The sequence below is a fragment of the Lutra lutra genome, chromosome 7, assembly GCF_902655055.1.
Source record: "Lutra lutra chromosome 7, mLutLut1.2, whole genome shotgun sequence".
Taxonomy (NCBI): Eukaryota; Metazoa; Chordata; class Mammalia; order Carnivora; family Mustelidae; genus Lutra; species Lutra lutra.
In genome coordinates this window covers 11265775-11502353 of record NC_062284.1, presented here as the reverse complement: position 1 = coordinate 11502353, position 236579 = coordinate 11265775, and the positions used below count along the sequence as shown (strand labels likewise).

At 42.9% G+C, this 236579-nt stretch overlaps 1 protein-coding gene across 5 annotated transcripts; it reads right to left on the bottom strand.

The window, feature by feature from the left end:
• Positions 1-11445: 11445 nt before the first annotated feature.
• On the bottom strand, positions 11446-128324 carry CHD2 (chromodomain helicase DNA binding protein 2). 5 transcript variants are annotated; one of them, XR_007128601.1, is made up of 39 exons: positions 123501-124020; positions 104895-105126; positions 100860-100946; positions 99087-99148; positions 93027-93134; positions 90908-91048; positions 89571-89704; positions 87250-87475; positions 85623-85723; positions 84532-84576; positions 84183-84361; positions 82145-82269; positions 80682-80898; positions 78832-78921; positions 77839-78029; positions 69668-69856; positions 64791-64953; positions 64314-64466; positions 61632-61703; positions 58248-58397; positions 57082-57230; positions 55976-56072; positions 55425-55517; positions 51708-51878; positions 50598-50773; positions 46376-46417; positions 44960-45099; positions 39926-40064; positions 39579-39729; positions 38323-38445; positions 36968-37096; positions 35886-36026; positions 34041-34175; positions 28202-28380; positions 26211-26310; positions 24772-24985; positions 19364-19607; positions 12082-14993; positions 11446-12046 (listed from the first exon to the last, which is right to left on the bottom strand). XR_007128601.1 is itself a non-coding variant. In XM_047736639.1 (39 exons), exons 2-39 carry the CDS (start codon positions 127306-127308, stop codon positions 14660-14662), a joined length of 5484 nt encoding a protein of 1827 aa, XP_047592595.1. In that variant the 5' UTR covers positions 127309-127379; positions 127721-128324; the 3' UTR covers positions 11446-14659. The 5 variants fall into 5 exon arrangements, 4 of the variants coding, with proteins under 4 accessions (XP_047592595.1, XP_047592594.1, XP_047592596.1 ...); XM_047736639.1 differs by lacking the exon at positions 123501-124020 and adding exons at positions 127247-127379; positions 127721-128324 and having other exon boundaries at positions 11446-14993; XM_047736638.1 differs by having other exon boundaries at positions 11446-14993.
• Between the last annotated feature and the right edge of the window lie 108255 nt (positions 128325-236579).

Below are 236579 nucleotides of genomic sequence, written 5' to 3'. Positions count from 1 at the left end.
TCAGGGACAGCTGATGGCCACGTGGTGAAGCGACAGGAAGAGGGTGGGGGGCAAAAGGTTGAGTGGGCTGGCTTCAGACTCAGGATGGGGCCGTGTCAGCCGCCCCCATCAATGTAGGAGCCCTAGAGCTGGGACGGTGGCTGCCACCCTCCCCTGCTCACGCAGCCCAGGGCCAGAGCGATGGCTCGGCAGAGGGGACAGAGACTTGCTTGTGGACAGGTTTCCTGCTAGCTGTCATCTCATTTCACCTCTTAAAACCAGGCAATGAGTCAGGAACACATTCTTGCCCATTTTTCAGACAAACAGAGGCTCAGAAAGATGAATTGGTTTGCCTATGGTCCTTAGGGCAGGGCCAAGATTGTACATCTAGGTCTGTTTGGCCCTGTCTGGGCCTGCTCTTAACAGCAAACGTCAAAAGGGGGAATGGCAGCACCGTTAAGCCAGGCCACATCCCAGGGTTCTCCCCTTTCCTAGCCCTGTGACCTTGAACAAGTCACTTAACCTCTCTGAGCCTCTGATTCCTCCTCTGTAAGGTGGGGAGTGCCTATCCCATAGGGTGGCTGGGAGATTCGGCAAATGAATTCCTGTAAAGGACTTAGGATGGGGCCCGGAGCACAGGAAGTGTACCATGGCTGGTATCCCTGTTTTCCCAGAGCAGGAGGGGCTGAGTGAGAGGGTGGGTGGGAGGAGAGGGGAGAGGGTCACACAGACCCCGGGAGCTTGGGAGAGGGTAAGCCGAAAGGCTAGCAAAGGGAGCAATCCAGAGAGTGAGCGTGTAACCAGTCCAAGCTGAAGGAGAAGGTCAAGGGCAGAAATGGAGAACGTTCTAGAACCCAGCTCTCACACAGGCTCCCAGAGGGAGCGTGGGATTCTGGGCATTGGCAGGAAGAACCAGACTGGAGGGGACAAAATGAGTCCAAACATCCCTACACCTCTTATACCATTGCCCAAGCTGCTGGGACCGGTAGGCCTCTCTCTCTCTCTCTCTCAGTTGTAGCTGGGTTGGAATAGCTCGCAGGGGAGGCGCCACAGAGGCAGCAGAGGCCCTGGCAGAACTGATTACGGAGAAGCCAGGGCCCACGGGATCAAAAAAAAAAAAAAATCCCGCTCACCATCAGATGAAAATGCTGTGGTACTTGCCAGAGAATATTCTGGGTTTGGAACTTGTTCAGGACCCTAAACTTAACCAGCTGGAACTCCTTCCAGTACCATGCTACTGGTCGCCCATGAACATGGAAATTTGCATTTCATCATGAATATGGAACAGAGTTTTGATCTAAACGATCCCCAAGAAGCGGCTTCCTCTCGCTCTGCGGGCTGGGCTGGGAGCATCTCCGCTGAGCCAGCGAGTCAGGGCCAGGCGGCCCGGAGGTCCACGCGTGAGCAGACGGACATGCGTGTCCCCTCGCGGCCCCAGCACAGAGACGTGCGGCAGAGACTCGGAGACTCCGTGAAGCCAACAGAATTCGTGAGAGGAGACAGGAGGGAAAGGGCTACTGGAAACCCGTGCACGGGGGTCCTCCATAATGAAGGGGGCACGTTCCGGGGCGAAGACCCTCACCGGGATCCCCGGAGCAGAGACGCAGGTGAGCCAGGTGTGACCAGGGCTCCTTGGGGATGCCAGTGAGCCGCGTGGAGCAGGGGGTGGCCCTCGGTCTCAGGCTGCCAGCCCACTTGGCGTCCAAACCGGCTCTGCCTGTCACTCGTTGTGTGGTCTCCCTTGGATTTTTGGAGCCTTACATTCCTGATTTGTAGAACGGAATTATGAGTACCAGCTCCTGAGGTCCTTATAGAATATCCAGCGAGCAGATGCACATACATTGCCTGGTACAGGGGCCCTCGAGCAGCCCCGGGAGGCTGCCCAAGGTGGCGGTCCCCTCCCTCTGCCACGGCGCACCCCGCACTGTCCCTTGCTAACTCCTTCATGGGGGACATGCAGCGGAGTCCACTCGGACTGCCTTGCCTTCTCGCTGGAGAGGCCAGTCTGTGCACAGTGACGCGACCGGGTGTCCAGGGAGACAAGCATCCCAGGGACGCAGTCTCCTCTGAGAGGGAGACCCCCCACCCCAGAATGGAGGTGGGAGGAGCTTTGCTCTGGCAGGGTCCAGAGAGACCTCTGACCAGATCACCTGCGTGGATCTGGGGGATGAGCCAGACCAAGAGCAAGGGGGACCCTTCTATGCAGAGAGGTTGGGGAGCACAGAGGGCCTGGCCACCCAGGGGTGGAGTCGGAGGGCAACAGGACACAAGGGGACGGGACGCCCTGAGCCGGGGGCCAAGGTCCAGGTGAGGCTGCCAAGCGGCGGGAGGGAGCCCTGCCCAGCCCACCAGTGACCAGGGGGGCCTGACGTCTTGCTGCACCTGCCAGAGGAACCCATGTGCTGCTTTGAGCAGGGGCAGGACGTGCCCAGCTTGGGTTTTGAAGAAATAGTTCCAGATGGTGTGAAGTGCGGGGGGAGAGGAAGTTGAGGGCTCCAGGGCAGAGCTGGTCAGAAGGGGGATGGGGGCTGGTGCCAGAGGCGCCACGAAAGACCCACTTCGGGGCACAGCACAAGGTGGGGTTTGGCAATCGGGAGAAGCAGGGGAGGGTGCCAACCGCCTGGGTCGACGGGGATGCCACTTACTGAGCCCCAAAGGAGTGCATTCAGGACGCTAAAATCAAAATCTTACTTTAGGACACATTGGAAACCACATGCAGTTCAGTGGTCTTTAATTATTATTATTATTAGTAGTAGTAGTCGTAGTATTTTAGATTTTATTTATTTCAAGGGTAGGGAGGGGCAGAGGCAGAGGGAGAGAGCAAATCTCAGGCAGACTCCCCACTGAGCACGGGGCCCGACGTGGGCCTTGATCCCATGACCCTGAGATCCTGACCTGAGCCTAAGCCGAGTTGGACTCTCAACTGACTGAGCCACCCAGGCACCCCTACTGTCTTTAATTTTTAAATTAAATGATAAGCACTTCCCAGGAACGAGTATTTACAGAGTGCAGGGCTCATAAAGGAACGCCCAGAACGAAGGGAAGGTGTTGTCCTTGAACAAGATGGTTGCAATGGTGTGGTTGGTAAGACTGGCGGATGTCACTTGCGGGCTAGTCCCAAGGCCACGGTCCAGAGCCCCATGCCTTGGGGGAGGGGCAGAGCTGGGGGGTAGGCCATATGCTTGGAAAAGGACAGCTGGACTCTCCAAGATGAGATCTTACCCCAAATACCAAATTATGTAGGGAGCAAGGTTCTGATCCCGATGGGGAAAATGGTGGTAAAATTATAAAACGGAAAATTCAAAGAATAGCAAGGAATCCTTGGAGGGATGTTATCAACTCCCCACAGCTACCGGCTGGTGTGCAGGAGCCTCTGTGGGCCAGAAGGAGGCCCGTCCCACTCCTGGCCTTGCCTCTTGCTGGCTGGGTGACCTGGGACTTCAGGATCCTTGTCTGCACAAGGAAGGTCATGGGCCTCCTACAGGGATGCTTGGGAAGACTGGGGCAGGAATATCAGAATATAGGGAGCCCATCCCAGGAAGCCATACACCCCAACAAGCACCCACTCTCTCCCCTTCTCATCCCACTGGGTCACACTGCCTTCGGGGGCTCACTGCCTGGGCCGCCATCCAGGGGACGCTCCAGCACTCCAGGCAGGCCCCGGGCCCTGCTTGCTCCCAGGCTGACTGCGACCCGGAGAATCCCACCCTCTGGTCCCCCACACAGGGATCTCTCACCAGAGGAAGGGCGGGGACTCTACTTTGTGTGATGGGTTCATCTCTTAGGAATGATCCAGAAATCACATCTCTTTGCTCTGATTAGCCTTATTTGTCCAAGTCTTGAAACACTTGATGAGCTCTTTGTCCAGCTGCCACCTGGGCTGGAGAAGCTTGGCGTTCTGGCCAGGGGTCGGTGGGAACCCTGCATGCCCAAAGCAGGAGTCTAAGGACCTCTAATTCCATAGAGGCCCCCAGGGTCCCCACACCCCGAATCTGTGGGCCATGGACCCCCTCCCTGTCTCAACAGCTTCCCCTCGGCTACCTTCCCCATCCTTCTGGGCTTCCCACACTTTTGACCATTTGATCACTTCCGGCCATGACCCGGGTCTACACCCTGAAGAAGAGGAACAGAGTGGAACGCCCTCATGGAGGTCCCCAGCAGAACAGAGTTAATTAGGAGATCCAGGAGCGCCAGTCCAAGGGCTGGCGTGGTGGGGGCAGGGGGGTTTCTGGGATCCGGGGACGCGATCCCAGGCAGCCTAGATCCCAAGGCCAAAGCCAGCACATCCCCAGGCCTGATTCCATCCTCGCCCAGAGGAACCCTGGGACCACTCACGGATGCCTCCACGTTCGAACCCGTTCCTGCTCACCTCCTGCCTCCCTCCCGCAGGAACCAGAGCCCCCCTCAGGCCTGGTGCATGTGCTTTGTCTAAAGTCGTGTTCAAACCTACTTGCCACTGGGCAGGGGTCAGCGACCTCCGCCAGGGGCCAACGATGACAGCCCCTCCCCCACACTGTCCTCCTGCAGAGCAAACACCTACAGATGACCCTGACCTTGAGTTGTGCTGCTGCTTTGACAGTTTTCATGATGCCCCGAAGGTGGACACCTGGTTACTTCCAGATGAGCACCGCACCCATGCCACCTGCCTGCTCTGCCCTTGAGGACGGAGAAGGGGCTCCACGGAGTCAACCCAGGGTTCTGGTCCTGGGTCAGCAGGGAGTGAGGCCAGACCCTGCCTTGCCGGAAGGCTGGGTGGGTGGAGGGCCTTCAAATCCGGACCCTGAAGAGAAGAAGGATGGGAGAGAGGGTCCTTCAGATCTGAAGTCTGAGAGGCTCAGGGTCCCAGAAGGAGATGGTGCTGGGGTGCCAGTGGGCTCTCCGCTGGGTCACTGTGGTCCAGGGGTGGTCCTCCGCCTCCCTGCGGGCGGGGGGCAAGCCTTCTCAGCAATCCCACACATGACCCAGCTGCTGCTATAGAGCCTACCCCCGTTTACACCGAGACTGGAGCCCCCCAGCATGACAGCTACAGGTTTTGGCTTCCTGCCATGTGTCAGGCATCCTGCCAAATATTTGATCCAAGTGCGGATTTATCATGGTGGAGCCCCCTTCCGGCCACCTCCGTCCCAGAGTTCAGGTGGCTTGAAGCCCAGGCTCCATGTGAGAGAGGGGCCTGGAACACAGGGCTCCTGAGTGGCCTTCAGGTCAAGGCTGGGGGCCTGGACCACCAGAAACCGAATGCCAAGGTTAGGGCCAGGCCCCCCTCCCCTGGACAGTACGGGATAACGGCAGCCTCCGCCATGCTGACTTAACACACCTTCTCCTTTGCTCATGATCAGAAATGAATCCTTAAGGCAAGTGTCCCCAGGCTCCTCCCTCTGGGGGTCCTCTCTCTTGCCCTAACACAGCAACGAAGTCATCTCTCCTTTCCTTTCTCTGCCCCCCATCTTCCTTCCTTGCACAAACGTTTTTAGCAGCATCCCCTGTGGGCCCCGTGGGAATCCGTTCATTGATTCCGGAGGCCCTGTGAGGGGTCAAGCACTGTGCTCAGCACTGGGGACAGAGCAGTGACCCCAGCAGATGAATGTGCCCGCCGTCCCAGGACCGACCTCCGGGAGTGAGAGGCAGGCAGGGCATGAGTCAGGCTGCCGTGAGCCGAGCAGGGAAGGGGACACGGCATGGCGAGGTGGATGGCAGGCTGGCTGTCCCCACTTGCTGGTTCTCTGCCCCCCGAGCCAGTCCCACGCGGCTTCCGAGCCCGCCCATCTGCCACGGTGAGGAAGGGTTAGGACTGAATCACAGGGCCTGCCAGGATACAATGACACTGGTGCAAAGGCACCTGGGTGACAGTGGAGGGAGCCATTGAAGGAGGCGGTGACCAGCTGGCCTCGAGAGGTGGGAGGAGCTGGAGTGGGGTCCAAGTTCCAACTCTCCCAGATGTGTGACCTGAGGTCTCGGGGCCTCATGATGCTCCACTGAAAAATGGGGATAAATCCCACCTCCTAGGATTTTCTAGGATTATTTTCATGAAGACAAAATCATTAAAATACAAGAAAGCGACGGGCCCAGAGCTCGAGCCCCAGTAGCTGTCAGCAGACGGTGGGCTCTGCTCACAGGGGTGTCCCCGGGGCAGCCTCATTTACTCTCAGCTTTGGGCCACCAACAGTCCAGGGTTCCCAAACATACCTGATGTACATTCAGACCCCTTCCAGGGGCCAATATGTCTCCAGGCCCTCCCTCCATGGCTGGAGTTTTTATGATTCATGAGGCTAAACATCAATTCTTAATTGTAATAAATTGTAATTATAGCTCCTTTCAACCATAAACCCAAATGCGTTTATAATTAAGCCCAAACAAAACTACAAAAAAACCATGTGACGAAGGTGGGGTTGTCCAGGCTCCTGTCATTGGTGCCAGGGAGTGGCTCTGGTCCCCTCTACTTTTCACTCTTCAGACCCCGTGAAAGCTGACACCAGGCGTCCCTGCATCCACCTGGGTAAGGAGCATGGACGGACCCCTTGGATCCAACACGACCCTAGTGTCCTGGGTTCTTCTCTCCTTCCCACACTTCCAAATGATCCAGGGTTTGCTGAAATTACTTCTTTAAAATGTTCATCAAAAGGAAAACAAAAAATTTAAATTCTTCCAGATATCTCTAAGGACTATCGTTCCCATCAGACATCTGTAGCCCCAAGTTTGGGAACCGCTGAGCCAGTGCACCGTTGAGTGCTTCTGATCGCTGTTTTTACCTGCTGTCACAGGAGCCTCAGAGAGGATGGCAGGGAAGCAGAGAGCCCTTTAGGGCAGTGGGGACACGGTAGGGACCCTGTGGGGACAGTAGCTTCGAGGAGTCGGCCGCAGTAGTGGTGGTCACCTTGCCTCATCTTTAGCATGTCCCTGGCACGGCTCCCCCATCCGGCGTGGGCGGGACTACGTCCTCCCCGTCCCCAAAGGTTAACACCTGGCCAGGTTACAGCAGTCTACCGTGCACCTGACTTGGAGGTGAACTGTCTCCCCAGAGCCCATGCTCTCAGCTCAGCTGCTATGAGAGCCCTGGGTCTCCTTGCTGGGATCGAGGTCCTTCTTTTGTGAGCCCACTCAGCTCTGCATCTGCTGCCCTCACCTTCACACCTCCTTGCCTCCTCCCCATTCTGCCTGGTCCAGGGAGTCCAGGGCCAGGATGTGGGCTAAGGCAACTGGGGCTATGAAGCACAGCTGGAATGGGACCGTAATGGCTAGTGAGCGCCTCTCCGTACTGCCCACCGGGGGCCTCTGCAGCCCATCACCCTTCCAGGCAGCGCCCTGAAGGTCCCTGCACTTTCCCTCAATCCAGCAAATAAAGGGTTATCCTCTGGCATGCCAGGAGCATTTGGGAAGATGTTCCCGAAGAGAGAACCAACTGCTTGAAACATCCCCGGGAATCAGGAAGGCCTGCCTGCTGTGACCCAGACTCCGGTCTGAGCCCCCGCCTGCTCAGCCTGCTCAGCCCCCTGGGCTCCAAGCCCAGCCTCCACACGGGCCTTGCAGAAGCCACGGCTATGACTACGTGGAGGCACCAGAGTGGGCTGGGGCTCCAGTGGCAACTGTGGGCACAGGGAAAGGACAGACAGGAAGGGAAGCGGGAACAGCAGGGGCCGAGAAGGCTGCTCAGAGGAAACCAAGTTTGAATTGCCTCTTGAAGATGAACCCAGATTCATCAGGCAGCTGGCAGTGATGGAGGGGCATGAGGGACAGCAGCCTGGAGGTCAAGCTGTGCCTCGAGGACCGGCCAGAGGCTGCAAGAGCAGTTTGGAGGCTGAAGAGAGCGGCCAGCGAGGGCAGGTCACAGAGGGCTGAGGACCCAGGCCAGGAAGCTTAGAGCTCCGATGAGGATCGGGGGAATTGCAGTAATGCCCGGCCTCGTGGCTCAAGACGTCCCTCTGGTGGCCACACGGAGAGGAAAGGGAGGAGGGGCTGGACCCAGAAGGAGCCGGAGCCCGCGTGTCCCGGAACCAGGGGCTGCCAGAGGGAGAGAGCCACCTGGCTGGTTGAGGCCCCTGAGAGGGCTGGGCCAGGGCTGTCCAGCACTGCCCCCAGGGCCTCCTGCTGGTGTAGCAGGTGAGGCCGGCTTCTCCTGGCAGCCTCCCCTCCTCCCCATCCCCTGCCACACTTCCCGCAGGGGTGAGGTGACTCCCCATCTCCAACTCCACTGTGGCCTTTGGAGCTATGGGAGGTGCCCGCTAGGGCAGAGGAATGACCGTGAGCCTCTCTGGGGGGTTCTGTAAATTCAGCTGTCGGCGGCCAGGCAGGCTGTTTGTGGAAATCTGCTGCCCCCTGCAGGAAGATTCTAGAACCACAGTCACTCAGGACCCTCCCTCCAGGAAGGAGCGGGAACTTGGGCTCCTCTTCCAAACGGCAGGGGCAGGCCCCCAGCTCTGGTGGCAGGAGTGGTCTCCGCTGAGCCTGGGAAGGTCTTAACACCGCCCTCTGAGAATGATGACAGGTGCCAAGCCCAGCTCAGCCACCCTCAATGGCCTCACTCACCCCACCACAGCCTGGCAAACTCCCGCTGTCTGTATCCTGTACTTGAGGCTCACAGAGGGAGAGAATGAGCCCCAGAAGGCCAGCTGCTTCAAACCCAGCTCTGTCCCCTTCCTGGACCCACGGCTTCCCCGATCCCCTCCCCTGGGCTCAGCTAGCAGCACTCCTGTCCCCACGCCCATCTCCTCTTTTCTCCCTGGCGCTCGTGACATTTTGTCCTTCTGTCGTTGGTCTAGGTGTGCCTTGCCAACCCTCAGCTCAGAGGGGCCCTCATCCTGGTTTGCCGAGTCTGCATCCCAGCTTCTAGAGCAGGGCCTGGCCCACAGGAGGTGCTTAAGATCTTACTCAAGGGAGAAACTTTCTCTCTCTTGACCCTCTAGTCCCCACGGGACGGTGAGCACCCTGCCAGGTCTTCCTACCGGGGTCTAATCTCCTAGAGAGGGCGCTCTTCCTGGGCTCCTCCAGGGAGCTGGGATCCAAGAAGAGCAGCCCTGCTGGTCTCAGAAGTTTCTGGGCTGATGCGTGCTGGGGCCGAAAGCTAAGTTGGGCCTGCCCTCCGGGCTGGGCAGGTGCCCTCCTCCGTGTCCCCATTGTTCCCGGAGCGCTCCCAGCAGGGGCTGGTGAACACTGTCTCCTTCTGGGTAGCCCATAGCAGAGTTTACACCTCTCAACACTGAGCTCTCTCGGTAAAACCACATGAACCCTAGAAGCCGCCTCCTTCATGTACAAATGACGATGTCTGGGCCATCTGCCCAGCTGCACCCAGGGGGAGGCCAAACGGAGACAACGCATTGCCCTTCCTGCCGGCCCCCTGGAGACTCCCTGGGCCCCCCCCGAAGGCCACCATGGTACACAGGGTTAGCAAGGACCACACTATAGCAGTGACCATCCTCTTGTGGTTCACAAAAAAAATTAAGATCCTAAGTGCAAACCCTCCGTGGGGCAGCTGGCCCCAAGCAGTAGATATTCTGCCTGATTTTGAGGTGAGAGGCCTGCGTCCATGTTCCCGCACAAAGCCAGATCTCTTGGCCACACACCCGGCAGGGAAACACCCAGACCTCAAGCCTAGGAGGGGGTCCCCCAGCACCAGGCAAGGCCCGAGTTCTACAGGACCAAGAGCGTGTGTTGGGTTGGGCTCCGTCTCTTCCCCAAGGCAGGGAGCTGACACCACAGGCGGGTTGGAGGCCGGGCCCGGAGCGGGATTCCAGCCTCAAAGGGCGGAGGCTAGGGAGGGCGGTAAGACGGGCCTCGAAGGCAGACCAGGCCCTGCTCTTTTAAAAGCCACAGGTTGGGGGCGCCTGGGTGGCTCAGTGGGTTAAAGCCTCTGCTTTCGGCTCAGGTCATGATCCCAGGGTCCTGGGATCGAGCCCCGCATCGGGCTCTCTGCTCGGCAGGGAACCTGCTTCCTCCTCTCTCTCTCTGCCTGCTTCTCTGCCTACTTGTGATCTCTGTCTGTCAAATGAAATGAATAAAATCTTAAAAAAAAAAAAAAAAAAAAGCCACAGGTTGGAATCCCAAGTCCAGACCGGTCTGGCAAACTGCAGGGCCTTGCGTTTCAGTAAGTGACCTTTCTGTTGGTGCTAATTGAGAAGGACCTGCTTTGATGCCAGACATGCGAGGCCCCGCCAGGGAGCAGCTGCGGGGGGGCGGGAGCCTGGGCCTGCTTTTTCCAGTAAAAGGCGGGCTTCTTGGCAGCAGCTGGTTTAGAAGCCGCGTTGCTATTGTAAATCATAAGCTGATTATTGTAGCGCTTTCAAGTTTCCCAAAGAGGTTCCAGCCGAGCTGTGAGTTGCAACACGACTGTGAATTGTTTATCGGCAGGAGGAACCCTCAATTCTTTTTTTTTTTTAATTTTATTTATTTGTCAGAGAGTGAGCACAGGCAGACAGAGAGGCAGGCAGAGGCAGAGGGAGAAGCAGGCTTCCCGCTGAGCAAGGAGCCTGATGTGGGACTCGATCCCAGGACGCTGGGATCATGACCTGAGCCGAAGGCAGCCGCTTAACCAACGGAGCCACCCAGGCGTCCCTAGGAACCCTCAATTCCTGAGTCTCTGCCTCAAGAACGTGAGGCAGTAAAAATCCCAGCCTCTCCTTCCTGCCCAGGCCAGGATGAGCGAGGCCCCCCACCGCCAAGCCTCCTGGGTTGACAGTCATGCGAGTTAACTGAACGTATGGGTTTATTGGGGATTAAGAATCGAGAGCTCCGTGAAGATCGGAGTTCGGTTTTGCAGTCTCCTAAGTATCGGCAAAACCCCTTGGGTCTGGCAAACCCCTCCAGCTCCCACTCAGACGGCATCTCCGCCCGCGGGCTGTGCCACGCTTCCTCCGTCTGGGCCTCGCAGGAGCTGGGCCTGCCCCTGTGCCAAATTGCGAGTTAACATTGTGTCAGTGTTTCCATTATAAAATGCCTCTTTCCCCCTTCATAAATATATAACCCAACTGTTAAATTGCCCTCAAGGCTGTGGGCTGGCAGACACGGCCCAGTCACTTCCTCTGGATGGAGGGGGCGGGACAGGACCCCTGTCTGGACAACTCAGGTCTTCACATGCACATTCCCAGGCTCCCCGGCTCCATCCCTGGCACCACCACCACCACCAGGGGATACTAAGGGAAGCTCTGCTCCACCAGGGGCTGCAGCTCCTCTGGCTCTCCCCGCCCCCACCGCCCTGTGCTGAGGACACTGAGGACAGGAGCTGCTCCGCCAGGGGCTGTTAGCCTCGGGGAAAATCTCAGAACCCTCCGACCCCAACCCCGTGGTCAGGTCCCAGACCCAACACCACAACTGACCCCAGAAGGAAAAACAATGAGACTTTAAAAGGCTCCATTTCACAAGCTGGCAAGCAGTCTGAACGACCTAGAGACCAAGGGAAGGGAGGGAGCCAGAGGTGCGGCCAGTCAGAGCTCACGCCAACCCAACGCAACGTTAACAGTGTTCGCCCAATTCTAGAAATCCTTAGTAACACTTTTTAATATACAAGAATCAAAAGTACAGCAGTTTTACAATGTAGGAAAATTTAATACATACTATATAAACAACATTATTTACATCAGAAATCACTAGGACAGTGGCATTTTTCACAAATATAAATTAATTACTGTTTAGTCAACAGGTTTTAAAAGTCCACAATTTTACAATAAAGAAAAACCATCCGTCCCCAAACGCGTGGGGTCCGGACGGACTAAAGCAGCCTGGACCCTTGGCCTGGCTCTCCTCGCCCGACACGGCAGCCCTCAGACAAGCCGGAAGACCGCTGGCGCTGGGCCCTGGGCCCCCGCTCCTGCTGACAAGTGGATTTTGGTCTTTAGGATTCCAGTGTCCCTGTGTGAATTCGTAGCGGACTCGCGTGTGCACCACACGTCCTGATGCGGCTCTCGGGCATCAGGTGACAATGTCTGCAGCACGGTGGGAGCAGTGTTCTGGTTTCCCGTGGAAGGGCTAAAGGAATGACTAGAAGGGGCGGGGGGCCGCCCTGGGGCCATCAGATCAGGCTCTGCAGAGGATCTGTCTGTCTCTCTGCAGCCGTCTCTAAGACCACAGTGATGTACCTGGGCTTTCACGGCACCCTTTCCCAGGGCTGCGGTACACCGCGTTAATCCTCGTCAGATCTCACATGATGCGAACGTCCCTCTTCCTCGACCCCCGCTGTTTCTACCCGACTATGAATTCCTTCAAAGCCAGGCTCCATGGACCGCCGCCCTCACGGGTTCCTGGGGCAGTTTATCCCACCCGCAAGGGAGAGAATTCCTACCTGTGCAAATCTGTTTCTGATAAGAGCATACAGTATTCATACTGATTTCGGTCAATGAGGAAATGCCTCCTTTTTCCCAACCTAGTCTTCAAACATACTTCAACACCTAAAATAGATGCTTTTATGGGGATACTGTAATTTTATAATCAATGTAACACTGATCTGGCGAATATTGCCTTTTGCTACATCATATGGCACTACAAGTCCTGAATGTAAACAAAAGGAAGTTCCTTTTTCTTCATGATGAGACATCTTTGGGAATAACTCACATCTCCTATCAACCTCAGAGACAATCACCCTCGCTGAGCCCTGAAATTCAGGGCCTCTGGTAATTCCTCCCAGCTTCCCGTAAGGGAAGGGGGATGCCGCGCCTCCCAGAGGACACAGCCTGACCTCCCGCGGGGAGACACGTGCTGGTGCTCATCCCCCCCCCCCCCCGCCACCCCAAAGGACCTGGCAAGCCAACCTAGCCTTCCACTTCGGCCTGGGCAAGAGAAACACAGGGTAGTGTCAGTACTGTCAGCAGGAACCTGAGGTGGTGGTGGCCACAGCAGACACAATCTTCTCTCACCCAGCAGTCGCCGTGGGACGACCCTGGCCAGGGGCTCCTACGCGTTCCTTTGCGCTGTGCTCCGGGCATGCTGACCCCCTTTGAGCCCACGCTGAACATCCCTAGTACCATGAGGAGATAAATAAGGACGGGGCAGGCCCACTACTCCCAGCACAAGCTGTGAGGACCCAGACGCTGGCCTGCCCCAGGGCGCCGCGCAGAGTGAGCAGCGATGACCCCGCAGAGCCGTGTCGGCTCCACTAAGGCGCTGGGACTGGGGGCTTTACTAGTGAAGGCATTAATGGTGCTGCCCAGGGTACCGGCGGGTAAGTGATGATCATTTCGTGACATCCTCACAGGTTAGTTCAGGGAGTTGAACCCTGTGCGTGCCCAACGGGAAGCTTCTCACCAGCTCTGAGCCTGGACACGTTTAGGCACGGTGTAGGTTCAAGTCAGCACGTCCACCTAGAAAGGCCTTTGGATATTCACACAATACTGGCAAGCGGTATTTTGAAAGGAGAACGGAAGGCCCAGCATCAGGAGAACCAAAGCAGCCTAATGAACTGGTGCAACCAGCCCGCCCCCGGACTCCGTCCGGCCCTGCACCACTCTGACCGCCACGCAGTCCCCTGGCCTTGGAGGCTTCCTAGTTTGCAAAATCTCTTAAGTTAGGTTTGTACTTTATTTGATCTCATTCTAAACAACACTGGAGTTCAAGTCTACTGCTGCCTGCCTAGCTGTGGGAGCCTGTTCCCCGCAGGTCGCTGAGCCTCACCGGTCCACCCGCCACACGGGGTCAGCAGACGTGTATTCCGCGTCACGCTGGGCAGAGGAAACTAAAGTGCCTACAAGGCGGCTACAGAGGCTGACCCGGCACAACACCCCAAGACCCCTCTCCCCACGAGACCCACTCCCCACCTGCACCCGTACCCCCCTCCCTTGGCACCTGCCAGCACCAAGCCTCCCCCGCCGCCCCCCGGCCCTCAAAGGACTCTTCTCGTCCCAGAATCAGAAATCCACCAGGGATTCCGGGTGCCTGGCCACACAGCCCCCACCCCAGCCCCGCTTTCAGCCCACTCCCAACCAAGGAAGACCCACGCCAACGCCAGTGCCAGCTGCTCACAGTACTCAGAAGTCCGCAGACGGGCCCTCGCCTCCCTGGCACCAGGGCGAAGGAGGCCCACGGCGGAGACCAAGCCTTTGAAATGTATAGATAGTGTGGGAAAAATTAGTGTCGGTCAGGAAGGGGCCGCCGTGGAAGCTGTTCCCCTCTGTCCTCCTGTACCACATATGTCATGCTGAGGCCCAAGTGTATGGTTTCTCCCAAGAACATGTCTGAGGAGTGTGCCCACTCCCCTTTAAGTCCCACGAGGCGAGACCCAAGCCCCGCTCCCTGTCAGCAGCATGTCACGTCACAGTGAAGCAATCGTGTGCCGTCCAGCAGGTCCCGGCAGCCTGCACACACACGCTCCTACCCAGCCCCCCACACCCAGGCTCAGGGCGCGCGGACCCCGGCAACAAAATATCACGACTCTAAGATCCCGTCTTCCTTCACTGGGGAAACACAGCCCGCGAAGCTGGTACACACAAGTCACCTCTTCCTCCTAGCACCCATCGCAGTGACAGGCTAGAACCAGGCTAGAATGGGATGGGGTGTCAAAGTGCAGGAGTGGCGACCCAAACCCAAGCTGGACCGAGTGAAAGGCCCCCCACTCCTCGAGGCGCTCCTTCGGCCGGCAAGCTGACAGCAGCAGCATGTCCAGAAACTCCACTCACTGGTCTAGATAACTGGCTCCCATTGGATCAGACCAAAAATATCCAGGTGCTTAATGACTCTTGCTCTCCCCTTTTTCCCCAGCTGTCCTTTATGTTTTCCGAACATTCCAGTTATAATCTGGGTTGTTTTTCTGTTCTAGTGATCTCTCCAACGGAGACCTGTGATCCAGGGGTGACTTGGAATCATGGGGAGATTTCTGAGAAGGGGGCGAGCGAGGGTCTGAGACTGCGGGGTGCAGGGGGGGCAGGGGCTGTTTATATTCCCCCAATTTGTCTGTGTGGAAAGAGCGGTAATGGTCCGAGGGTCCTTGGCCATGGTAGCCCATAGGGGGGCGGTGGTCAGACATTCGTCGGAAATCCTGCTGGTGATAATTTTGAGGCCGAAATTCATCAGATCTCCTCCGCTTGGAGTCATGATGGTGCCTGAAATGGAGACGCAAAGATCAGCTGAAAGACGGAGCCCGTTCCCTTCTCCCTCCTCCACTGGCTCTTCCCTGTGCATTCATAGTCGAGGACACTTCCAAAGGACTCAGTCTGTAAATGCTTACTTTACGAGGAGTCAAAAACAACAACAACAACAACAAAAAAAACAAACCCACAAAAGCAATAACAAAGGGCTATTTTACACTTATTGGCAAAACATATCCTATGAAATGACATAAGCCTCAAGTTTGCAATGAAACGAGTACACACTTGAATCACTGGTGGCTTTGTAAAGCTGTACTCCCTTCGGGAAAACTGGCAAGATCTACAAACATTTTCATATTCTTTGACCTGGCCCAGGAGAAAAAGAGCCACGGAAATTACTTGAGAAGTTATTAGTAACAGAAAAAGCTACAATCAAACCCAACGGTCAACAATAACTGACAGGTTAATTAAATTATTTTAAAAATTGATTCAATGTGAGGAATATTAAAATTTTTAATTAGCACCACAGTACACTACTTGTTATCCCATTAGGAGAAAATTGGTACAAGTCAACAACGAAAAGACAAACAACCCAATTCGAAAATGGGCGAAGGACACAAATAAACATTTCTCCAAAGATCTACAAATGGCCACTAACTAAGCACATGAAAAGATGATCCACATCTTTAATGAACATTAATCATCAGGGAAATGCAGATCAAAATCACAATGAACTAGCCCTGATTTGCACCCACGAGGATGGCCATTTAAACACACGCACACACACGCGCCCACGGAAGGTAAGTGTTGGCAAAGATGTGAGAAAATGGCCACTCTTGTACATTGCTAGTAGGAGGGTAAAATGTTTCAGCCACTGTGGAAAACCAGTGGTTTCTAGGAAGTCAGTAACAGAACTACCATGTGAGTAACAATTCCCTCCTAGGTATACGCCCAAAATAACTGAAAATGGGTATTCGAACAAATACTTTTACGCCTGTGTTCACAGAGCACTATTTATAAGCACCAAAGGTGGAAACGACTAACTGTCCGCCAACAAATGAATGGATCAATAGTACACCGCAATGAACTATTATTCAGCTACGGAAAGAAACAAAGTACAGGCACGTTCTCCAATGCGGGTGAGACTCACACATGACGCTACATGTTCAGAGAAGCCAGTCACAAAAGAGCACATCTTGTAGGATTCCATGTATACAAGATATCCAAGGGAAGTAAATCCATGAAAACAAAATACAGACTGGTGATCAGGCGTTGGGGAAACAGCAGAATGGGGTGGCTGCGTAATGGTCCCGGGGTGATCGGTGTTTGGAACGTGAGGTAGTGATGACAGCACAACACTGTGAATGTATTAAATGTCACTGAATTGTTCACCTTGAAACAGTTAACTCATACTATGTGACTTTCCCCTCATTAAACGAGAGAGAGGGGGAGAGAGGGGACAGAATGTACAGAACAATGGTTCTCAAGACACCAGATGTCAGGTAACAAAGAACAGTGATTCCTTGAGGGATGGAAATCGAAGGAGATGAAGCTTGTTAACAAACCCCTCACTGCCCTGAGACAGCGTCCAGGCCTCAGAGCAGGGAAGAGGAGACTCCCAGAGTTGAGAGGCGGGGACAGAACCAAGGCAGCTAGAGTTTAGCGGATGGAACACAGAAGAGAATTCAGGAGACAGAAAGAAGTTCAAAGACATGCAAAGGGTTCTCCTTGGGATTCAGTGAACAACTGTTCAGGGTGTGCACGTAAAGAAACTACCAAAGGCCAGGAAATAGCCCCCAGAAGGTCAGAGGTGCCAGTGCCGTTCTCACCTGCTATACCAAAACACAAGCTTCAAGGGACATCAGCAGAGTACAACGAAGCCTTCTTGCCTGGGTGGTGGGAACAATTATTAACCCCTGCCAGACCACTGCTTCCATCCTGCCCAAAGAATCTTAACAGCAAGACCAGAAACCATCAAATGTTGGCAAGTAATCTGTGTCTCATGACAAAGCTCCAGAACGTTTATAGGAATAGAACATATCCGGCACTCAGTGAGGCATCTGACCAAAAATTACTCGGCATGGGGGCGCCTGGGTGGCTCAGTGGGTAAAACCTCTGCCTTCGGCTCAGGTCATGGTCTCAGGGTCCTAGGATCGAGTCCCGCATCGGGCTCTCTGCTCACCAGGGAGTCTGCTTCCTCCTCTCTCTCTGCCTGCCTCTCTGTCTACTTGTGATCTCTGTCTGTCAAATAAATAAATAAAATCTTTAAAAAAAAATTACTCGGCATGGAGAAAACCAGGAAACTAAGACCATAATGAGGAAATAAGTTAACCAATTTAAACTAATCCAAACGGTAAATTAGCCAACAAGGATATAAAACTATTTATAAGCTGTATTCCAGATTTCAAAAGGTTAGAGGAAGATTTAAACTGGGGGGGGGGGGGGGGAAGGCCCAAATACAACTTCTAGAAATAAAACTCCAATGTGTGACATGCAAAATACACTGGATGGGCCTCAAGGCAGGTTAGACATTGAAAAACAAACCTCAGTGAACTTGTAGACATAGCAACAGAAACTATCCAACAGAGACAGAGAGAAAACAAAATTAAAAAACAAACAAACAAACAAACAAACAAAAAAACAGCATCAGTGAGCTGGGAGACCAACACAAACAGCCTAATTACAGGTGTAAGTGGAATCTCCAAAGGAGGTGAGAGAGAGGGAGGACAGAAGAAATAAAGGTAAAAAAATATTCCTAATTTGATAAGAAAGATAAACCCACAGATTCAAGAAGCTCTACACTTCCCAAGCAAAACAAACACGAGGCAAAATACAGCAAGATGCACTATAATCAAATCGTTAAAAACTAGGAACAAAGGAAAAAACACATTACGTAAAGAGAAACAAAGATAAAGATGACAGATCTTTTTCCTCCGAAACTGTTCAAGCTGAGAGAAGAGGAACGTCTTTAAAGTACTGAAAGTGCTGATCCAGAATTTATACCCAGCAAAGGTATCTTTCATACGTGAAGGCCAACCAAAGGCTTTCTCAGACACAGAGATGCGGAAAGAACCAGCAGACCGCTACCAAATGAAAAGGTCTTCAGGCAGGAAAAAAAAAAAAACAAGTGACACTGAATGGAAATACAGATCTAGACCAAGAATTACAGGGCAAATGCCCATTGGAAGCTGACAAGAGACACAGGAGGGAGGGGGCTGAGGGGACATGGAGCCTCTAGAGGAGACAGCTGCTACGTGACCAGAGCGACTGTGCTAATGTGTTACCAGATCCTCCAGAAATGAGATATTTATATAAAACTTCCCAAATTTAAATTCAAGTCCAAACAAAGCATGTCATTAGCCTAAGGAAAACCAAAGCTGCCGTGAAGTTAAAATACAGGCAAGTCCTAAAACTAGAAAGAACAAACGAAACCACTTCACGCTTCCTGTAGTTACTAACTCACAGGTTACGACGGTAATGGGCTCATATGGTCCTGAACAGCTGTAGACATGGTACAACTTCAAAAGCTCCTCACCCCTTAACTGTGGGCTTGGGGCAGACAAGGACCATGGGCTGGGACCCATCCAGTATCCTGCCTCCTGAGAACCATGCACTGAGCTTAATAATTGGGCTGCAGACTCTAGTTTAATTTTAAGGCTACCACTTCTCTACATTTCCTCAGAGGAAGGCAGAGAACGTTTCCTGTACGTGTGGAATGATGACCCTGCAGATGGCTCCCTGTGACCCAAAGAATACAACTCAAGACCTCTAACCTGGCACTGAACCCCTTACTAGCCAAAGTGTTCATCTTCTGGGCTTCCCTCTCTGGGTGCCGACCCTTGGCCTGGACCTGTGATAACCAATTCCATTTCTCTTTGCTTAGCAGACTCTTCAGGGCCCAAGGCAAGAATTAGCAACCTCTTCTCTTCCTCAGCCCCCAGGAGAAAAACTCAAAAACCTCTACTTTTTTTTTCTTTTAATTTTTTTAAATTTATTTTTAAAAAACTAAAAATTTTATTTTTTAATTTAATGAATTTTAAATTCATTATGCACCACACCCAGTGCTCCATGCAGTACGTGCCCTCCTTAATACCCACCACCAGGCTCATCCAGCCCCCCACCCCCCTCCACTCCAAAACCCCTACTTTCAACCCTCCGCTCAGCACATGGTGCCAGCTGCCTACACCAGGATTCCTCCCCAGCACCCTAAGGATGTTCTGACAGCAAAAACATCAGCTCAGACTAGGGACCATGCCTGGCACATGATGAGATGTTCAATGAACATTTAATAAGTACATGAATGTGTATGTCACTTGTCTCTCCCCCTCAAAGAGTAAAACTCCCAGCAGAGGTCAGCACCGTGTGTCTCGGGACCTTCAGCTTACCTGTCGTAGTAATCTCTGTGTCCCCGGTGGTCTCGGTCACTGCTGTACTGGTCATAAGGTCTCTTTCTGGACAAGTTGTTGGGTCTATAGCTCCCAGAGCGGTGGGCATCCATGTGTCGCCGGTCCCCATAATGGTGGTCCTTGTACCAGTGCTGCTCGTACTGATGGTGCCTGTCGCTACCCCACGGAGGATTGTTGCCCCCACCATAGTTGAACTTTCTTTCCCTCTGCCAGTCTCCTCGATCTGCAGGAAAACAAACAACAGTTTCACGACTGCAACAATGGCTGAATTTCACACCCACTGAGGTTTAAACTCAAAGGCGGACACGTATGATAGAAACACATTAAATTTCCTCCTGCGTCGCCTTTTGCTGCTGGTAAACATACCAGCACTGAGTCCCAACATTCTCTCCCTCAAATTTTAAGGCAAAAGAAAATTCACGGCCTTTCTCTTAGGAAATCCTAAGATTTTACTTTTTATTTTCCAAGCCTCTTTACCTTCCAATCTGGGGCCGACCCTTAAAACGATTTCACTCAAAAAAAAGAAAACCAAACATTAACCGAGAAAACAGAACCTGCTGAGTTTCACAGCTGCAAGGTAGTACCTTCTGTTTACATGTCGAAAGTCTGTTTACCTGCTAGTACCATACGCCATGCCTGGTCTCTGAAAGTATTTCCAGACTATTCATACTGATTTACTACTCCTTCCCAGCCCACACCAACGAGATGAACCTCCTCCTGTAAAAAGTAACACCTTTAACTGTGGATGTGGATCAGTACGCTACCTCTCAAAGACAGGGCCAAAGTGAAATGATTTTGCTCCTGCAGCCTCCCTTTTCCCCTGAGAAGAATTACACTGATGTGAATCAAAAAAGGTAGTGAATACAAAAAAGTCCAGGAATGGAGGCTACAGTGGTTCAAGTGTGACCCAAAATATATGTCCACTCAGAACCTACAGTGTGACTTTATTTGGAAATAGGGTCTTTGTGGATGTAAATTAAGGATTTCAAGATGAGATCATCTTGGATTTAGACTGGGCCCTAGATCCAAGATATTCTTCTAAGAGAAAGGGAGAGGGCGGTCTGAGATAGACACGGGGAGGAAGGCCATGCAGCGAGGGTGGCAGCAACGGGGACCATGGAGCCACCAAAGAGCACAGAGGACTGACTGCTGGCAGGCACTACACAGCAGGAGAATGGCTGGGAACAGGTTTTCCTTTATGTCTCCCGGCTGACACCGACTTTAGACTTCTGGCCTCCAGAAGTGTGAAAGAATACATTTCCGTGGTTCTAAAACCACCCAGTTTGTGGTCCTTTGTTATGGGCAACCTTAGGCTTAACCAGAAAGAATATATACATATATATATGCCCATATATGCCCATACCCATGGCCTCCCAGGAAATCCATCTTCTATCTATAACTATGCTAACACCAAGAATATGCCACCAGACAGATGTTTCTACTCATTTTGCTGGTCTTCTAAGCACTTTTGTATAGAGCCAAAGAGTAACACCATGAAGGAACCTGTGCAGCTTAGACTCTGACATCATTCAAGTAACATACAGTCAACCAGTGGCTTCACGTCACTGCTGATCCAAGGTGGGTTGGGCCAGACCACCAACAAATAAAAAACGATGACTATTCCGGTGAATTAACTTAATGGACAATGACAAAAATGCGACACCTTCACAACATGAAAACAAATCACTTGAAGATGGCTTCACACCAAATGGAAAGCAGTGTTTCCAACAGGGTGTCGGTGTCTGTGGTACGGTGGAGATGCTTACAACTCAAGCCAAGCCCTTTATTTCCAGAGAAACCAAACAGTGCTTTTCTTTCTTCTTGAATCTGCCATGAGGTAGGTCGCTGGTTAGAAGTACTGAGCTCTTAAGGACACGGGTGAAGAATCCAAGACTTAAATAAAAGACTACAGTGAGCAGACTAAGAGGAGTGCTTTCAAAGCATCAGAATATAAAATCAGTGACGTCACACGAGTAACAAAAAACTGATCTGATCCCAGGAAAAAGTCAGGCCCAATAACACAATCAGATATATGAATGTGGAAACACTGCCCAGTCACCTTGTACAGTTAATTACCTTTCTTCCCCCTCAATCAAATGGCGATCAATTGATTCTGAACTACTTGGATTTTTAAGATCAGAAGACATGGAACTTCTGTTCCAGGTAGTTTAGAGCAGCTTGAAGCGGAATCACACTCCGCCAAGAAAAGTAAGAAACGCCACGTAAACGAAACTACCTGTTTGGAGACATCAAAGAACAGCCAGAGCCATCACAACTAGCAGGAGTAAGACTCCAAGGAGCAGAAAAGCTCAGAGAGGTAAGAGGTCAAGTGACCGCCAAAGCCACTGCAGGCGGGGGTTGGGGAGGTGGGGGGAGGGGGCGGCCTGTGATTCTGAGCACAGGTGAGAGGCTGAACATCTGAGCTGCTCCCAGCACAGGACTAGAGACCCCAGCAGAGCCTTCCAGGTCCTTCTAGGCTGGAGAGGCATGGCAGAGCTGAGGGGCTCAAACACACAACTGGTCTTTCCTTAGGACACGTGCTGAGTCTGCAGGGAGCAGAAGGCTAAAAACCGTAAACCAGAAGCCTCAGAATAGCAGAGCAGTCAGGGGCAGTCTCACGGTGCTCAGAAAACCAAGCCTGGAGGTCAAGGCCTGCAGGAAGGGAGAGGGCAGAGAATGCTACTACAGGCTCTCCGCTGAGCACCCTTAAGAGTTAAGCCCCAGGATGAGGGACCAGAGACAGACTAGATTAGAAGGATCGCCTCCCATTCCATGTGCCCAGGGGAGGGAAGAATGAACCCTCTCCCGGGAAAGGAACACCATATGGAGCTTACACAATTTCTACAACATAGGTCCCCCCCACCCCAATGTATGTATATATATTTAAAGATTTATTTGGGAGAGCAAGACAGAGCGAACGGGAGAGAGAGCACAAACAGTAAGGCGGGGTAGAGGGAGAGGGGCTCGATTCCAGGACCCCGAGATCATGACTGAGCCGAAGGTAGATGCTTGAATGACTGAGCCCCCCAGGTGCCTCACAGGTTCCCCCATTTAATCAAAACTAAGAAGGCATGCCTAAAGACCAGGACTGTAGGACTGAAAACCAAGAGAAATAAAACCTATTACAGAAAATGACGCACAATAACCTAGACCCTAGAGTTAGCAGGTTAAGATTTTTAAATAACTGTAATTCTTATGTTCAAAAAAAGAGGAAAAGATGGAGAAAATCAAGTTTTCTTAAAAACTTGAGAATTTTACTGAAAGACTGAAATGTATTTTCCAAAAGAATCAAATGGAAATCCTAAAACCAAAGTTTAGAAATACACACTTCTTCCGATTATTACAGAATACCTGACCTTCCATAAAATCCTGTACTATGACTTCTGTATGTTCTAGGTACTTCTGGCTTTGATTCTATATGCTTTTTTCCCTTTCTTCTTACTTTTATCTTTAAAATCCATGCTCAGTATTAACCAGTGAAGCAACAGATGGAGAAATTATTAACTTCCTGCAATGCCCCCTCTATTCCCCACATCATAAGGTCACTGGTACTGGGTGTGTTCTCACGTGTTTCTCTGTGCTTATTCAAACATTCACTATGGAGAACAGCTTGGTGGCTCTTCAAGAAAGTGAATTAGAATTACCATATAACCCAGCAATTTCACTACCAGGCATATACCTACAAGACTCGAAAACAGGTCCTCAAATACTTACACACAAGATATTTCACAGCAGTACTATTCACAATAACCAAAAAAAAGGAAGCAACCCAAAAGTCCATCATCCACCGATGAACGGATAAACAGACTGTGGCCTGTGTCCATACAGTTCAACCACAAAAAGGAATGAAGTACTAACAAACGTTACAATGTGGATAAACCTTCAAATACCATGCAAAGTGAATGAATCAGACACATTTATATAGAGACTGAGTCCATTAACAGGCAGTGTCCCAAACACAGAGATCCACACAGACAGAATACACACCGGGGGCTGCAGGCAGGGGACGGGGAGAAACTGCCTCACAGACGTGGGATTTCCGTTTGAGCCGATGGAAATATTTAGTGACTAAGAGAGAAGTGGTGGTTACACACAACACTGTGAATGTAGTAAATGCCACTAAACCGGATAAATAAAATGGTGAACGATGGGGCGCCTGGGCGGCTCAGTTAAGCCTTTGCTGTCCACCCGGGTCATGATCCCGGGCTCCTGGGATCGAGCCCCCGGCCGGCTCCCTGCTCAGTGGGATGTCTGCTGCCCTCCTTCCAACCACCCCGCCCCTGCTCCTGCTTGCTGTCTCCCTCATGCTCTCTCTCATACTTTCTCTCCCAAATAAATAAATCTTTTTTAAAAACCACAATATCTATAAAAAAAAGTTGGTATTATATATATGTCACCTTAAAAAAGCTAAACAGACACATAGAGATTTTGTTGTTGCATTCTCTCCCATTTTTTTTATTTCTAAAACCAACTCGTTCTTTTTAATAACTGGTAATAATATATAAAGCACCAACGTCCTACCATTTATCTCATGATACTCCTGTTAATGGATATCCAAAGTTATTTCCAGCTTTTTGCCATTCTAAGACCAGAATGGCATCCTCCTACATCCTGGTAGATACCAAAAAATAAAAAGCTTATGTATTTAGATATTTCAGATTAATTTCTGTAAACACTGCAGCAATTCACACTCTTAGCAATTTCCATGTATTCCACCCTTTTAATTTTTATTGATCTGAATGGGCAAAAAAATTAGTTAGCTTGCTATTGCCTGAATTTACATTTCCCTACGAGCAGTGCTGGCCACTTGTCATACTGGCCCCTGAATTTCCTCCTGTATGAATTCTCTATCCCTAACCTCTGCCCATTCTTCTATTTGGTTATTCTTTTGTTGTCAATTTACAAGGGCTCTTTCAGTATTAGCAGTTTTGGCCATTTGACCGTCCCGTATAAGGTAAACTGCTCCTCTCGTCCTATTACTTGTGGCCGTGTTCTTCTTCACGCCGGAGTGACAACCAGCCTTCTGGATCTTTACTTCACCCTCCGTCTCACTGAGACGGAAGACAACAAAGTCCTGAAGGAGAACGGAGCACAGGTCTACCTGCATTCTTCAGAAAAGAAAATGATTCTTTTGCATCTCTTCTTAAAACTCCACTTCATGGGGGCATCTGGGTGGCTCAGTGGGTTAAAGCCTCTGCCTTCAGCTCAGGTCATGATCCCAAGGTCCTGGGATCAAGCCCCGCATCGGGCTCTCTGCTCGGCAGGGAGCCTGCTTCCTCTCTCTCTGCCTGCCTCTCTGCCTACTTGTGATCTCTGTCAAATAAATAAATAAAATCTTAAAAAAACAAAACAAACAAACAAAAAAAAAACTCCACTTCATGACCTACCTGCGTTACTGAAGTGTCTCTTGTTGGGGTGATTGTAGTTATCTCGTGGGTGTCCGTGCATCTGTGGGCCGTGGGAGGCGGGCAAGTGAGGCTTCTGAGGGTGAAGGTTGTGCGGGGTGTGGGACTGAGATATTAGGGAGTCCCGGCTGGAGCCTGAGGCCTCTGGCCGAAACGGCTTCTTTCCACCAATCACATCATCTTTCTTCTTTTGCTCCTGAGAATAAAAAAGAAACCAAAGCTTCTTAACCCCCTGGCTGGCAGAATTCCCAAGAACAGTACAGGAAAAAAAAAAAAAAGAACAGTACAGAAAGCACCACCTCCAAGTATTCCTCTCTTGCCCCTCGTGGTTTCGGACCTGCCGTCTATGACACGCTTATAAACCCTGTTCAGGAACTGCCCTGAGCTCCTGCAGCACGTCAGCCTCTCAGAGCAGCACCTGCTGCCCCAACAAGGAAGTCGCCCTTTGCTGGCAAGTCCTGTGAGCAGGTGTCACGGACTAAGAGGTGTCCCATGTTCACAGATGGGCCCTGAGTGGCTGATTTGGGGAGGGCCCACACGTCCAGTCAGTAGATCTGGAAAGAGGCATGCTGGCCTCAGGAACACGGCACCTGCAGAATCAGGGAAGCCACTTATGTGCCTATCGCCCCCCCCCCCATGCCAGAGAAGGGAAGGAACTTCTGGGAACCCTCTCGTGTTTGTTCTCTTATGTGAGCAGTTGGGACGCTACGTACGAAAGCTGGAAGGACACCAATACACATGGCCCAGAAAAGAACAGAAAAAGTACTTTCTGCCTACAACCCTGTTACTTATCAGGAGCCAGGTTTGTAAGCCGCCACAAGATTGGTGAATAAATGACTCCAGGACAGAGAAACACACGGTAACGACTCCCTGTCAGAGTTTTAATTCGCTTTGGCTCTAATCTGTTGGCGATTTCACCCATCAAGAGTCACTGTTGGGGCGCCTGGGTGGCTCAGTGGGTTAAGCAGCTGCCTTCAGCTCAGGTCATGATCCCAGGTCCTGGGTTCAAGCCCCACATCGGGCTTTCTGCTCAGCAGGGAGCCTGCTTCCTCCTCTCTCTCTGCCTGCCTCTCTGCCTACTTGTGATTTCTCTCTGTCAAATAAATAAATAAAATCTTTAAAAAAAAAAAAAAAAAAAAAAAAAAGAGTCACTGTTACTTTTCCCAGTAGGGGAGCATGCCGAGATGCTGCACAAGTAACACGGCATTAGGGCGCACTGTGGGGGACAGGCAGGGCCGTGCTGGGCACTTCCACCCTCCAGTACTTCCCCCTCCATCTGTATTGAGGGCAGAGAACAAGGACCCTTCTGGCACCAACAGTATCCTTCCCTGACCATCTTCCTGGGAAAAAGAGTAATGAAGGAATTCTGTGGAACTGGTTTTTATCTGATTGTATAAATTAGGATTAAATGTGTATTTTACCTCCTCTTCTTGAGATCTTTTCTTATGGGCCATCTTGTATAACTTATGCAATTTTCGAGCATCAAATTCTGTAAACTTGGAAACAAAAATCCATAGGTTCCTAAAGAAAAGTAAAAAATAAAAAATAGCTCTAAGTAAATCATAGAATGCATTAAATGACTTTCTGTTCTCTTTATTGATGACAAGCTACTGAATTCTGCCACAGAGCCTCACCCAAGTGTAGAAATTAAGTAACAGAAACACTCCTTCAGGTCTGTGCTTCATTAACACGTCTTTAGATGCCAGTGTTTGAACAGAGTCTGACCAAGGAGTATGGAGACAAGGGTTCGGGTCTCCTAGCTCAAATCCCTTAATTCACCGGCACCCAGGAAAGTCCTAAAGTCTCCGGATTCAGCCACACAATCCATCATTACTCCCATCTTCCCAGCTGGGACCTACATACATTCGTGCATCCCCATGTTGCTGTCCCTTCTTCCTTCCCAGCTGTCACCACCAGGATCTCTCATCTCTTCCTGAAAACTCCAAGCAGTGCCTCCCTGCAATACCACTGCACCCATCCTAGCAAGCATTACCATAGCCAGCGGAGTGACTGGCAGAACGGGCGTCTAGAACAAGGAGGCAGCAGTACTCGTGGTGAGCTGGAAAAGGAGTCTCACCTGCTTCCATGCTTTGGAGAGAAGAGTTCGACCACAACACGCCACCCACAGAAACGGGACTGGCTCCCGAAGCCGTACACCTGCTGCACCGTCCCTTCCTTTTTAAGGTCTTCCAGAGTGGGTTTCAGTGGTCTTAACAAACTGCCTTTGAACCCTAAAACCCACCCAGTTCCCCTCACTGGCCCACTTGTAAGCCTGTGCCAAAGCCTGAAAACTCTCCCGTAAGCAAGTCTGCCCAGCTCAAGTACACCTGCCTGCCTCTCAGAAGGGCATCCTCCCCACTACGCCTCTGCAGACCCCGCCTCCTTCTCGAACACCTGCCATACCTGGTCTTGCAATGCCCACTTCAGCATGGACAGTGTCTCTGGAATGGGCAAGGACCTGCTTACGAACGACTGCTAGCCAGGTCTACAGTGCCCCCACACACTTCGACACAGACAGGCACCAGTGCCCGGCAGAAAGTCTAGCTTCACAGATCTACGTACTAGGATGACCTTCTGTTCTCTTCCAGCAGGGATTAACTTGGCTGGAAAAACAACCCAGTGGCTAGGCACACGAAGAAGTTGGTGATGTGTAAAGGAGAACAAAAATCACATTTTGAAACTTAATTTTCTTAAATGGGTGTGAAGCATGCTATGGATAGCATGACAAAGTTCTCTTAAATCCATTTTTTCAAAACCAATCCACTGGGATTGGGCATATGAAGTACATGAGTTCAAAGTCACTTTGGATTATGGAAAGAGACTAAATGCTACAATTATCTTTGAGAAAGAAATTCCAGTTGTGTTATCCTAAAAAATCAAAAGTGAACACATAAATGAGTATACCTGAGCCATGATGTGCCTTACAAATTAAAGTTCTGGATTAAATTGCATTAATACAAATTACTACTAGAGTTCTTCAATTATCAGAGAGAATGGAAAAATCACAGTTCTGGTGGTTTTAATCCTTCTTTCCCCTCGTGTGTCAGTAGAGAACTATTCAAACAGTTATTATCATCAGCCTGAGGTGGGTGAAGTAGTGAGACTAGATGACTTTTACTCCTTCCAGGTTTACAGACCAAGTCTTTGTTCTGAGCCTAAGCCAGCAAAATCAGTCTCCCTGCTGTTCTCTCATAAAATGATGACATCATCCTACCTATTCAAAAGGCTGGTCTCAGTGGAATGGCCTATTGCAGGAAAAAGAAACTGAAGCCTGCGGGTACAACAGATGGTTTTTATCGGCGGGGGGGTACTCATTAGGTGGCTGTGTCACCTTTTATAAAACAGAACCAGAACCCTCCCCGCACACACACTGCCAAATCGCACCAGGCAGTCTGAGGCTGCAGTCACTTACCTTCTCCAGAGTTTGATGTGCTCCTGGTCTGAATAGGCTTTAAGGCACTCGGCTATCCGGTCCCCGATCTTCAGCAGGCAGTTTCGGGTGTGCTCTAGCTGTTCCTGCACACTGAGCCCCTTGTCGGGTTTGTCCAGCTGCTTCAGAGCCTTTTTCACTGGCCTCATCCGCTCTTTGCACTGGAACAGGACAACAGAGTAGAAACATAAAACACCCGCAGCAAAGACATCTTGACTTTGTTCCCTGTGCCGTGAATGCCCAGAGAAAACCCAGCTATCCCTCGTGCCATCGTACCCCTGGAGGAGGAACGGGTTAAAGCCCTGGGAGCAAGTGTAGCTGTCAAGTCGGGGAAACCCGAGGTGCAGGTCCCAACAGCATCTCTCAGAGTGATGGCTTTATCACCTCTTAGAGTGATGACTTCTATACCTTCCTTTTATTATAGCTCAAAATGCTGTTTTCTCATCTACCAGAGGGGTGTGATAAAGCCTCAGAAGGCCATTATGAAGATAAAATGAGAAGCAAGATTAGAGGCCTAACCCAGAAATGTCCCACCGCCAGATAAACTATCTAAAACTGCAGGATAGAAAAGTTACAAGTCCTTTGGGCTTGCAACTACGGAGAACTGCATGCAGATACAGATGGTGAGCTGAAAACAAGAGTCCTCGTCTTCCCCGCCCAACTCCACTGAACAACAGCAAAGGGAGTGTTTCAAAAAGAGGAAGGCCCACAAAGAAGGGAAAATGAAAGAGAAAACAAGAGCAACAAAATACTGGCAGCAAGGGAAATGACTTAAGAGACCTGCATGAGAACCGAGCTGGTTTATACTACCACATCCCCCCACCGCACACAACCCCCAACCCGAGGAGAGCTAGGTACCTCTGGTTAAAACTAAGGAGTGGTTTTTTCAACAATGCTTAGAAGTAGCAAAGACCCAGATTCACAAAAGATACCCAAATTTCCAACTGTGCCCAGCAAAAGAGGTTATTCTCTGGAGAAGATAAAGGAGAGATCTATGAACGGGGCTGTGCACAGAAACAGGAGCATATGAGCGGGCACCCACCAGAGGAGGCGGGCCTTCTGCCTCCCAGGGAGACTCCAGAATGAGGAGAGCCAGGCCTACACCCTTCACTCAGGAGACTGGAGGGTCCTCGTCCACGAAATCTGACCAACTAAGACAGGGAACTCCCCACTGCAAGTCTTCCAGTGAAGCAGCCCCACATCACCAGACCATGAGCACTAGAAGTCGTCTGTCCACCAAGCCCCAACGCCCACGCTCAGAGCTTCTAGTCGGATGGTTAGTCCCCTGCTCCCAAATGTGTATGCAGACAACCAATGATTACAAGTCATTGGAAACAAACATCTAACATGAATGATGGAAAACAAGTTCAAGGAAAATATAAAAAACATTCAGAGAACCATGGGCAGGGGGAAGATCTTGGATATGAAACATGACAAGAGAAGTAAAAAGCTTAAAAGAAATACTCATGTGAGTAAAGTGGGGGGAAAACTCCTAGAAAGTAGAATTTATTTTTTATTTTATTTATTTGACAGAAAGAGACAGAGAGAGAGGGAACACAAGCAAGAGGAGTGGGTGAGGGAGAAGCAGGCTCTCTGCTGAGCAGGGAACCCAATGTGGGGCTCAAACCCAAGACCCTGGGATCATGACCTGAGCCAAAAGCAGATGCTTAGCAACTGAGCCACCCAGGTGCCCCTAGAATGCAGAATTTAAAGGATAGAAATGAAAAAAAAAGGTAGTAATATTAGGGACCCCTCCCAGAGTCCAGTTTCCCAAAACAAAAAGTTCTGTAAACATAAAACTAAGAATCAGGAGGAAACCACCACAAAATAATTCAAGAAAAAGCTTCAGACCCATAGAGCATGGCTGTCAACCATGAGGCATCTGGTACAACAAACTACTAAGGCACACGAGCACAAAATTTCAGAACAAAGAAAACCCTACAAACTTCTATCACTCTGCGATAATTCTGTTTACTTTTTGGAGTTCTACCTCAATTTTCAAGAAGTACACAAAAGAAGATGATTTACCACAACCTGGAAGGGGTCTATGATGACTCTAACGGGTAAGAAAGAGATCAGTATCATGATCGTATAAAGGACTGCTCTAGGCAAGGTAAGAACAAATTACCCCCAAACAGGCAAAGAATACAAAAGACAATCCACTACAAACATGAATGCCTCACAGACACGAAAACACTCACTCACTGATCAGTATTTCATGCCCCTCAGAGGTTGACAAAAATTAAGTCGTCAGAAATGACCGAGTATTTCTGTGACTGGGAGGCCACCAGAACTCGGGTTCCCTGTTAGGAGTCTGTATAAATCTCCAGATGAGCTGGAAGGGGTAGTTCCACAGGACCGACTGAAGTGACTAATGTGCGCGCCCAAGGAAACACCCAGAGCTCTGCGCAAGCTGTACAGTCTAGAGAAGCACTTACACGTGTAAATGAAAATATTTATTTATTTATTTGGCATACAGAGATCACAAGTAGTCAGAGAGGCAGGCAGGGAGAGAGGATGAAGCAGGCTCCCCGCTGATCAGAGAGCCCGATGCGGGGCTCGATCCCAGGACCCTGAGACCATGACCTGAGCCGAGGGCAGAGGCTTAACACACTGAGCCACCCAGGCGCCCCCTAAATGAAAATATTCACAAGAACTTTGCTGCCGTCGGTGTTTGGTAATAAACCTTTGGAAAACCCCGAGGTTCATCTACACGAGAAACAATGAATTGTGGAAGTCATGATATAAAATACTATGAAACGGGTTTTTTTTAGTTTTTAATTTTTATTTTTAAGTAAGCTCTATGCCCAGTGTGGGGCCTGAACTCACAACTCGGAGATCAAGAGTGGCGTGCTCTACACCAAGTAAGCCAGGCAGGCGCCCCTGAAAAGGGTTTAAATTACCAGCATGGGTCAACCTCAAAAACAGAGATGCTGCAGAGGAAAATCAAGTTATAGGATACACACAGTGTAGCATTTTTATAAAGTCTTTCAACACGGAAAGCAAAACTATTTGCGTGTAGGGACACAGAGGCGGCCGTGCAGTAGACGGGTCAAGAACCCAGGTGCTCGTGCCAAACTATCGGGTCAAATCTTTGCCCTACATCTTAACTATGTTAACAAATAGCTTCTGTGACTCTCCATTTTTTTAAAAAAAGATTTTATTTTTATTTACTTATTTTTTGAAAGAGAGAGAGAGACAGCACACCATGAGCGGGGAGCTGGAGGAGAGGAGCAGGGAGAGAGAGAACCTCAAGCAGACTCCCTGCTGAGCAGGCAGCCCGACTCAGGGCTCAAACCCACAACCCTGAGATCATGACCTGAGCCAAAGCCAGGAGGCAGATGCTTAACCGACTGAGTGAGCCACCCAGGTATCCCTAAATATTTTATCTTTAAGTAAACTCCACACCCAACGTGGGGCTCAAACTCACAACCCCAACATCAAGAGTCAGGCTATACTAAGTAAGTCAGCCAGGTAACCCTCTTCATCTTATTTTTTAATAAGTAAAATGGAGAGAATTACCTATCCCATAGGATTGTTGTGGAGAAAAAAGACCTAAAGGCACAAACAGTGCCTGGCTGTGTGAGTCCTTATTGTCTTTACAGACAAACAGAAACCATAAAATGCTAAAACCAAGCGCAAGAACAGTAACGAGACCTAAAACTACTACCCTTACTTTTGGGGAGGTAAAAAAGGACAAGTGTGTGTTTAGAGTGAGAAATACCAGGGGCTTCAACTTAACTCTTGAGTCTTAAAAACACATTTGACAAGGCTTCGTGGTACTTGTTATCAATGTCTATTATATTTCTTAAATTTTTCTACATTTTTAAAAGATTTTAGAATATTAAGACATGACAATAAGAGCCAATAAGTGAAATTATTTTTAAAAAATAAATGGTTAGTATTAGAAGCATTAGGTTAGGATTTTCTCTTATAAATACTGGACTAAGGGGTGCCTGGGTGGCTTAGTCATTAATTATCTGCCTTCGGCTCAGGTCATGATCCCAGGGTCCTGGGATCGATCCCCCGCATCTGGCTCCCTGCTCAGCGGGAAGCCTGCTTCTCCCTCTCCCACTCCCCTGCTTGTGTTCCCTCTCTCACTGTCTCTCTCTCTGTCTCTCTGTGTCAAATAAATAAATAAAATCTTTAAAATAAATACTTACATACATACTGGACTAAGGAAAAACCAGGAAACAGATCAGCTCAAAAGGCTGGTTGTACAATGAATTTATTCAGTCAGTTTATGCATTTACTGACATACCTTTCTCTTTAGAAATACTTCTAACACCCAAATGTACTTTAACATAAGAATCGCTACTTGCCGTCAGACAGCAAAACACAGAACAGTACAGAGAATTAGGAAAAATGAGTTAAGGACAAAGAAAAAATATATGTATGTGTACAGATTTTTGAGAACACAGAGAAAGGAGCAATGAGAGAGACGACTACCTTACAGGGTGAGGTCAATATTCTATCCTTCGCTGCCACGCAGCAGGAGTATTTCGAGATTTAGAAGATGAGATTCTCTTTGAGACTGAATTAACTGTTCAAGGGAGCTGTGGTTTGTGGAAGGTTGGACAGAGGAGGCGGGAGGCATCGTGGAGCACGGCACAGTGAAGACCATGCGGCTCCAGTGAGGGGCTAAGGTCCCTGAGGACACGCTGGCCTGTTTCCGTTCCCACTTGAGCACTGGTCCATGCGTTCCCCTCCCCATCACATTGCCTGTCCCATATGAGGAAAGAGACCATGTCCTGGGTATGTCTTGGCCCCGAGCACCACAGTGTGGCAGCATGGAGGACACACCACACTCACGCTCACCACTGCTCACTCACCCAGCCAGAACCCTGACCTTGTCCTCATGTGATGTCCCCTGGTTCTCACCACACTAGCCACAGTGGCCTTCTGTGACCTCATTGCACCACCGGTGGTCCTGCCACACGGCCTTTATACTTGCCGCCGCCTTGCCTTGACACGTTCTTTCTTCCCCTCACCTCTTACGACCTTCCCCTCTTCCTTCAGAAAGCAGTTCAAGCATCGCCGCCCAAAGCATGCCTTCCCAATAGCCCCTGCCTGGTCAATCCCCTTCTTACAGGATCTTTAGAGCCATCTGCTAAAGAAACCCCCCAGCCCATCACAGTAGCATAAGCACAACCGTGTGGCTATCTGTCTCCCCTACTCAAATGTGAAGTCAGCAGCAAGAGAAGCAATTCTCTTTGCAACGTGGTAGATAACTCCGGGGTTAGCACAAGAAAGTATTCAATCACTATTAGCTCAGTGAACGCCTCTGTTTCCCAAATGCCTCTAAGGGCCCCTGCAGCCTTTTTCTTTTTTAATGAAGATTTTATTTATTTATTTGCTTGTTGGTTTGTTTATATGAGAGAGGGGGAGAGAGCATGTACACACATGGGGCGGTGAGGGGTGGGGGAGAGAAAGGAAAGAATTTCAGCAGGCTCTACCCTCAGTACAGAGCCCAACACGGGGCTCGATCCCCACAAACCTGAGATCACCACCTGAGCCAAAACCAAGAGTCTGATGCTTAACCAACTGAGCCACCCCTACCCACCCCCTACCACAGCCTTTCTGACTGGGAGCACAAGATAGGAAATCGATTCCCCAAGCTTCTTTCTCACCAAAGGGTAAGAAAACCTCTTCCTGCCTGCCTCTCCCAGAGCAAAAGGTCTTTAGATAGCAGAAGCCATGTGTTCCACAGTAACATACTACTGCTCGGCCAGTGGAGGCCGTGTGGCTGGACCTGGGGAAGGCAGAACCACAGCAGGCTCTGTGGCCGCACACACCAGCACCCCTCAATTTCCAGACTTACTATGCTGAATGTCTCCTGGTCCAGATCATCATCCTCATCCTCTCCAATGGGGACAGGCTCACTTCCTGCTGTAATATGGACAGGACCCTGAGATCGCTTCGATTTACTTGAAGATTTGGCATCACCACCTTTAGGCTTTTAAAAAAGAGTTACAAGGAGTCATTGTCACTGGTGCAATCCTGCCTTGCAAGCTGGACATCTTAGCTATGTCACACCACTCCAGAGGGTCCATGTGACAGGCTCAGTTTACAAAAACGGTAAAACAAAGTCTTCTGAAACACCACGTCATCAAATCTACATGATTAATGAATAGCTTAATCGTACATCATTTCCATTTCTGACTCCAAACACACCCAATTATAACTTCAGCTTCAGGACAATGCTATTTTGGCTTCTATTCCCTCATCCATAAAATGCACAAAAACATCAACAGGCAGAGATTATAAACTGGCAGAACTCTTGTACTCTATTATGTAGCATCTTTTATTAATAGCCTATAATCATACACTTTGACCTAGGAATCTGTATTAACTACGATGCTGTAAATGATTGAAATGTACATGACTCTGGATACAGAAGGATGGAGATACATACATGTATGATGAACACTTAAAAAAATATTACTATGCTTTGTTTACAATTGTGTAAAATATAGCAAAAGCATAAAAACATGGATAGGAAGATTTCAAACCATGGGAGGAAAAAAGAGTTAGGCAGAGTAATGACATCAGGAAAGAAGAATATGGGGGGGCAAGAGGGGGGTGCTTCAATACTATTGGTAAGATGCTCACAAAACACAAAATACACCAGCCCAACAAAATGTGCCTAGAGTAAATGTGAAGAATGCTGGCCACAGTTCTGTCTTGGGTGGTGGATAAGTAGATGTCTGTTAAATGGCTCCCTGTGCTTTTGTTTTGGAAATATTTCACTCTAAAAAAGAGTATCTTTCTGTGGGAGCAGAAATGCAAAGGCATCTGGCACAGCATGTTTCCTAACTTAAGAAATTGGAAGTGATTTCAATATGGGAAGTCTACACTGCTTCCAAAGTGTTATAATCAAATAGAATCTTCTTTATCTATCTGAAGTGATTTTAACATTTACTTATTCAATGGGAAAGTTGTTTCTGATGTGCTGCTTGGGGCGGGGGGTGGGGGGGGGCAGAAAGGGCTACCCAAAGTCTGATCTGATTTTCTTTTTATACTTGTACATACACATACAAGACAAAAATTCTGAAGATGAAGAAATCTATTAGAGATTATCAGTGAATGGCAGAATTATAGCTGTTACTTGTTTCTATGTTTTAATGACTAAGGGTTAACTGCAAAATAATTTCATCAGAAGCCAGCAAGCATACACGCAACATTCTACCATAAATCTGTGGTTTGCAATTAACCTCACAGAAGTCCCTAAGTGAAGATTATATAATAGCATCCATTTCTACTCCAAAAGCTTCTCTTGATATATTTGGGTTGACTCCTCTACTTCTCAAATATTCAAATTCATCTGTGGATTGTCTCTTCTACCATGTATGTGAGAACATATTTGACATCATTACCTGTAAATGCAGCTCTCACCTGTGCTATCTCATCAAAACTTCCCCTCTGAAACATGTAATAAGAGATCAACTAAAGGCCGTCTATAGTTTAAAACAAAAACAAAAACAAAAAAAACTCCCCAACTGCACATTCCCCTCTTTGTAATAAGAGGTGCGGGCATCCCTCTGACAGCCCCATCCTTCCTTCTTCAATGGACCCTTAAAGAGACGATTATTTCAGGGTGCTCAAGCCCCACTGTCTAAATTCTAGAAGAAATTTCAGATACTATGGGTATCTCAGTAAGCAATACCTTCTCTTTCTTATCTTTTGACTTCTTCCTTTCCTTGTCCCCTTCTTTGTCTTTCCTAGAACTCATTTGTTTCTCCTTGTTCTCCTTGTTCTCTTTCTTCTTCTGTTTCTTTTTCATTGGACTTTTCTCTAAGCCATCATCCTAGAAAACAAACAGGGCTGTGAGCTTTTGCCACAAACTTTAGATCTGCTCATCTGCTTTCTGGAGAGAGGAGCACTGTCCACAATGGTTCATCACTGCATCTACACTTTGAGCTTGTTTTCAAGCACACGGCCCTACGGCACTCACTCACACAAAGCTAAGCTCTCTGGTAATAACCGGGTAAGGCTGTAGCCACAGATGCTCTGCAACTCACATCCTCTCTTTAATTCTCACAGCAACCCTTCAACCATAAGCATTATCATTCCCGTTCCACAGATGGAGAAAACTGAGGACCAGAGATATTACATACCCATCCCCTAACCGTTACGGTAGTCACCGTCAGTAGTAACCATCATGGTTGCTACTACTTTTTGAATTCGTGTGTGCATGACAAACTCATGCCAGTTTCAGTCCCCACTGCCGATGCTCTTGGAGCGAATCTCAAAGTATCATCACACTTGAAGGGCAACAACATAAAATCCCATAAAGCTGTTACTCACTGAAACAACACACTGAATGCTACCGATTTTTCACTTTGCTCAAACCAGAGGTCACAAACTGGCAGGCCGTGGGCCAACCTGACCCACCAATGTGTTTTGCTGGCCCACAATGAACTGAACTGCAGAGGCACAAGGCTCCTGGTAAGCTGCAGTCCCCACCACCACTCCCTACCTTTTTCAACCACAGGGCCAGGGTGTCACGGGTCATTTATCATTACACCTCGCAGGGTTCCCTTCACTGACTTCCATTACCTATGGATCCATGACGGCTGGCTTGGATGAACAAATCATTCTCTCATAGGGGAAGCAGAGACATATATATTCTATTTTCACTTTACTGACTCTGTGTGTAAACCAAACACATTCTGAATGGTTTTATACCAGCCGGCATAATACATGTAGCTTTCTAAAAGAACCCTCAACTGGAATTCAGCCACGTACCTTTACTTCTCCCTCTTCTGATGGATTGTCTGAATGTCTAGGAGATGAAAACTCAACCCCATGCTCATCTTTCAGCCTGGGTTCTTTGTTTTCTTTCTTTACTCGAGGCTTCCGCTTCTTTAATTTGGCCTGGAAAGGAGAAAAAATGACGATTAAAACCACAAACCTCAGGAAGCATGACCAAGTAACATTAGGACTCTGAAGAGCAGTAGCAGCCCAACTCAAATGAGAAAGTTCAAAGGAGCGTAACCAGTTCTACCTGGGGGAGAAAAGGAAAACAGTAACGTACCACACATGTCCCTACACTACATAAAAGCATGCATATCCTTGAATCTATTGCCAGTGTGCAGCATTCATGCTAAAGACAGAATTCAAAAGAAGGAAAAGCACATTTGTGCACAAAGATACAAATAAATCTATGAGACATAAAGTAACATTTAAAAAATCTAGACTTACACTCTACCTAAAAATGAAGGCGAAGAATAAAATGCTCTCAATCCACTCAAATATGATACAGAGATCTAAAACAAATATAAACATGATCTAATCTGTCCCTCCACAACCTAACGTATAATTCGTACTCAACGTGTTATCTGGAGAATGGCACTACTTATGACTAGGTATGGGATTAGGTATGGGATTAAGGTGATATTTCCCCCTAAAATTCGTTTTGTTTCTAATATAAGGAAATTTAAGTAAATGGCTGAGTTCTAGAGCACTGAGCACACACACCCCACCAAGACTGCGAGTGCCAGATGTAACATTTCACTGTGATTTTCTCATCTTTCTCGGCCTGATTTTGAAATGAAAAATTGGGAAAATAAATGGAGATAAGGTTCGGATGAACTCATTAGCAAGTTCGCTGGTATTCTGTACTGAGTAAACAAGGCAGTCACAACTGAAGGCCAGTTTCTGAGGGAACTGTGGACTCTAACTATCCAACGTCACCTCTGGGATCTATCATTACAAGCAGCCCAGGGTCAGCTGTACCAGGTAAAGCTGGTGGTAGCCATACAGTAACCAGAACTATGTTCCAGAATTGAGGAAGCAGCACAAGGAAGCGGCAGTGCGTGTCTGGACCAAAGGCACTGGCAGAGGCAAGGACTATTTTGAGGCAAAACTGGAGGAGAATGGGCTTGTAAGGAAGTTGCCAAGATGTCCAGGGCCATTATCAAATGAACATTTCTATTATCATCAACCAAACCATCATGACTGGAACCTCAAAAACAACCCCTGCCTGTGGAAGGTACCGTGCAGTGCAGCGCCCGGAGAGCGCAACGTCCCTTGTCCTACCTAACTCTGCAGGGTCGGAGCCCTGGGCCTCTGAAGGGTCCCCGCCCGGCAGCCGCACTCACCTCTTCCCCGCTGGTCACGGCCCCCTTCTTCTCCAGACTCTTCCTGAGCAACTTCAGCAAGTAGTCCGCTCGGGTCTGCAGCTGCTTCCCCTGAGGTTTTTTATCTGTCTCCACGGGCAGAATCTTCAACAGGAAAGGAAGAGAAGCACCCGCCACCACCCATGTCCCGGTTAGTGGATCCGGATTCACAGAGACAATGAAGAACTGCGCAGTCCTTTCCCTCCCCAACCACCCGAAAGACAGATAAAGCCTCAGATCCTATCTCATGTCCATGGCTCCCAGTCACTGAAAATCCCTTATGAGCCGTTCTCATTTTACAAAATGGGATGGAGAAATCCAGCTCTCCCACTGGCTCCTACCTGTGCTGTTAACAGGGTAGAACAACTCAGGTAGGAGGGGCTTGTTGGCTTCATCTGCTAGAGCATCCCAGCCGTCGTGGATTTCCTCCTTCCAGGAGCAGGGAATCCCTGGAGCTAGGTTAAAGCTTCGTTTTAGATTGAAAATGCTTCTTAGAGCATTGCCGGAGAGCACTGAGCTATGCCAGGACATGATCCGTCCCTGCTGCCCCAGCTGGACCTCTCAGGCCAGACTGGATTTGGTCTCTGCGCTTATGGCGGGGTGCTGTCACCCTCTGAGAACATCACACATGGGATGAGCATAGTTTGACGTGCCAGGGAAAGCCCTGCCAGGAGCACAGCATGGAGCGCATCCTACTAAAATTTGAGCCAGTCAGCTTTCCCTGCTTACAGCTCTGAGCACGGCCTTCCTACCGGGTAGCCTGATTCACAACGGACAGGGTGGGAGGCTCAGTTTGTGGGAGAAGTACGGCCAATGTTTAATTCCACTACAAAAAATACCAAGGTGTGGCTCCTTCTCTGTGAGGAGAACTGGAACATGACGACTTCAAAAATGGTTTTAAACAAGAGGCCAACACTTTAAGGCCGAGGACTCCTTGTATTTTTAATGATCTTACCCTGGTATTTGTTGTAATGAGATTGGACGTATAGAATTAAAATTTTAAGATTTCTCCTGTGATTTCCCCAAAATTTCACCTGGCTATTATCTTCGTCTAACAGTACCACAGTCCACTAAAGAAGGTAATATTCCCCAAAACAAAGAAATCCCAGGAATGTATTACTGTACTAATTTCCGATCTGATTCCCCCAACCCCCAGAAAATAGTAAAAAATAAGTTATTCATATAAAAATATTGTATATAACAAATCTGGAAATCTCCAGCATCACAGATTTACTTACTTTGTCAGTTAACTTAAGCTCTGGGTCGGTCTTAATTAGCTCCCAGTTTCCATAGCCATGTTCATAAATTCCCAGCAGGAGTCGCGAATCATCCTCCACCCCCCACTCCACATCAAAATGTGCAGCTTTCACTCGACAAGTTAAGCAGTATCTAAAGAAATTTCAAAAACAGGAGGACGTGAGAGGAGGGGCCTTTCGAACTTGGAAATGAACACAAGTGAACATGGACAAACTATCCTAATGTGTTACACAAAAGACAATGAAAACACTACGTAACAACACACAACTAGAACTTCAGCTCTTTCTTACAGCACAACCACTCACGTGTGTGCCCAGAATAGACTCACTTTTTTTTTTCTTCGGGGTCCACAGGGATCGATTTGTGCAGCATCTCAAACTCTTCCTCATGTTGTATAATGGATTTCACATTAACCTGGACCCCCGATATTTTGATTGTTGGGCCTCTCTTTTTCCCTGGTCCTTTCCCTAAAGGATACCAATTTCACATCCATTAAGTGAGAATGTGCTGAGTTCCACAGGAAACATTATCAGCAAACACTAAAATGCTTACTCACTCGATATATATCTCTGACTTATTTTGTTAGTTCAAAAAAGTTTCTCAATTAACTTTCATAAAATAATCTCTAAACAGGGGCGCCTGGGTGGCTCAGACGATTAAGTCTCTGCCTTCGGCCCAGATCACGATCCCAGGGTCCTGGGATTAAGTCCCGCATCGGGCTCCCTGCTCATCCTGCTTCTCCCCCTCTCCCTCTGCTGCTCCCCATGCTTGTGCTCTGTCAAATACATAAATAAAATCTTTAAAAATAATAGTAATAATAATCTCTAAACAATTCAGCTTTTGAAGATTTAGGATTTTTTTTAATCCACTGGTATTTATAATTCTATTTCATTCTTCCTATTTTATACTTTGGTTCCAAAATTGAAAGTAAAGGAGATTCTGAAGGATTAGTAGTAATACTGAAGTTTTTTCTTTTGTTTTCTAACTATCCTATTAGCAGAGTTCAAGAAACCCAAGTGTTTTCAAGATGATTTTCTCTATTAAAAAATAGACGATAAAGTTAATAGCATTTGAAATGATGAACAAAAGGTGTCATGCAAATATTTCCTTAGCCCTAGTGTCAAATTAAAATAATCCTAGAATTAAAAATGAAACCGAGTCAACTCTAGCCAGATGTCGGCAAGATGATGGCACAAGATAATGACACTTGTGAGAGGAAAAGATGGCTCCCAGCCTGAGAAAGTATTTTTTTTAACATTCAAGTTGATGAAATGGTGCTAAAATTATAAATATTTAGATATTCTTCTGTACTCCTCTAGAATTCAGTTGCAAATGCTATTCCCAATAATTCTGAAGACAGTTGGAACAGAATGTGTGAAAATGGGAAAGGCGCTTCTCTAAAAATCAGCAATCTGAGATTTACTCCCAAATCTACACAAAGTACCCCTTGCTCTTCTCTCTTCCCCTCTAACTCCTAGTTATTGACCTCTCTGTGTCTCAGTTCCCTCATCTGTAAAATAAAAGGACTGCAACAGAAATATAGGCAAAGGTAAAGAGATAATTCAGAGAAGGAAAAATAAATGATTCCTAAACATTTGAAAAATACTTGACCTCACTCACGATCAGAGAAATGCAAACTAAGTATATACACATACCATTTCTAACCTATCATGCTGAAAAACTCAAAAATTTGAAAACATTACACTGATGAGACCAAGAGGAAACAGAACCCTCATGCAATGCCTGGTGGGAGAGCACAGTGCAAGCTGGCATGCAAACAAAATTATTTACTACAACACTAAAGCAAAAGGTTATATAACTGAATGTCCCTTAACATACAGCATATCCATAATGGATTATGCATGTCTTTAAAAAAAAAAAATCAGGCAGTGGGGAAAAGAATAACCTTTTTTTTTTTAAGATTTTATTTACTTGACAGAGAAAGATCACAAGTAGGCAGAGAGGCAGGCAGAGAGAGAGGGGGAAGCAGGCTCCCTGCCGAGCAGAGAGCCTGATGTGGGGCTCGATCCCAGGACCCTGAGACCACAATGTGAGCCAAAGACAGAGGCTTTAACCCACTGAGCCACCCAAGACTAACCATTTTTAATGGCACTGAAACATACAGTCACCATAAAGAAAAGTAAGTAAAACTCAATACACCAGGAAAAACTCCAAGTGGATCCGAGATATAGAAGTGAATGAAATCACACAAGCACAAGAGGAGAAAAAGTAACAGTGAATTCCTGTTTATACTGGGAGTAGAGACAATGTTTTTAATAGACTCAAAATCTAAACAGCACAATAAGGGAAAAGACTGATACATTAAATTGTATAAAAAATTTGTTTTTCTTAAAATGCCCTAAGCTAAGTAGAAAGACAAATCACAAATTACAGGAGAAAACCAGCAACCTTAATTAGAAAAAGAAATCCTAAAAATTAAGAAAATGGACAGAAGAGAAAATGGGTGATTCACAAATGGCTCTTAGAAAACACTTAACAACCTAACTCATTAAAACAAAAACAAGACACCATTTCTCACCAATCAGTTTGGCAAAACCCAACCATTTGACAATATCCTCTGTTTGTGAGGCTTATAAACAAGTACCAGTATCCATTGCTGGTGGCAATATAAATTATGGTATCAGACTGCTGGAAAATTTGGTAAAATCCAACCAAGTCATGCTTCCCCAGGACCCAGCAGTCCCACCTCCAGAAACCTATCCAGAAGACATGCTCGTAGAGATACAAACCAGCATATCCATTAGACTCCGAGTTTACTAGAGCTGTCTTTATAATAGCCAAAGACTAAAACAACCCAAATATTCATTACTCAGGAACAAGAAAGTCTGAATTAACATCTACCCAAGTGGTGGAACACTGAAATTACAAAAGGAAAGAAAGAGGATGTCTATACGATAGGCAGTCATCTGCACACATGAAGTATGCAGGTGAAGAACCCAATACGCGGTATGCTACCTTCTGTAGAAGAGGGACACATGCACCGAAATTCTCACAAAGAAAGAGTGGAAAGATAAACCCAAAATTAGTAAAAAATGGTGAAAGCAGGACTGGGGCCGGGGGTGGGGGCAGAAGGCCATGCTAGCACAAAAGTTTCTTCAAATGTTTCAGAGTTGAGTCAAAATGAGAAAAGCAATCCCTAAAAACTTAAAAATAACTGAAAATGAAAAGAGGATGCATTATCTATTAAGTTAGTGGCCTAACTACACGAGAAAAGTCTTCTAATAACGTTAAAACATGATATTTTAACTGCACAGAGCTAGTAGGATGTATTCCTAAAGACAAAAAAAAAAAAAAAAGCAAAAAAAAAAATTCCAAACTTCAGGAAGTTAAGATTGGTGCTAATATTTCGAAACGCGTCTGTTGTAGGATAGGACAAATACATAATTACGTTAGCATTTTTAGGAACAAAAACTTTCCACTTAAGAAAAGAGTCATCGAGGGGCGCCTGGGTGGCTCAGTGGGTTAAGCCTCTGCCTTCGGCTCGGGTCATGATCCCAGGGTCCTGGGATCGAGCCCCGCATCGGGCTCTCTGCTCAGCAGGGAGCCTGCTTCCTCCTCTGTCTCTGCCTGCCTCTCTGCCTACTTGTGATCTCTGTCAAATAAATAAAAAAATAAAATATTAAAAAAAAAAAAAAAAGAAAAGAGTTATCGATAATCTTCCATCTGAGGGGGGCCTGGGTGGTTCAACAGTTAAGAATCTTCCTTCATCTCAGACAATGATCCCAGGTTCCTGGGATCAAGACCCGCATTGGGCTCCCTGCTCAGCAGAGACTCTGCTTCTCCCTCTCCCACTTCCCCAGCTCATGCATTCGCTTTCTCTCCCTCTCTCAAATAAATAAAAAATCTTAAAAAAAAAAATAATAATAATCTTCCATCTGAATTAGAAAGGCCATCCTAGATCCAGGGTACACTAAACACCAGGTCACAGCAAATAACAGGCATGGGCAACAAGTTATGCAATGGCAGGAGGAAGCAATCAGCCGGATCCAGAAAAAGAAAGTGCATCAAGAAAGAGGGATGTGGGAGACAGGGGACTGTTAGAAGGAACTATCTCCAAAATGTACCATGAGATGGAAAAAGTAAGGTGCAGAAGAATGTGCTCGCTGCATTTGTGTTATAAGGGGACAAACCAAGATCTATTCATTTTTTGTAATATGAATTTTCTCATTTCTAGAAAGATACAAGAAATAGGGTTACCAGTTTTTCAATTTGGAACCTTGTGAGTGTAAAATTTATTCACAACAATTACAATGAAAAATGAAAACATGGTAAACTTAAAGTTGACTCTTGGGTGTATTCTGAAGGCTATACAAAAGCATGTATTCTCAGCACACCTGGGTGGCTCAGTGGGTTAAGCCTCTGCCTCCGACTTGGATCCTGATCTCAGGGTCCTGGGAACGAGCCCCGCATAGGGCTCTCTGCTCGTCAGGGAGCCTGCTTTCCCCTCTCTCTCTGCCTGCCTCTCTGCCTACTTGTGATCTCTCTCTTTGTGTCAAATAAATGAATAAAATCTTTTAAAAATAAATAAAGAAAGAAAAGCATGTACATGGAGCACTGTCCAAACCACGTCAATTTCTTTTAAAAAAAAAAAAAGAGGAAAATAAATCTAAAGAAAATTTTGACTAAGGACACTCTGAAATTCTACTTCCTTCAGTAGTATCTTTAAAAAGAAAATCTAAAGCACAAATAATTCTTCCCTGGTGTCGGTGAACACCGCAAGCCAGACACCATGCTAAGCGCTTCCTGTGAATGGAATCAGCCAGGAACAACTCAAACCCCCAGGGGCAGGCACTGCTATTCTCCTCTGCAAATGAGACAGCTGTGAGGGTATAACTCGTCCAGCCCAATTATAACAAATTTTAGTGCTATGAAAATCTCATTGTAACAAAAATGTTTATAATATTCACCCCATATTTTATTTATTCCAATTAACTCTCTAAATCCTTTAAGTCTGCCATAACACAATCCATATTTGTGTAACCAAGATGACTCGTGATGCTTGTGACCTGTAATGTCCTCATCTGCAGCCAAAATACAGATGTATCCACTCGGCTCTGCCCACTCAAGTCTTTACATCATTCAAACCAATCTAAGGTTTCTGCAGCAACATCAGAAGAAACCACTCACGTCGCTCATTACTCTCCATTCCCCACCTTCTGCAAACCGACTTCATTTGTGAGCAGATCTCTGGGATCTTACAACACTGAGCTCACGTATGGGCACGTCAGAATACACACCTCAAAGGATTAGGGATGTATGGGATAGAAGCCTGTTCTTCAAAAACAAAGCCCATTAGAAGCACAATCCCCAGTCCACAAGTGCCGGATCTGGGAGAACTTACCCTCGCTGGCGTTTTCCTTCAGCTGCTCTTCGTACTCCTGCATGGCTGACACACAGCTGTTGTGAATCAGTTCCCCCAGGCGTTTCAGATCTGCCACAGACTTATCTACCAGCTCAGCATCTCGTGCTATGCACTCCAGCCTGAGGAAGGACAAATGCAGGGACAGATCAAGGCCCTGTGCCCACTTCTCTAATGTCCCATGAGATACCCCCTGGGCTCATCTAAGCCTGCTCCTGCAAAAAAAAAACAAAACATGACATTCTTCTCAACTTGATTGATCATTCCCAGGCTCCAGCAAGAAGGCCTCCAACAGTGACTGCGGGCTGACCCACTCATTTTCCATCATCAGGAACTGTGATTTGGAATAGTCCACAAAGTAATTTCAAAGAACACAGGGGAAGGAGTCGGCTTTCTCTGCTAACTAGATGGGCTGCCTGACAGTGGCAGTAGGAGAAGTGCCAAGGCTGTCTGCACTCGTCTGCTGCCTTGTGCTCACTTTCCTCCCTCCAGCCTACTTTCATTCTTTACAATATTCCTAGAAGCAATGTACAGTATGTTTCAGTGATCTCATATGGAGCATGAGAACACACCAATGTCCAAAAATCAGTCTGCCAGAACAGGCCAGATGCACTTTTCCACACCCTGGTGGTTTTTATGGTCCCCACCTCAGACAAGCATTCTATCCTGGGTGGCCAGCAACAACCCTGGAGAGGTGCACCTGACCTTCTTGGTTCCACTGCTACGACTGCTACACATCACGGCTTCCTCTCCAAATGGAGAGGACAAACACAAAACACACAGGCTGTAATTTCCTTCCACTCCATGAGTTTATCAGGAAGAAGAGAAAGGCATCTGCTATTTCCTTCAAGTCAATACTATTATTTATGGGCTATACTGCTGATTCTGGACAAAGCAAAATAATGAACTAGTTGAGGTGGTCTTTTGTTAAAATCCAACTTCTGAGTTCATTTCCTGAATGCTTGTAAAATAGTAATGACAGCCAACCCTCTAGTAAGTTCCTGCTGGCGAGATGTTACTTACACTTAAGCCCCATGACACCCTACTAAGAAGTAGAAGGCTACAAAATCACAAATTTACATTACTAAATAAGGACTAAATGCATGCATTCTTCCAAATGGAATTATCTGAACATCTCTTCTGGAAATCATTTCCCTGTATTCTGCATGTACTTGCTTCATGTTCCACTCGAGCAAAATCTCTGTACAGATGGTCATTTTTGGCATCCCTTCCCAAAAGGACGTGTACAATCACACAAGATATAAATATTTGTAAAGGAATGTTTCCAGGATAAAAAAAAAAGACGTTCCCAGCATTAGCATTAAGTGGGAAACAGTACCCCCCCAAAAAAAGCCTGCTATATAATAAAAATGAGAAACAGGTGAATAAGGAGCTTACCGTTCAAGAGGGAGACCAAACTTCTTATATGCCTTGATGAACCTGAGAACACAATCAATAAAACACTTTTAAAAAACAGAGGCTTTGGCTCTGTTACTGCAACATATCCTGGGGTGAATGGATCATGCCACACACACTGTGTGAAAACAGACTGAGCCCAAACCATGTGACTGCCACTCAACAAAGAATGCTGAATGTCTCTGAAACTGGTCCGCTTAAAATAATGAGTGCTAAAGATGCAGTAAAATTAACGATCAACGTTATTCTCAGTGACTGATCAAGAAACCGTCAAGGAATGTAAAAGATAACGGTGATCTAACTTTAATGGTACCCTTTTTTAGAAGGTACAAGTTTATGGAGTTCAACACGTAATTAATGATTCAACCACAACTCCTGTGATAAGACCCCAACATGGTTCACAGCTCTATCCAGGGACTGTTAATATCAATCCCATACAGTAATATTTCTTATTTTCTGGCCCATAACACAACTGTAAGATTTTTAAGACTGACCCAAATACTTCTGGGAATAAGGCAAAGTAAAATAAACATGTGATTTAAAACTTCTTAGACAAAACTACTTTGGAAACTCTGCTGACTTCTGCCTGACCTTGTCTCCAAACAATCCTTCCACAGGTCTCTACCCTAAACTATACTGTACGTCAACCGTGTCATGTTTCCCTCCTTAGAACCAATCACTAACACTTTTACTGAAAAGCAAGAATCACTGTACTCGTCCACATCACTAAAATCATCTGGTTAAGCAACAATGTAAGGCGAGATACTTTGGGGGGATAAATGGAAAAGAGAACACAGCAACTAAAGAATGGGGACGGGAATGAGCAGGCCCATGGCTAGGAATCAATACTAAGGAAGAGCACGGACAGAAGGACTAGAAAAGTGTTGCATGGGAAAGTGAACGTGAAGCTTATTCCTCAAGTCTACATTTCTCCTTCTTAATATACACGGAAATATTTCATGTATAAAATAATATGATGTTTGGGGATTACTTCGAAGCAATCCTAGGAGGGAGAAGCATTTCTGGAATGGTGGAGTCAGAACTTCTGAAATTCTGCTCCTCAATGAAAGCAGTAAGAACACTGGCCAAACACTGTCCCGATGGACTTTGTTAGAACTCTGGCGTTTACTCAAGCAAACGGCTGGAACTCAGTTAAGTAAGAACGGAAAGCTCTCTGGCATTTTACCTTTGCTCTATTCCCATGCTCCTCTCTCCACAGTCCACGACAGCCTGGAAAACCAACACCTCTGCAACTACAGTAGTTGTCCAAAGCAGCAGCCTATAGGCCACCGGAGTAGGGAGACCAGGTCTGGAGCGACCCCAAAGCTCTTTTCCATGAGAACATGCTATCTGACCTGGCAACACCCTGAGAAGCTCCATTCTCAGGCCCGCATTCCTTGACCTCTCTGTGAAAATTACGGTCCATAGTTCATTGGTGAAAACAATTACAAGCAAAGGTTTAAGACCACAGCTACTTCAGGCAACATAACCAATTTGGGGTTAAGAACAGGATGACCAAAAACTGAAAAGGAAAAAGTGATGGGAATGTCCACAGGGAGCTTTGGAAAGCTGACGTGTTCCTGAAAACCTATAAAACCACGCATGAGAGCAAGGGCGTGTGCACGCACAGGAAAGCCCTGAGGTGGTTCACCTGTCTGTCACCTCCAACCAGTCCCAGGCTCTGTGCCAGTAAGAAGTGATGACAAGGAGGAGCCGTACCATGCCTGCCAGACCACTGAAAACATGCCCCCGATAAACACATGGGAGCGCTTCAGCAAAAGCCGGTAGACTTACTGGCTCAAGGCATTTAAGCAAATCTGTCCAACCATTGGCTAATGGCTGAGCTAGATGAGCAGAGACTTGAAGCCACATGACAAGGAATACAGACTTCACAGAACTAGTCCGGGAAAGTGACTAAACGAACAAAAAGCAAACAGCAAACACAACTGGCTGTCAGGGGAAATATGATGTCCACACCTGCCACACTGTACTACTTACAACGTCCGGTTTTCATAAAAAATTATAGAAAACACAAAAACAAAAAAGTAGGACCCATACACAGGGGGCAAAAAAAAAAAGCCATCAGTGAAAATGGTCCCTGAGAAAGTCCAAAAGTTGAACTTAAAAAACTGGACTCCTAAAACACAGAAGAAATTAAGACATTCACAAATAAACAAAGATAAAGAATTTGCTGCTACCAGACTTGCCCTAAAAGAAATACTAAAGAATCCTTCAGGCAGAAATCGAAGGACACCAAACAGTAACTAAAATTCATACAGAGAAGTAAAAGAGTAACTGAGTAAGTATAGAGACAGCATAAAAGTACTTTTGTTTGTTAACTCTTTTCTCCTGATTTTTAAAAACTGCATAAAGCAGTTATTATAAAACTGTGTTGAGGGGCGCCTGGGTGGCTCAGTGGGCTAAAGCCTCTGCCTTCGGCTCAGGTCATGATCTCAGGGTCCTGGGATCAAGCCCCGCATCGGGCTCTCTGCTCAGCGGGGAGCCTGCTTTCTCCTCTGTCTCTGCCTGCCTCTCTGCCTACTTGTGATCTCTGTCAAATAAATAAATAAAATCTTTAAAAACAAAAACAAAAACTGTGTTGACAGGTTTATAAAGGGTAAAGATATAACTTCTGTGACAATAATAACACAGGAGGGGGGAGAGGAATGAAGTTATATTGGAGTTAAATTTTAATATACCATTAGAATTAAGGTGATGATAATCCAAACTACACAATTGCAAGTTAAGGTACTAATTATCATCTCGAAGACAACTACTAGGAAAATAACCTTGAAAATATAGTAAAAGAAACTGTATAGGAGAATGAGAAACACAAAGAAAAACAAAATACCAATAAAATGGTATATTAAAAACTAACCTACATAACACAAAAGATGGTAGTAATGGAGTAATAAAGGAGAAAGACACAAGACATAAAGAAAATAGCCAAATGCAGATATAAATTCTATTTTGTCAGTAAATACATGAAATGTAAATGTGATTAAAGACTCTGATCAAAAGGAAGAGACTGAGGGGTGCTTGGGTGGCTCAGTGGGTTAAGCCTCTGCCTTCGGCTCAGGTCATGATCTCAGGGTCCTGGGATCCAGCCCTGCATCGAGGGCTTCCTCCTCTCTCTCTCTCTGCCTGCCTCTCTGCCTACTTGTGATTTCTCTCTGTCAAATAAATAAATAAAATCTTTAAAAAAAAAAAATACTGAGGATAAGAGGAGAGAGGATGTTATATAGAAGACCGACTACAAATTCAGAATGGTTAAGATGATAACATGGTAAGTATGGGGGTAAATACCCTCATCTGTCAATGTTTGTATATATTTACACTTTTCCCTAATAAATTAAACAAAGCAAGAAGAAAAGAACAATGGTAACATTTAGGGGAAAATAAAGACTTCATAGTTTAAAACACATTGACCTAGAAGACTATCTCATATGATTATAATATGGATTGGCTCAGAAAGCTGCCTTCATACTGTTTTTTTAGCCTAAAATAAAAAATACCATGCAAAGTGGTAGGGAAAATGGCTTATGCAACAATTTTAGGTCTTTTTGGAGGGTGATGTGTGTGAATTAAATACCAACGATGGGCAGTAAATACGGACACAGAAAGATACTACATCAATCAGATACTAAAACCAATCAGAGGCGGGAAAAAGTCTGCAGAACAGTATGCTGGGTGCTCATAAACCAAACCACCACCAAACTGGTATCAGTACTAACACTGACAGGGAGTGAACTTCAGAGACGAGGGGTATGAGGGCAGCGTTATCCGTACCATTTTAATTTTTTATATTCATACTCTTTCTTTAATACACACAGACAGGTGTGCGTCTCTATGTATGTTTGCATGTATGTATTCCTCTTCTTAAATAAAAACAAGTAAGAAAGGCTCAGCCCAAGTTTGCCTCCAACTGTCTCTTTTGTCTTGGCTGGACTTTGGTGAAATCGCTCAGAGTAACCAGAGAACAGGAAAAAAACAAGAGCTGGGCAATGTGAGAGTGAGCTCAACTGAGGAAAACCCTGCAGGGCAGAATCTTCTGAAGACTTGGGGCATGACTCCATCCCCTGCCTTCCTTGCAGGCACCAGCCCCTGCCCACCCCGTCTTCAATGTCAGGAATGCCATCAGCTCACCGCTCGCAGCATGCCCTCCTCGCACACTCGAGAGACAGTGAGCAGACCCTCCACCAACCTTCGGATCTCAGCGTCAGTAAATCCCTCGACAAGGTCCTTCCGCACGCTTCGGGGGCGCCCTCTGCGCTTCGGCTTCTTGTCATCATCAGAGTCATCCGTCTCGCTCTCAGAGGCAGAGGATCTCTGCGCCTGCCTCTTAGACTCAGTGTCAGAGTCACTGTCATTTGTCTGAGCCTGAAAAGGCAAAGTCCCATTGTAGCAAGGGCCAGCTGGAAAAGTTCAAGGGACTAAAACTAGCCCATCTTAACTCTTTAGAACTCAGAACTTTTCATCATATTGGACAAGTCCAATGTGGAGGCAGGTATCATGTAAAGAAGGAAGATCTGCTTGGGACAGTTACCTTCCACAGATGTGGTGCAACGTAATGACAAGTGAAATGGAATAAAAATATTTGAACTGTAGGTTTGTGTTTACTTCCTTAGGTAAGTTCCCCCTTTGTGCCTTGGTTTTCCATTTGTAAAATGGGGATAACTACCTATTACTTGGGTTTTCATGAAGATTAAATGAGTCAACAGGTGTAACAGCACAACTATGCCTGGCACACAATTACTGCTCGATCACTATGAGCGACCATCAGTGAATAGATCTGCTAGGTCCAACAAATTGGCTGATGAAACTTATTCTAACCTACTTCAGTGATGTTGCAAAAAATCGAGTGAGATCATGCTTGTAACAGTGCTTTGTAAGCTGTGAAGTATATGTATGTTTTTTGTCTATGGTTATATAATTTCTTAGTAAGTACGTATAACAAGTGCCACAAATACTTGAAGGCAAAAAGAGGCTGGCTCTAAAGTCAAAGGCACTGCCAATGAGAGCCAAACCACTGGGAGTACAGGTTCTGATCTCCACAGCAAAAGGCGAACGTCTGCCAAATTCAGATCCCATCCATCCGTCCGTCTCACCAAGAGCCAATTTACAAAGCTCAAATGTCTCACGGGCGTACTCAGGGGCACTCCACATTTTTCTATCTTCCCCTGCTGGGTTCGCTATAAAATACCTGCCTCCCACGACCAGGCAACACTGCGAAGCCTCTTCCTTGAGTAATTATCACTACTGTAGCCTTTACAACCTAAGAGGTCCTTTCTTATCTTCCAACTCCCTCACTCACCTTTTTAGTGGAACTCCGAATTCGAGGAAGCATGTAAATTTCTTCCAGCTCTTTCTGACGCTCTTCCTCCTCTACTTTTTTCCTCTGCTCCTCCGGAATGATCTCATCCCAGTCCTTGTGAGGACGCTCTTCCAGCTCTTCTTCGTCTTCCATTGTTGCGAAGTTGGCAACCTTAAAACAAACGGACAACTCACTCTGACATTTCCCTGTTTCCCAAACACCATCTGCTAAAACACCAACTCACCCAGCATTTTTAATCTAAGACGCTATAGGTAGTACCAGAATTCGTGATATTATACAATCAGATAATCAATTTTCTGCTAATCTCTCCCTTATCCTCCCCCCAAATATCTTGCCAAACCCCCAAGTTTATCAGAAATTACTGAAAATTAGGGAAACAGATATAAGGATAAAATGGTCTTAGAAGTTAAATCATACATATTTTCTAATAAATATGATACTAACTGGAAAATTTAGATTTACTTATTAGATTATCAAATACTGAATATGTAATACCAATCCATCATGACGTTAGTTCTAAATTATAAACTGCTATTAAATAGCACTCATTTGGAACAATGCATAACTGAAAGCCCTAGCAATCAGTAGCCAACTACCTACCTTACTCATTTTTATCAGAAGTACAGAAACTTAAGGAAGTACAGAAACTAAAAGTATGCAATGATTTCATACAGTCAAAAGTACACACTACTGTTAGAAATCAAAATGAGAATTTAAATGCAAAAAACTCAAACAAACCTAGAAGAATACTCCATTTACAACATACCAAATACTTAATATCTGGCATCAGTCTGTACTGAAAAGATATGTATATCCCAGAAAGAAAACCATCCAAGTGTATGTATTTCAAAGACTATAGACAGCCTGTGGCTATATACAGATACATCTACCAGCTCCGCTGGCTTATGAGCAGTGGTGAGCAGGCCCCAGGCATGGGCTCCACATCCTTCTTATTCCTTCCCACACAGTCTTTCAGGGTACAATCAAGTATAAAAGAGCTTTTAGATGTTCCATTCCTCAAAGTCATTTGGAACTGACAGTGAAGTCAGTCATAAGTTGATGACTTTGGGCCACAATTAACTCTAATTTCTACCACAAATACTATGATCTTCACGATCAGATTTTTTTTAATTCCAAGACAAAGACAACAGGTATAATTTCTTAGACTGAAAACATTTTTTGTTTTATAAAAATGAATCATTTGGCCAATCTCTTAAATTAACTAAAATTTATAATTACTTTAGATCTGACCTTTGAAACAGCCAAATGAAAATGACATAAATGATGTAAATATATACATAAGTGGTTCATACAGTTGGAAAATGAACTTTTCTGAGGACGCAGAATGGTTAAGGGCCACACACTACAGGCCAGACCACCTGCCGGGATGTGATCACAGTTCCACATATGTGTGACCTTAGGAAATCTACTTAGCCTCTCTGTGCCTCAGTTTCCTTATCTATAAAGGAAGAAAATAATATCTGATCCATCTTACGGTTGTAACAGGGCTTAACATACAGTAAGGGATACAACTATTAGTTATGATTACTTAAGAAAACTATAATCTTAAGTTATCTCAAAAAAAATTTTGCTATGTTTCCAACATGTTAGGGTTAAAAAAAGAGAAAAAGAAAAAAGAGAAAGGATTAGTGGAAAAAACAAAGTCAAATCAGCTGAAGCTATATCTCCAGAAATAAAAGAGCCCCTAGGTAGGAAGACTCCTACTGTGAACTAAATCACTTGACCAGGTGCTAAAATTAACAGCCAAAAGAGCTTTAGGAGGGCAAAAGTCATAGCTGACCACTTTCGATTAACCTGTTAATATGCAGACATTTTTATACCTAAGTCTTTATAAAATATTCTAACTAAAACATTATCATCAAGATTACTTCTCTTTAAAAGGGAGCAATAGGGACACCTGGGTGGCTCAGTCAGTTAAATGTCTGCCTTCAGCTCAGGTCAGGCAGGATCCCAGGGTCCTGGGACGACGGAGCCCAGAATTCAGCTCCCTGCAGCAGGGAGTCTGTTTCTCCTTTTGTCCCTCCCCCACTCATTCTCTCTCTCTCAAATATAAAAATAAAATCTTAAAATAAAAGGGAGCAATAGTCCTGGAAGCGGAGTCCGTTTGAAAAGGTAATAATTCACCTTAAAACTCAAACACACTGACTCTGATCCTAGAGCTCTCTGGTCTATTCAACATTTCCTTCTGTGTTCTTCCTCTGAGACAACTTCTACCTGTGGCCAACCTTGGACCTAGTACTGCTTTTCCTTCCAACACCTCACCCATGTCTCCCTCAATCCTATAGAATCTACTGAACTTAACCATTACTGGAACCTTCATGTCTCTCCTGCTTCTCTAACCCATACAGAACGAAGCCATGCCAATTCTTTCAACCATATTCTCACCTGAGATTGGGAAATCTTTGCCAATTTGACTCTCCTTAGTCTCCCAAACCTATCTTGGGGACCACGCTGGGACCATGAAATGACCAGTCCCTCTGACCTCATGTACTTGCTGGAGAAAGTCATAGGACCCTGCTGAGCAGCTCCAACATGAAGTCTTACCTTCCAAATACAGCTCACTACCTATCATGTTCCTCCTTCCCGGCACCACCCCTGGCTGTCCCAAATCATTTCTACTTTACTTGCTTACTAGGAATTACGGTCACAAAGAAAGGAATCCCACATCTTCTCTCCCCACCATTCCCTAAAATGTATTTTCCTTTTTCATTTGAAGGCCAACTATGCCACCTGTTTTTATTACATCCCTTCTAGTCTCTTCTAAGGCAATGTACAAATTTTCCTCTTTGCCTCAGAAACTCCAATCTCCCCCTATTCTCAAGCTCTCCTCAACCTGGAGACATTATAACATCTTTCAAAACCCTTTCCTTGCTTTCTTCTATCCTCATACGTCACCTTCACTATACTTTTTATGAGCTTTTAAATTACCTCCACTACACTCAATGCTGCCACCTCCTCTTCATCTGGTCCCCAGCTTCTGCACTTAGTCCTGATCTCATTTAATTTTGTTATATCAGATACTATCCATAATAGCCTTTAAAACAACAGACAAACAAAAAAGCAAAAAAACACCAAGTCAGCAAGTGCTTACTGTCACCTTCTGTTTTCTGCCTCTGACCCCTCTTTGTCAGCTGATTCTATCACTGTCTCTTCCACAACACTGTCCACGCTTCCCAGAGCTCCCCACCATCTGGGTCTCCACCTGTCCCATGGAGGCACACTCTTCCCTCTTTGATAACTTTTCCTCTATGCCCTGACTCTAGGTAGGACGGAGCACATCAGTGATTACCTCCACATGGAAGATTACATCTATACTCATAACACCCCTGGAACTCAGGACGAGAAAGAAAGGAGGCGAGTCGGGCTGCCTAGGTGGCTCAGTGGCTTAAGCCTCTGCCTTCGGCTCGGGTCATGATCTCAGGGTCCTGGGATTGAGTCCCGCATCGGGCTCTCTGCTAGGCAGGGAGCCTGCTCCTTCCTCTCTCTCTCTCTCTACTTGTGATCTCTCTGTCAAATAAATAAAATCTTTGAAAAAAAAAAAAAAAAAAAAAGAAAGGAGGCGAGTCAGGTAACGGAAAAGCAGAGCACCTTGCGTGCAGGAAGTTCTCGCAGACATTAGTGGTTGCTAGTTAATGAATCGGTGCTGAGGACCCCCTCCCACAGTGAGTTCCATACCTTAAACTGCGACAGAAGCTCATCTGTTGCACTTGTTGACACTTCATTCTCTCTGGTTTCAGCCAAGCGCAAAATTTCATCTATGTCCATTTCCTAAGGGACACCAACAATACAATACGGTAAAGAGGCAACAGTCATCAGTATGGACTGAAAACACTGGATGCAAATGAACCAAATCTCCTTCCCGGGATCCCATTCACCTAAAACAGTACCTGGGTTAAAAAAAACTATGCTTCAAGTAATTACTGTTCTTTACGAAAGCCTCTAACACAGACTCAGAAGCTGCTTCCAGAGAAACTGAGACTCTCACAAGTTCTTGTCAAAAAAGGTTTTTCTGGGTGCCTGGGTGGCTCAGTGGGTTAAGCCTCTGCCTTCGGCTCAGGTCATGCTCCCTAGGGTCCTGGGATCAAGCCCTGCATCGGGCTCTCTGATCAGCAGGGAGCCTGCTTTCCCTTCTCTCTCTGCCTGCCTCTCTGCCTACTTGTGATCTCTGTCTGTCAAATAAATAAATCTTTAAAGAAAAAAAAAGTTTTTTCCTCGTTGTCAATTACCTGAGGCTCTGACTCCTCCCCTTCCAGTTCTTTGAAGAGATCCTCTGCTCCAAATTTCAAAATAGCTGTCAGCTCTTCTTTATTAAAAGGATTTGAGCTATAGAAGGAAAAGGTACTTGTAATCTCTCAGGAATGTCAAATAACCACCATCAAGTTCCACTATAAAATAGCCACCCCTCATAAATCGGTGAAATCACTGGTGAAAACATAAATTCTGCCCCAAGAAAAATGATCTCTCAAAGATTTCATTTTTTTTTAATCCCCAGGATGAGTCTGTGATGGTAAACCTAACCTAGCGGAAGACTAGAAAATGAATTGTTTTCCTGATGGCTCATCTATTACACGATCAAGCAAGAAACTTAATTAGCAACATCAAAGCAGAGAGTTCTTTGCTCTTTGTCTTTTGACTCAGGAAGTTATCATTCACCAAGAATTTTCAACCTTCTCAACTCTGGTCCAAAATAAAAAGAACCAAGCTTTTACCATTTAGGTTCCTTTTGAATGGATTTAGGGAAGGGTTCATTTGATTTCTACCTGTGACACAGCTTCAGGACTACCGCAGAAGACACTGAACAGTCTGGTCAAAATGTAAACTCGGTCAGAGAAACAGCTGTGCTTCTAAATAAAGTCAACTGAAACTTGACTATTTTCCTTCTACACCCTTCTGTTTCCACCTGGAAAAGTAATCTCCACACAAACATTTTTACCAGTAGTAAGAAAAGAGCCACCAACTCCATCTGGCAGATTCTTGCTACTGATACATTCAAGGCAACTCTGCACTGGGCTAAAAGCCTAAGGAAGGACACACACCTGCCACTGCTGCTGTGTCGAATGTCACATGCGGAGCCCAAAGCAAAAGGCAAGAGAGAAGGCCAAGAAGAAGGGAGAGCAGAGAGCACAGGGTAGAGAGGCAAAAAAGAAAAAACACGGAAAGCACGATAAAATGAAAATGACATCCTCTTGTGGTCTTGGCCTGGCCTCTTCTATCTAGGTAATTAATAGATAATGTCAATTATAGAGAATCCTATTAGAAGGATGAATTCTATCAAATGCTGATGTAAAATTGATTTGGCTCTGACCACCTCTTCCACCTTTCTAGAACTTACTTGGACCTTCCTGAGTTGTTTTCCAGAACTGTCCGGCCAGTGGTATCCATACGCTGAATCACCAGATGGTCCAATACCATCTTCTTTTTGGCCCGTTCGATGATCTCCTCTTCCACAGTCCCCTTTGTAACCAAGCGGTAAATATTTACCTGTAGAAAAAAGAAATGTTATCTTTATACCTGATCACCAAAAAAAAATTACCTCTATCTAAAACCAAGAGGAGAAATAAGAACTTATTTCTCTTCTACCAGAAATGACTATAAGCCATTCATCCAAAAGGCAGCTTAATATTTTTACTATAACAGGTTATAGTCTGAAATAAAACCGCCTCAAAAAAACTGTTACTACAGCCTATTCTAATGATAAAAATCTTGCTAAAGAATAATTAGTTTCATGATATAAAAAGTTTCACCAAACCAAACCTTTGGTCGAGTATGAAACTTAGTTAGGAGTTACCCAATACTACAGCAGACTTTGAGATTCACACATGAAGGAAACAAGCATGTATTTCCCCAACATAGCTCAGAGCTAACACTGCCACTATAATAAAGTAGACCACCTTGAACGATGTTAGATTATTTAACAACTTAGCCACATTAAAATAGAAATACAGGGGCGCCTGGGTGGCTCAGTGGGTTAAGCCGCTGCCTTCGGCTCAGGTCATGATCTCAGAGTCCTGGGATCGAGCCCCGCATCGGGCTCTCTGCTCAGCAGGGAGCCTGCTTCCTCCTCTCTCTCTGCCCGCCTCTCTGCCTGCTTGTGATCTCTCTGTCAAATATATAAATAAAATCTTAAAAAATAATAATAATAAAATAAAAATAAAAAATAAAATAAAATAGAAATACAATTCTATTTCTATTCTACAAATACAAATACAATAGAATACATTCCAGTTCTAAATCTATTCATCATCTCTCTTTCTTGGGGTAAACGTGAAAGTCACTGGTGACATAATTTCCAAACATAAAAATAGAATAGTTCCCTAGTAAGTTTCTCTTAGCCCCGAAGACACCTTCTCTTACTAGTTAACAGAAAGGCTCTACCCTTGGGGAAATGAAAGCAAAACAAGAAAGAAGCATTTTACAAACATCCTGAAAGGGCTAAATAACCAACCCCCCTCTTTTCTGATTCCCCCAAACCATGTCCATATGCGTCTCTCCACCAACCTGCTTCTTCTGACCAATTCTATGGGCTCGGGCTTGTGCCTGCAAGTCGTTCTGGGGGTTCCAGTCGGAGTCAAAGATGACAACTGTGTCCGCCGAAGCCAGATTGATTCCCAGGCCACCAGCCCTTGTCGAGAGCAGGAAACAGAAGTCCTGTACACAATGCAATATACTACTTTATGCAGTGGCCTTCTCAGAAACACTTTCACAGTCCAATAAGCCCTTATACCTGGAAACCCCTGCAGGTGTGAAGAAAAGTGAGATATGATGGACAAACTTTATGGAGGCTACAAGAATGCCAGGGATTTGATGGTAGAGGGAATTTTCATTTCATTAAGCAGGAAGAGTCAGTGCAGGGAACAAAGGAGTAAAGCTGATTCTGATAAGTCAACCAGAACAAAAGAATTAGTGTTCTCTCCTGGCTAAAGTAAGTGTTACAAGCAATTAACAAAATCCAGAACATAATTAGCAAGGGGATCATTCCAGAAAGTTGCCTACACACTTACTTTCTGGGTAAAGGTGAGCAAGGACACTTTCTTGTTAGGAGGGCGAGGAGTACACCAACACCGCACTAACAGATCGCGTGCTGGGACAGCCGGGAAGCACAGGGTCCTCGACCAGCCCAGCACGTGCTCAGAGAAACCAGAGCACCTGGGGCTGAAGAGCCACATGTGGGAAAGACTCAGGCTCTCACATATTCTGGTTTCCTCAGCAACAACAGAGAATGAGCAGGCACAGTACAGCTGCCTGCAACTTACAGCTCAGCAAATATGGGGCAGGAGGCAGAGAGCAAGTCATATGAGCCAGAAGAAAAGAAAGCCACAGAAATTTCTATTTTTAGGGCATTTGATCATGTATGTCAAAGGTGACAACCTTGGCACACAAGTGATGCTCAGAAGCTAGTAGTTCTGAGTTACACTTTGATCTGTTGGTATATTTAATATACGCAGACACAATGAAAAGCTCTCCACGTTCTAACTAAGTCACACTCACCAGCATCCTGCCACAGAAAGAAAAATGGAGAATGGTCTCAGAACTTTAAACAAATGTGGAGGCACATATACTCTGTGATCCTTGATAGAGACACAGAGTGACATCACACTAAATTACAGAAGCCTAGAAGTAAGCAGTGGACACCTGAGAATGAGATACCTAAGCCAAATAAAATCTGGGGTCTGAAAAATCATATAAACAATTTTTGCTGTCACTCCTTTTTTTTTCTTTTTTACCTTAAGATTTATTTATTTGAGGGAGGAGGGTCAGAGGGAAATGGATGAGCTCAGGGAGATTCTGAGCAGGGAGCCCAACATCGGGCCTGATCCCAGGACCCTGAGATCATGACCTGAGCCAAAACCAAGAGTCAGATGCTCTACTGACTGAGCCACCAAGGTGCCCCTTCACTGTCACTCTTTACCAAAGATAATGTGAATTATAAGATATTATTTGTGTCTATTATCAAATTGAAAACAAACTCCATGAAATGCAATGCTGCTAAGGGTGAGATGAAAATATTCATACACAAACAGAATGAAAATAAACTGCTTTGGGAAATCTAGTGCAGTGCAGATTTTTAAAATGCTTTTTAGAAAGCTCATACACTCTTAACACACAACAACAAGTGATTAGGTTTAATCATTGGGTTAAAAAAATGGTACAAGCATGAGGAAATATTAGAAACTAGTATTTTTTAAAAATCTTTAATGACATGGCAAAAATGCTTACAGAATTTTGCATATAAAGTGATAACAAAACTACATACAGAATGACTCTAATTAGGTGACTATACAGAGAAATAAGCAATTATGAATGGAAACACACCCAAATGATGTGAACAGCAAAAGTTGTCTCTGGGATGGGAGGAGGGGGAGGGGGGATTGTGCAATTTTTCTTCTTTGTACTCTTCACTATCTCCTAAATTTTCTAATTATGCATACAGTATTTCCCCCAATGATAAAGTATTTAATTTTTCTTAATAAAAAAGGCTCAGATGTGCAGACTAATAGTAGAGAACCTGTATTCTATAAATAGCTATGGGGCGGAGAATTGAGAATTATAGAGAAAAGACAGCTTTAATAGTGTTTCTCTGACAGAGGGAAATATGAAACATTCACACCATTTTTTAAACTAAGAGTAGGGAACACAAAACCAGTTTCAATAAATACTAAATAAAAAAAACTAGCTAGCATTTACTGAATGCTCACGATGTACCAGGCAATGAGCCTAGTGCTTGCTGTGTGCTGGTCACTGCATTTAATCCCCACAGCAGGTACTGGAATTATGATTTTACAGGAGGAAACAGAGGAGAAAACGAAGGGACAGGAATTAGAGGGTGAGCAGTCTTCAGTAATTCAACTCCTCTTCTCCTGAACTATTCAGAGCCTCAGTTCTGTCCAGATTCAAAGCCAAAGCTCCGCAAGGAGAACTAACATTTAAGGCTAAAGAAACCAGAATGCTACAGCTGAACTGGGACCATGTGCATTTCTAGAGCAGAAGACGTACCACAATTTTGGAGTAACAGACACAAAGTTTTTAAAGCCCTTCAGAAAGCAGAACGTGAGGTCTGTTCTATCTACATACGAAGCAGTGGCCCAGGCTTCAGAAGCGTTCATGTTCTGCCCCAAACACTAGCCCTACTTCTGGCTCTCTCCACTGCTGCCTTTACCCACACACGGTGCTGCAGCGTTATCTCTGCGCAACCTCTTCTTTCCCACGTCTCTCAACTCCCATAGCATTTCTCAGCTTGACATGCACCAACTACAATGTCACCATGGTTTCTCACTTTTCCTAAGCACCCCTTGTATATGTGCCTTAAAACCCATTTTAACTCAGGACCTTCAGATTATGAGACTGACGCGCTGCCTACTGCGCTAAGGAGGCAGGCTTAAAACCCATTTTAGAATGCAAATCCAAGCTGGACAGTAGAACTTAAAGCTGTATCAATCGTACCAGCAATCCAACACAACTGAGACATGGCCAACGTACTTTTCAAGCCTCAGTCACCAAAAAAGTACAGCTCAGAACCTTCTGATGTAACATACATGTCAAAATTAATCCTACTGGCCAGCCTTCCCAACTCCTGCCTTGCTGCTCTCGCAGGCCCAGAAATTTGGTTATCTGGAAGCCACCAGGGAACACTCAGCTGCTATTAGAACTACTCTGCCACTAATCCAGGCCAGGGCAGGTCAACAGAAGCATGCGTATGCTTTTCTGGAATAACAAACAATAAAATTAAGAAGCATCTTTTATATTAGTGATTTCTTATTTCCTTTCCAAAGCAGGAGAACTTCACCGTGAACTGTTTCTGAGACGAAATACATTAAGCCAGAAAGGCTTTCCCCTGGATACAGAGCCCACACAGCCCAAACAATAAAGCCATGCATGGTGTACCTCAGACCCATCTGCATTGAAGTGGTCCAGTGCCTGTTTTCGGATTTCTCCCTTGATGGAACCATCCAAACGCTGTAAAAATAGACCACAAGAAAATCATAAGGTAGGAAGATCAGCTATATTCAGAACAGAACACCAGACTTGCAGCCTTTATCGCTCTGACACCCACTTAGTAAAAATAACCGGAATGCACTGGCAACGTGCTGTCAAGAGACCGTGTTTAGGCAGCATATCCTATCTGCCCAAGCTCTCCGGTTACAAACTCAAGGTCAGAAGCTTCTGACTCAAAGGGCTATCTAGGTTTATCCAAGGACCAGAATGACTGCTAGGACCTGTAACGAGAAAGATGGCAGCCCACACTGTCCTCAAAAATGATGTTTGCTTCTATATCTGTAGGGACGGAGAGATTCGGTCACCATACCACTGCTCACCTAATAATTAGCTCATGCAGAAAATGATCCTTCTTAACTAATGTGACTATAAGTCGCACAGTTATTAAGTGCTACACAGACCAAAAAATCAGTTACGTAAGTTTGGAAACATTCTGCCGTAACATTGTTAAAATCAAGTCGGGTCATATATTCCAGCTTTTCCAAAAATTACACTCTGAAATCAGAGCAAAGTGTTTAAGTAACCAAAATGCATATTTAAGAAAGCCTCTGGCATTTACTAGTTATTTTTTATTAGAGTTATGTGTCAGTTCTAGGTCCCAAACAACGTCACCACGGAAAAGCACATGTCAAATAAATACTTGAGAATCAGAGCGCCTGGGTGGCTCAGTGGGTTAAAGCCTCTGCCTTCGGCTCAGGTCATGATCCCAGGGTCCTGGGATCGAGCCCCGCATCGGGCTCTCTGTTCCGCAGGGAGCCTGCTTCCTCCTCTCTCTCTGCCTGCCTCTCTGCCTACTTGTGATTTCTGTCAAATAAATAAATAAAATCTTTAAAAAAAAAAATACTTGAGAATCATTAACTACGTGGTGTGCATATGAAGTGCTTATTTCTTACTCTTTAAAATCATTTTTACACGTGTTCCCCTTACAATCACATCTTGAGATGGACAAAATACCTCATTTTATAGAAGGCAAAACTGACGCAAGAGGTAATGTCATCTGCCCAGTGATGGCAAGTGGCTGGGGACATAATCTGTAGAAGGACCTACCTCTCCCCATCTCAGAGCTCTGCTGACCAGACCCAGGCCCACCTGAACACAAGTCAAACCACACCAGGGAACCCCCTTTCGTCTTTCTACCAGCTCTACTCAGAGCCTCAACCCAAAGATATGTTTAAATGGTAGATCATAGCCTATATTCGGTATGAGAAAACCCAAACACCTTTCTTTTAATATTCCCATTATTAGGAGACAGCAGACATGACAGACCCAAGTGGACTCCAGCCAAATATTCCCCACAGAGGAAAGCTATGCATTCTTATTTTACTTGATATCAACTGATTAGTCTGACCTGAAAAGCTCACATAGCTCCAGGCACTGAGAGACAATAATCTTCTGGCAGTGCACTGGGTTTTTATTTTGTTTTTGTTTTTTTAAGGATTTTATTTATTGGACAGAGAGAGAGAGAGTGAGATCAAAAGTAGATGGAGAGGCAGGCAGAGAGAGAGGGAGAAGCAGGCTCCCCGCTGAGCAGGGAGCCTGGCGTGGGGCGCCATCCCAGGACCCTGAGATCATGACCTGAGCTGAAGGCAGAGGCTTAACCCACTGAGCCACCCAGGCGCCCATTGTTTTTGTTTTTATTCCTAAAATAACCACAGTATCTAAGCATATTCTAAGTCAGCTGCTGAAAGACTACATAAGGTATTATGGATAGGACAATGCCTTTCAGGGCATTTTAAAAAGACAATCTGTTAGTGAGTGTAAAGCTTGGCCTTCTCAGGAGAGAATCACTGACCCCCAGTTTCTTCAATACTGGCATATAATTACGTAAGTAGGCTGAACAGTCCAACCGCTCATAGAAGAAATATTAAGTCAATCTTAAAAATCAAAGCACTATAAAAATGTTATGCAGAAAGTCAAGATAAACAGCATATACATCCATAAATAAACCAGAGAGAAGTTTCACACAGTCTAACACCCAGAAAAAATACTGTGTTGCAAAAACTTATTTCCCCCTTATCTTGTTTTTCTCCTTATCTTGTAGGAGACAATGGAGTGAAGATGAGAATCCATAATAAGTAACAATTCTACAGAGACAAGGGGGGGGGCCACATCCCCAGCTTCAGGGCCCAGCAAGCTTTCACATGCACGGCCCTGCTGGGTTCCCAGCCTCACAGCCAGGGTCAGCTTGCCCTGACGTGAATGCACAGAACTATCGCCTCTCTTTCTTCCTAGGATTTGGGCTTCTGGAATTAGGTCCACACCTCCTTCCTTTCTACTCTTACCCCAGACTTAGAGCTCGAAGACACCATCTAACATCCTTTCTGGTCTGCTTTTCCTCTCTTATCCATTCCCTTACTGCTCCCTGAAAAACAGAATGACCTCACATGACCACTTTCATTATAGGTGGCTTAATGGTATGGATGTAAATATAAACACCGTCCTGGAACCTTCGTCTCAATTTGTTTCCAGCCAGAAAACTTGTCTCCTAACTTTAGGATAATTGAGCAAGCAAAGCATTCAACCTGGGGGAAGGGAAATAGGGAGAGATTCTAATCACTTGAACATCCTTACCTGGAAAGGATAGTGCTTGATCGTCAAGTACTCGGCCAGGATGTCCAACATTCTGACCATCTGGGAGAAAATAAGGACTCTGTTGCCCCTTTCTCGAAGTCTTGTCAGCAGCTTATCTAATAGAATCAGCTTCCCACTGCTCCTGATCAGGGACTGGAGATTGAAAAGACATTCCAATCATCACACTCAAACCCGTACTTGAGTCTGCCCTTAACTGCTAAGAGCTCCTAGTTTGACAATTACTCTTCAGCTTGGGGAAGCCCCCTGCAGTCTGGCTGACAATTTCTGAAATGCTCTTTACCTGGCATCTGCAACATCGTACTTTCCACAGTTTTCCCAGTGAACTTTCCTCACCTCTTTTCAAAGCTTCTTCTGATGCTCCTTGAAGAGTCATCGAAGGAGCAAACGGCTCCGATAAAGAGCATCTACGACACCAGAGTATTTGGGAACTTAACTACAAACAAGATAGCCACGCACCAGAAGAACCTCCTGCCCATTCTCTCGCTCATTCTCCTCGGGGGGCTTGATCAGGTAGCAGTGGTTACAGCACTTTTTCAACTCCATCACAATATTCAGGAAACCAGATGTGCTACCTCTTGTCCCTTTGGCAAGAGCCTTGTAGTTCCTGGTCAGAATCCATCTGCAAATTAAAAAATAATGATGTTATTCAACTTGAAGAGACAGAGAACTGGAGGCATTAGAAGACTGTGAGAGAGAGCAGTGTTACTGGGAACACAAAAACAAAAACAAGAAAGACCTAAGACCATTAAGAAGGCATGGAGGAATCTGGTATTTTCACCTCCTGCCACCTAGCTGGGACCACTCACATCTTTAGTCTGATTCAGAATGTTAACCAGAGGGCAAACACTGCTCTACTGGGCTTTTCAACCTGAACACAGGAAACCAGAAGGAAAGAACGACAGTGGAATAATATTTACACACACACGTCAAACAAGGACGGGTCACTGAAGCCCTCTTTCTCACAACATACAAACCAAGTAAGCTAACAGGACGAGACTAGTTAAATTAAGATCATCAGATGGAAGCTTTGTACCCATTTACAAACTGTTGTAAAAGTGCACTTAACATGATAAAGTGCTCACAGTAACTATGTTTTCTATGCAAATTTTAAAAAAGGGAAGGAGAAATACATGTAAGCTTTAACCATACACTATAAAATATTAAAAGTACCTTTTCTTCTGAGCAATGGCATTTCTTTATACCATTAACAATCCCACTCTCAGGACTCTAGCTCAAAGAAGAATGCTCAAGGATTTTCAATGAGGCACTATTTCTAGAAGTATCTGAACAAGCTATGGTCTACCACTGGGGGCTGCGTGGACTACATTAGGCTGCAGACCCACACTGGAGGACAGCACAGTTGTAAAAGAGGAAGAGGAAGAGCTTTACAACCCACTGCAGAGTGTTCCTCAATGTAAGTGAAAAATGTAAGGCACAGAAAAATGTATATGGCATGCTGCTGACATAGGAGGAAGGAGACAGCAAAAAAGTTAAAATACATTTGGCTTACGTTTTTAAAATTAAAAAATAAAGGAAAGGTAAACATTAAGAATTTTAAAACTGGTCATTATTATTATCTAAGGGAAAGAAGGACTAGAATGAAGGGGACAAGGAAAGACACTAGATATCTTCGAACACAGCAGGCTTTGTAGGTTTGCCTTTGGAACTCTACAAATATTACAAATAATTATGAAGCAAAATTAAGCAAAGCCAACTTTTATGACCTGGCAATTGCACTACTGGGTATTTACCCCAAACATACAGATGTAGTGAAAAGAAGGGCCATCTGTACCCCAATGTTCACAGCAGTAGTGTCCATAATAGCCAAACTGTGGCAAGAGCCGAGATGCCCTTCAACAGATGAATGGATAGGGAGCCTGGGTGGCTCAGCGGGTTAAGCCGCTGCCTTCAGGTCATGATCTCAGGGTCCTGGGATCGAGTCCCGCATCGGGCTCTCTGCTCAGCAGGGAGCCTGCTTCCCTCTCTCTCTCTCTCTCTCTCTGCCTGCCTCTCTGTCTACTTGTGATCTCTCTCTGTCAAATAAATAAAAATCTTTAAAAAAACAGATGAATGGATAAAGAAGACGTGGTTCATGGGGCGCCTGGGTGGCTCAGTGGGTTAAGCCGCTGCCTTCGGCTCAGGTCATGATCCCAGGTCCTGGGTTCGAGCCCCGCATCGGGCTTTCTGCTCAGCGGGGAGCCTGCTTCCTCCTCTCTCTCTCTGCCTGCCTCTCTGCCTACTTGTGATTTCTCTCTGTCAAATAAATAAATAAAATCTTTAAAAAAAAAAAAAAAAGAAGCCGTGGTTCATATACACAATGGAATATTACTCAGCCATCAGAAAGGATGAACACCCAACTTTTGCATCAACATAGATGGGACTGGAGGAGATTATGCTGAGTAAAATAAGTCAGGCAGAGAAAGTCAATTATTATATGGTTTCACTTATATGTGGAATATAAAAAATAACATGGAGGACATCAGGAGAATGAAGAGGGGAGACAAACCATGAGACTGTGGATTCCTAGAAACAAACCGAGGGTTTGGAAGGGGGTGGTGAGCCTGGTGGTGGATATTAAGGAGGGCATGTACTGCATGGAGCACTGGGTGTTATACACAGACAATGAATCATGGAACACTACATCAAAAACTAATGATGTACTGCCTGGTGACTAATATAAATAAACCATTCTACCTAGCCACAAGTAAGAAAAACTATCTCAAAGTACTTTAAGACTCATCCATTTCCAGTGGAATATACCTTTAAAAACAAAAAGAAATTACCATTAAAGAATTTTACCCTTACTCTGTTTTTACAATTCACATTGCTGATAGTAATCCAGGCACTATTACTACTAGGATTGTGTGTGGGGTATTAAGTAGGTTGGTGAAGTTAAGAAGTGGAATTCTTAGTATGGGTGTAAGACCGTTAAGGTCAAATAAAATATCTACCTTGTACTGTTTAACTGAAAAAAATTTATGATGTATTCCTTATCTTTAAAAACAAATAAATTTCCTTAAAAAAAAAAAAAAAAAAACCGAATTTCCTAATTCTGTCCACTAATGTCTAGTGCAGTCACTAGTCACAGCTCTCCTACCCAGTCTGAGCTCTCCAAATTCCACTGTACAATAAAACAGTATGAAGAACTTGTTGGATGTATGGCTGACTCCTGCTGTGGGGAAGGAAATGTACAAGATGAATGTGAACATTTTATTCCAGAAAGCAAAAGGCTATGAGCTACAACTAGGATTGTGTCAAAAAGACTCAAAACCAACCTGAATGAGCTCCTCCTGGCTAAAAACGGAGCCATCAGACCAGGAGTATAAAAGAGTTAACTGTCAGAGAAGGAAACATGAATATGCTTATCAACGAATTTGAAATCATACCAAAACAAATCTCACTGGTCAAAACCTTTGAAAAAGGATAGCTATAACCTATCATTCCCTTTTTTTTAAAAGATTTTATTTATTTGAGAAAGAATGAGGCCGTGATCATATAGTGGTTAGTACTCTGCATTGTGAGAGAGAGAGAGAATGAGAGGGGTAGGTTCAGAGGGAGAAGCAGGCTTCCTTCCTGCTGAGCAGGGAGCCCCAAATCCTGCGACTCCAGGATCTTGACCTGAGCCGAAGGCAGTCGCTTAACCAACTGAGCCACCCAGGCACCCCCTTATCATTTCTTTTAAAGATGTCAAACTCCCAACATGGATGAACCTTAAGCATATTATGCTAAGTGAGAAAAGTCAGACAGAGAAAAACAAGTACAGTATGATGTCACTTACATGTGGAATCTGAAAAAGCCAAATTCAGAAAAACAGAATGTAAAACAATAGTTACCTGGAAATGGAGGAACGGGACAGATGTTGTTTAAGGATACAAACCTGCATTAATAAATAATCCCAGAGATCTAATGCATAGTATAGTGAACACAGACAATAATATCGTATTATTATCATCAACCTCGCTAGGAGACTGGAACTTTAAGATTCCAACCATTAAAAACAAAGGGTCATTATGTAATGCTGATAGAGGTGCTTAATTATCATGACAATGACAACCATCTTTTTACAAATAAAAGTATCAAAGTAATGTGTTGTACACCTTAAATTTATACAGTATATGTCAAATATATTTCAATTTAAAAAAAATAATAGAGGCAGGGTGCCTGGGTGGCTCAGTCAGTTAAGCACCTGCCTTTGGCTCAGGTCAAGATCCCAGGCTCCTGGGAAGGCTCCTGGCTCAGTGGGGAGCCTGCTTCTCCCTCTCCCTCTGTTGCTGCTCTACCTACCTGTACCCTTGTTCTATCAAATAAATAAAATCTTTTAAAAAGTCAGATGGTGATTTTTGAAAATTAAAGTCTTATTTTTATTCAGTTGCATTAAGAAAGGAATATTATCAGAAAGATTACCAGACCTTTAACCGTAAAAGACTGTAATGTTCATGGCATGTAATTAGTTCCAATCATTCCAGATTCAACTTTGAATCATCAAAACTAAAGCACAGGGTGCCTGGGTGGCTCAGTCAGTTAATCAGCTGTCTTCAGCTCGGGTCATGATCCCAGGGTTCTGGGATAGAGTCCACATGAGGCTCCTTGCTCAAGGGGGAGCCTGCTTCTCCCTCTGCCTGCGGCTTGTGTGCACCCTCTCCCTGCCTGTGCGTGTGCGCATTCTCCCTCACTCTCTCACACGCAAATAAATAAATTCTAAAAAAAAAACAAAAACAAAAACTAAAGTACATTCTATACCACCCCATCCCAAACGCAGCATTCTATCCTAACCTAAACCAAATCCACAACCTGCCCAGGCCCCTTGGAGTGCCAGAAAGGAGAGCATCTTCCCCTTGCAGCACGGAGCTGAGCACCTTCCCTTCTCTACTCCCACAGTGCCTTGCATGCGCCTTGGTTATTAAACAACACTGTTCTGACCCCTTGTCTCTACTCTGTCTTCCCTCCGAAGCAACACTTCTGGCAGGAACACATTCCACTCATCTTCATACTCCCAGCATCTAGCAGAATGCCTACCACACTGCATAATCTAATAAATGATTGAATGAATAGCAGAGAAGAAACAGATGAATGAGTGAAAAATGTGTGTCTGTTGGAGGGGGATTAGCACTGAGATTTAACATCAGACTACCTACAGAATGAAAAGTGCTGTGCAAATTCTCACCCAAGTAAGAAAGCAAGAACAATAAAACTTCCTCTTTCTAACCATGAATATATGCTACTCACATCTGTGTTGAGGCATCACTGAAAAAAGCAATTTGTCAACTGTGTATCTCACGGCTTCTTTGTACAGATGTTAACCCTAGGGTGGCATGATCCAGCCCACAGCTTACTTGTAATACTGCTTCTGCAGAGCCGACATCTCCACCCTGAGGATCTGTTCCACTTTGGCAGGAAGGGATTTCTCCACATCCTTTTTGACCCTCCGGAGGAGGAAGGGCTCCAGGACCTTATGGAGACTCTGGTAGCCATTCTCCCTCCCTTTCCCATGGTCTTCTTCAAAATCTTCCCAGAATTCAAACCTGGAAATAAAACAAGACAGCATTTATTATAAAAGCAACTGGGAAGGGGGAAAAAAGCATTTTTCAAACTAAAATTTCAATTAACTAAATGGAAAAAAAAAATCTGTTAAAACAAAAAAGAAAAAAAGGTTCTTCCCTTTAAGAAAATATAAATTTTACCAGTCACTAGCTCATGGACACAAGAGAGGGGGAAAACAAAAAGGAAAGGGAAAAAAACTAACTGAATCAATCCCATCTGTCTACGATGTGATAACATTAGGTTTCCAATTCTCGGACTAGGTGTACGGTTCTCAAGATATTTCAGTACGACGTGCAATGAGTATGTAAGTACAGACAAGTTATTGTCATGAAACATTCTGCAGAAAAGTTAATAAGCTATCCTTAATATGCTACAATTTCTTGGGAAAACAAATTCAGAGGTAAGAGAATAATTAGTGGCAATATTACAGCTGTCACTGCATAAAGATGAAGAGTTTGTTACACAATTTCCATCAAAATCCTCATTTTTCATAGATGAAAAAATTAATGGATTATAATGACAGTAAGTAAGGCTATGGTCCCCAAATAAGAATAGCAATACAAGTGATACCAATTTAATAGTATTAGAACTTGCAGACACAAATTTTACTAATAAATTTTAAAACCTGTTACCATAATAATTCTACCTCAATTCTATAGATAAAAATTTCTTGTTTAAATCTTAATTTAATCATCTCTGATTTACTGCAGGACCCATGGCAGAAGTCCAGAACAGGATACTGGGAAAAGATTTCTTTCAAAAAACAAAAAAGACCGAAGGAAACTTCTTTCATGATTGAAAATAATGTGCACTGTCCTGCCACTAGAAGGCCAGGAAAGCACCTGGAAGAACCAGCTGGGCGCTGTGTGCAGACGCTCAGCACGGAAGAGCAGGCCACAGAAGGACGCTAGAACCAGAAGCTTCGTCAGCCACCGCTTGTCCTCTGACACCAGGTGGCCCTCCTCTGCTGAGGCCAGTCACACTCCAGAAGACAGAATGGCTCCACATTACCCAGAGTCTGGAGGACTCAAAAGCATCTGCCCTCCGAGATGGAAAGTGAGAGCGCAGATGCCCGTACCACCACAGAGCACAACAGCATGAACAGTCTGCTGCGGGTTCGGAACTGAGAAACAGCCACGTGCTTCATCACGTACTGGGAGGTGGATCAACACACCAGCCTCGTAACACCTGCTAACACATGAAACTGCCCCCTTCGGGGAAGCCGACAAAAAGACCGTTTGGGGTAGAAATCTAAAAACATCACTAAAGCTTACGAACTGATAAACCTAAGTTGCATTTTGTCACACTGCTATGCAAGGACTCCAGGAACAAAACTAAATGCGTACTTAAAACTAGGTAAGAGGAATAAAAGGAACAATGCCAACTGAACGGTCTCAATGCTAGGGATAGCACCTCATGCACAAAATGTACAAAGCAACTGGAAATCAGGGACTATCACTGTATCAGGCTATTCTCTGAAAAGCTGGGCGACAATTTCAAGAGACTGTTTCAATTCACATAATATTCTTCATGAATTAAAACTATGTTAGCATAAAAGTTTCAATATGAAATTATTGAATATGATATTATTTCAATATGAAATTATTTACAAAATTTACTTCCCCTACTGTTTTAGGCAACAAATATTTTCACCTGCCTAGTTTTAGTATTCTTAGTAAATTGAAAGTTAATGTGACACACTATTTCTTTATATACACGCTGAATGGTTTATCAATTGTCTATGATTTCTTTCCCTCTGAACAGCAGAGATGAGTAGCTGTAACAGAGATTGTAACGCCTATAAGCTAGAAATGTTTCTTATCAGGTCCTTTAAGAAAAAGTTTGCTGTTCCCTGCAATAGAAAACTGTCAACTTAAAATACTAAATATGATATAGGGTTATAGGAGTAACCTTAATAATGACATCATGCCACAGCCAAGAGATTATTTTAGAGATTATTTTATTTAGAGATTATTTTTAGATTATTTTAGCGTGGTCAAAGTCGTCAAGTTTCTCTACTCACCTTCTGAGGAGTGTTAAATTAGCCTTGAAAAATAAAAGTGAAAAAAGGACAGCCACAGACAAATGAAAACAAAGAATTTCTTGCTAGTAGGTCTGCCTTACAAGAAATAGTGAAGAAGTCATTTAGGCTAAAAGAAGTGATACCCAATGGCAAGATGAGAAATAAAGATCACTGGAAATGATAAAATAGATGTGTAATATGAAAGACAAGCCGGGGTGGGGGTGGGGGGAGGTAGACAAGCCTAAATAAAGCAATAAATTTATCACTGTATTCTTGGGTTTACAACACGAGGAAGGAAGTAAAAACGAAGCCATACTGGAGAAAAGGTGTTATGTTTTACCAGAAATAGGTTAGCATTAATCGGAAGAAGACGGTGATGAGACGCATACCAAAAACTCTAGCAACCAGTAAGAAAATAACTTTTTTTAAAAAATCAATTAACAGGGGCGCCTGGGTGGCTCAGTGGGTTAAGCCTCTGCCTTCGGCTCAGGTCATGATCCCAGGGTCCTGGGATCGAGCCCCGCATCGGGCTCTCCGCTCCGCGGAGAGCCTGCCTCCCCATCTCTCTCTCTGCCTGCCTCTCTGCCTACTTGTGATCTCTCTCTGTCAAATAAATAAATAAAATTTAAAAAAAAATCAATTAACAGAAGAATTCAAATGGCACACTAGAAAATAACTGTTAAAAAAAAAAAGATAATAACCGTTGAAACAAAAAAAGGCAGTAACAGAAACAAACAAAAAAGAAAGAAAATGTGGGGGGGGGGAAGCAGAATAGCATACATAAATCCAACCATAGCAAGAATAACATTACATGTGAATGAACTAAACCCTCAAAAGGCAGAGACTGTCAGACCAGATTAAAAGAGGAAGATGAACCATATGTTGTCTAAAAGAATCACATTTTAAACTCATAAAAAGAAGCTGAAAGTGAAGTGATGGAAAACAGTATACCATGCAGTTACCAAAAGAGAGCTAAAGAGCTGTCATATCACACAAAACAGATCTAAAGAACAAGAGATATTACTAGAGATAAAGAGGGACATACATTTCATGATAAAAAGATCAATGATCAGGAACACAGAACAATTACAAAAGTGCACAAACCTAACACCCAAACCTCTCAAATACATGAAGGAAAACCTCACAGAACCGAAAATAGTAGATCATTCAACTACAGTTAAATATGGAAATGTTTCACTGTCAATAATAGATAGAACTAGACATGAAGTCAATAAAGCTATCTAAGACTTGACTAAGACTATTAACTAAGTTGATGTAATAAACAGAACTCTACCCTATGAAAGCTAAGTATTATCTTTTCAAGTGCACAAAGAACATTCTCCAAAATAGAAAACATACTATAGCATTTAACAAGTAACAGTAAATCCACTTAAAACATATTCTTTAAGACAAAATTAAATTATGAATCATTAGGGAAGTACCTAAATATTTTAAATTAACCAGCACATTTAAAACAAAAACCATGCATCAAAGAAGAAATCACAAGAGCAATCGGAAAAGGTGAAACTGAATGAAAGCCAAAACACATGAGATCAATATTCAGAGAACGCAGCAAAAGCAACATGTGGAGGGTAAGCTATACCTTTAAACACCCATACTGAGAAAAGGAAAAAAGGTCTTAAATCAATAATCTGAGCTTCTACCTTAAGAGAAAATGAGACAATTAAATCAAAGGCAATAATAAAGATGAGGAAAGAGATACATGAAATAGGAAACAGGGGAAAAAAAAGTCACAAGTTGTTTTCTTTGAAAACATCCTCCAAACTGTTAAACCTTTACCTGAAATGACCAAGAAAAAAAGAAAGACACAAATTACCACAACCAAAAATTACTGAGAACACAATTTATTCTTCAAAAAGTAAAAGGATTATAAGGAAACACTATAACATTATGCCAACAAATCAGACAACTTAGACAAAATGGACAAATTCTTAGAAAGACACAGATTAACAAAACTAAGTGAAAAAGAAACAGAAAACCTGAACAGGTCTACAACTAGAAATTGAATTAGTCATTAAAAATTTTCCCACAAAGAAAAACTAGGCCCATCCACATGGCTATACTGGTAAATCCTATCAAATATTTTAAGAAAAAGTTAACACCAATCCTAATAAATTCTTTCAGGAAATAAGGGAAGAAAGAACACTTTCCAATTCATTCTATTACGCTGATACCAAAGCTAGGCAGACATTACACATACGCACATACACAAACACAGAACTAGAGACTAATATTCCTCAAAAACACAGATGCAGAAGTCTTTAACAAAATATTAGCAAAATGAATGCAGAAACACAAAAAAGGATGCAACATCATAACTAAGTCAGATTTATCACAGGAATGAAAGGCTGTCTTAACATCTATAAAGTAACTAATATACCATATTGGTAAAATAAAGAACAAAAATCATAGTCCCCTCAAGAGACCTGGGGAAGGGGGTGGGAAGCATGTGACAAAATCCAACACTCATTCATTATAAAAACTCACAAAAACCAGGAATAGAATAACACTTCCTCAACCCAATAAAGGGTATTTTCAAAAATTCTATAGCCAATATCCTGTTCCTAATTCTACTCAACACAGGCATTCTAGAGAATACCACAGAGCAAGAAATAAGAGACATCCATCCACAATTTACAAGATCCTGTATCTAGAATGTGATCCTGTATCTAGAAAACACAGGGAAATAAAGAACAGCAAAAACAGTGGAAATAATTCAAGATCTCTATAAAAAACTCTATTACAATATGAAAACTACATTTAAAAGAATTCCAATCAAAATCAAAATAAGGGGTGCCTGGGTGGCTCAGTGGGTTAAGCCGCTGCCTTCGGCTCAGGTCATGATCTCAGAGTCCTGGGATCGAGCCCCGCATCAGGCTCTCTGCTCGGCAGGGAGCCTGCTTCCTCTTCTCTCTCTGCCTGCCTCTCTGCCTACTTGTGATCTCTCTGTCAAATAAATAAATAAAATCTTTAAAAAAAAAAATCAGGGCGCCCGGGTGGCTCAGTGGGTTAAGCCGCTGCCTTTGGCTCAGGTCATGATCTCAGGGTCCTGGGATCAAGGCCCGCATCGGGCTCTCTGCTCAGCAGGGAGCCTGCTTCCCTCTCTCTCTCTCTCTCTCTGCCTGCCTCTCTGTCTACTTGTGCTCTCTCTCTGTCAAATAAATAAATATTTAAAAAAAAAATTAAAATAAGTAGGAACAAACTTAGGAAATATAGGACTTATGGGCTGAAAACTACTAAATACTGTTGAGAAAAATTACAGAAAATCTAAATAAACAGGAAACTTTCTGTGATGAATAGCTTAAAAAGCTCAATACTGTTAGAAGATAATAGTTCTCTCTAAATTCTCTCTAAATCTCTCTAAATAAATCTCTCTAAACTCAACATAATACCTATCAAAGTTCTGGAAGATTTCTTTTCCTTTCAGACATCAACAAGCTGATCCTAAAATGCCTATGGGAATACAAAGGATCAAGAATAGCCAAATTATTTTTAATAAAGACAAAACTGAACTTATATCTCACCATTTTAAGAATCAGTGTAAAGCCTCAGTAATCAAGACAGTGTGGCATCAGCGTAAGGACAGAAATACATACCAACAAATCAGAACTGAGAATCCAGAGACAGAACCTTATATTCACGATCTCAACTGATTTTCAACAAAGGTACCAAGGCAATTCAATAAAGAAAAAAATACTCTTTTCAATAAATGGCACTGGGACAATTTCCCAAATCCCACTGCAAAAAAATATGACCTTAAGTCCTCATGCTTCACACTGTAACAAAAATGCAAAATGGAATAGAGACCTAAACATAAGAATTAAAATTCCCATTAAGAAAATAAAGAAGTGGGGCACCTGGGTGGCGCAGTGGGTTAAGCCTCTGCCTTCGGCTCAGGTCGTGATCCCCCCGCATCAGGCTCTTTGCTAAGCAGGGAGCCTGCTTCCCCCTCTCTCTCTGCCTGCCTCTCTGCCTACTTGTGATCTGTCAAATAAATAAATATTCTTAAAAAAAAAAATAGGCAAGAGGCTTAAACAGATATTTCACCAAAAATAGACAAATGGCTAATGAACATATGAAAAGATGTTCAACATTATCAGTCATCACAGAAATGGGATTCTGAGCCACAATGAAATGACACTACACGCCTCCTAGAATGACTAGACCCCAAAAGACTGACCACTTCCAAGTACTGGTGAGGGTACTGAGAAACTGAAAATTCAAACACTTCTGGTAAGAATGGCAAACGGAACACAGTCTGATAGCTCCTTAAGTTAAAGATATACTTTCCCAACAATCCAGCAATTTCACTAAGTATCTAATGAAGATAGATAAAAACATACGTCCACACACAGTCGCGACAGCCCAAAACTGAAGCAACCCAAAATGTCCATTAACTAGTGACCGGTCACACATAAAATGGAACATTACCCCATTTTAACAGACTAACTCCCGATAAACTCTATGACACAGAGGAATCTCAAAAATATATGCTAAAGGTAACAAGCCACAAACAAAAGACTACTTATCAGGATTTCATTTATATAAAATTTCTATAAAAGTTAAATCTCTAGAGATGAAAACCAATTAGCGATTGCCTAAGGCTTAAGGCAGAAGCAGAAACTAACTACAAACAGGTAAGAGGAAACTTTTCTGGGTGAAGAAAATATTGCAAAACTAGATTATGATGGGTGCACAACTCAAGAAATTTACTAAAAAATACTGAATGGCATCCTTGCAATTGTGTATTTTATGGTATGTAAACAGTATCTCAACAGTGTTCACCAAAAGTTAACACATGGGGGACGGGAGCACTTTTATGTTTTTCATTACGTTATCAAAAACACCTTGCTCAATTTATGGCACATAGCATGCACTCAAATCTTTTCTGAGTTAAAAAAAACTGTGGAGCATTTCCCTGTCAATGTGACAATCCTTGGCTGCCTACCGCATGCCAGAAACTACTCTAGGCAATGTGGACAATCGATGAATTACGGGAACACGATCCCTGCAGCTTCTGATGCGCAAATCTAATGACATGTGATGAATGAGGAAGATATGAGGAAAGGGAGGCGCCAGGAAGAAAATAAGACAGGGTAGGTGATAAGCCCATCGAACAGGCAGCTTCAGTTGGGTGGTCCGAGGAGACATCAAAAAGGAGGTGGTCACATAGGCTGAGGCAAAAATGTTAAGACGTGACTGGCCACATGAAGATGAGGAGGAGGGAGAACAGTCCAGACAAAAAGAGCGGCAGAGGCTTGGCACGTTACAGACACAGAAAGATGACCGAACGGCTGAATCAGAATGAGTGGTGAATAAAGTGGGATAGGAGGAGTCAGAGTACTACTGAGGGGCCGCACAGACCCACGTCTTTCAAGCTAGGGTAACAACTTCTGATTTCATTCTAAGGATCAGTGAATACCACTGGATAACTTTAAATTTTAGGAAACGTGCATAGCATCTCTCCCAGAAAAATCTTCTCAATAAAAACATTCCATGATTCTTTACTAAGTTAAAGATCTGAGTAACACCTAATGCTGATGACTTCTGTTATCAAAGGTTGGGTTTAAGATACTAATGCTTATCACACTCTGTATCTTATATACGTCATTTCAATTACTGATTACCTTGTAATAGAGAGGTCTGAGGTTTCCTATTTACCAATTATTTCCCCAATGCATTAACTGATTTCAACATCTGGTAGATAACAGGCTTTTCCTCCTTGACATCATGCTGAATTCTGTGTCTCCTCACATTTATCACAGAACAGTTTACTAATTTTTGTTCCTGCACCAGTTTCACGTTTTGCTATCCCCAAATCATGCCATCTGTTTTCTCTAAGGTCTGTTTTTCAAAAATTAAAAAGCATTGGCATTTCAGACATTCTGCATCTTTTGAAATACACAGGAAGGAGCTTACTTCTCCGGCATAATAAAGTGCAGCAAGGACCAGAGCTCTTTGAGGGAATTCTGAAGAGGGGTCCCCGTAATCAGGAGCCTATGGTGGGACTTGAAATCAATCAGAGTTTTATACAATAAAGAGTCATCATTCTTCAACCGATGGGCTTCATCCACTCCCAGAAAGGCCCAGTTAATACTGCCCAGCACAGTCTAAAGTAAAAACAAAACAGAACGAGCCACCAGGTCAGAAGGGAACCCAAAAGTACTTTCAAGTGTTAATTATCTCTGTACAAATACCATCACAAAGGTATACATAGAAAACATTTATTCTTCACAGACTTAAATTGTATTAGGACTCCTCTGTTTATTCTGTCTCTGGCTAGACTGGGGTCTGCTCAGAAGAGCACATCACCGTCCAAAAGGTATTGGCGGGGAGGGGGCGTCTCTTAGACCAGGCATTGCTGCATGCCCTACAGCAAGAACACAAAAATTGGTATGCTGGGCAAACACAATACAAAAACAAAAAAACACAATTGTGCAGTCTCTCGTTCATTAAGATTCTTCTCTGCCTCTTCTCCACCCCAATCCTGAAGCACAGAAACATCAAGAGCCACCGAATTGAACTCATTTACACTTGTTATCACCAACGGGACCAACTGCCACATTTCTTAGTAATTGTAGAAAAGAGATGGTGTAAAGACCTTCATTCAGAGACTGTTCACATCATCTGTTGTGGAGAAATTCCTTGACAAAGATATGATGGGAAGTGCCCAGGATGGCGCTCAGGTAAGTTACTGGCCTCAGTACCCTTTCATCCTGTTTAATTCCATTGGACTAAGCAATCTAAAGTCCCCTTCAACTGTAAGATTCTGATTTTTATTTACAACCTTAATATTCTTTGTGGATTGTTTGTTCATTTGTTTGCTTTTTAAAATAAATACAGAGAAGTAACATGGCAAGCGGGAAGCACAGACCCTACCATTTGGACAAGTCACACTACAAAATTACACACCTTATCTTTTAAGAGGATCTCATATGTTGTTATAAGTGCATTGAACTTGAGTCTTTTAGTCTGAGAATGAATCCATTCATACTCCCGTATCTAGAAGAGAAATCAGTAATTAAGATACAACTTCTACTTTCACCTTTCTGTATCACCAGTAGTCTTGTGATAAACATGCCAAATAAAAAACAAACCTGACTAGAATTTAATGAGTATTTTATACATTCTAAACTGACCTAAGCAACCACAATATAGAGCCATAAGATAATTAAAAGATCACTGAGCGGCAAAAACTTTACTGCCAGAATTCAAATAAACTGTCATCTTCCCCCACCTCTGCCCCAAAATATTTGACCAAAACATGCACTGCATCTGTAATTAAACCCCAGTAAGTTGAACTTATCTAGTGATCCCCCAAATGTTAATTTTCTTAAGAATATTTTAGTATTCTTTGCTCTTTGGTAGAGCAATACTCTAATTAACAAGTAGAACAAATCCCAACCTCTACCTCGGGTCAGAAATGTCATTAACTTAGAGCAGAAAGATGTGGCCTCCAAGGAAAAGGAAAGGGAAGGTTACGAGATAAAATGTAATTTCATATGAATGAAAATAATGAATGTAAAGGAAAACAAAAACTACCACATTCATACTGCAGTGTGTGGACAACAGGGCAAGGAGTGTGGGTGGAGATCACCACCAAGGGGGAAGAAAGAACAGAGAAAAGAAATGTTGGGAGTTCACATAGAAAACTTCTCTGACTCCACAAGTTTTCAGAGTTCACTTTGTCTTCAGATTTGAATGCAGTGATTGAAGCCATTCTGCATAATCTAAGAAGGTTTTTTCTTTCAACTTTTATTAACAGTTAACAAATGGATTCGCAAAGCTAAGAGCGACTATATGCTTAGAAACTCAAAATCAGAGCCATGAAATCTGCCAGGGTTTAGACAATTTGAATGAAAATATTTAATATATAACACATGTCTCAAAGGTTTGAGGATTCCTGATGGTTTGCTCTTGTGATAAGCAATCCCCCAGAAACAGTTTACTCTAAGATACAGTTATGAAATGAACACACAGTAATCAAAGAACAAAGGTCTGGGACCAGACCATTCTCTGTCCTGACCCCAGCTCCGCCACATTCTAGCTGGCCTGGAATGAGTGTTAAACTCTTCGAGTCCTTTACTTCATCAATCGGTTAGGAAGAGTGGCATCTACTTGGAGGACGATCGTGGGGGTTACAGGTAATATACACAAAGCAACCAGCATGGGCCCTCGCACATAACAGGTACTTTTGGAAAAGTCAATTATTATCAAGAAATGACTTGCTAAACAAAGAGCAAACCAAGCCTCTGTTTTCTGAGTTCCTACTACTCACGTTAAGGTTGAAAACAGAGAAGTAATTCTCATTTCTATAGCCCTAGCATGGCTCATTGTCCTTTCTCTTTATTCCTTCCTTACAAGTTCTATAACCTCATCACATTAAAAGGCTGAGAAACAAACTCTAAGAACTCCATTTTAGCAGCAGCTCTCTGCTTAAACAGCAAAAATAGTATTAACATTCTATGAAGTATTAATTCCATCTCTAAATAAGTGGTCTTGGAAATACAAAAGACAGAAGAAAAATACTGCAATCCAACTAAAAGAGATTCCCATTCATAGACTGCCGTTGCTTTCCCTTAACATAGTAAGCATGTTTTAAAGACTATCTCCGTTGCATTTTTGTGATACATAAATCTCCCAACATTGGGAGCATGGCAGTGTCAGAATCATAATGCTACTAAAGACTATAATGGCTTTAGGTCAATTTCCAAAATACATTTATAACACAGATTCTATCCCAATTCTTTTTGTTTACACACCGTATTTCTGCTCATCAGGTCACCTATGTAAACCACTACGTTAATCTCTGGTGCCCAGATTTCAAACTCCCTCTGCCATGAGGTGAGGGTGGATAAAGGGACGACTATAAGAAAGGGGCCATACAGCTGGTGTTGGTGGAACAGGTAGGAGAGGAATGATATGGTCTGGATGGTCTTTCCTAGGCCCATTTCATCAGCAAGGATTACACTGTTACTTCTGCAAAAAGAGAAAAATAAAAACAAAACAAAATCATTAGTTCACACACACACACACACACACACACACACACACACACACGAAGAACAAGGACATTAAAGCCTCAGAATTCACCAAGCAAGGCACTGGTCCCAAGCCCCAACCGAATTTCCTCTCCTGCATGAAAAGAAAGTAGAAGCTATAAAATAGCAAAATAACAAGTGATCTGAGTATGACCCAAATTTGGGTTTCCATCAGAGCCTATTCAGACTATATTCTTCACCTTGCACTTTGGTCTTTCTTTTACATCTACCCCTTGTAACAGAGAAGGCATGTTTTATTATACTGAGGTGTCCAAGAACATGACCTTGGGCTCCGCCATTACAGAAAGCAGAAGAAAACTGGCTATCATGTGCTTCTTCCAAAAGCACCCACCCACTGCACTGCAGGCCACTGGGTTGTTTAATGCTATGCACACTACTCCCTAGGCCTCTGTGCTGCAGGGCCTGTGGCTTGTTTTAAATACAGAACAATCTATACCAGAGGTAGGCTAAGGTTAGATTTCTGAATCCACCCTACACCTACCAAATGAAAGTATCTGGGAAAGGGCTCAGGGATCTGAACTTTTAAACAGACACTTCCGGATATTCTGATGCAGCTGTATTCCTTTGATCACACTTTGAGAAACACTGTTCTAGGAAACAGTCTGGATTTCAACTGGACACTAACAGGAGAGGATTATCTAGATGGAAGAAAAACACTCAAAGAAATGGCCAGAGTACGAAAGTATGTTGGGAAATAAAAAACAGCCCATTTGGCATGGAAGAAGGAATAGATGTATGGCAAAAGGCAATCTACCCTCAGATAACTAATTAACCAAGTACACTTTACTTAAGATTAAAATGATATTACACACACGTATAAACTCCTAGAAGAGCCTTCCCTCACATACTTTTTCCGTTTCTGTAATACACAACAGAAAAAAATCATTATTTGCACTTAACAATAAAGAAGCCAGAAACCGTAAAGAAAATTTCATATTTTTCGGGGTGCCTGGGTGGCTCAGTGGGTTAAAGCCTCTGCCTTCGGCTCGGGTCATGATCCCAGCGTCCTGGGATCGAGCCCCACATCGGGCTCTCTGGTCAGCAGGGAGCCTGCTTCTTCCTCTCTCTCTGCCTGCCTCTCTGCCTACTTCTGATCTCTCTGTGTCAAATAAATAAATAAAATCTTTAAAAAAAAAAAGAAAATTTCATATTTTTCTACCTACTTGCACCAGGAATGAGCAAGCCAGTTGAGGCCTTCTAGCTGATAGTCACGGAGCTCCAGATTCTCCCCTCCTAAATATGCCGGTTGTTTCTTTAAAGCCACAAATCGTGGTCTCTGCTTCAAGGCCTGAAAAACCAAAATTAAAGCCCCGGTCTGAAGACGACTTTCTTGCTGTTCCTATGTTAAAATGCTAGCCGTGATTTATGCACTCCGAACTACAGCACAAAAGTTTAAATTCCAGATCTACCACACGAACCCCACCCAGCCCAGCCCACACCTTTCACTGTAGTCTGTATTCCCAAAGCCTGAAGCATCCCAAATAGTTCTCGGTTGGGCCTGCTCCTGGTCCTGCAGTCAGTCCGTGAACATTACACAGCACTTGTTTTATAATGTCTCTATCTTACAGCAGGCAGTGAGTGCCATACAATCATCTTTATGTTACCTCGTTTAAACTGTACGACACCTCTGGGAAAGTCTGCACACACTAAACCCAGCAGAACTTTACTGTGATGGCATTTGCAAATTCTGAAATGCAGCCCCCATCTAGCTGGGAACGCCAGGGATGTGAGTTTGGTTTTCTTAATGAAATGGTGTGAAGGATGGAGTGGTCTCTCTAGTAGGGCCATGTCTCTATGGTTTGACGAAATAGGGATTCCACGGCTAAATCCATTTGGGAAACAATGTAATAAAAGTTACATAAATTTCATTACTCGTGACTTTTCCAAGTCTAAAATGCTTGTGCATATTGTGAATTTACAGGGAAAATTCATTTAGAAATGCTTCCCAAAGTTCGTGGCCATAAAGTCTTTTTTCAGGGACTATTTCCCTTGAAGATCGGGATTCTGTGGAATTAGCACCCTACTATGTGAAGTATCACCCTAAGATCTGTTTGATAAGGTGGTCACGGATCATCTCAGCTCTCCTCTGTGAGCAGCCCACAGTAAACAAATCTGATTCTTTGCGCTCAGCCACCAAACACCGCATCCACTTCTGCCAAGTCTCCCCATCGTGCTTCTGCCATCTGATCCTCCCATCCCTCCACGACTTCCCTTGTCCTCACACTGTTCTTTCCTCAGGGACTTGTATGGCATCTTCCTGGCTGGACCTTCTGGCTTTTTAAGTAGCGCCTCCAGTCTCCTGCACACTGCTGTGAGATGGGGCTAAATACAGCTTCCATCCTGCTGCTCTTCTCACATCAGAACCCACAGGGTAAAGCCCAAAATACCCTTCACAGCATTCAAGGTGCCTATTCAAGCACCTTCGAGGAACTCGGACCCAAATGCACTCGCTGACGTCACTTTCCTCTCTTCCCACTCAAAGAACAGCTTTCTCCTGCATCCTTCGTGGGAGGGCAATAAACCAGGCCCCCCTTTGTCTACCAGGCATTAACCCCTTCTTCAAAGACCAGGGCAGTTCAAGTACCACAACCTCCTCTTTAACTCTTTCAAACCTCCTCAAGGACTACCAGAGCTCAGTGACTTCTACCTCTGTGCTTCTCAGACCAGAAATTCTTTACTATACTCACTGCCCCCTCGGTCACATACTGCGTTTCACAGATGGAGGCTTGGTGCCACGAACTGGATGTCAACTTCTCAGAGACAGAGCCACGTCTTACACAGACTTTTGTTACCGAGGCACACCACTTTACACGGGCAGTGGATTCCGGTGAAGGGAAATCAATCTAGCAACTGAAAAAGCCTATATATTTGGGCTCTAATGGAGAATTCAGAGCCTCTCCCCTTTCCTGTTAGTTCTCTTTAAAGGACTTAAATTCTTTCAAATATTCTGCACATTGTCTCTAATTAGACATACCCGGGGTCTGTGAATTTTAAGAATAAAGAGATCAGCAGAGCCATTATTCAACTCATGCTCTCCCTTTGTTTTAATATTTAACTTTGATGTCAAGGTTAATTCATCTTCTTTCACTTCAAAATGGGAATTATCATTTACTTTTATAGTATTTTTCTCTTCCCAATATCTATGTGACCAACCCTATCAATACCTCTTTCCCCTGGAAAAACAAAAGCCAGCAATCACACCTTGCATTCTCTCGTCGGGATGGTTTTAGAGTTGTTCCGACTATGGAAGCTGTCAATGCAGCTCTGGGACTTCCTGCCGATCAAGGCTTCATCTTCCCAGCTACACTCTGAATAGGGCAATCCCATCCATTTGCACAGATATTCAGGTTCATTTGAAGGTGCCGGCTTCCGACTATGAGCTATTTTACATATAAAAAATTGTAGGTTAGCATCTGTCATTAAAGGAAGGGGAGTGACAATGCTGTTTTACATGTAACCATCAAATCGCCACACGGAAAAACAGCGAATACTCTGCAAAACACGAACTGCTCTTAAATGCTAACATTTACTAACCAGAGCTTTTGCTTACCTGGAAAATCTGTCTGACCCAGTGTAGATTTGCTTGTCTTCACAGCTAAACAAAAGGAAAATAAAATAGAAAAATTACCACTATAACCAAGAAAAGAGTGACACTTTAGGGCCTACAAGTAAGAATACAAATATATTCTACAATGTTGTATCAAAAAAGAAAGGAAGGAAGGAAGGAAGGGAGAAGGGTGGGAAGGGGGAGGGAGGGGGGAGGGAGAAGGAGAAACAGTCCTGTGCTCACAGCCCTGTGGATCTACTACCGCATTCCTCTGTTCCCTCTTTACAACAAAACTCCCCAGAAGACTTGCTCCTACTCACTGTCCGCCTCACTGTCTCTTGAAGCCACCCCAATCAGGCCTGTATTCCCACCACTCCACGGATCCAATTCACTAGCACTACACGGGGGCCAAACTCAAGGATCACATCTTATCCTCACCACATTCGGCTAGCAGCGTTTCCTCCTTCCCAAGCCCCCTGTATCACCTGGCATCCAGGATATAATCCCCCTCAGCCGCCATCCAATCTCACTGACTCTTTTTTGTCTCCTGTGGCTTCTTCCTGACTTCCAGAACGTGGAATGTTCTCAGACTTCCTATTCTATGTCTGATAATCTCAGTATATCTCAGGCTTTAAATACTATCTATGTAGTGATAAATTCCCAAACTTAAATCTCCAGCACAGACTAAGAGATCTCAACTCCAGGCTCACAAATGCTACAGCCTTCACAATACTTCCCACTCAGACCACTAAGAAGTATAGCAAACTTAGAAATATCAAACCAAGTTCTTGATTTCCATTCCAAAAATCAGCTCTTCCAGGTCTTAACCTTTCATTTCAGTAAATAGTACCTGTATTCTCCTACTTGCTTGAGTCAAAAATCATGGCATCCTACTTGACATCATTTTCTCTCATCCCCCACATCCAAATATACTAGCAAATCTCGTTAACTTTTCCTTCAAAATAAATCTAGGTGTCTATATACTATCAAAAAGTAAACCCACAAAACACATTTTTTAATTTACATTACCCCAAAACCAAAAGCCATTATTCGTGGAGCTCAAACACTGCTGAAACAAGTTTCCATGTGCTCACCAATGACTCTTTCAACTATCTGATACTGTTTGTTCAACTCTGAGGCCAGCTCTTGTTGGCAGTTAAAATATTCCACATCTTCAGGAGAGACTTTTCCTAACCTAGACAGAAGACAGAAAAAATACATCCCAGTTAGATTTGGGAGACCTAAAAAAAAAAAAAAACTTTTTTTTTAATTAAAAAAAAAAAAAAAAAAAAAAAAGATTTGGGAGACCTATACACATCTCTCAAAGTCAAAAAGAGGAAAAGAAACGGAGTCTCTACTTCCATCTGTCCTTTAGCAATTCCTTTACTAGTTATTAGGCCAGATATTTAATAAAAAACGTACTTTTAGAAAACCTTTTAGAAAACTGGGACACCTAGGTGATTCAGTTGGTTAAGCATCTGCCCTTGGCTTGAGTCATGATCCGAGAGTCCTGGGATCAAGCCCCACATCAGGCTCCTAATCAGCAGGGGGCCTGCTTCTCCCTCTCCCTCTGCCTACCACTCTGCCTACTTGTGCTCTCTGTCAAATAAATAAAATCTTAAAAAAAAAAAAAAAAGGAAAACCTTACACTCATAGGACACACCAGTTGTTCTTTCTTTATAAAGACCTAAAAATAACTTTGTGTGACAAATTCATATATATAAACAGAACAGGCAATAAAACCGTTCTCCAGATTTAAAAGGAAATGTGCCTGTTTTTCATGTAGGTATGTACTTTAAGAATGATTTGATGTAGCTTTTATGGAAAACTAGTTAGTTCTGGCACCAAAATTCTACAGAAGGATGACAGGAGCAACCTGAAATGAAATACTACTGTACTTCGGAGGATTTTAAATTTCTAACCACTTTACAACCAACCCCATCTTTGGGACACTCAAAGGAAAAATAAGGGATTTACTGAAGAAACATCTTATGCATAGTAGTAAAAGGGAAACTAGAACCCATCTGGCCCTATTTCTAACACAAAATAACCTGACTCCATTACACTGACAAGTCTGTCTTCAGGGTTCAACCTGATGATTAGTTTAGGTTTGTGGCTGCTACCGCCCCCACCTATTTCTTGTATGCAACTCGGCCACATTCAAAGTTGTAAGAAAACGAACAACACAACAGTCTATCACAGCTTCAGAAGTTATGTGTTTGTCTCACCATTTCTGCAAACTGTATAAAACTAAGAATAGTATTAAGTGCACCAGAACCCAGACAGTTCTAGAATATGAGCTCCTGACATGTAAGCTACCCCAGAAAACAGGGAGTAACAAGGTGTTTAGGAGCTCCGGCTGCCAGAGTTCCAATCCTGGGTCCCCTAGAAAAGCTGCGCTGTGCCTCACTCTTCTACCTATAAAATGTGTTACGTACAACAGAGAGAATCTCATGGGCTTATTTTGAGGATTAAAAGTACTGCGTGCACAAAATGCTCCATAAACTACTTATTATTAATTAAACTCTACAAACTTTGTGGCCATATAGGAAGTACAGAGTGTCTTCGGGTCACAATTTTATAAACTGGAATTACAGCTGGCTCAGTGCTCAGATAATCAAGACAAAATTCAAGTTCCTAGACAGCTGTGTGCTCCACGCATTACTGAAAAACCTTCCCTTCCCTCAACGCTGCAAATATACCACCACTTCAAAAATGTACCATTGCTTGATTTCATCCTCTTTCTTCTTGAAGTTCTCTAATTTTTTTAGGCCCTTCACTTTCTGCTGCTGTAAGGATTCTTCGCTCTCCCATGTGCTGTGGATGTAAGACCAACCCTTCCACTTGATGAGGTACTGGACTTCGCCTTCATCCTTTTCAGTGTCAAAGTCACCACTAGGGTCTCCATTAGCTTCGATCGCATATACAGTAGTAGAAGCTCCAGTGGCTACAAAAGGATTTGGGTAAACTTTAAAAAGTGCATTAAACTAGACATTGAAAGCTTCTCAAGCATATATCCTTTTTTGGATGAAACACCAAAGTCCTCTGACTTAAAAACATGCAGAAATTCACAAACAATACAGGATGGACAAGATCTGTTATTTCAAGTATTTTCAAAGTCCAAACCTAATTTCTATACTTTAAAATATTTTCCAGGGGTGCCTGGGTGGCTCAGTGGGTTAAGCCTCTGCCTTCAGCTCAGGTCTTGATCTCAGGGTCCTGGGATTGAGCCCCACAACGGGCTCTCTGCTCAGCAGGGAGCCTGCTTCCCCCCTTCTCTCTCTGCCTGCCTCTCTGTGTACTTGTGATCTCTGTCAAGTAAATAAATTTAAAAATCTTAAAAAAAATAAATAAATAAAAAGTATTTTCCAGAATTTGCTGGTGAAGTTAAAGAAATCCTTTTGTCCAAACACAATTAAAATGGAAGAGAAGCATCCTTTTGGTTTGGTCCCTCCTGACTCATAAAACAAGTCTATCTCCCCAGAAATACTAAGAAAATAAAAATTCCCACCACCACCCAATGCCAATTACCAACCCATCCAAAGTTCTCTGTTTATTCTCTTAACCTCAAGTGAGGCTGGATGGAAAAAAAAAAAAAAAAAAAAGACAGAGAAAAAAGAATTAGGCAGGGCGCCTGGGTGGCTCAGTTGGTTGAGCAACTGCCTTCAGCTCAGGTCATGTTCCCAGACTTCCAGGATCGAGTCCCGCATCGGGCTCCCAGCTCCTTGGGGAGTCTGCTTCTCCCTCTGACCTTCTCCTCTCTCATGCTCTCTCTCACTCGTTCTCCCCCAAATAAATAAATAAAATCTTTAAAAAAAAAAAAAAGAATTAGGCAATAATTTTATATTTTCTATATGGAAGGTTACCTCAAAGAAACTGAGTTAGGCGATACCTCAAATTAGATATAAAAAAAAAATCTTTGCTATCATCCACAAATGTATTTAGCCAGTTTGATACACTTCACAAGGAGATTCAGAAACACCTAATTAAAGGTAAATTTGTTTAATGTCTGTAAGCAAGAATCTCTGCTACATCACTGCTTTTTAAGAGATTAACACATCTTTACCATCTTAGTTTTTAAGTCTCAAAGGCATATTGCACATATCCCTATATCCTCAACAATGAACCATGAGACTGGCTCAAAAAAACTCCCACAGTTCATGCAAACTGTACTACTAGGTATTTACCCAAAGGATACAAAAACACTGATTTGAAGAGACCTAAGCACCCAGTGTTTACAGCAGCACGATCAACAACAGCCGAATTATGGAAGGAGTCCAAACATCCACTGATAAATGAGCGGATAAAGAAAATGGAATATTACTCAGCCATAAAAAAGAATGGTATCTTGCTGTTTGCAACACCAGAAATGGAACTAGAGAGTATTATGCTCAGTAAAATAAGTCAGAGACAAATACCATGTAATTCCACTCATGTGGAGTTCAAGAAATAAAACAGATAAACATGGAGGAAAACAGATTCTTAATTGTAGAGGACAAGTTGATGGTTACTAGAATGGAGGCAGGGTGGGTGGGGATGGGTAGAAACAGGTGATGGTGACTAAGGAGTGCAGTTGTGATGTGCACCAGGTAATGTGTGGAAGTGCTGAATTTTCTGAAACTAATATTACACTGTATGTTAACTAATTGAAATTTAAATAAAAACTTGAAAAAGCAAAAAAAAAAAAAAAAAGGAAAGAAAGAAAGAAAGAAAGAAAAACTTCCACTCTTCACAACAAATAAGAGCACGGACTGAAATTCAGAGCTGAAATACAGAAGATTTGGGCCTCACTGAGCACATATAGGAAGTAATTTGGGGACACCTGGGTGGCTCAGTCAGTTAAACATCTGCCTTCAGCTCGGGTCATGATCCCAGCATCCTAGGATCGAGTCCCACATTGGGCTCCTTGCTCAGCAGGGAGTCTGCCCCCTCTGCCTGCTCCTCCCCCTGCTTGTGCACGTGCATGCTCTCTCTCTTCTCTGACAAATAAAATCTTTAAAAAAAAAAAAAAAAGTAGTAATTTATTTCCCAAAGACACATACCTCCTTTCTTTCCCAGCCTTGAGTCTAAGACCTTTTCAATAGTTTCACTATTATCCTGCTGCTCATCGGCTCCTTCTCCAGTCATCTCAATGAGGTCGTCGGAGTCGGTCTCAAAGTCATCGTCTTCCTTGTAACTGCATGAGGAATAATGCTGAATAAATGAGAAACTGCCTTTTCAGACTTAAACACCACCAAATAATAATCTCACTAAACCATATACCCTTTTGGATCCAACATGTTTTAAGATCAGCCACAGTTAAAGTGGGCTCAAAGTTCTTTTTCATCCTACTTAGGAAGTAATGCATGTTCACTGAGAACTGCAAGGTTTACTCACAGTTTAAAATAAAAACAGACTACATTTGCAGTGATCTGTATAAGCGAGATACAGGAGGACACAGCTATGCTTTTGTTTTGTGATATGAGATCATGACTATATAAACAAGGGAACAACTACAAAGAAAATGCATAATAAATGAAAAAACAGTTACTGTTTCATTAAGCAAAAAGAAAGCTGTATTTCTAAGACTAAACACTTGAACCCTATATTTTGTTTCCTGATGATATTTGAAGATGAAATGTGAGTATTCTCAAACTGTTGAAAACTTCAACTAACATACTTCCTGGTAATATTAACACGTAACCTCCCACCATATAGGGGCAATAAATGGTCTGGGAGTCACACAAGAGAAAAACACACTCCTGAATGTGTAACAGCTGCAGGAGGACAAAGTGCTGAACTATATGTTAGCATACTCGGCACCTAGTCCTAGCTGTGGAGTCATTAACTGGACACACGGCCATGTTAGTATCTCCAGGACTTAGCTTCACCACCTTTAAGTAGACCAGAAGAAACCTGTGTATCCTCCAGAAGAAAATGAAATGCCCTTGACTCCTATAAAATAAAACACTGATGTTGGCATGTATCCCTTCCTCTTTTATTTCCTGTTAGTGCTTCATACCCTATTAGTAAACTTAATAAAACTATTATAACGAATATGTAATCTGATCCTGAGGAGAAACTAACTGAAGGAGCAATTTAGAACTGAGAATACAATCCAAACATCTTTCCTGAGAAAGGAAGGTATGAAATGAAGGCATCACCCTGAAGCAGTTTTCTTTTCAGGAACGAAGGCCTCGAATGAGCCACTCTTCTTTCCACATTCCCACCGGCCCACAGCACTCCTACAAGAACACTGATCACATCTCTGAGCACAGCCTCCGGACATGGGTCATTACTTCCGCCTATCAGATGCAAATCCTGCCCTTACCACAACCAAGTTCTAGCCGACTACACCGTCACCCTCTCGCCAGTGGAAGACTTCTGGGGCACCACCCACCTAACATTTTTAGCCGCTCTGCGACGAGTCTGCCTTTTAGGAGCTTCGTCATCTTCATCATCGTCATCAGAAGAATCCTGCCTTTTTCTCTTTCCACGCTGAGTCTTCGGCTGCTTTTTAACACGAGGTTTGGGCACTGTTCTGAAATGAGAAGAGAAAAAATAGCAAAGTCTTCACTCTATCCCTTGGTGTCTGTTTCAAATCTTTATCATTTCCCAGAGCAGCAGTACACACACAGGATTAACCTGGGGAGTGTCAGCCATGAACATTCCTGGGTTCCATCTGCTGAGATTCTAATTGACTAGAAATCTGTGTTTTCAACACAGAAGTGATTCTAATGCTGAGAATCCTCAATCACATAAAGAGACACAGTGGATTCCCAGGCAATGGTTCTCCACTGTTCCTCACGACTACCGGACATGCAACCTATTGCTGATGGTACCTCTTTGGCGGGCAATTTGAAAATACCAAACTCACAAACGTTAGTTAACAATTTTACTTCCGGGAATTGCTCTTACAGATACACACAGATACAGGCGTAGTAAGGTATTCACCGTAGTACTATTTGCAATAACAAAAAATTAGGAAAATGCTAAATCTTCATCAGCTGGGAATCAGTTCCTGAACAGAATACTAGGTAGCCAGCACCGCCCCTCAAAAAAAAAACACCAAAACGTTTCCATGTTTTGATAGGAAACATTTCCAAGAGAAGGAAAGAAAAACGCAGAACAAGATACATGAAATGCTGTCTATACAGAAGGAGCAAAGGACAGAAATCACTCCACATGAATTTCTGTTACATGCACACAAAGCATACCCGGAAGACGACCTGAGAGCGCGCACACCCTGCCGCACACCGGCTGAACAGGCTGCGGAGAGAGCCCCGTGCATGACTCCCAGCAACAACCAGCACAGAACGCCACAGCCTGGGCACTCGGAAGGAAATCCCCAAATACGCTACCCATGATAAAAAGGCAAAAGGAGAAAGGGGGAGATGGAAACCCACAATCCTGCCTGTCTCTCTTTTATCTTCCATAACCAATGCCACACAGACCGTTGATCAGGGTAAATGACAGGTAAACTCTAGAAGAGAAAGCTGAGGAGGCACTTAAACCTGGACAAAAGGACACCAAACTCAGATGTGAATTTCCCTTCTGGGGTGGGGGCAGCTGTAGAATGTCCTAAGTAGGAGGTAGGCAAATGTTTTGCTGCAAATGGACAGAGCATAAATATTTTTAGCTTTCCCAGACAAGAAGCAAAACTGAGGCCACTACCCAGGCACTGATATAACGAGGGAAAATGAATTTTCACATAATATTTACTGACAACACTCAGAATAATCATCACTCAGTACACTTTCTGCGATACACATCTAATGAGAAGAACAGAATTCTTTCTGAAAGGATAACATTTCATTTAACTGAGGTTCAAACTTAGTGTTCCCTACTATCAGACTATAAATGTTGATCTATAAAAGCTACACTTGGCCGTACAGAAATAGGTGGTGAGTGGGATCTGGCCCAAAGGCAAAAGCTTGTCAACCCCATCCTAAGCATTACTCTGAGGTAAACTTCCCTACGATCTCAGCCTCCCGCCTTCCTTTCATCAATACCAGTACCCTGCTGCCAGACATCTGAACAAAAATTACCAAAGTTTCCTACCACCTCAGACTTCCTTCTCTGCACAATCCCATTCTCTGCTCGTGATAGAGTCTAAGAACAAGGTAATAAGCAGTGAAGCATGCTTTCAACCAGCCAGTGTTTTAAACTCAGGAATTACTTCTCCCAAAAAGAGCCTACACACTACTCAAATACACAGGGAGGTTTTTTTAAAAGCAGAAGACAAGTCCACCCCTCATAACTAGTACAGCATGGAGGAAGAAAAAGAAGCTTCGCTGTGTGAGACATACCATGCAAGCACCCAGTCAAATGTAAGCGTCCCCAACATCTAATCACTTGCTAATGAGGTAGACTGGCAAGAAGTGAACAGAGACTTCCAAAGCCCAGAGTCACAACATGTGGTACCCCATCAATGAAGGCTGTCGTTCTGACACCAAATCATCCACCATCTAACAAATTAAGCGCCACCAGAAGCAGAGAGGTTCAAGCAAACACTGCACCTTCTGGGGACAGGTCTTCTGGCTTTCACTTTTTTTTGCTCTGGTTCGCTCTCTGCACTGGTGCCTTGTTCCTGTTCATCTTCTGAGGGTTCCCGTTTCCATTTTTCTCTGTGATCAAAAGCAAAGCAAAATCATTTTTTTCTAAAAGAACTCAAGATTGTTTAATTTGAAGAATCTGACAAAACCAACTTCAATCGGATTCTCCAAAAGGCAGAGCATGAGTATTTTAGGCATTATGGCCAAAAAAGGTTTATTCTAGCTCCATTTAAATTTTGGCTGTGTTCCTTCCTGGACTGTTTTTTCTCTGGTGACAAAAATAAATGAAAATGGATACTACAATAGTATTTTTTTAAACTATTCTGGCAAAAAAAAAAAAAAAAGCTATTAAATCTCTCATACGCTATTTTTATTTACTATCATTGAATGGATTGAAGCCATAATATATACTAGACTAGTTCTCAAATTTTAAGATGACCAGAACCCACCTGAAAAACTTACTAAAAGAAATTTTTGGACCACAGCTATAATTTCTTATTCAACAAGTCTAATAAGAGGCCTAAAAACTTGAATTTTACCAAATTTAAAGATGATGCTAATATTGGTTAGACTCCTTCTAGAACTACTATACTGGATATTTTAACATGTTTAGAATATATTTGATGAAACAGTCCCTAAAATTATTTTTCACAATAAACCTACCACCTACTAAATAATCTGTTCAGCTAAAGATGTAGTCTTTAGTAATTATTTATTAGACAAAGTAGGTATTCCTTTGCTCCTTGAGATCTTAGAAGGCTTTAAGGAGCCATATCTTATAGGTCTCTCCTACCACCCCAGAGTTTTTGAGGTTTGAAGACCAAATGTGGGGCTTAGCTCATTTCTAGGGAAAAAGGAAGGAACATATAATAGTCACTGGGCATGAACTATCCAGGAAAAAAAAAACAAACCTCACAGGCAAGTACCTGAGGTTTTACAAAGCAATCACCACTGCGCCTCTGGGCCCATGACTAGGAAGTAAGATGATGCTAAAGACAACTAATAGAGAATCACAAAGTCACGTCCACATTCTTCATAAGAGAATAGGTCAAAGGAATAAAGGAAGCTTATTGCAAGAAGGTGGTTATCAACCGATTCCTGAGAATCTTCCTAAAAAGCCCGGGAGCCACACTAACACCTGAGTGAGTGGAGACTCTAGAAAGCATGAAGAGCCAACAGAACACATTACTCAAGTTCCACGGGCACTGTGTACTTCATATCCATCTCCTCTGGCATAGGTGACTGCTTCTGGGCAGGGCCACTTCTGTTCACCTTTGCACCAGACTTAGCACAAAGGCAAGCAAATGAAGGGAGACACTGCTTTGTTAAATAAAGAAATAATTGAGAATGAATCCTATCAGTCTAATAGACAGATAGGGTACTTTTTGGAAGCAGACTGCTAATTCACCAAGGCCTATTAATATTGCCTAATAGCCTTCCTTCTCTCATTTAAACAAAGACCTCCTTATGTCTAACTACACGCTGGATACCTGACTTAATCCCTTTCCCTAGAACTAAGTACAAGAACTATTTGCTAAGCAATCAAAGGAATAGAAGGGGATAGCCCGGAAGGGAGGAAGGAAGCGGTCTCCAGGCACTGGGAGACTGGCACCATGAGGCTGTAATCTTTCTTGGACCAAGTTCAGAACAGTTTACCCCTTGGAAGGGGCTCACATAGCCAAACCAAAGTGGTTTCACAGGAAAATAGCTTGAAAGAACACAAAACAACTAAGATGTAAGGGAGAGCAGATCAGATGAGAAAGATCCACGGTCAAGTATTAGTTGTAATTTACCTAACGGCCCAGGAACTGAGAACCTAAATCAGGGCAGCTAAGGGGTCCACTTCTACAACCCTGAGACAATAATGGCAGTAACCTTCACCAGTGCTGAGGCTAGTTTTCCAGCTAAATTGCAGGTGTATAGACTTATGGACAACTAGGAAGACTGAGCATCTTCCAGTACGAGAATGTACCATAAGTGAGCAAAACAACTGGCCCAACGAGAACGAGGAGTCCGGCGTTCCATGTCAAACCTGCAGCCCTCCTCCTTTCAATCATAACCCACTGAAGACTAAAGAATCAGGAAAAGACAAGCTACCCGTTCTGGGAGGATCTGAACAACTAAAGGCTTTTGGCCTAAATTTGTACATGTATTTGAAACTGGATGGATTATTTTAAATTTTGTTTTAACTTTCAAGAACAGGGGAAAAAGTAAGTTAGGATCAGTGACACTAAGTCACTCTGAATAAAGAGGAAGTGAGAAGAGTGATCAGCTACAAAAACATTACTTCCCAACCCTGCAGATGTCAAGGGCTCTCTTAGATCTCTGGTTTCTTACACATAATACAAATTTTAGGATGATGACTCCCTGACTAAGCCATACATTACAAGTCAGGCTACAATTGGGAGTTGTCTAAAATATAAGATTGTGATTGGGCTGCCTGGGAGGCTCAGTCAGTTAAGCATCTGCCTCTCGCTCAGGTTGTGATCCAGGGTCCTGGGATTGAGTCCTGCATTGGACTCCTAGCTGAGCAGGGAGTCTGCTTCTCCTACTCCCTCTGCCTGACACTGCCCAGCTTGTGCGCGCTCTCTCTCTCTCTCTCTCTGTCTCTCTCTCTCTGATAAATAAATAAAATCTTTAAAAAATAGAAATAAAATACAAGATTATGATTAATAAAATTTTCACATGTCAAAGGAGACCTGAATTGCCAAATCCAGCTTTAAGAGGGCATCAGCGGGATTCCCTAAGAAGGAATCAATGAAATTTTTACCAAAATCTTAGGAACTGGGGAGAAAAATACTAAGATTTGGCCACTGAGGCTCTAAGGCAATGTAAATAGACATGAAAAAGTCAGAATGCAAGCTAAGTAGGGATAGTTTTGTTCCTTTATCGGAAAAAGGTGTTGGGCAGAACGCAGATCCTAAGACACAAATCAAATCTATAAACAGCTGTGAAGGAGGGAATGCACAAAATTCCTTCATAAATAAAACAGGCCTAAACTGTGGCCAAGAGTCCTACTAATTATCACTAAAAGCCCAAAGAAGGGGGCTCCTCTATCCTCTACTTTTAGAAGGCAGATCAGGAAAAGAAGAAAAGAGCTGCTTAAACTTCATTTATTTTCAGTACATTTTCCCAGAAGAAAGGCCTTTCAGGAAGAAGTTCCAATGAAAAAGGAAAATCTGGAGCTAACAGATTCTCCTCCACTGTGTCATGAGTTTGTGACAGAGTTCCAACTCAAAGCACTCGTGGGGGGGGGGGGCGTGCTATGATCCCAGGAGAAAAACTTCAAGTGACTTACAGTGAACACATTTTTTTTTTTTAAACTACAGTTGGGAGAAAAGGTTCTGGAACCATTTTAGAGCGGTTTGAAGCACTGGTGGGACCATGAGTCAGCAAAAATCCTATACAACTTTTCACAAATCTGGACATTAGTAAGTGCGGCATGGGTAACAGTTCAGTGATTAAAACAGCAGGAGTGGGTAAAATAAATGAAAAATTTTATTGGTTAATATGACTAGGTCAGGGGTTACGACTAAAATACCCATTAGGCCAGGCAAAGTCTGTAAATGGGGTCAAATGGAGAACTCCCAGTCCATCAGGTTATAAAGACCACTGTTATAGGGGCCAGCACTGACAGATTTTTCTAAGAAGCTAGAAATCTGGACTCTTAAGTACCATTTCCCAAATTTTTAACATTGCCAACTAACTTGAAAAATGTTTTCAATATTGTATAGGAACATTACACTGTGTAACTTCTGAATTTTTAAAATGCTAATTCACATTATGACTCTGGGGAGTTAGTCCCTTGTGAAACTCTATTCTTTAAAAATGCCAAAGTCATCAAAGCAAAGTAGTGTGAAAGCACTGTGATAGTGCTGTGAAGAAACCTGACCACTTACATAAAATATCTAACCCTAGATGGGACCCTGCAGTGGAGGTAGGAAATGTTTTAAGACATTACTGGGTCAATTAACAAAATGGGAATATGAATTAGACTAAAATATTTTAGCAATGTTAAATCTATTTATATTAAAACTACCCTGTACTTAGGAAAGAGAATAGTCTTCTTCTTAGGAAATCCAGACTTCAGTATTTAGGGGTAAAAGGCCATGATGTGTGTCAATCCTAGTCTTAGGTGGTTCAGAAAAAATATTATGTGCATGCATATATAAATATATACAAAGAAAAGCACCCCCAGCAATAAAGCAAATGGGGCAAAAATAGTAACCAAATGGTAAATCTGGGTAAAGTACACAGGCATTCCTTACACTATTTTTGTTCTTAGAGCTTTTTTTAAAGTTTGAATTCAAAAAATAAAGTTAATAAAAATAGCTCCTTTAAAAGAACTTCAAAATCTGGTACAGTCTGCAGGGTTTCAGAAAAGCATTTCCCTGTGCTAATACTTCAAAATTTCCACTCTCTTTGAGTCAATTCTGAAATCTATGTGCCCCCACACTAGGTTCTACTGAGCTTGCTCAGATCACAGAGGGCTCCCTTTAGTACTGTGCCTTCCAACTTCAGTTACTGTGGCACCTCCTCCAATTAATCTTACTCACTAAGTAAGAAAAGCTCCTCATAAGCCCGGTACTCACCAGCTGCACAGTGGACAGTAGGAAGTGAGGCTAGCCCAGTGCCCCCACACAAATAAGCATGAAGGGAACTCCCACAGCTCTTACAAGTTCCTAAGGAAGAACCTGGGGCTGGGAAGCAGCCTTACAGAAGATACAGGCCCCTGAAAGGAAACTAAGAGGTTCTACTCAGGAGAAGGAAGGCCACTGAGGGCTGTCAACTTTAGAGAACTCTCAGGATGACTGGAGGAAAATAAGTACAGGGGCCAGTGGGCTTCTGCACAGGCAGAGAAGGCTCTTAAAGTAGGTTATAGAGGTTTTCAAGCACAGCACCATGTAGATACGAGTCAAGAGACCAGAAGAATGTAGCCAGATGGTGGAGAAAAGACCAAGTGCATGGACTTCCCAAAGGCTCCCAAAAGGCCATTAGATCAGAACAGTTTCCCAAGCTTGCCATGGGACTGGAGTAGAACAAAAGTCTTTTAAGATGCCAAGAAGTACAGGCCTGCCTACAGTTTCTCCTCCAACTCTAATTAAATATTTAAAACACAACTGAAAATTGGATGTGCTCTGGGGAGGGCAATACTAAATATCTGACTTTCCCTAGCATAGTTTCCAACAACCCTGTTAGGTTGGCAGAACAAGTATTACTCTATTTCGGAAAATGAGAAAACAGGTTTAAAAAATTCAAACTCCTTTGCCTTAGGCCAAAAATTTATTAAGGAATACTAATATTTTAGGACAGAAAATATATATAACTGGGGTTCTATTTTAATAGGCACCATGGACAACTATTTACCATGAGAAACCCCTGAATTTGTCTGCCAGGATTTCAGGATCTACATTTTCAAATGCAGCCCCTGAGGAGACGGGCCATAGAATTCAGACTATCAGAGATCCAGACCCCCTCCAAGGATGATTTTTAAATTCTAAAAAATATAAATAAAAATATTTTTTTCACCTTAAGTAGAATTGTAAATTTTAAAAATAATAAATATATAATCTATGTTCTAAAGGAATTTCTATGCCCGAGAATTAAAATTTTCTGCCTTGTGAACTGCAGTATTAAAATTACATAGTAAGAACAGTGAGAAATTTCATACTACATTGGGTGTTCAGTGAGAACCACATGAAAAGGGAAAAAAAGCCAATCTCCATTTGTTCCTTGTTCAATCACAATGGAATTTGTGCACATTTTAAAGAAAACCACAACGGGGCTAACGGGCTTACCAGGTGGGGTAAGCTGTAGCCCAGCACACATGGGGCACACACAAGCTGGGGTCTCTGGGCTTCAAGGGCTGCTAAGGCAGCGGGACACAGCAGACCGTGGCCCAGGACAGCAGGAGGAGCAGCAGACTCTGGGACCCGGAGTGGACTACCACACAACAAAGGCAGCCCCACAGAAGTGGACGTGCTCAAAACCCCTGTGTGAAGTAGTGCCCCATGGAAGACTTACTGTTTCTTCAGCTGCCTCTGGCCTCTTCTTTTTGGGCTCCCACTCTCAGACCCGCTACTTGCCTTCAGTGTGTGAGGGGGGAGAAATGATCACAGACTTTAATTCACAGTTCTCAGGGACAACACGAACCCCTGATTCAACAATCTGCTCCATCATAACATCATTCAACATGAGCTTTCAGACAAAAGAACCCTGTGTTTGGTGGCGCTCACTCTTCTTTTCCTTTGGATTAATCTGTCTGTTATAATGGAGTTACCTCTAACACCAGGAAACATTTCTCTCGGCTTAACATCCACAAGGGCATGGCCAATAAAATTCTCTGTGATGATGGAAATGTTCTGTATCTGCAGGATCCAATCTAGTAGCCAGCAGCCACAAGGGACTGCTGAGCCCCTGAAATGTGCCTAGTGCGGCTAAGGAACGGAATCCTTCCTTTAATTGGACTTTAATACAAATTTTAAAAGCCACATGTTAGTGGCAACCGTACTGGATACTGCAGATCTCGAATATCATGTGAAAATACCACATTTAGTGTGCCATTAAAGGTGCTGACCTACTGATCTATTCCATTTCAGACTCATTAAAGAGCATGTTCAATCACAAGCTGACAGTGCTCTGCTGTCTGGCTTGACAGCACTAGGCCAAGGAAAGTTTATGCAGTCAAAAACATCTAAACAGCTCTTTCCCCCCAAACTTAGGGAAACTGGCAAATATTCCTACTGCTGTTAGTCTTGTGCCCTACCGAAAATGTGTTAATTTATATACAAGAGGACAAGAGTGACTCAACTATGGGACTGGTTGTAACCAACATGGCTCAGGAACCTAGGCCTAGACACCGAGGAAAAAGAAAGCTAAGGCAAACCACTCAGGTCATTCAAAATAAAACACCATGAAGGCAATGTGGATATTATAGTCAACTAGATCTGTAAAGTACATTTACCAAAATCCACCCCCCAACTCACTAACCTCTGATATTAACATTTCACCTTCATCAGAAGGATATTACATAGTTAAGAATAGCAAAGTCCTCCTAAGAATGCAGAAAGGGGCCATTTCACGGAGACGTAAAAGAGCATCTCTTCAGAATGTGGTCCATAAACCCAATATAGAGGTTAAGAATGGACAAAAATAACACACAAACTGAGAAAGGTGAGAAAAGTCTGATGCTATGGAAACAAAAGAACCCAGTACATAATACCAATTTTTAAAAATCACCAATCCATTCAATCTCTCACAATTAGATCAGAGTTATATGCGTAAAGTATTTTATACTGTACACTAAAACCAGAAAGCAAATTTGAAGAATTAGTTAAAACACATTACTTAGGTTACACAAACTCTCCTTCCTTTCTCGGAAAATAAATCTGAAACTACGTCCATTATTACATTTACCAAACAAGTGACTCATTTAACAAAATCTAAGAGATTTAGAAACTAGGTTATTTTAAAAGATAAACTTCTTGCAATCATCAATTTCACTCGAAATCCAGAAACATTTAAAAAAATGAAAATAAAGATGTGAAGCCAATACTGTATAATACTCTAACACTCTACTAAAACATTCATTGTGACACAATCTTCCTGGTAAATTTCTTTTCTTTAAAAGACACCTGTGGCTTTCCTTGCAGTTCTAGGTTGAGAAAGCTCGCAACAGAGTCACTTAATTCTCAGGCAAAAAGCTCACGTTAATGGGAACATACACACCAGAGTTGAAAAGGATGAGGTAAGATAAGGAATTTAAATGTATCCTCTTAAAGCATTTCTTTTTCTTACCTCCTCCTTAATATTAAATCGTGATGGTTCTTGTCTGCTTCGGTTTGACCTCCTAACCCCATAAACATCAGGATATTCTTCCCACATCTGTAAAATTAATAGACCATGTGTGAATCCTTTTTTCTTGATCCCCCATTTACTATTTTCATTACTGGAACATGTATCTCCATCTAAAAAAAATTCAAGTAACTAAATATCAAAAGGGTTGTTTTGTGTTAGCTTTGTTTAGAGATAATAAAGTACCCCCTGTATTACCCTGAACACAGTGAAGTTTAACAATGCCTCTTCTTTACTGAATGGCTCTCAAACTACATGGCATGCTGAGTACTGGTCATTAAAATATAAACTTACAGTTGAGTAATATGGCAAAGCTTCCACTGAAGACAAAGTTTTTACTGATGAATTTTAAGTCCCTAATGCTTTCCAGTTTCAGGTGTGACCGCACACTGACCTATCTCGGAGCTCAAAAAACAAGCAAGTCCCCGACAATTCTAATTAAATAAGAATCAGAACATTTGTCTATTTCTTTAAATTCCTCAGGATGCATACATAACATGCCGGAAGCACGCATATTGGGCATTTCTGACACTTAGCTAGAAGTTCCAGAAATGAGCACCACTGCCAATCTTTCTCTGGATCATTCTATTTTATTCTCCAACAGTAATTACCCTTTGCCTGGTTTTTGGGACTTGATTTTTAGTAACAATCTTCACTAGTAATTTAAAAAAAAAAAAAGAAAGAAAAAGAAAAAAGTAGGAACACCTGGCTGGCTCAGTCACATGCACCTCTTGATCTCAGGGTTCTACGTTCAAGCCCCATGTTGCTTATACAGATTACTTAAGTAAAATCTCAAAATAAGTTAAGTAGGCAGCTCTTTCGGTCTATGGGTCCTGTTCCCGTGCCTTCATAAAACCACCTTTTTTCTACTGAAAATAAATAAGTAGGAGAGCTTAGTTGGAGAGACAGTTTTTTTTTTTTTTCCCACAATATACCAACATCATCTTATAATAAAAAGACTCAAATCAACAAATCTATAGAAAAAATGTAGAAGGCCCCACAAAACCTCTGAGTGTCTTTAACCCCCAACCTCGGTCTCCTTCCCACAGATAATCATTACCAAGTATATCATGGCGTTCTTCTAATGAAATCAGTTACACAGAGGCAAAATGAATTTGGATGGATTGTGGGAACACTGAAATGAAGATGTTAATAAACACGTAGAAGAAATGCCTGAGAGCCAAGATTAGAAATGTGGATTTGCTGTCAAAATACAGGTAACAGCAAATCTCATGAAAATATTTAGAAAGTGAGGCCGCAGAAGCCCCTGGCTGAGACTCATGAAGAGTGTGGGAAGTGGACCCCAAAAAAGACAAAACTGATGAAAGACAACTCAGAAAAAAACAGAATGTCATTAAGGCAAGGGAGGATATTACCAAAGTGCCTTAAAAAAAAAAAAAAAAATGCCAAGTAAGCTGAAGAAAACCAAGGCCTCCAAAGAAAACAAGCAAGATGTTCTAGGAAAAGGCATTTTAGAACAAGAATCCAATTTTATCATGGAATCCAGTGTTCTCAGTTTATAAAGGGGACAAATCCATAATGGCCTTGAAATAATCTCAGAGCTGAGAAGACAGAGTGCCCAACCAGAGTTAGGAAAAACATAGTGGCAGGAAATCTAGGTGACAGAGGCAGCAGAACACTGAACAAATTTGGAAGAGAAAGAAAGGCGACAAAGAGGTTTACCTAGCCATGCCAACCCCAACCTCTACCTCAACCCTGACCCCTTTTTGGACCTGTGTTAGAGCTATGAAATTTCTTTACTCAGCACAGGTATTTAAGGAGCTTTTATAAACTCGGACTGCTAAATCACTGAAAAGACCACTGATTAGTTTTATCATTTTAAAATACTAAGAATCCAGGCTCAACTCCTGGGACTGTATTATACCATAATGTACACATACTAATATCATCCCGAGTTCATCTCTGTCCTTTTGAGGGCCACAATATCTAATTCAACCCCCTTCAGTAAAAAAGCTTCCATGTAAAGGGACATTGTTCTCTGTATACAGAAAACAAAGAGCTTTCCTCAGAAGTTCTCATTTTAGAATAATATCCTTAAAGTCAAAATCCAATCATTCTAACTGGTTAGAACACGCATCCACGCATTAACCTTACTATTTAACTTCTTGGAATTGATCACCTTAACTTTGGAAGTATATTTTAATATTTCTGTCTGAAGCTGTACTTCCATTATGAAATTCAGTCTTAGTCATGATTTCCCTTCTTAGTTCCCTTTATTTTTTTATATAAGGTTAAATATATAAGGTCTTAAAACTTAACCACTGTGAATCCTGATCAACATGATCTCAGTGACGTTTTAAGCACTATGTTAAGTAATGGTTTCCATGGTTTCCTTTACTCTGCAAGTCAAGAAATCTCCACTGCACAGATGAAAGTCATATCCAGACTTTTTTTTTTTTTTTTTAAAGATTTTATTTATTTATTTGACAGAGAGAGATCACAAGTAGACGGAGAGGCAGGCAGAGAGAGAGAGAGGGAAGCAGGCTCCCTGCTGAGCAGAGAGCCCGATGCGGGACTCGATCCCAGGACCCTGAGATCATGACCTGAGCCGAAGGCAGCGGCTTAACCCACTGAGCCACCCAGGCGCCCCAGTCATATCCAGACTTTTTCAACCCATTATACTTCCCTCAAAATTGTGTGGTGGTGTTCTGAAAAGAGCACCTGATCTAGATGTAGAGGAAACCAGGCTCTGACACTACACTCTGAAGATCACAGAGAAAAGCCTTCCACTACAAGCCTGGGCAGTTAGTCTGAGTTTAGTGATACTCAGAACAAAAACTCTAATAGGTGTTTCTACATATATTCCCTCTTGTGAAAGGTCCACCCATACAATGAGCAGGCAAGAAGGTAGAGTAGTTGAGTGTCTGAAAGTCACTCCTCTGTTAACTAAAGTAGCAAGGGACAGCTTTGCTTTTCCCACCCCTCACAGCACATCTATTGAAGCTATTCTGTAGATCCAGCAGGTAATTTTAAATTGTTTGTACTACTACAAAAATATGTGCTTAGATTTCTATCTTAGAAGAATAAAAACCGATTCAGCATAAAGCTTTTTATTTCACTAGGGCATTTTATTCTTAAATTTCTAAAAGAATATTCTTTTCTATCTTCAGTGATTCAAATACAAGTGTCTCAAAATGGAATTTTAAAAGATTGGCTGCATTCTTGTGATTAATTAGGCCAACTCATTAATTTTTCCCTAAAAGGAATGCACTTCAAAGTTTGTGCCTCAATGAGACCACACTATACACTGAGGATTTTGGCTTGTTTGCATTCTTTGCTAGAAGACTCTTCTATGTTCATAATACCTACATTGCCTAGATGCAGATAACTTTTTTTCCTATGAGAAGTATTTCTCTTCCATCCTTCAGATACGAAAAAACTATCCTTATTCTTGAGTTGTTATCATCCATCACTAAGCTTTACAACTACATTCCATAATCATCTGTCAGTAATTCTCTCTAGTATTGTTCAGTATTGACTATTACCTTTTTAAATGTTAAAAACCAAAACTATAGGGGTGCCTGGGTGCCTCAGCTGGTTAAGCGTCCGATTCTTGATTTCACCTCAGGTCATGATCTCAGGGTCATGAAATCAAGCCCTGTGTCCGGCTCCGTGCTGGGGATGGACCCCACGGAAGATTCTCTCTTTCCCCCTCGCCCCTTGCCCCTTCTCCCAACTAGCTTGCTCACTCTTTAAAAAAAAAAAAAAATTATAAAAATGTGCCTTTTTGTTTTGTAATTTGACGGTTCATGTAATTATTTTCCTTATGGCCCTGTGTCTACTATATCAAACAGAATAGAAAGCAGTCCCTGTTTATATCCACAGGCAATAGATGATTACAAAAGGTAGCTACAGTTTTTATTATCCAGATTAACTCATAAGTTTTCCATGGGAAATAGAGGTCTACTAGCTGGTCCCAGCTCGCAGCACACTTTCTCTGTACAGCAAAGTAGATACCTTCTTCACATCCGCTATCCGTTCCTTCTTAGAGGCTGGCTTCTCTTTGGCTTCTGGAAGGACTGGCTGGGATTTGGAACCCGCCGACTCACTTTCAGATTCCGACTGGCTCTCTGAAGACTCAGAACTGCTATTTGACTCACTGCCATGTCCACTTCCTGGATCACTGCCCTGCTCACTCTCCGACTGGCTGCCTGAGTCTGAACCGGAAGCTTCTTCAGATGCTGAGTGACTTAATTGAAAAAAAAAAAAAATTAAGATTTAAGAACTGCAGATAAATCTGTTTCTGTAGAATCTGTTTTTTTTAAGAAGCAGTAAAATGAAAGCAGAGAATTAATTCTGGTAATACAAAATCAAAATCTTCAAATTCCGATTTGTATTTTTATACTGCAAATAATGTCATTATCATTCCCAACCTCCCTAGTATCTACAATTTCCTGAGTGCTTAGATCATGCCATTTACCACTTAATTTGTATAGGTTAGTTCTTTTATAAAACTCCAAAGAGGGATAGTATCTTCTTCTTCAATCAGATGAGGAAAAACGGAAGCTCAGAAATAAGATAGCAAGTCTCCCAAGGTGACACACGAAGGTCAACCAGTCTGGGTCCACTAAGTCTCATTTGTTCAGTATCATTCTCTCCCTAAGACAACCCCCCCACACACACACAAAGGAAAAACCCAATGCAGAACAAAAAAAAGCAAAGCGACATTACCCCAAGAGTAAGAACACAGCCTGGTTCAATTATCCAATCACTGGTTCTCAACCACAGGTGCAAATCAGGCTCATCTGGAGAGCGGTATGAAAACACACAGACATTACCCCCAACCAGATGTCCTGCCTTGCAATCTCTGGCAGTGAGTTCTGGCCCTGGTAGAATCAACAGAAAAAAAAACTAAAAAAGAGCATTCCGAGTGTGACGTGAACACCTAATCCGAAAAAGACCACTATGGGCTACCACACATCCCACTCCTTCCTCATTCCAAACACCCCGCAGGAAAAAGCAACCTAGGTAGGCAGATGACAGGAGAAGCCACAAACAGAAGCACCAGAAGGCTATGGGAAGATGGGGTATCAACTCCGGGAGTCGAACAAGCAATATGCCCTCCCTGTAGAGTAAAAGCAATTCAGGGGCACACTGGTATCGGTGAAGTTACTCTAAAGGGAAAGACCTAAACTGGATCGACTCCAGAATAACACCTGGGCTGTCCAACTCTTCTGCTCAGAGCTGGAGCACAGGAGGGGAAGCGCATTAGCAACCCAGAACCCAGGGTTCATGGTAACTTAACAAAAGGGGCTTGAGTTCCCATGGCATGAAGCCCAAGAGGGTAAAGAAGGCTTCGAATTTACCACCACTGTATCTTCCCAACTAGCAATGAGGGCCTATCACTTGACAAACACGTCCACAGAATGGAGAGGGGCAGGACACGGGAACTGAGATTGATACCCAAAATCCCAAGTGATCCACAACAAGCACATTACAGCCCTGGAGCCTTTTAGTTTAGATGAGGGAGCAATCAATGAGAATGGTGTTGGGGGGGCAGGGGAGTCTAGCCTGGGGAGGGGAGAAAGGAAGGGGAAACCACATATTAACTGCTTAATCATCTAATAGGTACCCAGCATTACTCAAAGGACTTATATATATACAACCTTGCTTACTACCCAAAATAATCCTATTAGGAATTATTATCCCCAGGTGAAAGATGAGAAAACTGCGGGACACCTGGGTGGCTCAGTTGGTTAAGTGTCCACCTTCAGCTCAGTTCATGAGCCCAGGGGTGCCAGGATTAAGTCCCACATTGGGCTCCCTGGTCAACAGGAAGTCTGCTGCTTCCTGTCTGTCACTCCCCCTGCTTGAGAACCCAGCGCAGTGCACATGCCTTCTCTCTCTCTCTCTGACAAACAAGTAAACACAGAAATCTTAAAAAAAGAAAAGAAGAAGATGAGAAACCTGAAACAGCAGGGATCCCAGCCCTCAAGTCTGGCTCTAAGGCCCATATTCTTCTACTTTACCACAAGGGTTCAAAACTTAAGCAACTCAGAAAATAAACCTTGTCCCTGCTACACAATGTCCAAAACCAGTCAGAGATCCCTGTAACAGGTGACTCGACACTTCCAAGGCCTCATTATACTGACTGACACACCTTGGCCCTTTGGACAGTAAAAGCTGCCTAATCCAGCTGACTAATGTATCTTAAGTCACTTACTCTCCACCTGTGACCAAGCGCAAGGTGGTCACCAGGCAAAAATAAATAAATAAATAAAGAGGAAGGCTGGACAGTGTAGTAAAAAGTGCAGGCTTTGGGGAGCCTGGGTGGCTCAGTGGGTTAAAGCCTCTGCCTTTGGCTTGGGTCTTGATCCCAGGGTCCTGGGATGGAGCCCCATATCTGGCTCTGCTCAGCAGGGAGCCTGCTTCGTCCTCTCTCTCTGCCTGCCTCTCTGCCTACTTGTGATCTCTGCCTGTCAAATAAATAAAAATAAAATCTATTTAAAAAAAGATTTAAAAGTGCAGGCTTCAGCATCCACAGGTTGGGTCTCTGAACTAGCTCCTCTCTCACAGCCAGGCCACTTTTTAACCTGTGCCATCCTCGGCAAGGTCATGAGAGCACCGAATGGCAGGCAGGACAGCAGGACCCCATAAATGACAAGACCTTACCCAAACATTAGTAGGATTTTCACAACTTCACATCTAAGCTCAGGTTCCCCTTCTAACACAAAGTTCTTCCCTGCTAGTGCTCGTGAGTCAACCAATACCACACAATTTATGGCAATAGTTAGAATTTATTACCTTTGCCTCCACCATTCGATCACAGAGACAGTTCCAGAATTTCCTGAAGAGGAGTTTAGAAAGAAACCCCTTTCCACTCACTTGGAAGGGTGTTAGGAATGTACCTGGAGGCCGCATCTACACACCAAAGCGCCTGAGTGCTTAGAGGCCTGAGGATGAGGAGCTGGCTGCCTACCTCCCCCCAGCCACCCCAGGCGGTCACTGGGAACATCCAGTCTCCCTCCACGTGCCTGTGAAACCTGGCCTCCCTCCTCAAGTTCTCAAGACTCAGCACTTAGGCCCTCCTTCCTCTCACCCCCACCACTCCAGCCTCACTGAACCACTTGCAGGACACAGAGGAAGCCCGAGGACTGCTCAATCTCCGCGGGTGACAGATACCTCTAGTATTATATACCAGAGATATAATACATAATATATATAAAAATGTAATATATATAATAATATACAACTATAATATATAATACTTCGGGTATTATTACCTTCTCTTGGAAAACATTCCTTGTGCCCTCTCCAATCCTAAACTCAGTGCCTACTTCCGTACTTCCATAATACTCTGCCATAGCAGTTAGTGCCCCTGGGAACTCAAACGGGTGGCCTCATTTCGGCGTGAGCTCCCACCACCAATGCTCCGCTGGCTCTCCTCACTTTGAACAATGACACACATCCCAACCAAGGGGCCGAGCTCCATTATATTAACATCTGTGCCTCTCTGCCTACTATGTGTCCCATTCCTATACAAGTAACTTGGTCACTTGTCAACCTCCACAACAGACTTGAGAGCTAAACTGTCTTCTTTGATGTTCCCTGTACCCAGCACGCCAGAGAAGAGAACGGACAGGGAGACTCCCTGACTTCGCTAGAATATGCAATCTTTTTAAAATTCTTTTGAAAATGTTTTTTTTTTTTTTAAGATTATTTATTTATTTATTTGACAGACAGAGATCACAAGTAGGCAGAGAGGCAGGCAGAGAGAGAGGAGGAAGCAGGCTCCCTACTGAGCAGAGCCCAATATGGGGCTCCATCCCGGGACCCCGGGATCACGACCTGAGCCGAAGGCAGAGGCTTAACCCACTGAGCCACCCAGGCGCCCCATATTTTTTACTTACTATAATGCTTAATCTCCAGACAAGAGATTAAGGCTAGAATCACATTTTGACAATCACCACCAACTAAAAGTGTCACAAGACCACAGGATGTTCCATGAAATACAAAACATTCCAACAAGACAGAAAATATTCAACTCTCAACTTAAGAAACAGAAAGCCACAAATAGCAGCATTAGTCTGCTGAAGATAACCAGAATGGCCCAGTTAACTGGAAATCCTGTGAGCCTTTTGTGCTGAAAACAGTAATCACTGTAGATGTGATGGAAATGTCCCATGTCAGCACCAACATCCAGGCATGTACTACCCCACTCTCTTTAACTGCCTCATAATATGGATACCTTTTATTTAATCCGTCCCCTATTCCTGAGATACTGAGGATATTCTTAAACAGTTTCTTAGCCAATAAGCTACAAAAATCCTTGATACACTTCTACATTTCTGTATTTCTGACTAGAATATTTAGGTTTCCAAATTGCTCACTGTAACCAACAAGCTATAAATATCCTTGTATATGCCTTCTTGTGCAGCTGCATGCTTGTGTTTGTGCAGGAAAGTGACCCCTAGAAATGTAACAGTGTACACAAATAGCTCTGCAGGGGAAAAAAAAAAAAAAGCCATGTTTCCCATCAACACCTATCTCTGTGCACAGATACATTTTAATCACAAAACTGTTAACAGTGGTTTATTCCGTTGGAGGAGTTATTTGAAGTATTACTAATGGATACAATAAAATACTTGTGTAATCTCAAAAAAAAAGTATGAAAATCAAACCTCTAAAGAAATAAACAGCAAATTCACAACTGTACTTACCTCTAGGGTTGAGCAAGGCAGATGTGATCAGAGAATGACACTGGTGATGTTTTATGACTGAAGCTGAGTGGTGAGTTAGCATTTGTTCATTATGTAAGTATCAGTCTTTTTAACAGTTAAAATGGTTCACGTTAAACCCAGACAAAAGAACCAAATGAAAGGCAAAGGATAGAAGTACCCCCAATCCTACACAAGATGAGCTAAGGATATGAGTGAAAGACTGTTTCTTAAATTATTTTTTAAACCATCAAGTCAAATATGACTTTATTTTTTTTTAATATTTTATTTATTTATTTGAGAGACAGAGAGAGAGAGAGACAGAGAGAGCATGAGCGAGGAGAAGGTCAGAGGGAGAAGCAGACTCCCCGTGGAGCTGGGAGCCCGATGCGGGACTCGATCCCGGGACTCCAGGATCATGACCTGAGCCGAAGGCAGTCGCTCAACCAACTGAGCCACCCAGGCGCCCTCAAATATGACTTTAAATATAAATGACTCATTAGATATACTTAGAATAATATTCAGGGGGGAAAAGGTGTTTTAAAAAAAAAAGAAAAAAAGCCTTCCCACAGCTAATGTCATACTCAACGGTGAAGAGGCTGAAAGCCTTTCCAATCAGGTCAAGCACAAGAGTGCCCACTCTTACCTCTCCCATTCAACACAGTATGTAAGTCCTAGCTACAGCAATCAGGCAAGAAAAGGAAATACAACATAACTGAAAAAGAAGTAAAATTGTCTCTATTTGCAGATGACATGATTTCATATGGAGAAAATCCTAAGGACTCAACCAAAACACTGTTAGATCCAATCAGTGAATTCAGGAGAGTTGCAGGATACAAAATTAACATACAAAAATCAGCAGTATTTCTATACACTAAAAACAAATTTTCTGAAAAAGAAACAAAGAAATTGATCCCATTTACAACAGAGTCACCAACATAAGATACTTATGAAAACATTTAACTGAGGTGAAAGATCACTACTCTGAAAACTGCAAAACGTTAATGAAAAAAATAAAAGATGACACAAATGGAGGGGGCGGGGCGGCAGGCTCTACTGGTGGAACATGTGACTCCAAGGAGTTTTCTCAAGGTTTTAAGTTCGAGCCCCACACTGGATGTAGAGATTACTTGAAAATAAAAACTTTAAAAAAAAAAAAAAAAGAGAACACAAATGGAAAAGTATCCCATGTTCATTAAGTGGGAAAAATATTGTTAAAATGTCACTATTACCAAAAGCCAGCTATAGATTCAATACAATCCCTACCAAGATTTCAATGGTATTTTTTACAGAAGGAGAAAAAGCAATCTTAAAATTTGTATGAAACTGTGAAGACTCCAAAGAGCCAAAATAATCTTGAGAAACAAGAATGAAGTTGGAGGCATCACACTTCCTACTTTCAACCTATACTATAAAGCTACAGGCATCAAAACAGGATGGTACTGGCATTTAAACAGAAAAAAATAACCCAAAACAGTGGACCAGATCTCAGAGCCCAGAAATAAACTCAAGCATACACAATCAACTAATATTTGACAAGAAAACTCAATGGAGAAAAGACTATTTCTTCAATAAATGTGCTGGAACAGCTGGATACCCCAGATAAAAGAGCCTAACTGGACCCAAATCCTACCCCACTCACAAAAATAAAGGCAAAATAGATTAAAAACTTAAACATACGACCTGAAACCATGGTATTCCCAGATGAAGACACAGAAATAAAGCTCCTTGCCAGTAGTTGGTAATGATTTTTTGGATATGCCATCTAAAGTACCAGCAACAATAAACAAACAAACAAATAAATAAATAAATAAATAAAGTACCAGCAACAAAGTCAAAAACTCAAGTGGGACTACATCAAACTAAAAACCTGCACAGACAAAAAAAAAAAAAAAAAAAACAACCACCAACAAAGTGAAAAGACAACCTACACAATGGAAAAAAAAATTTGCAAACCATGTATCAGATAAGGAGTTAATATCCAAAATATAAACAACTCAATGGCAAAAAACAAATACATTAAAAATTAACAAATTAATGGGGCACCTGGGTGACTAAGTCGGTTAAGTGGCTGCCTTCAGCTCAGGTCATAATCTCAGGGCCCTGGGATTGAGCCCCACATGGGGGGGGGGGCTCCCTACTCAGTGCGGGGTCTGCTTCGCCCTTTCCCTCTGCTTCCCCTCATGCATATGGGTGCACCCTTTCTCTTTCTCTCAAATAAATAAATAAATAAATTTTTTAAAGATTTTGTTTATTTGACAGAGAGAGACACAGTGAGAGAAAGAACACAAGCAGGGGGAGTGGGAGAGGGAGAAGCAGGCTCTCCACCGAGCAGGGAGCACAATGCAGAGCTCGATCCCACGAGCCAAAGACAGACACTTAACGACTGAGACACCCAGGCCAGGGTGGTTCAGGTCATGATTCCAGGATCCTGGCATGGAGTCCTGCATCAGGCTGCTACCTCAGCGGGGAGCCTGCTTCTCCCTCTGCCTGCTGCTACCCCTGCTTATGCTCGCAGCTGTGCTTGCTCACTCTCTCTGAAAAATAAAATCTTTCAAAAAATTTTTAAAATTTAAAAAATGAGCAAAGCACCTCAAGAGACATTTCTCCGAAGATAATACAAAAGACCAACATGAGAAGATGCTCGACATCACTAGTCAGTAGGGAAACACAAATTAAAGCCACAATGAAGTATCACCTCACACCTGTTAGAAAGGCCGTCACCAAGAAGACGAGATAAAAAAAAAAAAAAAAAAAAAAAAGACGAGATCAAACAAGGGTTGGCAAGGATGTGGACAAAGGGACCCTTGTCCACTGCTAATGAGACTGTAAATTGGTACAGTCACCATGGGAAACAGTATGGAGGATACTCAAAAAATTAAAAAAAGAATTATCCTATGAACTAGCAAGTCCACTTCCGGGAATATATCCAAAGGAAACAAAAAGGCTAACTCAAAAAGATACCTGTACCTCCATGTTCACATGTTCATGGCAGCATTCCTTACAATAGCCAACACATGTAAACAACTGAGACAAATACTAAATACTGTACAGTCTCATGTAAAAAAATACTGTGTGGTCTCACATGGAATCCAAAAAAAAAAAAAAAAACTAGTAACTTTTTAAAAAAAACTTGTATTAGAAAAAGAGAAATCAGACTGGTGGTTACTGAATGTGGTGGGGGGTGGGACGGGACGACTGGAGGAAGATATTTCTAAAAGGTACAGACTTCCAGTTATAAGACAGGTAAGTACTAGATAACATACAACTAGTATGTCACTAGTAACTAGTACTAGTAACATACAACATGATGACTACAGCCAACACTGCTGTAGGACATATTGGAAAGTTAAAAGAGTAAATCCTGTAAGTTTTCACTACAAAAAGAAAAAAATTTTTCTTTTTCTTTTTTTTTACTGTATCAGTATGAGTGATGGATGTTACTGCAGTAATCATTTCGCAGTATATGAAAATTAAATCACCACGCTATATGCCTTAAAATTATAGTAACATATGCCAATTATTTCCTCAATAAAACTAGAAAAAGTAAATATACTTCCTATACGATGGAAAAAAATCGTAACAAAGGTATAACTCTAATTTGCATGCTTCTCTCCTATGAGGGCAAGTTGCTAAATGCTGAAAAAGAAAAGCAGTATTTGTTTAAAAAGGGGGGGGGGGGGGGGAGTATTGAAAAACAAACAAACAAAAAAAAATTATAAATACCTCCACATTTAAAGCACTGATAATCTGATTATTCCCTCAAAAGATAGGATTAAATATTATCCAGATTTGTTATTAATGCCTAATCATAATACTAAATCATTATCAATACTTAATTATAGCTTGTGATGCCAACTTAGACCAGGAGATGTAGAAAATCTACAAGACTCAATCAAGTAAATGGGTCAAACTGAGTTAGTGGGGGGAGAGAGGGAGAGTCCTTTATTTAAGCTTTTACCTCAACAAAGAAAGTCGTAAAATTACCTGATTTCCAAAGTCATTAGTAGTGCTAAAGCAATTAAAAATGGGATATTCAGGAATCCATCACATATACAGAATCCTTATGAAAAAATACATGAATATTAAAATTACTCAAAATCTAATTTGCAAACAAGTCTTGTAAACAATCACTACATGGGAAATACAATGCAAAAATAATGAACAGAACTCATCAAAACTGGAATTTTTTTTTTTAAGATTTTATTTATTTGAGAGAGAGAGAGAGAAATAGCATGAGCAGGGTGAGGAGGGGCAGAAGGAGAAGCAGACTCCCTGCAGAGCAGGGAACCTGATGAGGGCTCCATCCGGAGACTCCAGATCATGACCTGAGCCAAAGGCAGATGCTTAACTGACTGAGCCACCCAGGTGCCCCCAAACTGGAATTTTAGATTCCAACAGAAATTAAATGCTTATTAAAAAAAGTTCAACACCTCTTTTCACTTGTGGATAGAAAAGGATTTGGTAGCTCTTCAAAACCCTTTCTGAAGTTGACAAAAATGGCATGAAGTGTATTTTACAACTGTGCTTTGAAAGCAAGTGGCTTTGTAAGAGCTATTGTTCCCATTTCAATTTTTTTTATAGCTGTTTCCCCCAATGGCCACAAGAGGTCAGCACAGCAACACTTCCCCTTTAAAGAAAAGCAAGCCTGTGGGTCCTCTGCCCAAGAGCGGCCATTTCAGCGCTTGGGTAAGTGTTTATTTTTCTGGTACTTACAAAATGGCTGAACGGCTTGGCAGAGGATGGGTTTTTTTGTCGGTGAAAGCAAAATCTGGTAAAAACCACCAAGCAACGTACACTGAAATTCCTTAAAACTTATTTCCAGACTAAATTCTATCGATGACTTAACAGGTAGTATTTATGGAGCACTTAGGTATCAAGCATATGCAAAAATTTCCCTATCTTTACAAAAACCCTCCAAGACAAATATCCTCTCCTTTATAGAAGAGGCTTAGCTCAAGTGTCTATACACATGATTTTATCCCGCTGCCCCACAGGATGGAATTCACACTGCTGTGCCCGCCCTGCATACATTCTTCAGTTAAACAGATCACTGAACCACCCACAAATGATGCAGAGCAACTTCTGTGTTTTGGGAGGCAGGAAAAGGCAAAGATCATTAAACCATGGGTTTCTTATTGATAAAGAATACTGGGCCCAGTTCCTTAAATAAATGGAACGACATTTAAGGCCTTTGTTAAGACCTCCACCTCTGGTTCAAGTCCTACCATCCTGAAGAATACGCCACACATTATAAACAAGTTTAAAAGACAAGTAACAGATTGAGAAAAGAAATTTCAATATACTATGAGGAGAATTACAGATCAAAGAAAAATCCACAGAAAACTGAGAGAAGGTCAGAGACACCAACTACAGAAAAACTTATGAAAAGGAAATTAAACCTTAGGGGTGATTTGAGAAGTGTATTTTTACAACAGATTATTTCACATTCATCTGCTTTGTAGAAATTAGAATGTATGCTACTACTAAGTGATGCAGAGAAAACAGGCAAGAGGGTACTCATATACTGTTACCCAAAAAGGAATAGGCAGAGGCTTTGCAAAATAACTTGCCATTTCCGAGCAAACCTCAAAACAGCCATATGACTCGTGCAATTCATTCTGTGGGTATATAACCTGACGAATTATTAAATTTGTGCAGGAGGGGAAAGTATGAAAATGTTCATGGCTCTGCTCATAAAGACCCAAAAAATAAGGGGAAAAAATGTGGATTTATACTATGCAATCAACTACAAGTTAGACTAGAGATGGATTAGGTCTATAATACGGCAATTTCAAAACTATTAGATTTTTAAAACACAAAACATTACGCAAACCATGTAATTTTTAAAATGCCAACAGTTTTCATATGCCGAGTGCATGAAAGTGACTAAAGAGAAGGGGCAAATAGAATTTTAGTGATATCTAATTTGAGCTTTTCATTGTATCCTTTGCATCTTTCTGAGTTTTTCTGAATTTCTCAAAAAGGGCTATTTCTAACATTTCAGAATTGATCAGTATTCAGGAACAGGCCTTCTTGGGGTCTGACGGTTCTTCTGGAAGTTACTTCAAACACTGGCAACACCATCGCTCTTTTCAGAAAAAAGGTGTATCTATTAAAAAAAAAAAAATGCACCCAAAAATGCGCTTACAGTTTCGAATGGTAAAAAGCAAAGTCTCATCAGCACCTCCCATATTCAGAAATTCAGTGCAAACAAGGGAAAAGCATCCACTGTAATAAGCATGCTCCTAACGTTCTCAAATGGAGCCGGAAGTCCTCTTATCTTATTCATGCTACCTCTGCTCCCCCATAACCAGTTAATGCTGAGTAGTCCCAAAGAGCCCAGGAAGCATCAAACAAATGACACCCACAGACACAAACCACTAGGAAAAAGTGAATGAGAGCAAGAAGCCTGGGTGAGGTACAAACCAGAAAACCATTTCACAAGTAGCTACCCAATTTGGATCTGCCAATGCACTAAGGATCATACAAGAACAGGACATGTTTTCTACAGGGGTAAGAACATTAAGACTTTCTAAGCCACCAAGTACTGAAAGCAGGTAGGGGGAAAGCTCCCCCTATATCCCCCCATCTCATGTGGTTTACTTACAACCATTTCAGAGCCATGAGGGCAGAGGGACTAGTTTGGCCGCAAACTCCTTTCCGCACTCTGGGTCTTCATGACTCTTTCCTTACTTTTAGGCTATGATCTTTAGACTTCCATAAGGCAGCAGCAATTCCAACATTCAAAGGAGGTTTAAAAAGCCTGAGTGCTAACCTCGGTAGTAAATGACTTCTGTCCAGTGTCAAAGAACTTAAGTGTGGTCCCAGGATCAAGACCAACTTTTTTTTTTTTTTTTTAAGATTTTATTTAACTTGACAGAGATAGCGCACAAGTAGGCAGAGAGGATGGCAGACGGAAAGGGAGAAGCAGGCTCCCCACTGAGCAGTGAGTGAGATGCAGGACTTGATCCCAGGACCCTGCGACAGAAGGCAGACACTTAACCAACTGAGAAATCCATGCACCCCAACTCCCAACTTTCTCGACAACAACCAATATTCACTGTGCCAAGGGCTATGCTAAACATTTTAGACCAGTTTCTAAAGTGTGGCATTACTGACATTTGGGGCCAGATAATTCATTCTCCAGAGGCTGTCCTACGTGTTACAGGGTGTTTAGCAGCATCCCTAGGCTCCACCGAGCAGATGCCAGGTGCACCCCAGACCCAACCAGAAGTATCTCCAGACACTGCCAGGAGTCAGGGGCGGGGATGTCCCCAACGGGAAACCACTACTTTCAGAAGCATTATTTTATTCAATTCTAACTTCCCCAAGAGACACATACTCTGCCCTTTCTCCTTTTTTAAAAAAGAAACAAGCTCAGAGGTTCCTGCCCAAGGTCTTACAGCTAAAAAGCAGAACAGAGGGCGCCAGGGTGGCTCAGTCAGTTAAGCATCTGTCTGTCTTCAGCTTCAGGTCATGATCCCAGGGTCCTCGGATCAAGCCCCACATGGGGCTGCTTCTCCCTTCCTCTCTGCTGTTCCCCCTGCTTGTGCTTGATTTCTCTCTCCCCCTCTGTCAATAAATAAAATCTTGGCAGGGGGCAGATCAGAGACCCAAATCCCTTTCCCAAATAGCCCTTATTTCTGAAACCAGCCTCCTCACAAAAGCAACCATGATGGTTGTTCAACATACAGGTTCCCCAGGAACCTCCCACCCCGATGGAATTCAAATTTCCAGGTGAAAAGTCTGGGAATACGTTTACGTTTAACAAGCACTCAAAGTGACTCTTAGCAAGTAAATCTGGAGACTTCTATGCCTGTATAAAGCTAAATTCAAAGGGAAATTTTTTTTGGTAAATCAAACAAGGGAAATGGAGAATTTGACCCATCACTCGCCTCTCTCAAAGTAACAACTTAACCAGCCATACACTGGTTCTATTTGAATGTCAAATAACATCTACTGGAACTGAAGACACTGGAGATTTTCAACACCCACTACAATCAAGAGCGGTTTCCTTTCAGAGCATGTCTACAGAACTGTCCACAATCCTGGCTACACAGCAGACCCACCCTGTGACACTTGAACAATGCCAATGATCTCCCCTGCCACACTGCATAACCCCTAAAATCCAAGCAGGTATAGGGCCTTAAAAAAAAAAAAAAAACTCAAGTGATTCTCACACAAGAGCTATTTGGGAAGTAAGGAACAAAACAACAAATTAGAAGCCCAGTCTTCATAATCCATTGCCAAATCCTTAGTGTGTGGGGGCAATGGGAGTCAGACAGCAAAAGGACACACGGTTCTTCTGAGATTTCCAGTACATTCCCCCTCCCATCTACCCTTCTTTCCTCCTGAGTCCCCAAGCACCCTCATGGGAATCACTTCAGCAGCGACATATTAACTAGAAATTCTTTATGCAAAACGATGACTTACAGAGCAGCACTGAGTTTCCAGCTTCAATCAACCCTACAATGCATTGATATTTTTGAGGTGGTTTTTTTTTTTGAGGTTTTTTTTTTCCTCAGGGTTTTTTTAAAAGCAGTTTTTTTTTTTAAAGAAACCGCCTACAGGATTATTCTAGATTTCTACCATCTTACCCTACTGTACAGTTTCCTCTTAGCCATCTAATTTGATGGCAAGTTTTGACAAGATGCTTAAGTGACCCCTAGAACCAAACTATCAGTGTTTGAATCCAATTCTACCATCTACTCCCTCCCCACAATGCCTCAGTTTTCTACTGGCAAAACAGGGATAGTGATCACACCCACCTCACAGGCTTGGGAGGATCACCTGCATTAACACATACAAAGGACTCGTTCTAACAAGTTCCAGGCCCACAGTAGGCCTTAGATATTGTGTCTTTCCAAAGCAAACAACTAAGTTTTCACTGAAGTATCTCACGATCCTCTCTTCCACTGGTTTGGTACCTTACTGAAATGCAAAATTGCCAGCGAAACCAGTATAAACAAATTTGTGAAGGATCTGCACATCCTTGTTATGTATATAACTCAAGTGAAGGAACACAATGGGATGGGTATGAAAGCTAAGCAGGACTCAGGACCACCCACAGGCTTTCAAAGGAAGAGCTCCAGGGCAGCAATGTGGGGAGCTCGCTAACCAGGAGTAGGTCACTAGCATTTCTGCTACACTAACCATAACATTTAACAAAATACACATTAAAAACAAACAAACAAAAACACCTTAAAATTTAGTGCCTGTCAAAGTAAGGAGACAAAAATGCATACATCTACTGCGGTATTTTCCCATAAAATTCTTACCACATGCTGTTTTCCTTTATAATAAAATCCAAAATTAAAGATCACCAGCCTTATGTGTGCTGAACTTAGAAGTAAGCCGTACAAATGCCATTCCCTGAGGTTTATTATCAAATTCTACTTTTCTTTTTTAATGCTGGTGACAATTCACAGCCCACCTCTAAATAACTGTTCCACAGCAGCGCCCACATCCATTGCTTTAGACAGTCACCTCTATCACCTGGTATATAAGGAGCATCAAGTGGAGAATTATAGCAAGTGACAGCACTACAGTTTAAAGCATTTAGGACAAGAATGCAAAAATCTTGGGGTCGACAAAGTCCATCAGCACACACTACTGCTGAGTCCAGCATTACATTTAATGCAGCAACTATTCGTCTTCCATCAGGCACACAACAACCCGTAACAGCACCCTACACACTTTTGCTTCCAGACCTCCAAAGGCAAGCTGCTGGCAGAAGTGCCCTAAAGGGGCACTGAGACACACAACAGCAACATCAAGAATTAGAAAAAGGATCCAATAAGAGTGCTCTCTGTCAAAAGATTCAAAACACACGCAAACATATAGAAACACATGCACATTTAAAATGCATGGAGAGCTTTGGAAAATTAACTCAATCCTAAGGAGCCAGGCTGGACTGGAGTATTCTTTGAAGATTTTATTTATTTGAGAGTAAGAGGGCAGGCGTGCGAGAGAGAGAGAAAGAGAGAACATAAGAGAGAGGGCACAGAGGAGAAGCAGCAGCAGACTCCCCATTGAGCGAGTCCCACGTACAGCCAAATCCCAGGACCCTAAGATCGAGACCCTGGCCAAAGGCAGATGCTTAAACGGCTGAGCCACCCAGACACCTCTGGACTAGAGTATTTTGAAGATGCCCTCCAGGGTCTGCTGTAAGACCCCTCCAGGGTCTGCTATGACTATATGTTAAGTCAAATATATAGTGCCCTAGTGAGGGTGGATTACTAAGAACCAGCCACAAACAACGGGACATTGGCTGTATTAGCGCAGTTACATCTACACCCAAACAGCACTGCTCCTTGCCTTCATTATTCACTCTTGCGCAGCTTGAGGGGAAATGAGGCAGCGGGTAAACCAGGGCAATAATCACTTGCTCCAGAAGGTGGGTAAAAGGTACCTTACTCAAGAGTGACTGCCAAGAGTTGGGCTGTGACTCACACAAGAAGCTGTTCTGGTCCAGAAAGAATCACACACTCCCTTTGAAAGGCAGGCTTTCTCAGAAGGAAATTGTAGGAAAGGATTAACTGAAAACACACCCAAGGTTTCAACTAACTAAAAGGGGACTTGCCTTCTAAAATCATTTTAGAATGATTTAGACATCTAACTGTTATCAGCTGGAGGGAAAGGGGTCTAAATGAGGCCTAAATGATCTCTTGTGGGAGGCCAAGACACCAAACTCACTCAGGGACAATCTGGCTCTTAACAAGGGACGTAGTCCAAGAGGGGGAAGAAAGTAAGATAACACTTAAGTAAAATATTACTCACACCTTACATTTAAAGAGCACTTTCAATATAACAGGCTCTTTGCTAATAAAGCACTTCGTAGGCATTACATTACTTAACTTCTTAACCCAATGAAAATTATCATTATCCACATTTTTAAGTAAGAAACCTGGAAGTCCAAGAATGAGTACTTCACGGGCCTATACTGAGAAAAAAATTTTTCAGTATCCACGTGAACACTGCACTGGTGTGTATTAGGTACACAGCTCCTGCCAAGTACGGAAGTTAACAGTTAAACACATCACAAATAACAAAATAATTCATTAGATGGAATCCAAAATATAAAATCAGGACCATTCTCAGAATGATGACTTAGCCAAGGCTTGTCGGCACCATTTCCCCAAAATACAGGATCTCTCCAATAAAGAGAATTTAAAGTACTTTTCAGTATGGATTATAATCCAGACGATGCCTCTGAACTAACCAAAAAAGGTGACCCTAACCAAGTATCTTAACAATGAAATACTAAATAGGAACTGTTCCAAGATGTACCATGAAAGGCTTCCATACACCTAGGTTCTCCATGATTTATTTCACAAAGCAAAGGTTCATTCCCCACCTCATAAACTGTATTCAAACTTTTTAAAAAGGTCTCTGTCCCCAGGCTTGCCATGCCAATTGAAGTTTAAACTGTTTAGGGGAAAAGGTCATAGCAGACATATAAACAACATGTTGCAACACTGTTCTAAATTACTGATTACAAATTAAACATACAACAGACCTTAAGTCTAGGTATTTGATGGTATCTGATAACTGAGTCAACTTCTGTTGTTCTGGCTTTACATTAGTAACACTAAAGCTCCAAAGCAACAGCAATTCTGCTATGGTATAAATTTGAATTCAATGCCGGGGCAGGCTAAAGGCAGGAGACAATTGCTCAGCTATAACAACAAGCACCCAGCATAATCTGGCCAGCATAGTTTATTTGGAGACTCAATAATTCTTACGAGACTTAAAAAAAAAAAAAAAAAAACTTTCTTCGCTCATGTAACCCCCACCCCTCAAAAAAAAGCCCAGTTCTAAGGTTTGCAGAAAGAACCTTTTTTAAAAAAGGAGGAAAAAAAAAAGCCCATAAACAGATAAAAATTTATTAGGTGTCACACAGAGCAGTCACTCAATTTTTTTGTCAGGAACAAGTTTACTACCACACTTTATAGGAGAAAGTAGGAGAAAGGGTAAGAGTTTGGAAATCTCAGGGGCCTCAAGAAGTATAGCACAATTGTAGGGATTTGCTGTAGGATGGAAGGGGGGGTAAACTATAAAATCTATGAGAGATACCTGGGGGGGCTCAGTCAGCTGAGCATCCGACTCTTGCTTTCGCTCAGGTTATGACTCAATCTTGTGCAAAGTGTGGAGCCTGCTTCAGATTCTCTCTCTCCCCTCCCCCTGCTCCCTCTCTGTCTCTCAAAAAAACAAAAATCTGTGAATTTCAGATACTGTCAAGATAAAAAAATCAGGGGCGCCTGGGTGGCTCAGTGGGTTAAAGCCTCTGCCTTCGGCTCAGGTCATGATCCCAGGGTCCTGGGATCGAGCCCCACATCGGGCTCTCTGCTCGGCAGGGAGCCTGCTTCCTTCTCTCTCTCTCTCTGCCTGCCTCTCTGCCCACTTGTGATCTCTGTCTGTCAAATAAATAAATAAAATCTTTAAAAAAAAAAAAAAAGATAAAAAAGTCAACCAAGCTTCAGATTCATCTCTCAAACAGTAACTTGCTAAAACTTTCACAAAATTCTTCATCAAATATATGTTCCTGTGAGGACTTAATCTTTACAGATGTTAATTTCCAAGGTGCCAAATATCAATTGGAAATTAGGTTTTAAAAGCCTCCAAAGAAAAGAGAAGTTAAATCAATACTTTTCTGGCCATTTCATGCCAATTTGCACACAGAAGGAAAATGCACAGAAGTTTTAATGATCAGGCCTAATTACTCTGGTTCTTTAAGAAGTTCACTGGCTCTAAGGGACACGCAAACAGTTCATAAATTACTGTTATCATAACATGTACTTAACTCATGTAGTAATGGTATCTATTTTGGGCTAAAACGCCTTCAACAGAGTAATCTATACCTTAGAACATGAATACAATGTTACTTAATTCTTACCCTAGATTTTAGGAATTTAAAGGCATCTAGCAAATAATAAAAATGTAATACAACTAACCAGAATTCAATCTCAATACACAGAAAGAAACTTTTTCTTGTTGCTTTAAATGCACTTTAATTTGAAACTCAGTTAATGGTCAAGTTCTGCAAGTATTTACCTCTACAGCTAATTCTTTTGTACATAATTTATACCCGAGCATATAATTTAAAAATCTCTTGTCAAATCTCTGATGAACAAGTCTATAAAACAAACTGAAAATCCAGTTTCACCTAAAGTTTCAGTAAACTCTTCAAAGAATTCTTCCTAAAGAATCAAAACTAAGTGAACATACAAAACCAGCCATTAGTGAATTTTGTCTTTTTTAAAGCTTTATTCAGAAACTTGAGATGCCCAGACAAACCTCTCTACCTACAATCCACACCCCTCTTGAAGTTAAGGTATTCCATTCAATAAGAAACTTCTGAAAGGGCCAACTACCTAAAACTCACTGCTGTTACTGCTAAAATACTCCAATCGCATAGGGGGAGGGGGTACTTTTTGGCAGGGTACAGCAGGAAAACATTAATAGTCTTTTTTTCTTACTTAAATTCATTATCTGTGACTGAATAATGAAATCATCAATGGCTAAACTAGATTTTTGTTGTTGTTTTAAACCAGAAATCCTTGCCAAGGGTTTCCCAATAAGACAGACCATGAGCATAACCACAGCATTTTAATAATTTACCCGGACTGAATTGAAATTTCCAGAACTGGGGATTTGAGAGGTTTCCGAAGGCTCTTCCGAGTAATTCATTCCACTACCAACCAAGTTCTGGGGAGTCACAGTTCCTTAGGCAGGTGCTATTAACACTTAAAAGGAGTTGTTGTCTAACAGTTGTTTGCATAGTAATGGGTGCCTATTACTGTATTCTTATTTCTTAACAATATTTATAGTTAAGTGAAAACTCCTACGCTCTTTTGTACTTATCCCCGTAATTTTAGAAATAAATCACTTTGCACATACTGACCTGAGTTTTCCTCCATCAAATGCCAACTGAGAAAATGTATGGTACCAAGTAAAAATGCACGGGGACAAGTTCAAACAATCTTCCCTTTGTTTACGAGCCATGATTAGGTAACAGCTGTAACACCCGTTAGGAGTCTCACTTTAAACAAAAGTATCTCCTCTGAGTTAAAAGGTTTTGGTCAATGGTAACAAGATTAAGTTTACTAATCTCTTCACACTGAACAGAAAAAGAAAAAACCGGCTAGGATATGAGAAAGGAAAGCAGGGGGGAAAAAATGTAAAAAGCTGGCACGTTTTCGATTTGAAGGTTTCGATTAGCGCCTTTTACTGTCTCCTAAAGTAGAAGCCGCTCCTGACAGGAACACCCTTCCCAGGGATGAGCAAAGGAATATACGCCGCAGGGTGCGGACGGCTAGAGGGAAGGGCGAAGACAGCTGCCAGAGGCGAAACCCGCAGGGAAGAGGCCCCCCCACCGGAAAGTCCCAGCCAGAGCTTCGCTCCCTTCCCTTTCCTACCCCCGCCCCCGAAGGCTGCTGGCTCGCTAGACGAAGAGGAAGCACCCTCGTTGCGCACGCAGCCCAACGTCACTGCGTCCGCTCCTCCCAGGAGCGAGGCGACGCGCCTTACGTCGCGGGGCGGGACCTGCCGGAGGCCGCCGCTGTTGACCCGCTGTTACCAGGCGTGCGCACAGCCAATCAGCAGCAGGCGCCGACGCCGGCGCCGGCCGGCCTTTGAACTCGGCACGGCAACTTCCTGCTGTTTGGCGAGTACACAGTGCAATGCAGTATGTCTGTCAGCGCTGCGGCACAAAGGAACAGCCATTTTGTGACTGAGCTGGACCTGCACCAAGATGCCAGGGGCTCACAGAGCTGCTGCCTGCGCTAACTACCGAGCTGCCCTTTATTTTAGCAGCAGAGAACCAAAAAAGGGGAGGCGGGCGGGGGGGAAGGAGTTTTGATATTTCAAGTTTCCATTCGATTTTCAGTATTTTCAAAAATCCCGATTCTTAAGAATTATCAGCATCATAAAATGGCTGCCACTTAAAAACTGCCTGTTCAGTCCACAAGCAACTGCATTATGCCATTTCTAATTAGCCCCACGATCTTAGAGTAACTGCCAAAAGGCTGATTAAAAAGCAGAAGATTTTGCCCGCACCACAGGTTGTCAAAATAAATCTGGTTCAAAGGCAGACGATTTAGAGATAAATTTAATAAACTGTCTCAGTTCTTTAGATAAAATTGCAAACGCCGCGTCCTAGAACACACAGAACTCTTTGTGTGCACACAGTTCCATTCACATCCCTTCTCTCCTGTCTCCATTTTTTAGTATTACTGAAGTTACCCCAAACTGCCAATTATTTAGTAAGAAGTATGTAGCATACAGTTCTATTACGTCCTTCACTAAAACTTTTAAATATTTAAAAACTTTACAGATTTATCAAGTATTTAAAATGGTATTTTTGGAAAGTGAACTTTGTAATCTTCAGAAATCACGATATACAACACACAACAAATTTAAAAGCATTAACAAAAGAATACAGGAATAACAAACTTAAAGTCATCGCTTTATTTCCAAAAACAGTAAAGTATCAGGTTTACCTAAACTCGCACTCAATCCTTTCAGATCCTAAACTAATTCTCAGAACAAATTTACTTGACCTGCAAACTCCTCCCTTCCTCTCTTGTGGCTCAGGCTACAAGTGATTTTTGTAGTATTCCCTAAATATTAGACTTTGTGCCATAGAAATAGGTCCTTACAAAGAAATTCTGAAAGACTGGAACCAAGTACTAGTACCTGAACAGTCTCCTGAACTTTAACTTCCTAAAAATTACATTAATCTACCACAATAAACACCACTAGCATCCCATTAAGCTTTACAATTTTTAAAGGAAGTGATGTCATAATTATGTACATGTATTAAGGTATGCAATTTCGGGTAAGGAATTTTAAACTCCCATCTTCAAGGAGTCTCTCAGATTATTTTTGAACATCCATCAGGTATGTGAATCAAACTACTTGACAAAATGCATTTAAAAGTACAGTACATGCTTCCTTGTTAACCATAACCCCACTGCCAACAGGTAAATGCATGACAACTTCCAAGTAAGTTTTCTAGGGAGTAAATTATTTAAAAAAAAAAACACAACACTGCTTAATTTTTGAAATTAGAAGGCAGCCTCATCAATGACGTTAACCACAAACCTTGCATAAGAAAGCCAAAACCTATGTGAGAATATGCAAATCATACATACTCAAGGGAGTAACAATTTTAGGTACTGAATCTTTAATAATTTGTCAAATACACCTGGGGATTCCTATTTCTTCAAATTGCCATTACTTTTCAGAAAAATCAGCTCAGGATTAGTGGATAAGTTTTCTGTTCTAAATCAAACCCAAGTAATGACATGGGTAATTCAGTTCAAAAGACAGCAGTCCAAACTGTATAACAACTCAATTTGCAAAAGAATGTGGATTTAGAAGCAAGAGTCAAAATAGATTAAGTATAATGAAACATAAACTTCAACATTTGTAATAAACCACTTCAAAACTTTCAAATTCACTAACCTAGTAATAAAGTATATTACTTCTATAAAATTATAAAAGTAAAAGCAAAACTGGGGGAGAAAAAAATCATATAACCAATCACATCCTTAACTGTAGGATTTAAAATTCATAACATGACAATTTGTAAGAACACACATCAAGAAATCATTTATATGTACTTTTGAAAATTAATATACAGATCATACAACAAAATGTCTAAGAAGCTTTATTACTTAGTCACTAAGATACTCCAACAAATGTGAAACAAATCGTGATCTGAACAAACAGTATATTTGTAAGCTTCAGAAGATAAAGCATTCCAGGCGACTCTGTCAAAATAAATCAATAAATTTAAAGCAGCTACAACTAAAATGCAAGAATAAGATACTACATATCTACCAACCAGAAAGCACTGTCTGAATATAAGCATATAAATGCAAACCTTAAATATTTTAAATGCAAAATATACAAATATAATCACAGTAACAAACACAAAAGAGAAGTATATTAAGAGTATTCCAGTATTTCTGTGATCACAGGTTTGATTTCATAAATGCAGGAACTATAACCATAGAGTAAAGGTTTTGATAAATCTTATCAAAATTTCCTAAAATGTCAAGAGTATCAAAAGAAATACAGAGTCAAGTAAAAATATAAACTGAGAGGCATCAGTCAAAGAGTCCTTTTTGCGATTTCATTTTAAAATGTACATTTTTTCATTCATATAACTTTCTGAAACGTCTATTTACTATAATTTACTACCACAAGGCTCCTCTATGGCCTTCAGTTACAAGTTTGGGTATCCTAGATTCTTCAAAGAAAAAATTTGCCTTGTATGTAAAATGGTGCAATGCAGCAATGGCTAAACCGACAAGGTCATTTTTCTACAGCACAAAAACCTGAAAACTGAAATTTATTAACAGAAAAACTGTAGTTTACAGGAAAGGCCCCTTTGAATAAAGGTACCTTACCTTTTGACTGCTGTATGAGGCCTTAAGTCACAACTCAACTTTCATAAATTGCTACCAAAAAATTAGGGTGTGGCATATTAGCAATCTCAAGGTCACGCTTTAAAAAACGAATCCAAATTAGTAAAAAACTTAAAATAAAACAGACAGCTTTCCCTGTCTGTCAAGGTAAACAATGTAAGCTGAGGTTTCCCCCCAAAAAAAAGAAAAAAGGAAGAAAGTTGATAGCTCATACCTCGATGCATTGCTGTGTAGCGAACTGTCCTCCTCTTGGCTTTTGTCCTTATTTCTCATCATCTTTTAATTCTTAAATATTAAGGGGGAGGGGGAATCTGTGTTTGCTTTGAAGTCCTGTGCCCAGGTATTTACTGTCAAAAGTTGAAAGAAAGGTAAGGTCCCAGCTTCTATCGATGGTTTTTATTATCAGGAACAAAGTCCTGACGATGTAACGATATTCTTATAACACAACAGCGGTAAGCACCAAAAAACATAATATTTCTATTTTTTCCTTAAAAACAAAAACAAAAACGGATAAACCGAACAGGGAGAATCATCACTATTAAGGAAAGTTTCTTAAAGTAACACACTGGATACAAATAACAATCTCTGTATCTTATTGCGTCATCCAGGAATTTCTCATATTTACAGAAAATAAAGCAAACTTATACATATAAATCTTTAAAATTATCACTAACGATCATGGACTTACCTGATCCATGTAGTAGGTCCAAAGCAAGAGTCCTATCTAGTAGTAGAAAAATATCAGATCCCAAATAATTAAAAATAAAAACAAAATTCTCCGTTACAAAAACGAAAAATAAATAAAATAATCCTCCAATATGTTAACTGGCCAAAAAAATAAAGCAACAATTAATACTAAAACGGGTCCGGAAGGAAAAAAACCTCATTAGGAGAGCGCACAAAAATGGAGGTGCGCCATGGCTTCTAAGCTGGAAAAAACAACGACCTGGGCTCTCAGTACGGCTGCTTCTTTCCAACAAGGCACGAAAAGAAAGCTCCTAAAAGCTGCTTTTCTCCCTTAAAAAGGTTCGAATCGACCCCCGTAAGTCACTAGGAGAGGCAGGGGGCTGCGGGGGCCCCCTGAGGCTGCCCGAAAGTTAGGGAAAGTTGCGTAAAGTGAGGCGAAGGCAGGGAGCAGAGCGCGCTCTCTCTAAGGCACAGCCGCCATCTAGAGCCTCCTTCCCAGCTCTGAGAGCTCTGCCTTTGATTGACACTCTCTACATTTACCCCACAACTCAGGTGATGTACCATAGACCCACCCCTTCATCTCCACCAAAAAAAAAAAAAAAAAGAAAAAAAAAGATCCTCCATCCCAGGGAGCCTGAGGACCCCTACCCCCACACCTCCCTGCCCCTCCAGACCACCCCATCAAGGGGAGGAGGGAGGGTTTCTTAACCCCCTCTGGCTCAAGCACCCTTTTTAAGCCAGAGAGAAATGTAATTTGTTCCTTTTGTCTAAAGATCTGCTAAATATTTCAGTCCTTGAGCTAAAATAACTTCCTCTCTGGACAGGAAGTGGTGTTTTATCAAGCCATTTTGAAAGAGGGATAATTCCTAGAGAATATAAAGCTAAGCTTAAGTATTAATCTTTTTAAAAATTAAACCCCCCATGGGTAAAATGGTTTCTAAATAAAAGCAAACCCTCAATTTCATAAATTAAATGCAAGTCTTGCCTTCTTTATGAAGCCTAAAATTTATCTAATGACAAAGTTTATGGGGGAATATTCCATCCCAACTGGAAAAAGGGGTACAACTCAACAGCGCCTCCCTAGTGTTCAGTTGCATTAGAGCAAAAATTAATGCAACTAGCTTTTACCCAAGAACCTCAATCTTTCTTTAAACTTTAATAAAATTCTTTAACCCATTATATATAACCTTGTAAACTTCACCAAAAAATCCTCATAACCACAATGTATTTACTGCACATAGTCACGCAAAACAAAGTTCTTAAATTCAAGAGCATGGAACTACTATGTACACCCTTTAACAAAACCAAGAAACTCCACCTTCAAACCAATACAACACATGTATATCCCAACCATTCCCTTTTATTTCAAGGCAAATTCTAAGCATATACACCCATTCCAACAATGGCAAGTTAGTAACAATTGGTCCTATCTGATGGCAAGTTATCAAAGTAATGTCACAGGGCAAATTCTCCTAAATACCGAAACCATGAGATCTATGGAAACAATATAACTACTAATGCCAAAAACAAACAATTTAACACATTTCTCTCAAACAAGCACCCGAAGAAAACATTCACGCATCTCAAAAAAAATCAACTTTCCTCACTTACATTTTAGTATACCAGAACAATGTCCTCACCTCATTTAAGAAACCCATTTTAGGTTTATACCTAACAAGACCAACAATGTTGCATCTTGGTAGTAAAATCCATAATCAAAACCTAGTTTCAATTCTATACCTTCTACAAAACATTAAATTTTCTACCAGAATCAAAATCCAAAAGTCCACTTTTGATTTATACAGACCAACCACCTCAAATTAGTTAATGAGAATAAATATTGCACATGTATTGATCAAAGATGTGTACACTATGGTATTTGATTAGTCACACAAAATGATTATTTCTCACGAAAAAAAAAAAAACTCAACCTGAACTCTTCCTTGTTATCTGTATAATGGGAAAATACAATGAATAAGTCATTTGGTCTATCAAAATGAAGCCTACCCCACTTTTATCATTGTTACTAAAACTGGTATTAGTCAATTATCAATAAATGGAACAGCAGTATTCACCTAGAATTCAAACAATCTATGACACGGCATGATTTATTTAAATTCCTAAACAGAGTAAGAAAAATAGAAGATAAAGCCCTACCTTCCTATTTACATAAAATGTATTATACACATTATTGCCACCAAAATCTTAAGTCCTTTTATGAATACCCTAAGGACACTTCCATATAAACCCAATACCTCTTTTCCTGATATTAACCACTAAAACAAGAGGCACCAGTTTAAAGGTTCAGATGAATATTCTACTGTAAAACATTATATTAAAAAGCATAGGTAAGAGAGACCTTTTCCATCAACACAAAATAACTCATAAAAATATTTTATCACTCATTCTGAATTTTGAGGCAAAAGGCATTTTGTTTTATAAGCTTATTACAATCTCATGGCAAATTAAAGTTCCTATTATTACCCCTTGGTAAGTTATTTTCCAAGATGTTCCAAGAAAGCTCAAAATAGCATTTCAACCAAACAACCATCTCTTAATGCACAAATTTCCACAACTTTGCGAAAAAAGAAAATCTTAATCAACCAAGTGAACCCTCTTTCAGCACACCATTTCCATTTTACCAGCTTTATTCAGTATACCTATTGCTGGGGAACTGTAAAGGTCAAAGTGTTAAGGCAGTAATTGAACATTTAATGAAACTTCGGCTTAAAAAAAAAAAAAAAGCCCAAACTGAGAAATTTTAAAGTGTTAGAAATTTTATTAAAGTTAACATTCCACAAGATCATACTCATACAAATCCAACTGCAAAAATTTCCAGGCATACAAACTAACATCTGTGTTACTGTGCCATCTTTCTTCTCCAAATGTCAAAAATGTACTTGTTTTAGGGATACAAAAAGTCTTTAGAAAGTCAAATCCACTGTCCATTTGTGCTGGGTAAGAAACCTAGGTCTTCATTCATTTCATGAAATCCATGTTAAAAGAACCCTGTCTGGGTTGTGTATTATCACAGCACTCTTGTATTAATCCATTTTCCTCAAATCCCCATAGTGGACTGCCATCTTGTTTTCTCAGTGGTAGGGTCCATTTGAGACTCTTCAAGCTGACTGGGTGCTTGATGAAAACATTAAAAGAAAAAAATGCTGTTGGAATACCAATAATCTTATTCCTCCAAACAGAGAACATCCACCCACCTTGAAGATACTCTTACCATACACAAAATTTTAATTTTGTAACAGCTTTAAAGTATGAAACTGTATTAAAGTTTCTATGTACTACACACACTTCTCAAGGAGAGAAACATGGCAAGACTGCAAGCAAGGAACAAAGTTCTGGTACTGTCACAGATACATATGTAACTATAAAAAAGTGGCAATGAATAGTCAAATTTTACATACTTAATGTTGTTACACTGTCAACATTGAGAAGTAAAAACAAAAATTCAAATTCAAAATCCTGCAAAGCTAAATTATAGAAACACTATGTATTCTAAAATCTCAATGCAGAAAACTTTCCAAACTTCTTCAAATAAAACTAATTATGGAAAAGAATTTTGAGATTAAGGGAAAAAAAAAAAAACCCAAAGCAGTGGATAACCGCATAGTTTTCCAGTTCAACAGATGTTAATTAATTCTGCTTAGGTAACACAAATGGCCAATAGAGATGCCACCATCTTCAGCAACTTATTTGAGAATACAGGAAAAATATGTAGCCAACTAGAGAAAAAAAAAAATGATAAAAATGTAAAATATCTATGTGGCCTATTTGGTATTTGCCATAAATTGCTATCAGATTTCAAATTAAGTGCAAGTAAAATACTTCTGTTGCCGAGGTTATCAAATGTTCCTCATAGAGAAACAAATCCATTACTTAAATAATTTGACCTAAAGGGACTAAGTGGGAAACCAGGATATTCTGCTATTAAATGATCTGATCTATCATGAGCAAACGTAATTGCAAAGATAAGTTTTAACTCTGGTCTTCACCAATTTTGCAGCTCTCAAACTAAATTTGTACACATAAAGTCTAGGTGACTAGATTATTAAATATAAGGCATTTTTGCTCTTCAGGTACTTAAATCTTATCTCCTAAACTATAATTAGGATCTGTTGTCTACATACACTAAATAAATATCTACTTAGGTAAACTATTTGATAACTAACTACTTGATAACTACTAACAAGAAGTAAACTACTTGATAACTACCACTCATATTTAAAAAACGACTAAAATTGAGTGTCACATCAGTAATAAACATCAAATGCAAGATGCTTCTCCTTAACATACTTTACTGGTTTCTCTCCACCAAAAGTAAGAACTACACAACTCATCCATTCTTCGTATCAATGAAGTATCTTCCATTTGAACTACTCATTCCCTAAAACGGACATATATTACTATACAGAAGTATTAAAAATAAAAGTACCATCATTTCTCTTGTACTGTTTATTATAATTTCTCCCCAATCTCTGTTATTATATTGCAAGATCAAGCTCTAAATAAAGTTGGAGATGTAAGCACTATTATGGATCAACAATGACACTAATGTACTGATAACAAGTTTTAATTATTTCAATGGCTAGAAGTGAAATGTACTCAGTTTAGTACATTAAATGATAAACTCAATGCTTTATATTCTTTTGCCACAGGACAAGAGGTAAAATTTATCCAGGACACTGAAATTTCCTTTTAAAAATCATTATTTTAAAAAAATTTCAAAAGAAAACCTAATGACGTTAAAATCATTCTAAAATTGTTCAATAAGATGCAATAGTTTGTGTGACAAGAGGTTAGAAAATACTAGCATATTGATATTCTATCACGTTACATGTTTAAGACGACTAAAAAAAGACAAATGCCACAAAAGCAAACTCTTGTGACACTGAAAAGTCATAATCGGTCTTGTACTCCTATAAAACCAATGAAAAGCAAAAAGTGAGAATTTTATTAATATGCAGAAGTGCTCAGTCAAGCATCAAAACACCTTAAAAAAAATCAATGAGGGATTTGTGAGTAAGCCATTTACTTTCATGGAATTCCAAATTCTTGAAAAGACTAAATTTGCAAATAAGCAAATTTATGTTACAAAATAAAAAAGAAAGTAGGCATGAATTCTGTGAGCCTGGATCTTTTCTTAGTAACAAAATCCACAGTTCTTCATCTGTAAAACAGAAATAGTAGTACCTACCTCATGTGGCAGTAGTGAGAATTAAATTAGTACATTTACAGCTTTACATTACCTGGCATATAGAAAGACCTCAATAAATGTTATTCAGCTACTATTCCCATATAACAATAACCAAAGTACATGGAGATCTAAAAACTAAACTTACTAATCAAAATAATTTATATTCCAATAACAACAAGACCTCTGAAAAATCCATTGGATAAATGGGGTCAATTATTTAAAGACACTTTCTGCTTCAAAGAGAATTTAATCATGCATTAAAGTAACATTGGTACAGAAAACTGAGTATGGTTCAGATATCAAAGCCTTACTATACATCTCTCCAGTAACTTGTGAATTACTGCAGACATACTGAAATGATGATGGTTTGATCTAGAATTCCATCATCAAACAGACCTAGATCTTTTGTATATTTTACATACAGGCTTCAAGCTTATTCTATAAACAGGTAGAATTTTTCCACCCTGCTGTTCACAGTTGAGATCTTCTTTTTAAGGAAAATTGTTCTAAGAAAATTCCCAAAAGCAAAAGTAAAGGTTTCTATGATAAGAAGGTACTAACAGCTACCTCTTAAAATCCCTAAGTACTGTACATCCAGAAATTTAAGAATGTAAAATTGGACACGGTCTTCTCTTTAAATTCTAATTCAATACATTTGTTCCAAAATCAAAGATATTGTAAAATAAAGTAAGTCAGCTGAAATGCAAGCAAGTGACGTAAGCTGAAATGAGATTCATTACTGAATTGGGTTTACAAGGGGCTCTGCTAAAATAAGCATAAGCCATCTCCTTACCTCTACTTCCCAGCAACTCCCATTTTTAATATCACCAAAATTATGGGGGATAGAGAGGGGCACAAGGAAAAAGAAATGATTAAAGATTCTTAATTTTAAAAGTAGATGGCTCTAATAATGCCACAATAAATTAATGTTAATGTATGTCACTTTGAAACTCAAATAGTTATTGCAAAACCAAAGGGACAAAAGCATGTAAAAGAATGATAAGCAGAAACTGATCCTTCCCATCATGTAATTAAGATTCTTGGTGTTTATGACTTGACAACAGTCTTCTTTGTGCTGGTCTTTAAACTTGAAAATATTTAATACTGAACTCACACAGGTTGTCCTATGACAAAAAGTAGCTTGAATCCTCAATAGAATTATAAGTCTGGGTGCTAAATACAGTGGGCATAAAAACCAACCACAAAATTATTTTAAAAAGACCAGCCAGGGACGCCTGGGTGGCTCAGTTGGTTGGACGACTGCCTTCAGCTCAGGTCATGATCCCCAGGTCCCGGGATCGAGTCCCACATCGGGCTCCCAGCTCCATGGGGAGTCTGCTTCTCCCTCTGACCTTCTCGCTCATGCTCTCTCTCACTGTCTCTCTCTCAATAAATAAAATCTTAAAATAAAATAAAATAAAATAAAATAAAAAGATCAGCCAAATGTTGATCACCAAGAGAGTAAGATGAATTATGGTAACTAAGAATCATTTAAAGTTGTACAATCAAATCAAATCTTTCCCGTTGTCCCTATTATTAGTTTAAAATCTGACATGTACATGTTAAAAAGAGACTGAAAGTTGTAGTTCCTTGTCCCTTTCACTCTTTACGGAGTCAAGGTTTTCATTTTCAGACACATTAAAAATAACGCATTAAAATTTCTATTTTAATAATGAATTTAACTTTTGTTTTCCAATTAGGCCTAAGCCAATAGTTGACAAATAATGTTTAACAGAAATGATATACCATAAATAACATAGTTATTGAGCATCCACTATGTGCCAGACAATTAATCTCTTTAAAATATGAGACATGAGATCAATAATTGTACATCAGGAAGTTTTCAACTCTGGCCTCACTATCCCCATAAAAACTTAACAAAAAAACCCAGAACTTCACCTTCTGTGGGACCTAGTAGCCATTATACAATGGAAGTTAAGTACTAATCAGGAACAAAATTATCTTCTAAAATCTACATCCCCAAATGTGATTCAAAAATATTTATGAAAGAGGATTAATAATCATACCTATAAAGTCCTGTCAATAATAAATAAATTCTTTGGAGGATTCATCCAAATTCATTTCTACACTCTCTTCTCACTTTTTCTCACGTTGGGCGTTAGAATGTTACAAAGCTGTAGTAACCAAGTCTTCTAAAATCAAAGCATAATCTCACTGTGAAAAGAACTTTTTGTTGTACCTTTTTTTAAGGCACAACACAACTTTTTTTAAGGAAAGTTCAGAATTACTTTGTATCTTAAAACTGTCACATTGAAATCCATTGAAAGTATGTTCTATTACCAAAGGAAAACCCAAGGGCTTCTGAGTTCTACACAGGAAGGATTAAGCTGACACAAGAGATGGATCTAGGACAAGGACAGGTAAGCTTTCTTTATAGAACAGGGTTTGTGACCATTAGCTACAACTACTCTCAACTCTGCAGCTACAGTGGGAAAGGAAACACAAACAATGTGTAAATGAAAGAGCCTAGCTGTGTTCCAATAAAACTTTATTTACAAACATGGGGGTATGACTTTACCACCACCTAATTCTAGGGTGAAATGTTGAAGTATGTTCATATGTGGGTTACTTTGCATTCTGTCAGAGTTTAAGAAAGAAAATGACAGGCTGGAATAAACAAGCAAAAACTTTAATCAGCTTCACACACATCTAACCACATTGTTTTATTTTTGTACTGCTTTGAGCTTCACTAAATCCCTTTGTTTCTAGAACTGACTCAATTATTCAAATTTCCAAAGTCACTTTTAATTTAAAAACAGATTAAACATGAAAATTAAATAAAACTTACTAAATGTTTCCACCAACATCTACTACGTTGTACAGGCCCTTTAGAGAATTCGGTCTCTGGAGTCACATTTCTGCAGGAAACAAAAAGAATATAATTTTATGCAAAGAAGATAAAAATAGACTACTAAAATGCCATGATTTATTCCAGAATTTCAAAACAAGAATCATCAACCAGAAGACCAAGACATACATGTATTTACAAACAAAATAGTCCAAGCAGAAGGTAAGTTCTAACCCCGAGGTTTTTAAATCTGACTATATAGGAGGCTCACCTGTGGAGTAAGTTACTATAAAAACCATGCCTAAGTCTCATTCACCAAGAACTCCAACAGAGTAGATAAAATTTGGTCTTTCTAAATTTAATGGACCATCAGGGTATAGTACTAGCTGTTTAACAGAGCCCAACATCGCCTTTTTTTTTTTTTTTTGTAAACGATTTTATTTGACAGCACACACCAGCAAGGTGGAAGTGCAGAAGGAGAAGCAGGCTCCCCACTGAGCAGAGAGCCTGATGTGGGGCTTCATCCCAGGACCACGGGATCACAACCTGAGCAGAAGGCAGCCACTTAACCAACTGAGCCACCCAGGCACCCCTCCAACAATCACTTAACAGTACAGGATTATCCAAAATTTCTGGTTGTTCATCTAATCCACTTTCAAGAGTTGGCTTGTTGGGGTTTTTTTTTGTTTGTTTTTTTGTGTTTTTTTTTTTTATTCACTGATTTAAGAGATGGGAAGAGAGCTAGCACAAGCGGGGAGGAAAGGGAGAAGCAGGCTCCCCGATAAGCAGGGAACCCCACATGGGGCTCAATCCCAGGACCCCAGGATCATGACCTGAGCTGAAGGCAGTCATTTAACTAACTGAGCCACCCAGGTGCACCCCACTTTCAAGACTTCTAAAAGAAAACTTCCATTACCCACTTGCCATGATGTTTCTCACTCATTGAAAGCCATCATATTATTTCACATCATCATGTACTTTAACTATTTTAATAGAAAGGAAATCTTAGACAAAATTTCAAACTACTTTTATTACCAACTGTAGAGACCTACTCAAGCAACACTAACACTTTTTTTTTAAAAATATGTAACTGGTAACAAAAGTCTCATATCCATGCTATTCTCTAGTTAGACAGAAATGCCCCATAAACTATACATGGAAAATGAGGTTTGTTTCAAATGCCCTCTGAATAAGGGAGGTATTTTTCAGTCACTCTGCTCTTAAGTCTGATTATCATAATCGTAACATGTAGAGCTATCAAAAACCTCTAAGTTCAATACTAAACAGAAATAATTTGGGGTGCCTTGGTGGCTTAGTCGTTTAAGCATCTGCCTTCCGTTCAGGTCATGATGGGGGGGGGTGTCTTGAGATGAGGCCTGCATCACACTCCCCACTCAGCAGGAACTTGGCTTCTCCCTCTCCCCTTCCCCCTGCCTGTGCTAGTTCTCTCTCTCTAAAATAATTAAAATCTTAAAAAAAAAAAAAAAGTGTAGTAGTTTAAGGCTCTTTAGAAAGCAGGATAGTTTAGGATTTAAGTTACCTACTCAAACTCTATCCATGACTAAGATTTCAAATTTTCAAATTATAAGGCAAGTTCCTAATTATACTTCCAAATCCAAATCCCTTCAGTCATTTAGACTAATCATAATCAAGAAATACAGCAAAGATCTGCTTCAAAATTGCCTCTAAGAATTACGATGCTAAAATATACTACCAAGTTAACAAATGAAGCAATTTACAAGAAACAGCATTATTTACCTTTAAGCTTCCAAATTTAATCTGACCTTAATAAGGTATACAGCTTGTTAACAAAAACAAGTACTAAATCAACCAAATGAACTAAACTAATTTAACTCCTAAGAGAAAGATGGAATTGACTTCCATTGGCAAAAGGAATGTCCGAGGGAAATCCTTCACACTGGTCCGACAACGTGATTAAAAAGCTACCTATGAGTAAAAGTATGTGCCTCACTCCACCAAAACAAAAGAGGACTTGGATCTCACTTTGCACCACTTCAAAAATTACTGACACCAATGTAATCTACCATAACATCTCCTTCCCCAAAATTGAGAAAGTAGGACTCTGCCTTCCTTTGAAAAGGGTGGGAAGGAGCCAAGTTTTGCTTAAGCAGACTACAAAAGTTGGTAATTGTGCTCATATTCCTACCTTTCTTTAAGAGTTTGCAATATTATAAATTTTCATTTAATATAAAATTATAGGTGTAATGTATATTTTGACTTCTGATCTTTTTATATTAAAAGGCAAAGACTCTTATCTTTATTAGCCCACTTGTGCTTTTCTTAAAGTATAGATTACATCAACTTTTAACCTGTTAAAGTCCTTAAAATATTTACATTTAAATTAATAAAATCTGAGAGCACTGTGAAATAAAACCTTCCACATAAGTAAGGTAGCAATAAAGTCATTAACATTCGTAAGTCAACTCAGAAACCATTAAAGTTAAGCAAACTATATTCATCATCTAAATTAAAATGATTATGATTATTATGTAGTACACATTTGGGTATAAATTGCTTGTTTGGGAAATATTCATTATCAAATAAATAGCTTAATTTAAAAAAGCAAAGGATTATTTTCCAAAACACAGATCTAGCCTGTACAATGTACAAATCAAAACTTCATCTGGTTGTAGAGAACATGCCACCTGAATGTTATGAAAACAATCAAGTCATACAGTTTTTATTTATAAACTTCAGAACATCCCTGAATTTAAATTGTAAAGGTTAATTACATTCAGAAATAACAGCCAATTTTAAAATTCTAAGTTTGTATTGAGCCACTCAACCCAAGAATAGGAAAGTAGCTGGTAAATTGAAGATACGTATCTTTGAAGCATAAAAATTTCTTAAAAGAAGTCGATTATGTCAAGCACGTAAATGATAAATCCTCATTTAGAACTGTGATAGCCAGATGCAAATGTTACATTAAACACACTAAATTTTAAGTATATTTAATCATTAGGGGGAAAATCCAACAATTTTTTACTGCAGCATTCTAAATCCCACTTGTTTAAATACAATTTCACACCTTAACTATTTTTTAAAAATCAACCTTCTAACATCTGCATTTATATTAATATTTTGGAATGCATACCATCAACAAAGTTGGGTATACTACTACCTGGGTCTCATGTTACCCAACCCACTTCTTCACAGAAACAGCATACATAATTTCTAATGCAAAAAACAAAAACTATTCTCCAATTTGCATAAAGGAGTTAAGATACTCCTTAAAATTATTTTTAACCACACAATTAAGGGCTAAAGTATCTTCTTAAGAGATTAGAAACTCCAAACACTTTCTGTAGATTAGGAGACTAATGTCTACAGAGAATGTCGAGATTACAGGGCTAATCTACATTTACAAGTTCATCTCCTGATTGCTGAATCACAGCTGTATTTTCCACTCTATCACACACACCTCATTAACAAAGATGGAGATGTCCTCTTACTACCTTTTTTCCTTTATGCCTCTCAACAAAAAAATCTCAGGAGAGAAAGTAAATTAACTGGTTGTCCAGATCAAATTTTTAAATAATCAAAAAACTACAAATAACACAATTCAACTTGAAAGAAAATTTATACTCAAAGTTACCTATATCATGTAATGCAGCCTCTAAGTGTCATACCATAGTTCATGAAAACCTTGTAATTAACTATGGGCATGCATGGATGCTTTCATTTCTGTGGAATTTCAGGTACTTTTTAATAGACCATAATAACAAATGCAATGAAACCTAGTCACCAATTCAATAGGTGATTTTTAGGATTCAAAAGTTCGTTCAAATGCCAAAATAAAAATATTTAAGTATCACTTCAGTTCTGAAGCAAAATACAGTAGTAAACTAGTAAGTTACTTTTTTAAGAAATTTGGGAATTTAAAATAGTATCTACATTTGTATTTGCCCTCACATGTCTATTACTTTTGTCCATCAAATGTATTGCCCATTTTTACAAGCTTGGACCAAGCAGTAAATACCAGAACACTGAATATAAGCATCATCATGAAGGTTCACGTAGATGTAAGACTTTTTTTTTTTTTTAAGATTTTATTTATTTATTTGAGAGAGAGAGATCACAAGCAGGCAGAGAGGCAGGTAGAGAGAGAGGAGGAAGCAGGCTCCCTGCTGAGCAGAGAGCCCGATTCGGGGCTGGATCCCAGGACCCTGAGATCATGACCTGAGCCGAAGGCAGCGGCTTAACCCACTGAGCCACCCAGGCGCCCCTGTAAGACCTTTTTTAAATGTGATTTGCTGGTGATAAAAGGGAAGCTGTACTCCATCAGATTGGGGACTAATTTAGAAGTTACTGTATCATTTAGATTTTGTTCCTATTTATTGATACTGAAGTAAAAAAAAATTAAATCATCATTTAACACATCTTATGTTCATCCATTCATTTTTTATTTTAATGGGTCAAACTGTATCTTCTTCGGTAGCCCATTATAAATTTGCTGATTTAAACTTAAAATCACATTATATTTCACATACATTTGTGTCTAAGAGGCCCAATTCTCAATTTTCCTAACAGTGCCCAACCACATTTGTAAAATAATCTAATATCCTATAACCTCTATACAAGAAACCATAACCTTGGCATTTATGTTAAAGGTTAAGATGAAAAATGTTTCATTTTTTTTCTGTATGATGTTAGATCTTTAAAAACACTATAGTCAAGTCTTAACATTGTTTTCTTTTGCACACTAAACACAAATTTGATGAAACTGCAGAATGACTGAAAAGGAAAAATTAAGCTACAACAAATACAATAAAAATATTACCTTTATCACCTACTTCAATGAATACAATAAGCCAACATCAAGAGATAAAAGATTTCCACATTTCAAGGACAAAGATAAGCTTGCCTTCGTATTACTTATTTGGCTATTCTTAAAATTTTCCAAGATATCTCTTACTATATATACATATTTCCTCTGCATCAGCTTAGCAGCAATTTCCATGTTCAATGTTAACTCATAAGAAACATTTCTTGAAAATTATCAGCAAATTTTTTTCATTCATATATTTAGTTTTAAGTGTCAAAGTATCCCATACATGTTGAAAATTATTTCTCCCTTTTACGCTTTAGAAACAATTTTACCAAGGTTAGATTACAGATCTCCTCAGATGCATTATTCTCATTTCCTGTAAGATAACTCATTTTACTACCTACTTGAAAACAAAACTGTAAAAATAGGGAAAATGAGTATATTAAATCTACTAATAAGAACTAAAATATGAAAAGTATCTTCACTTTTTAAGATATAGTTCTTTCAAGAATTGGAGATCAGCAAAGGCAAAATTCTAGGGCATTTCAAAAACATGATCTCTATCATCAAAAAAATGGCTAAAGAATTTCAGATTATAAAAACATATGATTATGATAACTCAACTACTGATTTAACCATAATCCTGAAGCAGCAGATTACTAAAAAGTACTGTCTTACTCTCTGATATGAATTACGTATATCAACTTTTAATAGAATACCTTTGATATAAGGTAAAGGAATTTGATGGGCTTTTTTCCTCAGCTCCTTTTCAAGATAAAGAGTCTACATTTTATGTTTAATTGACAAACTTTAGTGGTATTTTCCTACTCAAATGTTGGTAGCTATTTAAGATGCTAAATAAAACATTTACTTACTTGCTGTATAAAATAGAGACTTCTGCGAATATTTCTTTTATACTCAAGGATAAAACTCCATGGTTCTCAGTCTTCAAAATGGCATACCTTTGGGGGAGGGAGGGAAACACACCAATATTCTAAACAATTTATTGATGGAACAACGAAACAGCAAACACTGTTTTAAAACTTTTATTATATAACTGAAAACAAAAACTAAAAGCTATGCCCACAAAACTTGATTTTTAAACTGTTCTTCCCTAAAATCTACTATGAATAGTAACTAGTTCAAATTTTCCAATAAATTCATTTCTTTAAATACTTAAAAAATTAGTTTGTACAGTACACTAGAGCATTAAAGAGAAAAACATATCTCTGGTTCACCGTTTTTCTCAAAATATAATCAGTCTTTTCTTGCTCCCAAAATTAAACAAAGACTTAAGAGACCTTCAGTATTTTAAACTATTCAAAAGGCACATTAAGTTACAATGGCTCAGCACATATACTCTTCATTCAATGTAAGGTTTAAAGGCTTTTTAAAATTTTTCCAGATATTTAGTTTACTCATAATCACCACTTCCTAGAAAATCAAAGAGCAAAATAAAAACCAAACAGGCTTATTTCTGTGTGAAAGTAGTAAAAATTTACCCAGTCTTACCTCAAATAAAAGAGCTGTATTTGTTCAGAACCATCATCAACCAAATTTAATTTTAATCTTGTTAAGTAACCTTAAAAAAAAAAAAAAAGATGGTATCAATGTTTTGATTTTTTGAACAGTTCTTGGCCAAAGTTTCAGTGTGATGAAACAATGAGAAAATATTCCAAATACATGATCTATGGACAAATTTAGGAACGGTTCATCCACACACTACCTTTACAAATCAGGTTGCAATTATTTCTTATCTTAATGATGTATCAATCTTTGTTTTCCTCATCTTTTAGTGGCATGGACAAACACTAGATATTAAGGCACTGAGATTAAATAAACTTCAGAAAATGCACATCCTCAAGACAGATTTAGGATTATAACCTTGTTTTTTAATTTTTCTTTTGATGCCAGGTAATACACAAAACAAAGGAAAAGTACCGTTTTTAAACACTGAAATCATCTTAAAATTCCCACTGCCATCTAGAAATACCTTTTACAATTAGGAGCAATTAAATATTAACTCCTCCAGGAGAAATTAGTGAAGTTAAAATGGCTACTGGTTACTTTAAATTTTTAAACCACAAGTTACTTGATCTCACCAAGTGTGATATTAGTTTTGTTTTTTAAGTAAGTCTAAAACATGTAGTATCTATGACCTTTATTCAATTTCAAACCAGGGTCTTGAACATTTTCAGTCTCTCCCTTCCCCCATTTCTCCTGTAAAAAGATCTTCTGAGGTTAAAATAGCTAGCAATTATTTTGTATTTCAGTATTCAAAAAAGGGCCTGAAAAAAATAGATTCAGAATATACATTTAAAACTACTTTCAGTGTTCGCAAATTTCAAAAATGTTGTTTTGAAAAACCAAAATAGGTAAAGATTCTGTAAAATCAAGATATGCGCAACTGATGTAACATGTAGCACTGTATGAATGCTATTCGGAACATAAAACAATTTCACTGACAAAAATACCATCAGAAATACAGTGGATTACACCAGTAACTTTGATTTTCTAGGTACTACTAAATCCGCCCAACACTATTTTTACGTAGATCTGCACCTTTACAACACAAGAGCCACCGCAGAATGAAGACAAATATATTCTAAAATACACAAAGGTTTGTGCATCTGTGGTTTGTTCTTCAAACCATTAAACTTACATCCCCTCTCTATTTTTTAAACTCACAACTATACAGGACTCTGCAAATTTTCGAGAAAGCAATATTTATTACTAAAATACTGTTCCGTTTTAAGCATATCTAGATTTTTATGCATGCAACAAATGCAACAAATATGGCTCCTCTTCATCTGCCATTACCGAGAACAGTCCTACTTTAATATTTACACTACGAGAAAGTAACTTCACAAAGAGATTTGGCGTCAGAATATTCCTTTGTAAAAGTTTTGCCAACCATGGCTTGTGCTAACTGACATTATTGTTAAAAATAAGAAAATGATGAACTCCAACTTTTTGAAGTCCAGGAACTGATCCAAGTACGTTCTAACATTCAGGTGTGGTAAGTTACAGATAACGGCTCCTTATGACCTTTTAAAAAGTACCAAACAGTCTATTTAAGCCTTATTCAAACGTGAGAATGTCAACTAATCCTGGCGTGATTAGTCGGTAAAATGAACTATCTTAATCAAACGTCATCGTCTAGCATCGAAATTAAAACCTATTTCCATTAAACAGCCTAGACGGTATAGTAAACTTATCTTCGTAATTTCTGAAATACCAGCGGCACTTCCCCAACTTGCATTTTTTTTTAAAAGACAACCTTAACGTCACAGAGGTTTAATCAGCAGCAAGTACCTTCTCATCTGTAACACTGCAGCCGTTTTCAAAATCGGCTTTGAAAGAGTTAAAAGCCAACACCCAAAAGAAAAAAAAAAAAAAGCAAGTTTTATTTTTGTTTAAACGTAGTCAGGCTTCCATTGTTCTTTTAAATTCGACCACGAAGATGAGCTCCCACCTCGCCGGAAGGAGGTTAAAAAGCTCCCCCGTTGGAGAATCTGAAAGGAATTTTTTTTCCTTACCCTAAATATCAAAATAACTCACCCGGACAGAAAGGGGCTCTCCTCGCGCGGTCCCCTTCGGGCTCCCGCCAGCGGTCACCCGCCGCCGCCCCTTTCCCGGCCGGGCCGCTGCGGGCAGCGAGGCCGCCCCCCATGGGGTCTGCCGCGGGGCCCCGCGCGCCCCCCGGCCCCGGCCCCGCGGCGCCCGGCGCTTCCCGCCGGGAAAGCCAGCAGGCGACGCCGGCGGGGCTGCTCGGGGAGAGCCGGCCGGCGAGGCCCGGCCCGCCACCCCCTCCTGCTCGCGCGCTCAAGGACATTTTGCTTTTCCTCCCAAGGACAAAGGACAATAAAAGGAGCCGGGGAACCACTCACCGGGTCCGAGCGCGGCTGTCGGCACCTCCTGGCCGGCTGCACCCGCGTTCCGCGCCAGACCGACCCCCGAGCCTCCCGCCCGCGCCGGGTCGAGCCGCCGGGGCCCCGGGGAGCCTCCGCGGCCGCTGCCGCAGCGTCGCTTTCGGCGTCGTGGGCCCGGCCGCCCCGGGAGCCTCTGCCGCGGGCTCCGACACCCGCGCGCGGCCCGCCTCGCCTCAGCCGCGACCGCTTCGCTCCCGCGGGCCTACGAGCCGCCCGGGCGCAGCTTCCCGCCGGTCGGCGGGCCCCGCGGCCGCGGCGGAGCGCCTGACAGCTCGGGGTGCTGCTGCCTCTCCGGCCATCTTGTGCCGTGTGTGTGTGGTGTCTCTCTCCCGTCTCCTCTCTCGGCTTTACTCCCTCCTCCTCCTCCCCCCGCCCCACACACCACACAACATGGCCTCTTCGCTGCGGCGGCGGCTGCGGCGGCAGCAGCAGCCTCCGCCGCGCTCTTGCCCGCTCCCCTCCCCCACCCTCCCCGCCTCCCGCCCGCAGCCCCACGTCCCAGAGCGCAAGCGCGCCGCCGCCCGCCCGCCTCGGCCATTGGCTCCGGGAGCTTCCTGCCTCCCCTTCCCGGGAGCGGCCTCACGCACGCTCGCAGGCGTCTTCCTCCCTCCTAACAACAACTACTTCAATACTATTGGCTGATTCTGATCCCACCCCTTCGGCTGCCGCCGTGAGGACAGGCTGACTTAAGTGCCATTCACTCCCCTTAGGTGTTTCTGGTTTTCTTGTGGGGCACCAGCCGGGGATTGGCTGGTGATGGAACCTTTGGGTTTGGAGGTGGGCTGTTGCTTTGCGCCCCGCAGTGCGGACCCCTCCAGGCGGGCTGTTGAGGGGCGAGAGAGTGGTTCCTGGCGCCAGATAGGCCAGGTTAGAATCATTAGTACAGAGACCTAGAAATAAGGGTCTCGCTTACGGAAAAAGCTAGAAATTTAGTGTTTCCGAGCTCAGATGTTTGTCCTCTTTTTTTTAGAAAAAAGAAAATGACTGACAGGTTGACGAGCAAACAAGCCGTATTTCCTCGACTGTAGAACTCAAGATTTTTCTTCTAACCAGCCAGTCCTCCCTAAGGGTCACAAAGTCAGGACCAGTGGTTTTGCCACAAAGCGCATCGCCTAGCCCAGTATCCAAATTGAGTTGCCATTTGTTTGAGGGGTGGTAAGCTTCCTGTTGCCCATTTACGTTAGACAGCCTATTCATATGTCCATTGTCCTTAGAATTTAGTGAATTGGTGTTTCATAATCCTGGTTGGGCCCGATACCACCCTTTTGGGAAATGTTTGTTTAAAGAGGTAGTTTTAACCACAGTCTACCTGTCCAGCCCTGTCCCAGAGAATCGGGCAAAACAAACTTCATTCTCTTTAAGAAACTCGCGCTTTTTTCACTAGGTCTTCCAACTTAAATCTGGAAGCAATCTAGACAATCAATAGGAATAACTGAAAACCTAAACTTTCCCGAAATGGATGAGAGAAGAAAAAGTAGCTCTCTCCCACTGCCAGCATTTTAGAAATCTTGCTTCTTTTGGCAAGGGACCTCGGGAAAAGGAAAGGAACACCCGAGGCTCTTGGTCTTAACAGATACCTTTGAGAGGCTGGTTCTTGGGACAACTCTTGAATTCTCTTGAGACCCTTCCCCTAGGTAAGACTCAGAGTATATTAAATACTCATCAGGCCTAGGAACAAGTTCTGGCCCTTTTAAAAACGGCACAGCTATTAACAGCTCAATATGGCATGATGTACGTAGGGCAGAGCCAAGACTGGAACCTAAATCTCCTGACTTAGAGATACTGGGTTCCTTCTATGTAACCTGGCCACTTGCCTTAGCAATATAAGTTGAGCTCTAAGTGGGCGCAGAGAAAGAGTGCTTCTTTAACTGAAATTAAATTTTCTGCATTGAATCTCCAAGAGACATGCCCTTTTACAGTCTGGCTTTGAGCACTGTAGACCTGCAGCAAGACTTTTTTCTCTGAAATAGTCCCACCCTGAATCCCTTTTCTTCATGCTTCTTGGTTTGCTATTGCTGTGCTATCATTCACTCCCCTTTTCCCTTCTGACCACTACCTGAAATCCATCTATAATTCTGCTTTTCCATATTCTTCTCCAAGTACTCTGTGCCAGCAAAGCCCGCCTGAACAGGCCTTTACTAAAAATAGTAATGGCTGGGGGCACCTGGGTGGCTCAGCTGTTTAAGCATCTGCCTGCAGCTCAGGCCATGATCCCAGGGTCTAGGGATCGAACCCCAGGTTGAGCTCCCCCAGATGAGGCTCCTCCGGGTCAGTCAGTCTCCCTGTTCAGTGGGGAATCGCCTCTCCTTCTCCCTCTGCCCCCAACCCTGCTCTGGCACTCTCACTATGTCTTTCAAATAAATAAATAAATAATCTTAATTTTAAAATTAATGGCTGAAAAGCATTGAGTTAGCTATGCATCAGGTATTGTTCGAAGCCATCATTGTAGGTTAACTTAGCATCCATGTGAGACACTAGTATTATTACTCTGTATTATCTTTATTAGGAAATTGAGGCTCAAGGAGTTTAACTTTCCCGGGCTCACACTGCTAAGACACACCAGAACCAGGATTGAGCCCAGATGCTCTAGCTCTAGACCATTCCCTTCTGCCTCTCCCAGTTTCTTTTTGAGGACTGCCCCCTTGCTAGATAGGTTCAGTAGATCCTCCGTCATGCCAAGCTGTCTCATTTGCCAGCTGCCCCATCCCCTACTTCATTGCAATGTTCCACCTTCAGAATTGGGCTTCCCGCCAATTGGGAAATGTCAGATCCATTCTATCTGAATTCCCAGATGTGGGCCCCACCTTGCTACTGTCAATCTCCTGGCCTGCCCCCTGGGAATGATCTAGCTCTTGTTTTGTTCCATCTTTGATTGTGGACCCCCACAGCTCAGCTGTGGGGTGACTCCCTTTTATGAAGATACACCTTGGGCTGCTTACATAAAACAGCTTTCTTCTCCCGAGCTTCCTACCCACACAACATCCTCTTCAGAGAAAGCCCTCATCTGCCACGTTGAAACTTTATTCCCTGCCACACATCAACAATGATTTCTTTTGCTATAACTTTTCCAAGTCTTTGGCCATCCCTCGTTAAAGCTAGACTAGCTCTGTCCTAAATGAAAAGCACCTGACACCTGAAGGACCCCATCCTATCCCCTGCACTGTTCCTTTTCGTGCAAAGTGATCTGCCAATGAACAGAGAGGAGATCCCTCCCTCCCTCCCTCCCCCAGTCACACTCGCTCCTATTACTGCTGTTTCTTTACAGGGGAAAATAAAGAGCCCTTAGCCTTGGCTCACTTAAAGGAAAGACCTCTGTGTGTGCTCTGAGTAGTTCTTGTCCTATATAATTGTGACCAAATGAAAACATGGATGGGCAGAGAATATTTCTGTAAAGATACAAAGATCTGTTTACGCTAGTCACCTCCAAGGAGACCTCACAGGTAGAGAATGGGGTCAGAACATCACTTTTCCCATCTGACCCATTGGTGACTTTTGAAATTTGAGCATTGTGAATGTTACCTTTCTGAAAGAAAGAAAGAAAGAAAGAAAGAAAAGAAAGAAAGAAAGAAAGAGAAAAGAACAAAATTCAAATAATCTACTGAGCTAAAAACACTATTAGGGGGCACCTGGGTGGCTCAGTGGGTTAAAGCCTCAGCTTTCGGCTCAAGTCATGATCCCAGGGTCCTGGGATCGAGCCCCGCATCGGGCTCTCTGCTCAGCGGGGAGCCTGCTTCCACCTCTTTCTATCTGCCTGCCTCTCTGCCTACTTGTGATCTCTGCCTGTCAAATAAATAAATAAATAAATAAATAAAATCTTTAAAAGCACTATTAGGAAGGTAACTGTTTTAACTTTTTTCTTAAGATTTTCTTTATTTTTGAGAGAGAGAGAGAAAGCACAAGCACAAGCAGTGGGGAGGGGCAGGCAGAGGGAGAAGGAGAACCTGACTCCCCGCCCCCAGCCCTATGTGGGACTCAATCCCAGGACCCCAGGATCATGACCTGAGCCAAAGGCAGATGCTTAACTGACTGAGCCACCCAGGTGCCCTTTTTTTTTTTTTAACTTTTTAATTGTGACATCTGCATTTGTTACAATAAACACCTTTTTTTTTTTTAATTGAAATAAAGTTCACATAATAGTACCTCCAGGGATGTGAACAGCACCTAAAATGTTTCTGGTTGATGATAAGGATTCTTGGTACATAAAATGGGGCAGCCGCTTTCAATCCCAGTGTAACATGGCCTCCCACACTGCAGAACAGGGCTGCTCACCATGAGCCCGTGCCCTCCTGTCTTCATATGGCAATTAAAGAGGAAGAGCCACCAGTGAGGTCAGCTTTTCTCAGTTTCCCAACGTCTGTGTCCACCTTGGTCTTAGACAATCAGCCCAGCTCATGATGGAGACTCAGCGGAAACCCGGGATGTCCTTGACTCAGGTCAGAGACACAGTTTTCAAATACAGACCTTTCCAGATTCTGGAGTTCTGCTCCCACTCTCCCTGCAGTCTCGCTTGCTGTTTATATTCTACATGATTTACATGCAGACTCTGTCTTACTTCTGTACACACCCCACTCCCTCTTCCCATGTGGCAGTCTTTCTTTTTCCCAGGGTACTTCACGCACAGGATTGATGTTCATTTGATGCTCAAAATATCATTTCTAAACACGGTTAGAATAATGTGCTCAATAATGAGCTCCTTCCATTTTGGAGGTACTGTTTTACAAGCTGGGGATGCTGGGGTCCCTGTTCTCAGGGAGCTTACATTCTAATGGGGCAGAAGTCCATAAATATGAAAATACTAGGTAATGATAAGTGCTATAGAGGGGGCCTAATTTCAGATGAGTGGTCAAGAAAGGCCTCTCTGATGTTTAAATTAGAAGCAGGAAGCACACAAAGGAGGCAGCTATGTGTATAATGGCATGTGAGTTTCAGGCTAAGATGGCAGATGGTCTGCATGCAACTAATTTTGCTCCAGCCCAAAACTGCTCTACACAGATTTTTTTTTTAAGTTCGTTCGTTCATTCTTCTTTCATTTATTCCCCCTCTTTCTTTCTTCTTTTTTATTTTTATTTATTTGTTTTACATATATATTTTTATTTATTTATATGACAGACAGAGATCTCAAGTAGGCAGAGAGGCAGGCAGAGAGAGAGAGAGAGAGAGAGAGAGAGAGAGACGGGGAAGCAGGCTCCCTGCTGAGCAGAGAGCCCAATGCAGGGCTCTATCCCAGAACCCTGGGATCATGACCTGAGCCAAAGGCGGAGGCTTAACCCACTGAGCCACCCAGGTGCCCCGACTTCTTTTTTATTTTTAAGTCCTAAACTCATAAGGAAAGGAGAACAGGAGAAAAGAACAACACAACTTCAGAAGCTAGAAAATAGATGGATGAGTGGTAACTGATTTAGCAGATCCGAGAAAGCTGAGCAGCAACTGGCTTATACTGGAAATACCTTAGAAGACTCAGAAACTTGCAGAACCAGGGATCACTGGGCCTGAGGGGAGAGGAGAAGGTGAAGGTAAGAACTGAATGAAAGCAATTTGAAAAGCAGTTGGATTCCATATCCCATCCCTGATCCCAGCAGAAGATTGGAGGCTTATCCTCTAGGGAGAGTCTCTGGTCTAGAAGATGCTAGGCACACTCGGGAGATAAGAACCACAGTAAAAATGGGGGGATCCAGAAGGCCAGATGTACACCAAAGGCAGAAATGACAACTATTTTGCACCATGTGGCTCTCGGGATGCTGGCAATGTGATCTTCACCTTCTAGATGAGAGACAAGAAAACTCTTCTCAAGGACTCTATCAGTCTATAAGGAAAGACCCATGGAGTCTGACACTGGGGAATCTCCCAGCAGATCCAACCAAGTCACCCTTCAGTAAAGCTCAGGGTCAGAGTGCCAAACACCTTGTGTACACCACTTCTAATCCCCTTGGTCTCACCTCTTGCTCTGCCCACAGTTGCAGCCACCATCCCATCAAGTTCCATATGGCTTCCCAGAGCGAGTACAAGAGTTAAGTGCATGTGTCAACTTGCCCCAGCTGCAAAATGTCCAGATATTAATCTCTATTTCTAGGTGAGTCTGTGAGGCTATTTCAGATGAGATTAGCATTTGAATTGGTAGACTGAGTAAAACAGATTGCCCTCTCTAATATGGGGGGGCCTTGCCCAAACTGTTGAGAGCCTAAATAGAACAGAAAGGTGAAAGAAGGAGAAATTTGCTCACACGCTCTCTCTCTCTCTCTCTCTCTCTCTCTTTCTCTCTCTCTGCCTTATTGTTTTTGAGCTGGGGCATTGGTCTTCTGCACTCACTTATGCCATTGTGAGTATAGCAATAGATAGCATAGAACTTATGCCATTGGCTATCTTGGGTCCCAGGCATTTGGACTTGGATTGGAACTATGCCATTGGCTCTTCTGCATCTCCAGTTTGCAGGTGGGAAATCTTGGGACTTCTCAGTATCATCACATGAGCCAATTCCTTATATCTATCTCTATCTCCTAATGTTTCTGTTTTTCTAGAGAGCCTTAACTAATACAGCAACCAAAGTCTAGACAAAGCGTAAGAGACTCTTAATCTCACAAAACAAACTGAGGGTTGCCAGGGGGAGGGGGTAGGGAGAGGGTGGTTAGGTTATGGACATGGGGGAAGGTATGTGCTATGGTGAGTGCTGTGAAATGTGTAAGCCTGACTATTCATAGACCTGTACCCCTGGGGCAAATAATACATTATATGTTAATAAAAAAAACCATTTTAATAAATGTTCTTAAACATTTAATAAATGTTTAATAAAAAAAAAGGGGCTCTCTGCTTAGTGGGGAGCCTGCTTCCCCTTATCTCTCTGCCTACTGTCTGTCAAATTAAAAAAAAAAAACATATAATACATTATATGTTAATTAAAAAAAAAAAACACTAATACACCAAGCACCTCAGCCCTGAATGTTAGTTTTCTGTCCCAAAGCTTCTTTGATATCCATGTGGGTCTGCAGAAGCTCTCAGCATCTGCATTCAGGCAAGTGCAACCCAGAAATTCAGGGAAGATAATGTCTGTGGAGCTATCGTTGAAGATAAATATTTCCTTCCCCCTTTCCATCCCCTGAGGGAACAGTCTAATTCCATAAGACCCAGAATATCCCATGGAATGGAGCACTAGTCACTACAGCAATGGCCAGCAGGATAACACATTTAACAGTTAGTTTGGCTTTCTCTCTTTTTACCCTCCCACTATCCCTCATTCCTGCTTTTTTGGATTGCTTAACAAATGCACAACCTCCATATAAGTCTTGGGACCTGTTTTGGGGGATACCTCGGGTAAGATACACAACAAGGTCTGAACCCACACTCAGAACTTCTAAACAGCCTTTTAGACTGTACTCTTAATCATGAGCAAACAGCTAATGCCCAGCAGCTAAACAAAGCTTCTCACATGAAAGATAAGGACTAAAACCAGCAGGGGGGAAAAAGTAGCTTGAAGGGAAAACAGACCATGCAGGGAAAAGACACCAAAAAATAAATTTAGAAAATTATCATCAGGATTTTCAAAAGGAGAAGAGATGATGTTGCATCCATGAAAAAAGAAAAAGATGCCATATAAAGAAATACTTCAAAGAAACAAAAAGAATTCTTGGAAATCGAAAACGTTATGTCAGAAATAGAAAACTCCGTAGAAAGAATGATTAAATTGGAGAAAATTCACAGAAAGTAAAACAAAAAGACAGAGATGGGCAATAGGAGAGAAAATGAAAGGACAGGGCGCCTGGGTGGCTCAGCGGGTTAAGCCTCTGCCTTCGGCGCAGGCCATGGTCTCAGGGTCCTAGGATCAAGTCCCGCAATAGGCTCTCTGCTCAGCGGGGAGCCTGCTTCCCCCTCTCTCTCTGCCTGCCTTTCTGCCTACTTGTGATCTCTCGCTCTCTGTCAAATAAATAAAATCTTAAAAAAAAAAAAAAAGAAAGAAAGAAGGACCAACAGATCAATATAAACACCAAAGGGCACCTAGAAGCCACAGTAGGTGGAGCATCTAACTCTTGATTTTGGCTCAGGTCATGATCTCAGGGCGATGAGATCAAGCTCTACATCAAGCTCTGTGCTGGGCATGGAGCCTGCTTGAGAGTCTCTCTCTTCCTCTCCCTCGGGCCCTCCCCTTCCATGTGCACACACTCTCTCTCTAAAACACATGTGGTGTGAGTACACACACACACACCCAAGGCTCATCACTGTGAAATTCCAAAACACGGGTGATGAAAAGAAAAGATTCTACAAGCCTCAAGAGAAAAGAAAAGTCATGTACAAAGGACTGGAAATCAACAGTTTTTGTGGTTCTCAAGAGCATGGCTGGAATCAAGAAGATAGTAAAGTAACATCTTCAAAATGCTATGGGAAAATGATTTCCAACTTAAAATTCTATACCTCACCAAACCATTTAGTAAATAAGAGGCTAGAATGAAGGATATTTTCATGCAAAATCTCAAAAAAGGTTACCTCCCATGTGTGCTTTTCCAAGGAAGGAGCTGCTAGAGAATGGATTCCACAAGACACTAAACCAAAAAAGAGGAAGTCACAGGACAGAGGACAGAGGAGATCCCTTGCAGGAAGCAAGCAAACGGTCCCTAGATGGATGGTGCAGAGAGATTCCATGTTCCAGATGCCACCAGTCAGAACTGGGACAGTGTAACCCAAGAGACAGACATGCTGAAGATGGTTTCCAGGTGCTGCCACCCATCAATCCTTCCTTTTTACTTGAGGACCAGATACACAGGTGGACCTGACCCAGATCCCAGTGTGTCCATGACCTATCTTGGAGCATGTATTGATAAAAGATTTTCTCTCCCCCATAAGCCTGGCCACTCTAGATCAGCTGAGAACTCATGTCGTCCCCCACAGAAGTGATCAGCTCTGATCTACCACAGGGCAGTGGGGATCCTAGAAACATATAAAAACAGAGCGGCACCCTCCCCTCCCCCACATAACTGCCACACATCTAACACCAGCCTCCTACTATTATTGCCCTTCCAGTGCCCTGACTAGGCAGCACCCTCTTTTCCCCAGGATTCACTCATGACATTGCCTAGGAGACATTCTGGTAAATTCCCAGAGAAGCTGAAGTCAGACTATAACCTAGGGACCATTCCCTTTGTCTTCTAGGTGACTTTATCTGACTCCGGCAACATTATATCTAGGTGTGTGCTTGCAACTCAGTTTTTCAAAACTAAATGATGACTATTCAGGGAGACCTCTGTAGGTCATTTTTTTTTCTACTATAAATGAAAACAAGAGAACAATTAATTCTAATGAACTCAAACTCAGGAATATGGGTATCCTCTGATGAGGAAGGGGTACAACCACGAAGGGGTACCCGGCAGGCTGCAAAGGTACTGTTAACACTATTTCTTAAGCCAAGTTGTGGTGCAAGCCTTTTATTATTTACCTATATGTGTATGCATTATATACTCTTCAATATGTAAGAACATTTCATAAGATTATTTGATTAAAATTTGATTATATTAATGATAATTTTTTAAAACAATGATCTAACCAGGAGAGCGTAGCTACTGAAAAAGACCTAAGGCAAGAACAAACTTGTTTTATATTGAAATAGATAAGTGTTTGGGGAAGGCCAGCCTTGTGAGATGGGTGAGCTAGGAATTACTGCGAGTGTCAAAACCCCTAATTTTGCCCAAGGTGATTTTCTGTCCAGTGTCTTCTGCCACCACCTCATCAGCCCAAATCAGTTGGCTGTAGAATGTAAAGGTGAGAAGTCACAGGAATGGACCAGGGGACCAAAGAGGAGAAAACGTCATGAGAAATAAAGGGCTCAGGCTATTTATAGGATGCTTTTGTCATAGTTACTACAAAGTGAAGGATCTGAAGATCTCATCCCATCCCCCAAGAGACTCCACATTAGGGGCGCCTGGGTGGCTCAGTGGGTTAAGCATCTGCCTTCGGCTCAGGTCATGATCCCAGGGTCCTGGGGTCGAGCCTTGCATTGGGTTCCCTGCTCAGCGGAAAGTCTGCTTCTCCCTCTTTTCCTCTCCCCTAATCTAGCTCTCTTGCTCTCTCTGTCAAATAAATAAATTAAATTATAAAATAAAATTTTAAAAAAACAACAGTTTTTTTATTACAAACAATAGAAACTATACTGTTATCTAAATTTTGTAAAAAAAAAAAAAAAGTCACCACAAAACTTAGTGACTTAAATAATAATTCACATTTGTCATTCCACATAGTTTCTGTAGGTCAGTGATTCAGGAGCAGCTTAGCTATGTGGTTTTGTCTCAGAGTCTCCTGTGATGTTGTAGACAAGATGTCAGCTAGGGCAGCACTCATCTGAACGCTTGACTGGGGCTGGAGGATCCAAGACAGTTCATTCGCAACGCTGTTTGCAGGAGGCCTCACTTTCTTGCTACATGAATCTCATACAAGGTTGCCGGAGTGTCTGCACAACATAGTAGCTAACTTCCCTCAGAGTGAGTTATTCAAGAGAGAGCGAAAGTAGAAGCCAGCAGCTGTAATGTCTATTATGATCTAGCCCAGGAAGCCACACCATATCATCTCCTCCATGTTCTGCTGATTACAGAGGTCAGCCCAATTCCGTGTAAGAGAGGACCGTAGAAGAGCGGGAATGCTGGGGACTGTCACTGGGGCCATCTTGCAGGCTGGCTGCCACACCATTATTATTATTATTAATATTAGGGAAGAGGGAGAAGCAGACTCCCCACTGAGAAGGGAGCCTGACTTGGGACTTGATCCCAGGACCCTGGGATCATGACCTGAGCCAAAAGCAGGCACTTAACCAACTGAGTCCCCCAGGTGCCCCAACAACAGAATGTTTTTAATCAGGCGAAATATTTGAAGAGACGGTTCATTGAGGAGGATATACAGATGGCCAATAAACACATAAAAACATCCTCAGTATCCTTAGTGATTACAGAAATCCAAATTAAAAGCAAAACAAGATACCACTACACACACAATAGAAAGTTGAGAATTAAAATGTCACTGCCAGGGGTGCCTGGGTGGCTCAGTGGGTTAAAGCCTCTGCCTTCAGCTTGGGTCATGATCCCAGGGTCCTAGGATCAAGCCCCGCATCGGGCTCTCTGCTCGGCGGGGAGCCGGCTTCCCCCTCTCTCTGCCTGCCTCTCTGCCTACTTGTGATCTCTCTCTCTCTCTCTGTCAAATAAATAAATAAATAAATAATCTAAAAAATAAAAAAATAAAAAAATAAAAAGTCCCTGCCAGGTGATAAGGATATGAAGCAACTGGAACACTCATTCACATTTGTTGGTGAAAATGTAAGATGGTACAGCCACTTCAAAAGAGTTTCTCTTTAAGTCTTAATATACTTAGCATATGACCCTACTCCTAAGTATTTATTCAAATGGTATATCTATGAAATGAAATACTACTCAATAACTTTTGTTTGGGTTTGTTTTTTTTTAAGGATTTTATTTATTTGTCAGAGAGAGAGAGAGAGAGAGAGAGAGAGAGAGAGATCATGCACAAGCAAGGGGAGCAGCAGGCAGAGGGAGAAGCAGGCTCCCTGCTGAGCAAAGAACTGAATGTGGGACTCGATCCTGGGACCCTGGGATCATGACCTGAGCTGAAGGCAGACACTTTACTGACTGAGTCACTCACGCATCCCTACTCAACAACTTTTTTTTTTTTTTAAAGATTTTATTTATTTATTTGACAGAGAGAGATCACAGGCAGAGAGGCAGGCAGAGAGAGAGGAAGGGAAGCAAAGCAGGCTCCCTGCTGAGCAGAGAGCCCGATGCGGGACTCGATCCCAGGACCCCGAGATCATGACCTGAGCCGAAGGCAGCGGCTTAACCCACTGAGCCACCCAGGCGCCCCCCTACTCAACAACTTTTAACGAATGAAGTACTGATACATGCAACGTGGATGAATCTCAAGAATAACGTCACCTGGGGCACCTGGCTAGCTCAGTAGGTACAGCATGTGACTCTTGATCTTGGGGTGGTGAGTTCAAGCCCCACATTGGGTGTAGAGCTTACTTAAAAATAAAATCCTCAAAAAAAAAAAAAAAAGACTTTGCTTGAGTGAAAGAAGCCTGACCAAAAAAAACCAAAAACAAACAAACAAAAACAAACAAACAAACAAAAAAACCCTATATAATTCCATTTATAAGTCTGCTTTGGTGACCTGAGGATGGGAGACAAGGTGGGGAGAGGAGGGAGAAGGGATTTAAAGGACATGAGTAAAGTTTCAAAGGTAGTGAATGTATTCATTATCTTTATTATGCTGATGGCTTCACAGGTGGAAATGCATGTCAAAACTCATCAAATTATGCAACTTAAACAGGTACGGGTTACGTGTATCAACTCTACCTGAAGAAGGCTATTCCTTTAAAAATGATAGAAGGGTTTGCTTCTTTGCTTATTTTTTGATGGAATGTCCTATGAAGATTGTGCTCTTTAAACATTTGTTTTTATTTCATTCCTTTATTTTTTCAGCACACATTTCTAGTCTTTTATTTATTTTTTAAAAATATTTTATTTATTTATTTGACAGAGATCACAAGTAGGCAGAGAGACAGGCAGAGAGAGAGAGAGGAGGAAGCAGGCTCCTTGCTGAGCAGAGAGCCCGATGCAGGGCTTGATCCCAGGACCCTGAGATCATGACCTGAGCCAAAGGTAGAGGCTTTAACCCACTGAGCCACTCTGGCGGCCCTTCTTCTTCTTCTTTTTTTTTTTTTAATTTTTAGTTTTTTAAATAGTTAACACCTCATTCAAAGTTCGAAGAGTCCAAAAGGGTAGAATGTGAAAAGTTCCCCCTCTCTGTTCCCATCTACCCAGTACCCCTTAGGAAAGCAGTTCATGTAACTAGTTTCCTAAGTATCCTTCCAAGGATATTCCAGATTTTATTATATGGAACATACTACAAGGATGAATTAGATTGTATTAGATTGCATTTTACCTGTTGGTTCAAAGCTCTTGGCCTTAGGGTCATCTTAGGAACTTCCACACCATGAGAGCCAAGTTGAGAAAGGAGCAAATGTGTAGGCAAGGTAAAAAGAACAGAGGACAAGGTAGAGATCCAAGTAAACCACTAGCTTGTGCACCTACAGAGGCCCCAGGAGCAGAAACAAGGAAAGCCAGAGGTGAGGGACACCAGTGCCAATTGTTGGGCGCATGCCTACTTCTAGAACCTGTCTAATGGGTCTAAAACATCCATTGCCACCAGATCTCAGAGACCTGGTGAGAGACCCACCTCGCTCAGACCAAAAGAGGGACCAAAACAGTCCCTTCTGGCTCTTCCCCCTGGACCTGTGCCATTCTGGACAACTTCTGTTCTCAGTTATGGCTGAATATGACATGTACATAGTAAGTCATCCCTTCTGCTGCCTTAGCTGGAGAAACAGAAGAAAAGTTTGCCGAATCAAGGTCATGCTCAGCGTCAGACTGGTACAGTCCTTGTGAAGCTATGCCAACAGGAAATCCCTTCCCTAAAAATATGACCATCCACCTCCTATGGTTCTCTCCTTGACCTCTGTCCTGCACCTCACAGTGGCAACTACCTCGTGGAGCTCTTGGGACCCAGTTCTCTCTGATACTGCTGCTCCTTGCTTTCTTCTACCTGCTTCAACCATTTCTTTCTCAGTCATCTTTCTGGTTGGGCTTAATGAAGCTGGTCTTGATGGGCTCCCTAGAACATCTCATCTGCTTTTAACTCTGCACGAAGGCCATTTTCAGGTCTCGGATTGGTGTTTTGACAGTTTAATACAGCAGCTACTCAGCAGGATGGATGGTGTCACTGTCGTGTGATCTTCTCTGGCACCTGGCGGCACACCCCCCCCCCCCGCCTTTGCTCAGCCCTCCCTACAGCCCTCAAATACATGCTGCACATATTTCCTACTAGGTACCCATCCTGCAGAATCAGTTCATGCCAACTGTCCTCTCTCTCTTCCCCTGGAAGAAAAAAGAAAGAAAGAAAGAAAGAAAAATCCAGAAAACAAAGTGATTGCTTCCTCCTTGGAATTTTTATGAGTTAATGGCTATGTTATTCAGTATTCAGGTGGCTCTTATCATGAGTTAATATTTGTCTATGTGGGTATGGGGATCCTATCTCCCTAAGTAGCCTCTGTGTGGCTTTACCGGAGGTAGAGACCTTGACTTCGACTTTCATTTGTTTATCACGGCACAATTGTAGATGCTCAAATAACAGCTGATTGAAGATTTGTTATGTTAAAATTACCCAACAGGTTGGCAAAATACCCATCAGCCACACAATCAAATTCCACTTAATAGATTAGGAGAACTTGATATTGAATGGGCTTTGACATGATTTAGACCAAGTAAATAATCACAACTTAATGTACTTTTAATGTAAATATAGGTTTCCATTTATTAGAGATCCTTCAAAGTAGGACACACCCTGTATGTGGGTGGTAAAAAATAGATCTTTGCCCCTGGCACTCGGATAGAATCTCTGGAATGGCTGGCATGTTACGCAATCGCTCCTGACGGGCCAACCATAAGTATCTCCATCCAGGGCACCCCTTGGGACTTCACTTAGGCTCTTATAATTTTCAGTGTGCAGTAGAGTGACTCCTTTACAGGTGTTTTCTCCTTGTTACTTGTAGGCACTAGGAAGGCAGAGTGGATAGAGGCAACCCAGCAGGGTCCCTGGCACCATGAACTTTGGGATCCAACCTGAACTTGACCATTCTCTCTGGTTATCTGACCCCAGGCAGGTTCTGAACCTCCTCTACAATAAAAGATCATGACTCTCTAGAGAACCCCGCTTCACCCACTTGTCTGCAGCCCCTTGGCCACCCTCATAACCACTACCTGACAAGGAGGAGATGGCCTCGTGGGTCTGGGAACTTCTCAGGCTGATGGGAAACAACTGTTTCCATTGCACAATAATGCAGGGTTGTAAAATAAGCAAACAGCAGGTCTGCATTTACAATTTTGGTATTTTGTTCATTGGGACTATTTTAACATTAATTTTAACTTATAAAAATATTACCTTAAACCATAATTTGTCTTGATTGGTACCTCTTAAATTTTATGCCTCAGGCAAGTGCCTCACTTGGCTCCCCTCACCCCAGCCTTCCTGGGATTAGAGAATTGGAGAAAAGGCACGGTGGTAACCAAAAGGCTTTGGTTCTGACCTCAACTCGGCCATTTATAAGCTTCAAGATCTGGGCTTCCCAGGCCTCACCCCCACCACTTCCTCTGCCATACAATATAGATGATTATATCTGCTACATTTTATTTGCAGGACAAATCACTACAACCGACCGTCTGAGGAGATAACGCAGGAAAAGAACACTTTTAAAACAGCATTGTGTGACAAACATGAAAAGGAATAATAATTAGCAATAGCTTATCTGCAGGCTTGCACTTTGAGCAGGGATTAGCAAATACAGCTTGATCTGTGAGCTCCCAAGTTCAGCACGGAGAGTCAAGCAAACTAAACCGTCTAAAGTTAACTAAACCCCAAAGTTATTTAGATACACAAGGAAGGGGTATCCGTTGCACGCTAGCATATATGCCAGAAGTGCTTTGCATGAAATTATGTCTGGTTTTTAAAAGTTGTAGTAAGGGACTCCTGGGTGGCTCAGTCCAATAAGTGTCTGCCCTTGGCTTAGGTCGTGATCCCAGGGTCCTAGGATAGAGTCCCCTATCTAGCTCTCTGCTCAGTGGGGAGGCTGCTTCTCCCTCTGCTTGTGGTCTCTCTGACAAATAAATAAGCGAAATCTTTAAAAAATAGATAGATAGACAGATAGATACATAGATAAAAATTGTGGCAAACTACATATAAGATTTACCACCTTAATCATTTTTAAATATACAGTTCAGTCACAAATCCATTCACGTTGTTCTACCTGCTCTTTAAGAGTTCATGAAGAGGGTGCCTGGGTGGCTCAGTGGGTTCTCACTGTTGAGAACATTAGTCAAGGCTGTTTGGGAGACTTGGAAATGACTGTAAGGAGAGAGCTGCAGTTAGCAGAGGGCTGGCTTTAATTCTCTAGAGTTCCTGTTGTTCTCTAGGTTTGGTAGGGCCACCACTGCCTGAGTGTGTGCACCCCAGGGTATGTTAATTCTGAGAGGCAGTGTCATACAGGAGCTGAGATCTGGGTCTGGAGCCAGACTGTAGGGCTTTGAATTAAGGCTGTGTGGCTTATTAGCTGTAAGGCCTCAAGAGGCTGCTTAACCCTCTGTGCCTCTATCCTCTCTTTTTAAAAATGGAAGTAATAGGGGCGCCTGGGTGGCTCAGTCGTTAAGCATCTGCCTTCAGCTCAGGTCATGATCCCAGGATCTTGGGATCGAGCCCCACATTGGGCTCCCTGCTCGGCGGGAAGCCTGCTTCTCCCTCTCCCACTCCCACTGTTTGTGTTCCCTCTCTCACTCTCTCTCTCTCTCTCTTTCTGTGTCAAATAAATAAATAAAATCTGAAAAAAAATGGAGGTAATAACACCCACCTCATTGGGTTGCTTTGAGGATTAGTCACGTAAATACATAAAGTCCTTAGACTGTGCGTGGTGTGTCTTCCAAGCTATGAGACTCAGCTATTGTTGCTGGGGGAGGAGAGGGAAGAAGAGATGTGGGTGGTGGAACAGAGGTGATGTTTCTGCAGTTTGGCCTTGAAAGACATGGAGCCAAGTCAACACAGAGGGGTGGAGCCGAAACAAAACAGAACAAACCCGTGTAGACAAGATTTCTCTCCACCGTACCAGCCCTGGTTGTGAAGTGGGGTCTGAGCCAAGTTCAGAGCCTTTCCTCTCTGCTGATTTTGTTTTGCAACCTTTTGCTGTGATAAACTAGAGCTGTGAATACAACTATATTCTGGGTTCTACGAGTCCTCCTAGCAAATTTTCAAAGCTTGGGGAAATCTCGGGGACCCACAATGCTAGGAAATTGTAAGATAATGCCGTTTTAGTAACTTTGCCAGCTGACTTGTGTTTGGGCACAGCACTAGGACAAGTGGTGGGAAACCTGGTCCATCTTCTGACTCTGTTGCTTGCTACCATCTTTTACATATTTTTTTCCTCTATTTCTTCAGTTTCCTGATTTTTCAGAGTATTTTGGATGTTTTTGAATTCCAACACATGCGAGTCAATTGGCCACTCCTTTTCAGGGATATAACATACGTAAATTTGGTGGCATTTTTCTCATCATCCAAGCATTTTCAGGTTAGCAGTCATCTTCAGTGATAACAACCAAGATGATGTGGAGCCCGGAATGCAATTATTCTATGAAGAAAATATTTGCAACAGAAATTACTTTTTTGAAAAATGCATAAAAACAACATGTAGTTTATCTAATTAGATAATAATTTTAAAAGGTATGCATTAGCTTGGAAATACTCTCCAAATATTTTTCTTCCTGCTCTTTCTGCAAGATTGTCAGTAATGGTATTCCATTTTCAGATGAAAAAGTAAATAACCAAACAAAGTGACTTTTCATTTCTGGCTCCTAAACAGTGCTCAAGCCCAAAGTCCTCCCTTGGATTTTACAGGACAACAGAATAGGCTAAAACTTCCAAAGTAGCTCTGAATGGTTCAAATTACCTTTGGTTTACATATTGTAAATGTGATTGACTACTTTTGACCCTTTGCTTTTTTTCATCAATAGCAACAAAACCCAAAAACCCAAACAAACAGACAAAACTTTAAAAAGCTCCAAAACCGACTTCTTTTATTTTTTTTTAGGAGATATTATTTATTTATTTGCCAGAGAGAGAGCACACACAAGCAGGGGGAGCAGCAGGCAGAGGGAGAGGGAGGCTCCCCGTTGAGCAAGAAGCCAGAGGCAGGACCTCGCTGAAGGCAGACGCTTAACTGACTGAGCCAGCCAGGCATCCCCCAAACAGGACCTCTATCTTTACTTGATAGTTGAGTTTCTCCATCAATAGATTTCACCAAAAAACTCTTCCTTCTAGTTCTGTGTTTGTATTTCTATCAGTTTTGCATCTTTTGTATTATTCTGTGGAATGACAGAAGACTTTAAAGGTCTCTCTCTCCAGGGATCTAGGGGGAAAGTTTCTCTTGGATAGTTGCTGCTGCTGCCGAACCTATGGAAAGACAATTAATTATTCTTTCAATCTGTGAAACAGCATGCTTAAAAAAAATAATTTCACTCAAATGAATGTCCCCACAAATTGAAACCACAACGAGGTATCACCTCACCCAGAGGTGGCTATATAAAAAGACAAAAAAGGGGCACCTGGGTGGCTCAGTTGGTTAAGCGACTGACTTCAGCTCAGGTCAGGATCCCAGGGTCCTGGGATCGAGCCTCACATCGGACTCTCTGCTCAGCAGGGAGCCTGCTTCTCCCTCTCCCACTCTCCTGCTTGTGTTCCCTCTCTCTCTGTCTCTCTCTCTCTCTCTCTCTCTGTCAAATAAATAAATAAAATCTTTAAAAAAAAAGACAAAAAATAACAAGTGTTGGTAAGGATGTGGAGAAAAAGGAACCCTTGTGCACTGTTGATGGGAATGTAAATCAGTGCAGCACTGTGGAAAACAGCATGGAGTTGCCTGAAAAAGTTATAAATGGGACCACGGATATGATCCAGCAATCCCAGTTCTGCGTATTTACCCAAAGAAAATAAAACCACTACTTTGAAAAGATATGGACACCCCCATGTTCATTGCAGCATTATTATTTTTTAATATTTAATTCCTAAGTCATTTCTATACCCCATGTGGGGCTTGAACTCACTACCCCAAGATCAAGAGTCACGTGCTCCATCAACTGAGCCAGCCAGGGCACTATTATTTACCATAGTCAAGATAGGGAAAGAACCTAAGCGTCCATCAATGAATGAATGGATAAAGATCATAAAAAAGAATGAAAATTTGCCATTTGTGACAATCTGGATGAATCAAGTAAAATAAGTCAGATGGAGAAAGACAAATACCATCTGATTTCACTTATATGTGGAGTCTAAAAAACAAAACAAAACAAAAATGGGGTGCCTGCTTGGCTCAGTCAGTTAAGTGTCTGACTCTTGATTTTGGCTCAAGTAATGATCTCAGGGTTGTGGGATCAAGCCTCACATCGGGCTCCTTACTCAGTGCCAAATAGGCTTGAGATTTTCTCTCTCTACCCCTCCCTGCTCCTCACTCGCTCAATCTCTCTCTCTCTCAAAATAACAAAAGCAAAAACAGAAATAGACTCGTAGATGCGGAAAACAATATGATGGTTGCCGGGTGGGAGAAGGTGTTGTGGGACTGGCAAAATAAGGACAGGGGATTAAAAGGTAAAAACTTTCAGTTACAAAATAAATAAGACCCAGGGATACAATGTATAGCATAGAAGGATATAGTCCATAATATGTAACGAGTTTGTATGGTAACAGATGGTAGCTAGAGTTATTGTGATGATCTCTTCAAAATGTATATAAATGTTGAATCGCTATGTTGCACATCTGAAACCAATATAATATTGTACGTCAACTGTGTTTCAGTAAAAGAAACCAACCTCTCAGCTCGTTCAAATGAAATTTCAGTGTAAGTTTTAAAATTGCGGTTTTTTAAAAAAAGTGCTCAGGGGAGGTGCCTGGGTGGCTCAGTGGGTTAAAGCCTCAGGTCATAATCTCAGGGTCCTGGGATCAAGCCCCGCATTGGGCTCTCTGCTCTGCAGGGAGCCTGCTTCCCCCTCTCTCTCTGCCTGCCTCTCTGTCTACTTGTGATATCTCTCTGTGTCAAATAAATAAAATCTTTAAAAAAAAAAGTGCTCAGGAAAATAAAAAGCAAACAAATATAATTTAGTCTGAGGATGAATGTCTTCCCCTTACCGAGAAAGTCTCTGAACCTTCTGAATAATCCTGGATTGTGATTCTAAACAGTGATTCTCAAAATTTCTGTGGGGAGTTGAAACATCTTCACCTGTGAATGCATAAATGGAAAATAATGTTCACCTTCAGAGTATCTCACCGAGAAATCTTTTGGTTTCTTTTTGGTTTCTTTACAGGAAACATATATACTCGGCATCCAAATTTTCGTGCCACCATTTTTGTTAAATTACAAGAACTTCTGTTTATGTATTTGCTAAGCAAAACTTGTTCTCACTTAAAATAAGAAATTGAATCAATTTCCAAGATGTTTTTTCATTAAAAACAAACAAAAAGAGCAATAGATGTTTTCATATTGTATTAGTTTCCTCGGGCGGCTGTAACAAATGGCCACCAACTGAAGGGCTTGACAACAGAAATTTATGCTGTCACCATTTTGAATTTCAAGATCAAGATGTCGGTGGGTTGGCTCTTTTTAAGGACTGTTAGAAAAATCTGTTCCATGTGTCTCCCCTCGCTGCTGGGGGTTGCTGGCAATCTTTGCTGTGTCTTGGCTTATGGAAGCATCGTTCAATCTCTGCATCGTCTTCACATGGTGCTCTCCCTGCATGCAAGGCCTCTGTCCCAGTTTTCCCTTTTTACAAGGACAACAGTCATGTGGGATTAGCGGCCCACCTTACTCCAGGAGGATGTCATCTTTTTTTTTTTTTTTAAGATTTTATTTATTTATTTGTCAGAGAGAGAGAGGGAGAGCGAGCGAGCACAGGCAGACAGAGGCAGAGGGAGAAGCAGGCTCCCTGATGAGCAAGGAGCCCGATGCGGGACTCGATCCCAGGACGCCGGGATCATGACCCGAGCCGAAGGCAGCTGCCCAACCAACTGAGCCACCCAGGCGTCCCATTGGAGGATGTCATCTTAACTAATGATATCTGCAATGACACTATTTCCAAAGAAGGCCTCATTCTAAGATACCAGGGGTTAAGATTTTGACACATGAATTTGGGGGGGGATGGACGCAATTCAACCAATAACACATATGAATACATTTATCTTAACAGATAACCACATGGCATTGTGCAAGAGACCTACCCACTCTGACCTCAGATTCTTCGTTTCTTAGGAGGGTGATCGCGACTGTTCTTACTCCCAGGATTGTGTCTCCAGGAGACCAGGGACTGGCCTGTCCTATTGAATAGCCTGAGAGAGAAGCAAGCCCAGCTTCACTTTTTCTCCTCACACAAGCACGTGTAAGCAGGATCTCCTTACCCCACTGCCAGTGCTGGTGGCAGAGTCCTTTGACTCACTCAACTGCAATCCTTGTGCATAAGCTAGTCTCCATTACCAGCTTGGCAACAGCTACATCCTTAATTCCATTCCCATTACCAGGATGGCATAGCTCCCACCTCTCACCTGCCCGGTACCCGTGTGGTCGCCATTCAGGTTATCACATCCGGCTCCATATTCCTTTGAATTGGTGGCTTCCCAGCCAACTAATGCCTCTGGCCTCCCTTTCCCAGGTCTTGCTTTGTTCCTTCAGGACTATTAAGGTGTAGGGCACCTGGATGGCTCAGTTAGTTAAGCAGCTGCCTTCAGTTCATGTTATGATCTTAGGGTCCTGAGATCAAGTCCTACACTGGGCTCCCTGCTCAGCAGGGAGTTTGCTGCTCTCTCTGCTCATGCTCTCTCTCTCTCTCTCTCTATCTCAAACACATAAAAATAAAATCTAAAAAAAAAAAAAAAAAAGACTATTAAGGGGCAGTGCTGATATTTTAGCCAGAGCCTCCACACTACCTCCAGACAATGTGTACAAAACCGCACATTCAACCGTTCCTCTATCACATATCCTCCTAGATCTGAAATTCTTGAATAACCATATTGTCAAAGCTAGACATAATGTATTCCTAATTCCTAGAATGGGACTCAATTCAATCCAACTTTTGGAGCAGAACATCTGTATAGCCAGTGAACCAGCCATAGAAACATTCTGGCAATGATTGTATTCACAAATGAATACTATCAAAATCTTATAATAGGTTTAATAAACCCTAGTAGACTGCGCACTCACAAATAAGCTTATAGGGTCATGGAAGCACAGACTGAGAAAGAAATCAATCCAATGGGAAGATCAGTTTGAGGGTTAGTTTCATGTGTCAACTCGGCTAGATTATGGTGCCCCGTTGTTTGGTCAAACACTAGCCCAGAGGTCGCTGCGAAGGAGTATTATAGATGTAACGAACACCTACAATCAGTGGACTTTAAGTAATAACAATTACTCTCAAAAATGCCTCCCCAAATCTGCTGAAGCTCTTAAGAGCAAAAACTGGGGCTTCCCAAAGAAGGAATTCTGCTTCAGGACTGCAACATGGAAATCCTGTCTGGATTTGAACTTGCTAACCAACCCCCCAACCAGTCACGTCAGTCAACTGATTAAACCTCTCCGGATAGAGAGATGATGGTGAGGATGATGATGATGATGGGGATGCGTGTGTGTCCTATTGGTTCTATTTCTCTGAAGAACTGATTGATATATTCAGATTTATTTTTGATGGTGGCCAAGAGAACAGGAAGAATTGTTTGAATGAAGGATTTGAGATGAACACTTTGGGGAGCTAGAAGCAAAGTCAATAGCAATTTTCAACTCTGGGTCGTAGAGAAAGAGAAGAAAGATAATGGCACTTCACAACACGATGAGGTTCCCAACGGGAAGTTGCGCCATAAGGCAAAGTCCTTCCAAAAAGGATGTCTAAAATGTTTTCTTAGATTCACATACATCAGACCTAAAGAGAGAATGAGTCGTCAACCCACCTCTACAGATGTGTGCTTAGAAAACTCCCCTGTTGACAGGCTATAGACATAAGGTGGACTTCCCTTCCATCCCTACACAGTTCTTGAAAGGATGCAATAAGTAGGTTATTCTAGCCTCAAATGTAATGAAATGAATTACGAATGACTCAATGGACAGCAATGAACAGATAAAAATGTTCATCTTCTGGGCCAAAAATAAGCTAATTAAATCAAAACTCAAAAGGCAAACACTAGATGAGGGGAGCTATTCATTAATAATGAGGAAGAGAATTAATAGTTTTAATATTTAAAGAGATCATAAGATTCAGGAAGAAAAACCCCAACAGTTAAATATGCAAAGGAGCCTACCAGAAAATTCTCAAAAACAGGTTCTATCAATGACTAGCCAACATCTGGAAAAATGTCCAACCTCACTAATTCAAAGAAATGCAAACTGAAACAATAATATAATCTTGTGTTTATGATTATGTTATAAAAATATTATGTTATAATTATATTATGTTATAATTATAACATAATTATAATTAACTAAATAACAAACAATAATTATAAATAAAATAAAATTAAAAATGAAAAAATTATAATTAAATAAATAATAAATAAATAAATATTATGTTATAATTAAGATTATGTTATAAAAAGCATAATATCATCTTATGTTTTCCATCTACCAAATTAGCAAAGATGGAAAAAAATGAACTGATCCCTGATGGTGCTGATGGGAGTAAACAGCTATCAGAATACAATTTGGTAATACCTAAAGGACTTGACCTCATAATTCACCTTCTGAAAAGCTACCTAAAGAAAGGTTGGATCACAAAAATGTTTCACACAGCGTTATTTCAAAAAGTAAAAAAATTGAAATGTCCTACCGGAGAGGAATGATTTTTTCATTTAGCCATCCAAATGAATGGATCTGATCATCCCCTGTGATTGCTAAACAATGGCTAGTTGTTCTAGGTCAACCTTCTTTTAAAATGTGGGTTAGAGGGTGCCTGGGTGGCTCAGTGGGTAGGCCGCTGCCTACCTGCTCAGGTCACGATCTAAGGGTCCTGGGATTGAGTCCCACATCGGGCTCTCTGCTCAGCAGGGAGCCTGCTTCCCTCTCTCTCTCTGCCTGCCTCTCTGTCTACTTGTGATCTCTGTCTGTCAAATAAATAAATAAATAATCTTTAAAAAAATAAATAAAAAATAAAATGTGGGTTAGAAATTTGTGTAAAGAAACTAGTGATGAATGTGGTGATACGTAAGCTTATGTATATGCTTCTATCTGCTTATATCATCACTGGAAATACACAAGAAACACATAGCAGGGATGGCCTTTGGGAAAAGAGCTGGAGGAGCTAGGGAGGGAGAATTGGATTTCACAGTGCTCTTGTACCATCCCGAATTTTTAAATTCATGGATTTTGTTAACGTTTTGAAAGTGCATCATACATACATCATCTCATTTCTCATAAAGAAGTCTTTAATGTTTTCGAGTTGTTGTAGGTGTCTTGTCTTCTTGGATGTGGAATGCTCTTCAAGGGAAGGGACTATTCTACATTTCTTTGTATTCTCCCATAGTGTGCATGCAATGCTTGCACATAAGGGTACTAAAAATATTTGTAGAATAGAAAATAATGTAACTTGGTACTCAGAAGTTAGTTAAAATAGATGTTAAAATCAACAGTTCTGTGTATTGCTTTCATGCTGACTGGTGTGTTATAAAGCATATCACTTACTGTGTATATCATAGTTTGCTAACCTCAAATGAGGAAGAAACAAGATAATTGATGAATTCTTTGATGAAACTATATAAGGAAAAGCCAAATGACCTTTTAATTCCTATGCATCTACTGTACATCTACTATTGTAATCTTAATAAACCGATTTAAAGACCCCTCAGTATCAAACAAGGAAACATATAATCTCAAGGTTTTAATATAAGGTCCATTTTGTGTATTTGTAAGAGATTAGATTTGTTTTAGTATTTTAATATACCCTGTAAAACATTTGTAATCTGTAACAATTCCTTTATCATCAAATACAGGTGGGTTTTGGGGGGGGGTTAAATTCTCCTCTATATGAGAAACAGGGAACAACGTTGTTATGGTAATATATGGCATTCACCATTGAATTTATCTCTTTTCTACAGTTTCATCAATGAATGGACAACATCCCCTGAAAGTGGCACCTGATTTGGTTTATTGATTTCCCTCACTGACTCCCACCCTCCCCGCATAGTCATTTACTTCCAAAATATCATTGCCTGCTGAAGAAATTAGCTGGCGTGCCATCAAAAGGAAGTATATTTCACTAAATGAAGTTCCTGAAACGCAGCTTTTGTTTTTTGTTTCTTTCTGCTTTGCCAGCAACTTCCGATTATGAGAAAGTGCATTCTCTGCATTGCCTAGCATAAGACAGTTCAGGACTGTTGCAGAAGGTACAGCTGCTATTCGGTACAAAGTACAAATCCAGGGCGGGAGTGGGGGTGGGGGAAGCTTGAGGAAGAGAATGAAGGAACTTTTGAACAAAGGATCTGTTTTTGTTTCTGACTCAAAGGAAACAGTTTGATGTTGCATGAAGTCCTAGGCATGCCACTGGTGAAAATGTTAACCGAAAGGGCTGGTCCAATGTGAAAACAGAATTGGAGGTGTAGATGTAAGCAGAGTCTCTCTCTCTTTTTTTTTTTTTTTTTAAGATTTTATTGGGGCGCCTGAGTGGTTCAGTGGGTTAAGCCGCTGCCTTTGGCTCAGCTCATGATCCCAGGTCCTGGGTTCGAGCCCTGCATCGGGCTCTCTGCTCAGCAGGGAGCCTGCTTCCTCCTCTCTCTCTCTGCCTGCCTCTCTGCCTACTTGTGATTTCTCTCTATCAAATAAATAAATAAAAATCTTAAAAAAAAAGATTTTATTAATTTTTTTGACAGAGAGAGATCTCAAGTAGGCGGGGGGGGGGTGGGGGGGGCGGGGGGGGGGGCGGGGAGGAAGCAGGCTCCCTGCTGAGCAGGGAGTCCGATGAGGGGCTGGATCCCAAGACCCTGAGATCATGACCTGAGCCAAAGGCAGAGCCTTACCCCACTGAGCCACCCAGGCGCCCCTAAACAGGGTGTCTTAATGAGAGAGGGGAAAGGACGAAGCTCAGTGCAAACCAAAGTGAGCAAAATCCTCCCAGCCGGTTGAAGGGATTTTGCTGCAAAATTCCTTAATGAAGGAGACCCACAGATTTGCTGGGATGCAGTTAGGCTAGCTGGTAGGAAACTGGAAAATGTTATTAAACTCAAGAAGAAAGATGGAGATGCTGGTGACAGTAGCCCATGTACATAGATCTCAGTGCACCAACTGACAAATGACCAATTACCAATGGCCAGGCTGTGACCAGAAATCAGGAAAAGTGACCCAGGGAAAAAAAAAATAAAATAAAACAAATGCCTTGTCACTGAAGGGTATGCTCTATTAACTGTGGTCTCCACAGTGTTTCCCTTGGTAAGAATAAGAAAGAAAGACAAGGGGAAAGATAAAAAATAAAAGGAAAGAGACCAGGAAGAAATTCTGGAAGGAAGAGGTGGGGAGCCGACAGTTAAAGATGTCACCTCATTTTCTCTTCTCTACAACGTTCCAAAGTCCACTTTTATTTCCATTGTACAAGTGTAGGAGGCTTGAGGCTGCAGCTGTGGACAGAGAGAGCCAGTCTAGGACCTTCCTTTCCAGGTTGCACAGGAGTAGAGTCAATTGCAGGGAAGAGGACAGCCAGTAGCTGCGGTTCGGTCCCTCGGCTGCTGCGGATGTGTGAAGGGGACATCAACATGTGGGACGTGACCTGCGGAACTGTTGCTGTAATATTAAGTTAAATTTCACCTTTGGGGAAGAGGTAATGAAGGGCAAGGAAAAGCTTTTAACTCCTTTACATCAATCCTGAACACACAGGAATGGAAATTACAACCGGTCGTAATGACATGCTAAAAGGGTTGGCCTTTGGGAAAAAAGAGAAGAAAAGAAAAACTGGATTAGTTTATCCTGGGAATGAAAAGCTGAAAGGAGATGTATTGTTCCGTGATACAAAAATGAGACTGTAGGGATCTGCTGATATTTTAAATCATCATCACACACACAAAGAGAGAGAGCGCGAGAGAGAGAGACAGAGAGAGGAGGAGGAATGGTAACATAGTGGAGTGTTTACACACACAGAGGCGAATTGTAAACACTTAACTTGAGATTTTCTGCTCTCTCTTGAAACATCACATATCCCTGAGAGTTGAGGGACTGGCTTAATGGGGTCTCGTTTAAAAGCAAAGGTGTATGGGCTGAGTCATTTCTTCGTAGATGGTGACAGTTTGTTAGAGCTAGAAGGAGCTGAGACATAGTTTCCCATGTGGTGTCAAGCCCCTGGTTTCACTGAGTCGGGTGCTGAGGTCCCACACCTGCCCGGGTGCCCTCTGCCATGTGAACCCCCTTCAGTCCTAAGACTCCTCAGTTGGTCATCACTCACTTAGGCCCCAAAACTATTGCTTCCTCTCACTCCAAGGAAGGGCAGTCAGGGAGCCCTTGGAATCACCTTTGGACCCCAGGTGAGTCTAAGGGCCCTAACTTTCGGCTTCAATTCCAGGACTTTGACCTTTTCATGGCATGTCTCTTTCCTAGCTCTGGTCTCTGGATCTTACTAAAAGGGAAAGATACAGTATCCTCTTAACTGGCTTAGACAAAAATGAGACAAAACTACCATCATATGTCGGCTAATTGAATTTAAATAAAAATTTTTAAAAACCACCATCATAAAACATATGAACTTATTTTTAATTAGTTAATTATTTTTAACTGGGGAAAAAATACTCATAACATATACCACCTTCACCATTTTTAAAGGTATAGTCTGTACATCCATCACCACAATTCACCTCCAGCATATCTTGCAGAGCTGAAACTTGGTGCCCATGAAGCAGTAACTCTTCCATTCCCTTCCTCCCCTCCCCGGCCCCTGGCAGCCATCATATTACACGCTGGATCCATTGCCTAGACTACTGTGGTACCTCACATAAGTTTGTCCTTTTGAGACTTATTTATTTCACTCAGCATAAAGGCCTCAAAATTCATCTATGTTGTAGTGTGTGTCAGAATTTCCTTCCTTTTCAAGGCCGAATAATACCCCATTATACGAACGTACCCCATTTTGCTTATCCCTTCATCTGCTGATGGACACTTGGGTTACTTCTACCTTTTGGCTATTAAGCAGTTTTTTAAAACCTTGTGTTTGTACAGAAATTTTAAAGAAAGTTTGAGGGGCGCCTGGGTGGCTCAGTAGATGGGGCCTCTGCCTTTGGCTCTGGTCATGGTCTCGGGGTCCTGGGATCAAGCTCCGCATCCGGCTCTCTGCTCGGCGGGGGGCCTGTTTACCCCCCTCTCTCTGCCTGCCTCTCTGCCTACTTGTGTTCTCTCTCTCTGTCAAATAAATAAAATCTTTAAAAAAATTTAAATTAAAAAAGAAAGAAAGTTTGAAAGTACTTTTCCATATATGATCTTCCTTTAGTCTATGTATCTTCTTCATAGCATTTAGAGAGAAATTCATAGGGTTGTTATTTGACAAGTTCTGAAGGGAAGTACATCACAAGTACAAGAAGTACAACCACCACGCAAAAGCATGCCACAGTAACCGGTGCATGGAAAGGACTTATTGAAGGGAAGGAGAATAAAGAGTCTCCCAGCTCTGTTCTCCCGGGACAGCCCTGGGTGTTGGATTGCCTGTGGTACAGTGGAGAATTCCAGTACTGGGTTGGAACAGGCAGGCGAAAGAAGGGCTTGCCCTAGATCTTGACATTTCTCATCTGCTTTCCTGTTGTATGATCACAGGCAAAAATATATATATAGTAGTTTCAATGTCGCTTTAATACAAATGAGGTCAGAACCCAAAGAAAATCAGCTCCCTCATAATTTGTTTGTTAAACCTGACATTTGTATAATACAGGATGAAGGAGATTCCCCATTCCTCCATGGTTATTCTGATCAGAGGGAAGCTTCTATGGCATTAACAATGAGAGAAAGCAGTCAATGGCCATACCACCCTGAACGCACCTGATCTCGTCTGATCTTGGAAGCTAAGCAGGGTCAGGTGGTTAGTACTTGGATGGGAGAACAATTAGAGAAAGCAGCTGAAGAACCAAGTATTTGTTGAGCTCACCAACACGGGTCTGTCATTCAGCGAAGGCTTTTAAGGACCCAGTATTGTTATTAAATATTAACTCTTTCACATGGGTTTTCCCACCTTGACCTTGCAAGAACCCGCTGTGACAAGCCTGTGTAGTCATGTCGAATAGGGTTAGCACCAAGCACAGCGCTGAGAGCAGCAGAGCAGTAGCGGGGGGGCCTGGCCTGTCCCCACCATGACCAGCAGAAGTCACCTGCAGAAGTGACTTCACCACCCCACGTTTCAGTTCCCACATTTCTAAAATGAGGCTCTCTCCTAGAGCCCTTACAAGGACGGCATGAGATAAAGCTACCTGCCCACCAGCCCCACGAGGCATCTTTCCTCATGGGCCCATTTCCCAGATGAGAATACAGTAGCTGAGAGAGGTTGGATAAGTGTCTGAGGGCTGGCGTGTGGGTGGTCACAACAGAACTGGGATTCACAGCTGGTGTCTGGTTCTCCAGATCCAGCTCTGCTCCATTTTACCATTTGACAGCTGTCTTCCGAGCTTGAGCCCCCAGGACAGGAAGTCTTTGAGGAATGATGACAGCATGCTCTACCTTCCCGGGATGCCTATATGTGGCTGTCCCCACCACGACACGGGGAGGCCAGTGGCGTCCTTAATGGTAGCAGCTGCTTACTGAGTGCTGCACCTCTACACCCTGGCTCTCGGTGAGTCGTGCCAGTGACCGGGCTCACGCTCATTTGTGACCCCGAGACCTTCCCTCTGTCTTCATGCCTCCCCAGCCCCCCATCTCCTCTCTCTCCCCCACTCTTCACTTTCTTTTCACCTCCTTTCTCTCTTCCCTCCACGCAGCCCCATTTGGAATGGAACTAAATTATTCTGCGTTCGTTAAACAAGGCGTTAAGTTTCCTGAAGTTTTAAAAGCAAATGAATCGAATTTTTAGGCCACGCTTTTAAAAAAACCTCAAGCATCAGTGGCCTGGAGAGATGGGAGAATATTTTAGAAAGGAAAGCAAATTTAGCAGAATATTCATTGTAGCATCTAAGGGGTAAATAGAAGGGAGTTCCCTGCAAAATTCTCTCAAGTTTTCTGTATGTTTTGGAATTTTCATGATAAAAATATGGTGGGCGGGGGGAGAATCAGTGGCTTTCTTTTTTTTTTTTAAGATTTTATTTATTTATTTGACAGAGATCTCAAGTAGGCAGAGAAGCAGGCAGAGAGATAAGGGGAAGGAGCCTCCCCACTGAGCAGAGAGCCCAATGCAGGGCTCGATGCAGGGCTCGATCCCAGGACCCCAAGATCATGACCTGAGCTGAAGGCAGAGGCTTTAACCCACTGAGCCACCCAGATGCCCCAAATCAGTGGCTTTCTATTGGTCACTTTCAACGAACTTTTGTTGAGAGGAGGGTGGGGACAATGGCCTCAATATAAGAAAAGATTTTTCGTCTGTCCTGGGAGAGTGTATTTGGGGATAGAAGGTTGGGGCTTCCCAGTGTTGGTGTCTCTTTTAGAAGGGAAATCATGGAGGGGCTCACGGAGGGCTGAGAGTCAAGCCAGACATCTTTGAACAAAGCTGGACAGAGGCAGACATTCAGCTGTTGGCTTTTCAAGAAGATTCCCTGAAAGCTTTCACCTCAGGCAAGAGAATATGAGAACTGAACCCATGTCAGTGGCTCAGGTCCTTTCTTAAGAGAAACAGCTATAGGTTGGCAGCCTCTGGCAGACCCCCACCTGTTCTTCCCCCTCCCTGCCAGCGGGTCTCCATCGCCCTGAATGACAGGCAGTGCCTCCAGCTGTCTGAGTCCCAGAACCAGCCCTGTCCCTGGGACTCAAGGTCCTGCAGCAAAAGATGACCATGGCATGGCGGGCCAGGCATATTTGGGAAAGCTCCCGGGATATTTTCATGGCTGCAGCTACCAGATTTCAGCACTCAGTAGACCTGCAGTCTGGATGCATTTTTCTGAGCTTTACCTCCATGGACGAATTGTCCCCTGACCAGAGAGCCCTGCACAGCAAACTCCAGCAGTAATACAAGCCTTGCAGGCCGGGGGAGGGCAAGCCATAAGCTCCGCTCCCTTCCTCCTTGACCCACATGACAGAGGCAATCGCTGAGGGCCCTGCGTGGCCTGCAATACAAACACTAGAGATTCAAGAGGCCCACCTGTCAGAGCTTCCCATCAGAAACAGCCTCAATGGTCAGAAGAGGAGACCGGTTGGATCAATTGCAGCACTGCCCTGCCACAGAAATCTCCACGGCATCCTTGTAAAAGAGGGAAAGAGCGCTTAGGGATCGACAAGGAATAATCTCCAAGCTACATTGCTAGACAGAAATAACTAGGAAGATACACAGCAGTGTATATCGAGGGTGCCTGCTGGTGTGTTTGAAAATCTACACCTGTATGGTCACACGTGCAGGAATACCTTTGGCTGGATGGATGAGAATGAGGTGGTCTCAGGAGGTGAAGGCAGGGGCAGGGATAGGAAGGGAGGTGGAATGAGGTGGTCTCGGGAGGTGAAGAATCAGGGGTGGCTGGGTGGCTCAGTGGGTTAAGTGTCTGCCTTGGCCTCAGGTCATGATCTCCGGGTCCTGGGATCCAGCTCTGCATCAGGTTCCCTGCTCAGCGGGGGGTCTGCTTCTCTCCCTCTCTCCCTCTCCCTCTGTCCCTTCCCGCTGCTCATTCTCTCTCTCTGTCTCTCAAATGAATAAAGTTTTTTTTAAAAAGATGAAGAATCATATTCACTAGATACTATGTGCTTTTTGTGTTATTTGACTTTTTATTATGTGCGTGTTTTCTATTTGAAAAGATTAAAAGAGAAGAAAAGATATGCTGGGGGCACCTGGCTGGCTCAGTCAGTGGAGTATGCGACTCTTGATCTTGGGCTTGTGAGTTCGAGCCCCATATTGGGTATAGAGATTACTTAAAAATAAAATCTTAAAAAAATAAAAAAGGATATACTTAAATAAATAAAAACAAAACCAGAGTCTCAAAGCAACAGCCTTGGGGACTGTCCTATTCCAGCTGCCCAAACTCCCTTTTCTACCTGAGGCTTGAGTCCCAGGTAATTAATTCAACATTGGGCCTGAAAGAAGGAGGACCCTGAGGACCTGCTAGGGAGACCCCTCCCCCACAGCCTGCAGCAGGGAATGTTCTGGAAGCTGCACTACCACGGCCACCACCAGTGCCCCAGGGCTGGCTCCCTCAGGCACTTGTAGTTCTAATTTATGATTTCCAGTCAAAGGGTTTCCTAAGAGGAGAGGAAAAGAGAGGGGAAATGCAGCTAGGTCGGAGTTGAGAGAGGAAGGTGTGGCCATGTCAGGTCCTCCTGGGCGTTTCCAGGTGCTCCTTTGGCAAGATTCTCTGGGGCTTATGGAGCTGTGCTCTCTCACGTTCTGACTCCTGAGACTTTGACCCTAGACTTTAATGACAAACTGCCTGGGCTTCCTTCCCATCCCATCCTGGCTCTACCGCTGACTGGCTGTGGGACTTGGGACAGAATAAATTTTCTAGATCTCAGTTTTTTTTTTCATTCAGAAGGTAAGAGGGGGCTCTGGCTGGCTCAATCTGTTGAGCGTCTGAGTTTTGATTTCAGCTCAGGTCATGGTCTCAGGGTTGTGAGATCGAGCTTCGCATCGGGCTCTGTGCTGAGCATGGAGACTGCTTGAGATTCTCTCTGCCTCTCCCTCTGCCCTCCCCTCAAAAAAGAAAAGAGAAGAAAAGAATAAGAGAAAGAAAACAAAAGAAAGGTAGGAGGGAAAATGGGGATGGGGAGAGAATAATGCTGCTGAAGATGTCCCGAGGTGGCTGTTGAAATTAAGCTTTTGGGGCACCTGGGTGGCTCAGTGGGTTAAGCCTCACCTTCGGCTCAGGTCATGATCTCAGGCTCCTGGGATGGAGTCCCACATCTGGCTCTCTGCTCAGCGGGGAGCCTGCTTCCCCTCCCCCCACTGCCTGCTGCTCTGCCGACTTGTGATCTCTATCTGTCAAATAAATAAATAAAATCTTTAAAAAAAATTAAGCTTTCAATGAACATTGCCTGGTTTAGAAAGATCACAGACTGTGGCACCAATCTGCCTGGGTTGAAATCATATGTACTGGTTTTGTTGCTTTGGAAAGGTAATTTAATGCCTGTGCCTCAGTTTATTCACCTGTAAAATGGGCAGAATAATAGTACCTATGTGATAGGGTTCTTATGACCTATAAATAAATTAACTAACACTTGTAAAATGCTTAGCCTTATGCCTGATCTATCACAGTTTTTGAACTGGATAAGGTCTTAACCCAACCTTTTATTTTTAGTAATGAAGAAATGTGATCCAGAAAGGGACTTGCCCAAGAGTGGAACATTTATTAGAGACAGAGCCAGGAGTAAAACCCAGTGTCTCAACTCCCAGTCTGGAATATTTTCCACTGTTTACTTTAGGCCAAAATGTTTCCTTATTTCTCAGCATAAAATTAGAAAGAAGTGAGGAAAAAGCTATTTTGGATCAAATAAAACAATATTGGGTTCAAATTCAGTGTGTGGTCATAGCCAAGTTTCTAGACCTCCCTAAACCTGCTCTTCCTTAGGAATAAGATGAGGATAAAAATATGAACCTCCTAGTGGTGTTGTGGTAAGTGCCAGATGCCCAGCTTAAAGCATTTCTCAATAAATAGTAATAATAGCAATACTGATTAAGTGTTGGTTACGTTGGTAAAATGTCTGCCTTCAGCCAAGGTCATGATCCCAGGGTCCTGGGGGTGAACACTGTGTCGCTCCCTACTCAGAGGGTAGTCTGCTTCTCCCTCTGCACCCCATCGTCATGCTCTCTCTCTCTCTCAAACATATAAATAAAATCTTAAAACAGTTTCAAAACAAAACAATAAAACAGGTGATGTTATAGTTAGGCTCAGGAGACCCATATCCATGGATAGATGGCTTTCACTCCTCATTCTTCCAGGGGCTTGCAAACTCTTGAGCCCATTGTAGGTAATTATTAGCAATACAGACTCATTTTGGGCAATTATTTTTAAGACAAATTGGAAATGTAAGAATAAGCTCTCGAGTATCGGGGGATAAGGATGAGTTGGTTTTATGGCATGTGGTTAGGAAATATCATGGCAAATAAGGTTGGTTTCTAAGTTGAGTAATAATATTTCTGATCCAAAGTAAGTATGGCCTCATCAGGAACATGCAGATCAACACCACGATGAGAAACAACTCCACGCCCATTAGAAGGGCTAAAATTTGAAACACTTGCTAATTATCAATTGCTAGTAAGGATGGAGCATCTGGAACCCTCATGCCCTGCTGGCAGGAGTGCAGAATGGTAAAAACATTTTGGAAAGACAGTTTGGTAGTTTCCTATAAAGTTGACCATAGGGGCACCTGGGTGGCTCAGTGGGTTAACACATCTGCCTTTGGCTCAGGCCATGGTCTCAGGGTCCTGGGAGGGAGTCCTGCATTGCGCTCTCTGCTCAGCAGGGAGCCCGCTTCCCCCTCTCTCTTCCTGCCTCTCTGCCTTCTTGTGATCTCTCTCTCTCTGTAAAATAAACAAACACAATCTTTAAAAAAATAAATAAATAAAGTTGACCATAATCTTATTCTACTAGTTATCTATTGCTGTCTAGCAAATTCTCCCCAAATTTAGTGGCTTAAAATAGCATTCATCTTTCCTTTCTTCCTCTCCTTCTCCTCCTCTTCCTCCCCCTCCCCCCCTCCTTTTTCTCCTTCTTTTTCTTTTTTTTCCCTTTTTAAGAATTTTCTGAGTTTCTGTGGGTCAGAAATTGGGATAGGGCCCAGTTTGGTCCACCGTGTCAGGGCCCAGTTGATAGACTGAAGGCTGGGGATGCGAACACCTGAGGGTTGGCCGACCCACATGTCTAGAGATGAGGTTGTGCTGGCTGGGGACTTTTGTCTGGAGTATCCTCACATGGCTTCTCCCAGTGGCATTGGCTTTCTCACAATGCTGTGCCTCAGTTGGTTCCCAGTGCAAGCCTCCCAAGAGAAGCGGGGGGAGGGGGTGGGGGAGAGGTAGGGAGAAAGAGTAAGAAGACCTGAAAGCAGTTTTCAAGAAAGCAGTTATCAGAAGTTATCATATCTTACCCATTTCTAAACCCTCACAATGGCTTCAACCTGCAAAATAACCAAGTGAATGTTTCAAAATGGGAGCATTAACCTGTGGAATGGTTGATTGTCAACTTGGCTGGGCCACAGTGCCCAGATGTGTGGCCATTATTCTAAACGCTTGTGTGAGGGTATTTTTGGGTGTGCATAACATTTAAGTCAGGGAACTTGAGGTAGAACACATTGCCCTCCACAGTGTGGGTGGGCCTCATCCAATCAGTTGAAGAACTGAATAGTGCAAAGACAGACCTCCCCCAGCAGGAGGGATTTCTCCCAGCAGGCAGCTTTCTTGAACTACAACATTGACTCTTGCTGGGTCTCTAGCCTGTCAGTTCACCCAGCAGATTTTGGACCTGACACCTGTACAATCAGAAGAGCCAATTTCTTGAAACATATCTCATTCATTCATTCTCTCTCCCTCTCTCTCCATATCCATATTCTTGCTTCTGTTTGTCTCAAGATCCCTGGCTAATACCAATACAACTGGTTTCCAAGGTATCATCAAAACCGTCGGCTTCTTGTTCAAAAGTTTTTGCCCTTGGTTCATAACTGCAAATGGGACTTCCATTTAACATTATTTCCTGTGCAACTTAATAGTAGACAATGTACCCTTAATCTACAGCATTTACATAGAGGCCGTAAAAGCGTCGTAGCAAGGTGGCCAGTTCTCGGTGGCTTTCCACGGAGTCCAGGAACAGGAGCCATTACACGGCTCATCAGTAATCTGTTGCAAAGAAGCTGTGCTCATCAGTGCAGAAGTAAATCTTTCATTACTGGAAAATGTGAATCAACTCAAACGAAACAGGGTTCTGTCAGCTTATAAAACTTAATTATGTTTCTAAGTCCGTAAATTCACCCAAGTAGAGACGTTTGGAAATACCTCACTTCCACTTTGACCTGACAGAAAATTAATTGCGACAACGCGAACGTATCCAACATGTTAGAAGCGTCTGGATTTCTTAACTGCGTCTTCCAGCGAGAGTATGTGCTTTCCACTGGGCTGTCAACTCGGCCTCAAAATGGCTCCCTTTCCTCTTAGACACCAAACCACAAAAAATCCTCCACTTTCTAAATAAGAACAACACCCACCCCCCCATAACCCTGAAGAAGAGAAAAATGGAGGGGAAGGGAAAGAAATCAGTACGTGGCTGAAGTTTTTCACCCTCGCTCAGTTAGGAAAAACACTTGAGCGTGAGGACAAAAGCTCCCTTGTTTAAGCGCTCCCCCAGCTGCACTCCAACTAAATATATCCTGGGCAGAGTGTTTCCAGTCCCCACCCCTCTCCTGGAGCCAATCAGGCGGTGACAAACAGCCCCGAGGCCCCTTGGGACTGGCCCGGGGAGGTAGGGCCCCTAGTGACAGGCTTCACCTTCCCTTCCAGTCCCAGGCCTGCTTGGCAGCCGCTCTGCTTCCCCCAGAGGCCCCCGGGAGGCCGGGGCAGGCTGGCCAAGTGCTCTCTCTGCTCGGGGAGGAGGCCTGCAGGGGTTAACTCTGAGGCCTCTGTCTGGAATTCAGGCACCACCTGGGCTGACAGCATGAATGACTCATTGTTTCCCCTCCCTACATCTGAGGAGTGCTTCTTGGTGTCAATAACTGAGGCAAAGTAAATTTTTTTTTCTCTTTTGCCATAACCGATTTTCTAAAACTGAACATAGAAGTGGAAATCTGGAGAGTGTGTTTCTTCTGCAGCCTCCGTAGCCAAGGTTACTGCAGTTGAGTTGGTCTGCGGGGACAAAGGATTTAGATTTACTGTCTACAAACAGAAAAAGGCCTAAAGCCAGGGGTCTTTTTATTTACAGCTTGTGTGACAGTCCTCTAACACAAAGCAAACTTGGTTGAAACCTCTCTTGTCTGCCTAAACCTGGGGTCCGACCAGATTAACACTCGATTTTCTTTTACTCAGGCTTTGTAGAAAGGGAAATTTTGACTGATCGTTTCCCAAAGCCAAAGTAAAGACACGCGTGCATCAAAGCCGGTAGATGAGTTCTTCACAGCCCCTATTTCTAAAGCACTGTATTAATGATCGTGCCCCACCGCACATCTCCCCATACGGCGCCCTTCTTTGGTGTCAGCAAGTTATATATGCCTTGGGAAACTGGATTGGTAGATTTTCCTGGGCTGGGGGATCTTTTGCCTTCCTTAAGCACATCTCGGCCCCAAAGCTTGAGAGCCAGACGGTAGAGACATTGTACTACCTTTCTGCAAGTGTGTCACGTACAACACATATGGAACTCTTCTTTCTATGGCCTTTTCCATCTCCTTCCCTACGGTTTAGGTATTTCTAGGAAAATATTCAAAAGGAAGATGTGGAAAAATGAAATGAATATAGAAAGGCAAGGAAAAAAGTCCTGTGCAGACTCAGGATGTAGGTTCTAACTCAAATCTGGGAGCTTAGCACCCAGCAGAGTGTTTCCTTTGTCAAGTTAAGTAACAGCCCTGAATAGATTCCAAGTCAGCTTGACTTAGAATAAGGACAAGGACAGTTGGTATTGAAGAAAAGGGAAGATGCATAGGCTCTGAAAGTTAAATAGGATTTTTTTAAAAAGATTTTATTTATTTATTTATTTATTTATTTATTTATTTATTTATTTGACCGAGAGAGCGAGCGAGCACAGAAGGGGGAACAGGAGGCAGAGGGAGAGGGAGAAGCAGGCTTGCTGAGCAGGGAGCCTGATGTGGGGCTCGATGCGGAGCTCCATGTGGGGCTTGATCCCAGGACCCTGGGATCATGACCTTAGGCGAAGGCAGACGCTTAACGACTGAGTCACCCAGGGCCCTTAAATAGGGTGACTAATAAAATGGCAGTAGACGCCTTTCTTGAAATTGACATCAGTGAGCTCACGCATCCTTCAAGTTTCTGCGGTAATAGGAGACTGGTTTGGTTTGGGCTGGTTCCTTGTGACATACGGGGGTACTCCATACCATGGATGGAAACTCATGCAGATCCTGAGTGAGAGAGGATCAAAATAACAAACAAAACAAAACAAAACAAAATTTCCCTCTCTTTCCAACCAACGCGATCATTTAGCCAATTGAGGATCTTTCTTTGTCAGCATCCTTAAAATAATATCAAAATATTTGCAGTTACTCTTGTTGAAGCTAACGAAAACCTGCAGAGAGTAAATAGTTCTCCATTTTTGCAGACTGGACACGATTATTGCAGCATGCCTAGAGAAACAGTAATAATCAGAGCTTCGGTCTCACACATCTAACCACACGGAAATGTGCAGTTCTCTGAATGAGCCTGTGTTCCATCACATGCAAGAAATCTATTTGCCAACGAGCCTCCCTAGCTAGTAAAGATTTTGTGGTCCTTCTGCCAGCCACATCGTCGAGCACGGCTGTTAAAATATCTGGAGGACTGTGAAGAGATGTGCCGAATAAACAAACCCTACTACGTGCAATATGGTTTGTGTTTGCTAACGGAGAACAGAATTTAAATTTCTGGGCAGCTTCTAGGTGCTGAAAGAGGCCATTTATTTCCATTTCTCAGTAGTATAGCCACTTAGGGAGTCTTTTCAGCAAAACACGGGGTCTCCGGATGCCAACTTTGCTTTAGGTCTTTTCTAGTGGCTGGAAGGTTCATTCAGCTTTTCTCAAGCCCAAAGGAAATGCAATTTGCATGGCGGTTTGTTGTTTCTCCCAAGTGCACAGAACTCTTTCACAATGAGTTTAACAAATGTAAAATTCTCTGATGCACCCTTCCCCTACAGAATCCCTCCCTTGTTTTTAAACGGCAGGTTCTTCAGGAAAGGATTTTGTCAGAATCAACTATGAAGCTTTTCTTACACCAATCCCCCCCACCAACCACTGCCCAAGCAGCTCCACACATTTGAAAAGGACAGAGACCGCCGGGCAACACAATTAATTTAGTGGCTTTTAAATCCCAGGCAAGGAAAAGGAAAAGGAGACAGACGACTTGAGGTTTATTTCATAATGTCACGGCACGTTCAGGGCAGAAAGAAAAACTTTGCATTGGCTCCGTTTTATCACTCCATGCTTAAAAATGCCATTAAAAGACAGCAAATACTCAAGGAACTCAGAAAGATTCTCTACTCCATTAGACTGGAAAGGATTCTTGTTCAAACAATGTAAATCTGAGCTATGAGAATTTAGGAGGAAGTGGTAATTAAAAACCCTTCATTGAAAACAAAAGCTCTACTAAACAATGTTTGTAACTTCTTAAGTATGGTTTTGTTATCTTGACCAGTTTTATGTGAGATGAATGCCAATATCCTCCTCCTTTGTACGTGCATGTGGTGATTCTTATCTCACTTGTGTTTAGAGAGAAAAGACTGTATTTATTTAGATGCTCCTTGTGGTAGGTAAGAACAGATTGCAACAGGATTTATGATTTTTTCTTTGAAGTTTCACAAAATAGCTCTCAATTCTATTCATTACACACTATCTAAAAGTGCTGTGAATAATAATCCTCTGAAAACTAATTACCTTCATGAAGTGAACTTTTTTTGTTTTGTGTATTCTAGGCCTGTGGAGTCATCAAGAACAACACATAGGTACGAATTCACCTCCCTCGTTTTTTACTAAGGCGGTGGCTGTAGGGATTGGACTATCAGATATACACCCAAGCCAACAGCCAATGGCAGAAGAGATGTTCCGGGTGAAACTGAGGGACTGGCCAAAGGTGATAAATTGGAAAAGACTGTTTTAAGTAGCTGGATTGAAAAGTTTGGGATCCTAACCATTTGCTAAACTTATTTTTCCTTTCTTCTTTCTTTTTTAAGATTTTATTTATTTATTTGACAGAGAGAGATCACAAGTAGGCAGAGAGAGAGAGAGGAAGAAGCAGGCTCCCCGCTGAGCAGAGAGCCCAATGTGGGTCTCTATCCCAGGAACCCAGGATCATGACCTGAGCTGAAGGCAGTGGCTTTAACCCACTGAGCCACCCAGGCGCCCTCCTTTCTTCTTTCTTCCCTAGTTTCTTCAAACAGCTTCTGAGTATCTACCCTACTGGCCAAAAGATCAAATATCTGTAGTGGCCAGGAAGATAACATAAATAACAAAGCACTTGGATGTAAGAAAAACAGAGACAGACGTATTTTATGAGCCTGATTAACCCAGAGGCAACTCTTCTCCCCTACCACAGAATGGGCTCTCTCCCATTATCCTTGAAAGATGCTTTTTAGTCTTGCATCCTTGCTTTTGGTACTAAGAGGTAGTTTACTCCAAGAGAAACATCAGCGTGCACTTGCTTTAAATGAAGCCTCATACTTAGCTTCAGTGGGAAAGTGACAGGGAGTGGCAAAGCCTGAGGCAAAGTGGACAGCTCCTGTCCCATCTACAGTGGCTAGTCTCTGTATCAGTTAGGTACCTGTTGCCATGTGGAAACAGACCCAGGATGGTTACATTTTTTTTTAATATTTTATTTTATTTATTTGTCAGAGGGAGACAGAGAGCATGAGCAGGAGGAGGAGCAGAGGCCGAGGGAGAAGCAGACTCCCCACTGAGCAGGGAGCCCGATGCGGGGCTTGATCCTAGGACCCTGAGATCACGACCTGAGCCAAAGGCAGAGGCCTAACCCACTGAGCCACCCAGGCGCCCCAGGATGGTCACATCTTAAAGAGACGTCAAAGGCCCTGATTTGTATGTAAATCCTGATTTTAAGATGTGTCCTGGAATTTATTTATTTATTTATTTATTTATTTATTTATTTTAAGATTCTATTTATTTACTTGACAGAGATCTCAAGTAGGCAGAGAGGCAGGCAGAGAGAGAGAGAGAGAGAGGGGAAGAAGCAGGCTCCCCGCTGAGCAGAGAGCCCAATGTGGGTCTCTATCCCAGGAACCCAGGATCATGACCTGAGCTGAAGGCAGTGGCTTTAACCCACTGAGCCACCCAGGTGCCCATTTGTCCTGGAATTTAAAAAAAAAATTTTTTTTTAATGTTAAGATAGTTTGGTGGAGCTGGATGAAGGCTCTGACTCACCAGTTCAAGGTCTCAGATCTGTTCATCTAGGTACCCTTCTGTGAGAAGTTGGGAATTTTTAAAGATTTTGTTGTTGTTGTTAACAAAGATCTTCTATCTCAAGAAGTTTACAGAATAATACATTAAACATGTCTACACCCATACAGGTAGAGGGGAAGTTACCAAGGGGTCCAGAGTCCAGGGGAGACCAAGTGAGAGGAAGGCTAGTGAGCAGGGAGGCTGTCAGTGAAGGATTCCAGAAGGAAAGTATGGGCGAGATGCCTTGCTAGTCAAACAAGGCAAGCAGAAACCTAGAGGAAGGTGGTCCAGTGTCAGGTATCACCACATGCTAAGGCACAGAGGCCTTAGCCAACCAACCTGAGCCTTTCATTAAAGAAGCTGAGGTAGGTCAGTGGAGGCTTAAGAGGTGGGGGGAAGGGAAGGTCCTTCCTGTCACATCCCCAAGGCCGTGCAATGAAGAGGGAGGACAGAAGAATTAAGACTGAACTCAAACATACATGAAAGCCAGTTGTCTGCTTGGCAGTTCTTAGACACATTTTCATGGTCTAGTGCAGCACGCAAATTCGCTCAGCATCTGCTAGAAATTAGATGTAATTTCAAGGAAACCAGGAAGTAAGAATTCGAATCAAAATAGAAAACCTAACTCTCAGCATTAGGTAATGCTTCTCCTGCTGTCCTACTCTTTGACTTATTATGTCTGGGGAAAAGGTGGGCTAGTGAGGTGAAAATCTGAATGCAAGCACACTCTTTGATTGGAAGAGCTGATCTGAGTTGTCCCTGTATCTTGTATCAGGGTAAATTTAAATCTAAATAAATTTGCCTAGAACAGAAAGGGAAAGAGACCCCCGCACTCCCCCACTTTCTTTCAGCATTCACTTTAAGAAAATGTACGATTGTAAATTATCTGCCCCTTTGAGAAGTATGTGACCTTTTTAAAAGCTAGGTCAGCCTTTTGCCAGCTTTTCAACCCCGGGAATATTTTTCTCAATGACCTGGGAGCCATCTCTTTGAAATGTAATCACCAAGGAAGATAGCATCCCTATTCTCCCCCGCCCCCCTCCATTTTCTGTGGGAGTGTAGGAGTCTAACTCAGGTTCCTGGTTCTAAGTTGCAAACCTACCTCCTGCCAAAAGATGTAAATTTACTTTTTCCTTTGAATACTAATTAGCTAATACAGATTACCAGCTACTGATTCCCAAGGTGAGTTTAAGACGAACTGTGTGTGACTAATGGTGCTGTCAAGTCCTCTTGAGAACTAGTTGTTTGTTTTGAGAACAGGTACCTACAAAATAGGGCATATCTGTTTAGCAGTGCAAAAGGGTGACATTTCTTTCTGTCCTTTCGATCTCTCAATGCATTGCCTGTGATGCACATCCTATTTTGTCTTAATACTTTCTCTATTCAATAATAAAACTCTTTTCTGTCTCTTCTACTTGTGGAGAGATTTCTTTGGGTTGGCAGGAGGTTTTGCTTTTAATTTTATGTCCCCAACACCTGCCACCAAGGTTGGTTGAGTCTGTGTCTTCCAGCTCGGGCTCTAGTAAGCATCTGAATGCCCTGACGGATGTTAAGTGTGAAAAGTCTATTCACAACAAAGAGGAACATATTTCAGAGAAAGGAACTTCCATGCTCCTCCCTGACAGGGCTGCAGTTAGAAGACATCATGGACTCCGGGCAGTGTTTTCAGAGGCAGTATGGCGCCAGGGCAGCCGGGCGCAGGCTGGCTTCACGCTGCCCGGGTTGGAATCTCCCTGCCACCACTTACTCGCTGCGGTGCTTCAGGCAACTACTGAACCTTCCGGTGCCTCAGTTTCCCTACCCGTAAAACGGGAGATAAAAGCTATCTCATAGGACCCGCCTCATAGCACAGTGCTTGGCGTTAGGGGAAAAAGAAAAGTCTCAAAAATTAATTAGGATTATTTAGCTCCATTATTCGAAGATTTGTTACAGGCAGAAACACCTCTGGGACAATAAAGATGAATAAAACATAATTCCTATCCCCAGAGGCATTTGCCATCTTCTAATCATGATAATGGTACCATGAGATTAATTTGGGTTTAAACCAATCTTTCAAGAAAAAGGAAAACTAGAAAGACCAGCGGGGATTTTTAAAGGAGCGCGGACACGGCCGCGTGGCGAGGGGTTATCCTAATTGGATAATTTTATATAATTTTATATGGTCTCTAACGGTGAGCATCAGAGTCAAGTTTAAAACTGGAAAGACTTCTTCCTGAGCTAGTTGAACAGGAAAAACTAGAATTCTTATCAGAAGAAACGAACGTACGTCCAACTTTGAGGCCAATAGCTCTGTTGCGGAAAGGCTGAGACCATAGCTTACACGCCCTGAGGCACTCCCCGATTTTTCTCCCATCCAGACAACCCAAGAGAGGATTTTCGCAAAGTTACAATAGTAAATAAATATTGACACTGAACACTCTTAACGCCAACCACACAATTCTTGCTTTCTGCTCAGCTTAAGGGGGCTCAATTGGCTTTGTTCCGGGCGCATTAAGGCAGAACGCGGAGGCCATCTTGGAAACAAAAGGGCTTCGGAGGCCGGGGGTGTAGGAGGCGGTATCCAGGCAACGGGAGGCGCGCGCCGGGCCGCGCAGCCGCACTCCGTCGCTCCCCCAGTCGCCTGCCGCGTGGGCGGGGCTGTCCGGGGCCGTGGAAAATTACCGCGGCTGCTCTTAAAGGTACCCTCACATTTCCTACCCAGAGCCCTTGAGCTGGATGCCCTTGTAAACTAAATTGGGAGGTTTCCATTTTATCTTCCGAGAGGAAATAAAATTCAGTTCGAAGTCTCTAGGACTAGTTTATAATTGGGCAAATAATGTCGAAACGAATAGGCTTCCTCATAACCAAGGAAGGGTCGGGGGGAGACCTCCAAACACCTTCAGGTGCACCTTCTCTGGTGCAGAAAGAGCCACTGAACGCAGAGGAACGGGACAAAAATAACAGCTTCAGGAATAAAGTTACACTGACTGTGCAACAGGTTTAAAATGATTGGGCTCTGAAGCAAAATAAGTCCATTTTTGACGGATGGCTTGACAAATTATCACCTATTAAAAATTACCCAAAAAACCAAACGTGTTTAAGAGGCAACAGGATGGGTTCAGGATGGATCAGAAAATTTATCCTCTCTTCATAGATCAGTTTTTACAGTAGAATCAATAACCTTTAAGATTTTTCCTGCTTCTTGGTCGTCAAAGAATTTCTTCGTGTGCGAAGCTTTTATGCTTTACAAGTCAAGCGGTCGTTTATTGCTGCCTCACTTTTCTGAAAGAACAAATAAATAACAGAATTCTCCTGGTTTTTTGCAACGTAAACATCAAGGACATATTGTACTCCCCTCCGTGGCTCTGACTTTATTCCCCCTACCAAACAGTATTTACTAGAAGCCATCCTGGAAACAGCGGGGTGAAAAAGAAATACTGGTCTTCCCAAAGTAAAACTCTTGACCTAATGAGTGAATGCTCAGTCCATTTCAAAGTTGGAAAGATGGCCCTTCGCTGTGTTCCTCGTCTGTTGGTTTGCCGGGTGATACTTGTCTTTTCTGTTGGGAACTGCTCTCAGGCACACCCACTCACTCCTATGCTCAGGCTCTGACCTCGGACGCTCCTGGGGAAATGTGGAGGTGATGTTTCAGGCTTCCCGTGGGCCTGGCAGACTGATTTTCCATTCGGAGACTGAGCCGTTTTCCCCATGCCTCTCTGCCCTATTAAGTCATGTTACCCGTCCACTCCAAGCCCTTATTAAAATGACCCCTTTTCGCCCCCTAATGTAAATAGTCTCACGTTCCCATTGCCACTTAGTCATTTTTGATGGTCGTTCGTGTTTTTCAGAACTCACAACGGTGCTATTTGAGTACTCAGGGAATTATTTTATTTATTTATTTATTTATTTATTTATTTATTTATTTATTTATTTATTTATTTATTTATTTTTGCATTGGTTTAGACAGGTAGGACAACGCCTATAATTTTCAAATTTGGATGTTAAAGAAGGGATGACACTTGCAACATGACCTTACTTTATAGAACCGCAGGGAAAACTAGTTACATGTAGCAAAAAGGTGTATGGTGGAGATTTTGTCATTCACTTCCAAGCCGCAGGGGAATGCGGTTTCGCGTCATGGGAAATATTCCTTGGAAACAGAAATATGTGCAGTCACTGTTGGTGCCTGCATTTTTGGCCTGCGAGGTAATTTACGGGTGCTAAGAGATTGAAATCTGAAAATGCCCATTTTCAGATCAGATGGTGTTTCTAAGTTTTAAAATAGTCTTGTGGAAAGCCTCCTCTGTAATATTACTTAATGGCTGCCCTACGGTGCTGAGACATAATCTTCTGGTACATAAGACATACCGTAGACACCAGACACAGAAAGAAAATATCCAGAAGATTCAAATGGGAGGAGTCACATGGATTTTCTCTCGCAGATACAATTCTATCTACTATTAAGTGGTTAAGACTCTACCGTAAATTAGAAGCTAACTCTGATGGCAAAAATATAATAAAGGAGTTTGGGGAGGAAGCAAAATTTTTTAATGTGTAAAAAAAATTCTAGTGAACTGAGTTGGGAGATTTGGGTTATTAATTTCATGAAGATGATAAGACTGCATAATTCGTAAAATTCTCTTAAGAATTAACTGGGTCTGAACCCTGGAAGATAGGGTTTGGGAATTCGGCCTTTGTGGTAGGGTTGCCAGATACAATACAGAGCATCCAGTCAAATTTGAATTTCTGATTAACAATGAATAATTTTTTTTAAGTAAAAGCAATAGTTGAGGCGTAACTACACTAAAAATAATGTTGGTTATTGGAAATTCAAATTTAATTGTTAAATCTGTCAGTCTGGCTTTAAGGGACTTAAAAAGGACACATTTAATCAGGTTTCTCCACCTGCATTAGAGTGGTAACCACTACCGAGAGCTCCCAGTTCAGAGGCCAGGGTGAGGTTTGGATGTGACGCACTCAGCGTCCAGCTATGCTGCCCTAAATAAATAAACAGATGGGCTATCACATGCAGCCCATCAAAATATAAAGAGCACTTACTATTACCTTGTTCATTCGTCCATTCATGCAACAATTATTTATTGAATGCCTGCTATGTGTCAGGCATAAATTCCAGGAATCCTTATTTTTCTCAGGTGAACTAACAGGTGAAATGATAATTGCAATAAAAGACTAGTGATCACAAATTTGATCAGAGAGCCATGGGAACGTCAAGTTTATCTGACAAAGGCAGGGTAAAAACAGGAAGGCTTTAAAGGGGAAGTGCCTTTGGAAGGTGGCTACCCTAACCACTACACCACCAATGCGAAGAGGAAATGACTTTGAATGTCAGGAGACTGAGCGGCCAACACGGGGAAAGGACCTTAGTAGAGGATACTGCACGCTCAAAGACAAGGTGGTTGAAGAGACTGTGGATTTTTAAAAAATCAAACATAACAGGACAAGCCAACAACAATTACAAAAACAGTGAAAAGTCAGATGTAGTTGGAGCTACAAGAGGGTTTGCTTAGAATGACTGATAATATAGGGTGGGGCCAGATTATTAAGGTGAATCTGTGAGAGCCCACACTCTCCTTAGGATAACCAGAATAGGATCAGGGCAGTTGTGGGAGAGACCCATTCTAGACCTTTCAATTCATTCCTTCAAAAGAAAAAAAAAAAAAAGAGTGTATGTGTATCATCTGGGACTGGATCCTTGGAACATAAAAATGAATACAATATTGGGGTGCCTGGCTGGCTCAGTTGGCTAAGCATCCCACTCTTGGTTTTAGCTCAGGCCATGATCTCAGGGTCCTGAGATTGAGTTCCACATCAGGCTCTGCACTCTTTGTGGAGTCTGCTTTTCCCTGTACCTTCGCTTGAGCTTCTCTCTCTTCCTCTCTCTCTCTCTCTGGGATAAATAAATAAATAAAATCTTAAAAAAAATGAAAACAATATCAGTCCTAGCTTCTTAGATGCTCTTGGTTTTCTAAGGAAATCAGTCTTGTACACAGTTACATTCAATATCATGAGGTGAATTACATTTAAAACACAAAGGCAACTGAGGTAGGATGAAGGAGGGAGAAATTGGCTGGAAATGGAGGGAGAGGGCCAGCCAAGGCTTCCCAAAAGAAAAGATTCTGGAATTAAGATTTTTTTTTTAATTTAAAGAAATTTAATGTTTTATACAAGTGGTTAGTCATTTCAATAGAACAAAAAAGTAGATAGGGAAAAGGAACTCTTTCCTCACTCAGATGCTTGACTGCCCATCAGAGGCAACTACTACCATTTCATCAGTATAAATATAAATGTCCCATCTGCCCACTTTCTTTTGGACAAATGGCAGTGTCTTCTACTCAACTTTTATATGCCAGTTTTTTTCATGTAACAATATATTTTGGAAATCAGTACTTGTAGAGCTATTTACTTCTTTTTAATAGCCCCACAGTATTTCCTAAAAGGGATAAATTAAAATTTTGATACTAGAGCTCTATTGGACATGTAGGGTTTTACAATCTTTTGCTATTACAAATACTATTTTTTTAAAAGATTTTATTTATTTATTTGACAGAGAGAGATCACAAGCAGGCAGAGAGGCAGGTAGAGAGAGAGGAGGAAGCAGGCTCCCTGCTGAGCAGAGAGCCCGATGCGGGGCTCGATCCCAGGACCCTGAGATCATGACCTGAGCCGAAGGCAGCGGCTTAACCCACTGAGCCACCCAGGCGCCCCTACAAATACTATTTTTATATACATTCCCTTTTTGCCCCATGTGTGAGGATGGCTATATATAGGGTACATTCCTGGAAACAAAATTCCTGGATCCACCAGTTGGTACATGTAGTTAGTTTTTGTAAAAATTTCCCTTCAAAGGAGTTACATCAGTTTATACTTTCATCATCAGGATATTGAGGTTTGAGTTTTGACGAACGAGTAGGAGTTTGCCAGGCAGATTGAAAGAGCTTAGGGTATGTTTAAAGGGAAGACTGATACAAGGAACAGCAAGCTTCTCAGGGAACCAGGCAGGACGGCTATAGACCAGTCAGGAAGCCACTGGCCAAAGGAGAAGGAGGAACTGAGTGCAGGTAGAGGAGGGATTAAAGAATTAGAGGGATTAATAATCAATGCTTCCGATTGAGAGTTTATTTGTGCCAGGCGCTATGCTAAGCACTATGTTTAATTTAATTCTCGTAACAAAGAAAGAAATAGTTCCAGTTTACAGGGAAGGAAGCTGAGGCCCAGACATGTTACCCTGACCAAGGTCACAGTTTGTAGATCACAGAAATAGAACCCAACTCCAGCTTCCTCTGACTCCTAAGCCCTGATTGTTAACCACGGCTCCATAGAATCCTGAAAGAATGAGAACTCTAGGGCTGTGAGATATGGGGGACAGAAGGAGATTTGGGGGAGACTAGAAGGTAATGATGCAACGGTCACCAGAGCCCCAGCCCTGCTGGAATGTGCCCACAACTTGCCAGTGTAGCAGTGTAGACTCTGGGGCCTAAAGTCTAGGACATGAGACAACCTGGATTCCTTCTGTTATTTCTGGCAGGGCTGACTCAAGGGGCAAGAAGATGAGACCTCTGCCTTTCACTGCTGGCCACAACTGCACCTGAGAGTGGAAACTTGATGTTTTCAAGATTAGAGAACATTACTTTTTAAGTATCCAAAAAAATATATTTTTCTGCTTCTCTCCTTCTTCCTCCTCCCATCCCCCTTCTTCATTTATATCAGTAGCCGATTTTAAACTTCAGCTCCAAGGAGACAAGTTTCTAAGAGCTATATAGCTCCCCAAAGCTGCTCAAAGTCATTTGTCCCTTAAAAGAACTAACATGTAAAATATTCATCTATTTGCTGTCTTGGGTATCATCTATGAAATCAAATGATAAAACAAGAAAAATCTAGAGCTGTTTTTGAAAGGATTACAGTGAATGAATCTTTAATAACAGGTTATATATTTTTAAAAGATTTTATTTATTGACAGAGAGAGCGAGAGCAGGAACACAACAAGCAGGGGGAGTGCAGAGGGAGAAACAGGGTTCCCTCTGAGCAGGGAGTACGAAGTGGGGCTCGATCCTAGGACCCTGGGATCATGACCTGAGCCGAAGGCAGACGCTTAACGACTGAGCCTCCCAGGTGCCCCTAATAACAGGTTTTAATCTGAGATACACAGCGCTGATATAACTTAAAAAAAAAAAATCTTTGCATGTTTATTGTGGAATCAGACTGTTAAGTAGCTGGTCTCAAAAAACGATAGTCCCAGAGATAAGCCTCTGCACTGGGGTACTTTCATCAAAAGGGAGACTTCTAGAATAATAATGATTACCATCTATGGTAGCTCTTCAAGTCCCAAATCTGTTTGAATAAATATTCTTAACAAACTGTGCTCTCTCTTGTAGTGGGATGGATCTTATTCCAAGCTTAGTAATTAGGACTTCATTACTCAGTAATTAGGACTAGGGCTGTTTAAAGGATAGGGGTGATTAGAAAGAATATTGCCCCAGGAAAGAGTTCGCAGTCTTTGAGGTAATTTTGAGATGATCATGGAAAGGCTGCTGATTGATGCATATCCATTATTCATACATTTGTCTTATTCCTTTTTACTTCTCCTCATTCCCTAAATGATTTCAAGAGAGAAGAACGAGTGTAGCAAACAGTTTAATTTTAGAAGAACAGACTACCTAGAATGGTTTCTTGGTAGGGAGTATCTAAGTATCCTTACACTGATCTAGAGAAACCTTGTAACTACTATGCCTAACAGAGCTGTTTTTCCTGTCCCTGTCGATAAAGGTCTAGCAACATATCCACAACAAAACAATTGGAAATAACTTAAAAAATGATGATACATGATGGTTAGAGGCCTTTAAGCTGAAAGAGCCCACAATCCCTTAGTTCATTTATTTTACAATGAGAATTACAAAGTTGATATATTTGCCTCACACCTCAAAGAACTTCAACAATGAATTTCTTTTGTGACACATCTATACATAGAAATGAAGTAGTTACAAAGAAAAGAGGTTTCTGTGTTTCTAACAGGTTGAAAGCGAAAGGACTCCTTTTTAAATGCTTAACCTAAACGTTCTAGTCCAGTTATTAAACATACATCCATATCAAAATCAAGGCACCAAGAACAAATGATTTATAACTAAAACAAATTTAGAGGCAAGTAAAGAAAGTACAGGAGGTGGGATTTGACCCCAAGTGGCATGCTGAGGCATAGTAATGAGAACGCTCAAGATGGAACGCCATGAACTTGGGAAGTCAAACATGTACCCACAAACCTTAAAAACTTCAGATTCATTGTAAACTTTATTTTACAAAATCTTTAAAAGCTTTTACGCATAAGTATTCATGTTAGTATTACTTACAAGGGCAAAAATTGGCAAACGAACTTGGTGTTCAACGGTAAGAAAATAGTTAATGGTTAACTCATCTGATAGAATTATAATGCAGGCTCTAAAAATCATTAATGTTCTTATCTGACATAAGAAAATGTACATTATGCATGGCTAAATACAAACCATGGGTTACAAAATGAGGTACGGTGTTACTTTGAGAAAAATACAATTTGCTTCACAGTGGCTATTCCTTGGTAGCGGCGTTCTGGGAAGCTACTAAATTGTACACACAACATAAAGTCCCCCAAACAAACTTAAGTATATGCTTAGAAGGACAAGTACCTTTAAATTATTGGAGTACAGATTCTTTAAATTTTCTTCTGCTTCCCAGTTTTTAAAAAGCCAGATTTGCTTCAATGATATTTCATTCTAAAATTAAAGTACATTTTCTCCTTTTAACAGGAAGGCAGTGTTAAGGAAATTCTTGGAGGCGAAGAACTTAAGGCCTGGGGATACACTAATTCTTGTGCTCAGTGGTATTTGCAGAAAAAGCTGCCCAAAATCTGAATCATGTGTACACAGGAGACAAAAAAGGGGGCAATCACTGATGAATATAGAGACTAAAGGGGGCAGGCTCCTTTTGACGACTTGTTACTAAGGAAGCTGCAATCTTTTCCCAGGCCTGAGAGAGGGTGGGTCCCTACCCCTCCAGGTTAAAGGATCCTTTGGAAACAGTCCAGCCTCTCCCCCCCCCCCCCCCCCCCCCCCCCCGCCGCCCCAAATGATGGCCGAGTCTGCAGTGAAATCTTGGAAGGCATGGATAAAAAAATGAGTGGCTAAAAGGGAAATTCTCTGGAACCTATGCTTGGGTCAAAAATCTGCATTTAATCCCTAAAATAAAAACCTTGAGCATTCTCTTCCCCTCTTGCCCACGCTATACCGTTTCTAGCCTTTCACTTAAAAGCGACGCAGTTTTGATCACAGCCCTAGTGTGAAAACGCCTACCAGACAGAGCAAACCTCAGGACTCCTTTGTAAACAAAATAATGTCTTTCCTGGGCTTTGCCACTGTAGCGGGCCCTCATTCGGGGCCCTTACCACATGAGGAAATTTTTACTAATTATACATCCCCAAACTTTGGGAGGCAAGTTTTATTTAAAAACACCGCCCCCCACCCCCCAACAGTCACATCCTTCCAGACTTGCTACATGACCCCACAAAGTACCAGGAACGAGAACATCTGAAACGCAAAGACGACGACAGATTTATAAATAAAACCAAGGACAAACGTCGCCTTTATTCTAAATATACCACCACAAGCAGCATGGCTCGTGTTAACTATTTTTGCCCACACTGGCCCTTCTGCATCTCAGCCTCATATGAAATGAAACGGTGGGTTAGGCAGATCGAGCCGGGGCAACCGTCCAGGTAAGAGACTGAACGCGTCGGTTTTCCAGGTGCACATCCGTGCACAAGACGGAGAAGCTGCAGGCCTTTGTGTAAAAGCCGTAACACCTGGCGACTTTGCCTTTTTTTTTTCCTTCCCCTCTTGCATTGTGACACAGAACCACCGACATCTACATTTCTCTTTCTGAAGACACGACCGAGGTGGCCGATAGGAAACAAGGCGTCTGCTCCACAACGCGGTCCCGGGCAGCTCCCGCGCACAAACAGGTCACACGCATTCCAACGACGCTTGGGACAGGGCGGGGAGGACGCCCTCAAGCCCAGAGCACGGAGGGCTTTTTTTTTCCTCCATCAAGAGGAATGCAGTTCTAAGTCTGAACAAAGGCAGGAAACGGGTCATGAACACTGCTGCAAACAGGAGGGACTGCATTTCGAGCCAACTAGGACTCTATCCACCGCCCCTAACCTCTCCCTCAGTTGAGGAAACGCCCTGAGGAGAGCTTATCTGCTGTCCTCGTTCGCAGGGAGCTGCAAACACAGGGACAAAAAAAAATCCCCCAACAACCCCCAAAGCAAAAACAAACAAACAAAAAAACCAAAGAAAAACGAAACAAAAAAACCCCCAAAACCAAAAACCCAGGACAATGGGAAGCAGGCCGGCCGGCTTCATGGAACGCGCCGCAGCGAGCCTCGGGGACGCCTAGGGCGGTGCCTCCACCGCCCAGCGCAGCTGTTCGGGTCCTAGCGTGTTGACCGGGAGGCGTCGGACAAGCAGTGTCAGCTTGTCCCGTATCCCGCACCCCATTCCACACATCCACCGAGCCCTGCGAACACCGCCACCCTTTATGGCACCCGCCGGCTCGAGGGCACCAGCTGACCCCGCCCCCAACCGCCGCCATTTTGTTGTTTTCTCCAGTCCTTCCCGGCCGCGCACGTGGCGCGTCGCTGCGGAAGCCAAGGCACCGCCCCCACTTCCGGCCAGACCGGTTCCAGCCGGCCGCGGCCCGCAGACGTGCGACTGCCCCCTGGCGGCCGTTCGCGCCCGGCCCCGCCCGCCCCTGCCGCCATTTCTTCCCCTGGCGGTCGCACGTCCGCCGCAGCCACGTCGGAGCGCGGCTGGGCGCGTGTGGGCGGGGCCTGGGTCCCGTGCGCCCACGTGGCTCTTGGGTTCAACCCGGGTCACCTGCATGCTTGCACGCAGTTTCTACAGCAAGCGCCGTGCGGTTCCATGGTTGGGTTTCGGTACGCGGTGCTCGGCGTACGAGGTCTTTGAAGCAGGAGCCCCCACCTCTGTGTTCAGATGTGCTTGCCCTCGACCCTGCCGGTCCCCGGGGTGGGGGCGCTGGCTCGGTTGTCTTGGGGCATCCCCTCCCTTCTGGCTGCCCCCAGTCTCTTCCGCGCTTCGTTTCTGGAGCGTGCCACGACCGAGGCCGGGCGTTTGCTGCATCTTTCCTAACCTAACAGCAGCCTTTGCAATGGGAGTTGTTCGTTTATCACGAGATAAGAAAACAGGTTCAGAGAGTGACTTGCTCCAGCGGCGGGACCTGCAAGTTGCAATCGTGGGCATCTAAGTTCCCGCTCTGCGGTTCCCAAGGGACCCTCTGACCCGCAGCTCCTGCAGCATTAGGAGCTGGTTGGGATGCAGATTGTGGGGTCTTCCGTCAGGCTTTCCAAATTGGGAACTTGGGGGGAGGCAGGAGTCAGGAAGTGATTAACAAGCACTGGGTGGGTGTGAGGCACGCCAGAGACCCCTGAACTCCCAGGCTCTTTACTGAGGGCTGCCTCCCTATTCCGCACTGTGGCTAGGTATTTTATGCGATTCTCTTATGTAATCTTCCCCACCGCACTTTTACAGGAGAGGAAACTAGATCAGAATTTCCATGAGGGTAGAATGCTAACGTTGGTATAAAATGGTACAAGATTATGTATCTTTTTTGGTTGTACCCTGTATGCATAAAATATCACTGGAAGGATATAAAAAAATTTAACTTTTTTTTTTTTTTACCTCCAAGAAAAGGAGGTAGGTACAGGGTGGGAGGGGGACTGAGTTGGGAACATTTTTCCGTAAATCTTTGTGATGTGTGAATGTCAAGCAAATGAATCGGACTGACTCCAAATAAAATCAAACGATTAAAAATTATACTCAGAACAGTATTAAGAGCAGAAACCGGAATTTGAATTCAGGACTGGCTGGCTGCAGATTATATTCCACGTGCTCTACTGTGTACCCATGAAAAACTTAAACATAAAATGCTCTGTGAATTTGAGGTATTGTTATTAATAATGAAATAGTCATTTCTTGGGAATTTAGTTTCTGTTTTAAACCCTGGAACAATGACCATGTCTAATTCTGGGGTCTGCATGATACATTGTATGGTGCATAACATTGTTCTTATTTTCATTGCTAATAACAGCAATAAAATGACTATAAAACAGACCGTAAATGTACTGTCTAGCCTCTGAGGAATATTGGCGTGTAATTAATTGATAATTGCAAAGACAGTTGAGCCTTTTTAGTGAAGATGAATGTGGAAAGATTAAGTGCTGTTATTCCCAAGACTGATCATCGTGCAAATTTTTATTGGTTCTATTTACATGTCTGTTAGGTTCAATTTACAATTAAATATGATACTGCTCCTTATTTTTACAAAGATCTGTATCTAAGACATATGAGTTCCTGGGTTGGGAGACTGTCATTTCTTCCACTTTTTTTCTTTTCTTTCTTTCTTTTTTTTTTTTTAAGATTCCACTCATCTATTTGAGAGAGAGTGAGGACGAGTAAGGAGAGGGAGAAGCCGACTTCCCACTGAGCAGAGAGCCCGACTGATGGGGCTCTATCTCTGGACCCCAGGATCACAGCTCCAACGGAAGGCAGATGCTGAGCCACCCACCATGCTCTTCTCCTCTTTATTGGGAATTGTAAAGGCGATTCAGGTTTGTGTGACTTTAGGCATGTTGACTTAACCTCCTAGTGCTTCCGTTTACTCATCTGCTGAAATAAAGAGATCATTAAAGTGCTTGCTTCCTGGGCTTCTTATGAGGGTACATTGAGTCAAGGAGTGTAGTGCACTGGAGACAGTGTTTGGCCGAGTCACTGTTGGATAAATCCTTAAAAAAGAGAGAGAGATGGGAGAAATAGTTTGATGACAGAAGAGAAAGATGTGTTTCATGCCTACAACTTTTTTTAAATTTTATTTTTTTAAAGATTTTTATTTATTTGACAGAGAGAGATCACAAGTAGGCAGAGAGGCAGGCAGAGAGAGAGGAGGAAGCAGGCTCCCCGCTGAGCAGGGACCCCCCCCCCCCCCCCCGCCGGGATCATGACCTGAGCTGAAGGCAGAGGCTTTAACCCACTGAGCCACCCAGGCGCCCCATGCCTACAACTCTTGTGCTGGGTAGGGGTCATAAAGATTTGTGATTCTTCTAAACACTTGTTCCTAGTACTACTATTTGGTCCCCGAATATAGGAAATTGACTCTGTAGTAATCCTCCATCAGTTGCCCTGTCCAGCTCCTGGGCCTGCAAATTCTCACTGGGAGAAGAGTGGTTTTTCCATAGGTCGGCACCTGGGAGCTGCGGGATGGGCCTGAGTTGTCTGGTGAGAACGCAACACCTCGCTGGTAGCTTGAAATTGGCCCCGATGCGACTATTTATGTCTCAGCAATACACAAAGCTACAGATCCAAGGGCTTCTGCCTCTGGGGAACCGGTGCTTAAACATTTATCAGCACAGTCTGCGTTCTCACAGCAGCTGCTCGGCTGGAAGAAGCCCAGAGAAGGTCACTCCTCTCAGGTTGCCTGGAACGACAGTGTGCCTGGACTCAGGAGTCCCTTAGTGGCATCGGGCTAAGATGTCTCAACACCCTTCCTCTCTTAATCAAATCAAATTGTAAACAAGGGCTGGGTCACAAGTTTTTCCTGGGTAAGTCTGCTCAGTATTGCACAAGCGTTTCTGGGGCAACTGGGAGGCAGAGCTGCCCAGGGAGCCCTCTGCCCCCCCGTGGAGAAACTTGCACCGCAAAGGGAACTGAAGGGTTAGAGGGTTGTACTCACCTTTGATCAGATGTGTCTGTGGCCCACTGTATTTTGGGAGTCAGGAACTCCAAAAAAAATGTTTTTAGACTTTTTTAAAGGCATAGAATATGATAGAAAAATCTCTCTCCCTTGAGGGCTGTCCCCCAAGTCAGTGGAGGAGAGGGCGATTTTCCACAGTGAAGTTCATTCATTCAACAGACCTGTAGTAAGTGCTCGGCTCAGTAGTTTTTACAGCTGCGAGAGAGTCACATGGGAAGCTTACAAAGTACCTCAGTTTAAGCTACCGGGGCTCGGGTGTGTGGTGTTCTAAATAATGTCACCCCCCCCACCCCTCATTCTAATCTCTGGAATGTGACCTCATCTGGAAAACAAAACCCTAAACCCTTGCAGATGTGACTAAGTTAAGGATCTGGGATGGGGAGATTTTGGATTGTCAAGGTGGAGACTCCGTGTCTTTGTATCTATCCCCGTAAGCAGAAGACAGAAGAGTATGTGACTGCAGGGACACAGAAGAGAGTGACGTGTTTACACATAAAGGAGTGCGGAGGAGGAGTGCCGATAGCACCAGGAGAAAGGCCCCGAACAGATTTTCCTTTAGAAAATTCCTTTAGAAATTTCCTTTCCTTTTTTTTTTTTTTTAGCTTTCCACTCTGAAAGTCTTAAATATGCTTTAAGTATTAATCCCTTTATTATAAACAGATGTTAAAGGCTGCAAGTTAGATGTTCAGTACATGACACAGTTGGCCAAATTTTTGAACAGTGGTGAGGGGGCCAGGTTCTAATTGATTTTATAAGCTAGCTAAAGTGAAAACTTTAACAAAATTATAGTGAAGATGCAGAAAGAACACAGTCCTGCCAACACCTTGTTTTCGCCCTGCTGGCCTCCAGAACTCTGAGGGAACACATTTCTGTTGTCTTAGGTCATCTAGTTTGTGGGAATTTGGCACTGCAGCCCTGGGGAACGAATACAGGGTAGGACCAAACTCGTTTTTAGTGGCACTTTACATATGATTTAGCAGACCCAGCTGTCCATATTAGAGATGAAGGGTAAAGGGATCATGGAGGGTGATATCTTTTTTAAAGATCTTATTTGGAGGCGGGGGAGAGAGAGAAAGTGGGAGAAAGCAGCGCGCTTGAGCCGGTTTACAGGCAAAAGGAGAGGGAGAAGTAGACTCCTTGCTGAGCAGGAACCTGGCCCAGGACACGATCTCAGGACCCCAAGATCATGACTTGAGCAGAAGGCAGGTGCTTATCTGACTGAGCCTCCCAGGCACCGCCCCAGAGGGTGGTATCCTCATTCATTTACTACCGGGCACTAACTAGGACCTGGCTCCCAGTGAGTCTGTATTTTGCAACAAGTGAGAGCAAACCCTTATGCGATTCTGAATTACGGGTGTTTACAAGTTCCATCCGTCTGCTGTGTTCTATGATAGACACTAGAGATGCAAAGAAAATCATTACATTCCCTGTTCTCAAGGAGCCTACAGTCTGGCAAGCAATAAGATCATTTCCGTCGAGTCTGTGAAGTGTTCGGTAATACTATTTGTTGAGCTGTTCGTTCATGCTAAGTGCCACATCTGTGTGCCATCTCTCCTTTCTGCAAAAGCAATTCCAGGAAGAAGGGAATAACATCCCCTCAGAAAAACACAGTTTTAGCAGGTTAAGCAACTAGTTCAGTGTCGCCCAGCTGGTAAGTAGAGAGGCAGGGCTGCTGGGAACAATGCTGGGCCGGGTGGGCATTGCTGGTGTGGGCCCACTCCAAGAGCAAGGGCAAAAGCGTGTCTGTGGCCGAGAGCCAAGTTCAGCTGGGAACCACCTACCTGTTGCTTAGGGCGCCTGGAATGTGGGGGTGATGGAGGAGTGGGGCAGCACATGAGGCAGGAAGTGGGTGCTTCTGCCCCCAAACAGGATAGGGATGACACTTCTCAACCTTTCCTCAGCAGCCTTGGAAGGAGGAGCCCAGGAAGCTCCGGTCTTGGCCGGGGCAGGGCTGGGCGAATGGGCAATTAGGTGGGACCTCCTCTCCCTGCTCCCTACACCTCTCTCCCCAGCATTCCCGTGGCTTTCTACACCTCACAGCTGGTCTGCTTGCCGAGGGGAAGGCCTTTCAGCTGCGGGGCTCCTAGATCCGAGGAATTGTGCAAAGCGTCCAGTGAGTTACCAGCAATGTTGTAAGTCATCAGCTGTTTTAGGATAAGAGGAAAAAACTACTCCCCAACCCGAACCTTATATTTTCGAGCAAATCTGAGAAGAAAATGGCATTGTAGGGCAAGCTTTGCCTGGGGTAGAAGAGCAAATGGAAATAAGTGGGAGGAGATTAAGGATGAAGGGCAGACCCAGGTACTGGCACTTGGCATGCCTCTTACCCCACACAGCAACTGTGTTTTTTTAAGAAGCTTATTGTTATGAAAAAAAAAAAAATGACCCTGGCTGGGTCAGTCGGTAGAGTCTGTGACTCAGCCTCAGAGTCGTGAGTTCGACCCCCATGTTGGGCGTGGAGCCTTCTTTAAAAAAAAAAGTGGAAAATAATATAATGAACACCTCTGCGTCTCACCCCACAGTTCTCACCTAATAGCCAGGAGGGTTTAATCTATACTCATGGTCCCCACCAGATATTTTTATTATTCTAGGCCTCCTCCTTTTTTTCTTTTCCTTTCTTTTTTCTTTTTTTTTTTTTTTAGAAAATTTCAAGCCTATTGAGAAACTATGAGAATAGTCTTGAAAACATCTGTATCACCCAGATTAACCCGTTTTCCCACCTTTATTGCGGTAGAATGCATGTATAACATTGTGTAAGTTTGAGTTGGGTAACGTGTTGATCTGATACGTACCGCAGAAGGTTTACCATCTTAACGTCCTCTTGGATCCACCAATGACCATTTTGGCACGTTTACTTTATCCTCTCCCTTTCTTTTTACTTATATGAGAGCTGCAGAGCATTCCTCTTTTAAAACTGGGGGAAACTCGAGTTTAGAGAAGTAACTAACTGCCGTAGGCGCTCAGTTTCAAATCCCAAATCCCATTGGGATTTGAACTCAAGTCTCTGGGTGTCTATTATCTATGGGGGGGGGGGAGTCAAGTTGACGGCGGTTTAACTGTTTGAAGTGGGAATGGACAGGGGATTTGTGTCCTGAATATCAAGAACCCTCCCTCAGAGCCCTTGACCTTCCACCCTGCCAAGCGGGCCCCTCCCACATACACCGAGTTTACTGGGTTCCTGGAGGGGGCTATTTGAGCAGACTCTCTAAGCAATTAGGGGTGATTAAAGGCCCCACCCCTTCTCTAAGAATGAATTTGGGAGGAGGAGCAATTTGCTGGGAATGCCCTGGAGTCTCATTCTTCTTATAATACCATTATCTCTCAGGGTTTTTTTTTTCTTTTTTTTTTCTCTGTGTTTCTTTGGAAACCTTATCTCTATCCTGACTGCTGACTGTAGATTTCAAAGACCACCTTCAGCAGCTCTATCTGTCCTTGACTAATGGCTGGTCTCCATCCAGGTGGCCTTGCTGTTTTCTCCAGGCTTCACTGCCCAGTGATCTCATCCCTGTCCAGCTGACTCAACGTGGTTGTCTTTGAACTCTAGACTTTCCCTTCTGGACGGTTCTGCCTGGATCTCTCCCAAACCCCTCATAGTCAGCATGTCTAACACTGAACTCATGACTCCCCTCCTCCCAACCACTACTTGAGAACCGACCCCCTCACCTCAGTTCCCTTTCTTCTGCTGTCCTGTCTGAGCCGGATGCTTGGGAGCCATCTCTGTCTCTCCCCTTTCCTGTACCACCCCTTCGCCATTGGGTGTCATGTGTCTCTCCCCCCCCCCCCCCCCCCCCCCGCCTCACGCCTGGGTCCATCTTGTCATCCTGCCCCTTCATCTCCATTGCCCCTTCCCTGATCCAACCCTTTAGTCCAGGTTGGATCCAGGTTGGATCAGACCCTGGAGCAGACCCAAGCAACCCTGACAGAATGCGGATCTGACATGTCAAAGGCAAACCCAATGTAGCCACCCAGCTCTCTCCCCTCCTAGGGTGCAGAACCTATCAGTGGCCTCTCATTTCTCTTTGGGTCTAGACCCAAATCCCCCAAATGGCCCTGCATGGCTTGCTCCTGCTGATCCCCTGGGTTGGGCAGCTCCCACACTGCTGCCCCACACCTTGGACTCCAGCCACGAGGATATGCTGTCTTCCCGCACACCTGGGAGCCATTGACAGGCTCTTCCCTCCGCCTGAGTGCTCCCTCCCCTCCCCTCACCCACCAACTCCTGTTCTTCCGACCTCAACTTTCCCCTTCTTGGTCTCATCTCTTTCTTGGGGACATTTTCCTCCCCTGCAGCCTGACTCTCCCCTTGTGTAGAATCACGGCACTTGAGATGTTTTACTGCCGGGATTCTTTGCCCATTTTCTCACCTAGAACCGTAAGGTTTGTGGACAGGAACTCTGTCTTCTTTTGCTGATCCTTGTATCCTAACTGTGGTGCTAGGGACATAGCAGCCATTAAAAAATCATTTTCTGAATGAATGGTAAGTAAATGCTGAGCGACACATGATGCTCAGTCGAGAACCGCTGTTAATAACTAATTACTTAGCTCCGTGATCGCCATCTAGTGGCGACTGATGTTATTATACCGTTGAGCCCAGTGTCCTGATTCCCCTTCGCGGGGAGATCTGTCGCTGGCCTCCTTCCTGGCACAGAGGGAAATCAGTGCATGAATAATAGATACTTGTTGCATGCTTTGCCTTGTTTCAGGTATCGTAGTAGGCATCACAGCACTGCCTGCTTGATACCTGAGCAAAGCTCTCCTTCCTAGGCCAGCGGCTGGAGAGAAGACCCTTCATTCAACAGAGCCTGTGGTTTTTTTTTTTTTTTTTTTTTTTTTTTTTTACTGCATCCCACTGCTCCTGTGCTTCTGCTGCTTATTATACGAGCCGTATCCACGAGAAAACTGGAATTGTCATAGTAATTGCAGAGGCCCAAACAAAACTCTTTAATGGCAGGAAACATATTTTGTAACTAGGGAGGGTCCTTTGGGGCTCCTCAGATTTGAGTAAAATGTCTGGAATCTGGGAGGAATGCTTACTGGTTTTGCTATACCCGAGGACCTGTGAGTGCTCTCATTTCAAAGACCCCAGGACATTTGGATATGCGGTATTTCTGAATGGTTCACAGATGGCTTTTCTTGGCATGTATTTCTTAGGCTTTTTGACTTTGTAGCTTAGAAAGTTCTGGTCTTTAAGTCTCTACAAAGTTTTGGATCTTTCATGGAATAAATTTTTTTTTTTAACATTCTTCCCAAAGTGCATTTGAGATCTATGGTAAATAGTAATTACGTGTACACCAGCTGCCTCAACTATTTTTTGAAACAAGGTAGAATCTATATAAAATGTATGAAACAGTTGTACTTTGCATTATGTTTGTGAAAGTTTTTGCAAACTTTTGGGCAGGGCAGGTAAATTTGATCATAGTTTCTATTTCACATGAACTAAAAGGAGCCAGAGTGTTAATTTTTATTGGCAAGTTGAGTGGAGGCATAAGAAACATACTATTTAGGGGCACCTGGGTGGCTCAGTGGGTTAAAGCCTCTGCCTTCGTCTCAGGTCATGATCCCAGGGTCCTGGGATGGAGCCCCACATTGGGCTCTCTGCTCAGCAGGGAGCCTGCTTCCCCCCCCCTCTGCCTGCTTCTCTGCCTACTTGTGATCTCTGTCAAATGAATAAATAAAATCTTTTTTTTTTTTAAAAACATACTATTTAAAAGACACCAGAGCACCTGGGGGGCTCAGTTGGTTAGGCATCTGCCTTTTTTATTTTATTTTTTTAAAAGATTTTATTTATTTGACAGACAGATCACAAGTAGGCAGAGAGAGAGAGGAGGAAGCAGGCTCCCAGTTAAGCAGAGAGCCCGATGCGGGGCTCGATCCCATGACCCTGAGATCATGACCTGAGCTGAAGGTAGAGGCCCAACCCACTGAACCACCCAGACGCCCCTAGGCATCTGCCTCTTGATCTCAGCTCAGGTCTTGATCTCAGGGTGGTGAGTTCAAGATTGACGTTGGGCTCCAAGCTGGGCATGGAGCCTACTTAAAAACATAAAAATAAAAAAGATGAATAAAAGGCACCTGTGGTAATTTCTGCTGTAGAGAATGGTTTTAAACTTGCTTGCATCAGAATCACCTGTGGTTGTTAAAGCATAGATTGCTGGGGTCCCGCCCCCAGAGTTTCTGACTTAGTGGGGCTGGGAGAGAGTCTGAGAATTTGCATTTCTAACCAGCTCCCAGGAGATGCCGATGTGGCTGGTCTAGAGGCCACGCTTTGAAAACTACCAGAGTAGTGAATTATGCACCCTAATTTTCTACAGTCTGTTTCCTTTCCGTCTTTTCTGGGCAGGTCAAGATTCACCAAGCTTCACCGTTACTTTTCTGCCTTTGGAGGAAAGCAGCATGGAAGGAAAGCTTCGGTCTCTGTCCAGCCTGCACAGGGAAGCCCGAGCTCTCCTACCACACAGGTCAGGTTTGCTGCATAAACCTTTCAGCATGACTGTTTATTCTTCTGGAATAAAATCACCCCTTTAGTAAGATGCTGGAGGTCTTTACATGGGGTCCCTTCTTACCTCTCCATCCTTTTTCTTCTAGTGTGGCACTTTAATTTTTCACATCCCGAGCTTTCTGCTTGGAATGTCCTTGTGATATTTCTTTGCTTCCTTAATTCCTTCTTGTCTTCCTGAACCTGAGGATAAATCTGTGTGTAACTCTCTGATTCTGCCACACATAGGCTTGTGGAACGATGGGATAAATGGATGAATGAATAAATGAATACCTAAGAATATAGAAAATAAAAATTTAAAAATTGTGGTAAAATACATGTAACATACAATTTATGAGGTACAGTGGGATCGTACAGTATTTGCCCTTTTGTGACTGGCTTACTTCACTCAGTGTAATGCCCTCAGGGTTCATTCATGTTAGTGCCTGGGTCCAAATGTCCTTTTTTTTTTTTTTTTAAGTTTTTATTTATTCATGGGAGAGAGGGAGAGAGAGAGAGAGGCAGAGGGAGAGGGAGAAGCAGGGTCCCCACTGAGCAGGGAGCCAGTGCCAGAGCCGGATTAACTGACTGAGCCACGGGTGCCCCCTGAATGTCCCTTTTTAAAGGTTGAATAATATTCCATTTTAGGTATTTACTGGCTTTTCTTTATTCTTTCGTATGGAGAAGAGTTTTGTACGAGGATCTAATTTGCAGCATTATTAGAAATAGCAAAAGGCTCGAAGCCATTTAAATGTCTGTGTGTAAGGGAATCAATGGTGTAGAGTAGGCATAACCTTACAGTGGAGGAACAAAGAATGGGGCTTCTCCCGTATTGGTATAGAACAGTCACCAATGAGAATATTATATTACTGAAAACTGTATAGACTGTTTTTACTTTTGGTATAATATTAAAAAAAAAAAATCCCAAACTTTCCATAGTTGCCGGAGGCTGCCTCTGGAGGAGGGAACTGGATGAGGTACTTTCTTCTGTCTGCTCTTTCCTCTCTTTCGTGTTTTGTACCAGGCCTTATGTATTTCCTATTAAAAAATGTTGAAAAGAATGCAAATAACCTGTCCAGAGGGAGAAGTGATTAATTTCCTGCAGATCTTACATAAGGAAGGATGCTTTGTGCTTACAAATAATTATTAAATTAAGTCAGTAAGAAAGACTTAAATGAAATTAAACTTGGTTGGCTAATTCTCTTGACTCTCTGTAGAGATTAACGATGGACCTGATTCTTTGACTACCTGCCCCCCTGGGGATTTTTAATAACTAAATCTTATCAACAGTTTAGGGATCATCTGTACGCAGTACTGAGAAGCCGATCTGACTCAGAAGCTCTGTCCGTGTGAATTTAAGGACCAAGGCTTGACTTGAGGCACTGCCCCTGAGCTGCTGCTCCAAGGTAGGCTTCTGAGTGATCAGCTCCTTCAAAAGCAGTCTAAAGCAGCAAGGAAAACTGCTGTCAGAAGAATCAGATAAATGCTTAGGTCTGGGTCCAAAGGGGCTGGTGTGTCCAGATCAGGGGCGATGGATGGCCTTCCCACAGAATGAATGAATGTTGATAATGAAAGGATCTGAGGAAATCACCATTCTCTGCATTATGGTCTCACTGGTACCTGAGCTATGCAAGCAGGCCTGCCCGTGTTTTACCTAAATTCTACCCCATTCAAAGTTGTGAGATGATCCAATCCTTGCTCTCAGACCTCAGACCCTGCAGACATCTTAACACCGGGACAGATGTGCCCAGGACACTTGTTATCAGTGACAAATAATTTTTGCTTCAAATATTCACATTAATAATATTTAGCAATATTTATTATTAATAATATTAATTACTAATAAAATAAAATGTTTAAAATATATTTATGTGTATATATATATAAATATAACATTTCTGGTTTCTGAAAACATCTGCTTGGAAATTCTGCTGTATAATCAATGTTGCTGTGATGATTCTGGATATTAATAATAGTGAATAACATTTCTATAGCTCTTTCCTACTTCTCAGTGACTCCTCGTTGTTCTAAAAAAAAGTCCTTCTCAAGCAACTGAAGGTTTTCAGAATCTGCTCCCTACCTGTCTGACCCCATTTCTTCCCCCTTGACCCTATTTCATACCCCTGCACCTTCTACAGTAACTTCTCCAGCTGCCTGCAAGTGTTCTGAGCATTTTGTAGCTTCTCTTATTTCTGGTCTTGGTGCTGTTTTGTCTTCAGATGCTAGAATGTTCTCCCATGTTCTGCTTTGTGGGACCAGCTCTTGCTCCAGAGCCTAGCTGAGGTGTGCCTTCCTCCCTGATGTGATAGGTGATGGCAGGTGATCCTGTCCCTCTAAGGCCTTCATGGCTTCCTTTGTGACTGCTTCGGTGGCTGCCCCGCCGCACTGCATTATCATTGCTTGTTGATGTTTGCTTACCTTGAACTCGGGAGTGCCAATGGCTGCATTCTCATCTGGAGGCTGGACTGGGGAAGAGCCCATAATAAACTTATACTTAGTATTGGCCTGTGTGTTGGTCTCAGTCTTAGTCTTTTCACCTTTCTGAGTAACTCTTTCCTTCCTCCTTCCTTCCCTAAGGCCCTCTCTTTCTTTCCTGCAGCTTTGTGAGACCTTGAGCAGAGGACCTAGTTAAGTCATGCCACAACCTGACTCACAGACACTGTGAAACAATGGTGTTTAATAAATGATTGCTAAATCTGTGGTAATTTGTTGCAAATCATAGGAAACTAATATAATCCTGTTCTCCCCACGGTGATTGCTTCTCTACAGTTAAAACTTTAACTTTCTCTATTATTTTCTCCTTGTAGCTAAGATTTATTTCTTCCCCACAACATCCAATTCAGAGCAAAGCCCCACTTCTTTGAATTCTCCCAGAAAGTACCTAATGCAAGCCCAAATCCTGAGTCTTTTCTAATACCTTGCCACTTTGCGATGCCCCATAGGAACGGGATAATATAGCACAGGGTGAGAGAGAAATGCATTTGCATGTGGCTGGGCAAATTATAACCCCTGGAAATCAGAGGTGAAGGGTCTATACGAGTCACTGGGAGCTTGTCACCAGCAAATGGGGCTGCCGAGACTGAGCCCCTTCCTTCCACCCTTTGGCCGATGGACGCAGAGCACTTGTTCTTTTCACTGAGGCTCATGGAATGGGTGAAACTCCGTGCCACTCTCCAAACACAAAAGAGAAATTTCATCGTGAGTGAAGGAGCAGAGATAGAAGACATTCTGAGAGGCGGTTGGGGATCCTGGCTCTGTCCCTGTCTAGTGGTGGGCTATGGCGAGCAGGAATTTGAGATGGCCGCAGTGTGGAGGGGGGACTCATTGTTCTGGAGCTGGGGGTTGAAACCAAGAGCCTGCTGGGCTAGCTCCTGCTACTTGTCAGAGGAGACGAGGAAAGGAAGTAGTGAAGGGACTGCCCATTTTGCAGGGAAACATGGCAGGTCTTTGGCCATCCCCCAGCTTTTGATGACCGCTGTGCCAGTGACATCCATCCTTGAATTCATTGGGTGTGCAACTCATGAGGCTTGCCAGTCCCAATGGAAGGAAAAGGAAATCTCCCTCCATTCACAGTCTCTCTTCACAGTTCATTTGAAATTGCATCTAATTTAGGCTCATTCATACTGCAGACGTGGAAGAGCCCACCACAAGGCCTGATAATCACTTCACCATGAAAACCTAATGGTAGGAACACCAGTGTTGCTATGACAACCATGAGAGAAGCCTGGTTGCCCACGGTTACCTCTGTGAGCAGATGTCACTGGCGCCTGAGTCTCAGCTTGAATGAGCCTCGGGAGCATAATGGGAGAGGCCATGGGCACTGTATGCGTGGGTCTGAATGAGAGAACCTTCTTGCCGCCATGGGCAGCTCTGATACCCTTTTTGTTTCCTTATCAGTAATGGGTTCATGAAGACTTTCTCATTAGAGGACTGTTGAGTTGTCATTTTAGAGGCAGAGAATTCTAAAAAATGACCCCTCCTCTGAAAGGTTTTTCTTTTTTTGATTTCTTAAATTAAAAAGATACAAGGTTCAAGCCTCAAAAAATACAAAAGGGATGGTACGGGGGAAGTTCTCCTTCCTATCCTTGCCTCTCGTCTACCCACTCCCTGTTTTTCCCCAAAGGCTTTTTTAAGGTCTCTACAGATCAGTACAAGATATATTTCCTTCATTTTATTTTTATACAAAAGAATACATAAAACACACAAAGGAAAATGTATCATGCGTGCCGTTCTGTACCTTGCTTTTTTCCCTTAATATGTCTTGAAATTGTCTCTTATCAATCTGTAAAGTGCTTCTACAATCTTCTTAACAATGTAGAGTCTTCCACTGTATGGATGCACCAAACGTAGGCAACTTGTCCCTGTTGATGGGCATTCAGGTAGTTTCAGGACTTTGTGGTCACAAGGAAGGTTGTAATGACTGGTCTTGCATTAACGCCATTTTGTCTGCATGAGAGAGTTTTTGACATTGAACCGCTGAGTGTATGGATTTGTCACTTTACTTTGCCATCTGTAGACCTTGTGCTGGTCTGTGCACCCCTCAGCAGTGCACACGAGGCTGCCGCCCCCCGCCCCCAGCCTCACAAAGAGTGTTTTGTCAAACTTCTGGGTTTTTGCCAATCTGGTAGGTGAGAAATGTTATCTCATTAGGGCTAACATCTGCATTTTTCTTGCTTGTACTTAATTTTATTGAACTACCTATTTGCATGCTTTGCCTATTTTTCTATTGAGTCGTTGGTCTTTTTCTTGGCGGGGGGCTCTTAAGATATTTGGGAGATTAACCCTTTGCACTATGAATTTCAATTATTTTTTTCTCTTCCGTGTGTCATCTCCCTTTGACTTTGACAGTGCAGTACAAGAGGTTATGAGCATGGACTCCGGAGCCTGGCTCTCCACGTTCGTGTTTCAGCTCTGCCAACAGGGCTGTGGGGCTTTGAAAATCTGCTTCTCTGTGCTTCATCGTCCTCATCTACAGAGTGAGGGTAATAGTGCCGACCTCAAACAGACTTTGTGAGGCTTAAATGCTTGGTATACATAAAGTGTGTGTAACAGTGCTTTACAGAGAACATAGGACATTCTGTGTTTGATGCCCATTATTATTTACAACATCGCTATGGCTCCTGGATTTTGTGTCACAGTTGGGAAGGCCTCGAGAAACCCTCCCTGTGCCATTCTTTGCACTGTGCGTGATCTTTCCCACATACTCTGACCGGGAATGGCATGTGGCCGAGTGGTTGTGCGCACTGGGTTTTGAGGCAGGAAAGCCTGAGTTTCGGTGGCCACGCTGGCATGTCCTCGCATGCCAGCGAGGACATGCCATGTCCTTGGTCATTGGTCCTAAGTGGCGATTAAAATGACACCTGCTTGGGGCGCCTGGGTGGCTCAGAGGGTTAAAGCCTCTGCCTTTGGCTCAGGTCATGATCCCAGGGTCCTGGGATCGAGCCCCACATTGGGCTCTTTCCTTGGTGGGGAGCCTGCTTCCTCCTCTCTCTCTCTGCCTGCCTCTCTGCCTACTTATGATCTCTCTCTGTCCAATAAATAAATAAAATCTTAAAAAAAAAATGACACCTGCTTGTAAGGTGGTGGTGGTCATTGGGATTGTGGCTGCTACATGTGCACGGGCAAAGTGGAGGGTGGCCATTGCTTTTATGATCATGGTACTGGCCACGCACAGTCCGTTAATTTCCATTCCCTGCCTTTCCAGTTCCCTAGATGCAGGGACTCTGTCCCGTTTTCTCTCCCCAGAGGCCTTCACGGAGGGGCCCTGACATGCTGAATGAGGAATGAGTAGGGAAGCAAGCTCTTAGTGAGCTTTGTACAGATTATCCCTGGCACTTCACAGAGGAGGAAACGGAGGCCGAGGGATTTACCCAGGGTCAGAGTCAGAACGGAACCTGGAGCCGTTGACTTCCATTTTTGGAGGGGCTCTTTCTAACCCTCAAAAGGCAGCAGCTTGGTGGAGGAGGAAAACCTGCTCCCCTCGATGCCACGTTGGCTCCACTAAGGGCCATGTTCTGTGTCCTTCATGGCAGATGTCTTCTCATGACTGCATGGTGTCTTCCACTCCAGCTTCTGAAATAGCATTCATTTTCCTTGTTCTTGGTAGACCCATTACAAAATTTAAAAAAAAGGGTATCTGGTTGGCTCAGTCGGAAGAGCATGGGACTCTTGATCTTGAGGTCATGAGTTCAAGCCCTACGTGGGGCATAGAGATGACTTATAAGATGACTTATAAACAGGGCACCTGGTGGCTCAGTTGGCTAAGTGTCTGACTTCTGCTCAGGTCATGATCCTGGGGTCCTGGGATCGAGCCCCACGTCCGGCTCCTTGCTCAGAGGGGTCTGCTGTTCCCTCTCCCTCTGCTCCTCCCCTTGCTCTCTCTCAAATGAATAAATAAAATCTTAAAAATAAATAAATCAAAAACCATGTGGCACTGAAGTGAATTTCTCAGGCCTTGGCTCCTCCATCTCTAAAATGGGAGCACTCATTCATTTATTCTCTTGCTCCTTGAGAGAACATTTCTGTGAGCCTCTGCAGACTCTGTTTGTGTCTGCAGTGGACACCAAGCCTACAGAGGTGGACAGAGCAAGAGCTCTGCATATGGAGAGCTCAGAGGACTGCAGAGCAACCGCCCCAGCCATCCATCGGCAACACCTGACTCCTGGGGCGCCCCGGGGGCTCAGTGCATGAGGTGTCCGACTCTTTTTTTTTTTTTAGATTTTATTTATTTATTTGACACAGAGAGAGAGATCATAAGCAGGCAGAGAGAGAGGGGGAAGCAGGCTCCCTGATGAGCAGAGAGCCCGATGCAGGGCTCGATCCCAGGACCCTGATATCATGACCTGAGCTGAAGGCAGAGGCTTTAACGCACTGAGCCACCCAGGTGCCCCAAGGTGTCCGACTCTTGGTTTTGGCTCAGGCCATGATCTCAGGGTTGTGGGATCGAGCCCTGAGTGGGGCTCCACGCTGGGTGTGCATCCTGCTTAAGATTCTCTCTCTCCCTCTCCCCCTTTCTTCTCCCCCTCTCAAAACAAACCGAACAAACAGTGCCTGACTCTTTAGATTGCTGGGCCTGTGCAGAAGCCGACACACAGTGCTTTGGAGAACACAGCGGAAGGGCTGTTTATCTGGCCTGGGGCGGAGCTAAGGAAAGCAGAGGGCATGTGACATTGGAGCTGCCTTCTGAAGGATAACGAGGTGTACCAAGTTTATTGACCTTGTGCTGGCTTATAGATTTTTCTTGGCTGGCGATGCCCTTTGTGTGACAGGCCTTGTTGGAAGCAAATGCAGAGATTACTCCGGAGCTCAGGGCTTTGTACTTCTTTGATGTGACAATGCTTCCTCCAGCCAAGCCCCGGCAACCCCAGTTTCAACTTCTGTCCCCAGCGTGGGGATGCCAGATTTCGCACATAAAAATACCAGCCTGTCAAACTGGCATTGCAGACAAACTATTTGGGATGTTTTTATACTAAAAATGAATTTGTTATTTATCTGAAAGTCTAGTTAATTTTTATTTTTATTTTATTTTATTTTTTTTTGTGAAGATTTTATTTGTCAGAGAGAGCACAAGCAGGGGGAAGGGGAGGGGCAGAGGGAGAAGCAGGGCCTCACCCCCTCCCCTCTCTCCCTCTCCCCCTTCCCCCACCCCTCCCTGAGCAGGGAACCCAATATGGAATTTGATCCCAGGACCCTGGGATCATGACCTGAGCTGAAGACAGACACTTACCCGACTGAGCCACCCAGGTGCCCCTGAAATTCTGGTTTAATTGGGAAACCTGTATTTTGTCTAGCAAACGTACCCCAGTATACATGCCACAAAAATCTCTCCACTGGGGTCCTTTTTCTCTAGCAGGTTGCCTTCTTAGACACAGAAGACTTGGGTTGGCTCAAGCCTGCTGTTTTCCTCAGCACCCATTGCTCCACGGGAAAACGGGACACATCTTTGCCGCTCCACAAACAGTGAATGAGAAGGCCCAACCTCGCTGCTCCATCAGGCAAACTCCACCAGCCCTCTTATTCCCTGCCTGTAGAACGCACCCACCACTTTCAGTGTTCTCCAGACAGGAAGGAGAGACATCGGTGTCTGCGTTTGCAGACAGACCCCAGACTCCAAGGGACATGCATTACATTCATTCTTCCAAGAATGCTCAGAGTTGGGCAGGGTAAAGCAACGTCCTCCAACCCATAAGCTGGTTTAATAACACAGGATGGTTTGCATAGTACATTTCCTAGCTCTGTCAGCTGAGAGGGTCTGGAAGAGTCATGCTCCAGGAGCACAGAGCACACTTGAAGCCCACATCGTAGTTTCTAAATGCACTTCTCCAACTAAAGGAACAAAGACTTAAGAAATGGCTGGTTCCAGGATTGGGACAGGGAAGTACAGGATGAGCCCGGAGCACTGTCAAAAAACCAGAACACAATGCAGCTAACAACAAACAGTGGAGGGGTGTGTGTGTCCTAAGAGGACTTAAGAGCCAGAGCCTGAAAGAGCCTCCAATGGCCAAAACAGGGACGATTTGAGCAACAAAATAAATAACCGTAGTGTTAGATTGTAACCCAAATAAATGATTATAAACAAATGATTGAATGAATGAATGAATGAATGAGTAAATAAGTAAATGGGAAAGAAGGAATAAACGTTCTAGGATAATTCCAAACAATTTATAGACATTCTGTCTTGCCAGGAGGTGGGGCTTAGCTTCTCTCCCCTTGAGTGTGGGCTGGACTTGGTGACTCACTTTCAAACTTGTGAGTGGGGAAAAAGAACAACTTTACAGTGAAGAAACCTGGTGGGTGCCACCTCAGCACAGTGATCAGGGTTCATGTCACCATGTGATAATTTGTGCTGCTCTCATGTCACCCCCCATGCGAGGCAGTGAGAAGGGAACTTTCACTTCTGTGATATTCTTCCCCCAAATTCTTAAAAACCCAGTCTGTCACGAGAAAACATCAGGCAAAATCAAATGGAGGAACATTCTTGAAAACAGCTGACCAGTATTCTTCAAAAGGTCAAGGTCACGAAAAGCCAGGGGAAGAGGGAGAAACTGACTGGTCAGAGGTGACTGAGGAGGGAGGCATGGTGACTAAGTGCTGTGGCCTCCTGATGGGATTCTGGAATGATAACGAACATTCGAACATTCGAACATTCGTGGAAAAGCTGGTGAAATCCAAGTTCGCAGTAATGCGTCGATGTTGGTTTCTTAACCTTGGCAGATGAAGCCCAGTAACATATGGTGTTAACGTTAGGAGAAACTGGGTGGGAGAATATGGAAACTCACTGTATTGTTTGCAACTTCCCTACGAATCCAAAATAACAAAGTGAGACAAATGCTGTAAGGTGGTCTAAACACGTAAGAGTTCAGTTTCTTTCATGTACATTACGTCCAGAGGTAAACAGTCCAGGATTTACATGGTGGCCCCATGATCGTCAGGGATCTGGGATTCTTCTGTAGATATCCCGCCATTTTGAAGCCCTTCGCTTCATGGTCTAAGATGGCTGCCAGAACGCCAGGCTTCTGGATGCATTCCAAGCATCCTGAAGGAGGAAGGATGAAGGACGAAGGAGGATAGGGATCCTTTTTGTTATTTCCTTATAAAGAGCTTGCCCAGAAATCCTATCTAGTCTGCAAAGGAGGCCAGGGAATGTAATCTTTTTCTGGATGCATTGTGTACTGAATAAAAACGGCCATCTGTTACTAAGGAAGAAGTGCGTGCTGGTTAGGCATCTGGCAGTTGTTCGGCTTTCTGTTCATGTACATTAGGTGGTCTGTGGCTTTCTCAGCTCAGCTGTACCTGGAGGAAGGAAGACAGTCTCCCTTGAAGTCACCTTCTGTCTCTATGACGATTCTCTGGCTTGAAGAAGGGAAATGTCACAATACTTCCCACCAGGCTGATGACTTACCTCTCTTCATAGTTCTCTCTGTTAAAAACTTCAGTTTTCTGGAATGCCTGGGTGGCTCAGTTGGTTAAGTGTCTGCCTTCAACTCAGGTCATGATCCCAGGGTCCTGGGATTGGAGTCCCAGGTCGGCCCAGGTCGGGCTCCTTGCTCAGCAGGGAACCTGCCTCTCCCTCTGCCTGCCCTTCTCCTCTGCTTGTGTTCTCACAAGCTCTCTCTCTGTAAAGTAAAATAAAAAAAAGCCTATATATATATAATATATGAGCTTCAGCTTTCTGCTTCTTTTGACTGGTTGGAGGTGATCATTTACTTCTCTTTGGTAAGCTGTCTGGGTAATCTCAGAATCCTTTGCTCTGGGATTCCAGATTTTTGACAGTGTATGATGGGGTTACATCACCATATACCCATCCTAAATTGAAAATATCATAAGTTGAAAAATGCATTGAATACATCTCACCTACCACACATCACAGCTTAGCCTCACCTACCTTAAATGTGCTCAGGACATTTATATTAGCCTACAGCTGGGCAGAATCATCTAACACAAAACGTGTTCCATAATAAATGATTATCTCACACAATTTATTGAATATTGCACTAACAGTGCAAAACAGAAAGGTTGTATAGGGACAGAGTAGCGGTAAGCATGTCAGTGGCTTACCCTCGTGATCGCGTGGCTGACCAGAAGCTGGGGCTCTCTGCTGATGGCCAGTGTCACGAATGACTGTCATGCTGTGTGTTGATAGTCCGGGAAGAGGTTAAGTTCAACATCCAAAGTATGGTTTTTACTGGATGCATATTGCTTTTGCAACATTATAAAGTTGAAAAATCATGAGTCAAGCCATCCTAAGTCAGGGACCGTCTGTCTGGGTAAAATGTGCGGGCAGCAGGGAAAGTCTTTGTAACATCCTATGAAACAGGCTTTCGCTGAGAAGGCTGAGAGCAAGATCGACGGGGCATGCGTTTTACATGGTCTGGTGGGAGGACAGATTGGTACCTCTCCCTCCTCCAGAGGGCAATTTGGTAGGTATATCCAAAGTCTTCAACATATTTACATCCCTGTAATGTAACCTTCTAGAACTTGTTTTGTTTTAGGGAAGTAATCTGAATACAACAAACAAGGATCTGCTCGGAGAGATGTATTTCAGTGTTACTTATAATGCGAAAAACCCAGGAACCAATGTAGAGTAAATGATGGACTTTTTGTTAGGTGGGATTTTATGTAGCTAGTAATGATAATGTTTATTATGATTTAAAATTAATACAAGGGCATCTGGGTGGCTCAGTTGGTTAAGCATCCAACTCTTGGTTCTGCTAGGGTCATGATCTCCGGGTGATGGGGTCAAGCCCTGTGTTAGATTCCCACTGGGAGTGGAGTCTCCTTGTCTCCCCGACCCCTTCTGCCCATGAATGCTGTCTCTTTCTGTCTCACAAACAAATGGGTGAACTCTAAAAAAAGAATAACATGGGGATATGTTTATATTATGAAGTTAGGCAGAGCTAAACGGGTTTCGCTGTTGCATATACAGGATGATCAGCTTAAACAATTTGGAGAGAAGACATACACCAGTGTGCTACTCCGATTGTCAGTGGGCAATAAGGATTTTCATTTATTCGAAATGAAAAAAGCCCTTCTAGATAAGTGCAGAAAAGCAGAAGGAAGGAAAGCCACATGGGTGATTTTCTTCTGTGATGCAGTTTGATAACTTAGAGTCTAGAGGTACTGGCAAGTGTACGTGTGAAGAAGAGTAGGCAGGACTTCTGGGTGAGCGAGCTAATGGAGATGCAGGGAGAGTGGCCACCTCGGACAGTGTGGAAGCTCTGCGCCATTCCCACGTGCCTTGTCCTGTGCATTTCCTCCATCTGGTTGTTCCTGAGTGATGTCCTTTCATACTAAACCAGTGATGTAGTTTAAAAAAAAAAAAAAGAGCTGTCCCCTATTGAACTTGTCCCTGCTCTTCTGGGGAACCCTCTTCAAGCCTTTAATTTTTTCCTTCTAGGTCAAGATAACATGCTCAGGTTACTATTTCTTGATTTATTGATTTTAGGCATTATCTATAGGCTTTCCGATGAGGTAGATGAAGATTTAAGTCTCTCATACCCCTACAGTGGCCTTCTCAAAATTCATGCCCACCTGGAACATTGAAATGGCAGCTTTATTTGGATATAGGGTCTTTGTGAATGTGATTGAGTTAAGGATCTTGAGATTGTCCTGGATTTGGGGTGGGCCATAAATCCAGTGACTCATGTCCTTGTAAGTCAGGGGAAGGACACACAGAGACACGTACAGAGAGAAGTAGTCCATGTGAACGTTGAGGCAGAAACAGTAGGTATGCAGCCCCAAACCAAGGATTGTCAGAAGTGGTTGGGAGTCAGCAGAATCGGGAGGAGAAACAGGGAACAGATTCTCTCTCACAGTCTGTCGAGGGAACCAGTGCTGCCAGCACCTTGACCACATGCAAACGTCTAGCCTCTGGAAGTGGGAGAAAATTTCTTCTGTTTTAAGCCACTGAGTTTGTGGTAATTTGGGAGCTGTAGGAAAATAATCCAACCCTATCTTTCATCCTCTGTCCCCATGTGGGCATTTTGACTTCTTTGAACCTTTTTTATTTTTAAACTTTGCAGGAATAAGCATGCATTTCATTTATAATGGGAGAAAATAAACTTTATTAGGAAAGAGGGCGAGGATGTGAAAATGTAGCATTTGGGGAAGAGCAAGGCTGCTCAGAGTCCGGCGGAGGTGGGTAAGGGTGACTATGTGTGTCCAAGACCGAGATGTTGGTGGCTTCACAGGAGGGAAGACTGAAACCACCTATGTCAACATGATTACCATTTACTTCAGAAAGTTCTTGTCCAGGAAGATAAGGCTGTAAACCATGAAATATTTCACCATTTACTTTGGAAATTCCTGAAAACCAATTTATTCAAACAAGAGATTGCACATTTGGGCACATAGCCCTGTTCTCACAAGCACAGGCTACTCCCCTGGGCCAAAAAAGTTCGCTTACCTAATGGTTTACTAACAAAGAGTCCTGCCTTCTAAGGCTTCTGCCTTGTGGTGGCCACCAATCCTAGACTGTATTAGAAGACCTGCATTAAACCACTTGAGCTCAGACACCGAAATCCAGGAGATATCTGCCTCTGGCCTCCTCCTCCTGAGAGCCTTCTAGGCTTGACCGGGGTGGAGCTGCTCCTTCTGACAGCGGTTAGGTAAAAACCATGGCTTTGTTTGGTGCACAGGGCATTCTGGTGGACTCTCTGGGTGGTCGTGGTGTAAAGGTGTGTGTGTGTGCGCGCATGCGTACTCACTTGTATGAGAGTGTCTGCAGGAGGTGTCCGTGTGTTCATGTGCAGGCACATAACGATCGGAGGTTGGGCTGCAGAGTGCAGGAGTGTGTGATGGGTCCTGAATGCCAAGCTGGGGAATCTAAGTTCCCTTCCATAGGCAGTGAGAGCCTTGAAGACTTGAATAGGGAGATGAGGACATGCCCAGGTCTGGGTTTGGGAAAAGTCTGTGATTCCAGGCTCAGGAGAAGTCAGGTCACAGAAGTGGACAAGATTGCTGGGCAACAGTGCAGTGAATTAAAACTGGCTGCTGGTTCTTTGCCTCTCTGCCTTCAGGAGCTGGAGCCTCTCCCCTCTCCCTTGGAATCTCTTGTAGCCGTGGGACTCCTTTTGACCAACAGAATGCGATGGAAGCGATGCAGTCTCACCTCTGAGTCTATGCCTTCAGAGACTGGCAGCTGCTGACTTCCTCTTTGGAAGACTTCCTTTCGAATCAGGCTGTAAGAAGCTTGATAGCCTTGAGAACACCATGCTGGAAGGAAGCCCAAGCTTGCTGTGTGAAAGAGAGGCCACATGGAATAAAGCATGGAGGTATCATAAAAAGGAATGAAGCTTTCTAGAAAATTCCAGTCCAATTCAGCCACTAGCTGAATGCGGCTGAGTGAATGGCCCCAGCTGATACCATGAGCAGCAGAGAAGCCACTGGCTGAGCCCTTTCTGGATTCCTGTCTCACAGATTGTGAGCAAGCCGAATGGGATGGTTGAACTGTCATGGGATAGTTTGCTCTGCAGACAAACAGCTAACATTTTCTTGGTTATTTAGTGCATGTCAAGGGCAGTGGTAGGCAACATTGTTAGGATGTCTGTTACCCATGATTTGTTTTACAAATCCTTGTATTCCTAGTCACTTAGTTTTTTTAGTTACTTTTTAAAATTAACATATGTATTATTTGTTTCAGGGGTACAGGTCTGTGACTCATCAGTCTTACACAATTCATAGTGCTCACCAAAGTACGTACCCACCCCAGTGTCCATCACCCAGACACACTATCCCTCCCATCCCCCTCCCCTCCGGCAACCCTCAGTTTCTTTCCTGATATTAAGAGTCTCTTATGGAGGCACCTGGGTGGCTCAGTGGGTTAAAGCCTCTGCCTTCTGCTCCGGTCATGGTCACACAGTCCTGGGATCGAGCCCCGCATTGGGCTCTCTGCTCTGCGGGGAGCCTGCTTCCTCTCCTCTCTCTCTGCCTGCCTCTCTACCTGCTTGTGATCTCTCTCTCTGTCAAATAAATAAATAAAATCTTAAAAAAAAAAAAGAATCTCTGGTTTGTCTCCCTCTCTGGTTTCATCTTGTTTCATTTTCCTTCCCTTCCCCTCTGATCCCTTGTCTTGTTTCTCAAATTCCTCATATCAGGGAGATCATATGATAGTTGTCTTTCTCCGATTGACTTATTTTGCTAAGCATAATACCCTCTAGTTCCATCCACATTGTTGCAAATGGCAAGATTTCATTTCTTTTGATGGCTGCATAGTATTCCATTGTGTATATATACCACATCTTCTTTATCCATTCGTCTGTTGATGGACATCTAGGTTCTTTCCATAGTTTGGCTATTGTGGACATTGATGCTGTAAACATTTGGGTGCACGTTTCCCTTCGGATCACTACATTTGTATCTTTTTTTTTTTTTAAAGATTTTATTTATTTATTTATTTGACAGACAGAGATCACAAGCAGGCAGAGAGGCAGGCAGAGAGAGAGGAGGAAGCAGGCTCCCTGCTGAGCAGAGAGCCCGACGCGGGGCTCGATCCCAGGACCCTGAGATCATGACCTGAGCCGAAGGCAGCGGCCCAACCCACTGAGCCACCCAGGCGCCCCACTACATTTGTATCTTTAGGGTAAATACCCAGTAGTGTGCTTGCTGGGTCATGGGAAGCTCTATTTTCAACTATTTGTGGAACCTCCATGCTCTTTTCCAGAGTGGTTGCATCCCCACCAACAGTGTAGGAGGGTTCCCCTTTCTCCACATCCTCACCAACAAATCAGGAAATGACTTGTTAATTTTAGCCTTTCTGACTGGTGTGAGGTGGTATCTTATTGTGGTTTTGATTTGTATTTCTCTGAGTGATATTGAGCCCTTTTTCATGTGTCTGTTCCTAGCCACTTAGAGTTTAATATTCATGATTCTTACTAGCTATTTACCTGAAAATATTACCTCCATATACATAACTTTTTGTTTTACTCCTAAGTAATTGCTGAATCAGAAAATTTTTTTCAATATGTATGCATATTTTTAAGATTTTAATTTAATTTAATTTACTTGTCAGAGAGAGAGCATAAGTTGGGGGCAGATTGGCAGGCAGAGGGAGAAGCAGGCTCTCCGCTGAGCAAGGAGCCTGATGCGGGACTCAATCTCACGACCCTGGGATCGTGACTTGAGCTGAAGCAGATGCTTACTTGACTGAGCCACCCAGGCATCCCTTCAATGTATATTAAAGGTCAAATAAAGGGGCGCCTGGGTGGCTCAGTGGGTTAAGCCGCTGCCTTCGGCTCAGGTCATGATCTCGGGGTCCTGGGATCGAGCCCCGCGTCGGGCTCTCTGCTCGGCAGGGAGCCTGCTTCCTCCTCTCTCTCTGCCTGCCTCTCTGCCTGCTTGTGATCTCTCTGTCAAATAAATAAAAATAAAATCTTTAAAGGTCAAATAAAATGTGAGCCAAGAAGAATCCAAATGTGTGCCCTGAATTAGTCACATACGCTACCTTTCTTTCTTTTGTAAGATTTTATTCATTTATCTTAGAGAGAGAGAGCATGAGTGGCAGGAGGGTACAGAGGGAGAGACAGAGAGAATCCCAAGCAGACTCTGTGCTCAGCTTGATCTCCTAACCCTGAGACCATGACCTGAACCAAAATCAAGAGTTGGACGCTCAACTGACTGAGCCACCCAGGCACCCCCCATACACTACCTTTCAATAAAATTTTTTAAGGAAAAAAAAAGTAGAGTGCTAGGCCTTCCCTTGCTAATCCTTGAAGTGGATGCCATTATTACCTCTTTGTATAGAGGGGGGCAACTGACATGAGGGAAAGAGCATGAGGGACAAGAAGTATAGAGAGAAAGGGAATGTAGAGGTGGGTGGGGGGGGGTCAGATAAGGGAATTGAGAGGGAACAGCAGAGAAGTTGGATAGTGTGGAGAAGTCAGGTGGCTCCTGCCCTTGGTCTGGGCTTCCTTTGTAGGATCTGGTGCTCAAAGATGGATGCTAACTTGGATCTGGGCTGGCTGTTGGCTTGAAGTATGTGTCTGAACTCCTTTCCTCAGATTCCCAACCAAAGTACATCCATGTTAATCCACCCCCTTCCCCCCCACCCATACTCCATTAGCATTTCCAGGTAAAATCCGGGTTTGGGGTGAAGCCTTACTATTCATTTTCTTTTTATTTTTTATTTATTTTTATTTTATTTTATTTTTTTAAAGACTTTATTTATTTGTCAGAGAGAGAGGAGAGTGAGCGAGCACAGGCAGACAGAATGGCAGGCAGAGGCAGAGGGAGAAGCAGGCTCCCCGCCAAGCAAGGAGCCCAATGTGGGACTCGATCCCAGGACGCTGGGATCATGACCTGAGCCGAAGGCAGCCGCCCAACCAACTGAGCCACCCAGGCGTCCCTATTCATTTTCTTTTGAAGGGAAGAAGTGGTACAGAAAGAGGGAGGCTAGTCCTAATCCATTACATCGATTGGTTCAAAATATTTGCCGCCTCGGATTTCATAGCCTGGAGAAATCCACTCCTTAGTGAGGTGTTTGACCAGCTATGAATTAATATGCAAATCAATGCAAATAATGTACAGCTCTCCCCCGGCCTCTCAGACAGGTTTTCTTTTCAACAGGATTACTTCCCTGGGCCAATTCAATTGGGTAGAAAAAGTCCTTTGCAAATGGGATTTTCATATTAACAAGAGCAGCCGTGGATTAAGCATCTGGCACTTGATGTATCTGTTTATAACCCTGCAACACAGAACTGGGTAAACTCCAGACGGCATCTTGGAGCTGGACCTTAGGTTTGCCTACAATGCTCAGGAATATAAAAGCCATCATCTTGAGTAATGCTTGGCCTCTGCCATTATTAGGCTGAGGCCTTTCACTGTAAGAGCCGAGTTCAAATGCTAAAAATATCAACTCCAGTTTCTTAATGTCAATCGTAGAAACTTATGGAGTGTATAATATTGTTAACACCGTGTTTGTTTTTCCTGATGCAAAATAATTACTGATGGGCAGATAAGAATGGGAATTAAGTGTGATGGTAATATTTTTATTAGCATACCTGTTTTAGTTTTTTTATGGCTGCTGTCATGAATGACCACGAACTTGATGACTTAACACATACTCAGTATCTTGAAGTTCTGTAGATTACAAGACTTACTGGGCTAAAATCAAGACGTTGACAGGCCTGTGTTCCGTTCTGGAGGCTCCAGGGATGAGTCCATCTCCTTGCCTTTTCTGGCTTCTAGAGACTTCTGTGTTTCTTGGCAGAAGGTACCTTTCTCTGTCTTCAAAACCAGCTCTAGCTGTTTGCGTCCTTTTCCTTCTGTCTCCCTCTTCCTGTTGTAAGGACCCTTGTGGTGACAGTGGACCCATGGATATAATCTGGGATACCCTCCCTATTTTAAAGTCAGTTGACTAGCTTCCACAACCTTAATGCCATGAATTCATTTGCAGCCCAATTTCTTTTTGCCATGTAAAATAACGTATTCACAGGTTCCTGGGATGAGGACGTGGACATCTTTGGAGAACATTATTCTGTCTGTCAGGATACCTAAAGCAGTTAGCACTACTTTCTTAATATCACTTGATAGCAGGTCCATATTAAATTTTCCTCATTTGCCTGAAAAATATTTTTTCTACATTTTTTTTTTTAAATGGGGACTGAAACAAAGCCCACATGTTGTGTTTGGATATTGTTTCTTAAATCTTTTTGCCTAGAATAGTCTCTCTTTTCCCCTCTCTGTCCTGGTTTTCCCATGCCATTGGTTTTTGAAGAAACTGAGCCAGCTGTCCTGTAAATCTGCTCTTCATGGTGTCATTTAATTTGTTCCCCTATCCCCCATACTTCCTAAATATAAAATGCTTGATCTGTAAGTTGGCCAGATTCAGGTTCAACTTTTTTACAAGAATACTGCATATTGTATTGCATAGGTGGAGCTCATAATATCTGATAAAGCTAAAATTGTGGCTTTCCAATCTTTCTGTTTGCATAATTATCTATATTTCTTTTCTTTCTAAAGATTGTATTTATTTGAGAGAGAGCTCGAAAGTGCACATGAGCTGGGGTAGGGGCAGAGGGAGATGGAAAAACAGACTCCCCACTGATCAGGGAGCCCCACGTGGGGCTTGATCCCAGGACCCTTGTCCCTTGACCCATGACCTGAGCCAAAAGTAGATGCTTAACTCTCGGAGCCACCCAGGTGCCCCTCTTTTTCTTAATGATCTTACCATTATTGTTTCCAAAATCAGTTATTTTATTAGAAGTTGCAAATGGATTTTTGAATTCTCTCATTCCTTTTATATTGATTAGTTGAAAATCTCCTGTAAGGAGAGACTTTTTCTTATCAGGGAGGACTATTTGGTTACCTGGATATAGTTTTATAAGGTAGACATGATAAATTTTCAGAGTAAGGAGTTATTGCTTAGTAACTTAGGCATATTATTATTTAATTTAGTTTTCTTTTCTCTGTTTTTTTTGGTCTTGATGTGAACTCGGAATTAAATTTTTTTTTTTTTTTAGAGTGAGAGGGAGGAGGCAGAGGGAGAGGGAGAGCGAGAATCTTAAGTAGACTCCATGCCCAGTGTGGAGCCTGACATGGGGCTCCACGTCATGATCCTGAGATCATGAGTCAAGAGTCAGGTGCTTAACCAACTGAGCCACCCAGGAGCCCGAGAACTTGTGGATTTTTTAATCAGTGCAGTACTTTTTTTTTTTTTCAAGATTTTATTTATTTATTTGACAGAGATCACAAGTGGGCAGAGAGGCAGGCAGAGAGAGAAGAAGGGAAGCAGGCTCCCTGCTGAGCAGAGAGCCCGATGTGGGGCTTGATCCCAGGACACTGAGACCATGACCTGAGCCAGAGGCAGAGGCGTTAACCCACTGAGCCACCCAGGCACCCCTACTTTTTTTTTTTGATACTGACATTGTACCACCTATAGCCAGTGAGGATCCTTTGAAATTGGCTTTTGTTTGCTTTTGAAGTGACCTTGTCAGTTTTAAGTAGCTTCCTTGCTTTCTACACAGGGTCCCCGACATTTCCTTCCTCTGATCCAAAACTAGCTATTTTTGCATGGTCTCTGATTACTTTTGTGGGGAATGGTGGCTAGAAGACACATCTGAGTGGGATGAATAATGTGTTGCTGTTCAAACCTTTTCATAGGTTTTAGACTTCATCAGTGGCCCAAAGAAAAATAAGTAATGCATTGCTACTGATACTTATGATTCAAATTTATCCTTCCAAGGCTTTTATGTAACTTGGAGTTTCTCCTTGTACCTCTTTTCTTTAATAATGAAAAGTTTGGTTTCTAATCTCCTTACCTTAACTACTTATTTATTTTTCCTATTAGTTTCAAAATAACAATTCAACTATTACTTTTGGTAGTGAGAATACAAATGAAATTTCAAGCTTCTTTGTATTCCTTTTTGTCCGTAGACTATCTCTCACTAAGTGGGTACGTTAAATCTGTGTTATAAAATTGCCTAAGTTGGTTATTTCTCTCTATGGTTTTACCCCCAATTTAATCTTCAGATAGGTTCATCTGTTTTGTTTTCAGATTTGCTTTCCCTCTTTTTCTCATTTCTACTCTATTTTGTTTAAACATTATTTTTTGAATAAGTAACATGAATGACTCTTTAAAGTCAAAACTATATAATCCAGTGTATAAAAAAATTTTGCATTTATCACTGCCTCTTCTCCTTTTCCTTCTTTTACCCGTAGGGTACTATTGGATTTTGATTTACAGATATACCAAAATGTTTCTGTGTATGTGTATACTCCTTCTCTTTTATACATAAAAGCAGCTTTTATCAATTAATCTGTGTACTGGAAGGTACTCCACATTGCACATAAAGATTTTTCTCACTTTATCTAGTGAGTCACCTCTCAATGGACATTTGAGTTGTTTTTAGTTCTTTATTATTACAAATAATGTGATGATAAAGAGCCTTGTCAGTTTATTATTTTGCATTTTTACTAGTGTGTCTTTTGTTCCACTTGGTACTTTTTTTATTTTTTTAAAAGATTTTATTTATTATTTATTTGACAGAGAGATCACAAGTAGGCAGAGAGGCAGGCAGAGAGAGAGAGGAGGAAGCAGACTCCCTGCTGAGCAGGGAGCACAATGCAGGGCTCGATCCCAGGACCCTGGGATCACGACCTGAGCTGAGGACAGAGGCTTTAACCCACTGAGCCACCCAGGTACCCCCCACTTGATATTTTAAAGATAAACTTTATTTTTTAGGATAACATTAGATTTACTAGCTATAAAAATAATACAGTTTCCATAAACCTCACACCCACTTTCTCTTATTAACATCTTGCTTTAGTATATTGGTATTATTCATTACAATTAATGCACCAATATCCATACAGTATTCTTCTTCTTCTTAATCGTTTTTAAAAAAAGATTTATTTAGAGAGAGAGAGAGTGCAAGAGAGAGCATGAGGTCAGGTGAGAGGCAGAGGGAGAAGCAGACTTGCTGCTGAGCAGGAAGCCCGACATGGGGCTCTATCCCAGGACCCCGGGATCATGATCTGAGCTGAAGGCAGATGCTTAACCGACTGAGCTACCCAGGCGCCCCTCAACTTGATTTTTGATAATTGGTGAATGTCATCACTTTTAGTTCTGCTACATGGAAGCCTTCTGACTTGAAGGAATGTACTTAAAACACTTACCAAATATTCTACTGCTGCTTGGCAGTGTCCTTGCCCCTTACCTTGTACGAAGAGGATATCAGTGTCTCTCTTCTTTCCTTCTCTCATCTCTTTTCTGTGCTACCATCTAAATTTTTCAGTTGTAAATTCATTTTTAAATACCAGGATTAATATTTAAATGATTTTCAGTAGCCAAAGTTAAGTCTTTGTGCTGTGTCAATAGGTCTATCATAAAGGGGTGAAACCAAAGAACAGCATTTACTGACTATATAAATATTAATCAATGACGAATCTGGTTGTGTGTTCTATATGGTCAGAAGGGCTCAGCACATTTGATTGGAAGATTTGGAGCTAAGATGGCCCTGCATAATTCTGAATTGAGGCCGAAGACAGCCCCTTCATGCAAACACACATGCTTACTCATCAAGCACTCTTGTTGTGCGTCCTGAGTATCTTGTGACACATTGGAGCTGGATTTGTCTGGACACCTTGGTACTTAAGTCCATGTTTTATGTCTAGTAGCAAAGATCAACCATTCAGTTACAGGGAATGTAGAGATCATTTAATGACAAAGTGAAAATCCTTTTAAGACTTTTTCATTGTGTGACTCTGTTTATTAGGTGATGGGGACAGATATCTCTTCTATTTCTCATGACACACTGCTCCAGAGCTGAACATTGCAACGCACCAAAGCATCTAAGACTCCAGATATGGTGGTCTGAATTAGGTTGCCTAGAGCTCACACCTAGTTTCCAGTGAAGTTATCTTGACATCTTTCTCATGAGGCTGTTTTGAAGATTAAATGAACTAATTCTTAGAAAATGCTGTGTGCAGGGGCTCCTGGGTGGCTCAGTGGGTTAAGCCTCTGCCTTCGGCTCAGGTCATGATCTCAGGGTCCTGGGATCGAGCCCCGCATCAGGCTCTCTGCTCAGTGGAGAGCCTGCTTCCCCCGCTCTCTCTGTCTGCCTCTCTGCCTACTTGTGATCTCTGTCTGTCAAATAAATAAATAAAATATTAAAGAAAAGAAAAAATGCTGTGTACTGCCTGGTGCATAAGCATGCAATAAATGTTAACTATTATTATTATTATTAATATTTATATCCTTAGATTATTTTTCCTTTTTTCTTCTTTTAAAATTTTTTAAAAATATTTTATTTATTTATTTGACAGAGAGATAGAGCACAGTAGGCAGAGCAGCAGACAGAGGGAGAGGGAGATGCAGGCTCTCTGCTAAGCAGGGAGCCCTACATGAGGCTCAAACCCAGGACCCTGGGATCATGACCTGAGCAGAAGGCAGACGCTTAACTGACTGAACCACCCAGATGCCCCTAGATTATCTTTTCTTTGCAGTTTGTACATAATGGAAACGGACTGCATGTACTTATTTTTTAAAAAAAGTTAACATGAGGTCATAAGTTCTCAGATGAAAGACAAAACAGACATGCAGGGTGCCATGAACTTTGCCCCTATAGAATGGCAAACTTAATTGTTAAATGTTGTGTGTGTTCTCACTGCTCCACTGACTGGCTGTTCCCCTGTCTCTCTCCTGCTCTTTGGGCCTCCTTATTATTCTCTAAGACACAACAATATTGAAATAAGGTCATTTGATAACCCTACGATGGCCTCTAAGTGTTCACGCAAAAGAAGAGTTGCGAGTCTCTCACTTAAAATCAAAAGCTAGAAATGACTGAACTTAGGAAGACATGTCAAAAGCTGGGATCGGCCAAAAGCTAGGCCTCTTCCCCTAAACAGCCAAGTTGTGAACGCAAAGGAAAATTTCTTGAAGGACATTAAAAGCGCTACTCCAGGGGCACCTGGTTGGTTCAGTGGGTTAAGCCTCTGCCTTCAGCTCAGGTCATGATCTCAGGGTCCTGGGATTGAGCCCCGTGTCGGGCTCTCTTCTCAGCAGGGAGCCTGCTTCCCCCTCTCTCTCTGCTTGCTGCTCTGCCTACTTGTGACCTCTCTCTCCGTTGGGCGCCTGGGTGGCTCAGTGGGTTAGGCTGCTGCCTTCGGCTCAGGTCATGATCCCAGGTCCTGGGTTCAAGCCCCACATTGGGCTTTCTGCTCAGCAGGGAGCCTGCTTCCTCCTCTCTCTCTGCCTGCCTCCCTGCCTACTTGTGATTTCTCTCTGTCAAATAAATAAATAAAATCTTTAAAAAAAAAAAAGCGCTACTCCAGTGAACACATGAATGATAAGAAAGTGAAATAGCCTTATTGGCTGAAGTGGAAACAATCTTAGTGGTCCGGATAGAAGATCAAACAGCCACAACATTCCTTTAAGCCAAAACCAGTTCCAGAGCTAAGCCCTAACTCTCTTCAGTTCTGTGAAGGCTGAGGGAGGTGAGGAAGCCTTAGAAGATAAGTTTGAGGCTAGCAGATATTGGTTCTTGAAGTTTAAGGAGACACTGTCTCCATAACATCAAAGAGCAAGGTCAAGCAGCAAGGGCTGTGGAGAAGCTGCAGCGAGTTCTCCAGAAGCTGTAGCGGAGCTCATTCATGAAGGGGGCTCCACTGAACAACGGATTTTCAATGTACACGAAACAGCCTTCTTATCGTGGAAGAAGATGCCATCTAGGACTTTGATAGCTGGAGAGGAGAAGTCAGTGCCCGGCTTCAAAGCTTCAAAGGACAGGCTTATACAGATGCTGACTGTAAGTTGAAGCCAGTGCTCATTGACCCTTCCAAAAATCCTGGGGTCCTTAAGAATGATGCAAAATCTACTTTGCTTGCGTTCTGTCAGTGGAACAAGAAAGCCTGGATGACAGCACATCTCTTTACAACTTGGTTTCCTAAATGTTGTGAGCCCATTGTTGAGATCTGCTGTTCAGAAACAAAAATTCCTTTCAGAATAGTACTACTCATCGAGCAGGCACCTGGTCACGAAGAGCCCTGATGGAGATGAACACTGAGATTATTGTTTTCATGCCTGCTAACACAACATATATTTTGCATGTGTGCAGGATTAATCTTGACTCTCAAGTCTTATTATTGAAGAAATACATTTTGTAAGGTTGTAGCTGCCGGATAGTGATCTCTCTGATGGATCTGGGCAAGTAAATGGAAAACCTTCTTGAAAGGATTCACAATTCCGGATGCCAGTTAAGAGTATTTGGAGTTTGTAGGATGAGGTCAAAGTATCAACCTTAACAGGAGTTGGGAAGAAGTTGATTCCAGCCCTCATGGATGACTTCATGGGGTTCACTACCCTGGGGAGGGACATCACTGCGGATACGGTGGCAACAGCAAGAGAACTAGAATTAGAAGTGGGGCCAAAAGATGGGATTGAATTGCAGCAATCTAGTGATCAAACTTGAATGGAAGAGGAGTTCCTTATTATAGATGAGCACAGAATGTGGTTTCTTGAGGCGAACTCTACTCTTGGTGAAGATGCTGTGGAGATTGTTCAAGTGATGACAACGGACTTAGAATATTACCTACACTTAGTTAATGGAGCAGCAACAGGGTTTGAGAGGACTGAAAGATGTTCTACTTTATAAAATGCTATCAAACGGCTTCCCGTGCTACAGAGAACTTATTTGTGAAAGGAAGGGTCAGTTGATGTACCAGACTTCACTGTCTTATTTTAAGAAGGGGCGCCTGGGTGGCTCAATGGGTTAAAGCCTCTGCTTTCGGCTCAGGTCATGATCTCATTGTCCTGGGATCGAGCCCCGCATCGGGCTCTCTGCTCAGCAGGGAGCCTGCTCCAAATCCACCCCCACCCCGCCTGCCTCTCTACCCATTTGTGATCTCTGTCTGTCAAATAAATAAATAAATAAATAAAATATATATATTTTAAAGATTTTATTTATTTATTTGACAGAGAGAAAGATCACAAGCAGGCAGAGAGGCAGGCAGAGAGGAAGGGAAGCAGGCTCCCTGCTGAGAAGAGAGCCCGATGTGGGGCTCGATCCCAGGACTCCAGGATCATGACCTGAGCTGAAGTCAGAGGCTTTAACCCACTGAGCCACCCAGGCACCCCTAAATAAATAAAATATTAAAAAAAAATTTGCCACAGCCACCCTGCCCCCCAGCTTTCAGCAACCACACCCGGATTGGTTGGCGCCGTCAACACTGAGGCAAGATCCTTTACCAGCAGAAAGATTACAACTCTTAGGTTGCCTGGGTGGCTCAGCTGGTTAAGTAACTGCCTTCAGCTCAGGTCATGATCCCAGGATCCTGGGATCAAGCCCCACATCAGTCTCCTTGCTCAGCGGGGGCTTGCTTCTTCCTCTCCCTCTGCTGGCCGCTCCCCTTTCTTGTGCTCTCTGTCAAATAAATAAAATCTTAAAAAAAAAAAAAAGGAGGGGCGCCTGGGTGGCTCGGGTTAAGCCGCTGCCTTCGGCTCAGGTCATGATCTCAGAGTCCTGGGATCGAGCCCCGCATCGGGCTCTCTGCTCGGCAGGGAGCCTGCTTCCTCCTCTCTCTCTGCCTGCCTCTCTGCCTACTTGTGATCTCTCTGTCAAATAAATAAATAAAAAAATCTTAAAAAAAAAAAGGATTATGACTTTTTTTTTTTAGCAATAAAGTATTTTTAAATAAAGGTACATTTTTTTTTAAAACGTAATGCTGTTGCACACCTAATGCACAACAGTATAGTGTAAACATAAACATAGCTGTTATATGCACTGGGAAACAAAAGAAATTAGTTTCCCTTGCTTTGTTGCAATATTATTCTATTACTGTGGTCTAGAACCAAACCTGCAGTATCTCTGAGGTATGCCTGTGAACAGTGAGACTTGATGACAGGTAATTTCTACTACTGTGGATAATTTCTCTTCCGCAGTTACAAATACTAATTAAGTCCTTAAAAATAGTGTTTTCAATTTTATTTCAAAATTTAAATAATAAAAATGTACAAACATAGATAGATAAGGACAATAAGTCAACGAACCGTATATATTCTTCACCCAGCTTTAGTAATTATCAAATTTTCCCATGTAATTATCTATTTCTTTTTTCTTTTCAAAGGATCTGATATTGTTTAAAAAAAAGATTTATTTATTTATAAGACACAGAGAGAGATCGAGAGAGAGAGAGAGATCACAAGTAGGCAGAGAAGCAGGCAGAGAGAGGGGGGGAAGCAGGCTCCCCACTGAGCAGAGAGCCTGATGTGGGGCTTGATCCCAGGACCCTGACATCATGACCTGAGTTGAAGGCAGAGGCTCAACCCACTGAGCCACCCGGGGTGTCCCTATTTCTTTTTTCTTTTTTTTTTTGAAACTGGTTTTTGTAGTTTGTTTATTTATTTATTTATTTATTTAGTAATCTCTATACAACCAACATGAGGCTCGAACTCATGACTCTGAGGTCGAGAGTCTCATGTTCTTCCAACTGAGCCAGCCAGGAACCCCTCTTTTTTTTTCTTTAAAAAGCAAATTCTAGTAGTCATATCACCCCCCCACATACTTTAATATGTATCTCTAATAATACGGGCTTTATTTGCATAGCCACAGTACCATAATCATGTCTGACAAAATTTGGAATCGTCCAGTTCACAATAAAAATTTCCTTGTTATCTAAAAAATATCGTATTTTAGAAGGTTCGCTTAAATTGGGGTATGAACAAGGTCAATATATCATATTTGCTTGTTGTGTCTTAATTCTTTTAAAATCTTGACTAACCTGCACCCTCTTCATGCCCATCGTCATGTTACAAAAACTAGGCCAGTTGTCCTGGAAAATACCCCATATTTTATTTAGATTTGTTGGTTGCTTCCTTGTACTGTTACTCAGCTAGCTCCTATATCCCTTGTAGTTTGTTTTATTTTAAAATCATTTATTTTAAAGGCTTTTCTAATTAAAGTATATAACATGAGAATTATAGAAAATGAGAATAATGATAAAACTATAGTTGGTAACTTGGAAAAGGCGAATTTCATAGTTGTAGAGACAATCACTGTTAATTGTCTGGCATATATTCTGTCAGACTTTTTCTTCACTATTCTGTAAGAGAGTAATTTCTTAAGTTATTTTACAATGAAATTGGCCATTGTGTGATTCTCTATTACTACTAGGTTTTTTTTTTTTTTAAGATTTTATTTATTTATTTGACAGAGAGAGAGAGAGAGAGATCACAAGTAGGCAGAGCATCAGGGAGAGACAGAGGGGGAAGCAGGCTCCCTCTGAGCAGAGAGCCCGATGTGGGGCTCGATCCCAGGACCCTGAGATGATGACCTGAGCCAAAGGCAGATGCTCAACCCACTGAGCCACTCAGGCGACCCACTACTAGGTTTTTGTGGAGACTGTTCAGTGGTTCTCTGCACAGTGTCCATAATCCTGTAAAAAATCTAGCCATTGTTAGAAAGGGATGGGGGCAGGACAGTATGGTCAATGTTTTCACTTAATCAGACATAGGATATTTTGTGTGTGTTGCAGGGTGAAGAGTGCAGACCAAGGAAGGAGCAGATACAGAATGGGAACAGTTAAGGAAAGCATGTAGGGTCAAACCTTACCTTAAGCTCCATATGCTATCAGATAGGACATGATCTAAGGGGATCAGTGAGGTTGGTGCCCCACAGTGGAAGGAAAGACCTTTTAGTCTGGTACCTTAGTAACTAGGACAGCTTCTCCTGTTGTCCGTCTCAGTGGAGATTCCGAGCCTCTCATTCTCTCATGCTAGAGGAGTGGATTCTTGGTGGAATGCATAACATAATTTCTTTTAGTGCTTGTGAAGTGTAAAAAAAAAAAAAAAAAAGAATGTATAAATCTGATTTGCATACTCTCCCTTGCCCAAATTGAAGCATTACATAAATCTTTTACTACAGAGTCCCAGTTTTTGAGTTCTTAATTTTGACTTTTCTTTTTTTTTTTTTTAAGATTTTATTTATTTATTTGACAGACAGAGTTCACAAGTAGGCAGAGAGGCAGGCAGAGAGAGAGAGGAAGGGAAGCAGGCTCCCTGCCGAGCAGAGAGCCCGATGTGGGACTCGATCCCAGGACCCTGAGATCATGACCTGAGCCGAAGGCAGCGGCTTAACCCACTGAGCCACCCAGGTGCCCTAATTTTGACTTTTCTTTCAGTTTGCCTTAGTATGTCTTCAAATAATTTTTTTCCAAAAACATATTGTTTTTTAGATCTTCTAGGTCAGTAACAGCTCCTGCCCATATATCATGGTTATGTGCTCTAGTTTATTTTTTAATTTTACTTATTGATTTTTATTAAGAAAAGATTTATTTATTTATTTGAGAGAGAGACAGAGAGACAGAGAGAGACAGAGGCATGAGGTGGGGGAGGGGCAGAGGAAGAAGCAGGCTCCCTGGGCGCCTGGGTGAGTCAGTGGGTTAAAGCCTCTGCCTTCGGCTCAGGTCATGGTCCCAGGGTCCTGGGATCGAGGCCCGAATCGGGCTCTCTGCTCAGCAGGGAGCCTGCTTCCTCCTCTCTCTCTGACTGCCTCTCTGACTACTTGTGATCTCTCTCTCTGTCAAATAAATAAATAAAAATCTTAAAAAAAAAAGCAGGCTCCCTGCTGAGCAGGGAGCCCTACATGGGGCTCAAACCCAGGAACCTGGGATCATGACCTGAGCAGGAGGCAGACGCTTAACCAACTGAGCCACCTAGGTGCCCCACACATGAAAGACATTTTGACTAGATTTAAAAATACATGATTACCACAGTTCTGCTCAAAATGTAATCAATATTATTTCATTATCTTTTGGAACCCAGTGCTGTGTGAGCTTTGGGCAAGTGTGAATTTTATTAATATGTAATATGTAATATGTAATATGACCTAGGATTTATGATGGAGCTTTTTTGTTTGTTTTGTCTTTTTAATCATTTGCTGGGATTTATTTAGGTGTGTGATCTAGAGATTCGCTGTTTGTCCCTCCATTCTCCATATTCTCCACCCTGCTGTGGGCCATGGGATTTTACAGAATCAGTTGGCTCTGATGTCCCGAAACTTCTGGTTGATTGGACCAATGGGAGGCACTAGGAGAAGACTAGGAGCTGGAGGAGAGTAAAATCAGGCCTTCTTTTACAGCTCTCTCTGGTTTCTGATACTTTACACTCCTCTTGCTTTTCCAGGCCTAGTGCTGGTAATGACTGCTAAATTCTTGACTAACTCTGTGCAAATCCCCTATAATTGATTATTTCAGGAACTTGGTGGCCGTGATCAAACTTCAGTTGGCATGATTTCTAATGACCTGTCTTCAAGGTCACTGATTATTCCTTCTTTTGTGTTCAGTCCATTCTTACGCTATGGTTTTTTTTTTTTTTTTCCCCAACTTCAGATATTCTGTTTTTCACTTCTAGAGTTTCTTTTTGGTCATTCTTTAGATGTTTAATTGCTTTGCTAATATTTTATTATGTTTATCCATTATGAGTATGTTGTCCTTTAAGTCCCTTGTACATGTTTAAAATAAATATTTTAAAGTTCTTGTCTGCTAATTCCAATTTTTTTATATGGGTCTCTTTCTCCTTTGGTTTCTCATATCTAGTAATTTTTTATTATATATTGGACATTGTGCGGGGGAAAGATGTGCTTTAAAAGGATCTCAAATCTGTTTTCTATCATTAGAGAATTTTGAATCTTGTTCTGGCATGTAGTTAAATTACCTTATATCCCCCAAATCTTTTTTTTAAAGATTTTATTTATTTATTTGACAGAGATCACAAGTAGGCAGAGAGGCAGGTAGAGAGAGAGGAGGAAGCAGGCTCCCCGCCAGGCAGAGAGCCTGATGTGGGGCTCAATCCCAGGACCCTGGGATCATGACCTGAGCTGAAAGCAGAGACTTTAACCCACTGAGCCACCCAGGTGCTCATCCCCCAAATCTTATGAGGCCTGATTTTATGCATTGCCAGGGCAGGTCTGTTTTGGCTTTACTGTTATTCTTAAGATGAATACATTAGTCCTGGGAGGTGGTCTTTACTTCTAAGTGTGGCTTATGGAGTTTTAATGGGGAGCCATTTTTTACCAAGCCCCTTTAATTTGGAAGGGTTTGATCTCCAAACTCTGTCTTCCCTGTGGTGGGCTTGTGCTAAAATCTCAATTCAGCTCTTTATCCTTCTAGTGTTTTT

Excerpts from the sequence above, each read along its gene's own strand:
- CHD2 (XM_047736638.1), bottom strand. The coding sequence starts at position 123,601 with ATGGCTCGTAAACAAAGGGAAGATTGTTTGAACTTGTCCCCGTGCATT. Across the intron at positions 99,149-100,859 it reads GATTTAATATTAAGGAGGAG|GCAAGTAGCGGGTCTGAGAG; the intron begins GTAAGAAAAAGA and ends CACACACTGAAG. Across the intron at positions 14,994-19,363 it reads CACAGAGATTACTACGACAG|GCACCATCATGACTCCAAGC; the intron begins GTAAGCTGAAGG and ends TCTCCATTTCAG.